Here is a 276,923-nt window from a genome sequence, read left to right as displayed (position 1 = left end):
CCCCCCTTTCCCGCTGGAGCTCACAAAGGGCATCTGTGGCCTCCGTCTATGGGCCCCCGGGGGCCGGAGAACAGGCGGGGACGTGACCCCTGAAGTCCGGTTCCCACCCCAGGCACAGAACGGCCCACCCGTGGTTAACCCGCTCCGTGGGGAACCATGACCCGCCACCCCTCACAGTGCAGCCCGGTCTCACCCTGTCCAGATGCCACGGCGCCGGTTCAGGGGATGCCTGACCCCTGGGTGGGCAGACCTCTCCAGAGGAGGGACACGGCCTCTTCGCACCCAGTCAGCCTCCCCTGCTGGCCCACCTGTGCCCACACCCGCAGGCCGGGAGCCCTTCCCAAACACCCTACAACTGGACTCCAAGCCATGCCCATTCCTTTTACGAAGCAGAGGCTTCACAGCCAGCTGCTAAGATCAGAACCCGATTCCAGCCCCTCTCGGTCCCCGTCCCCGAGTCTGCAGCAGAGGCTGCCCACGGTCATGTGTGGATCCTCAGGGGCTACCCGCCCCCCCCCCCGCATCTGTCAGGACCTCCCTCTTTGAAGGAAGCAGCAGAGGAGGAGGCTGAGGCCCAGGACGCTGGTGAGGGGGAAGGACGGACCCGCAGCACGGGGCGTGGGCAGGCGGGGCGTGGGCAGGCAGGGCGGGGCGAGGGCAGGCGGGGCAGGCGGGACAGGCGGGACAGGCGGGGCAGGCGGGACAGGCGGGGCAGGCGGGGCGTGGGCAGGCGGGGCATGGGCAGGAGGGACAGGCGGGGCAGGCTGGGCGTGGGCAGGCGGGGCAGGCGGGGCGTGGGCAGGCGGGGCAGGCGGGGCAGGCGGGACGTGGGCAGGAGGGGCAGGCGGGGCAGGCGGGACGTGGGCAGGAGGGGCAGGCGGGACAGGCGGGGCGAGGGCAGGCAGGGCATGGGCAGGCAGGGCGAGTGCAGGCGGGGCAGGAGGGGCAGGGGGGGCGTGGGCAGGCGGGACAGGAGGGGCAGGTGGGGCAGGCGGGGCGTGGGGAGGCGGGACAGGCGGGGCAGGCGGGGCGTGGGCAGGCGGGACAGGTGGGACAGGGGCTCACGCTCCATAACGCCAACGCCACACCAGAGCTCAGGGGCGTCTGAGCCCACTGGCGCCAACCCACGGCCCCGGAGCTATCCTCGGACCCCTCCCCCGTGCCGGGCACTTGGGCACCAGCAGACGGCCCCCCACCCTCCAGCTCGGCGCCCCCGCCAGCCTCTCCTTCCGCGGCTCCGGCCAGCGTCGGGGCTGGAGGACTCACTGGGCCTTCTCCTTCGTTATGTCACTCAAGCAGCCTCTGGCGAGCAGAGTGGCCGAGAGAGAGAGGCCCTGAGGTCTCCCACACCGCCCAGGAGCCACATCCCGTTAGACTGGACGGGAGGCTGCGGCATCTGCGGCAGGAGGGGGGTGGGGCGGGGCTGCCGGGCACTCACAGGAGAGGCAGCCCTGGTCTCCGGGCTGCTGGTTCCACCCCGGGCAGCACCGCAACACGGTCTGGGCCTCCGTGGCGTACACCTGCCTGTAGCCCGTGTAGTAGACAGTTCTAGGAGAGAAGGGAAAAGGGGGGCGTTACCGTCGAGGGACCGGGCTCGAGGCACTTCTGCCCGATGCGTTCGGCTCTCACCGCCCCCAGTCCCCCAGACCGATTCTCCCACTGTCCCCATTTCACAGCCGAGCAGGTTAAGGCACGGAGGTGGGCGGAAGGTCTGCATCCCACGGCCGCACCAGGTGAACGTGGGGCCACTGGGGGCAGCTGGGGGGGCGTGGTGGACAGCCGTCCTGGAACCAGCAACAGGGTGACACGCCGCCCCTTCCCTCTCCACCCCCAGGGTGGTCCCGTCTCTGAGCCGGCCTCAGAACAGGCATCGTGCCCCACACGTGGCTCTCATCGCCAAGCCAGTCTGCGAGGGTCTGGGGGTCAGACTCAGTGTCCAACCTGGGAGCGAGAGTGGCTCCTGGAATGAGCCCCGTGGGCCAAGGTGCCCAGTGCTGGGCGGGCCGCACCCCAGGCTCTCGGCCCACCCGTGCACCAAGGAGGCAGGTGGCGGGCCTGTCCTGGGGCGTCCCCGAGGAGGGATCCCTTCCCCCACCAAGGGCTGCCCGAGGGAGACAGGCTGATGGGGGTGAAGCAACGGTGGGCAGCAGCAGGAGGACCCGAGTGTGTGAGCACACAGCCCTGAGGTCAGAAAGGAGCAGGCAGGAGGGCTTCCTGGAGGAGGGTGGCCCGGGTCCAAGGCTGGTTCCTGCTCTGATGGGAGAGGTACGGCCTCACAAAGGCTGAGCAGAGCTGGAAGGAGGAGCTGGAAGCAGGCAGCTGATCCAGCCAGCCTGGGGCCTGGCATGGGGAGTGGCCGCAGGAAGGTGGTGCCCACGCACCAGAGAGAGACCGGCCTCACCACCCAGAGGGGTAAGGGCCTCTTGTCTATCCCCTCCCCAAATCCAGATTGCCCCTGTAAGCCCAGCCATTCAGGGCCACCTCTGCCAGTGCAGCCCCGGCCTCCGCCCTGCTTCTCCTGGCATTGCCCAGCCCCGGACTCGCCTGCAACCATGAACCTGGAGCAGAAGCCAGGGTGGGGGGTAGGGGGTGCCCCGCTCCTACTCAGGCCCCCACCCACCTCCCTCCAGCTGCACCCAAACGCCAGGGCTCCTGGGTCCCTTCTGGAAACCTCTGCTTCTGCTTCTTCGGAGAGTGGGTTAAGCAACGCAAGGATCTGCCTGACACCCCTGCCAACCTCCCGGGGAAGCCACCCTGGCTGCCCCTCCTGACACCCCAGCCCAGACAACCTCCACCTCCATCTGGTGATGGTCAGGAAGATGGACGGCTAACTGTCCCGCCTGCCCCGACCCCAAGCGGAGTCCCCAAATCCACACCCACCCGGAACCTGTGAAGGTGGCCTTATTTGGAAATAGGGTCTTGCAGATGTCCTCAAGTTAAGACGAGGCCAGCGTACCGGCTTAGGGTGGGCCCTAGTCCAATGGCCGGTGTCCTCATAAGAAGAGGGAACTGTGGACACAGACAGAGGGAGAAGGCCAGGCGACCACAGAGGCAGAGACTGGGGTGATGCCGCCACCAGCCCAGGAGTGCCAAGGATGGCCAGTCATCACAGGAGCGGGGAGAGGCCTGGAACAGACCCTCCGACCAAGCCTCCAGAAGGGACCACCCTTGCCCACACCTTGACCTCAGACTTCTAACCTCCAGACTGTGAGAGAGTAAATCCCTGTTGTTTTTAGCCCTCAGTTTGTCATAATTTGTCACAGCAGCAACAGGAAACTCATACAGGACCCAGGGCTCAGCACAGGCCCTGGGGCCCACGGCTGTGAGGTCCCTGTGTTTACAGTGACAAGCCTGGTCAAGGGGATGTTGGGGGGAGAGGGAGGGAGGGAGAGGGACAGAGAGCGGAGGAACGGGAGGAGGGGAGGGGACAACCCAGGGCCCACCCTCCAGGCACAGCACCCCTGCGCCCACTGCCATCTGTAGGACTGGCGACCTGGGGCTTGGCCAACGGCAGTTGGGTCGAGGGCCCGGGAGGCCCCAGGAGCAGCGGGAGGGGCTGGGCTGCCGTCTCCAGGTCATGGACACCTGGAGACATGGGCACCCCTGCCCCCAGCTTGCTCTTCCCGGCCCTCGGGAGTGGCATGAAGCCCGCGGCCGCCGGGGAACCTGGACCCCACCAAACAACCAGGGCGCTTCCCGGAAGTGTGAACGTGCGCACCTCACTGCGTACAGGCAGCTCGGGGGACTGTGCACACCACCACTCTAGCAGGACATGAAACCAGTTGCCTGGAGAGAGACCGACCACGGTGGTGGACAATGTCTGGCAGGGCGGATGGTGTCTGGGCCCTTCCGTCGTAAATATTTCCCCTTTCCCTGGGCTACGTGCTGTTCCTCTCCGTCACCGGGAAGACGGGCCAGCTGGGCCCATCTGCCGCCCTCCCCAGCATCCCCTAAAGTTAGTGACCCTTGGAGACAGCGGGTCAGCCTGCAGCCCCCACTGGGCCTGAGAGCCAGCCCTTGCCCCCTGCAGCTCATATGGGACACCTCCCATGGGAGAGTCACAGGGGCTCCGGCCACGGCCAGGAGCTGGCTCCTGCAGGGCCAGGTGGACAGGGGGGCGTGGCTACCAGGCTGGTGTCCACTCCACCTTATGCAGCCTCCGCAAAGCCCAGGCCCCAGCGCAGCGGGATCAGGGGGGAGGGGCCTGGTGGGAGCCCACACGTGGGCTCCGTGCTCCCAGCATCCTCTCCCTCCCCACCCCGCTTCCTTCCTGCCCCCCCAGGGGGCGCATGGCCCAAACTCCCCCACCCTGGGGCAGCCTGTACTGGCGGGTTTGTTGGGGAGACGCCCGCTATGCGGAGGGGGGCGGCAAGCCCCCTGACGTCCTCATCCAGTCTGTCAGGTATCAGCCCGCCTGCTCTGGGCCAGGAGAGAGCCCCGTGTCGCCCCACGTGGCCCTGCCAGGGCCAGGCAGCAGGCCCACCAGCCCAGAGACTGGACGTGGGCCACCGCAACTGCCACGTAGCAGCCACGTGTGCGGCCTGGCCCGCGGCTGGTTACATAACCCTCCCCCAGCTGCAATCCAGGCCTGATGAGCCCGCTCCGCAGTTGCGGAGCAGAGGCTCAGGCAGAGTCTGACCCCCGAGCGAGGTTTGGCCCACTTGAGCCCTCGTTTGCTGGCCGCCCCCGGGAGCTCCAGAGAGGAGGGGCCTCCTGTCTGTCCAGGGGAGGGAGGGTAACCCTGAGCTGGTACAAGTTGGGGTGCAGTCAAATTGCGGGGTACAGAGCGTGTTGCCTCTAAATGCAGCTCCTCAGACGGCAGGGCCCTCAGACGTTGCACCCACACTGGCTGGGTGTGGGGGAGAGCAGGGGCCGGCCTCCCGCCCTCGCTGCTGAGATGCAGCCTGGCCCCTCCCCCATCCACGCCTGGCTGCGGGCATGGGCCCAGGGGAGGTGCCGGCAGAAGCAGGAGGGTGGCTCGGCACCAGCGTGTTTCCCAGAGCACGTGGGATGCTGGGGCCTCTGCGGACACGCTCCTGATAGGCGAGGAGAAGTGACACGGACCAAGGAGGGCTGGACGCTGGTCTGGCCGCGGAGGAGGGAGGGCTGGGGCTCAGGGCGGGCTTCACGGGGAAGCCGGAGCCTCTGTGGGTTACTGAAGGACGGAGAGGAGCGGGCCAGCGACGGAGCCCACAGCCTCGACGGCCACTGGAGGGCCACAGCTGCGCGAGGCATTTTGGAAGCATTGCACAGCTGGAACGGCGGGCTCGGCCACAGGCGTCGTGGGGGCACACAACACGCTGACAAGGCCGGGACCCCCACAAACACTGGCCACTGACGCCAGGAAACGCTGCAGGACGCTGACCGCCATGAGCACCGGGGCGGGGAGGCAACCTCGCTCACCTGGAGCGAGAACAGCCCAGCAGAGGAAGGTGGAGCCCGGCTCCAGCGCAGAGCCAGGCGCACCGGACGGTGGCCACCACGGAGCCAGGGGCCCGCACTGCTCCCGCGGAACTGCGGCGGCCCTGCTGGGTTTCGGGAGGGAGGGTCCCTGACACCCGAACTGGGTAGTGCAAGGACAGGACCCCAGAGGCCCTCCCGAGCCTTCCCAGGAAACTGCGACCCAGAACACACACCCCTGCCCCAGGCTGCACACGGCCTCCCCGGCGCCTGGACTCCCTGCCAGGAAGCTGAGGCACCAGCCACCTTGGAAACGCTGTCCCCCGCTCTGCCCAGGCCAGCCTGGAGAAACGGTCTGACAGCCAGTGACAGGGGCCTCCGCAGCACGGCCACCCACTCCACTCTCCAGCCCAGGGACCACAGGGCTTCTGGTTGCTTCCAAAAGAGCGCCCTTTCACAAGTTGGGGGGCGGGGCGCGGGAGGGGGGTGGCAGCTGACATGACCTGATACCCGTTTAGCAAATCCACCTATATCCACGCGAGTGTGGAAGCTGGGAAGGACAGACTGGAAGATGCACATCTCTGGGAAACGATGGTGGTAATTTCTCCTTCTTGTCGGCCATGGCCCAGCCTCGGCCCTCCTGACCCTGAGGCGGGACCTTCGTGGTGGAAGGGCCATCCTTGCCTCCACCTGCCCCATCCTTCCAGCCCACCTCTCACAACCCAAACTCTCCAGACACCGCCAAGGTCGCCAGCAGGGAGACGAACCGCCACCAGCTGAGAACCACGCTGAGACGTAACTGCCCCATCTCTGTTCTGCACGTGTACGAATCATACAGCAAACGTTTAACACTAAGCCCCCCCCCCGGCTCCTGGGGGGGAGGCCCAGCAGGTTCACGTCCCGAAGACCTGGCCGAGAGGCTGGACGGCACACTCCCGTCGGAGGACTCAGTCCTCCTCCCCAACGACGGAATCCCCTCGTCACCCCACCCCACCCAGCTCTGCAACCAGGCAGACGCCAGAACCCGAGTCTATAGAAAGAAGAGAGAGAGGCAAAGACGCTCCTCCGTTGGATTGTGAAATAAAGTCTCGAGCAGTAAAGGCTCCACACGGGCTTGGGGTCAGAGAGCAGCTGCAGCCTCCAGCCAGGACCTCGGCAGGCTGGGCGCCCGCTTTTCACCCTCTTGCGTGGTCAGTACCCCTCCCTGCAGGGTCCCCTCCTGTCCCGTAGAGTCTCCCCCTTCCCCTCCGAGGCCCCCTCCCCACGGGGTCCTCCCCCACCCTCCAGGGCCCCAGGTGGCCGCCGAGCAGGCGCTTACAGTCTGGGAAGAGCCCCCACGGCGGCCACACCCCAAGGGTGGTGTCAGAGGCCTTGACCTCAGGTGTGGGGCTTCAGTGGCCTGAGACCCGGACGGCCCGGCCACCCCTTTGCCTGAGTGGTCCATGCTGCTCTGCGTGTGAGCAGCCCCCACCCCCCAGGGGACCCGGGGAGCCCTGCACGCACCTGCGTTTGTGGCCGACACACCAGTCCCGCCGCCCGCAGCCCGGCCTCCACACGGGCACCATGCGGCTGAAGGCCTGCACGCAGGGCTGGCGACGGCCCACCAGGGTCAGCTCCTGCTCCGCACACACGTTGGGCCTGGGACACAGACAGACGGTCAGCACTCTTGTCACCAACACCAACCCCCCTGCGTGCTCACCCTCGGGTACCCAGCCGTCCAGACCCGAGGCCGGGCCCCGTGGCAGGGCACCCAGCCCGGTGCCCACCCCAGGCCTGCACAGGCCTGGCCTTGAGGGAGCGGATGCTCAGGGGAAAAAGGAGGGGCTCACAGGGCCACGTCTGACCCTCCCCCTCACATGGGCCACGCCGCCCGGAGCGTCCCTCCAACCCTGCCAAGACCCCAAAGCGTAGAGGCCACTGCCCCGCAAACAGGGGAAGTGGGGGTCCTGGAACAGTGACGACTCGACCCTGAGTCCGTCCGACTCTGACCCTGGCGTTCTCCAGCCCCGACTCTCCCTGCTTCCGAGACGCCCCAAGCTGGGGCACAAGCATGAGACACACAAGCCAGGGGACCTCCCTGAGCCTCGGGTGCGCCCTGGCAGGTGAGGGCTCGCGGCACTGTTCTCGCAGGTTGCCGTGAGGGTTCACCGAGCCGGCACAGAGAAGGCTCCCATCGGCCAGGGCAGGTGGCCTCGTAGGTGCCTCCAGGAGAGACAGGCCCAGGAGGAACTCCATTTGCAAACCGAGATCAGGCCCCAGTGAACTGCTGCAGGTGCAGCGTCATGTCTGCTCCCAACTCTCACCCACCCCTCTGCCCAGCACGCAGACATCAAGTCTCCGCTCTCTTCCCGCGGGGGCAGGGAGGAGAGAATGAAGGGAAGGGAGAGCTTAGGCCCGATGGCCTCTGAGCCTCCAGGCTGCAGGGCCTGGCCTGGACCCTGAAGTCGCCCCCCGAGCCGTGGGTGGCCTGTGAGGGTGGAGGCGACACGTTCCGAGGACAGTGACAAACACAGGCTCTGGAGCCAACAACCCAGGCCTGGGGCCCGCTATGCAGCCTGAGGAAGGTCACTGACCCTCTCTGCACCTCGGCCTCAGCACCTGTGAAGGGGGCAGCAGGTGCCTCGAGGGCTCCTGACACAAGAGCGCACGTGTCTGGGATCTGGCACGTCGCTGTGTCTCTGGGTCACGAGGCCCCACATCCCCTGGGATGTCACCACCATTCCCGTACATACGCCGACCCAGCTCAGCACGCAGCGTGCCTTGTCAGGGCCTTGGGGAGGGCACGCCATGGCTCACAGGGGTCCATCATCTCAGGGGGGCTGCGGGGGGAGCAGGTCTGGCCACTCGGTCAGCAGGAGAACCGCCCCGCACGGAGCTCGGGAAGTTGGCGCCTGGCAGAAAACCCCAGAGTAGGGGCTGCTGCTCTCCTCTGAAGGGCCCCCTCCTTCCTGGACCCCTCAGACCTCAGCCACGAGGGCCGCCGCTAACCAGCGAGATGACCACAGCGAGGCCACACAGCAGCCTTTCCGGTACGCGTGCTCTGGTCACTCTCCCGTCCGCTGCCCGCCCTGTCCCCGCCCCCCCAAGGCACCTGCGTGACTCTGGTCTCCCAGGCCTGCAGGGCCACCTGGCTTCCAGGATGCCAGGTTTTCCCTCTGGTCGCACCTCGCTCTCCACATCCCTGAAAACGGTTAAAGGGAGGAGGGGCTAGCGCTGGAATGATTTTCTCCTCTGGGAAGCTTCCGGCACCTCAGAAGCACAAGCGTAGCTGGCTTTTCCATTTGGAAGGAGGGAGGAAGTGGGATGGGGGAGGGAGAGCCGAGGAGGAAACAAAGAGGCCAGTGGGACGAGGGCACAGGAAAGACCCCTGAGGTGGAGCAGAAGTCCCTGCTCGGGCCCCTCTGCTCCTGAAGTGGGACCCAGCTGCCCATCTGCGGGGAGGGAAGGCAATTTCCCAGCTACAAAGTGAACACAGCTTGGGCGGAGTGGGTACTCATCCCAGCTGTCGGGCCATCTACTCCCCGGGGCAGAGCAGGGCTCCTGGAGGCTGGTGGCCTTCGCCTGGAGCTGGAGGTGAGGGTGGGCACGAGAAGCGTCCCTCCAGGGTGGGCAGTTCCTGGGCCCACAAGGCACCAGGGTGAGGGTGGGGAACACCGGGGCAGGGAAGCGGGGCAGCTGGCCTTGCGCCGCTGGGGAAGCCTGGCTGCACACACGCCCTGGTCCAGGAAGGGGGCTGCGCTGCTGAGCAGCGTCTCCGTCATGTCTGTTTTTACAGGCTCCGGGGTCCTAGGGATGCCGTGACCCAGGCAGATCACTCTTGGACACCCGGATCTCCCCACCAGACAAGTGGACAATTGATCACAGTGCCAAGCACGTGCCCAGCAGCAAACGCAGGGCCTGGCGTGAGGCAGCTGGCCATAGATGTACTCCTTCCCTGCCCTTTCCCTCCGTCCATCAGCCTCAGCCCCAGGAGAGATGGGGAAGCAGGACCCAGATACTGGGAGTTGCCCACAGGCCACTGAAAGTACAGTTCAGCTTTCAAACTCCCTGACCGGTGAGCAGGGGCCTTTGAATGGCCAGAGGAAGCCTCAGCCTCAGCGAATGGGGGCCGTTCCAACCCTCAGGGCCAGTGGGTCCAAGAGTTACTTGCAAGCAGGAACTTGAGCTTGGAGGGCCTGTCCCGCTCTGGATGGGAGGGGCCCATGTAACGAACTGATTGCAAAGCACTGGCCATTTTCCTAGCACAGCTGCCCAGAGGACTCCAACCCAGGGGGAAGCAGTGCTGTGAGCTGATGTCTCCTCCGAGCTCTGCAGACTCACTCAGGTTGGTCAGAGCTCCCTGTGCCCAGGCGCTGCTCCCACAGCCCTGCGTTGACCAGCCCCACACACAGTCAGCGGTCAGTCCAGGCCCCAGGGAGAAAGGCCAGCACCCTTCCACGGCCGCAGAGATTCATCTCAGAGACGTACGTAAATAAATAAATAAGTAAGCGTTGGCCGGTTTGGAATCTGGACACGTGGGCCAGCAGGAGCCAAAGGACCAGCCACGTCACTCCTGCGTCCCAGCTGTCGGGACCCCAGAGCCCCTGGGGCTGCCAGGCAGGGGGAGCCCCCGTAGAGCACCCTCCTCCTTTGCCTCCCCACAGGCCCACCATGGAGCTTTTAAGCCGGCCAGAGAGGGTGGGGCTGCCCGCGAAGGGAAGGGCGGCACAGGCGACGGGACCTTGGAGGAAACGGGCTTTCGGGGCGCTCGCTGCTCCGCAGGCCCCCCGTCCCTCTGGGGTGCGGGAGCGAAGGGGCGACTCTGGCACCTCCGGGAGTCCGCGGGCGCCCGCCTCCTTTCTGCACAGAACAAGCTGCGGGACGCGCCCCTTCACAAGGTTTCTCGGGGGTCTAGCAGCTAGAGCTAGCAGCCCCCCACTTGTTCAGCCAGCCAGCAGTGCCCACTGCGGCCCCACCACAGGTCCTGGCAGGTGCTTACAGACAGGAATGGGGAGGTATGCTCGCAGGCGGCACGGAACTCAACACAAGGAGGGCATCAGAGAGTGGAGGGACGACGCCCCAGGATGAGAAATAGGGGCACAGGCCCCCAGAGGGCAGGTGGGAGGCGCCCCAGGAGGAGGGACAGGAGCCTTGAAGGATCTGAAGAGCGGGGTAGGGGGGAGAGAAGGGGGGAGGGGGAGGGAGGAGGGGAGGGGGAGAGGAGGAGGGGAGGGGAGGGGGAGGGGAGGAGTGGGGGGGGAGGTGGGGAGGAGGGGGGAGGGGGAGGAGGCTTTGGAGAAAGCAAGCAGCAGGAAGGCTGACCTCTCCTGCAATCCTCCAGCGGCTGGTGGAAAGCCCTCCCCAGGCTGGCTAGTGGCCTCCCAGAGCCCTGGATGAGTGGGCAGACCCCAGGGAACAGGCTCAGTACCGGGGGCCCGGAAGGGCGATCAGTGGTCCCCACAAGCGCACTGGGGCAGAAGCCCCTCTTAGAGCAGAGCCCTCCATCCCCAACGTCCTCAACGGCTGAGCAGCTGTCCACCCTGACCCTGGGATTCCCGGGAGCCTGGGCCTCTGGACATCCCCAGCCAACCGTGTGAAGAGCAGTCAGGCTGCGCGGCCAAATGCCCCGTGATAATCCCTTCTGAGGCCACAGCTTCCCTTGGACAAACTAAACTCACTGGGATCACAGCAAAGAGCAATGCTGGGCAGAAGTCACACGGAGAGGCAGGACTCGGGGCCCCAGACCACGCTCCTCTGAAAAGGCCACGAGGAACTCTTCCTTCTTGGAGTAAAGCAAGACCCAGGGTCCAGGGGGCGTGGACTTGTCCCTTCTGCAGCTCTGCCTGGAAGCCCGTCCTTTCCTCCTGTATGGCCAGGTGCACGGGGCCCTTGGGACAAGCCCTGCACAGGAAGCCCCAACCTCAGCCTGGGCCCCTCGCTGCCCCTCTGCAGCCCCTCAGCTGCCTTTCCAAGCTCTGCGGGCCCCCGGCCCAGCACCCTGAGGGAGAGCGGGGATGGGGGCTGCCAGCAAGCTCTCCCCCACCCCTCCTCCTCCGGACCGGCTCACTTTGCACCAGTTTTCCTTTGAGGCCAACACAAGGATCGATTTGCTGTTTGAAACAGACCGCTAAACAGCCCACTGGGGAATCATCTTTCAAAATTAAATTCATCTTGGCTGGCTCCCTGACCCTCTCTTCCTGCCCGTTCTGGTACTGAATGCCTTCTGTCTCCCAGGCCCAAAGCCCACGTGTTTAACACATAAACCAAGCCCAAGCAGCCCCCTGTCGGGCACAGCCCCCAGGCCCCAGGAGACAGGCTTTGGAAGGAAGTGGGCACAGGCTGCTTCCTCTTGGCCTTCTCCAAGCTCCCTGGCTGGACCCTGCCCAGGTTCCCTCACCTCGGCAGGATGCAGGTTCCACCCAGCCTGCAAACCCATGATGCAGAGTTAAGACAGAGGAGGGGGCTTCCCTGGTGGCACAGTGGTTGAGAATCCGCCTGCCAATGCAGGGGACACGGGTTTGATCCCTGGTCTGGGAAGATACCACATATGCCACAGAGCAACTAAGCCCATGTGCCACAACTACTGAGCCTGTGCTCTAGAGCCTGTGAGCCACAACTACTGAGCCTGCATGCTGCAACTACTGAAGCCCGCGCGGCTAGAGCCCGTGCTCCGCAACAAGAGAAGCCACCGCGATGAGAAGCCCGAGCACCGCAACGAAGAGTAGCCCCTGCTCGCCGCAACTGGAGAAAGCCCGTGCGCAGCAACGAAGGCCCAACGCAGCCGAAAATAAATTAATAAAATTAAATTAAATTTAAAAAGACAGACGAGGAAGGGGAAGGCGAGAGGCCGGGTGGTCCTGCCACGGAAGCGCCCCCAGACCCAGCCCCTTGTCTCTTAACCTCCCCCTCCCCCGTTAAGGCAATGAGCCCCGTGTTCTCAGGGCCCCGGGGAACGAGCCGCCCAGGGCTCCGGGGCTCCGGACGTCCCGCCAGCCCTCCCGCTCCCGTCCCCGCTCCTCACATGCCGGGCTGCAGGCGGAACAGGGCGCTGGCGCCCGCTGACACGGCGAGGAACAGCAGCACCAGGGCCAGGGCCACCGCGCGCCCCGCCGCCCCCGCCTCCGGAAGGAAAGGCATCGTGCCCGCCGCGCCGCGCCGCTCCCTCCTCCGGTCCCCGGCTCACAGGCGGCCCAGGCAGGCGCTCGGAGCCGCCGTCTCCACGTGCGCCATGGCCCGGGGGGCGCACGGGGCGCAGCCACAGGTGCCGCTCCGGGTCCCGCCGAGCGTGAGGTCGCCTCAGGTGGCGAGGGTCCGGCTTCCTGCCCGCGCTCGGGGGCAGCTCAGAGTGCTGTGCGCCTGGGTGAGCCCCGGCAGACACCCGCCCCGGCGCGGAAAGCCCAGTGTGCGCCGAGCCCCGCGCGGGAGAGGCCGGCCCGCCTTCACCACGCCCCCTGCCCCGACCCCGGCCCCGACTCCGCCCAGCCCGACCTCGCCCCGCCCCCGGCTCGCCCCCAGGCCCGGACCCCCGCCCACAGCCCGTCCCCGCGCAGATGCTCCACTCCCGGCCCTGCCCGCCCCGGCTCCCAGCCCCGCCCACAGCCCCGCCCACACCCCCGCTTGGGTCCTCAGCCCCGGCGCCCCACCCACCCACCCACGGCTGCCCGTTCGCGCTCCCGGCTCCTCTCCGGCTCAAAGTCCCAGGTCCCGTGCGACACGAGTGACCAAGGGGCGGGGCACCAGAGATCCCGCCCCTCACTCCCTGCTAAGGCAGTCCTTCGTGACACCGGACCCCACACCCCCGTCATCCTACGGGGGGGGCGGGGGTCTCTGTCAGGCCAGCCCTGCTGCCACCCTGCTGTACAAATGGGGAAACTGAGGTCCGGGTGGGAGCAGCGCCCCTAGTCGCCCCCTGTAAACTGCAGATCCGGGAATTGAACAAGGCGGGCTGGCTCTGCAGACCTTGACTCAATCTGTCAATCTAAGAAAACCGCTGGATCACGCGCGGAGAGCAGACGGAGGTCCGCAAGTCCGACGGCCCCTCGGCGGTGTCCCAGTCAACACATCCAGATGTTTGGTTTTTCACGTTCTGGAGACTGGACGCCCAGGGTCAAGACGCTGACTGGCCTGCAGACGCTGCCTCCTGGTGTGTGCTCGCCTGGTGGGCGTGGGAGATGGGACAGAGACCGCAGCACTGGTGTCTCTTACTCTTCTGCTAAGGCACCAGACCTATAGGATCAGGGCCCCACCCTTATGACCTCATGTAACCTTAGCCACCTCCTTAAAGGCCCATCTCCAAATACAGTCACACTGAGGGTACGGGCGTCAACGTATGAATTTCGTGGGGGACACAATTCTGTCCACAGCAGGGTGAATTCACCATCTTCTGAAACCCCAAACGCAGGTTGACTCCCCTGCTCAGTGATGCCCCGACACGATCCGGTGTGCCAACCTCTCAATCTCACCCCTCAGCCCCACACTGGGCTCCCCAGAGCAGGGCTGGCCCATGCTCCTCCTGGGCTCCCAAGGGCCTGCCCTAAGAGAGCCCAAGAGTGCCTGTGTGAGTGCGGGGCCCTGCCCTGGGGTGCAAGTCCCCGCCAACCCCGAGAGCTTCCCAGAGGTCCACCCGCTGCCCATCTTTAAAGACCCGACCCGTTCCCCTCCAGAGCTGCGCTTGGCACGAAACGGGTGTTGGGTACACGTGCACTGGATGAGTGAGTGAGCAGCTTAAAATGTTCACCAGCTTCCCCGGGGACTCCCGCCCGGTCCCCCGACCTGGGCCGAGGGGGCCCCATTCTTTAGGAACATTCTCCTGCTTCTTGGAAAGAAAAAGGAAAGGATTCAGATGGGTCCTGTGGGTTAAAATGGAGGCTGCTCGCAGGGGGGAATCAAGGTTTGGTGGGGCCTGAAACGTAAAACGGGGGCCCTCTTGAAAAAGAGTTATGTAAAAAGAAGTTATTTTGCTAACTTGACAAAAATGCATGACCTGTGCGCACATTCCATTCCCCCTCCTTGGCCCTAACTTGGAAGGACCCCTGAAGCATAAATGTTTTTGGCACCACCATAATCCACCTCTACCCGCCCGGCACCAAGTTCAGCTGTCAGGCGAATGGTCCTAAGGCAGGTGCCAGGTGGGCAGGCAGGTGGGAAGAGGGTGGGCACTTCCTGCGGGACGTCCCTATTCCTAGGACACCTACCACACCCCACACACTCGGGAGGGCTCAGGCTCAGGTGTAGATGCGTGAACCCACAGCACAGAGGTCACTTCCCCAAACAAAGCCCCACCCGCGCAGACTGTCTGGCACCCCTGATGCTCCCCCGGCACCCTCGCCCATCTCCTCCCCACAGCCTGAACCCTGAGGGCATGGGAACAGTCAAGCATCCGACTGTAACTTCCAGTGTGTGTTGCTGCCCAGGCCACCAACATGCCATGAGGGGGTGCTTAGATTTTATATTTGAAACAAGTAATCAAACAGTACACATGTGTTTAATACACTTTTTAAATAAATTTATCTATTTTATTTATTTATTAGTTTTGGCTGCGTTGGGTCTTCGTTGCTGCGCGCGAGCTTTTCTCTGGTTGTGGCGAGCGGGGGCTACTCTTCGCTGTGGTGCGCTGGCTTCTCATTACAGCAGCTTCTCTTGTTGCGGAGCGCGGGCTCTAGGTGCGCGGGCTTCAGTAGTTGTGGCACATGGGCTCAGTAGTTGTGGCTTGTGGGCTCAGTAGCTCCGCGGCATGTGGGATCTTCCTGGACCAGAGCTCGAACCCGTGTCCCCTGCACTGGCAGGCGGATTCCTAACCACTGCGCCACAGGGAAGCCCATTTAATACACTTTCATAAGTGGATTTAACTCAGACAACTTTTCTAGTAACGCAACTAAGCAGAAGGCAGTAAACATCCCCTGAGAATTCTCTCTCTTTGTCCATCTTCATCATAAAATGACAGTTTGCGGACACTGCAAACATTTTCCTGGTCTGTAGTTTCAGCCTTAAGGTGGTTAACGATGCTTCTTCCAGACAATCTAAGTTCCTAGTTTTGTGTCCTCAAACCTATAGGTGGTCACACTGCTGTTTCCCCTGTTGCCTAGAAATGCTGTAGGCACTTAGCTGGGAAAGATCATGAATACGTTTTTCTTTCTTTACGACGTCTGGGCATGCAAATGTCATTTCATATGGAATTTACCTGGCTGTGTGCTGGAAAGGGAGACTCTACCTGGTGGGTCGTCCAGTTGTCCCAGGGCCGTTAGCTGGCCAGCCTGCTTCCTCCGATGCAACACAGCATCTTCAGCCCAGACAAGCTGCAAGTAGAACGAGTTTTTGTGGGTTTTTCCACTCCAACCCCAGTGGTTCTACCATCTGCCCTGCACCACCGGGATGAGACACTCCCGTGATGCTCGCTGGGGATGGGCTGCAGCACCTCCCCATCAGTCCTTTATTTACCTGCAAATTTCTCTGGGAATTCTCACCCATCATTCTTCCCAATGGTCTCTGGAGCCCCTTTATCCAGCACTTTCAAAGTTGTGCTGGACTTTTTAGTGGAATTGCATTAAATGTATTCATTAATTCCAGGAGAACTGGCATCTCCACAGTGATCCAACTCTGAGAAGGGCAAGAAGCATGGCAGGGGGGCAGGGGAGATTTACTCTGACGGTGGAGGAGAGGCACGCAGCCCACACCGTGGGGCACCGCCACGTGTAGGATGGGGATTGAAGCCCACGGATTCCCACAACGAACCCACGGGGCCTCCATGTGTGAAGGCTTCAGATTCCCTTTGAGCTGGAGCTCAGGAAGGATGCTTCTTAGCCCAAATTCCCATCCCCAAGGCCTTTAGCCAAACTGTAGCAAAACCTCCCGACTCTACCCTGGGATTCGCTGGCCTGACTTACAAGATACAGACACAGCTTTGTCTTCCCAATCTGGAGCGTTTGCGGGGACACTCAGGCCTGGAAGAGAGCCCTGAAGGTGAGCCTTTTATGAAAAGCATGGTTAAAAGACACTGCTTGGGGACTTCCCTGGTGGTGCCACGGTGAAGACTCCGCGCTCCCAATGCAGGGGGCCTAGGTTCAATCCCTTGTCAGGGAACTAGATCCCACATGCGTGCCACAACTAAGAGTTCATATGCCTCAACTAAGGAGCCCGTGAGCCACAACTAAGGAGCCCTCGAGCCACAACTAAGGAGCCCCTGCTGCAACTAAAGAGCCCACCTGCCGCAACAAAGACCCAGCACAACCAAATAAATAAATATTAAAAAAAAAAAAAGACACTGCTTGTTAATGGTTTTGTCTCACTCTCTGCTGGAAATGATAAAAAATAGCCTTTGGACCAAGGAAAATTAACGTGGGGAAGAGGAAGACGCGTGCCACCAGCTTGGCTGTTCCCTTGAGCAGAAAACCGCTCCCTCCCGCTTCCCCAGAGCTGTGGCCCCTCCCATCCGCAGTCCTGCCCAGTCCCAGGGGATTGGAAAACAGGGTCCTGGCCCAGCACAGCCTCTGATGCTCCCTGAGCTAATGTTGTTCCAAGTCCAAGAGAAGAATCCAGCGTCCCATCTGAATTTTTATAGACACTTCTCCTTGACAAGAGAGCAAGCAAATTAATTAGCACCAGAGGCATTTCCGGGTCCCAGAGGAGAGGGCCTCGTGCAGGCAGTGTCCACAGGGGTCTCTGCGTCCATGATAGTGGGGGGGGGCACCACCGCTTCCCACAAACAGGCCCCACCGGGACAGGACCGTGAATCCAGCATCATTCCTGGCTGGAGCTGAATGATGGCTAAGCTTGGCATCCAAAACCCTATACCAAACGCTTCGCCAGCTGGATGGGAAGCTTTCTGGTTCTGGTTCTGGAGTCTGGTTCTACACCTCCTCATTCGTCCCCGAAGAGAAACTGACCTCAAAGAAGCCATCCACGCAAACGTAAATTGGGCCGTGTGACGGGGCCGGAATGGGGTGGGTGGATTCGGAGCAGGTGCCGGGTCGGGACGCCTCTGCTGACTCGCCACGCAGCCCTGGACGAGGCCCAGTGCCTCTCTGTGCCTCCGTCCCGGTGGTGAACCAGGACCGAGCATCAGCCCCGAAGCTGGCTCCTGCCCGGCCGCTGGCCGAGGGTCAGCAAGTCGACTATTGCTCAGTGAACAGACCGGCCTGGCCTGCCCCTCCTTCATCCCTCCCTCCCTTTACCTGGGGTGGGGGCGGGGCCGTATCAAGAAGGGTGTTACAGACCCCCCGCCAACCCTGAGAGCAGAAACCTGCCCACTCATTCACCAGTGCCAGGTGTTGGGTACAGCAGTATGTGGGACTGAAGTTATCCCCAAAAACAGTGGTCTTTCTAAGTCCTGGCCCCTGGGACCTGAGAATCTGACCAGATTTGGGAAAAGGGTCTCTGTAGATGTAATTAAACTAAGGATGCTGGGATGAAATCGTCCTGGACTTAACCCTCAACCCAATGACAGGTGTCCTCATAAGAAAAGGAGAAGGAGATTTGAGACACAGGGGGACACAGGGGAGGCCACGTGGCCACACGGACACAGGATGAGAGGGATGCACCCACAAGCCAAGGGACGCAGGACACAGCCAGCCACCACGAGAAGCTGAGGGAGGAGCACAGAGCAGAGGGGACCAGCCCTGCCACTCCTCTCAGGCTTCTGGCCTCCGGACTGCGAGACCTCAGGTTTCTGCTGTTTTAACCACCCAGACTGTGGTCATTTCTCACAGCAGTTACAGGGCAAGCCAGCGCCGACCCCAGAGGCCCACAGAGGAGGTGGCCGCGCACTAGGGATGCTGGAGCCCCACCCCCCCGCGCCAGCCCAGCCGTCTCAGCAGCACCAGTCCTCCGGGAAGACAGAGGCTTCTCCGGAAGCCGAGTCTGGGAGATGCGGGACTTTGTTGCTGGACACATTTTCCATGGTGCAGTCCGTGCATTTCTCGGGAACAAGGCAATACGTGTCCCCCTTCCCGTCCTCCCTCCGCTGCCACGTCAACCAGGACCAGGACAGATGCCCCAGTCCTAGGCAATGTCCTTTCTAAGATCTCCTGGTCCCTATCCTACCCTGGCGTCCCCCAGTGACCGCCCTGAACCGGGAAGCACATCCGTGCAGCCAGACCTTCTGTCAGGTCCCACCATCACAGCGCGGCTGCAGCTCCCGCCCCGTGGGGACAGAGCACTCAGGGCACCTGGGCCCAGCGAGGTGGGCCGCAGGGTTGGAGCAGAGCAAGACTGTCCACCTGGCCGAGTGCAGGATGCGATGAAAGTTACCATGGAAAAAACTCAGGCTTTAGAAACTGCAGGAGCACCGTGTCTGTCCTGTCTCCCCACATCCAGCTCGTGTGCCTTAAAGCCAGGAGGTTTGGAAGCCCACCCTCTTCCCCTCAAGGCCACAGCCGCCCCCCAGCCCATCTGCTGGGAGGGTGTTTCTTTGTTGAAGGAGACCCGCCAAAGTCAAAGATCAAGGGCAGTCTCTACACTACACCACGTGGCAGCTCTTACACGGGTCCCTGGGGCCAGGACGGCCACCAAGCACTGACCAGCCTCAGGCGCAGCCCTGGACCACCAGGGAAGTCCCTGATGTCCTCACCTTAACCCGGTGACACCTGCAAAGACCCCACCTCCAAATAAGACCACGTGTACGCATGTGGAATGATGGTGGCTGGCTCTGCAGCCTGGCTCCCTCCGGGAGGGAGAGGCCTCGCTGTCTCTGAGAGGTGAGTCTGGCCCACAGAATATTCCCCGGGCTCGGCCTTAACCTCCAACCTGGTGCACCCAGAGCTCCGGCAGCTCTGAGGTCCTACCCGTGCGGTTCCCGTGGGCTGTGCCTGGCCCTGAGGCTCCCCGAGCCCCATTTCCATCAGAGGCAGATGGCAGAGAAGGGACCCATGGATTTGGTAAAACGCTAAGCACAACATCTGGAAGTTTAGATAAAATAAGAATCCACACCTCCCAGCTGAGACTTTGAAGCCTTCCGCCTGCCCCACGGGACGAGAAGATGACCTTCACCTCCTGCTTACAGACACCGCACCCAGCTCCGGGCTCTGGTTTGAAGGCCCCGTGTGGACGATTCTGCCACCTACCGCTGGGAGTGGGAACAGCCTTTCGAAAGCCCCAAGAAAGAAGCATCGCAAACTCAGGGGGACCCAGGTCAGGGGAAGCCACAGCCAGACCCAGCAGGAGCCCCCATCCTCCCCCAGGACCAAGGCGCACCTGTGGACAGCGCCGAGTACCATTTGAGCCCCCTCATTGTTCGCACGTGTATACCCCTCTCCCACGGGGAGAAGTGTGTCCCCTCCCGAGGCACACTCAAGTCCTAACCACCATCATTCCACATGCGTGCATGTGGTCTTATTTGGAGGTGGGGTCTTTGCAGGCATCACCGGGTTAAGGTGAGGACATCAGGGACTTCCCTGGTGGTCCAGTGCTGAAGACTCCACGCTCCCAATGCAGGAGGCCTAGGTTCGATCCCAGGGAACTAGATTCCACACACTTGCCGCAACTAAGAGTTCACATGCCACAACTAAGGAGCCGGTGTTGCACAACTAAGCTGCCCGTCTGCCACAACTAAGACCCAGCGCAACCAAATAAATAAATTAATTTTAAAAAATAAAAGATGAGGACAGCAGGGCGGGCCTGAGTCCAACATGAAGAGGAGAGAGAATCACAGGGAGGAGACAGCCACGTGGAGACAGAGGCGGGGACTGGGGTGACGTGCCCACAAGCTCAGGAATGCCCAGGAATGCCGGCAACCGCCAGAGGCTGGAAGACGCAGGAGAGTTTCCCCTACAGGTTTCAGGGGGAGTGCGGCCCTGCAGACACCTTGACCTTGGACTTCCGGCCTCCAGACTGTGAGAGGACAAATTTCTGCTGTTGAAGCCTCCCAGTCTGTGGCACTTTGGGACGCAGCCCCAGGAAACGAGCACAGCACCCAGCGCTGTGTGTCAGCGAACAGATGCTCAGTTCTCTGCCCAGTTATCTCTTGAGTTTGTGGACCTGCAGTTTCCCTGCCCCGCCCCCTCCACACCCACTAAAAGCTCAGGCACGCGGGCAGCATCCCTTCCCAGGTGCCAAGACCATCCGGACTCGCTGTGAACAGGCTGATCTGGTGTTTTGAAACCCTGAAGGAATGCAGCCCTGACGTGTTTGATGTTGTTGTTCTGACAAGATATAAAACCGTGCTGAAAACCCTGCTTCTCCCAAGCTGCTGCTCAGAGCTATGTGAGAGGCTGGCTTCTGGGCTACAGTCCTCAGCTTGGCTCAGATAAAACTCTTTTCTATTCCTATATTAGATTTAAAAAAATTTTTTACTGGAGTATAGTTGATTTACAATTTTGTGCTAGTTTCAGGGGTACAGCAAAGTGAATCAGTTATACATCTACACATATCCACTCTTTTTTAGATTCTTTTCCCATATAGGTCATTACAGAGTATTGAGTAGAGTTCCCTGTGCTGTCCAGTAGGTTTTATTAGTTACCTATTTAATATATCGCAGTGTGTATTTGTCAGTCCCGGTCTCCCCATTTGTCCCCCTCCCAGGCTTTCCCCCCTGGTAACTATAAGTTTGTTTTCTAATACACCCGGGACTCTACTTTTGTTTTGTAAGTTCATCTGTACCATTCTTTTTAGATTCCACATATAAGCGGTATCCTATGATACTTGTCTTTCTGTGTCGATCCCTATATTAGATTGTTTACTGAGCATTTTCGTCAACACTCTAGTTGCCTCGAGGGCCAACGGCAGTCATGTCCTCTTGATGACCTTCTCCCGGTCACCAGTCCCCGTTGGATCCACTGCTTCTCTGCCAAACCAGGAACTGGACTCGAGGTCCACCCCGCTGACCCCGCTGGGAGACACTCCTGCACGTCCTGTTGCGCATGCCAGGAGCAGGCACCAGACCCTGACCGCCTTTCCCGGGGCCATTGGTCAGAGAGGGACCTTGAGGGGCGAGGACCAAGCTTGTTCACAGGCCCCCGGTTCCCCTCTCGTGATGCGGCCACCGTGGGTAGCATCCTCCAGACACCCGCTGACACCCTGGACGTCGCTTCCCTGTGAACAGCAGTCCTCTGCCTCTGACCTGGGCTCGCGTGTCTTCTGCAGCATCTCTGAAACCGTGGCGGGCTAGCCCGTTAGCTCCCAAGTGGGGCGACATCTGTGACCCCTATAAATACTCCCTTGTAGGATCTTGGCCTCCCCTTTCCCCCTTGCCTCTGACCACAGCTACCCGGCAAACCCCCAGTCTGGACCAGTCTAGCTACTGGTTTCTCCCACTCCCACCAGCTGCCAGGTGGAAGGCTCCACTGTGAACGTGCCTGAGGTCTCCCTGCAGCCCAGTGGGCCCCACACCGGCCCTCATCAGCTTCTTTGCTCATCACTGCTACTCTGAACCAAGCGTCCTCACCCAAATTCCCGGCTCCATCTTCCCAGCCCCCCTGAAGAGAGCGGATGTCCCAGAACCTCTCAGTAACCCCTCCTCCCCCGCTGCATCCGCATCCCACACCGACCTGTCCATAACTGTCCTCAGCTCTCTCCATCTGTCCCTGAGCAGATGGTGTCCTCCTGCCCTAAGCGAGCCCCGAGCCCTGGGCTCCAGGTTCCAGCCCCTCAGCGTCTGCCAGGAGCCAGGTCCATTCATGGGCCCTCGTCCCGTTTCTCACTCCCATCCTTGACTCCACGGACACCCACGGGGCACCTGGAGCCAGGGCTGCACAGGGCACGAGGTAGTCCTCTTGGCACATGTGAGCTGGTCAGAGGCTTGTGACAGCCTGGGAGCCAGGTTTCATCATCCCCGCCCTCCAGATGAGGAAAGAGAAGCAGGAAGGTTAAGTACCGGATTCAGGGCCCTCGGGGGCTGGCCATCCCGCCAAAATGACCAGGCCTCTTCCATCCCCACACCGCTGCCACCTGCCAGCGCCACTGCTGTCCCCTTTGTACCCTCCCCACTCCCAGCCTTCAGCCTCAACCCCTGTGGCCCCCTTGTGTCAGTGGCCCCTTCTCATCTCCGCTGAGATGACCCTGATCAAGGTCGCTGTGAAGTTGTGCCGTCACTGCGTCTGAGCATGAGTGAGCACCACGTGGGCTCCCGGCGAATCCGGTGGAGGACGGCTCTCCTCTGTCTGCCCCCAGGAGCCACTGGCACAAGGGCGAGGGTGGGCGCTGGGGCACAGGCTCTGGAATCCAGGGCCCCTGCTCTCTGGAGATGCGTGACCTTCGCAAAGTGACAAGCTCTCTAGGACTGTTTTCTCTTCGGTTGAAGGGGGTAATACGGCGCCTCATGCACGAGCACAGGCAGTATTTGCAATACACCTGGCCCTCAGCAGAGCCTCAGTGAACAGCATGACCACAGTTAGCAACCGACACTGAGGTGGCACGGGCTGTGCAGGGCGCCGTGCACAACCCAGGTCTTAACTCACTGACTCCTCCCGACAGCCATGGGGGAGCAGGAACTATTATCATCCTTACTCGGTAAAAAAAGGAAACTGAGGCAGACATAGCATGAGTGTCCAAGTCCAGTGGACAGAAGTAGGGGAGCCGGGATTCAAGCCCCTGCCGTGAGTCCACACGCCCAGCTGCCGTTGCTGAGCCCCTATAATAAGGGGACTCAGGAGAGGGGTCAGCGGGCACCCCAAGCCCAAATGGCTTAGACTGCCCTTCAGGGGCCCGACTCAGGCCCACCCTGCAGGAACCAGCAGAGCAGACTCAGCCAGGGGCTGTGGCTGCCAGAGAAGGGGGCTCCCTCTCCCCACGGGGCAGGGCCCCAGGCGGGTGTGACCTGGCCCCTGGTCCCCAGGGGGAGGCAGCAGCTGTCCCCACCCCGCCTCAGCAGGCCAGGCGGCTAGAAGCAGGTTGCTGCCTCTTTTTGCACACTCAGCCCTCTTTGAGACCTTAGTCTTTCCAGGAAGCAAAGTACCAAAGCTATTTCGGTATCTGTGGTACTTTCGTCCCTCCTGTTTCTGTGGCTGCTGACGTCCAGGTAGAGGAGCGAGGGGGAGGCTGAGGACCTGCTGTGTGCAGAGCTCAGCACCCTCCCTCGAGGGACGTCCTGGGAAGGAAGGCCAGCCACCCTGCAATTGTTCACAGACCGGGATGGCATCCAAGTCTGCACAAGCCAGGAGGGCTTTGGCTAATCAGCACGGCCGCACCAGCTGGCGGCCTCGGGCACCTGGGCAGAACTCTCCAGACCTGTTTCTGCAACTGCAGCATGTATACAAGAGAGCATTTACAGCCCTGGGCTCTTGTGAAATTCAAAGAATTAAGAAAGGGGTTATAAACTCCAAAGCGCAGTCATACGCCAGGAGCTGGCTTCTCGAAATTGCCTAGCTAACAGGGCACAGAAACACGCACAGACACACACACAGACATACACACACACACAGAGCAGGTTGCCCGGCACGCGTGGAGCCGACGATTATATGAAACAGCTAAGAACTAGCAGTGAGGGTAGTTAATGGCAGTGTCTCCTGGGGACAGGGCTCTAAACTGAGTATTGGAGGATGGATACAGTAGGGGTGAGTCGAGAAGCCTTTCTGGTGGGGGGAGTAATCTGGGGTGTGACTAGAGGCAGCGGAAGGCCAAAGTGACCAACCGGGTGAAGATAACAGGTGCTGACATTTGTAAATTGTCATGGATACAGCCCTTGTGTCTCCAAGACAACGGGTCAAGGTGGATGAAAATGAGGTTGCCCTAGAGTCTGTGGGTGCCAGGACCAGGGAGCTGAGGTCCCTGGCAGGGCCTGCAGCTGCCCAGGGTGCCGCTAGCTGCAGGCAAGATCACTCAGAGCAAGAAAAGATCCAATTCTAGTGCCGGGAGAAGAAGAGCAGAGGCAGCAACAAGGAATCCTGGTTCGGCCCTTGATGGAGTGACGAGGCCCCGTGCCTCGGTGTCCCCTTCCGTGGAGCAGGGTCGGGAGCTCTGCTCCCTAGGCGCGGGGAGCACGTCTGCATTTAGCACAGCCCTGGGCCCATGTCCCCGTCGCTCCATCCATGAACTCGCGGTCAGAAAGGCGGGGGTGCTCAGGAAAGAGCTCTGCTCCGCGGGCCGCCGCTCCTCCAGTCCCCGAAGCCCGCGCTGCCCCTGCTGTGCAATGTTGACACTCTGGGGGGAGGGCTAGTCCGGGTGGTGGTCACACCGGGCAGGAGGTGCGTCCAGGGAAGTGGTCTCCCCCGGCAGGGGTCCGCATCCAGGGGGCGATCACCCTGGGCGGAAGGAGTCCCAGTCCAGGGGGCGGTCACTCTGGGGAGGAGCCGGGGTCCCATCCCGGAGGTCCGCTGCACTTCAGCCGAAGCTGAATATAGGGGCGTGGACGTCGTGCCTCAGGTCTGGGATCCAGGACGTCCCCAGCAGCCCGCCGCACCCTGGGGGGTGGGGGCGGGCGAGCACCGGATTTACTGTGGGAGGAGCGCTCGGCACGTGACTCCCCTCTCCCCCTGGGCCTTCCGCGTCGCCTTGGCAACCTGCCTGGGCCCCGCCCTTCCCCGACGCGTAAACAGGAAGTGGGCGTGCGCGCGGCGCGCTCTTCCGGCGCAGCGAAGGGCGGGAGCGATTGTGAACGGCGGCGGGCAGGACCAATCGCGGAAGACAGCTGGGGACGACCCAATAGCGAGGGCCGGAGGGGGAGGGAGGAGGCGGAGCCTGAGGCGGGGCTGGCGAGGCGGAGCCAATCGCGGCGGGCCTCAGCGCGGAGCGGGCCCGGGGGCGGGGCCGAGGGCCCGGCTTAGGCGGCGGCGGCGGCGGCGGCGGCGGCGGCGGCGGCGGCGGCCGAGTTGGGTCCGGTCCGGGTTCGCTCGGTGGCGGGCGCGGCGATGCTGCAGCTGCGGGACTCGGTGGACTCGGCGGGCACGAGCCCCACGGCGCTGCTGGCGGCTGGCGAGGAAGTCGGGCCGGGCGGCAGCGTCGGTGGCGGCGGCGGGGGGCGGCTGGGGACGGGCACTCCGCTGCGACAGACGCTGTGGCCGCTCAATGTCCACGACCCCACGCGGCGCGCCCGCGTCAAGGAGTATTTCGTGTTCCGGGTGAGGCTGGGAGAGGGGGCGGGAGAGGGCGTGGGTGGGCGGGGCGGGCGAGCGGGCGTGACCTGTGACTTCCGCCCCCGGCCCGCCCCGCACGCGCCCAGCAGCCTGGCACCATCGAGCAGGCGGTGGAGGAGATCCGCATGGTGGTCCGGCCCGTGGAGGACGGCGACATCCAAGGGGTGTGGCTGCTGACCGAGTAAGGGGGCGCGCGCTGGGGAGGGGCCCGGGCGCCTGTGCGCCCCGGGCGCCGAAGTAACCGCTGCCGCCCGCAGGGTCGATCACTGGAACAACGAAAAGGAGCGGCTGGTGCTCATCACCGACCAGGCGCTGCTCATCTGCAAATACGACTTCATCAGCCTGCAGTGCCAGCAGGTGGTCAGGGTAGCCTTAAACGCGGTGGACACCATCTCCTACGGAGAATTCCAGTTTCCCCCGAAATCGCTCAATAAGTAAGTGTGTTGAACAGAGAGCCCGCCACCAGGGCCTCCCAGTCAGCGCTTCCGAAACCAGCCTCCAGTGAATGTCTTGCTTCAACAGCAACAGAGTGTAGAGACAGGTGACTTGTGCCCCACAGGGTGCGTTAGAAGGAATTGTGGCACAAGAGACAGTTATTAGGCTTGTGGTAAAATGAACTCAGGGTACGTTAAAATAAGCCCGACGTGGGTATTCTTCAGATAAGAGCCAAACTCAGCATTTTACTCCCGCCAAGAAAGGATTACACTTATCACCTCAAGCACTGTTGTGGTTAATTTAAAAAGAAAAGAAAAAGGTAGTGTGTCGCTTTGATTTGCAGATATTACTGAAGATTAAATTTAGAAACGTTTGATGGCCAGTTTTCAAGAGCTGATCTTCATCTGTTAGGGAGGTTTCTGAAACATGAGGAACCTGGCCATCAGTATACTCAGTTGAATTAAACGGTATATTTCAGAGTTTTGATGAAGAGATTTGGGGAGGGAATTCAGGAAGCTAAGATAAGCTCAAAATTTTGGCCAACGATAAGATGCTCAGGGAAAAGGATTTAAACTTGCAAAAATATTACTCGTTTAGTTAGCACAGCTAAGACAGTGCTTTCAGTTTGTCACATTTTAAAGTGCTGAAAGCTGTCGTTATTAGACACGCCATTCCCGTCAAACCCCATGGGCCCTTCACTGTTGTGAAATGTCATCAGTCTTATCTTTACCGGTGGAACAGATTTTTAATCTCACACCCACGACTGAGCAGGTGTTCGGGGGCGCCATGGCCTGCTGTGTGAGGTCTGGTCCCTTTCTTCCCACTCGGTAGGCGAGAAGGATTTGGGATTCGCATCCAGTGGGACAAGCAGAGCCGCCCGTCCTTCATAAGCAGGTGGAACCCCTGGTCCACCAATGTGCCGTACACCACGTTCATAGAGCACCCGATGGCTGGCATGGACGAGAAGACGGCCTCTCTGTGCCAAGTAAGAACACACACAGCAACAGCAGCACTGCCCAGTGGAACGGGAACGTTCCAGGCCTGTGCTGCCCAGGACGGTGGCCACACGGGGCTGCTGAGCACTTGAACAGTGGCTAAACAGAGAAAATAAACTCTTTTTTTCCCATAAATTTATTTATTTAGTTTTTCTTTTTTTTGGCTGTATTGCTGTGTGCGGGCTTTCTCTAGTTGCCGTGAGCCGGGGCTACTCTTTTTTTTTAAGAAGATGTTGGGGGTAGGAGTTTATTAATTAATTAATTTATTTTTGCCGTTCTGGGTCTTCTTTTCTGTGCGAGGGCTTTCTCTAGTTGTGGCGAGCGGGGGCCACGCTTCATTGCGGTGCGCGGGCCTCTCACTATCGTGGCCTCTCATTGCGGAGCACAGGCGCCAGACGCACAGGCTCAGTAGTTGTGACTCATGGGCCTAGTTGCTCCGCGGCATGTGGGATCCTCCCAGACCAGGGCTCGAACCCGTGTCCCCTGCATTAGCAGGCAGATTCTCAACCACTGCGCCCCCAGGGAAGCCCCCGGGGCTACTCTTTACTGTGGTGCATGAGCTTCTCATTGCGGTGGCTTCTCTTGTTGCAGAGCACGGGCTCTAGGCACGCAGGCTTCCGTAGTTGTGGCACGTGGGCTCAGTAGTTGTGGCTTGCAGGCTCTAGAGCACAGGCTCAGTAGTTGTGGTGCATGGGCTTAGTTGCTCCACGGCATGTGGGATCTTCCCGGACCAGGGCTCGAACCTGTGTCCCCTGCACTGGCAGGCGGATTCTTAACCACTGCGCCATTGGGGAAGCCCCAAATAAACTTTTGGTTTTTAAAAGTTTGTTAACTTACGTCTAAATAGCCCCGTGTAGTTAGCAGCTGCTGGTCAGCGTAGCTCTACGATGGGGTCCTCTGTGGCTGTGGTCGTCTTGGAGAAGGGCCCAGAAGGGCTTCGGGGTGTGGCAGGTGACCCCCGCCCATGGTAGAGCTGGGCAGTCTGCGTGCTCAGCAGGAGAGGAGGCCTTGGGGTGGTGAGAGCCGGGTCCAGGACTGGCGACAGGCCCCCACTTGCCAGCTGTGCACCTTGGCCTGCTCACCGCCTGGTGGGTGGTGGGGAGGAGTAGGTGGGTCACTACGGCAAAGCCACGTCGACTGGCAGAGTGAGGCCCGTGAGGACTGGCTGTAGCCAGTCACAGGTGAGCGCAGAGGTGAGGTGTGACGCTTGGAGGGTGACGCGGAGGAGATGAGCCCAAGGGCTGCTGGATGCGTCTGGGCAGGCGTCTCTCCAGGGTGGGGACGGGCTGACACAGACGCGTAGGGGGTCATCTGATCAAGCTCCCTGTCTTCTCTTTACAGCTGGATGGCTTCAAAGCTCTGTTAATCCAAGCTGTCAAAAAAGCCCAGAAGGAGAGTCCTCTGCCGGGCCAGGCTGGCGGCGTGCTGGTCTTGGAGTGCCCCCTCCTCATCGAGACCTATGTGGGGCTGATGTCCTTCATCAACAACGAGGCTAAGCTGGGCTATTCCATGACCAGAGGCAAAATCGGCTTCTAGGCACCGCACGCGCACGCGGGTCTCTTCCCTGGGAGAGCCAGGCCGATGGGACCCTGGGGGCATCAGGCCTCTGGCCAGCCCCACTGCCACTGGCAGGGTCCGAGCCCCTTACCTGTAGGGGTCTGGGCACGATTAGCATAGTCAGATGGACCATATACTTCAGCTGGATACTGGGCGTCTGGTCATGTGAGCTCCAGACAAAGCAGAATGAATGTCGCTGTCACCGTCCTGGCCGGTATCTGCTTCCTAGAACCTCAGTTTCCGTGCCCCCCACCGCTGGGGTCTCCATCTGGCTTCCTGTGGTCCCTCCCACCCCAGCCCTGGAGCATGTTAATAATAAACGTTGCGTGATTCCAGTGCAATAGCCCTGTCAGCACCGCAGCTACATAGATCGCTACATCCAGGGAGGTACCTGAGACTCAGTGCCTGTGGTGGTTTACAGTTGGCGTCCAAATCTGTATTTGGAGATTTAATCCACTTTCTTAAAGCTAATTTGAAAGAAGCCAGCAGGCGCGAGCTCATCAAGAGACGGTCTGCCTTGTCAGCTCCTGAACGGACGGACACTGGCTTTTGTGGAAATATGTGTTCGGCCTAAAGTCACACTTTTTCTAAAATTAACCTATATTGTGTTAATACTACTTATGGCATCTTCCCCAGGCCCAAAAAGGTTTACAGAAAGTCATTTTAAGACAAGTCATTAGTCTGAGAAAGTCACATTGATGAGTTCTTTGCACACAATTTTGTCAACTCGGTTAAGTTTGTATTGTCATATTCATGTTTAAAAAGGGAATTGCTTAGTTTGCTTGTAAAGAATGCACTTCTGAAAAGGAACCACATCAGAGTCTCCTGACGCAGCTCGCCCCTAGACACCAGCCCGGGGGAGTCGTCGTTCCGTCCACGGCTGAGCCGTCTGCCTGGGAGCGCCTGTTGAGGATTTAGCTGCTGGCCCGCCGGTTCCTCCTCATTATTTCTGACTCTGGCGTAGCTGTGGTCAGCATGGCCGTGATTCGGATGCAGGGTCCTGTCCACATCGAAAGGCTGCCTCACAACTCCGCCTGGGTCCTGAGCCTTTGCTTTCAGTCTTGTAGTAAAGACATTTAAAATCTGAGTTGAAACATTAAACAGTGGGTGTCATTCCTTTCTTAAAGTTATTAAAATAGGTGCAACCGCCAAGAAAGTGTCCCGTTAAATGAGAGAACCTTAGAGCATGAGCTGTTCTGTGTGCTGGTCTTGAGCCCTTTGCTGTGTGCAGTGAGGGTTCTGTGCCACTCGCTCCCCTCATGGCCACCAGGGAGTGGTGTGCACTGCCGAGCCTCTACCTAGGGTGACAAACCCTCATTCCCCCACCAGCCTTCTCAGCCCTGGCCGCCTTCCTGAAGCACCCGGATTGTTCCAGGTGGACAGCCAGAGCGGACGGTCCCTGCGGGGAGCCGACCTTGACCCAGCCGCCCCAGGGCCTGCAGCTCCAGCCTCCCTTGGAGGTACAACCCCACCCCGGGTGCTCAGGGCTCCCCTCCTCTCCCGAACAGGCCCCATGGGACCCACAGGCCGCTCTCCAAAGCGTTCAGTGACAGAATGGAGGCTCCGAGCAGAGCGGGTCTTGTGTGAGGGGGACTGGCCGCTTGGGGCACAGTTTCTCTAAGACAGTGAACCCCAAACTTAAAACTGACCTAGAAAACTTTCCCGTGACCTAAACCTTTGAAGAAAGTAAGCAAGAGACATTTTATGAATTAGCAAATATTTATTTTAAGTAACAAAAATTAGTTTTATACCATACGTATTAACAAAAATGGCTTGCTATAGAAAAACAGAAGCAAAACGCTTCCTCCGGGCCACCCCAGTGGGAGACGCAGCACCAGGAAGCTCTGCTCCTTTCCCACGGCCAGCACAAGCCAAGGTCTCCCACCTTGAGCCACGTGGGCCTGATGAAGCACGGGCCCTACGTGTGGTCACCCGCCTGCCCGAAGGCTGTGCCGACCCCCTGCTCTGTCTCCAGGAAGCACAGGCAGAAGCGGTCCTTGCTGAGGACGGCCAGGGAGTCCCCGCTCAGGTGCCAGCACACGGAGAGCACCTGGAGGCCACCTGGGGGAAGCCAGGAGGTCAGAGCAGGGCAGGCCAGCGTTCCAGGCTGACCCAGCGGGAGCCCCCGAGTTCAGCGGCGGGGAGGCTCCCCTGGCCTGGGACGCTAAACGCCGCGGGCCCCAGTCAGGTGCGCACACCGGCGACCCTGAGGTTTATGGGAAGGTGCCTCCTGAGAAGGGCTTTCACCCTCTGCTCGAGGCCGCGTTTGCTCACGTCACCGCTTGCGCTCACCTTCCCCGGGTACCTGCACCGACACGCAGCCCGCCGGCGACCACAGGTACACCTTGCTGCCCCCCGTGCAGATGGCCAGCCGGGCCTGCCGCGGGTCCCACTGGAAGCAGCGCACGGCGGACAGCTGCTCCAGCACTGCGAGCAGCCTCAGCTTCTGGATGTCCCAGATCCAGACGGCGGAGGGGACACTGTCTAAGGAAGGAAGGCGTGAACAGGCCCACTTGAGTCCCCGTGCCGCTCCCGCCTGAGGACGGATGCTGCCTGGGGTCTCAGTGGGGGGGGCCCTCCCGGGGGGGGCCCTCCCGGGGCTGCCTGGCACACACGGGAATCCTGTCGGCCTGAGCCCTGCTCCTTCCCAAAGAGGGACGTAGAGGGAGCAGAGGCCAGGGCCTGAGGCGCAGGCGCAGCGGCTGGGCGGCTGCTGCTCCGATGGGCCCAGTGACCCGAGACGCTTCTGCAGCAGGACAGGAGGAAGCGCGTGCGGGAGACCCGCACCCCGACTCTCCTTTCAAGCCATTCGACTGCCCGGCCCCGAGGGAGCGGTGAGGGGACAGCACACACACGTGGACGGGCCACTGACCACTCCTCGTCGCCAGGAAGCAGTTGTCGGGACTGAAGGCCAGTGCCCCGATGCCGATCCTGGGGTTGGCTCTGTCGGCGGCAGGCTTCAGCGTCTGTAAGGAGACCGGCACCGAGGCAACCTCGTCTGGGCGTCAAAAGAGAGAGCACCCTGAGCCTCCCCGCGGGGCGAGGGCCTGCGGTCCTGCCCACAACCCCCTGCGGGGCAAGAAGCAAGCACAGGGCAGGGTCTTACGGAAAACAGGGCTCGGTGGGAACCTGGCCGCGGCGCACAGGGCCTGTCCTCGCGCCCTCCCCTGCGAGGCCGTGTTTCTGGAGCTGCGACGGGCCAGGCACCACTGCAGGGCCTGGTGGCCGTCCCAGTGGCTCCTCTGACGCCCTAATTACGCCATTTTACAGACGAGTAACGTCCCAGGTCCCCGACACAGCTGCGGTGTCTCCCTGAGCCCTTTGAGGGCCCTGCTCACCCAAGGAAGTCAGTGTTCATTAAAAAGTCGCCCTCAGAGGACCAGCCGTCAAATGAGGATTCCCAGGGCTTGTATTCAGTCAACAGAGCCAGTGGCCAGGCGGCCTGCTGGCTCACAGCTAAGAGACACGCTGGCTACCAGGCATCGCAGGAAAGGAGAGGATTTGAAACAACAAGGAGCGTCTGGAATCTACCTGGACCCAGAGAACTCTTTTTTCCATAATAAAAGGAAAGGAAAGGGGAGGAAGGGAAAGGAAAGGGGAGGAAGGGAAAGGCCCCCACCCCGGGCCCAGCTGCTCACATTCGCTCTCCATGGAGGACAGGGGTCCAGCCGCTGCTCTGGGCGGAGGGAAGGCCAGGCGGCCCAGCACCAGTGGCGGGCTCTTCTCGGCCTCCTTGTACACCACCTGGAAGACAGACGGCCCGGGCAGGATGTGCAGCCGCGGCCCCGCTCACCGCGCCCTCCTGGGCACTCTCCACGAGGTCTCACCCCCGGGCCAGCACTTCAGTGGGGACGGGTGACAGACGGGCCAGGAGCGAGGCAGTGTGCGTCACCGGAGGCCTGACAGAAAGGACGAGCGGCCCGACACCTTCAGACTGCACCGGCCACGGGGTGGAAGGACCTCCGGCGAACCCTGTGAGGCCTGGGGCAGCGCCACCCGACCCGGCCGCCTTCCAGTCCTGTTCCTGCAGCTCCAGCAGGTCCTCCAGTCCCTGCCGGCGTCAGGGCTGCTTCTCTCCTCACCACTCACCCATCTTAGGCCCCTCACCAGCAGACAACTCACTAGGGTGTCTGTCCCCATCCCTGCTGTCCCCCCCGAGGCGGGGTGTCTCTCCGGGTCCCTAAGGTCTCCGAGCACCCAGACCGGCGCCTGCTGAATAAATGGATGCCTGTTCCCACCTCAGGGCCTTTGCACTCCTGTGCCTGTTCCTACTGCCGGAATTGCTCCTCCCCAAACCCCGCATCACCTCCTCCCCGTGTCTGCCCCAGGACCCCTTGGCAGGCAGCCTTCCTACCCACCCGGGGAAGACACCAGCCCTCCCAGCCCTGGCCCAGACTCCATGGGGCAAGGGTCTGCCTGCTCTTCTCCGACTGGCCCAGAGCACGGTGGGTGCAGATGCTTGGCGCCTGCAGGCAGGGGACCCTGTTCACAGCGCAGAGCAGGAGCTGGTCCCAGAGCGAGCCGCAGGGCTGGGGGCTGGGGAGGGGAAGGACACCACTTTGGACCCCCTGGGAACGTGGCAGGAGAAACAAAGGCCACTGGGCAAGTCTGACGATTGAAATGTTACAGTATCAGAAGGTTATGGGGATGTAAGGACCTGTAGCACCATAAGTAACAGAAAGTGAAAGAGCAGTTTTCGACCCCCTTCCCCAGATACTGTTCAAACAGAAACGTGCTTCCAGACTTACTATTTTGGGATTATTAATGGTCGCAGGATGCCCGAATTCTGTGATCATTTTCCACGTCACGTGGTTAAGAATCCGCACCTGTGGCGGGGAGCGGGGGTGGGGGGTGGGGGGGTGGAAACCACGTGGTCAGAGCCGCTGGGGCACTGGCCGTGGGCTTCACCCCGAGGACGCCCTCCCACCTTTCCGTCGTAGCTCCCGACTGCCAGGAACTGACTGCTGGGGCTCCAGGCCACGGACTTGATGCCCAGGGACCGCTCGTAAGCACAGAACGCAGACAGCAGCCGGCCGTCCAGGGCGTAGAGCAGGATCTTGTACTGCCGAGACACCGACATTGTTACTGAACCCAGAGCGCAGGCAGTGAGACTCGGGGCGGGGACACCGCCCTCCCCGACGGCGGTGGGAAACGGGGACGCGGGATCACAACTAGGGGAGCCAAGCGGTAACACGGTGCGAGGGGGAACCGGGCGCTAACAAGCTCCTCGGCTCGACGTCTGAAAGACGCAGTTAATGCGCTCGGCGTTCGGAGGCCGTGAGAGAAATACTGGCGTCGGCGCTTAGAGCAGAAAGGGTCCCGAGGGGGCCGTCTACCTCCAGGCAGGAGTCCCAGGCGGCCAGCACGCAGCCATTGGGGGCCCACTCGATCCCGGCCAGGTCCTGCGTGTCCGTGTCAAAGTGCTTGCCGAGGCGGGCGGGGGGAGATGAAATTGAAAATGTTTTCAACAGACACACGAACGTTTATTTTGTAACTGATGTGTTAACACATTCAGTATTTAATATCCTCATCTGGACACGGACAGAAACGTGTACAGCCGTGTCCTCCTGCTGTGCCGTCCGGCCTGAGCGCTGGGGAGGTTGCAGGCCGGGCACACGGGGCTGCGACGTGGCTCAGGCCTCCGTCCGCCCCGCGCCTGTACCTGCTTCTTGCCTGGCTGAGTCTTGTGCCTTTAAGACCAGCCCAGGCAAGACCCTCCCAGGACATCCCTGCCCCGTCGAGGAGGCCTCTGTCTGGTGGCATCCGGGGGTCCTGCCCGGCCCTGTGCGTCTGTGTCCATGGCCTCCTGCCCCACGCAGGAACGTGCTCAGTGTTAAACTCCAGCTCACTCTTCCGCCTGATGCAGCCACACGTATGCAAATACCACGGAACCAACAGGAAGGGAGGCGGCACCAACCTGGTGGCCTGTTAACTGTGAACACACCGCAAGCACGCGTCATCTCAACACATCCTACGAACGCCTGCCGGTGTGCGTGCAGCACCGGCCTTTGGGAATCTGGAATCACATCGCTCCATACCACGGAAGATGCCCTGGAACCTCAGACAATGCACTCCTCCCCTCCCCCCATGCCCCAGGGCCACTCGGCTCCCAGGTGGGGACAAGTCTCACCCGCAGAAGCTGCCAGTCGCTGCAGACCAAGATGCTCACGTAGTCTTTGCAGTCCCGTCTCTCGGCCAGCGCCAGGTAGCGGCCGTCCCTGGTAAAGGTTATTCCTGCCGAGAAGAGTGAAAGGTCCCGGGATCGAGAAGCAGATTGCAGCAGTGGTTTTCAAGTTAGAACGAGAAAGAGAAAGCAGAGGTCTGAAGAGGGGGACGTGGCACACAGAGCCCGGCGTCTGTAGCAGGGAGTGTGTGTCTACAAAGGGCGGGGTCTCCACACCCTTGCTCAGACTTCTGACCTGCAGTGAACCTGCGAGAAATACAGTGACCTGAGCCCCGATGAGCCCCAATCCATTACTGGGAAGTGCGGTGCCCTACGGAGTGTTGTGTTCTTAGGAAATTAACCGCAGGAAACTCAGCTGGTTCGGAGCAGGCTTGTCATGACATTTCCTATTTTTATTTTTGAATTTAAATTTGGAAGAAGTCAATTCAAGGTAAGAATCTGGCTGCAACCAGACTGTACTTTCTCGGTCCATATTAGCGAACCGAGCCCGTGGCCACATTTCATACCTCATGGGTCAAAAGAACACCTAAATGACAGAGCTGTCATTTCCACCAAGAAGGGTGTGTGTCATCTGGAGAGACACTGATATTCAAACTATAAAAATAAAAAATAAGTGTACAATTGCACACCATTCACATGTGAGGTTCAAACTGCTGACGGCAAGAGAAAAAAATGGAAAAATCATTCAAACTATGTACTGCTTCTTTCTGTTTCTTAACTGAAATACCGCCATGTAACTTCAGGACTCAAGACAGTGGGGCACCCGACTGGCCCAGCTAAACCCGTGGGGGCGGGCTCCCCGCCGGCACAGAGGACACATGCCTCTGGCCCTCGTCGGTGATGTCCAGGTGGGACAGGTCGCCACTTCCCCACTCCAGGCCTCACAGAGTTAAGTCAATGGAGGATTCGGTTCAGAATCCGGTGTGTGAGGTGGGGGTGCGAGACTGACATGAACTGGAGGGACCTGAGCACCCAGTCAGGCAGCAGATGTAAGGGGTTTACGTGTAAGTCCTTCTTCTTTGACGTCCTAAAGGACAATATACCCTCCTTAGTCACTGGCGTCGCGTACAGGAGAAGCCCTAGAGACACAGGTGGGAATGGTCACAGATGAAGTACTCACTAGGAGGTCTGGGGGCGGGGGGGCGGGTACAGAGGAAAAACACTGGCTATGAGCTGACACACGGCCAAGGCAGCTCTTGCCTGTGTTTGAAATTTTCCAAGGTAAAAAGGTCCCCAAGCCCCAAACTACGACAGAGGAATGGCTTCTGAGTACCTCTGGCCGACTCACCCTGCTGACAAGCCTTAGGGTACTTGATGTAGGACACGGACTTTGTGCACAAGGACCAGACAGTTATCCGCAGCTGCCAGGGGCAAAGGGAGGGAAAAGAGAAAGGAAACAGCATATATTTAGCATCTTTGGAGAGACCATTCCAAGTCTTACACCAGATCGTCAGCGCCCAAGCGAGAGATTCCCGCAGCAGTTCCCGCGTCAGCGGTCCTGTGGTGTCTTCTGCCTGAAGACGTGTGTCAAACTCACATGTTACGATTGCTACATTTAAATGTTATTTTGGCTGCGCCAGGCGGCTTGTGGGATCTTAGTTCCCTGACCAGGGATGGAACCCGGGCCACGGCAGTGAGAGCGCAGAGTCCTAACCACCACTGGACTGCCAGGGAAGTCCCATGTTTGTTAAATTTAACGCTCCTGGTCCTTGGTTTTCATTTTGTGACAATATTATCTGATTGACACAAAGTTAAATACAAGTTCATTGTAGTTCAAAGTACTGTCATCCCTCCTTCTCGGCCTCATTTATGTTGTATCACAGGCACGTCTGTACAGGAAGCAGCAGCATATAGAGGGGCCAGCACTGCAGGGGTTTCAGGTACCCACGGGGTCCTGGAAGGCATCCCCTGAGGATAAGGGTGGGGGGATGCCGTAGTCACAGTTCTCACATAATAATAACCCTAAACACGCTGCCTAGAGAAACACGTCTAGGAGGGAGGCCACGCAGGACGCTCCTCAGTCCTCTGAAGCAGATGAAGGGCGAGCAGCTCTGCCTCACCGGGCAGCCCCAGGCTGGCAGGGACGGGAAGTGGCCCGACTCCGCGCATGGAGGCCTCTGCGGGAGATTTCTGGGGGACCCACCGTGGGCACATCGCGCAGGTAGCGACAGCTGCCCGGGCTGTTGCAAACGGCAGGAAGCAGACATGTCAGTGAGGGACCTGCGAGTGCGCCAGGGATGGACGCCTGGGCTCGGGGAGCTGCGCTCGGGGTCGGTGGAGGGGGACGCACTGTCACCCCGGCCCTGTGAGCAGGCAAGGCCCCCGCGCCCAGGCACGGGGAGGGCTGCTGGGGCCGCCCCAGACCCCCTCGGAGCCTCAACGTGAACAGTCACCCTTGACCGGAGTTTCCAAATGTTTGTTTCGGAAAAGCATGTCCACACCACTCCCATCGGCCGTCAGGGAAGGTAAATGGGTGCCCTGCCACCTCCAGCTCCCGCAGCCCCCAGGCCAGTGGACACGGACGAAGCTGTGTTTACCAGGCGTGGTTGTGAGGTAAGGAACACGGGCTGGAAAACTGCTTTCATCAAATAAGCACAGCTTTAAAAACTGTGGGACTTCACATGAAGTAAAACGCAGGGCCCCGCGTTTCTGTACCAGTGTGATTCCTGCAAGCTAGGCCCTTTTCCTTTTTTAGCTTAGGAGGTTTAAAAAATGAATTAACTGCATTTTCTCCACATTGTCTCTTAGGAAAGAAAAGAATCTGATGAAGAATCTGATGTCCTGAACTGCCTCTGTGAAAAGCTCACGCGGCATTTGGGGACACGAGGGATGCAGACAAGCTGCAGGGTTGGCAGCACTTCTGGGCTGTACTCAAGGTAAAGCGCTTGTCCATCTAAGGCAAAGGTACCAGGGCGTGCAGACGAGGCACGGCCCAGGAGCGAGGCTCACCCTGACGACAGGCTTGTTCCCTGTAAAACCTGCTCTTGGAGGCCAAGGAGGGTGGAAAGGCACACCCTTCCCAGCCCAGCAGGTCTGGGTGTTAAATCCACCTGGACACGCACAGCCGGCGCCATCTGGCCTGGAACACCTGTCCTCCAGGTGAGCGAGGGAGAGGAGGGAAGGCCCAGGGCGCTCCGGACTGGAAGCCCCCCATCCCCTGCCCCATCCACACTTCTCTGTTAAAGGCAGAAAAGACACAAAGCACCTAAGCCTGATTTTTACCCGCCATCCCCCGTCAAAAGCCATCCCCCATCAAAAACCGTTAAAAGAAACCCAACTGTGTGTAACCTTAACAAATGCAGTGAGAAAGAGGCAGATAAACGCCCGCCTCCCCTCCGTGAGCTCGAGCAGGTGGCAGCACCACAGGAGGGGAGAGCGCAGGGGGACAGGCCAGAGGTGGCTGAAGGGCAGGCTCCCGGAGGGCCGCCGACCAGGCCCGCTTCTGTGCTCACCCACACACCCTGCGGCGGGAAAGCGGAGGCCAGGGGGCCTTGACCTGGGATTTCAGGTCTGGTCCCACGGCATCACCGTCACCACCAAGGTCCTTCCAAGGTGTCGGCCCTTCAGCAGGACCCCCCTCTGGGCTGGGCTGTGCTTTCAGGCGTTGCCACATTTAAGGGTGAACTGAAACGCTAATCTCACCAGAGAACAGTCACTTTTGAGAAAGAGTTCCTTAGCTCATCTCCTTTCCCACAACACTTTCTAGCTGTCTTGACGTAAAAAATAAGTACATTGTTATTACTTGATCACTGCTGCCGGTGGCCTGGAAAATTCCAGTACTTAAACAAAAATACTTAAAATGACGTTTTCCAACTCAGAGATTGTTTGGAAAATTAACTCAAGAAACACAGCAGGGTTTCCCTGGTGGCGCAGTGGTTGAGAGGCCGCCTGCCGCTGCAGGGGACACGGGTTCGTGCCCCGGTCCGGGAAGATCCCACATGCCGCGGAGCGGCTGGGCCCGTGAGCCATGGCCGCTGAGCCTGCGCGTCCGGAGCCTGTGCTCCGCAACGGGAGAGGCCACGACAGTGAGAGGCCCGCGTACCGCAAACAAAAAAAAAAGGAACACAGCAAACTGACAGCAGCCCACCGAGTTCTTTATCAGTATGGATGTGCGTGGCTTCCCTCTCTTGTTAGAAGTGGGAATGCATTCAGAGGTCCAGTTCCTCCCGGTTTACACACGTACACCTGCGTGAACACCCTTGGCCCTTCCCCTGGCCTGAAGCAGAGTCAAGAGCTGATACAACAGAATGGAAAACTTTGGAATAAATTCTATAAAGTATGTACAAGATCTATCCAATGAAAATACCTCTTAGAAAAAAAATTTAAAGACTTAAGAAAACGAAAAGTGTCCAATGTTCATGGATCCAAAGACTCAGTACTGCTCAGACGGCCGCCACCCCAAACCGCTCTACAGATGCGGCGCAGTCGCAACGGTAAAATTCTGGCACAATTTCTTTTCTTTTTAGAAATTGACTAATTTATTGCAAAATGGATACGGAAATACTAAAGACCCAGAAAGGCCAAAACGACTCCGAAAAAGGACAAAACTGGAAAACACACTGATTTGGGTTTCCAGACCTACTATTAAGCTTTAGTGATCCGGAGCATGTGGTATTGGCACAAAGACAGACTAAGAGATCAATGTAGCAACACAGAGTCCAGAACCAGCCCCGCATACCTACAGGCAACTGATTTCTGACAAAGGTGCAAAGTGGGGAAAGGACAGAAATTCAAGACGAATCCCACATCTGCACTTAGCAGCTGACATCATAAAAACTCTAAAAGAAAACAGAAGAAGCTGTGTGATCTTGGGCTGGGCAGGGATTTCTTTAGACACAAATGATAAAAGAAAAAACTGACCCATTAGACCCCGTCAAAATGAAAGACTGCTCTTTAAAAGAAACTGTTAACAAAATGAAAAAGCAAGCCAGAGACCAGGAGAGAATATTTACTAAACATGTATCTGACAAAGAACTTGTAACCAGAACCTTACAGCTCAACAAAAGGACAAACGGCCTAATAAAGAAACGGACGGATGATATGAACAGACGAGAGTTATAGGATGATGGGCACACAAAAGACGCTTAGTATTATCAGTCATATGGAAATCACCAAGAAAACCCACAGTGAGACACCAGCACACATCAGACTGCCTAACAGAAGGGGCTGTGATGAGCAGCGTTGGTGAGACTATGGAACAAACTCCTGCACTGTTGGGGGGAAGGCTAAACGGCACAGCTACTGCGGAAAAGAGTCCGTGGTTTCTTAAGCCGTAAACATATACCTCCCGGCACCCCCCACTCCAGGTTTTTACCCGAGAGAAAGAAAAACCCGCGTCCGCAGACAGCCCTGTGAGGATATTCACGACAGCTCCATCGGCCAGTGGGTGATACACACACAGGGTGGGGAATCCACACGGGGACACCACTCAGCTCCGAGAAACCGGAGCTGATGCCCACAGACGCGGACGGATTTCAAGAAGAGCACGAGGCCGAGTGATGGAAGCCAAACACAAAACTCTGCAAGCCACGTGGCCCCTCTCACGTGGAATCTGAACCGTAAACCAAGAGCGACAGGAAGCAGGCCAGAGGTGGGCAGCAGGATGACTGGAGGGCGGGAGGTGCCCACTGGGTGGTGTAGGCACACTCCATGCTCACCGGGGCGGCAGCTACGTGTCCCAGCTCACGGTCCACACGCTTAAAGTGGGTGAATGTTGCTGTTCATAAGTAGCTCCAATTGGCTTTACTGAGATAGAAGAAAAAGTTCTCCGGTCGGGGTTTATTTTTTTAAGACAACTACAGGCTATTTACAACATACATACTAAAATTTAAGGATACGGAAAGGCTGAAAGTCAAAGGATGAAAAAGATATACCCTGAAAGCCCCAACCCCGGAAGGATGGCGTTTGGCGCCATCATCTGACAAAACACACTGCAGAACAGAAGAAACTATGAGACGCGAAGAACCGTTTATAATAATAAAAGGCTCAGTTCACCATGAAACCTGGAACAGCTCTAGTAACAGAGCCTCAAAAACACACGAGGAAACCTGGCAGAGCAGAGGCAGCGAGGAGGGCACGGCCCTGTTACACGTTAACATCCTGTAACACAGGAGGGAGACGGGCCGACGACGGCACAGAATGGAAAATCGGGACCGATCGCGTCGGTGTAAAGAAATTCAGTTCTCGAGACAGGTGGTAAAGACGGACTTCTTAACAAATCCTGTTGGGAACAGATAAAAATGGATACACTCCTGACACGACCACTGTAAACTCCACGTGAACCTGAAATACATATTTAAATTAAGTGTGTGCGTGGGTGTGTATAAAGTAAGATATGGAAACTCGACGTCACCAATACTTAGAGAAATGAAAATGCAAACCACAGTGCAGTACCACTGCAGTTCTACTGGACTGGCATCCATTTAACATCCTGATCAAACCACATCTCCTACAACCAGGCGACCTCCCCTCCCCAAACGTCCGAGAGAGAACGCCTGGATACGGGCTGGAGCAGACGCCCACAGTCCATTCCCTGCAGCATGGACCGCAACAGCTCCAATGCCCAGCACCAGCAGGGTGGCTGCATAAACCGTGGCATGACTTTCCCTACAAGCACTGAAAGAAGCAGTCAAACCCTCGACGTGGATGAATCTCAAAAACGATATCGAGGGGGAAGAAAGAACCACAACAGAACACAGAGTATGAATCCATTTAAGCAAACTTTAGACAAATGCACACCATAGTGTATGGCGTCTGCACACACACGCGCACACACAGATAAGACCTTGCGGTAAGTAAGGATGTGCTTAATGCAAAATGCAGAGCGAGGAGCCCCGCGGGCTGAGGTGGGGCCCACAGGCACCCTGCAGTCCTGAGCGCTGTTCTCAGGCCTCATGGCAGCGCGCAGGCTGCCTGTCAGCGAACCTTGTCCAAAGAGCACGGTTTCTCTTTCACACTGACAGGTGCCTGTCTGGGGGCTGGATTTGGGCCCGAAGAATCATAAGCATGAAGCCTTTTAGATGAGGCTATATGAACAGCTCAAGTTCTCTCCAACAGCCCTGTAAAATGTCAACGTGTGTAACGTGGAGAAACCAGGCCCCCTTCACTTGCTGTCTCCCTCCCCAATGGCCTAAACTGGCAGACATCAAACTCAATATAATGACGAGATGTGTTCACACCACCCCAGCCTTCCCTGATCCCCTAATGTGACACGCTGACGAGATGTATTCACACCACCCCAGCCTTCCCTGATCCCCTAATGTGACACGCTGACGAGATGTGTTCACACCACCCCAGCCTTCCCTGATCCCCAATGTGACACGCTGACGAGATGAGCTCACACCACCCCAGCCTTCCCTGATCCCCTAATGTGACACGCTGACGAGATGAGCTCACACCACCCGAGCTATCTCTGATTTACTGTCAGACTTCAAATGTTCTTCGCGCTCAGAGCTCCTGCCCAGGGCCCCATGTCCCAAGTAAGTCCAAGGCTTGAAGAGGAAATGAATGAAGAGGTTAGAAACACACAGATCAGATGTCTTGAGGGAAAGATGTAAATTTGTTCATCCTGAAGTTCATTTACAATTGTTGAATCAAAGAACCTGTTTAAATCCTTAAAAATATAATTTAAGCTGTTCTTTTAAAAAAATCTTTTCTTTTCATTAAAACTGGGCAAAAAGATTATATAACAACACTCATGGGCTTATAATGCTCTGACCACTTACGACGTATACCCTTCCCCCCAAACCACCCACTCTAACGCTCCCAAGCAATTCAGGAGGAGGGGGCCTTCGGGGCGCCCCACTCACGTGGAATTCCGTCGTGTTGAGGATGTGGCGCCCATCGGGGCTCCAGCAGGAAGCCACCAGCCCTGCCGAACCCTCGTCTATTTTGCAGTGCCACTCTGGCTGCTCCAAAGACCACACCTACAGTCACAAGAGAGAGACGAGTCAGTGCGCTACGCAGGCTTGAAGCCAACCGGCCACGAGCTGCGTGGCGGCGAACACGGGCGAGCCCTCGGAACCTTCCAGCACGAAGGGCTGGGCCCGGGTTGCACCGCAGAGGTAAGGCGCGCTACTCGGTGACAGCGTGTTGTCGTGCTCCGAAGGGGGCACCCCTCTGCTGTCCCTGAGACCTCACTTAGTTAGGTGTGGGGTCTACAACAAGACACATCTCAGCGCTCCCACACAGGACGAGCGAGTTGCTGGGCTGCCCTCTGAACACTGCCTGTTACTGAGTTAACTTGGTTACAGATCAAGGACACTTAAGTGTCTTCTTATCTTAAACTATCTTAAACTATGAGCGAACTATTAATGGCCTTTGAGCTGTGCTGCCTCTTCTTCCAGACCGGCAGGGCACAGGACGAGGCCCTTCGCGGGGGCTACGCTCCGGGACGGGGGGCGTCCGAGCCTCGGGCTGCAAACCTGCACCAGCCCCCGCTTGTAGAGGGCACACAGGATGAAGAGCGAGTCGGCCGACCACTCGATGTGCTGGATCTGGTCCAGGCACGTGTACAGCTGGCAGATCTGGAGGGTGCTGGCATCCCGGACCACTAACCGGTACTGGACGCAGGAAGCCTGGAGGGGGAGGAGAGAGGCGGGCGGTGTGGGCTCTGCAGGAGGGTGCTCTCGGCGCGGCCCTCCAGCCAGGGGCTGCCTCCTTCTCTCCCTGCACACACGCTTCCTGCCTAGATGGCCTCGTGCTCATCCTGTGGACAGCCTGTTCTCAACAAAGAGGAGTTAATGGAAGATAAAACTGAAATGTACAAACCAGGTGCCCAAACTGTTGAATCCCCAGAGAAAGTATTATTTGCAAACTCTCTACTGGAGTCAGGTTCTACTTTCTTCACTGTGTGACTAACCCTGAAGCAGGAAACAGCACTGCGGAGAGGCCCATCTGTGAACAACCCAATCCTCTCTGCTTCCATCACCTGCAGACAAGCTGTAAGGAGTGAGCAGGGAGGTGCAGGGCTGCGGGGGAGAACGACCCCAGAGGCGCAGTTCCCTTCTGTTCAATGTCTGACTTGGAGCCTAAGCAACAGAAAGGCAACACACAGGTTTGAAATTCTGCAGGTGTAAGGACGCTTCATAAATGCTCATTGACCTGTGATGAGAGAACAGAAGAGACATGTTGGTCTCTGCCCTCAGGTCCTGACACAGGGCTCCTGAACGAAACCTGTGCAATTTCCTGGGTGACAGGAGCATCTTTTGTTCTAGATCGGCAACTCTGGGTGGGCTCCTGGATGGGGCTGTCACCCGGAAGACCAAGCCAAGATTAGAAGCTTGGAAATTTCAGCCCCACCCCCCTTTCTCTTCGGCGAAAAGGACTAAAAATGGAGTTAATGATGGCTCAGGCCCATGCGATGAAGGCCCCGTAAAATCCCAATAATACGGGGTTCAGAGCTTCCAGGGGAGTGAGCACAACCAGACACGGAGGGTGACGCACCCCAGATTCACAGGGACAGACGCTCCTGCACTCAGGGCCCCCCGGGCCTCATCCTGTGTATCTCTTCATCTGGCTGCTCATGCGTGTCCTTCACCATATCCTTTAATAAACTGGTAAACGTGTTTCTCTGAGTGCTGTGAGTCACTCTAGCAAATCAATGGAACCCAAAGAGGACATCATGGAACCTCTGACCTATAGCCAGACGCACAGGTGACAACCTGGACCTGCAACTGGCGTCTGAAGGGGGAGGAAGCAGTCTTGTGGGACTGAGCCCTTAACCTGTTGGACCTGGCGCTCTCTCCAGGTAGACAGTGTCGGAATTGAGTCAAACTGTAGGACACCCAGCTGGCGTGGTGGACAACTGCTTGGTGTGAGGAAAAAACCCCACACGGTTGGTGACCAGATGTGTCAGAAGTGTTGAGTGTGGCCGTCGTGTGGGACTCATAGGAGGAAGGGCTGGGGGGTTCTTACACACCCACATTAACTTATTCCTAATCCTGACTCTGAAAAGTTTAAGTGTTAATACAGGTTTCTTAAAGATACAGTTACTTGATGTCTATATTTGTTAATAATATCCAAATCCAAGCAAATAATTTCTATGATTGAGTAAACGTACCTGCTAATAGGACAGTACCTCACAGTTCAAAAATCAAGAACTGACTTTTCAATGTTAATTGCTTCATTTTTGTATTTATCAAGGTCAAACTGGATTATTGGATTTTTGTTTTATAAACTCCCATTAAAAAAAAGCCACAAGAGGGACTTCCCTGGTGGCACAGTGGTTAAGAATCCGCCTGCCAATGCAGGGGACACGGGTTCGAGCCCTGGTCTGGGAAGATCCCACATGCCACAGAGCAACTAAGCCTATGTGCCACAAATACTGAGCCTGCGCTCTAGGGACCGCGAGCCACAACTACTGAAGCCCGTGTGCCACAACTACTGAAGCCTGCACGCCTAGAGCCCGTGCACTGCAACGAAGAGTAGCCCCCGCTCGCTGCAACTAGAGAAAAGCCCGCACGCAGCAACGAAGACCCAACACAGCCAAAAAAAAAAAAAAAAAAAAAAAAAGCCACATGAGTTTTGCATGGGAAAAGAAGAGTAGGGGAGGGATTGCAGATTAGAAATACTATGTGTTCCATGCCTATCTTTTCATATTGTAGCTTTGAAAGCTGTGATCAGTTACAATAAACTCCTTACAAAATGGAATGTTTGTAGCAACACTTGGAAAAACCTTATCAAATCTGTTGCAAAATATTAAAAATGGCAACATGGCCCTACTTTTTCCAGCACCTAGGATAGAGCTTTGAAGAACATGGTTCCAGTAACATTACTGTCTAGCGCTCACGATAGTTAAATCAGAAAGATCTGATTATTTTGGTGTAAAACCCAAAAAAGTACCAAAATTAAATGAGGAAATATAATCTCTCTCTTTATAATTCACTAGAATTTTCATAAATGACCAAAGGGGGGGGAACCCCTAACGTATGCAGGAGTATTTTGAATATACCAAGGTTTTTTGGGGTGCCACTTAAGCTAAAGACATTTTGTATTTTGGAGCTGAATGCCATATTATGGGATTTAGAATAAAACCTCCACAAAGAAGGCAAACGTGTACATCCATCCTCAAAGAACTAGATAAGGATGAAAGGAATGTTAACAAAACTCGAACTGAAAAAAGAATCAGGAAGCATCAGTTACTAATTAGTGAAACTGAGTACACTTTTTATAAAGCATAATTTTTCTTCTTCATGTCTTTCCACTGCCAATGATCCCTCACCCACCACATGCCCTCACTCTAAGATTCTGAGGATATATATGGGTCACGCTGGTATATTTCAAACCTTAACTTTCATGTACAAGACAGCTCAGTGATGTCAGAAGCATTCTGCCACCCATGGAATCAGCAGCTTAAATCTCAGGAGTGCGGACAACTCTCTTTACGCATAGAACGCTGTTATCTAAATCATTCATCTGGCATGTAGTAGAAACGGGTGAAGAGGGCTGGGAAAGGCGACAACAAGCAGCTGCACCACTGCACCAGTTTACAGCCAACTGGTAGACTATATACGTGCCTTTTGTGACAAACTAACAACAACGATCCGATATCTCCTGTGTCCTCAAATCTGTGAAGGCAACATTGCTTTTACCTGCCTTTAACAGATGGAAACCCAGGTGCAGGCATCAGGCGGCTTCCTGGGTTCCCAGGCTGCAGCATCTTCCCAGGTCCCCTTCCCAAGGTCACCTGTCTACAGCACCTGCCCGGGGCCCACACCTGCAGACCCTCGAGCTCCCTCCATCCAGGCCCAGCGGCCGCCCCGCTCTCCGCTCCCTGGATCCCCGCCTCCCGGTGAGGACAGGCGCCTCCCCGCTGAGGGCCCACCCTCGGCAGGCCCCGCGGCCGCTCACCAGATACTTGCCGTCCGGGGAGAACTTGCAGAGCAGGCTGGAGAGCTTGAACACCTCGGAGAAGTTCATGGCGGCTGCTGGACCCCACGACCGCGAAACGCAGCCCGCCCAGCCCGCCGCAACCGCCCCTCCGCGACCGGAAGTGACGGAGGACGAGCGCCGCAGCCAGTCAGGGCTCCGGGCGGACGCGTGCATTATGGGGCTTGTAGTTCGCCACCCGGCACCCCGCGCGCCGCCGCGCCTTAAAGGAGACGCGGCGTTTCGTCCCACCCGGGATTTCCGCCGGTGCTCGGGTGTGGGGAGGTCCCCTTCAGCTAGGGTTGTCAGATAAAATGCAGAAAGTGCACTTAAACTGAATTTCACATAAACAACGAATCATTTTCTAGGATAAATATGTTCCCAAATACCACATGGCACGTATTTATGCTGAAAAACTACCCCCTTATCTGAAATTCAAATTTAACTGGCGTCCTGTGTGTCTGTGTATTTATATTCATATATTTATATTTAATGTAAAGACATATTTACATGTAAATGTATTCAAACATAAACATGTGCTTGCGTATAGAATATATAATATAGCGCATAAGACGTATTTTATATTTTATACATGGAGTATGAATAAATATTCGTTTTTCTTTGTTTGTCTTTTGGCTAAATCCGGCAACTATGCCTGCAGCAAGGCCCTCACTTCACGCTCAGGAGCTGCTCTGATCCAGGAAGTAACGAATTTGACGCTTGCTCCGCACGGGGAGCGCGTGGATCGCGCGCACCCGCTTGTCCGTCTCACGCGCGCACCTGCGCTCGGACCCGCGAGGAGGAGAAGGACACCCGGGTCCGGACCCGGGGCCCCGCCGCGCCCGCCCTCCGCACGGACAGGAGCGAGCAGCTGCGTCGGCGCTGGCTCTGCCGACCTTGCCTTCCCCGTGAGGGCCTTGTCCCCTCGCCCACTAGGGACTCCGGGTCCTCTTCACCCAACATCAGCCTCCCCCCACACCCCCGCCAGGCCCTGCCGGCGCCTCTGCCGCCCCAAGATGACACGGACCCTGACACCCAACCCCGCTCCTGCGTTCTGAGAATCGAGACCCGGCCCGGGTCCTCCTCGCACCTCCGCGAGCCGGGCCCGCGTCTTCGCCCTGCGGAAGCCCACCGACTTCCCAGAACGAACGGGTAGGGGATGCGTACAGGCGTCCTGCTCGGCGGTGCCGGCCTTTTTTTTTTCCCTGGCCAGATCAAACCCTGTGTGATTCGTCTTTGGGCGCCCCCCCTTACCCCGCACCTTGCAAACAGTAGGTTAGCCATAAAGGTGTGTGGCAGTCAGCCAGACGGGCCAGGTGAGGTGCGGACGCCGTGCACCAGTCCGGGGCTGCGCACAGTTCCACGGCAACATTGCCGCGTGGGTTCCCCTGGCCTGGGAGCCTCGGTCGGAGGGAGATAACGGGTCCCTTGAGCACCAGAAGGCAGCGTACAGCACGTGCCCGCCGCCTAGAGCCTTCAAAATTCGCCAGCGCGTCGGGTTCTCCAGCCGAGGCCCTAGGACTGGGTGAGAGCCCTGAAGAGCCCGTCTGCCCTGCGGGGGACGCGGACCATGGAGCCACAGGTGTCGGGGCCTGAGGGAAGTCTTCGCCTGAGGCGGTCTCTGCGCGTAGAAAGCAATCCCCAGTGCACGACCCACGTGTCGCCTTGGACACCCGTGCGTACCTGCGCAACGCGAAACGGAATCCGGCCCCGGGGGCCGGGGGCGGGATGGGAGGCGGCGGCGACCCGGGAGTGTTTGCTTACAGAATTATTATTCCCTGGGGGCCGTGGTCACATCCTCCGCCCAGGAAGAAAGCAGGCTGGGGCCGAGAGTCGCGTCCAGAGGGTCCCCGCGGATCTGTAATGCGGGCCGGGGCCGAAGCGAGGCCGTGACCTCCGCTGGGTGAGCGGTGTAGGTGGCGCGCCCTCCGGGGCGAAGGAGCCCGGCTAGTACCACCCGGAAGCAAGCGGCTCCATTTAACCCCGGATCCTGGGGTCGCGACCTTCACCCCTGTCCCTAGCAGGTCACAGCCAATGCGGACACTCCGCAGACCTGGGTGGCGGCGTCCCTACGATGCGCGGCCCTTCGCCTTCCCCTTCCCCTTGGATCCCCAGCGCCCGGCGCCAGTGGGGGAGGAGGAGGGAGACCCGGAAGATGCGATGTCTCGGGGAAAGGAAGGCGTCGGGACGCGGAGTCTGCATCTCTGCCCCACACCCCGGCTTCCGCGCGCCCTTGCCCTCGCTCCCAAGCCGGTCGAGAGTCGCCGTCCCATCTCCGCAGCAGCAGGGCCCCGGCGCCCTGCCCGCGATCAGCCCGAGGCAGGCCCCGCCGGGGCCGACAGGGGCCACGCGCGCCAAAAGGCGGCGGGAAGGAGGCGGGGCGGAGCGTGCCCCGGGACCCCGACTCGGACGCGGCCAGCTGGGGGGGCGGAGCGCCGGGCGGCAACCTTGGCCCCAGCCGGGCCCCGCCGCCCAGCGCTCCTCCTGCCAACGGCTGAGCGGCCCGCGCTGCCTTCCCGCCGGCCGGCTACGGAAGGCGCTAACGCCCGCGGCCACCCCTCCCCGCGGCGCCTCCCCTCCCCGCGCCCATATAACCCGCCTCGGCGGCCCGCGCCCGCCCTGCCTCCCCGCCCGCGCCCGCGCTCGCCCAGCTGCACCCGCCTCTCGGCCCGCGCCTGCCTTGCGCCCCCGAAGGGGTTACGCGGCTAAGCCGGGGCGGGCTAGGGCATAGCTTCCTGGGGCTCCGACGGCACCAGGTAGGCAGCGCGGGGACCTGGCGCGAGGGGCTTGGGCGCGGTTGGGCTCCGCCGGCGGGGCCTGAGCTCAGGGCAGCCGGCGCACTGGCTCGCGGCTCCGAAGCTGGGAGGCGGTTAGAGGAGACCGTGTGCACGAACTCGAGAGAGGGTGACATGGAGGCTACCCCGAGTCCGACCAGCTCGTGGGGCGGGGCACGTGGGGCGGCGGGGAGCCCGGGTCGGAGTCCAGCCGGCCAGGCGATGCGGCGTCCTGCCAGCAGTGCGGCGGCCTTTGGGGCCTGGAGCAGCCTCCCTGGGATTCCCAGAGGGCCTGCCTGGGGTTAACTCCTCTCCACCTCCGCTTCAAGGGGACGTGGAGAACGCGACCCCGGGGAGAGGCTCATTCGGGGGTGCAGGCGCCTGTTGCTGACGAGCCCCTCCCTGCCGGCCCCCACTCCCTCTGCGCCTGCGAGGGCTGTTACCGATCTGGAGGCGTTAGCCGCCCCACTCCTCACAAGGCTGAGTGAAACCCAGGGCTTCCCCTGGACCCGGAAAACTGGGCATGCCCCCTAAGCTGGTCCCAGGGAGCCAGGTTCCAGAGCGGCATCTCTTGGCGGCCCTGAGCTGGCCCGGGTGCCCCACCTGTCTGCCTCCTGAGTCTGTTCCAGCTGGGGAGAGGATGGGTCAGAATGTGGTCCCTGGGCCGCCGGCCTGGCCAGAGGTGACACCTCTTTCCTGGATCCCTTCTCTCCAGATCCTCCTGGCCTCGCACTCACCCTCCTTTTAGGCCCTGGATTGCGGGGTGGGGGGTAGTTGTTATTACCTTCTTACTCAGCTCGTAGTTTTGTCTGGTCCCTAAGTGGATTTGCACAAAGTATGCACGTGTCTACATGAATACCTGGGTGACAGGTAGACCATTGTCAATCAGCAAGGGGCTGGGGGTGGGGGCGGGCGGGGGAGGTGTGCTGTTCATCTCTCACCAGAGGTCATTTGGTCCAAGTATCCTGTGGCCTGTTTATTAAATACTGGACATTTGGGAGCCATCAGCTCAATGGTTTTCTTTTGTTTTGTTTGCTGACGTTGTTGCTGTTTATTTGTATTAACCTTAATAATTAGCTTTGGGGGAAAATGCACTGTATACCAAAAATCCAGCACCCATCTTTCGATTTACTCAGTAAAAGTGTAAAAAGAATTGTATTGAGAACGAAAAGACATTATTTAAAAACTTGCCACGTGTGAATGTATGGAGTATGCATGTGATTTTAAAAATAAGACAAAAAGGTGTGCGGGTACCAGAAGCTGTCAGGGTGTCAGCAGGAGGCTACCAGAGGAACGGGCGCAGGAAGCTCAGCCCTGTCTCGAAGTCCTGGTGAAGGTTCTGGAGAACAAATTCCGCAGGGCAGCCCCATGGAAGGGCCAGTATGGTGCAGTGGTTAATCGTGTGGGTGTGGAGGTCAGAATGTTAGGGTTCAAATCCCCTCTTCGCCACTTACAAGTCAGGGACCTTGAGCAAGTTACCTAACCACTCCAAGCCTCAGTTTACCCATTTGTAAAAAAGGGCAGTAATAGCCCTTGCCCCAGAGGATTGGGAGAACAGTAACCAAGATGCCACGTCTAAAGTTCTTAGAATGATGCCTGGCGCCCACACGTGGGCCCCGTAGTGCCGGCTGTTGGTGCTGCGCCAGAGACTGGAGAACCAGAAGTCCTTGGCGAGGTGGAGGGCACAGTTCCCTAGTAGCCAACAGGTCTCCCCTGGGAGCGGGTGGGGGGGAACGGAATGGCCGGCAGGGAGGCAGGAATCTGCCTGTGGTTTGGGTGGAGGCTGATGGCCTCTGTCAGGGGTACTGCAGCAAGAATGCCTCCTTTAATAGTTATTTATAGGGTATTACCCACATCCACAAGTGGGATGCAAAGGACACAGCCAAGATGGCGAGGAAAAGGAGAGGCTGAGAATTTGGGGACAGGACCTGGCGGAGGTCCTGCCTGTAGCCAAGGACGGCATTCATCCCAAGATTCTGACCCCAAAAGGGAAATCATTTCGTTGGTGGCTGAAAGGAAGCTGCATGTTCATCTAACTGGGAGACAGTTTCCGGTCACCAAACTCAAGGGGAATTTATCCTCCAGAGACTTGTATAAAATATATTGCACACAGGTTGAACTTTGGGTTTGCAAAAAAAACTCCAAAAAGCAAAACCCAGAAACATTCTTCAATTGTGCGTTTCTTCTGTCCAGCCCCCATAAAAGGTAAGGGCACATCCTTATTTTCCAATTTGGGCGTTTCTGTGGGAGTGCTGAGTCAGTGTTTTAACACTAGTCATTTTCTGATGATTTAGTTTCACACAGCAAAAAGGAAAAAAGAAACCGAGAGGTGTGGTCCCTTGTCACCCCGACCATGCTTCTGTCTGGATGGTAAAGGCCTAACTATGATGGGGATTGTGTCCCCAGGACACTGTGTGACAATTTACCCCTGCAAATTGCTGTCAGGTGATCCCATGTCCTGCCTGGATTTCTAGAACATGGAAAACACATCTGGAGCTAGCAGCATCCATTTGTGTGTAACCAGAACATACAATGTCTCTTCTGTTTTTAATTTGCCTTAAGTAGGTTACATAGGACGCCGGGACAATCGTTTCTCTGTGTGTAACGCAGAGGAAAATTGATTCTGTACAAGAAAATCTCCCTCTGCTCTTCGGGCTTCAGGTTAAAGACAGCTTTCACCGAAGCCGGCTCTGAGAGTCTGCACCAGTGGGCGTAAACTTTCCATCTGTCCCCACCCTTCGTGTCCACTCTCTGGCTGGGGTATTCCTTTGCAGACCAGACATTGGCTCCTCAAAAGTGCTTTCTTTTCCTGGAGATGCTCCCCCGAATCAGAGACCCAAAGAGAACAAAACTTCTTCCCAACGGAATCACTGATATTTTCAGTGTGCATGGCAGCTGCTACGGACATCTCAAAATTTCGTTTGTACTTGTCACTGAGTTGAAACGAGTCGCCAGACGTGCCGCCTACGGCCCCACCATCACCATCTCACAAATGTGCTTTTATTCTATTTTTAGTTTGCCTGAGCCACACGGCTTGTGGAATCTTAGTTCCCCGACCAGGGATTGATCCAGCGCCCTCGGCAGTGAAAGCACGGAGTCCTAACCACTGGACCGCCAGGGAATTCCCCCAAATTTGCTTTAAAATATCATCATAACTGTGTTAGTTTCCTGGGGCTGCCATAGCAGGTGACCACGAACTAGGGGGCTTAAAACAATTAAAAAAAAAACACATTCTCTCAGGGTCTGGAGTCCAGAAGCCCCAGATCCAGGTGTGGGCAGGGCTGGTTCCCTCTGGAGGCTCTGAGGCGGAATCCGTCTGCGTCTCACTCCAGCTTCCTGGGCTTGTAGACGCAGCACCCCAATTCCTGCCTCCGTGTTCACATGGGCTTCTCTCTGTGTCTGTGTCTCCCTTTGCTGCCTCTTATAAGGACACTTGTGATTGGATTTAGGGCCCACGCTAATCCAGGGTGATCCCATCTTCAGATCTTTATCTTACACATCTGCAAAGGCCCTCATTTCTAAGGCTCTGGGTAGACATATCTTTTGAGGGGGGGTTGCCATTCAACCCACTAGAATAACCATAATTCAATGTAATTGGTTTCCTTTGTAATTTTTTTTTTTTTTTGGCCTGCACCGCGTGGCTTGAGGGATCTCAGTTCCCTGCCCAGGGATCGAACCCGGGCCGCCCACTAGGCCACCAGGGAACTCCCTGAAATATTCTTCTGAGAAGCAGTCCTAAGCCTTCGGGCTGCCCAGGGGCCAGGACACAAAAGGTGAGGAAACGTTCTAAGCCACGTCCCTCTTTGCTCAAAGAGGCACAAGGGACACCCCAGTCTGTTCTAAGCACAGCCAAGGGTGCAGGGGCCGCTCCCCGAGCTTACGGGCTCTTCCTCATGCCACCCCTCCCCACACATCTACAGCCCCTGCACCCTGGAAAGCAGGCTTCAAACCCCAGCACCCCCTCTCCCTGGGGACTGCGTGGGTCACCACAGCCCCCAGAGCAGGGAGGGAGAACAGACACACACAGCGGCTTTGGGCTATCGGTGCCAGAGAGGCGCTTAGAGGTGGGCAGGCGGGCGGGACGTTCAGCCTGCGGGCGGTGGAGGACTGGGGAGGAGCCTCGGAGGGAACCGGACCCAGGAGAGAGGTCCAGCAGCAGGGAGGGCTCTGCTAGGCTCGGAGAGAGGAGATGGGGGTCCCGAGGCCAGGTCTCTGGGCCGTGGAGTGGACGTTTCGGGCGGCACCAGAGGGTCTGTGGCTGGGACACTCTGGACCTTGGACTTGGAATCATGTTCCCCAAAGAGTGAGCCCCGGAACGGACCTGGGAGCTGGGGGGGGCGGGGCCCCCGGAGGGAGAACCGTGCTTCAGCCCCGCCCGCCTCTTCTGTTCTCCCGGTCCGTGTTTTGGGTCCGAGGACGAGTTATAACCATGACAGTAGACATTCATACGTGCCCCCTCTGATATACACGCAATCGGGCGTTCACCCCACTTGCAGATGTGAAGCTGAAAAGCTCGGATCAAGTGACTAAATCGGACGCAGGGGTTGGTCTGGCCGCCCACGCCCGGCACACCGAGGACTGAGGGCGCAGCGGGCAGGGCCCTGGGCTGGTGGTCCAGATAGCTGCTCCGCGCCTCGGTCAGGTCCCCAGGCTCTTCGCCCAGGGGGGTGGGGCACACACCTGCCTCCTCGCTGTAGGAGCCCGAGCCGGGGCTCCTCTGAGTGGCCCGTGGGAACACACCTGACAGCCCCGGAGGGCAGACACAAGGTGCCCCGGGAAGGCTGGTCCAGCCCCTCCATCCCCAACAGGCAGGCACAGAGCATCTGGGCATCACCCATCCTGCCTCTCACCAGCCTGGGTGCAGGGCCCTGGGCGGCAGGGCTGGGCTGGGTGCCCAGGGGTCCCTCCTTTGTGGTCCTGCTCGGGGTGGCTGCACGTGGGAGGGACCTGTCCGTGGTGTGTCCCCGCCCAGCGCCAGCCAGCAGGTCACTCCCTGAGGCCCTGGGTGCCTGTGGGGAGGGGCCGGGGGCTCTAATTGCTCACCCCCTGCTCCGAGGTGCCAGGCCCTGTGGGGCGGGCATCTGGGGAAGCCCCTGGCTAATTGGGCAGGTGGCTTCTCCTGGGGGCAGGGATGCGTGGCTTGCGAGAGGTCCTTCGGAGCGGGCAGAGGAGATCCCTCTCACCCCTCCTGCCTGGTTTCCTGCGATTTTAGACGTGGTTCCTGGGCTGTTTTCTCCGTCAGGGCTGAGACGCGTGGGAAGAAAGTCCCTGGGGTTTCTCTTTGGCAGCCTCCCGGCCTCCGGGCTCACCTGGGCAGTGCCCATTTGCCAGACGGAGGCCGCTTCCACATGTGTGGGGGACAGGCCAGCATGGGGACCAGGAGGGCAGCCCGGGGCCCCGTGTGTTGATGTAGGGGCGGGTGGCTTGAAGAGTGTCTGTCGGCCACGGAGAGGGGTCTCTGCAGAGCCTTTGGGCCTACAGGAGGGAAAGCTGTGCTCGCCGTTTTAGAAGCCTGTGCTTCCCAAGCAGGACACAAATAAACAAATCCAATCACCCTCTCTGCACCAGGCTGCTCCGCACTTAGGGTCCTCGGTCGTTTGCATTATGCGCAATGCAAATTTAGCACAATTCCCCACCAGACCGAAGAAGGGTAGCTACTCATTAGTATGCAGATCAGAGGAGGAACCCCTAGGTATTTACTGCGCTGTGATTTGCAAGGCACTGTAATTAAAGGCCCCTCTCCTTTTTACTCGCACCTCCTCTGCTTCTCTCGCTCAGTGACAACCAACAAAACCCCCCGTAATTAGGAGAGACTCCATCTTCTTTTTTTTCTTTCGGAGTCAGGCAAGCTGCAACTTGCTCCTGGCTTCTTAGTTTCTGATCAGGGATGCTCCTTGCCTAATTACTTGGCAGTAATGAAGGAGGAGAACACGGGCTGTGAAAGTCTCCCCGAGCCTTTAGAATGAAGCTGCAAATTGAAAACGAGGTATTGGTAAACAGGACGCTAACTGGATTAATGTGAAAATAATGCATTCTGATAAAAATAGCCAAAGAGACAATTGGAAGATTGAGGTCAGTGTAATTCCAAGAACACCGCCTAATCGTCATCTGGTCCACGTGATGTTTGAAAAGGATGAGAATAAGAGTAAGAGTCTACTCTTGACAGTGGAACATGCAGGTTAAAGAAAGTGTAAGAAAGACCCCATGTGAGTAGAGTGTGGGTAGCGCCTGCGATCCTGGCAGGCTGTCTTTTCAGAGTTTTGGGGACTCTCTGGCCAGGGTCATTTTGAGTGGCCAACAGAACCTCAGGTTGCCGACTTCCTCTTTCTTTCCTCTGCTGTCATTAAACCTCTTTCCATTCCGTTTCTCTCCTCCTGACGAATCCACTCTCCCTAGAAGTGATGGCAGCTGTGCCTCCAGGGACGGGAGCCGTGTCTGGGAGAGACGGAGTGGGAGAGATCAGATTGGCCCTGCCTGGACCTTTTGATATTTTTGCTACTCGACAGCATTTCGTTGACAAAAAAATCCACAGAGGTAAAAAGTGACAGAAGTCACGGCGAGCGTGGCCGACTTTGGAATCAGCCAGCGCAGATCTGCCATGCGACCTGTCAAAAGTCGGCTTTGGTCGATGAGTGGAAAATACCTTCCCCGTAAGGAGAGGATGTGACCAGCTCAGCACTCAGTTGTCCCAGGGAGGGACCCTTATCTGGGTGTCTCGGGGTATAGCCGGGCCCTGGGGCTTATGAAGAATTGGTGTGGCCTCCCCACCTTATGGTCCAAGTTAACCCTGAGCCCCTGATATTTCAGAATTCAGATGAATATTTTTCCATTTTAGAAAAGTAACATAGTATCTGAGTTGTTTGTCTTATAACACTACAAAGGGATCTGATAGAAGCGCTCCACAATCGAGCTCACCCATGTTTCTGCAACGACACACACAGATGTTTACCCTAAACGGCAACAAAGACCACGAAGAGCCTTGTGTCCGTCCGCCCAGTGGCGTGGGCCCCAGACCTAAGGAAAGGCTTTGGGTTTTCTGAGCTTTTTGGATTTCAAAGTTCAGAAAAGGGATGTGGGGCTTCCCTGGTGGCGCAGTGGTTGAGAGTCCACCTGCCGATGCAGGGGACACGGGTTCGTGCCCCGGTCCGGGAAGATCCCACATGCCACGGAGCGGCTGGGCCCGTGAGCCATGGCCGCTGAGCCTGCGCGTCCGGAGCCTGTGCTCCGCAACGGGAGAGGCTACAACAGTGAGAGGCCCGCGTACCGCAAAAAAACAAAGAAAAGAAAAGGGATGTGGAGCAGATGGAAGCAGTATTCTACAGGGGCCTTAACTCTTCATCCATCCATCCATCCATCCTTCCATCACTTGTCATTCATTCCTGAGCGCCCACGGTTTACCAGGCTCTGTTCTGGGGGCTAAGAGCCCACAGCCTTGACCCTCAGTGATATCAGCTTAAAACCAAGATGCCTGCTCCTCAGAGGCCAGGCAGCGAAAGGGGAAGCAGGGCGCTTGCTGGAGCCCAAGCCTCCCCCTGCCGAGGGCCCCTGGGAGCAAGCGTGGCCCAGAGCGTCCTTTGTTCACGGCCACAGGCGGGGACGGGTCTTGAGCACCGGGACCAGGATGGGCTGTGCCCGGAGCTGAGATGGCAGGACCTCTGGGCAGCTTTGGGGAAGCAGCTTCTCCAAGCCCGTCCTGCCAGCATTTGGAAACTAACATGGGCGGCGGGGAGAAGGTTGCGGGACACACAGCAGGTGAGTCAGAAGTTTGGTCAAACTGCTCCTGGAGTCCCCTGCGCCTGCGATGGTGGTTCAGTCCTGAAAAACAAGCGCATCCCAGGAAACACGGGAAGTGTGCGTTGCGCGGGACGCATCTGAAATGGGTAGTTTAGTCAGATGTTTATTTCCTAATGGTTTTTAGGCCCAGCTGTGCTGTGTGACGTTGGATAGGTTCCTCAGCCTCTCTGTGCACCAGTGGCCTCATCTGTAAAACGGAGATGGCAGTCTTTCTCCTGGGTTGACGTGATGGCTAAATGGTTCGTGTTTGTCAAGTGCCACGTCCAGGGCTCCGTGCGCGGGGAGTCATGTGTCAGGTGGGGCAGCGAGGGTTCACGGAGATCCGGCTATGTCGACTTTCAGACACATTTTTGGGAACTTATCCTTGTACGGGGAGGGGCTGCTGGGAAAGGTTAAGAGCTGGAGGGAGGTGGGAGGGGTGTGGGGCGGCCTCGAACGCCCCTCTGCTGCCCCCGCCCCCCAACCACACAGCCGCCACCCTGCAGGGAGCAGGGGTTTCTGCTTAAAGGCGTAGAGCAGTTTTAGCTAACCCCGCACAGCGGGCCCCCAGGATGTGTCTTGGAATGAAGGACATTTATGGAAGGCAGAAGAATGGACCCCCAAAGGCAGCCACGTCCTGATCCCCAGAACCTGTGACTTACTTCACAGGGAAACGGACGGGATTAAATCCAGGACTGGAGATGGGGGATGAAGACCCTGGGGAATCTGGGTGGCCCAGTGTCATCACAAAGTCCCTCTAAGAGGGAGGCCGGAGGGCTGGAGCCAGAGAGAAGATGGGATGGAGGCAGAGGGTGGAGAGCGGCAGTTCAAGATGGGGGGAGGGGCCCGGAGCCGAGGAATGCAGGCGGCTTCTAGAAGCTGAAGAAGCAAGGACACAGATGTTGTCCTGGAGTCTCCAGAAGGGACAACCCCGCCAGCACCTTGACTTCAGTCTCATAAGACTCTCTTTTTGGACTCCGACTCCTGAGCCACAGAACTGTGCGAGAATGAACAGATGCCGCGCGGCCATCTGTTCTGGCTGCAGAAGGGAAGTGAAACGAGCTGGTAGCTGCAAGGCTCCCGCCCTCCTCTCCGTGGTGATGAGCAGAGGCCTTGCCCTGGTGCTCACACCTGGGCTGACCCTGGGTTCCGGCCTCGGCAAGGAGGAGCTTTCTAGTCGTGCCTCATGTTGGGAGAAGGGGTACGAAATACTGGTTGAACTCCTTGTTGAATGCCCTACCCAGAACTGATGGCCAGAGGTCCAGCTGTGACCGTCACTCAAGGGTCACCCACCCATCTTTGGTCTCTGACATCCTTGTTTCTGCTGAGGAAGAGCAGAGTTTGTCACCCGTCCCAGTCCTGAGGGTGGGGCCCCAGCCTCCCGGAACTCAGGACTTTCCTGTCTCCATCGGGGAGGGGGAGGGGAGGGGGAAGGGTGGGCCAGGAGGTCACCCCACCGGAGCTCAGGATGGTGGGATGCATCCATCTCGGCTTGAGAATGGGCAGTAGGGGCTTGGCTTCAACGAAGACCTGCCCACTGTGGCCATCAGCTGGCTGGGGGTGGCCTGGCAGAGCCCGGGGTGGGGGCAGGGGGAGCCTTGGCATCCCTCTGGCTTCTCCGCCTCTTTTGCCAGGACCAGGAAACACCTGCCTCCCCCCAGTACTCACTCTCGCTGTGTGGTCATAACGCCTCACGGCTGCACGGGTGTGTGTGACGTCCCGGAAGGGCGAGGGCTTTGGCTCCCGTGCTGGCCGTGTCTTCAGTCACCGCCTTTCTGTCCAGCCCAGGGCTGCTATTCTGCAAAAGCGTCTTACACCCCAGGGGTTTCTCCTCGGACTTAATGCGGCACTAATGCCCGTTCCAGGGGCCCCGGGAAATGGGAAGATCCCTGCAAATGATGCTTCCCAAATTTGTGTTACGTGAGACTGTATCCGTTTCCTACGGCTGCTGTAACAAATTACCACAAACTCAGTGGCTTACAGCACCACGGACTTGTTTTCCTCTGTTCTGGGGGCCAGATGGCTGAGATCAGTCTCACTGGACTGAAGTCCGGGTGCTGGCGGGGCTGCCTCCTTTCGGAGGCTCCAGGGCAGAATCTGTTTCTTGCCTTTTCTGGCTTCTAGAGGTGCCCGCGTTCCTTGGCTCGCGGCCCCGTTCTCCCTCTGCAGAGCCACAGCTCAGCACCTTCTCTCCTCCCCAGCGTCCTGCCTGCCTCTGTGAGGACCCTTGCTGGTGACCCTGGGCCCACCCAGATAACCTAGGGGCTGCCATCTCCAGGTCCTTAATCCCACCTGCAATGTCCCCCTTACCGTGTCCGCCCAGAGCTGGGCTAAGCCTTCTGCGCTGCTGCCCGCCGTGGGGGAGGGAAGGGACAGTGTGTATGACATGGATTAGTCTGCCAAACCTGTGTCCTCCAAGTTCTTCTGGCCAGCAGTTAAAAACAGGTCCTGGAAATTCAGAATGTGGTATTGTGGCTGTGTATTCTGTTGAATGATCTGAATTTACTCTGTGTGTGTGTGTGTGTGTGTGTGTGTGTGTGTGTGTGTGTGTGTGTGTGTGTGTGTGTGTGTGTGTGTGTGTGTGTGTGTGTGTGTGTGTTGGTAGGAGAGAAGGAGCTGAATATCAGCAATTTCATGGTTGGACCTGATGTCGACATAGATGGGTCCTTGTCCGTTTGAAGCATCTACTGATGTACCACAGGTGAAATGATAGAATTTGTAGAATTGGCTTTGGCTGGTGGACAGACTGATGTTGGGGCCAGGGGACAGATCAGTGGATTCATTGCACCAGTCTCTCTGCTTCTGAGTGTGTTTCTGAGTTTCGACAAAGAGGAGGAGAAGAAAAGGACACAGACACAGTGGAGTCGGCGGCTCCCCTCCGGCTTCCACGCCTCCAGCTCTACTCCCCGCGGGCGGGGCTGCCTCTGGGTCACTGTGCAGAGGGCGTGGCATCCATCCGGAGCAGGGGACACAGGCTGGCCGCTGGCCCCAGGGCTCCTGGCCACGCTCCGCCCCGTCTGCCCCGAGGCTCCAGGCCCGCCACGCTGCTTCCAGGGCTCCAAAGTCATCGCCTAGGCGACCGGGACGCTGCCGCCACCGCCTGCCTAGCCGAGGGCCTCCCAGCTGTCCCCCTCCTCACAGACCCTCCAGGGCCCAGGCTCCGCCAAGGTAGGCTTGGCTCGGGCTGGCCCTCCTCTTTCAGGTGCCAGTTGGGGCTCCCTGGGGCCACCCAGGGGTGCAGAGGCCCCTCCCTACTGGCTCCCACCCGGCGCTTGGAAACAGGGTGTCCTGGGGGCAGCGGTGGCAGATGGGCCATAGCGGGGAGGCCATGCCTGTGGGTCCCCTGATGGGACTCGGGCAAGCTGGAGAAGCCACTGCTGTGTGGCACTGCCATCTGCCCCCAGGGGGGTGCGGGGCAATTTGCATGGCCCGGGGGTGGGGGGGGTGGAACAGAAGTCACTCTGGTGCTGCCGCCCCATGGACCCGCTGGAACTCTCTCCACTTCCTGCCAAAGAGGCCCTGCCCTGGCCACATGGCCAGGCTTGTCCCGGCTGGGGGCCACCATTCCTCAGCCCCGCGGGGCCAGCCCAGAACGGCTTTCCCCGGCTCGCTCACCCACCGGGGGCCCCGGAGCCCGCCCTGGCCACCCTGGCCCTCACCCGGCTGCCTCCCAGGCATCACTGAGACCTGGGCAGCAGGAGACGGCTCCCTGTGCTGCCCGCCGGCCACTGCAGTCCCACCTACGCGGCGGGGCGCCCAGGGAGCCTCTGGGGCCACAGACTTTTTTTTTTTGTTTTTGCGGTACGCGGGCCTCTCCCTGCTGTGGCCTCTCCCGTTGCGGAGCACAGGCTCCGGACGCGCAGGCTCAGCGGCCATGGCTCACGGGCCCAGCCGCTCCGCGGCGTGTGGGATCTTCCCGGACTGGGTCACGAACCCGCGTCCCCTGCATCGGCAGGCGGACTCTCCACCACTGCGCCACCAGGGAAGCCCTGGGGCCACATACTTGAGCGGAGGGGCTGGGGTGGGGGATTCGCCGTGATGAAGGCAGAGTGTGTGCGTGTGCAGGTGTGTGCACACGTGTGTGCCTGCACGTGTGCGTGTGTGTCGACGGTGCTGGCAGGGGCTGGACACCAGTGGCTGGTTCAGGAAGTAGCCTCTGGAGCTTGAGTGGAAAGGGGGATGAGGGTTGGACTGACACAACTGATAGCAGATTTCCAAAGGCTCCAGAGGTCAGACAGGAGCCGCGTTTGCACCCCAAGACACCCCGGGAGTCCTGCTAGAGGCTTCTGTGTAGGTCAGCCCTGCATGGTGGGTGTGACTTCCCTCTTCTACGGATGAGAAGACAGAGGCCTGACCGTGCACGCAGCTGGAGGGTGGCTGAAGGCGCCTGAGTCTGCAGCCGGTTGAGGGCTGAGCCCAGAAGTGCATTAACCCGACGCGGATCGGCTTGGCAGGGGGGGTCCTCATCCCTTCCTGCCCCCTCTCGTCCCTGCGGCCCATGCCCCCACCGCCTCACCAGGACCCAGCCGAGGCCTGCCTCGTTGACCACCAGCCTCTGGGTTCGCCAAGCCCACGATGTGCCCCGCGGGTGACCTTCCTCACCCAAATCCCACTGCATCCCTCTGGGAGCCGAGCCCCCCTCTTCGCTCCCCGAGGCCCACGGCTGCAGGTCCAGCGCCCTTCCTGTGGCCAAGGCCTCTGGGCATCCTGTCCCCTCTCCAGCCCACCTGGCTATTCCTGCCGCCCCCTGACCTGAAGGGCCCTCAGGGCCTGTCCTGGGCTGAGCTCTGCCGCATCGGTGCCCCTTCTCCCAGCTTGTGAAACCGAAAATGACAACTCATGTGGACCTTCATTTACCCTTGGGCTGACCCTGGGCCTGTCCACACCGCTCAGGGTGCCCTTCACACTGGGGGGGGAAAGGCTGGTTCTCTTCTCTGCCTCCCAAGAGAGGCCCCCGGAGGGTGGGGCTGCCTGGTGGGAAGGGGTTAAGTGGATCCTCACCAGAGTTGGGCTCAAATCCAGCCTTGGCACTTCTGAGCTGAGTGGCCCTGGGCAAGCGGTCCCCTCTCTCTGCGCTTCTGTAAGAACATCTGGAACGTGGGACGCAGCAGTGCCTTTGTCTCGGGGTTACTTTGAAGACTGAAATCAAGGAATACAGAGGACTCCAGGCTGGGGTTGGCACTGCGTGAGCACACAATAGATGCTGGGTGTCGTTATCGGAAAGAGCCCCAGGCCCAGGGGATGGGATGGGGGCACGTGGGAGATACGGAGGCAGGCGGCACAGAGGTGGCTCTCTGGGACAGATGTTCCTGGAGTGAGTGAGCGATGGATGGACCAATGCCATGGCAACTTGGCTGAAGTCACGTCAGAGGTCAGCTGACTTCAGAACCAGAGAGGAGTGGAACTCATGAGTCAGATGGAGCTCGAAAAAAAAATCACGGCCCCGATGGCCGGGGCGGGGGCGGGGAGCTGAGTGGGGATGGGTAGAGAGTTCAGGAAATTAGTGCGTCCTGGGCCCATAGTGAGGACCCCAGGGTAGGAGGCAAGGAGTCTACACAGGGCGGGGACACAGCTGAGTGGGTTCCCTTCAAGGAATGTGGAGGAGTCTGGAGAAGGGTGGCCAGGCGGGGCCAATGGTTTGGGAATGACCGTGCAGGGCATGGTTGAAGGAGCACAGATGCTTGTCCGGGGAAGAGAAGATTCTGGAGGACAGAGCATGGCGCACTGGCATGTAGAGGTGGGACCCTCAAGAGGGGAGGAGGGGAGCCTTGGAGGAGACGGACGGAAACGGCAGGGGTGCCTGGCAGCCGGGTGGGTGAGAGTGTTACCGAAAGCGGGGTCTGGCTGCTCGCCGCTCAAAAGCCAAAAAGGGGCCAGGCCGGTGGAAAGGAGAGGTTGCTTTATTTCGGAGCAAGGGCTCCATGTCCTCCGAATCCCCCAAGGGCTGACTCCCACCCACCGCCCCCAACTGACAACCGGGGCTGAGAGCTTTTGTAGACGGAGGGAGGGGCTCCATGCAGAAGCAGCACAGTCAGCTCTGACGGCCACCTTGCAATTGGTCATGTGGTGGTCTGACCAGCGTCATCCTGATTGATTTAAGCACAGCTAGTCTTCAGTTCCGGGGTCGGTTCGTTCCCATTTCTTTGAGGCCAGTTCTGTCTGTTTGTGTTTTTGTCTTGGCTGCACTGCACGGCATGCGGGATCTTAGCTCCCCAAACAGGGATCGAACCTGTGCCCCCTGTAGTGGCATCGCGGAGGCTTAACCACTGGACCGCCAGGGAGTTCCCTGAGGCCGGTTCTCAGAGTTATGACACCTTATGTCATAGCTACAGTCTGTCATCGTGTAGTTGACTTCTTCCACCGGGTGGGGGGGTACAGGGGTGGGGCGTATGACCTCACCTACATCTGGCCACTGTTGGTCCATCCGCTGAGGCAGAAGCGGGGAGCCTGGCTGAGAGGCTGCTGCCCTTACGGGGGCGGGGGTGGGGGGCTGAGGGGATCTGGGACTAGGGTGGCCTTGTGGGTGGGAGTGCCGGATTCTAGATCCCTGTGGAGGCGGGGTTGGAGGTGGGCAGTGAGACGGAGAAGTCCAGGATGTGCCCAGCCACTCCTCTGTCCAATCCTGGCCACCCTTGGCGCTCACTTGGAACGCGCCATGGCTGAAAGCTCAGACACCTGCTCTACCGTCAAGCGTCTCTTCCTCTCCAGCCTCATGAGGCTCCCAGCCCTGCAGCTGCCCGCCTCCTGGGTCCCCTTCCTGTGCCCCATGCTGGTCTGAACCTCCCTCACCGACACCCTCACTTCTGCTCTCACTCCTCCAGTCAGGCCCCCCCAACAGGTGGCTGGGTGCTGCCGTGGAAGCCTCCCCACATGTGACGCGGGTGGGATCGCGGCATCTCCAAGCTCAGGGGCGCTGTACCAGCTTCCGGCCCCAGTAGGGATCCATTATTTTGCCTCTAGCGGGTGGGTTGTCTCTTACCCCTGGGTTTCTGCTGCCATGGAGTGCTGGGTCCCACTCATCCTTCTGCAGGTGCCTCGGTCTTAGAGAGACCACTGATGGGGAGGTCCCTGCAGCTGAACCAGGGACAGACCTGGCCTCTGCCCTCTGCTGCCCCTGGGACCAGGGCAGGTTTATTCTTCTTCCTCCGCTGCTACCCTGATCCTCAGTAACCACTGGTCAATTGCAACTCGCTCCCGTCTCTCGAGCTCCAATCTGTGCCTGTATCAGCGCCCTGCTGAGTGCTTTGGCTTTTTCCACACATCACAGGAAACAGGCTCAGAATGGGCAAGACACCGGTCCAGGGGTCACACAGCTACAGAGCAGAGTGGCAGAGGTGCAGAGGTGGGCTATGTGGATGAAGGGGGAGAGGGGGGGTGGCCGGGTGTGGCAGGCAGGGCGGAGCTGCAGAGCAGAAAACCAAGGGACAGGAAGCCTGTGTCCAGGTCTGACCTGCACTTGTTGGGGGTGGAGGCCGGGAAGGGGGGCGGGGGGGCGGGGACCGGATGTGGGTAGGGCCTCATTGTGTGGGTGAAGAAGTAGGGGTGGACCAGGGACTTCCCAGCGGCGTGTGGTGAGAAGGCAGGCCGGAGAGGGGCTGGACCTCCTTTGCTCACCTCCTAGAGAGGCCAGGTAGAGGGCAAGGTCAAGAACAAGGACGTTAGAGCTAGCTGCCGGGTTGGACTCCCTGCTCTGACCAGCTGTGTGCCCTTGGGTGGGTGACCTAACCTCTCTGTGCACGGCTCCACGTCGGTCAGTGAAATGAGCTGCGTGGTGCACTGCCCTGCTGGGACATGGTGCGTGCGGCTCAACCGTGCTCCAGCGTTTTTTTGTTTGGTTTGGCCGCATGAGTTCCTCCACCAGGAAGCTGGGCGTGGCAGTGGTAGGGTGAGGGGGCGTGGGGGCATGCGCCACTGGGTCCCCAACCCTTAGCTCGGCCGAGAGCCCCTCCCAGCAAAAGTCTGGAGCCTGGCAGCCCTGGGGGATTGGTCAGCCATTTCCTTCCAGAAGTACGTGAGGCCCACGTGGTTAGAGGGCCGCCACCCAGCTCCCTGCCCCACGTGGGTGCTAGACCAACCGTCAGATTCAAACAGAAACTGCTGGGCAACCCCACGGTGCTCCAGGCCGGGCCCAGGTGCCGGAGGGAGGCCATCCCTGCCCCTGGCCTGGCTGCGGGACCGGGACCGAGGTAAGAGGCAGCAGGGCTGGGGGATTCCTGGGGCCGCTCCCAGGCTCTGCGTCCCCCGCCTCCCCACGGGCCCCAGCCCAGGAGGGAGAGAGGGCGGCTTAATCGGGCACCTCCAGCTGTTTTCGTATTTCACAAGCGCACCCTGCCCCAGGGTGGGGAGGCTAAATTTGTCTCTCACCATCAGTGCGGGGCTTCCCCTGAGCAGGCAGAGGGGGAGCAGGGAGCCCCCCCCCCCACCAAGGGTGACGTTGGCCTCGGCCGTGCCCTCCTCCCAGGCCCCGCAGGCCCAGTCTCTCCGCAGGAGACCCAGGTGCCGCCCTGGCCGAGGGTCCTGTCCTAACCCCACCCCAGCCCCTGCAGGGCCAGCGAGGACAGAGGCTGCGCAGGCTTCCGTGGCCACGTGGCCGGGCGCGGGCGGGAGGGGCAGGTGAAGATGCCACTGTCCTTTGCTCTCTGAGGGTGACACGCTCCTGGCCACCATTCCAGGGGGGACTCCTGGCCCAGCCCCACCGGGCGAGGGCCTCCCGTTCCCGGGGTTGGCTGAGGTCACAGAGGCCCCTCAGCTCCAAGGGCCCAGGAGGCTGGGTGCCGGGTGTCCTGCTGGAATTCGGCTGGGCCGCCGCCCGGGGACAGCGCCATGTCACAGCAGGGCCTCCTGCCTCCTGTGACCCTGTGTGATGGCCGCCTGACCCCTCTGCCCAGGTAGGGGGACTTCTGGACGCTGGGACGTTCTGCTGTCCCCTCAAGACAAGGCCACAGGGGATGGGAAGATGGTGTAGGTTTATCTGCCCCTTGGATTTCAATCCGCCATTGTTTACTGAAATAACCGGGGACGGACCCACCGGAATAACCAGTATGTGACTGAGGACCATCAAGATGGATTGTTTCGGGGTGGGTGGCAGGGTGGAGTTCTTCGGGTCTTTCCCCACTAAACTGAATGGGGCCGCACGCCCTCCCCCAAAGCTGGCATCCAGATGGCCCAAGCTGTCCTTCTCTGCACACGGGCCAGGCGTCCACTCTGGACCAGGGCTCTTGCAGGTGGGTGGGGGCCTCCCTTTGTGCATGGGGTGTCCCTTCTGGGAGGATCACAAGGACCCCAGTTTACGGAAGCTGGTTTCGGGGCCCTGGGCAGGGGTGGGCCCAGGGGACAGGGAAACCAGAGGCCTCAAAGTCCTGCCCAACCAATGGGGCTGCCCGTGGGGGCCACGTAGCTGAAGGGCTGTCTGGGCTCTGCCACCTGCCAGGTGATGGGGGGGCAAGATAAGGGGCGTCCTGACCTGGAGTCGGGGAGGACAGTGGCTTCCTGGAGGAAGCCTGGCCTGGCAGGACAAGGATGGGGTGGGGAGTGGACGGTGGGCCAAAGCTGAGTGTGGAGGCCGCCCTGGCTGGGGTGCGTGGGGACAGGGCCGGGGGCAGAAGGGGACCTGTGGGAACAGGGCCAGGAGCCCACGGCAGGCTGTAGCTCTCGCCGGGATTTGTGGAGGACGAGGTCAGAGGGTCGAGCAGAGCCGGCCAAGGAACAGCTGCTGCCCCCCGGGGCCTCCAGCTCCCACCAGCCTGGGGCAGAAGGTCTGCACTCGCTTGTGGGGCAAGGTCTCCAGCTGTCTGGGCTGCGGCTCGAGTCCCAGCCGGGACCCTTGGTAGCTTGGGCCTCTGAGCGCCTGCCCCGGGGTGGCGGTTCCTGCCCGACAGGGCAGTGTGGGGGCCTGGGGCCCCGGCAGCAGCTGGCCCGCTTCTCCCCTGCGGCACCGGACCTCTGGGCTGGAACCTCTGCCGTGGTGCGCTGCAGGATGTGGGACTGCATCCCCTCCCTGGGGGGCTCTCAGAGACCTCGGGGCATCCCCGAGCCACCCAAAGTCAGTGGGGTGTGGGGCTGTGTCTCCACTCCAGCTTGAGTTGAGTGTGGCCCACACAGCCCCTGCCCCGCCTCTCCAGGGTCAAAAATTTTTGCTGGAAATTCCTTGAGGTGAACTGGTGTTGGTGGCCCCAGCCCACGGGGAGCTGGGGCAGGTCGGAGGTGCCTGAGCCCCGGCCCAGCTGCTGTGAGAAGGGGCCACACGTTGCCCTTCTCGGGCTGCCTCTGACTCGGCAGTTCCCTGTGGGCTGGGGCTCAGGGATTCCTTGAGTCCAGCCCCCACCAGCACCGTACCCCACCTTCTCACACCCACGTCTCCCTTGGAGACCGGCCCTGACCAGGACTGGACCCCTCCTGGTGCAACAGGCTGCATTTTTTTTCCCAGAGCAACTTCATGGAAAAGCAAAGCTGTCCACCGTGCATGTGCACTTCGTGGCATCATTAATGCCACCTGAAGAGGTGTCATCGAAAGTCAGTTTCTCCCCTCATACACGCGATTTTTTAAATGATTCGCGTCGTTTGCAAAAGCAGTTTCCACTGTGAGCACATTTCCAAATTTGAAGTGCATGTCGGGGAAACTGGATTTAATTTGCAGGAAGTGACTTTAGAATTGCTTTCTTTTTCTCACCTCTGCAAACCTTGGCCACCTTGGCCGAAATGCTGCTAGTGAGTAAAGGGAATATACTGTCCCTGCCCTAGGGGAGAGAGGGCTGGGCCCATGGAGCTCTGGGGGAGGCTCCAGTTGCGGGGGGCAGCCTGAGGCCGGACATCAGTTGTGCTGCTTCCTCACGCCCAGCTCCGGCCCAGGCGGGTGCTCCCTGGCGCCTGCAGGAACCAGGTCTGCGGCTCTGTCACTCATAGCCCAGTGCAGCCTGCTCTGCAGAGTTTTCCAGGGAAGTTGGAGGTATGGGCGCTGCATGGCTTCCTGGGTCAAGTCCTCCAGGCCCTCTGGGCAGGGCAGGTTTCTGGACCCGTTTTGCCGATGGAGAACCTGTGTGGGAGTCACCGTCAGAGGCTGGTGCCGTCCTCGGGTGGACACAGCCAAAGGGGCCCCTCAGTGGGTGAGGTGAACCTGTGTGTTGCTCTCCCCGCCCCGCGGCGGGCGGGGAGGTCTGTCCTAGAGTCACTGTGAGTCCTGGGGTGTTGGCTAAAAGCAGACACAGAGTCCTGGGTCTGAGGGTGTACTGGGGGCAGAGGCAGCAGGATCTGCTGAAGGCAGTGGAGTTTGATGACCCGGGACCACCCCTTGCATCAGTAAGGCTGAGCAGTCTCCGTCTTCAGTCCTGGTGGTGAGGGCTGGTGGGGTGGGTGTAGGACACCCCCCCCTCCACCGCTTCCCCAGAGGGCCGGGCACCTGCAGGTCTGTCACCGAGCCAGAGCCGGCCTGTGTGGTGCAGGCGCCTCTGACCCCGGCAGCCTGGGGTGAAGCAGGGGGTGGGGTGAAAATGCTGGTTGTGTCCCCCAGAGTGCGGGCCTCTGTCCCCCCTCCCGGCTGTTCTGTGGGGAGGGAGGTGTGGGAGCCAGGGGAGGGAGGGGGCCTCGGGGAGATTCCCAGTGCTGACTTGCCTCCCCAGATGCTGGGCGGCAGGGGCTGCTGAGAACTGGGGCTGGGCTTTCGGAGAAACTGTCTTTAACTTCCATGCAGCTTTATTGAGGTGAAATTCACGTAACATAAAGCTAACCCCTTTACAGCAAACCCTCCAGTGGTGTTTAGCTCATTCACAATGTCGGGCAACCATCGCCCCTGTCTTACTCCAGCAGTCTCCCCCCATGCCCTGCCCCCAGCCCCTGCAACCGCCAGTCTGCCTTTCGCCTCTGTGGACTCAGCTGTTCCGGACGTCTCATAAATGGACTCGTATAGCACGTGGCTCTTTCACTCAGCATGATGTTCCGAGGTTCATAGTGACATGGCCGGTGTGCGCGATCATTGCTTTTCATGATGGAGTAATATTCCAGCGTGTGGACCGACCAGGCTTTGTTTATTTGTTCATCCGTTGATGCACCTTCGGGCCGTTTCCACCTTTCCACTGTTGCGAATGGTGCTGCCGTGACCAGGGACAGGATCTTGCCGTCCACTTGCTGTGTGATGTTAGTCAAGGCGTTGTCTGTCTCTGGGCTTAGATGGTCCATTAGCAAAATGAAGGGGGTGGGACCAAATGGCCTGGGCCAGTTGAGCCTCGTGTTGGTACACCCTGCCCACACCAAGAGGCCCCTCTGACTAATCTCTGCTCATCCAAAAAGGACCAGCCTTGGAGAGTGGGTGAGGGTGCGTTTCCGCCCAGCTTCGGCACAGTGACCTGCTCCGGCCGGCATGTTCTGCTTCCTACCAAGTCCACCCCGTTCTGCGTTACCACATGGCCAGCTCCATGCCTTACTCAGCTCTGCTGGGTTTTGGATAGCTCAGCCCAGGATAGGAGTGATCTCCCCAGCACAGGAGGCATGCAAGTGAGCGCTGACCCGCCCCTTGTTAAAATCCTGTGGATTGTGTGCTGAGGGTTTGAGGTGAAGGGGGGAGGAGGCATGACTACGTTAATTTCCAATTCTGAGAAAACCACTTGGTTGTCCCTGCACTTACAGCTATGCTGTGTGACCTCGGCATGTCACATAACCTCTCTGAGCCCTGGTCTCCTGAGAGTGGGTGGAGTGGCCTCCGAGCCTGCTGGAGAGTTGGTCTGTGGCCAGCACTTTCCAAGCTCTTAGTCCCGGCCATCCTCGCTCGGCCCCGCCCGGCCCCTCCCAGCTCGTGCCGCTGCTCCAGGGACGGTGGCCTGGCACGTGGCAGCCCCGGGAACAGGCCACCGGCCTCTCTCGGGGCCCACCGCCTGGGAACAGACGAAGTCTGTCCGAAAGGTTGCAGGCCGCACCCTCCCTCCCCCGACGGCCGTGGGCAGGTCTGGGCCTGCCCGCTTGGGCCCGGGCCTGCCCGCTTGGGCCCTGCCAGGCGGTGGCCAAGCTGATTCCCATGGCCCCTTGCCAAGAGCCTGGAGGCTGGCCCAGGGGAGACATCACCTTGGCCTGGGTGGGGGCAGTGGGCAGGGTGGGCTCTGGTTTCCCTGCCCCTCCCCACTACCGTAGGATAAGGGTTCAAGATGTGCCCGGTGTGGTCACCGCCACCTCCTCCTGGGTGGCTGTTTCGGGTGGGCATGGAGGCCCTCAGGAGGGGTGACAGTGGGGACAAAGGCCAGCGGGCACTGAGTCAGGATGCCCCAAGCCCTGGGCATCTCCTTGAAGGGGGGCCACTCGTGCAGTGACCCCTCCAGTGACAGAAGCTTCTCGGCCTCGGCCTTGGCGGCTGCCTCGTGGGGTTGACGCTGCTTTTGTGTCCAGGCCTCACGCAAGGATCCCACATCAGAGGTGAAAGGCCGCCCAGCCTGCAGCAATCGGGCACAGCCAGGCTCGTACCAGGGCCTCAGCTCCAGCCTCCGGTGCGCCCTGCACACGCCCTTCCCAGGGGGCACCTGGGATCTAAGCTGTCGCCAGCTGCTGGGGCCTCAGGAGCCCCCAAACCTGGCTTGAGCCACCCCCCAGGCCAAAGCTAGAGATACAGTTCATAATAATAATGACCACGCGTGTTCCAGTGTAATTATGACCCGGGCACAGCAGACTTTATTTTTTTGTTTTGTTTTCATTTTTTAATTTATTTTTTATTGAAGTGTAGTTGAAGTACAAAGTAGTGTTAATTTCTGCTGTACAGCGAAGTGACTCAGTTATACACATATATGCATTCTTTTTCATATTCTTTTCCATTACAGTCTATCACAGGATATTGAGTATAATTCCCTGTGCTGTACAGTAGGACCTTGTTGCTCACCTGTTTATACATACTAGTTTGTAGCTACTCACTCTAAACTCCCACTCCATCCCTCCCCCAGCCCCCTCCCCCTGGGCAACCACAAGTCTGTTCTCTATGTGAGTTTGTTTTGGTTTCGTATATAAGTTCATTTGTGTCATTTTTTTAGAGTCCACATGTAAGTGATTTCATATGGTATTTGTCTTTCTCTTTCTGACTTATCTAGTAGAGACTTGAAATTCGTGCTCCCAAGGGGCCCTGCAGCAGCCCCACGAGGGGATGCTGCTGTCACCCCCATTTCACGGGTGGCGGCTTTGAGAAGCTCCTGCTGCCCAGGCCCCCAGCCGGGTCTGAAGCCAGGCTGCCCACCCCCAGGCCTCGGCTCCCACCCCCAGAAAGGGCAGGATGAAGGGAGGGGCTGGGTGAAGGGCGTGTGCCTGGTTAGCCAGGGTGTCCTCGAGTGGTCCTTGTCGGCCCCGCCTACCACCTGGGCCCGAGGATGCTGGTTGAGGAGCGCAGAGGATGCCCTCCCAACCCGCACTCTTGTCCTTTCCTCCTGCAGAGCGAGCTGCCCTCGGCCGGGAGTGGGAAGATGTCGCAGTCCACCGCCACCGACGAGGGGGCCACGTTCCAGCACCTCTGGAGCTCTCTGTGAGTACCTCGTCTGAGCCCGCTGGACTCGGGGGCTGCGATGGACTCGGGGGCTGGACAGGGAGCTGCTGCCTTGGGCTTTCTCCTGGGGACGCAGGGTCCAATGTCTGGGCTTCTTCCTCTGACCAGCCCTCCAGAGGGGTTGGGTCCAGGGGACAAAGCCTGTGTGTGGCCACGCCAGCCTGGCACTCACGCCAGCCTGGCACCACACCAGCCCTGGAGAGGCTGGTAGGGTAAGGGGGCCGGAGGCCGCAGGGGCTGAGGGTCAGGGAAGGAGTGGAGGAGACAAGGGGCTGAAGGAATCCGTGGAGGTGGGAGAGGGAGGCCCCCCCACCCCGGGAGCTGCGGGCTGGCCTTGAGCTCCAGGCCTGGGCCATCTGGGCTGATGGCTGTGCTCTCTGTTCTGTTTCCCTCTTCTGTCTAGGGAGCCGGACAGCACCTACTTCGACCTTCCCCAGCCGGGCCAGGGGAATGATGAGGTGGTGGGCGGTGCAGAGGCCAGCATGGATGTCTTCCACCTGCAGGGCATGACCACTTCTGTCATGGTGAGTGGGCTGCCCTCTGCGGAGGACTCGGGGTAGGGGCAGTAAATGTGGACTGTCCTGTCCTGGGAGCCTGCAGAACCAGGAAACAGGCTCTCAGGTGTACGGATTCCTCTCTGGGTTTGTCAGCACATTTCAGATGGCAAAGTGCAAGATGTATCAGCTCATGTAACTGTCAGTCCAGGTGTAGGAAGGCCTTCAGGCATGGCTGGATCCAGGTGTAGGAAGCCTTTCAGGCATGGCTGGTTCTAGGTGTATGAATGAATTCAGACATGGCTGGATCCAGGTGTTCAAACAGCTGCCTCTCTGTCTCTTGCTCTGCTTCCCCCGTGGTGGCTTTGTTCTTAGGCAGCGTCTCCTCTCATGGTAGGCTCCATCATCATCCCCCTCCCTGTGGGGAAGGACCCCTCTTTGCCCAGAGTCCAGCATGCCTACCTCTGAATGCCTATCGCTGAGCCATCCCTGTGCCTCTGATGGCCTGGGTCCCCTGAAACAGGATCAGGATGGAGTGGAGTGGTGTGGGCTCTGCCCACCAACCGCACTGACTTATGGGGAAGAGCGCCCCGAAGGAAGCTTGAGCTGCTGTTTCCAGAGGAGGGAGGCTGGGTGGGGGATGCAGGGGCACCTGAGGCCCTGACAGCCGCCAGCCCTGCGGTGTCTCAGGCCTTGCCACGCTGGAGGAGGGTTGTGATAACCGGGTGGTGGCCACACTCCTGTCTCTCTCCCTGGCCGCCCACTGCCAGGCACTGGTGGGCCAGGAGGTGGGGGGCAGGAGAGACACAAGAGGGTGTATGAGGACCCCTGGCCCCGGGGAGGCCCAGCGACGCCTGCCGTCCCCAGCGCCCCCTGTGGTCACCTCCTTGGGACAGCCTCTGCAGGACCCGGGGCTGTTCCGTCCTGCCCACAGCCTTGCTGTGCAGGTCCTTCAGACGGGGACTTGTTGTGGGACCTTGGCTAAGTGCGTGAGGGAAGCACCTGGATCTGCCGCTTGCAGCTCCCCAGATGGGGGCCCCCTGGATGGCGGCTCACTGGATGGCCGCTGGCCCCCACAGCCCAGCACAGTGGCCTTGGGGCACCACACCAGGCCAGGGCCAGGGTGCAGGAGGGAGACGGAGCTGGGAACTCTGGAGGCGGGGGTGCGCTCAGAGTCTGGGCCCCTCTCCCTAAAGCCCCCTTCCAGATCGGAGCCCTCACCCCAACACACACCCGTCCAAGGCATCTGGTGAACAGTGGAGAAGATGGGGGCTCCGGTCGTGGGAACGAGTCAGGGTATAGGGGGTGGGGGATGAGGAAGGGTCCCTACGTCCTACGTCAGTGTCCGTCTCGGATGCTGGGCTGGCCCAGGGCCCGCTGGCCCGCATGGGGCAAGGAGAAGGCACCTGCTCGGGCAGTCGCAACTGGGGCAGGTGGGGGTCTGGGGGGCAGTGAGCTCCCTGTGACATCCTTGCTTCTGAGGATCCTCTCAGAGTGGCCCTGAGGAATCTGCCTGCCCAGCCCAGGCCTCCTGCCTCTGCTCAGGACACCATCAGAGCAGAAACATCTGCCTGTTATAGTCCCATTTTACAGGTGAGGAAGCCGAGGCAGACGCTGGGCCTGGGCGGGGCCAGGTAGTGCTGCCCTGTCCCTTTGGACCATTTCCTGTCTGCCAACATCTCCCCAGGGGCCAAGGGTCCTGACCTTTCACGGTCCCAGTCGCCCCTCCTGGACATCAGTGTCCTGGTGCCACTGTCGTGGGTGGGTCTCAACCTGTCAATAGTGATGCTCTGGGCTAGGATGCCTGGGGTGTTCACCTGAGCCCTGCTACCTGCACTGCGGGGTGGGGTGGCGGGGGAGAGAAAGAGAGAGAGAGAGAGGAGACCCAGGGCTCTGCCTTTATTGGGGCTGAGGATGGGGTGCCTAGGGTTTGGGGGGTTGATTCGTTATTGGTGAATTTAAAACATAACAGTGGAATTAAACTGTGAAAGGGAGAAGTGGGGTCACTCCAAGGTCCATTATCTGGTCACCCAGGGCTTTCTGAACGGGAGCCTTCGGGGATGAGGCAGCTGGGCTCTTGACCTATAGTTGTATAGCTGTCGAGGTGCATGTCTTTGAAGTGGGCGCCTCACCCATCCACAGCCTAATGTCAGGCACTTACTTTACAATCAAAAAGCAAATTGTCAGGCAGGGCTTCCCTGGTGGCGCAGTGGTTGAGAGCCCGCCTGCCGATGCAGGGGACGCGGGTTCGTGCCCCGGTCCGGGAGGATCCCACATGCCGCGGGGCGGCTGGGCCCGTGAGCCATGGCCGCTGAGCCTGCGCGTCTGGAGCCTGTGCTCCGCAATGGGAGAGGCCACAACAGTGAGAGGCCCGCGTACCGCAAAAAAAAAAAAAAAAAAAGCAAATTGTCAGACACTCACCCTACATCCACTCTGGGGAGGGACAGGAGCTGCCCCCAGGCTCCAGGGAGGGAGGGCCTCTGAATGCGGTCTCCTAAGAGGCCTGTCTCTGTAGTTCCAGAAGCCTCCACCTCCCCTCCTCCCAGCTGCCCAGCCCACCCCCTGGAGGGCAGTAGGCCCAGGAGACCCCAACGACCCAGTGTCAGGAGCGGACCAGCTCTGGGCTCCTGTGGGGTGGGACGCCCCCCCTCCAGGGAGGATGTCTGATGCTGAGAAGGTCTGGGCCAGGGAGGGCAGGACACCCCTCTCACCAGCCGTGGGGTAACCAGGATGGGGCCTCTCACCTCTGCCAACAAGAGGGCCGAGTCTCTCAGCTAGTGCCACGCCTCTTAGTAAAAGTCCTGCAGGTTCCCAGAGGTGGGGGTGCCCAGAACCACGCTGGCCCTGGCTGGGGGCAGGGGTAGGAGTGGGGAGCCAGGCCCCCTCCGAACGCCGCATCCTGACCCCTGCCTGACATCGTGTAGCCCAGCCCTCACCCTCATGTAGCCCAGCGCAGCCCAGAGGGAAAGGCGAGGCTCAGAGACACAGCTGGACAGCTGGGCAGCTGGCTGCAGAGCCCACTGCCTAGCTGCCTTGCAGAAGGGCCTCTGCCTGAAGCGTCCAGAGGCCTGGAGCAGGGGCCCACGGAGTCCAGGGTGCAGGCAGGAAGCCCCGCAGAGTTGAACTGGGTGGTGTTGTCTTAAAGTCCAGACTGGAGGCTGAGAAGACCTGACCTTCTGGCCAGAAAACAGCCCTGGCAGACGCTGTGCTGCTGAGGGTGACCTGGTGATGCTGGGGTGCGGGTGGGGACCCCCACCCCCGTGGCTCCATCCCCACCCACCAGCAGGTCCCTCGTCAGGGAAAGCCTGGGGCTCAGCGGGGAGGGGGGTAGCCCCTCCTCCAGGCTGGTAACAGGTCAAGTGCTCCCCAGGCCAGGCTCCAGGTCAAGAAAGCAGCAGCTGCAGAGTCAAAAGTTCGCACTCGCCACCCGCCCTGTAGTCACGATTCAGGCCCATGTGAACGCGTGCGCCAGGCCCATGTGAACGCGTGCGTGCACTCGTGCACACACACACATACACACACGGGCCCCCATGCCGCTCCCTCTGGCCGCTGTCCTCTGAGATGAAGGGTGCCCGTACCCCAGCCCCGGGCTCTGGCGCCACCCCCCCAACTGGGTCGTGGGGCTCATCCAGGAAAAGGCTGAGGCCGAGGCAGGCACAGCCGTCGCATCGGGGGACACTGGTCCTTGCGGGTGGCACACACTGTGGTCTGGGGGCCTTGGGTCTCCACCCTGCTCGGTTGCCTTGGTGACCAAGCAGATTACTTCCTGCCGGACCTGCAGGTTCCTGAGCAGCACCCCGGCCCTGTCAGGAAACAGGCCGTTGCGGACCCCCGGGACGCCCTTAACCGCTGCTTCAGTGGCCGGTGGGAACAGGCGGAGTGGGAGGGGCCTCGCCCGAGGAGCCAGTCTGTCCCGGGTTCGAGTCCCCATGTCTCTGAGCCTCGGTGCCCTCACTTGGGGACCTGGGGTGACAGGCCGTATGGGGTCCCAGCAGAGGCTCCGCCAGCCCTGTGGGGCCTCGGGCCACCCTCCTCCCATGCTGGGCAGCTGAGGAAGCCGAGTCGGGCAGTTAAAGGAGAAGGAGAAGGGCCCCTATGGGAGCACTTGGCCCCTCGGCCTTGGAGGAGTCCCAGAGCACAGGTTCTTGGTGGGGACGCTGAGCTCCCTGAGGTCGTTGCAGCCAGGGTCCACCGCACCACAGGGCCGAGATGGTGCAAAGGGCGTCGGGGGCTCGGAGGTCAGATCCCACCCCTGCCTCTTCTTTGCTTAAAGAGTTATTTGACCCTCTGGGCCTCAGTTTTCTTGTCTGTAGAATGGGCCAGTGAGGATCTAAGCCAAGGTTGCGAGGAAGACTGATGGTGCCTGACCTGTAGGAACGCATGACAAACACTAGACGTGATGCTGAGACCGGGGACAAGGGCTGAGTTTGAGAGAGCTGTTCCCCCTGGAACCCAGAACAGTGGAGCCAGGGAGGGCCCGGGAGCAGCTGCTTCCAGCCCCAGAGCCCACTGTGCCAGGGAAGGACCCGGCGCCCCAGGTCCACCTTGGGGCCCTTCGGTGGAGCTCCTGCCCTGTGTGGTGGCCTCCAGTTCTAGCTGTCCCTGTAGACCCCTGGCGGCTCACCCATGACAGGCACCTATAAAATAGGCCCCCACCTCCTGCAAGGGGAGAGAGGGGAACACCCGGCCTCCTGTGGGCTCGAAATGAGGACTGCCCAGAGGACACGAGGTGGGAGGTGACTCCTGGGCCCCCGGCGGGTGTGGTGACAAGGGGAACCTTGTAGGGTCTCCCCTGGCCCTGGAGGCCCTCACAGTCTGAGAGGAACATGGACAGGATGAAGCCCCCCATGGTGAGCGCTCATGGGGTCCCGAGCAGGCAGCGGCCGTATGCACCCCGTGCTGGGTCTGGGCCTGGGCTTTGGGCCATCCAGGCTTTCTGATTCTCAGTGTCCCTCAGGACAAAATGGGGGCAGGGGGACTTCCTTGCTGGTCCAGTGCTTAGGACTTGGTGCTTTCACCGCCGAGGGGCCTGGGTTCGATCCCTGATGGGGACACTGGGATCCCGAAAGCCTCCAAAAAAATGGAAGGGGGCAGGGTTCTGGCCAGCTGTGACAGTGCACGAAAGGTTGAGATGGAGGAAAAGGGAGCTCGGTTGAGGGTGGGGCTGGTTGAGGTTGAGGCTGGCGGGCTCTCCTCCCTGACCATCCCTTCCCTGTCTCTCCCGCCCATCCTCCCGGAGTCTGAGCACCTCCTGCCACCCTGGCTGCCCATGCCTGCCCCCTCCCTGCATCCCTTCCCGCCTCTCCCGGTGCCTTTCTCCGGTGACAGCTGTTGTGGGCGCCTGGGCCGTAGAGGGGGCTGTGTCTGGGGGCTGATCCACCCTGGAGCCCTGCCGGCCCCTCCCCAGGTGCCCAGTGAGCTACGCAGGGGACAGACACCAGGGTTAGAACCTGCAGCCACTCGGGACCTTGAGACCCCAGCGGTCACGCAGGACAGGCCTCCCTGGCCTGGGGAGGGGACGTTTCTCCCCAGGCCTGGGAGCAAGGAGGGCGCAGTCCGGTAGTACACTCCCTGGAGCAGGCATTGTCAGGGAACAGAGCCAGCCCCCAGAGGGATCCGGTGGGCTGAGGGAGGGCCTGCCGCCCCGAGGACGTAGGGCCGGAGCTCAGGGACGGTGAGCCCCGCCAGCCACCGGATCGCAGAGCCACCTGCCTGTGGGTGTCCGCAGGTGGTGTGAGGAGTTTGACCTGGAGTTGACACATCACTGGTGCCCTTCTGGTGACTCACCCCTTCCTGCGCAGGTGGGCCGTGCAAGAAAATATCCCCCCTGCCCTGCTGCCGCGAGTCCTGCGGAAGTAGTCAGTGAGGTGGAGTCCCGGCGAGTTAAACTCAGAAGAGCAGGTGCCGCGGCCCCAGCGGGGTGACTTGGGAGGGCAGCGCTGGCAGCTGAGGACTAAGCCAGGAAGAGTTCCTGGGGACAGGGGCCCCGGCTCCCCCTTCCCTGTCCCAGGATGGCCAGGATTTTGGATAAATGCGCAGGAAGTGGGTGATGCTCTGGGGCAGGTGCCGGAGCTCCGGCACTTTGAGAGCTGGAAACGTGCTCTCGTCCATGCTGGGAATCCCAGTCTGGCCCAGGCTCACGCTGTGGGGACCGTGCTGGTTCTCAGGCCGCAGGTGCCCCCGCAGTGTGGGTGGGGCGTGGCACCTGGGCCTTCAGTGCTTCCAGCAGGGCTCAGGAGAGGAGGTCTTCCCGACCTGACCCTGCCTCCCTGTGGGCAGCCTCCAGTCTGGGCACACGTGTGGCCAGCCCCTCCTGGGCCCTGCCTTGTGCCCTGCAGGCCTGAGCCTGAGTGCAGACCGAGGCCAAGGCTGCCCTTCGGCCGCGCCAGCCATCCAAGGTCCCGCGGAGCCCTGGCCGTCTTCTGCCCAAGGTCTTTGCCTGCTCGCTCCCCTGCTGTATTACTCAGCTGTGCTGCGTGACACGTCACCGCCAACGGAGGGGCTTAAAGCAGCACCTGTTTGTTGTCTCACGGCTTCTGTGGGTCGGGAGTCCTGCGTGTCCCCACTGGGCCCCCTGGTCAGGGTCTCACCAGGCTGTACTCAAAGTATCAGTGAGGACTCTGCCATCTTGTCTGAGGCCGGGACCTCTTCCAGGCCCTGGTTGTTGGCAGAGCTCAGTTTCAGGTTCTCACTGGCCATTGGCCCAGGGCCACTGTTCTCGGCTTCTAGAGGCCGCCCGCCGCACCCTGCCACGCGGGCCCTCCACAGCCTGGCGGTTTGCTCCTGAGGCCATCAGGAGGAGGCTGCCCTGATTAGGTCAGGCCCACCCAGATAGCGACGCTTTTGATCAACTCGAATTTTACCCAATGTTGTGCAACGCCCTGTGCTTGAGCCCAGGCCCTCCCCCTCCTCTCCTACCTGCCTGTGTCCCTCCATCCAGCCACCTGCCAAGCCCCCCAGCCCTCTTGGGAGAAGCCCTGGCAACACCCACGGGAATCTCACTGACCGACAGTCTCCCCCCCTCCCCCGCTCCCCCACCCCACCCCGGCCTTCGCGCCTGCGGGCATCCTGTTAGGAAGGCTCTCGGCCGCTGCCTCTGGCCAGAACTTGCAGCCGGGGCCCCGCTGCAGACCCCCTTCCGGAACATCGGTCTGCCCCTCAAACCTTGATGTCTCATTGTGAGTGGGGGACACCTGTGCATTGGGAGTAACAGCGATGGCCACACGCAGTCACGGGGGCTCAGGCCGCATGTGCTGAGCTGTGTTTCTGGCTGCAGCCGCCGAGGCGCCCAGAGCCTGAGCCGGGGGCTCCCGGCCCAGCCCCTTGGGGGCAGCGCCTGGCTGCACGTCCCCTGCCTGGGATCCCCCTTTCCCTCAGCCAGAGGAGCTGGGGGGCTGGACGCGTCACGGGCTCCTCGGGCTGGCCTCCCTCTGTGCAACCCCGCTGCTCCCAGCTCCCCGGGATGTGCCGAGGACAGGCCGGGAGAGAGACGGGGTCTACATGCCGTCTTCTCGGCACCTTGCGAGTTTTTAAGCTCTCCTTGGGGGATGGAAGCAGCTGGACTCTGGGGGCTTGGAAACTTCACATCCACTTTCACGTGATCTGGGCCCGGTTGATCTCCCAGGGATGATCCCAGCCCCTGTGCCAACTTGGTGTCAAAGACGGTTAAGTTACAGTGGTTGGTCCTCCAGAAAGGGAGTGGCTGTGAGCACCGCGAAGCCGCCGGGGAGGCAGGCCCCCATCTCTGAGCCCCTGGCAGCGCTGAGGGCAGTGCCGTCCATGCACTGCGATGGGCGGGGCTCCTCCTCCTTCTGGACCACCTCCCTCTCACTCCGGGGGCTCGGCAGCAGTGGGGACACGGCCAGCGGCAGGCCGGGCAGCGTCTGGGGTGCGGGCTCTGGGCTGCGTTGGGCCACACCCAGATGCTCACTCCGTCGCCAGGCTCCCTGTGGGGTTCCGCAGGCAGCAAACCTCCCTGAGTGCATCTCGTCTCTGCTCAGCCCTTTGGAGCAGCCCTGGAGGGCCACCACATTCCCTAGGCAGGAGTGAGATTCGCTCCACCCTGGGCGCAGGGCCGGAAGCGCCATCTGTTCCCTGCCCGGTGGCCTGGCTCTGCCTCCCGAGCTCTTGAGGGCCCGGGCTGGCCCCCTGATGATCTGGGGTGGAGGCCTGTGGCCCCCAGGGCCTCCCGTAGGCAGCATCTCAGAAGGAGCCAGGCGCAGCCTCACTGCAGAGGTGGCCCATGGCCCCGCGGCCGCCCCCTCCCTGCGCAGCCGCCTTGGTGCGGTCCGACCCAGCAGTGGGCAAGCTGAGGCCTGCCCTGGACTTTGATGAATAGTCATGAGGAATAAAGGGGTGGGCCGCCCGTTTTGTTGTTAGATGCAGCTAGTTGACAGGACCAAGGCAGATGGAGAGGGCCAAAGTGCCCACGGCCAGCCCACATGTTCTGCAGCGTCCTGTGCTTCTGCCCGCCTAGCCACGGAGCCTCTCTGCCTGGGTCCACCCTGCCGGGCAGCCGCACCCCTGCCCCCGGCTCCCCGGCCGCCCATCCCCATGCCTCGCCCCGCAGCACGCCAGCTCCCCGGCGTGTGCAGACCCCTGTGCGCCCACCATGCTGTACGTCAGTGACCCCGTGCAGCACTTCGCCTCGGTAGGTGCGCGTCGTGCATCCTTTTCAGGGGGCCTTGGCGGGGCTTTTGCCGTGGTGGAGGATGCACGGGGCATTCTCTTGTCTGTCGCCCTGCTCGGCACCTGGGGCCGGAGGGGATGCCGCCATCCAGGGTGAGCAGAGGCAGGCAGGAGGCGCCGACGGGCTGGGGCCGGCCCCAGGCGCGGAGGCAGGTGCCTGCCCATCCTGGAGAAGCTCTGGGGACCAGTGCCCACTGGCTGGGCAGGACCGACAGCCAGGGGGAGGAGGGTGGGTGAGAGTCTGGTCAGCTGGTGGCCTTCCCCAGAGACGTGCAGGTTTCCCTCACTCCCTGGCTTTGGGCTGTCTGAGGCTCAGGGCGGGCTGCCCCACCTGCCCGGCCCTGCCCCCGGCTGCAGGAGCTCAGTGTACCCTGGAGGCTGTCTTTGCTCCCTGGGCTCTGGCTGGCTGTTGGGCTGCCACCACCTGCTCCCAGGACAAGAGCATCCTCACCTGGGAAGCTGCTCATTTGGCTGTGGGGGCAGGAGTGTTTCCTGCCGGCCAAGCTGCGGGTCAGGGGCTCACAGAAAGCTGGCTTCGAGGTGTCCTGTTGCCCCTCACGATGGCGGTGGGCCGGGCAGAGGGAAGGAAGGGACCGCAGCTTGTGCCTGGCCCCTGTGGCCTGAGCCCCGGGAACCTGGTCTCATTTCCAGGTGTGCCCAGTCCCTGGGGCCAGCGGTCACCAGGCTGCTAGTTGAGCAGGTTGAGCTGGGGCTCAGCTGCTCCCCACCGGGCCTTTTTCCTGCCGGGGAGGTGGATGGCGTGGGGGCCACGGGTACCACCTGCCCTGTGGGAGACCCAGCAGCGGGCAGAGGGTTGGGATGGACAGCTGGACAGAGTCCAGGTGTCGCCAAGCTCTGCGGGTGGAGGACAGGAGCCATGAGCGCAGAGCCACAAAGAGCTGCGGTCCCTTGGCCCTGTGCGCGCCCAAAGGTGTGTTTGTGTGCGCGTGTCTGAGCGTGTGAGTGACAGCGGGTGTGTGTGCTGTTGTTCGCATTGTGTGTTGGAACAGGTACGTGTCTTTGTGCCTGCAGGTGGGTGTCCCCAGGCAAGGCCATGGGAAGAGTAATGCCGTGTGTGGGGGACCCAGGAGGGGTGAGGGGTGTACGGCCCGTCTACACGGGCTGACCCAGGCACTGGCTCCGTTCACTCACATCTGGAAGCTTCATGGCCTCTCCCACCCACGGCATGAGCTTTTCATCTGAAACCCAGCCCTGGAAAAGGGTGCAGCCCCGGGCGGGCCACAGCTAGAGTCCTCATGGCTCCCTTCTGTCACTTATTCCGTTACTGACTCATTTACCCACTAGCACCTGTCACTGGGCTCATACAGTGGCCAGGGGCTCCCCGGGGAGCAGCCTTGTACCCCCAGCCTCTCCATGAAGATGGTGCGTGAGCCGGGAGGGACTGTCTCCCTGCCGCCTGGGGGTCTGTAGTCATACACGGAACCCAAGGCAGAGCCAGAGGCCCGGGGACCTGGAGACCAGTGTCCCTGCCCGGCCAGCTGAGAAGCCCCGCGGACACGCAGGACCCTGGCATAATCTTTTCTCTCGAACGAAATGGGTGTCTCGGTGTAAGTCAGCCGAGGCTGCAGCTCATCGCCTTTCAGGGAGTGGGAGGGGTCCGTGATGGGAGGCACGGGCCCCCCCCCGGCTCCGGGCCTTGGAGCGTCGCCTTCCTGCAGGAGCTGTCGGCAGCCGGGGGCCGCTGGCGTCCACCCTGCTGCCCCCGCCGCCCCACCCTGGGGACCAGCAATGGCCAATCTCATCATCACCCGGCTTCCTGTAGACCCAGGATGACCGTGGCCTGTTCATTCGCTCGGTCAGCAAGTGCCTAGAGCAGCTCTGATGGCAGGCAGAGGCTGCTGGAGCCCCTTCCGGGCCAGCTGGGCTGGGCTGGGTCGCACGGATTTGTGAAAGTGTCTCTGTTTCCGTCCCGGAGGGAGAGTATCTGTGATCTTACCACTGCATGCAGAGGGGAAGTGGTATGAACAAAAAGGGTTGAACTTGAGGTCGTGCGGTCGCCTTTGTGGTTATTGCCAGCCCACTGGGCAGGGAAGGGGGCATGGAGCTGCAGGATGCTGTCGGGGCCCCTGCCTGGGTCTCCTGTGGGACCCACCTTTCTTTTTTTTCTTTACCTCTTTTTTTTTTTTTTTTTTTTTTTTTTTTTTTTTTTTTGCGGTACGCGGGCCTCTCACCGCTGTGGCCTCTCCCATTGCGGAGCACAGGCTCCGGACACGCAGGCTCAGCGGCCATGGCTCACGGGAACAGCCGCTCCGTGGCATGTGGGTTCTTCCCGGACCGGGGCACGAACCCGTGTCCCCTGCGTCGGCAGGCGGACTCTCAACCCCTGCGCCACCAGGGAAGCCCCACCTCTTTTTTTAAAAAAATATTTATTTATTTATTTGGCTGCACCGGGACCTTTAGTTGCGGCATGTAGGATCTAGTTCCCTGACCAGGGATCGAACCTGGGCCCCCTGCATGGGGAGCACAGAGTCTTAACCGCTGGACCACCAGGGAAGCTCCCCGGGACCCACCACTCTGAGCCCCGGTTCTGATGCTGCTGCCCGTAGCCCATGCTGTGCCAACGGCCCACAGCTTCCCGGTCAGGGCTGGACAGCCCCCTGCCGTGGCCCACTTACTGGAGTCCTTCAGCTGGTGCCGGGGTGGGCTTACTGCTGGTCCAAGCATCTTCGCCCACCTACACAGACCAGCAGCTCACGGGGCAGAAGGGAGCCAGGGGCATGCCCCATGGGCCCCTTCTCAGATGGGATGAGCGCGGAGAGTACCCAGACTCTCCAACTTTCCCCGTCCACTCCTCTTTTGGGTGGGCATCCAGGGACCCCACCCAGCCGCCTCCCAGCCTCCTGTTTCACTGTGTATCAGTTTAGACTTGCAAGAGATGAGAAGGGCTGTGCTGGACAGCACTGGCTCCCCCATGCCTGCCTCTGTTGACGGGCCCAGGTCCGTCTGGGCCGCAGGGTCATCGAAGGCTTGGTCTCGGGTGACTGGGCCTGGCCCCATGCCACCGTCCCATGGGCCAGGCCCACGGTGGGCGTCGTAGGTGTGTGCCCTGAGCTGGGGTAGCACGGGAGGGCACAGCGCTTGGGTCTCCCGTGCAACCTGGAGCAGGGTCCCACCTGTCGCTACGGATGAGACAGCTCCTATAGGAGGGGCAGCCTTGGACAGGAGGACCCCAGGAGGGGAAAGTCAATCAGTGCTTTAAGAAATATTTGCTGAGTGCCTGCTACTGCCTATGAGGGCACACAGGAGGAGGGCGTGATCCCTCGTGAGTTCTAGAAGCTGCCTGGGCTGCAGTGCTGAGAGCAGACCACAGGAGGGCAGGGCAAGGCTGGGAGCCGGCTGGAGGCCTGGGATGGAGAGGGATGTAGGCACCTTGGACCCGGTGGGAGCAGGGGAGGGGCTGAGAGCCCTGGGGTTCCAGACAGACGGGATCTGCTGATGGGCTGGGGGTTTGGACCCAGGTGACTGGGTGAAGGGAATGATCACTTATTCAGCTGGGAAACTGAAGAAGTGGGATTTGGGGTGAAAAGTAAGCGTTCTGCGTTGACTGTGCCGTGTGTGAGACGCAAGCAGCAGACGGAGGACCGTGGGAGGTGGGATGGAAGTAAGCGTGGAGTTTCTGAAGCCGCGGGAGGGAGGGAGGGAGGGGATGTGCGGTGCGGGCAAAGCAGGTCGAGCCCAACAAGGGCCGCCCAGTGGAATGGAGGCATCACGGGAGGTGGTGGGAAGTGATCGGTGAGAGGGAGGCTGTTTGATCTCTGGAATAAGGGCAGGAGAGGACCGAGGCCAACGCCCAGGGTCCTGGAGCCTCGCGGATGGGAGGGCGGTGCGGAGCCGGGGCGCATTGGCTGGAGCAGCGGCTTGGACACTTCGGGGCGGGAGTCCTGCGTGCTGGAGGGTGTGGGTGGAGGTGACCACTGGGGAGTCTGGCACAGGTGGGGTTCACAGTCAGGGCGGGGTGGGGCCCCACGCAGGGAGAGGGTCGGAGCCGAGCACAGGGAGAGACGCCACCAAGCAGACGAGAGGGGCGGCCTGGGAAGCCGGGGGAGGGGCGGCACGATGCTGGGAGGTGGGAGGCGACGAGGACAGAAAAAGGATGGGCCTCTGGGGACCTGGCAGGAGGCAGTCCCGTTCCGTGGCTGGGAGAGGACAGAGCTGAACTGGGAGCAGGGAGGCCCTGGGCTGGGGACGGAGCAGCAGCCTCTCCCTACCGTGCGCTGAGAGGGTGCAAGGCTCTCGGGGCTCGGGGAGGGACTGACCTTTCCGGAAGGAGATGCCGGAGCCTGATTCAGAGGGACAGAGGGGTCGCCCCATCAGCCGGGCTCGCTGGCCCGGCCTCCTGCCCCTTCGCCAGGTTCTAGGTCTATCCCCGCAGCGCCAGCCCTCTGGCATCCCTACTTCCACGTAATACATCCCCCTCTGCCCCCATGGGTGACTGTCCCTTCTCAGCTGGCAGAAAATCCACCTTCCTTCCTTCTTTCACTTGGCCAGCACCTGGGAGCTGTTCCTGGGCCCCTCCTGCGGCGCCCAGCATCCCGCTCTTTAGGGCCTGTCAGCCTGACCTGCATCGTGCTGGCCCCATGCAGCCCCCCCTCGACTCGGAGCTAGAGGGTCCCTCCTGCGTTCAGTCCCCCGTGGGCTCCCGGAGGGAGGGTTCTGCTCCTCTGAGCAATGTCCCGCCCTCGGCCCCGCGGCTCTCTGGCCCTCTCAGACATCTGGGTCTAGACCTCCCCAGTGCCTGGGCAGGCGGTGGCATCTTCCTGGAGGAGCCCCCCTGGCCCGACTGCCCCCCGCTGGGTTGCTTTTGTCTTCTTCCTTTGCCGTCAGCCTGTTCTGAAGCCTGGTTCGCTGCTTCTCTGCTGTCCCCTCATGGGAGTTAAGCTCTGGAGGCTGGAGGGTGCAGGGTACGGGCTGCGTCTCTGTGCCCACCGCTGTCTCCCAGGGCCTGGGCGGTGCCCGGGAGATGTGTGTTGAAGGGCTGAGCTGCACCCCCTGCCGGGAAGCTGGTTCTGGCTTCAGAGCTGGAGGGAGGGGCCGGGGTCGGCCCTCAGGACTCACTGAGTAAGTCCAGGCCGTCCCCAGTTCTGCGGGCTGCCCCCTCCTCCCCTCTGTGCCATCCCGCAACACCCTCCCTGCCCCTTCGTTGCCCTTGTCACAATTGTCCCCACTGAGGAGGGCCGCCTCCCCATGATGGCCGCCTTGGTGTCCTCAGTGTCTGGTGCAGGCGGGGGGCATGCTTAGCGTCTGCAGGATGGACAGACAGACGGACAGAGTGATGGATGGATTAAAGGATGTCAGGGGACACGTGGCTCAGGCTCTGGGGGCGCAGGCAGGGGGTGAGGGCAGACCGCCCCCCAGTGGTGCTCAGGGAGGAGAGAGGAGCCCATACCCCTGCCGTACCCCTCGAGCTGGGCCTGTGACAGATCACCAAGCTCCCCACTTTCCTTCCAGGCTCTCAGCATGCTGAGAGGTGGGGCATGGACTGGGCTCGTTTCCTGATGGTTAAAAAAAAAATCTCTGCCTCCCGTGGGTCACCTGCCTGTTTCCTGGCAGCTCCGCAGAGCCTGGCAGGGGCGCAGCCTGAGACCCCAGACCCCCCTGGGGGACCCTGTGGAGGCTCTCGGGTCCAGGCTGCGCCCTCACTGTCTCCGCAGCGCCGTCTGCAGGCGGAGGCTCCGGCTGCAGGTCCTGCAGGCACACGCCTCCCTGGCAGCCCAGAGCAAGGTGTGGAAAGTTCCACATGCCCTGGCTAGGATTGGGCAAGGCCCCGTGAGAGGAGAGAGCGTATGTGCATATTTTCAGGAGGAGAGGGAGCCTTTCCCCCCAAGCACAAGTCGAATCTTGTTGGCATTTCCATCCGTTTAATCACAGACTCCTGGAGATGCTGTGGGAAATACCAGCGGGATGGAGGTCCTGCTCCGAGTGGGACGGGTTATCTCCCAGCCAGAGCCTAGACGGCCTGTCAGTCACTTACCTCTGGGCGAGGTTGCACCCAAGCCCAGACATGCCTGCCAGCGAAGATCACGGAGTTGGAAGTTTCATTCTCTATGTTTTGAAAGTCTGGTTTTGGTATCCTCCGGGGAGCACGGGGACACTGGGGGTCAGAGCAGACAGAGAACGCCAGAGGAGGGGGCACCTGGCCGACCCTCCCCAGGTAGAGCCTCTGAGATCAGACCCCAGGGCCTCAAACCTGGGGTGACAGTGGTGACAAACAGACGCATGTCTGCCCCACTCTAACCCTAACCCTAACCTTTCCCCAGCACAGGAACAGGATGAACTGGGTCACGCAGGGTAGAAGCTTGGGTCAGGAGGTGCTGTACCTGAAGTGGGAGTGATGGGCTGGGGGCCTCACTGCAGGAGGTGACAGTTGAGCAGGAGGGGAATGGGGAGGGGCCACAGGGCAGGGGGCCCGGCAGAGCGCGGGGGGCAGGGGTCTCCACCTGGTGACCTTTGCACCCAGCCCCCCTCCTATTTGGATCCACACTCTGGTCCCGTGACGAAGACGCAGATAACACTACAGTAAGTCCCCTTACATACGAACCTTCGAGCTGCGAACTTCCAAAGACACGAACGTACGTGATTGAGTTAGTTCACGTGTGTGGCGTACATTGTACATCCATTGTACGTTGCAGAGGACGCGTGCATTCTCTACAAGTGGTTGTGCTTCTGTGTACTTTACTGTACAGGACTGAATAGAGTACAGTAGTACAGTACCTTTATTTCAAGCCCAGGGTGTCCGGAAGCAAGCGTAAAGCAGCGGTGATGTAGCTGGTCCTGTTGAGAAGTTCCAGGAGAGACAAGAGGAAGAAGTAACTGAAGAACCGAAGAGAGTCACGATGCAGGAAATGGCAGGGGATTTTCTATATTTGAGGAGGTGCTGTTAGGTTTTGAGGCACAGGACGCAAATGTAGAACAGTACGTGAAGGTTGCCGTTCAGAATGCAATCCAGTGCTACCGTGTCATCTATGATGAGAAAAATAAGAGCTACTACCCAGACATCGCTGGATCGTTTTTTCAGGAGGGTAGATGGAATTGAATCCAGCAAGGAACCAAAACCTGTGCCATCAGCGTCAGGCGTGAGTGACATTGCAGCTCGCCCTCTGTCTCCTGTTGCTGACGATCCTTCAGCTCTACCCTCTCCCACCTCCTCTCCCTCCTCCAGTCAGTAACTCTTCTTGCCTGTTCACTCGACGCCAGCCCCTGTATTCCAGCTGTTGTACTACACTACTGTACTTTTCAAGGGACTGTACTGTAAGATTAAAAATGTTTTTTTTTTTTTTTTTTTTTTGGCGGTATGCGGGCCTCGCACTGTTGTGGCCTCTCCCGTTGCGGAGCACAGGCTCCGGACGCGCAGGCTCAGCGGCCATGGCTTACGGGCCCAGCCGCTACGCGGCATGTGGGATCTTCCCAGACCAGGGCACGAACCCACGTCCCCTGCATCGGCAGGTGGACTCTCAACCACTGCGCCCCCGGGAAGCCCTAAAAATGTTTTCTTTATTTTTTGTGTTTGTTTTTTTTAAACTTTTTATTTTTTTAAATTAATTTATTTATTTGGTTGCACCGGGTCTTAGTTGTGGCAGGCAGGCTCCTTAGTTGCGGCTCACCAGCTTCTTAGTTGTGGCATGTGAACTCGTAGTTGCGGCATGCATGTGGGATCTAGTTCCCTGACCAGGAATCGAGCGTGGAGTTTTATCCACTGCGCCACCAGGGAAGTCCCTTGTGTTTGTCTTTTATGTATTAGTTGTGTGAAAAGTATTATAAACCTATTACAGGACAGTGCTGTGTAGCCGATTGTGTTAGTTGGGTACCTAGGCTAACTTTGTTGGACTTAACGAACAAATTGGACTTACGAACGCGCCCTTGGAATGGAACTCGTTCGTTATGTAGGGGACTTACTGTATTTACCATATTTCCAATTTTTGCAAAGAGGTCCCCTGCTGGACCACACAGCCAGGCCTTGCAATGGGCCTTGGGCAACTTGAATACCGGTGCACAGAGGCTGACCTTGGGGGCCAGCCTGGAGCCTGTTCCCTCAGGGCTGTGAGGGCACTCTGCAGGCCCTGGGGCAGCGCTAGATGCATGGTGGGTGCTGCAGGCCGCAGGGGAAGTGGGGTGCAACAGACAGCGCAGGGGTAGGCAGCATGGGCATGTCCGCTGGGACCCAGCAAGCTCTGGAGGGACGGAGGGAGGGAGGGAGTTGGGAGGAGCTGTGAAGCTTCAGGCTGGTGGGTCGCCACCTTGCACATCTGGGAAGGTCACGGGTAGATTTTGCTTGGAGCTGCATTGGGGCTTCTTGGGGTTTTTTGGGGAAACATCCTCACTCCCCGTTGTCAGGGTTCTCAGGGAAAGCGTGGAGGACAGCGATAGGGCCTCCCCGGCAGCCGGGCCTCCCCTTCTGGGGTCTCGAGGGTCCCCTGCCTGATCCTTGTAAGCCTGGCTGAGGTCCCAGAGTGAGAGGAGCCTTAGCGGGGAGCCCAGGCCAGCTGCCGCCAACTTGCTGGCTCTTCACAGAGCAGCCGGGGAGACCTGCTTCAGCTTCTAGAAAGAGCTGAGGGTCACGGGTGTGAGATACTGCACGTGCTTAGCCAGGGTGGCCGTGGAGCATTTGCTGTGGCTTCACAAAGGCGTGGACAGTTATTTCGGAGGCTTACAGACGGAGGAAAAGGGATGCCCCCCTCCCCCAATTAAAAAAGACAAACCTTGATCCTTTAGTTCCTTTCAGTCTGGTGGGACCTTAAATACTGCTGCTCGCAGGACCCTCCTCTGTTAAAAACGCACAGGCTGGGACTTCCCTGGTGGCGCAGGGGTTAAGAAGCTGCCTGCCAATGCAGGGGACACGGGTTCGAGCCCTGGTCCAGGAAGATCCCACATGCCGTGGAGCGACTAAGCCCGTGTGCCACAACTACTGAGGCCGTGAGCCACAACTACTGAGCCCATGTGCCACAACTACTGAACCCCGTGCACCTGGAGCCCATGCTCTGCAACAAGAGAAGCCACCGCAATGAGAAGCCCGTGCACCGCAATGAAGAGCATACCCCGCTTGCTGCAACTAGAGAAAAGCCCACGTGCAGCAACAAGGACCCAACGCAGCCAAAAAAACCCAAAAACCCAAACCAAAAAAATAACTTTTCCAACCCTTTCATAAGAAAGGGATAAAAAGACCCAACCCTTTATGGAATAAAAAAGGTCCAACTTTCATCTATTAAAAAAAAAAATACAGGACCCTCCTGGAAGGAGCAGGGACACAGGTGCAGTCCCGGAAAGTGCCCCCCAGGGACACTCCTGGCTTCTCTAGAATCCGGCAGTTCAGCCCCAACCCAGCCCCATGGGCAAACCAGCAGCAGCATGGGCGCCCTGGGACCCAGGGGGCAAGCGTTCTGCTGCTCGGCCACTGTCTCCAGGTCTCCCGGCCTCCTCTCGAGAACAGAGTAGGCAGTGGCCAAGCCATGCAGCCGGGCCACTTGGAAAAGCCAGGGCTGGAACAGGCCAATGGTGGCTGGGTGCCCTGGGATGGGCTGGGACCCCAGCACTCCCAGGAGGCAGGACCAGAGCGCTGTCTCACAGGGCGAAACTTCATCCCTGCCTGACAGGGAGGGGACAGCTCTTTGTCAGACTGTCCCCCTCCAGCCTGCCCTCTGCCAGAAGGGGGGCCATTTTAAAGAGCCAGAGGCAGGTCCTCTCCCCTCACCGCCCACTGCCAGCTAGTTTGGCTCCTGTGGGGACAGGAGCTCCTGGTTAGCAAGCGCTCCGTGCCACTTCTCTCTCCAAGGTTCGCCTCACACGCTGGCTGTCCTCAAGGCTCCGATTAGGTCTGCAGTCGTGCCGTGGCGCACACTTTGGGTACCATGGACTGAACGGCTGGACAGCTGCCCGTGTAGGCTGCAGGTGTCCTGGACACTCAGCAGGTTCTTAATGCAGAAATAGGAGCTGGAATAGGAGGAAGGTGTCTGGATGGGTTGTACACTCTGGTGGAGAGAAATTAGCTTAGCAGGAGCCTCTCACCTCCGAGCTCGGGGCTTCCGTGCTGAGGAGAGGTTTCTCTCTCCCGACCCTGCTCCCTGGACGGTGGGGATTCTGTAATTACGTGTCTCATCTTGGGTCCCTGTTCACGCTGGCTGCCAGTCTGCCCTTGCCGCCGGGCAGCCTCCTTTGCGCTTTCGAGTTGTCCTGTCATTTCTGTCCCTTGCTGAGTCCCTCCTGATCCTTTCTGGGCGTGGAGGAAAGGGTACACTATGACCTACTGGATCATTCTCTGCTGAACTGAAGTAGCACTGGGGGGGGGGGCATGGGCCCAAGCTGCCAGAAAAGGTCAAACCTCCCAGGGGGCCCCCCCACCCCGAGATGGGCCCTCAGATCCCTGGGCGGGCGCCCTGAGTAATGGTCTTCTGACCACACCTTGAAAGAACATTAAAAGCGTGAAACCTCCATTTCTGCCGGAAATGCAGAAGAATGCAAGATGAGTGAGCTGGCCGTCCCATGGCTTAGAAAAGAAGGAGCCAGAACCAGTGTTTCTGCGATAGCCATGCATGTGGTAGCTCCCAGGACCGTGGCCATCCATGCCCACCTGGGGGCAGGTAGGGGGAGAGGGAGCCGGTAGGAACGACAGCAGACACGTCTACGCATTCCGGGTGTCGGGCGCCATTCTCGGCTTCTCAGTGTATTAACTGCTGGGCCCTCACAGAAGCCGTTGGTAAGAGGTGGGCACAGATGCAAACCCACATGGGCGTGCATATCATGTTACTGAACCCAGAGAAGCAGCAGAGGAAGTCCTTGAACACCAGAACAGGTGGAGAGAGCCTGGGTGGCTTCAGGGAGGAGGTGATCCTTGAGAGGTGGTACAGGTAGGAGAGACAGTATCGGGAGTAGGTGACTAGCACGAGAAAAGGCCCTGTGTGTGGACCTGCAGTGTCGAAAGGAGGCCGGAAACCGGGGCTTCCTGGGAGCTGTTATCACTGCCCAAAGGCGAGCGAGTCCTGTCTTTCGAATCTCTGTGTCCTTGCAGCCGGGACAGGCAGATGCTTCCTGAGCCAGTGTTTGAGCTCCGCATTCCCCAGTTGCCCCCGCTTGGCCTGGCTTCGAGTCCCCTCCACTGGGTGAGGCAGCCTGAAACCGTAAGCCCCTGGGGACATAACCAGAGTCGTTTTAAACTTTACCGACAAGTTTTTCTGTTGCCACGTTCACCAAAAAAATCAGTTTTACTCCAGAGAGCACGTGTGGTGCCTCAATGTAAATCTGTGCTGGGTCCCCTGACTGCGCGTCGCAGCCCGTCTGCACGGTCCTCGTCTAATCTTAGCGTCCTGGAGCCTTGCTGAAGGTGGTCGTGGATGCAGGGAGGCTAGAGATTAGGAGGGAATGGGAACACAGACTGTCAAAGACAGTTTATTTCCCAGGTACATCCCCCCAAATCATTTGAGATGGTTTACAAATTCTACATAGATAATCACATAAAATGGGATACTTCTAAACCCACAAAATCCAGCTCACAACGAAAGGGTCGACCTGGTGAAGCGGGAAGAGCCCAGGCCCTGGAGAAGGCTGGCTGGGACGGCCATCTGTGGGGGTCAGAGGAGGGTGCCGGGGAGCCGCCTCCCTGCCCTCACGGGGAGCTGGCCAGCCCCCGTGCACTGGCAGGGGTGCCGGTTGGCGCAGTGTGGTCACTGCCACGAGGGTCTCCTGGAAGGGCTGCCATGAGCTGGAGCTGCCTTGGGCCGCAGAGTGCGCCCAGCACAGGAGTGGGTACAGTGGGCCTGTGTGATTCGGGGGGCCTACTTGGGAGTTCCAGGGTCTGGTTCATTCAGCCCGGAGTTTCTGAGCGTCCAGTCTGGGGCTAACCTGTGTGCGGGAAGGCCCGCAGCAGATCTGCAGGGACTGGGCAAGAGGCCCCTGAGGCTGGGGGCTGGGGACATGGTGGTGGGGCTGGGGGTGGGCGGGACCTGGGCCCCGGGGCAGCCGCCTTTGGACCTCTCTCAGCAGCTCCTCGGGAAGCCTCCTCCTTTCCCTGGGACTCCGGAGGCTTTGGCAGCGGCCAAGCGGGATGTCCGTTCAGGGGCGGGACCCCCTCAGCCCCGCCCCATTCAGCCTCCTCCCTCTGCAGATGGGTGGCCACGCTTGAGGTCTAAGCCCGGCGCCCCATCTCCGCGCGTGTTCTGGGCCCTGCGTGAGAGCACACGTGTGCACATGGCCCCCCAGAGGGGCCCAAGGTGCGCCCTTGCCTGACATGGAGCAAAAATAGGCCACGCTGGATTCCTGCCTGAGAGACGCTGACCCCAGGAGCAAGCCTGGCTGCCCTGTGGAGGCTGGGACGTAAACCCAGGCACACGGTGTGGGTTTGCAGACGGCCCGCACCGGGAGGGCAGTCTGACCCCCCTCCCCCGGCCCAGCATCTGGCTCTAAGTTGACAGAGAGCCTCAGAAGAGTTTGTGGAGCAAATGGATGGACCGCCTTGGAGGGGCTGGAGAGAGGGGCCCCCAGGGCACCGTCCTGCTCCGCCGGAGGCACTGAGATCTGAGAGGGAAGCCCGAGACCCCCTCCCAGAACTCCAGCCCAGCGTACTGGGCGTAGGGGCCTCCGAGGCTCAGAGGCAGGCCTGGCGCTTCCGGGGATGCTGGGGAGAGGCCACCCGCTGGCTTCCGACTCCCGCTCACTCGCGGCCCTCCTTGGGTCGGGCCCAGGAGCCCTGCGCGCGCATGTAGGCACATGTGGGCCGCCGCGGGCCAGGCGTGCCCCAATCAGCCCACTCTCTTGGGAGTTCTTATTGAAAGCCAAACAAACCAAAAACGCCCTGGTCTTGCCTGAGTTCCTCCCTGTTGCCAAGTGGGTCTCGTCTCAGCTTCCGGGGGCCTCTGGTTCTGGAGAACCCCTACCCCTGCCGGCTTGGGTGCAGCCGCCTTGGGCATGACACTGGCCTCCCCTGGGGTCCAGACTCCCCTGTTTAGCAGCTGGGTCTGGGTGGGGGTGGCCCCAGCAAAGCTCCCTGCCTGGCGGGGGAGGAAACGCAAAGTTCCCTGTGGGTAGGGAAGGAAGGGCCTTTCAAGGTGAGGATGCAACACTTCCTAATCTGCGCTCAAAGCCTCAGGGAAACCAGGGGGACAGACGTCTCTGCTGTCTTGCTGTCTCTCCATCTCTCCAGGTGTGGGCAGGGGTGTCCCTGGGGAAGCAGGACGGAGGGAAGGAGCGGCGCTGGCGGTCTGCCCCGACAGCATCCGCCCAGCACAAGGCTAGTGTCATCAGGCTCCCGCAGAGAAGGGGGGCTTCCCAGGCCCCCAGACCACAGGAGGCCCCTGAGCCTGACACCTTGGAGAGCTGGAGCGAGAGGAGAGGAGATGAGACCCTCGCTGGATGAGGGAGGCAGCGGTCCCACATCCCATTAGGACTCCTTGTGGCGGGCCGGTGGCCCGCTGGAAGCCTCCAGGCTCCCTCTTGCTTTGTGGCTGCTGGGCGTGGAGATCCTATCAGCCCTGCTCCTTTTGGTTCAATGACTAATTCCCTGGCACTCGCCTCAGTTCTGTAAAGAATGTGGACAAGTTAAAATCTGAACACGGTTGTCGTCGTGGGGCTGCCTCCCCCTTCCCCTGAACACGGTTGTCGTTGTGGGGCTGCCTCCTCCTTCCCCTGAACTGGGAGGCAGGGGCAGTTTGCTCTGCTGGCCTGGGCCATCCTCCTGTTGGGGATGGAGCCGGGGGGACAGACATGAAACCCCAGGCTGGGCTGTCCTTGCTAGGGATGTGGAAGGCTCCCTGCAGCCCTTGGTGGAGCGAAAGGGAAGACCCTCCAGAGGGGTCGTGCTCATCACCTAGAAGAGAAAGGAGATCTCTGGGGGTTGGGTTGGCAGGCTGGGACCCCTCCCCCCAGGACCCAGCAGGTTCTCAGCCTCCTGCAAGTGGGAGAAGCAGGCTCACATCCCGTCCTCATTCCTGGGCATTTGTATGGTGGGGTGGGGGGCATCCTGCTGCCCCATGCATCTATCTATCCATCCATCCATCCATCCCTCCATCCAGCCATTCATCCCTCCCTCCCCCTCCCTCTCTCTCTCCCCGCTCCCTCCCTCCCTCCATCCATCCATTCATCCACCCATCCATCCATCATCCATCCGTCTATCCATCCATTCATCCATCCCTCCATCCCCCCCTCCATCCCTCCATCCCTGCATCCCTGTGCCCACTTGCTCTCTCATTCAGCAACCCTCTTGAGTAACCACTCTGTAATGAGAAATGCACTACAACCCCAAAGGATGTGCTAATAATTAATAATAATAAAAGCAATAACAGTAATTACAGTTGCGAGTCCCTCACTGGCCACTGATGGAGGACCCTGTCCAGTGCGGGCCATCCAGTAGAAATGGGACGCAAGCCACACATGTAACGTTGCATTTTCTTGTAGCCACATTAAAAATGGTGAAAAATGGTGAAAATAATTCAAGAATTTATTTTGCTTTTCCCAAACTATGCTCATTTCAGCAAGTGATCAATATGAAATTGTGAATGAGATATTTTATTCTATTCTTTCCATTGGCACTAAGTCCTTGGAGTCTGTGCCCTTATGTCCACAGCACAGCTCAGTTCACACTGGCCACGTTTTCTGTGCCCGTGCAGGGGTACGTTGATGACCCGTGGGACAAGGTCTGTCCTTGTCGGGTCTGAAGTCCAGTGGGGAGGCGTAAGTGGGGGGGACGCAGAGCAGTGTCGTCCTGGAGCAAGGGGGTGTGAAAGCACGTGGGGCCCCCACCCGGGCCCTCTGGAGGCGTTGGCTGTCACTCCCCTCACGCCCACAATGGCCCGGGCCAGGAGAGGTGAGGCTTGGCCAGGTCCCTCAGTTGTTTTTATTGAGTTATAATTGGCATACCACACAATTCACCGACGTAAAGTATACAATTCAGTATTTTTAAAATATATTCACAAAACAGACTCACAGACTTAGAGAACAGACTTAGAGTTGCCAAGGTGGGGAGTGCAGGGTAGGGAAGGATTGGGAGTTTGGGATTAGCAGATGCAAACTATTATTTACAGGGTGGACAAAAAGCAAAGTCCTCCTGTAGAGCGCAGGGAACTATATTCAATATCCTGTGATAAACCATCATGGAAAAGAACATGAAAAAGACCGTGCATGTGTGTGTATAACTGAATCGCTTTGCTGTACAGCAGGTGCTAGCATAGCATTAAATCAGCTCTACTCCAGTTAAAAAAATTCCCAGGTATATGGACCCATCACCACAGTCCATTTGAGAGCGTTTTCATGGCCTCAGAAGGGACCCCTGCACCTTAGCTGTCACCCCGAAGCCCCACCCCAGCCCTGGCCGCCCCCATCTGCGTCTGTCCCTGTGGGTTTGCCATCCCTGGACTTTCGTGTAAACGGGAACCGTATGGCGTGTGAGTTTTCGTGTCGGCGCCTTCGTGTGGCGTGTTTCTGCATCTCCTCCGGGCTGTAGCATCAGTAGTTTGTTTCTTCCTGATGGTGGAGGAATAACATTCCGTGGCACGGACTCGGCGGTCCGTTTCTCCACCTGCAGGGCAGGCGAGGCAGCGGGCACTGAGCCTCCTTCGTCTTCCAGGTGAAGGCTCAGGACGTTAGGAAGGCCTTTGAGGGGACCGCCGACCAGGGAAGGTGGCCTTAGTGGGGCGGGGAAGTGGGGTCTGCCTGGCAGGGGGCCCCCATCCCACTGGTGTTGGGGCCCTAGGTTTACAGGGTGGGGGGAATGGCCCTGGAGGTTCAAATAGAAAAGCCTGAGAGCCACCCAAGGGATCTGTCAGGTGGCAGTTTCGGCCGGGGCCTTGTGCCAACACCCTGACGGCGTTGCCCAGTCTGGCTGTCCCCAGCGGGGAGGGCATGGGGTCGGGCCTGACGGCTGGTCCGCACTGGGTGGCAGCGGGCCGTCAGGGCTGGAGCATCTGAGGGAGGCACGGTGGGGGCAGGAGGAACGGGGCTGGGGGGGCGGGAAGCGGCTTTGGTAAGACTCAGCCGCCTGTCGTCCATCACCCGTCACCTCCCTCCCCCTCGGTCGTCACCTGTGCTGAGCTTCCTCCAGGCTGGGCAGACCTCAGGAGAGGGTTTCCCTCCCCAGGTCGGGAGGGGGCCCGGGGGGGCTCTGTGATGCGGACACGGGTGTGCCTCCGGGGTGCCGAGCTGCAGGGGCCTCTGGGTTATGGAGCCCAACCCTCCTGACGTGCAAGAGGGAGCTGAGCACTGGGGTCGCCCCACGGCCGGGGTTCTCCCCACCATCCAAGGAACTTGAGGGGACAGAGTGCTTGCCTCGCAGAAGTGGGTGCAGAGCAAAGGGGCCCCTCGCCCGCTGTCCGGTCTGCCTCTCCCCTCCACCCCTCTAGGGGGACTCCAGGCCCTCTGCCCGCCAGATGCAAGTCCCCCCAGTTCACGGACCCCCGGCGTTGCCATCCCCACACCAAGCCTCAGTCTCCGCATCTGCACATCGGGGGCAGTAGCGCCCGCCCTCCCTCCGAGCCTGGCTGGCGCAGACAGGAGCTGTTTAAACATTTGCGGTTAGAGCAGGTCTGGCCCGTGTCAGCTACTGTGTCGCCCTCCTGTTGGAAGCCTCCTGATTGCCAAGGTGGGTCTTCCCTGCCAGCCCTCCAGGGGAGACCTGCTCTGCCCTGGATACAAGACGCTGAAGCGTGGGCCGGCGCCCGCCCCCTCCCTTCCTCGCCGGGGCCTCCCTTAAGCTCCTGACAAGGGCTGCTGGTCCGGACCCCACAGGGGGTGACCAGGGGACACGCCCACACCACGACGCTAAGAGCTCCTGTTCCTTCTGTGTGTGGCCCCGGAGGGGGCTAGGCTGCCAGTGCCCTGGGGTGGGCAGAGGGTGTGGACCAGGCAGAGCTGCTAGCGGGGGGAACTGGGGGTCGTTCAGGTGCGGGGGGATGAAGGTAGCCTGTCGTCGTACAGAGGCCCTTCGCAGGTGGCCTCAGCCACCGTCCTTCAGCCCCCAGCTCTGCCCCACCACCTACAGGGCTGGACCGAGGGGCCACATCTGGCCTCCCAAAGCCTCTTGGGCAGACAGCCCCTGCACCGGAGCCTGGGGTGTGCCCACCCTGCGCGCGGGGGCCGCCCTCTGCCCTGCTCCCGGGGGTGGGGTCTCCCCAGCTTGAGCTGTAATGGTGACAGTAGGAGGCGTGGCTCCCTGGGCCGGGTGCTGCCCCTGGGGAGTGCAGCCGGGCACCCAGGGTGTCAGTCGGGGCTGGGAGCCGCCCCCCCCGCAGGCCGGTCCCCTCCAGGTGTGCTCCGCGGAGCCCCAGGAGCCCAGGCACTGGGAGGCTGATGGAGAGGGGAGGGCGAGGTGAATATGTCAGTTTATCCCAACACAAGTAGTGACCTGTCAGGTGGGCCCCCCCCACCCCCCGAGGAAATATTTGGGATGACTGAGCTGCTGGCCCTTTAAGGCTCCTGTAACAGGACACCTCCCGGACGGGATGGCTTCCACTCTCCAGCCTGACTGTGTGTCTCCCCCTTCCCTCCTCCCCTTCCTGCCAGTCCCAGTTCCATTTGCTGAGCAGCACCATGGACCAGATGAGCAGCCGCGCGGCCCCGGGCAGCCCCTACGCCCCGGAGCACGCCGCTAGCGCTAACTTGCCCACCCACTCGCCCTACGCGCAGCCCAGCTCCACCTTCGACACCATGTCGCCCGCGCCTGTCATCCCCTCCAACACCGACTACCCCGGCCCGCACCACTTCGAGGTGACCTTCCAGCAGTCGAGCACAGCCAAGTCGGCCACCTGGACGGTGAGTGGCGCCCGGCTCCGGCGGTCCCCTGAGGGGCGCACGGTGGGGAGGGCTGCCCGCGACCTTGGCACCCAGGGATGGCACCGTGCACATCCGTGTCCGCTCAGGGCTCCCACCCGGCCGGGAGGCGGGTCTCGGGGCCGGACAGTCTGGGCGTGCCCGTCCCTCGGACGGCCGCGTGGCCAGAGTGGGCCAGCCTCCCACAGGGCCCCAGAGGAGATGGACATGCCCCTCCCCCTGGCGAAGACAGAGGCAGACTCTTCTCACGAGGACTGTCTGGCCGGCATCCCTGAGCTCAGTGGGGGCTCTGGCTTGAATCCTGTCCTGGGTGGGCAGCAGGCTCACAGCTCTGACACCTGGAGCTGTCTGAGGCTGGCGCCGGGGCCCACGGAGGCCACCTCCTCCAGGCAGTGCAGGGCTGGCCAGAAGTGTCTGTTGTAGGCGGGTTTCGGCTTTGCCCACTCCCTCTCTGGGCTGTCATCTCCAAGCATGGGTGTCAGGGATGGAGCCGCAGTGCCGCGGACCCCAGGTCCTGCCACCGTGCCCTTGGGAACAATCTGACCCCCCTGTCGAGATGGTCGAGATTTTGCCAAGCTTGTAACATCCCCCACACCCATGGCTGCTCCCCGAGAGCTGTGATCTGCTGTTGCCCTCTCTGAGGTTGTGTAAACCCTTGAAACTGCCTGCAGCCACGAGGTAGAATCTACTATTGTCCCATGTCAGAGTCCAGGACGCCGAGGCACAGGGAGGGAACGTGGCCCGCTCAGGGTTATGCAGGTGGTAAGTGGGGGCACTGGCATGGGAACCTGGTGGCTGGCTCCTGCGGCTGTGCTCCCAACCACCGAACTGCACTGTCCATACTGCGGCTGGGAGAGGAAGGTGCTGCCTGATGTCCCCGCTAGGGCAGAGTAAAGGGTTAGGGACACCAAGACCCCCGGATACACTGCCGGCTTGCCTCGGAGCCTAAGGCATTGGGCAGGAAAGGGTGCGCCAAGGACCCTCCAGGTCTGCCCGCCCCCAGGAGGGGAGAGTGAGCCTGGCTCTGGCGGTCCTGGCCGTGGGGCCACATCCCCTCCTCTGGGAACAGCAGCTCCGTGCTCACACCGGGCCCCTGGGAAAGGACCCTGGAGCAAAGGAGTCCATGCAGGGTGGATGCACTCCCTCCTGCCCCCGAGGGAGTGCTGAGCTGGTGACACCGAGGTCCTGCCGCTTTGAGAACCGGTTCCCACTGCCCCCACTGCCTGCTGGCCAGGCTGTGGCTCTCCCGCACTCCTGGGGTGGCCAGAGGTGGGACGGGGAGGCAGGCAGCCTGGACGGCCCCCTGCAGCTACCTCTGGTTCTTGCCTGAGCCATGGGCTCCCGCAGCTGCCGACCCATTGCTGAGTCAAGGCTCAGACTGACTCCAGGGCTTCCGGTGGCCGAGAGGGGCATCTGCTCCCGTCAGTGCCCAGATGTCCTCATCTGGGAATCTTCACTCCATCTCCATTGGTGGAGGTGATAAGGCTTAACCGGGATGGGCTTAGCGCAGTCGGCGCCGGCATCTTCATTATTTCCTTGGATGATGGGGGTGGGGGTGGGCTGCCATGGAGCCTGGTCCTCCTGGACAAGGTTGTTTAGCCAAAGCTGCACCTGCAGGAGCTTCTTTATTGCCTGTGGGGTCCTGCTCCCCACACCCCTGCTTTGAGGTCTGGCCCTCGAGGCATCCCTACACTTGCACGTCTCTAGTGACAGGAGGCTCACTACTGCCCCTATTCCACATTCTGACTTTTGCTCCCTAAGCCCTTTCTCTCCCTTCTAAGTGGGAGGGTCCCGGTCCCTCCTTCACTGACGTTCTGTCATCAGGGCCTGAGTTGCTGGCCCCGTAGGAGTCCTGGTAGGCAGCTTGGGCGGGGGGGGGGGGGTCCTGGCTCCCTTCCTGTCCATTGTTTGAGGATGCTGATGGGGTCTGTAGCATCTGGGGGGCTTTGAGCACCTGGGATGGTCTGAGCTGGTCCTCAGGGAGGGACGGGAGCTGCCCCCTCCTGGTTGCCTCCACCACCCCCTGCCAGGTGTGTGGCCTCAGGGCTGGAGGGGCTCATGGCTTGGTCACAGTTGTGCTGGCCCTAAGTGGCCCCGTGGGGTGGCCTGTTGTCCAGGACAGAGGCAGCCCAGCGGCTGCACCAGAGGGCAGGGGAAGGCTCATTTGTCTGAGCAGCTGTGTCTCCAAGCCCCAGCCTTGCTTCCCCCGGTGCCCGAGCAGTGGACACCTCCCTCCCAGCCTGGGCACCTCCACCTGCACCCCCGCTGAGGGCTCGCGGAGCGGAGCTGAGGAGGAGGGTGCAGCTGCCTGTGCCCAGACGCCCTCCCCAGCCCTTCTCCATGAGGGGGTGGAGGTGGGACAAACATCCGTAATGAGATTCGTGGCGCCTCGGCTCTGGGGGCAGACTCCACCCCTGCAGGCTCCCTGCCTTGCCCGGGCGGGGTGGGGGACAGGCGGCCAGCTCACAGGGACCCCTGGGCATCCCGCCTGCTTGCAGCTCTGGGGGCCTGGCTGTGCGGGCGCTGCCCAGACTTGCCGCCCGGGCTTGCCCTCCGGGCCTCCGCGCCGTGCCGTGCACGGCCCCGCTACGCCAGCCGGCTGGTAACTGATAGATAATCCGTATTTTTCTCAAGTGCAGTTCCAAACTGACTGCTGCCTTCTCTCCTCTTCCTGCTCAGGAAACACACCCTCAGCGGCCCCCACGTGGCCTCAGCTGTTTACGGGTCTTTGGCTTCTGCTCGGCCAAGGCCTCCTGGGAGTCCCCCCAGCGCCGGGCGCTTCATCTGCTTTGACCTGTGTCCCTTGACTTTAGCTCTCACGCCTGCATTCTTTGGGGGCAGAGGAGCCCGGAGCCCTCAGCTCACAGGCGTGTGTGCACGTATGTGTGCACGCAACACTCGTACATGCATGCACAAACACGAACACATGTGCAGACATGCACACACAGGCAGACGTGCAGACACATGTGCAGACATGCACACACGCAGACACTGTACACGTGCACTTGCGCACACAGGCCCGCAGGCCCCTCCTGGTCGCTGCCCAGGGTTCTGACAGCCCCTCCCCTCCCACAGGAGTCAGGAGGAGGCGGGTAGCAGGTAACTGAGCTGCCGGAGGAGGGACCTGTAGCCAGGAGCGGGGGCGGGATGAGATGGCACTGTGGCCGGCGGGGTCACGGTGTCACAGGGGTTCGGTAACGCCCCGCCAGCGGTCGCTGTTTCCGAGCGTCCTGGCCGAGGCTTGTTCTTTCGGGGCCGTCTGGGCTTTGGAGAGAGACAGACGCCGTGAGAGATCACAGCTGTGAGCAAGGGCCCGGGACCCCGGGCACTGATGTTCTTTGGGCCGGTGGACGGGTGGAGCCCGGACAGGGATGGCAGTGCCGGGTGCCTGGGTCCTGTTGCACACCCTCCCCGGGACATGGCAGGTTGGCCTCTGGGCCCTGATGGCCACTCCCATCCCCGGGGCCCCCGTGGGTTGGCAGTGTGGGGCCTGCTCCCAGCCTGAGCCTCTCCAGGGAAGGGGCTGTCCTTGATGTTCTGGAGGTCTGGGGAGGGGCTCCAAGGTCAGCAGGCAGGCGCGGTGTGGTTGGAGCCCTGGCCCAGCTGGGCATCTGTGGGCACTGCTGATGGCCCTCAGGGAAGGCTGCCATGAGGCGAGATGGCGCGGGTACGCACGGGTGCGCACGGGTGCGAGGGCACACAGCTTGTCCCTGGGGGCCTCCAGCCAGCCCCCAAGCCTGAACACAGCCCTCTGAGTGACCTCCAGCTGCCCCCGCATCCGACGGGGTGTGTGTCCATCCGTCTGTCCTGGGGGCGAGCTGGCCCATGTGATGTGAATGCCCTCCCGTCCCACCCCTGCCCCAGAAACACGTGGGAGGGGGCCTGGGAAACGCAAAGGCTCTACGAGGGCTTCCTGGGTAGAATGTGGCTGAGTCAATGCTACTGGATTCGGGAGAAAACTTTCCAGCCCCTCGGAGGTTTGCAAGTAGGAGAATAATAGTGGAGGTGTCCCAACATGATCGTGGTGTCGGTTGCGTTACCCTAAAAGTTTATGGACGCATGAGTGCAATTAATACCTTTTACTGGCAGAAGCAATTCTATGTATTTGAAGCTGAGGGAAGAGTCCTAACAGTGTTCATCGTAGAGGTGAACCCCCGAGTATTCAGGCGAAACTGGGGAGAATCTTCAGCAAACGCTTGCCCTGTGCGGAGCTCCGCGGGGGGTGCGCTCCCTGCGGCTGGTCCTGGGGGGTCAATGCCCCGGCTCACGGCCCGAGGTGGGGGTCCCCTCAAGCAGCGGGGGAGCCCTGCGCCTGGAGGTTACAGAACTCAGCCCGGGGGGCCCTGAAAGGGGCCCCGAGTCCCTGCCACCAAGGGGTCCCAGGGCAGCCCCCCCCCAGCTCTGAGGTTCTTCCAGGGGAGGCGCGGGGAGGCCCAGGGACAGGGCTCCAGCTCCCAGGTGCGGGGCTGTGGGCAGGGCATGACGCGATAGACGTTTTACCAAGAGTCCTCTCTTGTCTGGGGCTTGTTTCCAAATTGGACGCAGCTCTGTGGATCCTAGGGTGTCTGGCTGGTGCGCAGACAGAACCCTTGCAGGGCCCCTCGTGGGTAGCCCCACCCGAGCCCCCGGTACGTGTTGTGGACTCTCGTGTCCTCAATTTACGGATAAGGAAACTGAGGCTCGGGAGGGCCTGCTCAAGGTCGCCCGTCAGCAAAGGGTGGAGCGGGGCTCTGAGCCCCGGCAACCTGACCCCTGGCTTTCATCACGCAGCTTGTGGGGGGCACAGCCTGTGCCCCTCTGTGGAGCGCGTCAAAGGAGCAGCCTCCTCTCGACTCTGAGGGGTGGGTCCAGGGACCCCCCCAGGACCCAGTGGACCAGTGGTGAGGGGGGCTGACCCCTAAGAGGTCCAGGGCCTGCCCTGGTGGGGATCAGCTGGCCCAGCAAGCCTGCGACAACTGTTTGTCAGTGAGTGAGTGACAGCTGCCGCTGGGCGGGGAGAGTCTGCCCAGTTTGCCTTCGCAGCCTTATTTTTACTGACTGATGAAAATTCCTTTATACATATTCCTGTATTATAAAGAACACTTTATAATTACAACGCTCCAGGGCTGACCAGGCTCAGAGGTAAACGTAGCGACAGGCCGGGAGGACCTGGGACCCCCCCCTTCCTCTTCTCGCACCTGAACCTGGCCCCCTGTTCCCGCCCCACCCTCCGGTGCCCTTAGCCCCCTCTCTAGCTGGGAAAATGAGGCCCGAAGGGGAGCTCTCGCCCCAGCTTCTCCTAGAGCCACTGCTGCAGCCAGGGGGTCCTGAGTGCCCTGGACCTTGGCCCTGGGGGAGCAGGTTGGAGCTTGGCTTCCAAGCTGGGTGCGTCCCTGTGGTTGGTTGGCAGGGAAATCTGCTTTGGGGTTTTCTCAGATCCCAACCTTGGAAGCCAAGCTCAAGTTCATGGATCCCAGGCCCTGAAATTCCACCCGCCACGATCGGGGCTGTGAGTGTGCTGCAGCTCATTCTAGGGCAGGAAGGTCCCCGTGAGAGGTGCCCAGGGTTCGGTGAAGCGGGCAGTCAGAGGCTGTTGGGGGAAACACGCAGTGGCCTGGAGGCAGGCTCCCCCAGGATCGCAGACCTGCCCAGGGCGAGGCGCCCCCTTCCTCCGTGGGTCCCCGTGTCGTGAGGGGGCAGCCAGTGCCTCCAGGGCCTCGGAGAGGATGCACCAGGGTGGTGCTGATGTGATGGGAGCCGCCATGTGCTGTGGGGCCAGATGTGTAGAAGCCACAGCGCTCCCTGCCCCAGATGCTTCGCCGGATACTTACAGGTTCCAGTGAAAACCTCGATGGCAGCCAACTGTACTAAACGCTGAAAAGTGGCCACCCCGCGTGTCCAGGGCATGCAGGTCCCCGGGGGCTCCTCTCCTGCTGGCCGGGAGTGGAGCTGATTTAGTGAAGAGAGGCACTCACTGCTTCCTGGCTGGAGGGCGTGGCTTTGCCTGTGGTCCTGAACTGGGGACTTACCTGCAGCTGCCATGGCAGGAAGGTCAGAGACGGGAGGGCCCATCCTCAGGGCCCCCGTCGGGGCTGACACGATGGCCCCCGGGGCGGCCACCTTGAGTATCTGCTACAGCTGCAGCCACTGCCTGACCCCCCCGCCATCCCCCCGCCTCCTGCTGCTGGTCCAGCCCCAGGCCATCTGGAAGCTGCAGGGTACTGGGGGGAAGGAATTGCCCACACTGGACAGTGGTCATGTCCAGCATGGTGGGCCCAAAGGCAGAGGCTCCTGGACTGTCCCGTGAGCGGAAGATGCCCACTGACCCTTGCAGTCACCGTGCTCACAAGGCCAGGCCGGCTCAAACGGCTGCAAGTGGGATGGGGTGAGCATAGTGGGGACCTCCTTCCCCTGGCCGTCAAGGGGGCCCTCCCGGGGCTGGGCAGAGCTGGGCTGGTGGGCAGCCTCCCCACGCCGCCCCGTGCCGGGCAGTTCTGAGGCCCGGCCCACAGCCCTGCTGGCTGGGCTCTTGCCAGAGTGCTCTCTCTGTGAGGCCAGCGGGAGGATGCCGCCTGCCGCAGGGACACCGGGCACAGGGGCCAGCGGGGGGATGCCGCCTGCAGCAGGGACGCCGGGCACAGGGGCCAGCGGGGGGGATGCCGCCTGCAGCAGGGACGCCGGGCACAGGGGCCACGTCTGGACCTGGCTGAGGCTCTCTCTGTGAGGCAAGCGGGGGGACGCCCCCTGCAGCAGGGACGCCGGGCACAGGGGCCATGTCTGGACCTGGCTGAGGCTCTCTCTGTGAGGCCAGTGGGGGGATGCCGCCTGCAGCAGGGACGCCGGGCAGAGGCCAGCGGGGGGATGCCCCCTGCCGCAGGGACGCCGGGCACAGGGGCCAGCGGGGGGATGCCGCCTGCCGCAGGGACGCCGGGCACAGGGGCCACGTCTGGACCTGGCTGGCTGAGTGTGCTGCTTGGGCTGTCGACGCTCTTTGTGCCCTGGGGGTGGGAGGGGTGGCCGCTGGCAGGAGTTCTGGGGCTCCCTGCAAGCCCGGCCTGTCCCGAGGGCTCAGAACATGTACTGCTCACCCCCTCCTCAGGGTCTGGGGGTGGCCAGATGTTGGGCCTGGGTTACGGAACAAGGACCAGAGGGAGGCCCAGGCTCACCTCACCCTGCCCGTGAGGGTGTCGCTGAAGCGAAAGGAAGGGCCGGGCCCTGGGAAGGAGCTTCCGGCTGGGGCCAGAGTGTGAGTGATAACAATGGGACCCCCTGTGTGCAAGACCCCCTCCCCCACTGCTCATGGGGGGCCAGTGGATCGACAAGGCCCTTTGGAGTCGGGACTGAGACTCATCCCACGGCATCTTGACAGAAAAGGGGGGGGGGGCCAGAGCAGCCTCCTTTATCTGCTGGCCAGGCACCGGCTGTGGCCCCCCTCTGGAGCCAGGGGGCCCCCGGAGCCTCCAACCACCAGGCCCGCAGCCAGGCGGACCCTCACTGCCTTCTGAGTGTGGGTGCTCTGAAGCAGGCTTGGGGTGATGGTCACGCGCCAGGCCGGTCACCTCCCTGACACCTGTCAGAGCCCCCCATGCTTCTGGCCACTCTCTGCTGAGTGAAGACACAAGGGCTTTTCTACGGTGAGTGAGGGTCTGTGGCCTTGGGGAGGTCCTCAAAGGGTCTGTAACCCAAGAGAGGAGAGAAATGTGGGTGTGAGCGCCCGCACACGCACACACACACGCACGCACACACGCACGCGCGGATAGCAGGTAAAAGTGGTCCATGAAAAAATCAGTAAAATAAAGCCCCACCGCAGGCCCCGTCTTCCAGAATCTGTCGTAACAGATTCACCCGAGCTGGTTAACGGTATTTGCGGTTTGCAAGATGCTACACGTCCCTGGAAAATGACAGACAAGTTATTATCACCTCTCCACTCTCCTTCTGCCCAGACCTGCCCGTGCTGGGCACCCAGCTGCAGGGGAGCAGGCGCGAGGAAATTAACAGCCACCACGCCGCGCCCGCCACCCTCTGCCCACCACCCCCTGCACCAGCCCTGCCAGGCCCGAGGCTCCCAGCCAGGCTGGGCCGGGCCTATCGTGGACTGGGGGGGTGGGGTGGATCGGAGGAGAGGAACCGGGTGGAGGCAGGATGGGCATACACCAGCGTCTGGGCAAACCATTTCCTGCAAACACGAAGGAACTCACGCATCCCCGAACAGGCAAGTCCTGACGGCTCTGTGTCAACCGCCGAAGATAAATGAGATTTTATCAGCTCAGAATCTGTTGAAACACATCCATCTAGCGGTTCTAGGGAAGGAGAGGCAGGAGGGAGGGAAGGAGAGGCAGGAGGGAGGGAGGGCGAGAAGAAGCATCGCCCGTGACCTTTTTTACAAAACAGATGAGGACCCAGGCGCCCTGCTCCTCCCTGCCCCGTGCCCGGGGCGGCCTGAGGCCCCGGAGCTCTGGGAGGAGAGGAAGGATCTAGGGGAGGGGGTGGGGGGCTCCTTCATTCCCTCCAGGTCCCACCGTGCCCCCAACCCCAGGTTTGGCTATCCAGGCCTACCCCCTCCCCCTCCCAGGCTTCCTTCCTGCCCTGCAGCCCAGTGGCCGCAGGTGTCACCACCTGATGCTACCAGGGTGGGGAGGCCTCAGGCACCCCTCCCTGACGCTGCCCGACTTGGGCCAGGCTGGGCGTCCGTGGGTCCAGCCCCTGCTGGGGGGCTGGGGCCTGACCGCGTGTGTGACCAAGGGCAGCGTGAACAGCCAGCTGAGGGCAGTACTGGGCTGGGGACACTACTAGGGGAGCGGGCCACCCAAGGCCGTCGGGGGCCTTGCCGGGGCGCAGAGGGAGGGGGCTCCTCTGTCCACGCTCATCGCCAGCCAGCCGGGCTGAGGCACCCCAGGCAGCTCTGCGCTCCCAGCCGAGCCGGCTTTCGGCTTTCGGCTTTCGGCTTTCGGAGGGGCGGTCAGGCGGCCGCTGCCCTCGGTACCAGGGACAGCTCCCAGCAGCTCCTCCCAGGGGCGGGGCGTCCACAGCTCCGGAGGAGGTGGCCAGTGGGTCTGGGGCAGGCAGGCCAGAGGGAAAGGCTGCGCTGGTGGGGGCGGGGGCTCTGAAGCCACGTGGCGGCGATCAGGGAGCCTGGGGAGAGGGCTGCAGCTTTGCACCTCCCAAGGCTGCGCCTGGAGCCTGGCTCCATCCATTCCCTCCTTGGGGCTGCCTGCGGTGGTTGGTCGACGTTGGAGAGGGCACTGCGGGGCCAGCATGCCCTTGGGGGCCCGTTCGGCTCCATCCGTCCCTAACCACAGCCTTGGACTTGAACCCACTGCCCCTGCTCACACCGGAGGCCAGGAGCCACCTCACCTGGAGATGAGGAAGCACAGGAACACGTGCGGGCGCTTCCACAGTGGGCAAGGTTCAGGGGTGTTACATGTAGCGGCACATCACAGGCCAGCGATCAAGACGCGGGAGGTGTCCAGTGGTTTCAGGCATCCCAGCTATCAAACCCAGAGCCAAAACTGCAACACAGTGGCCAGGCCTCCGACGCCGCTCCCCTTGCTGACCACCCCCCAGCCCAGGCAGCTCTCTGGGGGTCCTCAACACGCCACCCCTCCCCCAGCCCTGGTCACCTCATTCGCTGGACCCTCTGCAGGCAGGTGGGACACCTGCAGGGGAAGAAACACCCTTTGGAATCCACCAACGCTGCAGGCGGCCCCGGTGAGGCCGCGTGGCATTCAGGCGTGAGCCTCCTATGAGTCTAGCTTCTTCTGGGGGCTGGGGGGCTCTGTCCACTTTCCTTGGTGAGCTGAGGGGCTGGCGAACACAAGCCGCTCAACAAAGGCTTGCCGCGTGGACGGCTCTCGGGATCCCAGCCTCTCCCTCCACGCTGCTTGTGTTCAGGTCCCTGGAGTCCAGCTGAGGCCCGCCATTCCCTGTGGGGCCCTCCGCTTCCAGGAAGTCCCCCAAGTAGGCCCCTGGAGCTCCTCCATGCCACTCACCAGGCAGTTTCCTCTGGAAACTAACTGCACACTTGTCTCAGGTCAGGGACGGGTCCCGAAGCCTCACACATGGTGGACGAGAGAGCTGGGCACTAAACTGGCAACGGTGTTTGCTCGGGGCTGGGCTGCTGCTGCCCTGGGCACGGCCCTCAGGACAGGACTCAGCTCAGGATAAGCTCAGCTTATCTCCCAGACTGGTGCTTCGGGGAGTGAAGGGGCAGCATCTATACTGGTGGGGACCCAGGAGGTCAGCGGTCACCTCCCTGGGAAGCAGGACTGCCCCCCCTGGGGCCCCAAGCCCACTGAGGGCCCACCTACACCCATGGGGGGTGTCCCTTCCTGCCGAAGCGGGGTCGCAGGCACAGGTGGATGGGGTACCCGGGAGGCGACAAGCCCTGTGGGCATCCAATTCCCTTCCATGATAGGGGCCTAAGGGGGCTCGCCCTGAAGTCACCGCTGAGGGAGTTGGACAGGGTCCCAATCCCCCAGGACACCACTAGGGAGACCCCAGCTTGGGCTTGTCCCCGAGCCCCCTCAGACCCCACCCCAGGTCAGCATTTCCAGCTGGGTTTCAGCTCATCAGAGGAAGGACATCTTGCACTGCTCAGGGCCAAGGGCTCTGAGGGTCCATTGTGTCCCTTGGTGGCCAGAGGGTCAGGGTGTCAGGCCCCAGCTTCCTCAGCAAAGGTGGGATCAGACCTGCTCGTCCTCTGGTCTGCAGCAGCCCCGTCTCCAGCCTCAATTTCCCGACGACCATGGTGGGAGGTGATGGGGGGCTCTCCAGGACCCTGTGGCTGGAGTAACTCTGAGTCCCCGGGGGCTTGTGGGGGGCCCAGGGCTGTGGCATGACAGGAAGCATCCTGGGACTCTGAGACCCTGATGTTCCCCACTGTCCCTGGGGGATGGGGCCATGAGGAGCCCTGATGGATCCCCCCAGCCAGCTTGGAAACGAGTGGGCACCCCTGTTTCCAAGGGACCCTTCCATCAAGGGGCACTTTGAACTCGTGAGAGCCGGCCTGGGTCCTCGGGTGGGCCACCTGGACCTCTGGGCGCTCGCCCTGGAGGCCCCTTCAGGTGGCCCGGGAGTCATCTGGTCCTCCCTGGGTCAAGGTCTTGGGCTGGGGGTCCTGGGGCTTCAAGGTCAAAGACCCCCACCCGCAGTGGCCAGAAGTAAGCCAAAGGGCTGGCCCCTCAGAGGATGGTCCAGGGAGTCCCTGTGCACGTTTCCTCTGTACAGAGGGCAGAAAACCTAACTCGAGGCTTTTAGAACCCCAGACATGAGGCTGTACCCTCCCCCCTTCAAACTACTGCAGTCTGGGGGCTTAAGGTTCGCAGGCTTGGTGCACTGGACCTGGCTCCCCGCCCCCGTCCCAGCCCTGCTCTCCAGCAGCTCCTTCTCACCATCCTGGCCTTTACTGTCCTCATCCATAAAATGGACCTAATGGTACCTACTTCTCCAACCCGTGAGATCCAGGTGGATAAGCGTCTCAGCCTGGCTGCACGGGGCACTCAGAGCAGCTGCTCTCACCGAGCCCACACCAGCCAGACACTGATGGGTGGGTGCCGGGGAGAGGCTCTTTGAGGGAAGGAAGCCCAGAGGTGTTCAGCCCAGGGTCAGGCATGCGGTGGCCGGGACTCCTGGTGGGGGACACAGCAGGCGAGGGTGTGGAGTTGGGACGGCCAGCCTCACCCCGGTCCCCACCCCCTGCAGTATTCTCCTCTGTTAAAGAAGCTTTACTGCCAAATCGCCAAGACGTGCCCCATCCAGATCAAGGTGTCCACCCCGCCGCCTCCGGGCACTGTCATCCGCGCCATGCCCATCTACAAGAAGGCGGAGCACGTGACCGAGGTCGTGAAGCGCTGCCCCAACCATGAGCTCGGGCGGGACTTCAACGAAGGTGAGTGTCCCTGCCCCACCCACTCCTGCGCCCAGCGGCCTGCGCCCCAGCCAGGAAGGAGAGGGCTGGCCCGGGGCCTCCTTCCTGGCGGCAGCAGGTCCGATGCGAGGGGCTGACAGGTGGGCTCAGCATCCCCTCCCCAGTTCCGTGTCCTGCCAGCTCTGCTTGGGGCCTTGGGTGCTGGTGCCCACAGGTGAGCGGGGAGCAGGACTGCTGGGCCAAGTGCCCCGGGTGCATGAGGGCTGCCGGCGGGTCTGAGTCCCACTGGGAGGCCCGAGTCCCCTGCGATGCGCCCGGCACAGGGGCGCAAACCCCGGCTGGCACCTCTCTGAAGCGGCGTCCCCTCTCGGCAGGACAGTCTGCCCCCGCCAGCCACCTCATCCGCGTGGAGGGCAACAACCTTTCGCAGTACGTGGACGACCCCGTCACCGGCAGGCAGAGCGTCATGGTGCCCTACGAGCCCCCGCAGGTAGGGGGCAGGACTTCGGGGCAGAGACCCCTCGGGTCACTTCCCAAGTGTCCCCGAGCTGTGCAGATCCTCCCCCGACCTCGGGTCCATCCCTCCCTTGCCTGTGGGTGGGGCTCTGACCACCTACTCTGCCTAGCTGCGGGCGGGGGTGCGGGGGTCCCCTCCGGCCCTCTCTAGGCATCCACATCCCTTGCTTTACAGTAGGGGGTGGGCCTGCTGACCCTTGGGCCTCAGCCCGGCCCTGCGTCCCCTCTTCCTGCCTGTCTGTTTCCCACGGCCCGGCCTGGGCTCTGGGGGATGGAGGGGCTGAGGTCAGGAGGAGTTAGCCCGGGTAGAGCTGGGGGGCCGTGGGGAGAGGAGAGACCTGCGGTCGGGGGCACAGCACTGCAGGGCCCGGAGGTGCGGGGGAGGCTGTGGGGGATTGTTGCAAGAGGTGGGCGGGGGCGGAGAGACCCTGGGGGTCTGACTTTGACCTGAAGGCAGCAGAAGGTTCTGGGGCTCATGTGCGAGCCGGACTGGGGTAAAAAGCTGGGGTGGAGAGAAGTCGGGGTGGCACCAACCAGTGACGGTGGGATGGGGCTGCCAGGATGGCAGGTGGAGACCGAGTCCCAGCAGTGCGCCTTGTGGGCCATGCTTCCCAGGGTGGGCGGGTGACGGCGAGCCCTCACCTTTCCTCTGTCTGGGTCTGAGACGCCCTTGCCCCCTGCCCAGAATTGTACCCCGTCCTCCAGGCACCCCCCTTCCAGACCCCATCGCTGTACCTGGTCCCTCAGGACCCCCTGTGGTTCCCTAGGAACAGCCCTTACATTGGCGGGGCCCGGGGAGGGCTTACCACCCTGCCTTCCCTCCCCGGAGCCTCCCTGGCACCTCCAGGACCAGGAAAGCAGGTCTCCCGCCCCCTGGTGGCTGCCACGTGCTAGCAGTTTTGTGAAAGGCCGGGTTTCCTAAGCCATCATCCTGACCCAGAGAGACCGTGAGAACTGCCCATTTTGTGGTACTGGGATGCCCACTGGTCAAGGGTCCCGGGTTCACATCTCACTGTCTCCACAAACTCCCTGGAACAAGTGTGTGTGCTGGGAGCCCACTCGGACGGCTCTGGTCCCTCCCTCTGCCAGAGCTGTGCCATGCACCCCACTGCCCAGAAGAGCCCACAGTTTGCAAAGCACACAGCTGTGCCCACAGAGGCCTGTGCATGTGCCTGCCCACACTCAGCCTCCGGCGCCAACCCCCAGCCTGTGCCGGGGAGGTGGTTGGAGCAGCCAGACCAAGGCTCTCTTGGTTCCAGAGCCAGCACAGCACACGGTACTCAGTGTACTTACTGTGTGGCTGGCTGGCTAGGTAGGTGGATGGGTGGGTGGGGGATGGATGGTGGATGGGTGGATAGACAGCAGAGGACCACAGGACAGGGCCCAGCTCCCCCTTGCCTACCCAGAGATGCGAGGGGCAGGTGCCTGGAAGCCCAAGAGCCCCCCAGCCCTGTGGACTGGGGCCCACGTGCTGACAGCACAGCTTCTCCCTGACCCTCCTGCGGCAGGTGGGGACAGAGTTCACCACCATCCTGTACAACTTCATGTGCAACAGCAGCTGTGTCGGGGGCATGAACCGGCGGCCCATCCTCATCATCATTACCCTGGAGACGCGGGAGTGAGTCTGCCGGACGCGGGGGTCGGGGGGGGCATCGGGGCAGGGACTTGGGCCCGTGCTTCTGGGGCGCTTGCTGGAGAGACAGGGAGGCCATGAGTAAGGGGAGGTGCAGGCCCTGCAGGCCACGTGCTGGGAAGGGCTGCTGGGGCAGGAGCTGCCTCGGGAGGGACGCAGGGCACCTGGCGTCCCAGAGCAGCTGGGCACTCAGCCCTGAGCCCTCGGCCCATCAAGGCCGGTCCTGTGGGGTCCGAGGTGGGTGGGGACGGTGGGCCCCAAGGCTCACGGTCCCGGCTGTGCCCCTGGACAGCGGACAGGTGCTGGGCCGCCGGTCCTTCGAGGGCCGCATCTGTGCCTGTCCTGGCCGAGACCGCAAGGCGGATGAAGACCACTTCCGCGAACAGCAGGCCCTGAACGAGAGCGCTGCCAGGAGCGGGGCTGCCAGCAAGCGCGGTGAGCAGGGCCGGGCCGGGGGTGCGGGGCTGGAGGGCCACCCTGGAACGTCAGAGCCAGGCCACCCTAGGACGCAGCTGGACCTGTCTCGGGGCTCGGGGGAAACGCACGAGCCTGTGTCCCGGGGACAGAGCCAGCCCCGCCTGCGTGGCCGCCCCCGGTGCCCTCCGTCCAGTGTGGGTGGCCGCCCGGGTTTGCTCATCCGAGTGGGTGACCGGTCTCCGGGCCTGTCCACAAGGGGCACCTTGGGAAGGTCGGCTCACGCCGGGGGGCGGGGTCGGCTTGGCTAACCTGCGCGTGGCCCCTCCTCCCTGCCTGCTCACGAAGCTGCCCCCCCTGCCCCCCCTGCCAGCCTTCAAGCAGAGCCCCCCTGCTCTCCCTGCCCTGAGCACCAACGGGAAGAAGAAGCGGCACGGGGACGAGGAAACCTACTACATCCACGTGAGCGCGCCGCGTCTGCGGCCCCCAGGCTGGGGCAGCGGGGAGTGGGGGGGGTCCTGGGGCCCCCAGGGTGGCAGGTGCAGCCTGGCACATCCGAGACCTGAGACCCCGAGCTCTTCAGGCTGCAGGGCCTAGAAGGGAGAACCAGCTCTCAGAGAGGGAGAGCTGGCCTGACGCAGCTCCCAGCGCAGGAGTGTCGCTGTAGATACAATGGTACAGCGTGTGGGGCAGTGCAGGTCTCCCCACCGCCGGGTAGGGCACGTGCCAGGAATCCCACGCTCCCACAGCCTGGCAGGCCCCAGCCACATCACCAAAGTGAGTTTACAGCCTGTGGCGTGATGCGGCCATTCCAGCTCGGATAAAACCCCACCTGCTCTACTAGGACTGGTATCCGTGACGTGAGCTTATCATTTTTTGAGTCTTTCAAGGATGAGTTCCAAAAAAAAGAAGGAATGAGTTCCTTGTTCTAAAAGCCCCGTATTTGTCCAGCACCCCAAGTGTGCTGAGCTGTGGAAAGGGGAAGGTGGGCAGCGAGGCAAAGTCCCAAGGGTAGGAAGGAGTGGGCGTGGTTTGTGCAGACAGGAGACCCACCCACCAGACTCCCCCAGACCTGCTTCCTGGGAGAGGAGAGTAGGGTTGGGGAACTCCCGGCCCGTGGGGGACTGGGGAGCCCCGAGAAAGGAGAGACGCTTCGCCGCGCGGGGGGGCTGGGGCTGGGCGGTGCCCACACGCACCTGGGCAGAGGGTCCACCTCTCCGTGCTCAGGTGCGGGGCCGGGAGAACTTTGAAATCCTGATGAAGGTCAAGGAGAGCCTGGAGTTGATGGAGCTGGTGCCCCAGCAGCTGGTCGAGTCCTACCGGCAGCAGCAGCAGCTCCTGCAGAGGCCGTGAGTGCAGCCCCTCCCGCCCCCAGGCTGCCCGTCCTGCCCAGCTGCCCTGGGGAGAAGGATGGCGCAGGGCGACCCAGCAGGGACGGCGCCAGCAGCGCCAGGCCGCGCTTGGCGTCCCATCCCCCGGGAGGGCTTCTCTGAACTGCGGCGTCTCAGCCCAAACGTCTCCCGAGTGAAGGCGAGGGGCGGTGGTGGGAGGGACGCCGACCCACCAAGAGCGGGGCCGGTTCCAGGGGCCCCACCCCCTCCCACCCATCGCCCGGGTCCTGCCTGCCAGCGGGCCCGTGGCCAAGTGTGGCCACCGTCCGGCAGGGAGGCTGGGCGCGGAGGCGGGCGCTCTGACACCTCAGCACAGGGCGGGGGCTCCAGGCCCCCGCAGCAGGGGGGCTTTACATGTGGAGGTGCTTCTTACAGACCCCAGCTGTCCCTTCCAAGCAGGGGCCACCTGCAGCCTCCGTCCTATGGGCCCGTCCTCTCGCCCGTGAGCAAAGCGCACGGGGCTGTCAACAAGCTGCCCTCCGTCAACCAGCTGGTGGGCCAGCCTCCCCTGCACGGCTCGGCGGCCGCGCCCAGCCTGGGGCCCATGGGTGAGTGGCGCGGGCAGCGTGGCCGGGATGGGCGGGGAGGCCCAGCGGGCGGCCGGGCTCCAGACTCCCCAGCTCAGGGCCACGCGGGGCTCTCGATGGCTGCTCCCTCCAGCAGCTCCCGCCCAGGAACAGGAGGCCCGGCCACGGACGGTCTCGTCTGTCCACTCCCGGTCTTGGGGAGGGCCGAGCGTTACGAGCCTGCCCCGCACAGCCTGGGACGCCCGGCCCGGCCCCCTCTGACCGTCCCACCTGCCTCCCACCCAGGCCCCGGGATACTCAACAACCACGGCCACGCCCTGCCAGCCAACGGTGAGATAAACGGCGGCCCCAGCTCCCAGTCCATGGTCTCGGGGTCCCACTGTACCCCGCCACCCCCCTACCACGCCGACCCCAGCCTGGTCAGGTACGTGGGCCGCTGCCGGCCACTGCCACTCACCCACTAACCTCAGCCCTGGTGGCCCCTGGTCGCCTGGCCCCCAGCCGGGGGGCGGTCTCTGCCTGCTGCCCCTCGCAGCCTGTGCTCTAACGCTCTGCCGTCTTGAGAACAGACAGGGGCAGAGGGATGTCGGGAGTGAGCATCCAGCAGGTGCTCGGAGGGAGAGCAAAAAAGCCAGGGGTTCCTGGAGGCTGTGCCCCGGTGAGCGCGTCCCCGGCACCGCGGCCACCGGCGGCCAGGGGCGACCTGTGGGGTGGCCAGTTCCCACCCAGACGGGCCGCACAGCCAGGTTCTTAGAAGTTAATGCTGCTTTATTTCCCCAATTCTCTCTGCAGTTTTTTAACAGGCTTGGGGTGTCCAAACTGCATCGAGTATTTCACCTCCCAGGGGTTACAGAACATTTACCACCTGCAGAACCTAACGATAGAGGTAACGGCCCCGGCAGGGCAGGTGCAGGGAGCCCACCCCCAGACCAGCGCAGGGCCCTGTCCGCGGGGCAGGGAGCTTTCTCCCCTTGCTGGGGCAGTCCCTCCGTGTCCTGTCCTCCCCGTGTAAGGGAGGGCTGGAGAATTTGGAAAACCTTCCCACCGGCAGCCCGATCTATGTGCTGACATCCAGCTCCATGCGGCTGGACGGGACTCGCCGGGGCCCCTCATTTGGACTTGAGTCTTGTCTCCTGTGACCCGGCTGCCTTTGATTTGGGGGACTGGCTGTCTCCAAGGCACGAAGAAGTGCAGAAGGCGAAGGCCGGAAGGGTCCTTGGGCTGGTCCAGTTCAGTGCCATTTACACAGGGAGAAGCTGAAGCCCAAACTGCTTGCCGTGTACGCACAGCAACTGAATGTCTGGTCCAGGATGTGCGGGGTACAAGTGCCCCACCCTTGGCATCCTGACCCCTGACCTCACAGCCAGGCCTTGTCTTTAGGTTAAACAAGAGTCCCAGCAACGAGCACTCGTAGCCTGGTGTTGCCTTGAGTGTAATGACTAGTAGCCAGAGCCCGGGAGACACAGCTGTCGGCCGGATCCTGGGGGGCTCCAGCTCAGCGGGCTGGAGTCTCCGCAGCCCCTGCTCTGCAGCTGGCTCCGGGTCAGAGGCCCGTCCAGGCTCGTGCCCAGCCAAGGCCACAGGGCAGAGATGCGGGTTTGCCAGAGGGAGCTGGGGCCAGTGGCTCAGAGGGCTGCCTTGTTGTGTGTCCACTAACGCCCTCCCTAGGGAACAACCCCCCTTGTTCCAGGCAGCTAACCCCTACTGGGCTAGCTCAGTGCATGTTAACCCTGCCTCACCAGCAGATGCTGTGCCTGGCCGGCGGGGTGGGGAGGGAGCGGGCGACAGGAGCCTGAGAATCTGCTCTGCCCTTGCTGGGGGCGGGGGGGGGGGCCCGCCCGCCCTCTAGGTTCCGGCGTGCGGGGAAAGGGGAGCTCCATCTGTCACGCTGACTGTGCTCAGGGCCCAGGAGTGGCCTCAGCACCGCCCCCCCCACCCCCCACCCCCCGGCCCCACACGTCACTTCTTAGCTCTCCTGCCACCTGTCTGGGGCAGAATTCAGTGCGGCCAGACCACCAGGCACAGGGCAGGCCCAGCACTGCCCCTCGTCCGAACGCACTATCTGCTTCCCCCGCACCGTCCAGTGCCTGGACAGGTGGCCCTTGGGGTGTGGGTTCCTCGCCTCCCTCCTGGTGGTCCCACGATGGCTGTGCGGGGGCAGGCGGAGGCCCTGGCGGGAGGGGGAGAGGGCAGAGTCTGCCGCTGAGCCCTCTGACGGGGGCGGCCGTGTGCGCTACGCTTGCAGGACCTGGGGGCCCTGAAGATCCCGGACCAGCACCGAATGACCATCTGGAGGGGCCTCCAGGACCTGAAGCAGAGCCACGACTATGGCGCGCAGCAGCTGATCCGCTCCAGCAGCAACGCGGCCACCATCGCCATCGGGGGCTCGGGGGAGCTGCAGCGGCAGCGGGTCATGGAGGCCGTGCACTTCCGCGTGCGCCACACCATCACCATCCCCAACCGCGGGGGCCCGGCTGGGGGTGCGGGGCCCGACGAGTGGGCCGACTTCGGCTTCGACCTCCCAGACTGCAAGTCCCGCAAACAGTCCATCAAAGAGGAGTTCACGGAGAGCGAGGCCAACTGAGGTGGGGCCGGCACATCCAGGGCCCCCCTGACCTGGTGCTAGCGACCCAGAGAGCAGAGAGCCCCGGGAGCCGTGCTGGATGTCTGCTTCCTTTTTGTCACCAACTGCCTTGGGAGGCAGGACCTCTGGGCTCTGCCGGGAAAGGGACTTGGGCAGGGGGATGCCCCTGAGGAGGGGCTCCCGGAGCTGCGCTGAAGATGCGCGCCCAGGACCCATCCTCCAGGGGTCCGGGGGGCCTCCCCCTCCCTGCCTTGCCTTCCTGGGGGCTCTGCTGACCGACTGCCAAAAAGTATTTTCCGATGCTCTGGCTCTGGGTAGCAACGCGGCTCGGTGCTCGTACCTAGACACTCCTGTTCTCGGGTCAAGGTTCCAGACCACATCTCTGCCTGAGGCTGTCCCTCTGCTGGTCTTGAGGGTCAGTCTGCCCTTGCACACCTGACCGCTGGTGCAAAGCCTACTGCAGCCACCTCCCACTTCCTGCCCCAAACAAAAACCAGAGTTTCACTGGAATCGGGGAGGCAAGGAAACTCCTGGTCGGCGGCCTCCAGCCAGCACCCATGCCAGCACCACTGGCTACAGCCCGTCTCTCCAGTGGCCGTCTTGGCATAGACCTGGACAGCAGGCTCCCCAGACCACTGGAAAGTGTCAGTATTTGATAAAATGACGCCCTTTTCTACATGGTGGGTGAGGCTTTTTTTTAATTAACTTCTGTTCTTAACATTCACGTTGGGTCAGCCTAGCGGGATGCCCGTCTTCCCAGGCCTGTGTAAACAAGATGGGCTAAGAAAGCCGAGGGGCAAACCAGGCGGGGTGCACACCAGGCAGGGGTAGGTCACTTGCTTCCGCGTGCGGGACGGGAGGCAGGCATAGGAGGGCAGAGCCCACCACCTGCAGCCGTGGCCCCACTCTGCTCCCTGGGAGGCCGGCTCTGTGCGGGAGAGGCCCTCCTGTCCTTGAGGGGACAGCACTGAGGCAGATGGAGGGGATCCAGGCCTTTACGGGACACCCCAAGGAGTCAGCGGGCTGGGGGGGGACAGCGTCAGCACCCTAGCTGGTGGGGACGGGACATTTCCATCTGCAAGAAGCCTTCTGAGCTGCTGTAGCCAGAGAACTTCAGGGCCGGAAACAAGACCACAGAGGGTGGTGGGAGAGGGGATGAAGCAACGCCCCTTGCTCCAGGCAGGTGGGATGAAGGGACTCCTGACTAATGTGTGCGCTGAGACGCTGCCTACTGCTTTCGTAGCATTTCTCTGTCCCTCACTCTGCCTGGGTCGCTGTGGTTAGTCCTGCGGTCTGGGCCCTGCTGTCCAAGGCCCCCAGGCCAGGGGGCGGTGCAGATGGAGCCCTAGTCGCCCTTTGGGGGTTTTCCTGTTGCTATAACCACCCCCTCAAGCCCCCGGCCCGGGGAGGTTAGGAAGCAGCGGACCTCACACAGGTCCACTCAGAAGCCGAGCTCTCAAGACTGGGTGTTCAAGTTCCAGTTCCCTTGTTAGGTTCCCAGGCTCTTCAGAGGCGGGCACTGGGCAGAGAGAGGGGTGTCAGCTGTACTAAGTGGCTCAGGGACCAGCCAGCAGGGGACGGAGCCCCAGGGCCAGCTCTGCCCCTGACCTGCTGGCAGGAGGCCTCCAGACCAGAGCTTCATCCTGGACATCGAGCGTAAACACTGCGCAGCAGCTCTACTTATTTGAAAAAGCATTTGTGCGAAGGCAGGTGCCTGTGTCCAGGGTAGCACCCCCTCCCCCCACCATGCGCTCCCTGGGGACCCCCTTGGGGGCGGAAGGGGGTGTCCTCAGCACCCAGGAGGCCCCGCCTGCAGCCAGACCTGAGAGCCACAGGGAACAGACCAACCGCCCCCTGGGAGGGGGGGCGGGCTCAGCTCCTGGGGGCCTGCAGTCGCCCGGCAACCCGGACACACGCCCTGGCGGCGCCTGACCGGCCGTTGCGCCGTCCCGTTTCCTCTTGACACCCTCACAAGGCCGCCCGACAAGGAAAGTGAAGCACAGAGCGCTGGCTCTGAGCCCTGGGTCACAGCCGCTGCCGTGGTGTCCGGCTCTTGCTCCAGTGGCACACGCTGGGCCCCCGAGTCGTGCCCCGTTGGGAGCTGCAGGCCCTTCCCCCAGCTCCCCTGGGGCCCACGAACCTGACGGAGGAGCAGCTGAGTGCCTGGGGCTCCCGGGACTGTCCCTCAGGCTCATCCTGTTGGCTGGTGGGGAGGCCACGGGGGCCCCAGGGTGCTCCCGAAGTCCGGGACGTGCGGGCACGGGCCGGGCGTACCCCCAACCCGGAGGAAGGGGAGACGCATCCTCCCAGAGGGCCCAGCACAGGCTCCCCGCCCCTTCGGCCCACGTGATGAGCCCCCGCGGCTCCTGGGCCTTTGCTCCTGGAGCTGACGGTGGAGCGGCCGTGAGAACTGAGCCGGTGGGGACTTCCTCGTGGTTGGAACACGCACAGCGACAGGAGCAAAGACGGGCTGCACGAAACTCAAAGATCACGAGAAGATAAACCTGTGAAGAGGCAAGAGGGAAGCGGCCAGGAGAGGGCTGGGCTGGGCCTCATGGACGCCGGCCGGGCTGAGCACAGCTGCCCCGTCCCAACCGGCTCCTCCCGGCCGCTGGGGGCGGTCACCCTGCCCAGGTTTGGGTGGCTTCTTCAGTGGCCCTGGTCCCCAACATGCAGGGACCAAGAACGCGGTGTCGCTGTCCCCTCGGACATGCCAGCCTTGCAGACACAAACACCTGCTTCTGTTTCATCGGTTAAAGTGCTTTAACGCTTTAAGGTTTAAAAAAACACCCACCCTGTCGTTAACGTCGGGCGATGCTTCTTCAGGCGGTACTGATGGATCTATCCCAACAATATTATTACCTTCTCTTGGGAATGTAACCTTGGGAAAATGTGGTATTTTTTTAGCTGTGTTTTGGTGGGAATTTTTGGTTTTGTAACATAATAAAGCACATGTTCCGATGACTGACACTTATGACTGAATCAGATACAAAGATGAGAGCACACATGACACAAACACACCCCAACACACACACCCAGCGGGCGCCCCATCTGGGTTTGTCCCGTGTTTTCGGTGAGTGTGATGCACCCCCAGGCACCATCCTCCCCTGCGCCTCAGAGCCGTGTGCCTCGCGGGGACCCGAGTCCAAGGACAGCCTGAGGACCGACACCCGGTTCTGTCCGAGCGCCGCCAGCTAAGCTCACGGGACTGGCTGCGGCCCAGCCACCTCAGGCCTCCTAAGAGCAGGGGCCGGGTCCGACTTTAGGAAGTCTTCGGGGCGTCCCTGTAGACAGTCCTCCAGCTGTTTCAAGCTGAAGTTCATGTTCCTCGCAAAACTCAGGAGCTCAGTTCAGCCCAGCTCAGGCTCCAGGGCACCGGGCATCATTCCGTCCCTCCAGGCCTCGGGTTTCTGGATGTCAGACCTGTGAATAAGGGACTGGGGACTTGGTACAGCAAAAGGAGGGCCCTCAAAACCCGTTCAACCTCGAGGTAGGCCAGGGTCTTTCTAGACGTGGGGCTGAAACCTAGCAGGACAAGGCGAGATGGAGCCCCGCCCACCTCCCTGGCCCCAGTTTCCTGGGTGGGGCTCTGGGTGCCCCCTTCTCCCCGCACCTCTCAGCCCCTTCCCCAGAGCCGACAACCTCATGTGACAGTGAGCTGTCCCTGCCCCACTGCAGTGACAGGAATCCGCATCACTGACGCCAGCACCTCAGGACTGGACGGGAACAAGAACTCGGGAAGCTTAATTAGAGACTGCCACCGCCATCACAACAGGGCCCTGAAACCAGCCCTTTGAGGGGTGAGCACGGTAATGCTAGTGTGTTCAGCACAAGGCGATTTTAATATCTTTGTTGAAAAAAAACCTTTTTTAAAAAAGTAGGGTACTTTTAAAATACACACTTACGTTCAAATATATAAAAACATCTCCCATAGGCTGACGTGTAATTTTTGGAAGATAACCTGGGTTCAGAGCAGACCTGGCACTTTGCAAGGCACTGGGCTCTGGGGACACGCCCCCGAGTAGCCACCAGGGAGCAGAGGAGGCCACGGCCCCTCGGGAGGAAACAGCATCCCCTCCTCTCCCCATGGGCACCCAAAGAGAAAGGCTATATATTCAGGCAAGAATTTAAAAAAATGATTCTTTAGTATCACATTTCCTAAGAATAGTGCTGCATTATATATTGTGCCCAAACTCACAGATGCTTCAAGAAAGTGGTTTGGTTTTTAAAGACGGCTACAACTGCCCCGAGGGCCCAGGGGAACCTGCAGCCCTGAGTGCATGGCACACGGTCTCAGATGCTGAACCAGCCTTCGCTTTGCTCACCACACAGAAGAGGAGCTGCTCAGGGCGGGAGCTGCAGCTTCCGGCCAGTTCACGAGGCCCAATTCCTGCCCTGCGTTCTTCCCAGGACCCCTGTGGAGGAGACCCTGCTGGAAGGGCGTCCCTCACTCACCAGGCCCAGGCTCCAAACAGAGCAGCAATGCCAACCTCTGCCTCCTGGCTCTGACATCATGTCCTAAGCAATCCCGTTACCCCAGTAACGAAACACACTCGGTCTCCAAAGGATAAGGTCACTAAAGGTCCCATCTCTCCCAGCATCGGGTACGTGGGGACGGGCTGTCAGATCTCAGGCAGGGCCCCGGGTTCGAGCCGCGCCGTGGCTCATGGTGCTTCTGTCTTGACTGCACGGGCCTCGATCGCTTCGTGCTGAAGGTCCATGGCTGACCGGCTCCACCAGGACTGCTGTGAGGCTGCGGCCACCTGGAGTGTCCCGACGAGCAGCTCTCCGGTGACTGCAGGAGCTTCTTCCCTTGGACAGTGTGTTTAAGCAGAGTTAGGGTGAAAAGCTAGACCCCAAGCAGGGACAGGACATTCCTTCTTTGTCTGGGGCCACGGGGCCATGGAGAGGTCACGGGCCTCCTGGGCTGGTGCGCCAGGAGGCCCACAGACTATTCTTGACACACCCCTCCCCCGGGGTCATCCGGTCTCCCTCCCCAGCCACTTTCTTCAAGGACAACTGAAATTCACCCGACCCCAGGAATGTGGAGTAACTATCGTGTCACAGGCTTCAGAGCTAAAACATTTCTGATGACGCTTCAGGCAACGGGGTGTATTTACACAACCCTAAAGGGACACCTACAGGACGGCACCTAAAATACATGCAGTGCCAATGATTATTTCAAACAAACAACTTTGGGGACTTCCCTGTGGTCCAGCAGTAAAGAATCCGCCTTCCAGGGCAGGGGATGTGGGTTTGATCCCTGGATGGGGAACTGAGATCTCACGTGCCGCGGGGCAACTAGGCGGCATGAGGATGGAGGGGGGATGAGGGCCAAGAGCACAGACGACTCATGGGCTTCACTCCAACAGGACGAGAGACGGGCCATCGAGCTCAGGGCCAAGCAGAACAGGACTCCTTGAGAGCCAGCAGTGCGACACAGCACGACAAGTCCCCCATGCCGGAGCCCCAGACGTGCTGTCCCAGGCGGGCTCTGGTCTCCCACACGCGCGGCTCCCGCACACCTGCTCAGCCAGCCGGCTGGGGAGCAGACGTCACCTTCAGTCCTGGCCCAAACACGCACACGGGTGAGCCTCGTGGGTGTCACCTACCACGTACGTTCCCAGGCAGCCTGGAGAGACCAGGACCCCGACCACAGCCATGGGCTGACCCTCGGGCCCCCCTCCCTGCCCCATCTCCTGCGGTTCAGGGTGACACAGCTGAGCCTGGGCCCCCCAGGGTGCCTCAGTCCCTGACCGGGCCCTTCTTCCCGCCCTCCCTCCGACGTCTGACCAGCTCTTACTGTGCGCGTCCGCTGCACTGGTGGCCCCGATGTCCCCACCTCCCTCGGGACTGCCCGAGGGTACTCACACCCTCAGGCAGTCCCCGGCCCTGGGACCTGCCACAACCCACAGAACGCCGCGGAAATGGTGCCGCGCCAGCTCAGGGCCCGAGCCTTGAGAGGCCCGGCTGCTTCCACTCTTGTGCCCTTGGGGGCCCTGAGATGCCGTCAGAAGTGGGGTCACCCTGCCGGGGAGACCCAAGGAGGGGCTGCCCTGAGACCACACAGAAGAGAACCCACGTGGGGCTTCCCTGGTGGCGCAGTGGTTGAGAGTCCGCCTGCCGATGCAGGGGACACGGGTTCGTGCCCCGGTCCAGGAGGATCCCACATGCCGCGGAGCAGCTGGGCCCGTGAGCCATGGCCGCTGGGCCTGCGCGTCCGGAGCCTGTGCTCCGCAACGGGAGAGGCCACAGCAGTGAGAGGCCTGCGTACCGCAAAAAAAAAAAAAAAAAAAAAAAGAGAACCCACGTGATTGCAAGACAGTTGCCGGCAGGCCACCAGCCAGCTGACTGCATTCGCTGGGAGCCCACGGGGAAGACCAGCAGAAGGGGCCCCGCTCAGGGGCGAGCGGCGCGTATCGCGGCTTCAGAGCATCCTCGGCCCCGGCCCCCACCCCCGCCTGCCCGGGATGCCGCCCACAGCGCCTCTGCGCGCCCCGCCGGCTGCCCTTTCCCTCGGACACGGGCCTTTGCCCCCTCAGAGGCTGCACACGGCCTGTCTCACGGCGGGGGCTGGAGGAACGTTTACTGAAAGAACGAATCTCTCAGTTCACAGATGTGAACTGCTTCTGGCTCGACACCTCTTTTAACAGAGCCTCTGGGGAGCAGCTGACGAGTGCAGTGAGGTCACCCGGCTCAGCCGCGACCCCTCGAAACCGTTTTTATGCATCATGTCCCGCATCACTTTACTCGCTCCTCAAATGGCTGGGGGCTGTGGCGTCCTGTACAGGGTCACCAACTGGGGCTACAGCCCAGATGCTGGGGGGAGGGCCTTGCGAGGAAAGCCGCACTCTCACCCGGGCAGGGGGTGCTCCCCAGGGCAAACATGGATTCTCCAGGCAATGCGCTGACAATGTCCACGTCAATGTCCACGTCAATGTGCACGTCAATGTCCACGTCAATGTCCACGTCATGCACGGCAACGCTGTAGAAAATCCTACCTGGACACAAGGGGGAGCCCCCCTGGCATCCGGAGCGTGGCTACGGGCGCTCCCCACCGTGCGTCCCCGACCTGACGTCCTCAGGAAACCCGGAGAGGCTCCTGGGTACAGACTGCTGACGGCAGTGACCTGAGGGACCCTCCCCGGGGCATGGCCATCTCGGACCTTCTTGTGCAGGAACTGGAGAGCCGGGTCAGAGGACCTGGAAGGCAAGGATGGACACCAGGCAGCCCCGTCCCCACTGCCCATCTACCGGAGAAGTGCATCTGGCCAGCTGGGCTCTGGGCCACGGCCCTCAAAACCTTCCCAAACACGTACATTCTGATGGGCTACTAACAGCCCTGTCCATGGGGTGCAGCAAGGCGGCAGGCAGCACGCCAGCCACTTTACTTAAATCCCAACCCCATCCTTTTTGCATCCCGATGTTCCAAACCCTGTGTGGTCTCTGGGATGAGATACAGGCTGCTGACTTCGGTAGCTGCCCCCATTTCAGATCGTGAGCTCCTGGGAGCAAAGGCCTTTCTGCTTCTCCCCCAGTTACACCAGCATGGCTTCTGGCAATGAGGAAACACTTGCTACACTCTGGTCCAGCAGCAATCAGGTGACCTGAAGTATGTGCATCTTGAGGAAGACAGAATCGGCCCCAGAGGGCAGCCCACAGTCGCAACACAGGCTTGGACTGTGGCTGGACTCCCCCCACCCACCCCCCAGAAGTCTGCTTTTCTCCCATGTGACACCCTCCTACTACCGGGTCTCTTCCTTCCTTTCTTTTCTTTCTTTCCTTTCTTACTTCCTTCCTTCCTTTCTTTCTTTTTCTCTTTCTTTCTTTCTTTCCTTTTCTTTTTCTTTCTTTCTTTCTTGCTTTCTTTCTTTCTTTCCTTTTCTTCCTTCCTCCCTCCCTCCCTCCCTCCTTTCTTTCTTTCTTTCTTTCTTTCTTTCTTTCTTTCTTTCTTTCTTTCTTCCTTCCTTCCTTCCTTCCTTCCTTCCTTCCTTCCTTCCTTCTCCTTCCTCCCTTTCAACTGTGCCATGCAGCATGTGGAATCTTAGTTCCCCAACCAGGGATTGAACCCACAGCCCTTGCAGTGGAAGCATGGAACCTTAACCACTGGACTGCCAGGGAAGTCCCTACCAGGTCTCTTTAGAACAAGTAATAGCCAAACAAAAAAGTCAATAATTATATCTATCCCTCACTCCTGGAAATGAGAATCTCATTTAGAAATTGCAGGTTAGTATTTTTTAAAAAGTACTATGAGTATTTCACATAATTTTATTTTAAACATTTAAAAATCGCTAGGAGGATGCTCTTATTTGTAAAATACACAGACCAGAGGCCTGCTGCACCTGTCAGCCTCATCAAAGCTGGACCCTGCCATCTGCCCGTCCAAGCAGGGCAGGCTCTCGCAGAGCACGCCCTTCCCTGGAGATCGCAAGCAGGGAAGCAAGGGTCACAGCACGGAGAGTGGAAGGCCACAGACTGGAACCCCAGCCTGCTTTTCTCTACAGCCACAGACCACCCTGGGCTGGGCAGCTGTCACCCAGAGCCTTATTCCTGGTGAGCAAAGTCGGGCACACTGCTTTAACAGGACAGGACAAGGCAGGGGAAAAATTACATCCACCTCAAAATTTGTAAATGCAGATGTAATTTCTATCAGTATTTCTCAAACTTGAATAAGATACAGACAACTTGAAAAAGAAATTCTCACGAATTCCCAACATTGACAAATTATTTTAAATATAACCTACATAACATAAAACCAGGCACTAATTCCTCTTTTTTCAAAAAATATTTTTAAAATTTATTTTATTTATTCTTTTTTTTTTTTTTTTGTGGCTGCATTGGCTCTTCGTTGCTACGCACGGGCTTCCTCTAGTTGAGGCGAGCGGGGGCTACTCTTCGTTGCGGCGCACAGGCTTCTCATTGCGGTGGCTTCTCTTGTTGTGGAGCACGGGCTCTAGGTGCACGGGCTTCAGTAGTTGTGGTACGTGGGCTTCAGTAGTTGTGGCTTGCGGGCTCTAGAGTGCAGGCTCAGTAGTTGCGGCGCACGGGCTTAGTTGCTCCACGGCATGTGAGATCTTTCTGGACAAGGGCTCAAACCCATGTCCCCTGAGTTGACAGGCGGATTCTCAACCATTGCACCACCAAGGAAACCCCACTAATTCCTCTTATATAATTAAATTAAAACTATTCTATAAACTAAACATAATATCACAAAACCAACTAAATCCAAATACACATCTCTCTGATGTGCAGATGCTCTGCCCCTGCAGAGTGGCTGTCATTCCGCCAGCGTCCACAGGGAATTTCAATGGATGAACTCCTGACTGAGGCCTCCGACTCCCTGCTGCTTTTCTCCATTCAAACTGCTGCAGGTGCTTCCCTGGGGCCAAGGGCACCACTTACAACAGAATCCCAAGACAATGAAAGTCTATGTCTTTTTTTTTTTTCCTGTGATACACGGGCCTCTCACTGTCGTGGCCTCTCCCGTTGCGGAGCACAGGCTCCGGACACGCAGGCTCAGCGGCCATGGCTCACGGGCCCAGCCGCTCCGCGGCATGTGGGATCCTCCCGGACCGGGGCATGAACCCACGTCCCCTGCATTGGCAGGCGGACTCTCAACCACTGCGCCACCAGGGGAGCCCAAAGTCTATGTTTTGATGCCAGCATGTTGATGGACTCGACAGCCTGGACACTGAGATTGTGTCATTATTGGCTACGAAGTGGTCACCCAGAGCAATGACAAGAACTAACATTCGTGCCTGAGCACTTACTGTTAAGGGGGCGCTGCTGACACAGGGACCAGCTTCCTTTTCTCTAATGCGGCCGAGGGTGAGAAAGGCACCCAGGGTCACACGACTCTCAAGGGACCGAGCCAGGGTGGGACCCTGCAGAGTGGCTTGAATCTGTGGCCCCTATGGATGACCAAATGTGGTCTCATTTTCTGAGATCACCAAAGTGCAAATGCCGAATGATGAACCTCTGAGGACGATGCCAGGCCTCAAAGAGAAGCACCCAGCATGAGAGGCACAGAGGCCCATTTTGTAGGTGAACACTCCTGTCCCCAGAATGGGCCAGGAAGTCAGTCCCAGGGGTGGGGACACTTCTGGGAGAAGCATTATCTGTGGCCTTAAGCAAGGATCCCTGAAACGTTCCTAAAACTTCTTTTCCACAAGCAACTGTCAGCCTGTAGTTCCTGAATAAAAGTTTATGACTTCAGAGCCTTAACTCAGCTCCTTTTGTAGAATACGGAAATCTTCAGCTTAGGAAGTGACAGTGACCTTGCTTCTATCTTAAGAGACAAGGGTTGGCAAACCAGAGCTGGTCTCTGTTTTGGACAGCCTGGGGCGCTGAGAATGCTCTTCACGTTAAAGAGAAATGAGTGCCTATTCTACACAAACACTTCCAGAAAAAGTGAAGAGGGGAACACACCCAACTCATTCCATGGGGCAAGCATTACCCTGAAACCAAAACCAGTTAAAGATATTACCAAACAACAACAACAACAACAACTATAGAGGAATACCTCTCATGAATGCAGACAAAAATTCTTTAAAAATTTAGCAAATGGAATCCAAAAATGTATAAAAAAGGGTAATACAGCAGGATCCAGGGGGCTTATCCCAGGAATGCAAGGCTGGTTCGACATTAGATCAATCATCCATGAGCTCAACTGGTGCAGAAAATGCACTTGACAAAATTCAGCCTCCAGTCCCGATGAAAACTCTCAGCAAAGTGGGAACAGAAGGCAATTATCTCAACCTGATAGAGCTTACAGCTGGCATCGCACCCATGGTGAAAGGCAGAATGCTTCAGCCCTAGGGCTGGGCACAAAAGGAGGCTCTCATCACTCCTATCCTACATCACATGGCAGGTCCTTGCTAGTGCAATTAGGCAAGAAAAAGAAGCACACTGGCTAGAAAGGAGGAAAACTGTCTCTATTCACAAACAACACGGTTGTCAACACAGAAAATCACAGAGAATCCACAACAAAGGAAGGGAAACAAGTGAGTTTAGTAAGATCACAGAATTCAAGGTCAGTTATACAAAAATCAATTGTACTTCTATATACTAGCGATGAAAAACTAAAAATGGAAAATAAAAAAGTACCATCTGCAACAGCACCAAAAATTCTAACAAAACACGCATAAGATCTGAACACTGAAAAGTACACAACAGTGATGAAAGTAATCAAAGACGACCTAGATAAATGCAGAGATAGGTCATGACCCACTATCATGAAGATGTCAACTCTCCCCAGACTGATCTACAAATTTGAGGCAATTCCAATCAAAATGCTAACAGGATTTTTGCTGTAGAAACCAGCAAGGTGATTCTAAAGTTTACATGGAATGGGAAAGGATCTAGAATAAGCAAAACAACGTTGAAAGTGAACAAATTGGAGGGCTCAGGCTACCTCATTTCACTCCAACTTACTGGACAGCTGTAGTAATCAAGATACCGTGGTGTTGGGGAAGGAATAGGCAAATGGATCAAAGGACCAGAAGAGAGATGAATTTTTGACGAAAGTACAGAGACAACTCTGGGGAGAAAGGAGTCACTTCCAGAGCATCCCAGCATCCTGTTGCCAGTTTGCCATCAAGGTGACTATGGTGGCAGAGCCTTCCCAACCAGGTGTCCTGACCCCAGATCATGGGCAGCTTCCTGCTTCTTTGCCTTCCTGGATGCGGTGGAGGTGAGTTCTGAAGTCACTCCACCCAGAGCAGCAGTCACTAATCCTTCCAATGATTGTTCTTTATACTAAGTCTCCTGATGCTTAGAATATCTGCTTTCTATACTAACCCCCGAACGACACAAAGACCAAAAATGATTGGGAGTCTGGAAGAGATACTTGCAAATGCATGTTCATGGCAGCATTATTCACAAGAACCAAGATGTGGAATCAACCCAAGTGCCCACTGATGGACGCCATTTGGATAAACAAAATGTGGTCCATCCATACAATGGGATATTATCCAGCCCTAAAAAGGAACGAATATCTGATCACAACTTGAACACAAGCAGCCCCTCTCTATTTAAAGAGCTTTCTGGAAAGCCAATGACTCCTTCTGCATGGCTGGGAAATGCCTTAGCTGGGTTAATCCGGGCCAGGCATAAAACCAGGGCTCTGTTTACAGAAAGCAAGTGATATTGGATAAGCAGCTGCCCTTTGGTGATCAGGTCCTATTTCTAGATTTTGAATGCAGGATGCATTCATGGGTCACAGCTGAGTAAAAATAAAGGTGAAGACAAAATATCTTGGGTCAGGGGCTAATCTCCAAGGGGGCAGAGATCTCGTTTTTACCCCACTGTCCCTAGATCCCAAACAAGCCTGGTGTTTTTTTAACTGGCTGACCTTAAGTATTTACTGAATTAAAGTTTGAAAATAAGCTGGAATGTTCTCAGTGTTTAACTGCATTTTTCATCAGAAAGTCTTAAAAGCCAGAAATGATATTCATTCATTTGACCAAATACTCCTACATGCCAGGCATGTTTTAAGTGCCCTGAGGCTGGGTAATGAGGTCTGGAGAGCATCCTGCACTGAATATTGCTGACAGGGGGTAGTTGTTATGGGTTGAATCCTTTCTTCTAAAAAATTCACATGTTGAAGCCCTAACCCCCAGGACCTGTGAGTGTGATCTTATTAGGAAATAGGGTCGTTGCAGATGTAAATGGTTGAGTTAAGATGAAGTTACACTGGAGTAGGGTGGGTCTCTAGTCCAACAAGACTGGTGTCCTTAGAAAAGGCGGAAATTTGGACACAGACACACACACTGGGAAACGCCGTGTGAAGGGGAAGCAGAGATGGGGATGATGCTTCTAAGAAGCCAAGGAGGGCCAAGGAGGGCCAAGAATCACCAACAAACCACGAGAGGCTAGGAGAGAGGCCTGGAAGCGTCCCCTCCACAGCCTCAGAAGGAACCAGCCCTACCGACATCTTGATCGTGGACTTCTGGTCTCCAGAACTGAGAGAGAATAACTCTCTGCTGTGTAAGCCCAGTCTGTGGTGCTGTGATGCGGCAGCCCCAGGAAACCAGTACAGTAACACCTGCCACTGGGGATTCTGGCTCCATCCTAGAGCTCTGACACCTTCTAAATGGTCCTCTATCATGAGAAGCGCAGGCCTCAAGGATCTGGCCTCTGTTGCTCTTGAGTAAGCCAACCTCGCTTTCACCCTCAGCTGATGAACTGCTTGCTCTGCGGGGGACACTCTCCTCCACACTTCTGCTTTCTGCCTCTATGAGTTTGACAACACTAGGGACCTCCTATAAGTGCAATCATGCAGTATTCATCCTTCTGTGACTGACTCACTTCACTCAGCGTCATGTCTTCATAGTTCATCTATGTTGTAGCAGGTGTCAGAACTTCCTTCTTTTTAAGGCTGAACAATATTCCGTTGTATGGAGGGACCACATTTTGCTTATTCATTTGTTTGTCAGTGGACACTTGGGTTGCTTCTACCTTTTGGCTGTCGTGAGTAAAGCTGCCATGACACAGGCATGCAAATATCTTCTGCACATTTTCGTCCCTCCCAAAGTGATTAGGATTCTATTTGAGCTCTACATTAACAAAGAGCCAATCCTGCTGTCCATCTTTTCCTATGACCTCTGGGTTGCAGAGAGAAAGGACCGAGTGGATCTGGTTTTTCTTCGTATCTCCACTGGGAGCGCTGAGCCTGACACACGGGAGATATACTTTGCTGTCATGGGAGAGGAAGGATGACAGGAAACTTGCTGAGGGCTCGCAGAGATTAGGGGAAATATGGTGTGTTAAGCACTGATCTTGCACATTTTATCGGTGGATTTTTGGTGTGAATCTGTAAAAATGAAATTGCTTATTACTGCATCATGTGAAAATGTCTCCATGGATTCTCAGTAAATGTGAAGGCCTTGTCTAGGGTACACTGACTTACTATACAGGCCACGCAGCAGGGATGAATTACATTTCTGGAGGCACCAGAAGAGAGGCAGGGAGCCCTTCTCAAGAGAGTCTGAACAGTTACAAGAGGCATGGACCGCTGCCAGTGGTGAAACCTAGGCTTCATGTGGCCACCTCAGGAGCGTGACAGTTTATGCCACCTCCGTGTAGAGTCCGGGGCAGAGAGAAAGCCAGAAGACACAGAGCAGAGAAGAAGATAATCCAGCAGTGGTGGGAAGTGAAAAACTGCTTGGAGAACAGGAAGCACCCGGACCTGGTGAATGGGAATCAGCTCCCCAGGCAACTCTCAAGCAGAGAGCCAGGGAGGGGCCGTTATGCTCATCTGCCTGAAAAGCTCACTTGCCCCCTATTCACCTGGCCTAAGCCCTCCCATCCTTCAGGACTCTCCTTCCGCGTGCCTCCTACAGGAAGCTCTTCAGGAACCTCCTTGCCCCGCTCACCCCCAAGACGGTGGGAGGCCCCTCTTAGGGGTGAGTGTGGACTCTCAGGCCCACCCCCATCACAGCTCTGTTCACGCCCTGCTGGGTCCACGGGATCTGGTTCCCCAAGATGGCCAATCTTCATTTGTTTCCTGGGGCCACCATAATAAAGTACTACAGACTGGGGGGCTTAAACAACAGGAATTTATTCCTTCACAGTTCCAGAGGCCAGAAGTCGAAAATCAAGGTAGGGCTGTGCTCCCTCTGAAGCCAGAGGGTCCTCCCTTGCTTCTCCCTAGTTCTGCTGCCAATAGTTAGTGTTCCCTGTGGTCACATCACTCCAACCCTTCATCTTCATGTGGCCTCTTCCCTCTGCATCTCTGTCTAAATTCCCTTTTTTATAAGGACACCAATCCCATGGGGCTAGGGCCCATCCTAATGACCTCATTTTAACATGACCACCTCTGTAAAGACCCCATCTCCAAATCAGGTCACTTTCTGAGGTCCTGAGGGTTAAAGACTTTTAACATATCTTTCTGGGTGGGACACAACTCAGCCCAGAACAGTAGGTCTGCATTTCCCCACCTGTTTTGTGATCAGGCATGGCCAGCTGACCGGCCTCGGTCTGTAAGATGTGAGCCTCAGGAAGAGGCATCACTTCCAGGCCAAAACGTTGCTCGCCGACATGAGACCTCAGAGTCCCTCGTTCCTGCGTCTGTGATCCAGATGCCAGTGACAGAGGCAGAGCCTCCAGCATCCTGGGTCCCTGACTAACTGCAATGGACAGAGACTCTCCTGGACCAAACAGGCTCCTCCGAGCCCTCTTCTCGACTAGGCTCCACCTTGGCCTCTCATGTCCATCCTTTTTGAGCCCAGTTTTAGCAAGAATCCTGCTAAGTTCAGTTTAACCAGAATCCCCTGACCCTTGGCATCTGACCAAATTCCGCTTTCCCTGACCTTTCCTGTCTGAGCCCTCGTATTTGAGTCCTTAGCCTGCCTTTAGCAAGAGTCCTGTTAGGCCAGTTTAGTAAGAATCCCCCTACTGGTTTTTTTTTTTTTTAAGTCTTTATTGAATTTGTTACAATATCGCTTCTGTTTTATGTTTTGGATTTTTGGCCACGAGGCATGTGGCATCTTAGCTCCCCGACCAGGGATCGAACCTGCACCCCCTGCACTGGAAGGTGAAGTTTTAACCACTGGACCGCCAGGGAAGTCCTAGAATCCCCCTACTCTTGATGTCTCCTCCTAGGAATTTTCCATCCACTGACCTCCTCACTCTGCCATTGGTTATAAATCCCCTGCTGTCTTTGCCGTATCGGGGGTTGAACTCAATCTCTCTCTCTTACTGCAATAGTCTTGAATAAAGTCTTCCTTATTGTTTTAACAAGTGTAGGAGTAATTTTTCTTTAACACAATCAGTGGTGTGCCTGCAAGGCCCTACATCGGACAGCTAGCACAAGTAAGAAAAAAAAGTTTGTATGTTCAGCCCCTGAGATGGGAGTTTGCTGACTGTCACAGCATAACTTGGTCTATCTCAATGATTCCACAGTGTCTAGGACAGTGCCTGGCACTTGGAAGACATTCAATAAGTGAGAATAAATGAAAAAACCAAAGGTGCCAAAGAGATAGAGAGGCAAATGTAAAACTAATTTGCTTTATGACCTCCTTGGTATCCAAATTGCTAACAATGATCTCGATGAAGGCTGCATTAATGACTATTATTACATAGGTCAGCATGATTAATCACCACTTTTGTTCATATTCTTAATTACTTAGGCAATCCAAATCCCTCTAAGACAGACAAAAAGATGATGATGATGGTGATGATGGTGATGATGGTGATGGTGATGGTGATGGTGACGGTGATGGTGATGGTGGTGATGGTGATGGTGATGATGGTGATGGTGATGGTGATGGTGGTGATGGTGATGATGGTGATGGTGATGGTGATGGTGATGATGGTGATGGTGACGGTGATGGGGATGGTGATGGTGGTGATGGTGGTGGTGAGCATGATGAAAATAATGATCATAAATAACAATAGCTAATCTTTACTGACTATATGCCATGCACTATGCTAACTCTTTACATATATTTCCTAAATAAATCCTCACAACTCTATGAGATAGGTAAATTTTTTTTTTTTTTTTTTTTTTTTTTTGCAGTTCGCAGGCCTCTCACTGCTGTGGCCTCTCCCACTGCTGAGCACAGGCTCCGGATGTGCAGGCTCAGCGGCCATGGCTCATGGGCCCAGCTGCTCCACGGCATGTGGGATCTTCCCGGACCGGGGCACGAACGCGTGTCCCCTGCATCGGCAGGCGGACTCTCAACCACTGCGCCACCAGGGAAGCCCCGAGATAGGTATAATTTTTATCTCCATTTTAGAGATGAGCAAATTGGCCCAGGGAGGGGAAGTGACTTGCCCAAGGGCATGCAGCTACTAATAACATTGGAGCTGGAATGTGAACTCAAGCAGTCAGGCTCCGGAGCTGCATTCTAACTGCCTTGCTGTACTGCCTTGGACCCAATCAAAACAGAACCTGGTATATATATGAGGGATAAATAACAAGTTCCTACTGTATAGCACAGGGAATTATATTCAATATCCTGTGACAAACCATAGTGGAAAAGAATATGGAAAAGAATATATATGTATAACTGAGTCGTTTTGCTGTACAGCAGAAATTAACACAACATTGTAAATCAACCATACTTCAATAAAAATTTTTTAAAAGTCTACGCTCCTATAGGGTAGCTCATAGTATTATATTTTTAAATATTATAAACCATGTTAATGAAAGCATGATCTTAGTAAATTAAATGCTTAATGATATAAAAAGCAATAACAAAATCCAACAACAGCAGAAGCCAGAATGTGGTGCATCACACGGGTAACTCTTGGACATCCTGTCCAGAAGCCACCCAATTGGACGAAGGGCAATGTAGGCAGGGCTGTTCAGAATATGGACCCCACAGTCAGGTGACCAAGGTGTGGGTCCCAGCTCTGCCCCTGACTCGCTGTGTGACATTGGGCGGGTTCTGTAAACTCTCTCTTCTTCAGTGTCTTCATCTGTAAAATGGGATCATACTCGTACCTACATCGTTGAGAAATATATGAGTTAATGTCTATAAAGCACAATTAAGAATTAACCTAGGAATCCTAGGTGTGAAGGAAAGATAAATGCTTCCTCATCAATTTCAATCGCAAACAGCCTGAGTCACCAGAACCCCTGAGACATACTTACCTAAGGGCTCAGCATGTTTACAATGTCTGCCCCACACTGACTCTTTTTCTTCAAAGGTAAATGGGTACCTTGCTGATGAAGGTAGCCTAGCTGCTAGGTCACCATGCCCCTCGAAGCCAACACCTGTCAACAGGGGAAGAAGGAAAACAAGTATATTCTGCATGGCTCCCTGCAGCTGCCCACTCATTTGATATCTCTCAGGATTATACTGTGAAGTAGTTTTCAGCATTCAATATTTAAAAAATTCTTCCCATGGGATTTTATTTCCCAGAAAAAGAAATCTCTTGCAGGTGATTTGTTACCTCTACGTCTATGAAGGCAACACACGCTATTTCCCAGATGTCACATTAAAAATCTGTCTCCACTCAGAATTGGCCACCAATGTTATCTTTTAGCTAGTATTTGGTCCAAAAAAGAAAATAAAGAGAAGATGCTTTGATGCCGCTCATTTCCTTGAGGAAGCACTTTCTCCTTTAAGGTTTTGAAAAGCAGTATTCAGACCAAGCTCAGCTAGTCCTTCCCACACTGTATCCAATGAACCATTTCTGCCTGGGTCCCCACAGCCCTGTGAGCTTGGGATGGTGGGTTGGGTGCTTGGGTCCTATTCATGGCCTAGTGCACTGTTTGCTTGGTGATCACCTGATAGGCAGTAATGTTGAGTGGATGGACAAAGTTCCTTCCTACACACCTGAGTCTCCACCACCATCTATGTTGTGTTAAACATTTACCTGCATTTTGCTTGGGTTCAAATGGAGGTACCCCCCTATCACACCCACAGGCTCTCCCTCCTGCCAGGAGCCCTTGCTTCTCCCATCTCAGCAGCTCTGGCCATTCTGGTGACTTTCCCAGGATCCCTCTTGTCTTAGTCTGCTCGGGCTGATATAATAAAATACCACTGGCTGGGCAGCTTCATCAGTAGACATTTATTCCTCACAGTTCTGGAGGCTGGAAGTCTGAGATGAGGGTGCCAGCTTGGTTGGGTTCTGGCTCAAAGATGCCACCTTCTCGCTGTGTCCTCACGTGGCCTTTCCTCAGCATGCATGCCGGAAAGAGATCTCTCATCCTTTCCTTCTGAGGGCGCTAATCCCATCATGGGCCCCACACTTCATGATCTCATCTAACCCTCATCACCTCCCAAAGGCCCTTCCCCCCAATACCATCATATTGGGGGTTAGGACCTTGACATATGAATTTTAGGGGGGCACATTCAGTCCATAGCACCTGCTCATGCTGGCCCATAGGCGGGCACACCAGGTGAGGGCCTTTCCACAAGGTCCTCCCTGCTGTTGGGCACCATGACTTATTCTTCAGTAGGTTTGCTGGAGGTCCATTTATGAGATCCTGGAGATATGTCCCAAATGGACCCAGGGGGCTCTGTTTCAGAATGGGGGAAGGAGCTCCTGTAAGAGGGACCCTCCTATGCCTCCCACAGAAAACAGCTACAAACTAGAGTAAAAAATGCAAAATATAACTACTGAGCATGCCTGAGGATAAAAACAGAAATATTTTGGAGGGGGGTAAAAATGTGGAGGAAGCGACTGGCATGGGTGCGTTCGCCTTTTGGTTGCTTTTCTCTGAGGAGAAGCACAGCTGCAGTGTAGGGTGGGGTGATGAAACGTCTGACAGGAAGGTCCCCCTCTGTGGTCCCTCTGGCTGAAGTAACCAGGGGAAAGAGCCAGGGAAAGCACGGCCATTGGACAGCAAAGGAGGAATGCCAGGAAGGAGAGCCAGATGAGGGCACCCTCAAACCCTGTGTATAAACACTGCCCAAGCCTCTAGCTGCCCTTCAAACTACACCTGCCTGGGACAGACGGAACAATCTGCACTGAGGTTGGAGCTGCTGTCCACTGCAGGTAAGACAGACTTGCAGTCTTAGTTTAGCCATGTGAGTCACCGCTAAAATGAAACCATCAACACTCTTCAGAGGAATATAACAGAACTCAGAGTCTCCACAGCATAACATTCACAACGTCTGGGATACAATCTAAAATTACTCTACCAGGAAAATGTGACCCACTCTGAAGGGAAGAAATTAACAGAGGGCAACCTCAAGATGACGCTGACATTGGAATTGTCAGACAAAGACTTAAAGCAGCTGTTATAATTATGCTTGGTTAGGCAAGTACTCTCCTAATGAATGAGGCAATAGGAGACCTCAGCTTATAAATAGAAAATATTGAAAAAAACAAATGGAAACTTTAGAACTGAAAAATATATATTTAAAAAAAACCTTTTAAATCACTGGGATTTAAAAATCCTGGAGTTTAATAGCAGACGATGAGAGAAGATGAGAGAGGTAAGAGGAAGTGAAGTTGAAGACAGGTCATTAGAAATTACCCAGTCTGAAGAAGAAGAAAAAAGATTTTGAAAAGTGAGAACCTTAGGGACTTGTGGGGCAATGTTAAAAGAGCTAAGATATGGGTAATTGGAGTCTCCAAAGAAGAAGAGAGAAAGGGACTGAAAAAATTGTTTAAAGAAATAATGACTGAAAACTTTTCAGTTTGGTAGAAAACATATATTTGTAGATTTAAGAGGTTAACAAAATCCAAAACAATGAACACGCACACACAAAATCATGCCTAGACACACCAGAGTCACATTGAAGCCAAAGATAAAAATAAAAATCTTGAAATCCACCTAGAGAAAAATTAAACATTACTTACAAGGGAACGACAATTTGCATAACCACAGGACCCTCATAGGAATTATAGGGACCAGAATCTAGAACACCTTTACGTGCTGAAAGAAAAGCCACTTGTCAACTAAGAGTTCTATGTTCACAAAAATGTCCTTCAAGAATCAAGGCAAAATAAATATATACCTAGAAGAAGGAAAACTGAGAGGATTTGTTTCCACTAGACCTGCATTGCAAGAGATGATCAATGAAGTTTTTCAGGCTGAAGGGAAATATATGTGTAAATACAAAAGACTATTTCTCCTCTTAATTTCTTTGAAACACTGTTAGAAGGAAAATTTATAACATTGTCTTATGAGACATACAGTATAAGTAGATGTAAAACTTATGACAACTATAGTTTAAAATATGGTGGGAGAGGGGTACGGATCCAATTGGGTGCAAGATTTCTATCTTTTTACGTAAAGTGGTACAATATTAACTTTACTGAACTGTGAAAAGTAAGGATGTGTATTGTGAAACCTAGAGCAACTTCTAAGATATAATGCAAAGAGGTGTATCTGAATGTTCAGCAGGTAAATTAAAATGGAATTCTATAAAATATTCAACAAATACAAAAAATAAAGAAAGAAGGATAGAGAACAAGAAACATGTGGGCAAAGAGAAAACAAATAATAAAACGGTAGGCCTAATCTAACCACATCAATAATTACGTTAAATATTAATGGGCTGAACACTGCAATTAAAGGAGATTATCAGAGTGAATAATAAGACAAGACCCAGCCATATGTTATTTATAAAAGATATAGTTTAAATATGACACAAGTAGATTGAAAATGAATGGATGGAAAAAAATACCATACAATGGGAGCATAATAAGGTAAGAGTGACTATGTTAATATCAGTAAAATAGTCTTTAAGGCCAAAAATATAAAAGAGAGAGACCTTTCATAAAGATAAAAGAATTGACTCATGAGGACGACATGACAGCCTTAAATGTGTATGTGCCCAATAATAGGTCCCTTAAACACATAAAGCAAAATTTACAGAACTGAAGGGGGAAATAGTTCCACACCATAGTTGGAATATTTCAATACCCCTTTCTCAGCAGATGATGGGGGAAAAGTCAGTAAGACAAAGAGGACCTTGGGAATTCCCTGGCAGTCCAGTGGTTAGGACCGGCCACTTTCACAGCAGGGGCCACAGGTTCGATCCTTGGTCTGGGAACTAAAATCCCGCTAGCTGCTAGCTGCAAGGTGCAGCCAAAAAAAAAAAAAAAAGGAAAAGACAAAGAGGATCTGACCAAGACCCTCGATCACCTTTACCAAATTGCTGTATGTAAAACACTACATCCAACAAATGAAGCAGGGTGGGATCGGAGGCTGCCTCTGACCCAGGGCTGAACCACTCAACAGACAGACTTGAGACCCTAGTACTGCAGAGGTATCAAAACATATGAAGAAGAAATTAGGAGAGAATTTAATAGATCCCAAAGAAAGCATTAATATAACATCTGGGAATGGTCAGTGTTTGATTTTCTTACGTTTATTTTGTGATGCAGGATCACCCTTGTACTGTCTTTGTCTCTAGTGACATGGGATACGAGGCACCAAAATCTTTGCAGTGTTGCCCCTCTCTCGCTCTCATTCACCCATTTGTTCATATAGGTCCCTCCAGGATGGCACGCGGTCCCCTGCCGGCCCCCATAGCCTCTGATTGTAAGAGGGACCCTCTCCTCTCCTTTTAGACTCAAGATCACAGACAGGAGTGGAAACCCAGACGGCATTTTCATCCTTCTGTGTTGCAGAACTGAGAACTTCACGCCTGGAGACATCCCTCGAGTGGACTGGAGAAAAAGCAGCACAGGTGACACTGAAATAGGCGGGAGACCTCAACTCAAAACAATCCTCCACTTTCCCTTGAAACTCTGAGCTGGGCCAGACCAGCGAATGGTTATGGGAGAGGAGGCCATGCGGAGCTGGAGAGGACCCACAGGGTGACCCAGAGGGGCCTGGACTCTGGGAAGGCACCTTGGTTCCCTTGAAAGAAAGTGAGGCTGCTTCAGAACACAGCTCTACATGCTGCCTGCAGGGGCTGGCATTTTCCATTCCCCCTGAAGGATGGGCTGAAAGAATATGAGCTCGAAGTACAGTTATTATTTTAAATTGAGATAAAAATCACCGTTTTAAAATGTACAATTCAATGGCATTTAGTCCATCTGCAGCGATGTGCTACCATCACCCCTATCCAGTTTCAGAACATTTTCATCCCCCCACAGAGGAGCCCCGGGAGCCATGTGTCGTCACTCTCCGTTCCTCCCTCCCTCCTGCCCTAGGAAATCAATGTGTTCTGTCTTGGTAGATTTGCGCATTCTGGACATTTCAAATAAATGGAATCACACACCATGTGGCCTTCTGTGTCTGGCTGCTTTCACTGAAGAGAATGTTTTCGACATCAAACTGCAGTTTGAGAAACATGAAGTGGCCAAAAAGAAAATTTTTCAAGTAGCAGCCTGGATGCAGAGAAACATCGACACCATTTCTTTGTGTCCTTTGCAAGCCTGAGGCCTGTGTGTCCAAGAATCGGATGGTGGGAATTTAGCAAAATCACAGTAAGTCTCTCTCCTCTATCCCAATTCCATTTTTAAAAAAGAAGTACATACAGTATTCAGGTGTTAAGAAATATGTCTAAAGTGTGGACTTTAATTGAAAAGGTTAAATTTTCACATCAGAGCCACTGACACAGTGTCAGATTGTTAAATAAGGTGAAATACTAATGATGGGGAAAAAAGAAAACAGAAGAATGGGCTGCTAATGCCTCGGGGCACTTCTCCTGCGCTTGTAACATTCTGTGTGTACAGCGAAGCCGCTTCTGGTTCCCCTTCCCAGCCGAAAATTAAGACAGATGACAGGCGCTGTTTCTAGGTTTCTATGGGGACATCTGTGATGTCATAGACTGCTCCCAGGACCCCTTAGGATGTGGAGCTTGGGAAGTTGGTCTTCTCCCGGCCTGTGCTTGGACCTGCACATCCATGACTGAGGCTGTGTTCCCCTCGACACGCTGCTCCAGACCCGGAGGATAGGTCCAAGTCATCATTCAGGTGGCCAACCTTGGCCTTCTGTTCCACGTTCCCGATGTTACCCATCAGAGCCAGCACGCCCAAGAAGAAAAGTCTGGTGCCCAACTGGATAGAGAAGGGCCTGATCGTCCTACGGCAAATGTCCAGCCGGAACGAACAGACCCCAGAATGGAAACTTCGCCAAAAAGAGCGCTCCCTCAGCAAGTCAGCTCAGGCCATCAACCGCTACTACAGGAAGATGGTACGGAGTCTCGGGAGAAAGGATGGCCCGGCCACACGCAGGTCATCAGGAGATGACCTGCTTCTCCCACTGGATGAAAGGCCTTGAGGGTGGGGGGCTAATAAGAGCATCCCAGATCAGCTTGGCTGATGGATTACAGTGGGTGGATTCTGGGAGTGGATGGAGACTGGGAGAGAAGATGCAGTGTCTGCTCTGAGCCGTCCTTAGGGAAGTCTTGAGAAGGAGGGAATGGGGAGGAGAGAAAATAAGGAAGAGAAAGCGCGGGCGGGAAGGTTCAGGCAGGTACCACGCGCTGGGGGAGACTGGAGAGCCACCACACTCCCCAGGGCCCTCCTGAGTGGACTTGACTCTGGGCTCAGCCGACTGCAACTTCGAAAGCAAGGTCCCCACGGCCCTCATCAAGCAGCCAGTCTTCCGGGTGGGGACAGCCCACTGGGGTCGGCACACACGGCAGGCCCTGGCGCTCCGCCAGAAGATGGGAGAGGGGCTTCCCGGGTCCCTCTTCTCCTGCTGGTCTCATTTTCCTGCTCCTCAGAGCGATTTCAACAAGGACACCAGCCCCCAGGACAGCGGCTTCCTGTCTGAAATGGAGGAGCTTTGGCACAAGTTTCTCACACGTCCGGGCTGTCCCCAGTTCAGCACCAGGTCCACGTCCATGACCCCCTATGGTGAGCGTGCCCAGCGGGGCCCCACGTGGGCAGCCCCCCCTCCACCCAACCACCCAACCCACCCATCGGAGTCCGGGACCCGCATGGGGTCCTGGCACACAGCAGCTGCGGGGGTGGCCAGAGGGGACGTGTGCAGTGGCCACAGCTGCTGCTTCTGAAATTGGCTGTCAGCTGAGGCCAGAGTGGGAGGGGGAGGGAGGGAAGGCAAGGCCTGTGTTTCTGCTCTCCCAGCCCTCTTGCTTCTTCTATGGTCTCACTCACCAAGATTCAATAGGGTTGGGACAGGGGAGGAGAAGGTTGAAGGTTCTGGAAGCTTCAGGAAAGAGGTCCATAGGGCCAAAGGCAGCGCATTAGGGACCAAGCCCTGAAAGGGGCCTTAGCAAGACTGTCGTCTAAGCCTGCGTTGCTCTGATATGGATGAGAGGCTCCGAGGGGGCGGCTAAGGGCCCAGCCGCCACCCGGTGGCATCGGTCAGGCCAGGTGTCATCCCAGACCTCCAGCTCCGGGACCTCGGCTACTCCCATTTCCCCACACACGGCATTTTCCTTAGTGGTGTTGACATGGAGGCCGAGTGCCTGCAGCCAGCAACTGGGGTCCTGTGTGTGGATCTCAGGCGGCAGTCAGGCAAAAGTAGGGCCCCGCCCACCCGTCCAGGCTCTAAGCTTCCCGTTCTCAGTGCCAGGGCCTCAGAGAGCAGCCGGCACTCCAGGACTTAGAGGAGGAGCCACTTTTACAGGAGGGAACGGGGCTGCCCTCCAGGGAAGGGGAGGCACCAGACTGCAGAGCTTAAGGTGCACCTGATCGGTTTCAGGTGGACACACCCGTGGTGGTAGGGGGACAGAACTACGCTTCGATTCAGTCGCGTAGTCCAATCCTATGCAATCGCTGAGAAAACCACCTTGAACCCTACCCAGCATTTAAAAGGAAAGGAAATACTAGTCTCTGTCCTGGAGGTCTTGGGAAGACTCGGCCTTAGCCGTCATCTGTTGGCACGTTTACCGTCCTGCAGATTCAGCCACGACTCTCGATCTCCCTGAGGACAGGTGCATCAGCTCTGAGACCTGGAAGGTGACTGAGGACCTGCTCTCTGGTCAGGAGGGCTTGGACATGAAGGTGGACGGTGAGGACGGCCCTGCTGGGCACGTGTGACCCATAGGGTTCTCTCCTCGGACCCCAGCCCTGAGGTCCTCTGCCTTCATCTGCAGGGACCCCTGCTCCCCGCAAAGCCACCCGATCATGTCCCATGGAACTCCCTTCCTAGGACCGCCTGCCTGGCCCTATGTACCTTCCACAGGCTCCTGGGATGCATCCCTCCTTGATTAGAGGGACCCACATGCACTGTTCCTACAGACAAACACTTTTGTTTATCCAGAGGTGAAATCCACCCCCCCTTGAATTTGCCTGAATTCAAGGAAACTCCTCAAAAGTGTCCCCTGTGCACAGGGCAGAGTCAGGATGTCCCCTCTTGTCCTGACCCCCAGGCTCTGGGAATCTTGAAGCGTGCTTTGATGCTCTCATACACACTGGGCTGGGTGTAGGGGACGGACAAGGGTGTAGAGGAGCCCAGCTGGGAAGGGAAAGGTTTCAGGGGGAATCTTGAAAGGGGGATGTTAGAAGATCCGGGGCAACTCAGCTGGGGGAGAGTCTGACCGACCCCCCCCCCGCCACCCCGCCTCTTGACAGGCTGCCAACTTCCCTTTAGTAAGAGTGCCTGCGAGTTCAATTACCTTCGGAAGAAGAGTGAAGCCCAGGTGTTGAGCCCGGCCCCCAGCAACCCGGTCCTAGGGCAGAGCTACCCAAGGAAGTGGGTACCTTGGTACATCTCCGTCATCCACGAGAAGGTACGGCCGAGCGCGGAGCCTGGGCACGGATCCTGGTCCTGGCGCCCCGGCTCCACCTCCTGCCCGAGAGGATGCCCGACCCTGGGGGCTCTTGTTCTAGTATCTGTTTGGCTGTGTAAGCAGGTCCCAGACATGGCCTGAACTGACATCCAGACCCCCTTCCATGGCTTCTACGAATCAGATGTTTGACAAGCCTAGGTCCTGCCCGTCTTCATCCCTGTGGGGGACAGTTCAGGCTGGCCTGGACATCACCCACTCTTACACAGCTCCCCCCGTGAGTCAAGACCTTCAACATCCATATATTCTTTAAAATAGTAATAACCAGCTTGATGGGCAATGATCTCCCTACGGGTTGACTCGTCGTGGTATCATTTTTTCCTACATGTTTATGAGAGGAACTGGCCCATAATTTACCCGCCTTGTCATTCCCTGTTTGCTTTTGGTGTCAGAGTTTTCTGGCCTCATAACAACAACAAAAGTTGGAAAGTTTTCGCTCTTTTTCTATTTTCTGGAAGAGTTTGCATAAGGTTTGTGTTATTGCTTTGTTAAATTCTGAAGAATTCATCATGGAAGCCATCTGTACCTGGCAATTTCTTACAGCGTTGGTTTTTAAAATAACAAATTCAATTCCTTTTAAGATATTCCAACTTCCTTTTCTCTCGTTTCAGTTTTGGTAAGCTATGTTTTTCTAGGAATGTGCCCATTTCATGTAAATTTTCAAATCTGTGAGCCTAACTCTGTGCACAAGAGTCTCTTAGTATTATTCTTCCAAAGTCTGGAGAAGATTCTGCAGAAGATTGCCTGTTTTTTTTTGTTCCTGACATCGTTAACTTGTGCCTTCTCTCTTTTTCTCTCCACCAGTCTTATCAATGTTAAAAGTCTTCTCTTAGGGGATTCCCTGGTGGCGCAGTGGTTGAGAGTCTGCCTGCCGATGCAGGGGACACGGGTTCGTGCCCTGGTCTGGGAAGATTCCACATGCCGCGGAGCGGCTGGGCCCGTGAGCCATGGCCGCTGAGTCTGCGCGTCCGGAGCCTGTGCTCCGCAACGGGAGAGGCCACAACAGTGAGAGACCCGCGTACCGCAAAAAAAAGAAAAAAAAAATCTTCTCTTAGAATTAGCTTCATGGGTTTTTGTTTTTGTTTTTGTTTTAAGCTCGTGAAACTCTAGTGACAATTATGGAAATGTCACACTTGCTGTGTAGTTGGTGGGCACACAATGGGGACTCAGGAGCCCTGATAGTGTGGGTTCATGAGTATTCATTTTAGCTTTATTCCCGAAACTGTACCTCTAATTTTATGATAGATTTCATAATTCGTTTTCTTTAGAGTTCACAATTTAAAAAGCATCCCAACCATTGGAACAAGCAATTCCACTTTTGGAAAATAGCCTGAGGATATAATCAGATAGTCTCACAGGTATACGTAAAAGGATGCTTTTGCAGTGCCGCTAGGAGAAGGAATTCCAGCGGAAGGGCTGCAGGCTGGGCTGCCACCAGGGGCTCACAACATGTCCTCAGGGCCCTCGGTCCCTCACCTCTGTCTTCGTCTGCCCTGTGGTAGGTAGCACCACCTGCAGAAGCAAGGTTGTGCTGTTGCAAAGTTAGCAGCCCCAGAGGAAAGGAGCAACCCCTTCCCGGGAACCGTGTCTGGTTTGGACACATCGTGTTTAAATCACCATGGCCTGGGTGAAGAAATGGGATTTCTCCATGACTATTTTAACATAATACTATAAATAATTCCCATATACCCTCCAGATTCCCCGAATGTTAAAATGTTGCCGATTTGCCCTGTCCTCCTCTCCGCGCCGTACCCCATCTCCCTACATCATCCATTCTTGTCCTGAGTTTTAAAAATTCTCTTCCTGGGCTTCCCTGGTGGCACAGTGGTTGGGAGTCCGCCTGCCAATGAAGGGGACGCGGGTTCGTGCCCCAGTCCTGGAAGATCCCACGTGCCGCAGAGCAGCTGGGCCCATGAGCCATGGCCGCTGAGCCTGCGCGTCTGGAGCCTGTGCTCCGCAACGGGAGAGGCCACAACAGTGAGAGGCCCGCGTACAGGAAAAAAAAAAATTCTCTTCCTGCTATGTTCTTTAGGCTAAATTTCCAGTTCTTTTTCTGAATCCTTGAGCTGGATACTTAGATCTTTGATTTTCCATTGTTTCCCCTAATCCATGCGTTCGAAGGCTATAAATCTGTCCTTAATCACAGCTTTCTATTCGCCCGTCTTGACGTGTCCAAATGTTTGTTGTCATTCAGTTTAAAATATTTTCCAACTTCCTTTGTGACTTCTTCTTGGACTCGTGGACTCCGTGGAAGCCTGTCACTTAACTCCTAGTTATCTTTTCCTTCTAGAATTCTGTCTCTGACCCTTCCCTCTTGCCTGGAGAATTCCCTTTAGTATTTCTCTCAGTTGTTCAGCTCTGCTGGCGACGAATTCTTCCAGTTACTGTTTGTCCAAAAACACCTTTATTTTGTCTTCAGTTTTGAATAATTAAGGGCATGGAGGTTTTGAGAGTGGATGGTTGAGGGGCAGTGGGCCCAGACCTGACAAGCCCCTTGGAGGTGGCCCTCGGAGGGGGTGCTGGTTAGGTGTCCTCGGTCACACCTGGGGGCTGACCGGGAGCCAGGCCTGGAGATCCCCGGGCAAGGGTGGCCCTTAAGCAGGAGGTGGTTGGGGATGACGGGGGTGGGGAGGGTGGGGGGGGGTGGGGAGGTGGGGGTGTGGGGGGGTGGACGGGGTCTAGGGCAGCAGGCCTGCTCTTCCTGGGCCCAGAGCTGCTGCTCTGCTGGGGGCTGGCGGTGCTGGAGGCGCGTCTGAGTGGCTTGACCATGCCCGGGGCTGCCCTGTTTCTGCCCAGGACCGGTGCCTGTTTGCACTGGGGAAGGAAGTCCAGCGCCTCTCTGAGCTGGAGGTGCAGGTTCAGACGAAAGACGAGGAGATCCTGGCTCTCCAGGAGGAGAGGGAGGCCTTGAGAAAGCAGCTGAAATGCCTCCTGAAGAGCAAAAGCCAGGAGGCCTCGCTGAGCGAGGTCATGACGGTGAGCAGAGGCAGGCGCTCCGCGGGCGGCGGTGGCTTGGATTAGCCTGACCTGTTCTAGCTGTGGGGGTTCCGTGTCCTTGCCTGTAACATGGGGGTGGGCCCCCACCCCTCCCCCAGCTCTGGGGGGGCGCCCTGGAGGAGGCGGGTCGGGGTAGGGCTCTGTGTGGCCCAGGGGAGCAGTCGCCGGGTCTGAGAGCTGACTTCTTTCACGTCTGGGGATACAGCCAGTGTTTTTGCTGGGTCCTCGCGTGAACTGGGGACTGGAGGCTTCCGACCACCACCGGACCCTCTGGCCGCCGCCAGAAAAGCTACCCAGGCACCGATGGTGGGGGACTGGTGGGCGGGGACAGCAGGAGTCTGGAGAGGACTGGAAGCATCGTCCTGTGACCCCCGTTCCCTGGCCTCCTGGGGGCTGTCAGGCGTGAGCGGGCAGTGCAGGGCGGTGACCTGCGGGCACGTCTGAGGTCGGGCCCCTGCCAAACTCCTCCAGACGAGCGTGCTCATTACTGCCAGGCCACTTGCCAGGGTTGCTCCTGGGGGGGGGGAGCAGAGCCAGAAACAATACGGCCCCCCAGGGCTGCCATCTGCACACTATGGCCCCCTGCCCACCGACAAGGCACCCCTGGCAGGAGGATGGTGGGTCCCCCTTCCAGGAAGACAGGTCTCGGCAGCACAGCCCTTGGGGGAGCTGAAGGTGCAGATTGAAACCCTGAGGCTCCCACGGGCCTCTTGCAGGAGTGGCCGGCGGAGTCGGAGCCGAAGCTGCAGGGGAGACTGAACACCCTTAGGACCTTCCTCGGAGGCAAGGAGGAGCCGGAGCACAGGCAGCAGGTGCGGGCTGGCCGGGGCCTCCTCTCCCAGGCTGCCCACGCGGTGCCCAGGCCACAGGCTCCCACCTGCTGTCCGCACCTGGTGGTCCCCGCCCAGGCGAAACCCTCGGCCACACTGGAGGGGAGCAGGGGAGGGGTGATGGGGCAGCTCCTGGAGATGTAGCCCCGGCCCCGCCCCCTGGGGGCCCCCTTCGCAGTGCACCCTCTGCCCCCGTGAATGGCCGAGCCCCTTTCCACAGGGGTCCCGCAGTCCTGCCCAGCATGCCCGTCCCTCCCCCAGATGCAGGGAGAGCACGCCATGACAGACAGAGGCAAGGACCTGGAAGGAGGCAGCTACGAGGAGGAAGAAGGCCTGGAATGGGAGGCCGAGCTGGCGGCGGACGAGGGGGCGAGGGCCAGCGCCAGCAGGAAGGGGATTCTGCAGGAGAAGGCGGCGACGGTGGTGGCCGCAGAGGGCGCCGCGGAGGGGGAGGCCGCAGGCGGGAAGAGGGCTGCCTCCATGGCCCACACCTTCACGGGGGAGCTGAGAGCCCAGCTGGAGAAGCATGAACAGCTGGTCCGGGAGTTCCAGTTCCAGCTCGAGATCACGAGGACCAGACACTCCCTGGCAACAGGTGGGAAGTTGGAGGATGGTGAGGCGGGGCCAGCAGCGAGCATGCCCAGCTCTGCCGGCTTTGCCCCGTGTCCCTCTCAGCCGGGACCATGTGGCGGCGGCGCTGGAGCCCCGGGGTGGGAGCCAGCAGCCCTCAGCCTGCAGTCTCAGCCTGGAGCCCCCGGGATGATGCGGTGACCAGCACCCTCTCCTCCCCTCTCACTGTCGCCTCACCCAGGAGCCATCATGTCTTTACAACGACAAATGGAAATCCAAGAGTCCCAGCTGCAGAGCTTCAAAATGGAGAACGAGGCCTTGCAGAAGGAGCTGCGAGAGCGGAAGCAGCAGCTGCAAGCCATGTCCGACAAGGTGGCGGTGTCCTCCATCACGTCACAGGCGTCCTCCCTCTGGGGCTCTGGGACCGGTGCCGTCTGTCCCATCCCCCGATGGAGACACTTGACTAGGGAGCTGATAGTGGCGGAGCTGGGGTTCACACCCTGCCCCGCTGTGCTCTGCGCTGCCCTCTGTTCCCAGCAGTCACCTCTGTCTCCTGGGCCACTGGGCTCCTGGCCATTTCTCAAGCATCTCCTGGCCCCTGGGTTCCAGGGCTGAGACCCCCATGGACCTTAGGGAGATCGCCACTGCAATGAGCCCAGTGCATTGGTGACCTTAGGGATATCGCCAATGCACTGAAGCATTTGTATTTTTTAATTGAATTTTAGTTTTTGGCCACGCTGAATGGCTTGCAGGATCTTAGTTCCCCGACAGGGATTGAACCCGGGCCCTCGGCAATGAAAGCACGCATGGAGTCCTAGCCACTGGACAACCAGGGAATTCCCTGAAGCATTTTTAGCTTTTATTTTTATCCAAGTTTCTTGTGCACAAAGCTACACAGCTTAAGGAACCAAACAGTTCCACGGGCTTATTATGCGAAACAGGAGTCTGACCCTTCTCTTTCTCATTTGCCCATCCCCCAAGACAACCGCTTTCAACTCTTCTAGCTGATTCTTGAAGGCTGGCTCTTTGTATCTCGAGATTGCCTGCTTACAATGCCCATTCTAGATGTTCCTCCATCTTGGCATCATCTAACGCTTCCCTCTTTCCTCGCTTGCCTCCCCAGCCCGGGAACTCCTCCCCCTCCCCATACTATTCCATCACGGCGTCAGTGAGTGGACGCTGCATTTACACCATTGAGACGGTTATCAGGGGCACACGCACGTGACCGGAACACACGTTTTGTGAAACAGTATTAAGATCCATAAACCACATTTTAAAGCCACTGCCATCCACATCTTTTCTCTTTCTTGACCTACTCCCATAGTTTCACTGGAGCACATCCTTCAGTAGTTTTTTTGAGAAAGGTGAGTGAAGGTAAAATTTGGGGGACATCGTAAGGACATTCTGCAAATGTCCTTCTTCTACACATTAATAGAATCTGGTTGGAATAGAATTCCGGTATGGCTAGCACTTTCCCTCAGCAGTGTGAAGGCATTGCTCCACGTGTCCGAGCTTCTAGGGTTCCTGGTGGGAAGCCCAAACTCATCCTGACTCTTGCACTTTCTTACAGCATAGTTTTTGGTGGTGCTTCGTTTCTCTCTGGAAAGTTGCAAGATGCTGCCTTTGTCCCTTGTGTGCAGAAGCTTCCATAGTTGGGACTTAACTAAGGGTCTGTTTTCATTTGTCCTGGGCGCTCAGTGGGCAACTGGAAACTTGTGTCCTTCAGTTCTAGAATTTTTCTTTGTTTATATAGTTTTTATTTCGTTCTCTCTGTTTCCTCTGAACCCTCCTTCTGGCATCTCCATCAATCGGCCAGTGGACCTCCCCTTCTGGTCTCTTTTTTCCTTCCTGTCTCTTCCCTCCTACCTTTCATCGCTTTGTCTTTCTGTTCCTTTTATGAGATTTCCTTAACCTTGGCAACAGCCCTCCTCCTGAGCTTTAATTTTGCTCATTTACGGTTCCCAAGGTCTTGCTTTTGCTCTCTGAATGTTCCTCTCCCGCTTTTTTGGAAGCACACTCTCGTTTTGTTTCTCAATTGCAGTATGTCTCTGACCTCGCTGAGCGCGTAAGTGATCATTATGGGTTTTGGCTTCTTGTGCCATTTCTATCTCCTATAAGCTCCTTTTGTAAGTCTGGTTTTGGTTTCTGTTATTCCTGCAAGAATCTTGCTCCAAGGTCAGAGCTGCCTGGAATCTCTGAGCCCCTGAGTGATGATTTTGTGCTTTACGGCAGAGAGCTGCTCTTGGGCGTTTCAGCGGAGAGTTAGTTCAGTGGTCATGTTGTTGGGTCTCTCCTCTTGGTTTGCCCAGATTCTCCTGGAATCTGGGAAACTGGGAAAATTCCTTTCCCGGAAAGTAAAGGCCCAGCTGCCGGTGTTTTAGGACCAAGTTGGGCAGAGGCTGCAGTCTCCACATTCAGCCCCCACAACCTGTGCCTGGAGCTGGGGGTCTCCACCAAGTGAGCTTGGCATCTCCCGGGCCAGAGACCCCCTGCAGCCCCCCGGCATCAAGTCTCCTGCCAGGTGGAAAAGGGGCAGGCGCTCGGCAGCTCCTGGTCAGGGACGAGTCTGCGGCTCCTGGTTTCTGAAATGATGTTCCTCGTCGTGTTTGTTTCCACGTCCAGAACAGCCCAGCACCACCAATTTCTGAGATGTCCAGGGCCTCTGACGGCTCTCCCCACTGCTGGCTCTGGAGTCAGCTTCCCAAGTGGGTTTGGTACCGCCCCTCCTCCCCTCCCTGTCCAGCAGAAACCAACCGCAGAGCTTTCGTCTTACTGAGGTTCAGGGAGGGGGCTGTCTGGTGTCTCACCCCCAGCCCCTGAGCGAAGCCCCCTCTGCCTTGCAGTTCTCCAACCTCCGGGAAGACAAGAAACACATGGAGATGATGGGACTGATCGAGAAGGACAACCTTCTCCTCCGACAGGTGTCCGTGGGGTGGTCAGGGGGCAGCCGCAGGCCCGGATGGTGACGGTGGGGGGAGAGGAAGCTGGCAGATCCCTCACCGCTGGGCAACACCCCATTCAGCAAATCCGGAAGCACAGACACCCACAGGGGTCCCTGCCACGGCCAGGGCCGGGCTGACTTGAAGAGCTCAGGGAGAGGTGGCCGTCTTCAGGGGAAGGAGGGGGGCAGGTGGGCCTACTGTGCCATCTCTCCGCCCCCCAGCAAGTGTCAGAGCTGGAGAAGGAACTGGTCAAGCGGGAACGGACCATCTCAGAGTTGGAGGCCAAGGTCAGCCAGCTGCAGGCCCAGGTGAACCAGAGCCAGGACCATCTGCAGAGGCGGAAGCAGCTGCAGGAGGAGATGCAGAACAAGAATGAGATGATCCAGCGGGCGGAACAGCAGGCCTGCGTGGCCCTGGAGAGCGCCCAGTCCAGGGTACGCCCGGCTCCCCCCTCCTGAGGGCCTGCTCCGGGGCCCTCGCCCAGCGCTGCCCAGCGCCGACCCTGGGGACTGTGCACGGGTCCTCTGGCTCACCCCCCACCCCTTGTGTGCAGGAATGCTGGTGGAGGAGGGGGCAAGGGTGCAATGGGCGTGGCAGCCTTAGACGTAGGAGCCGGAGGGTGCCGCGTGTCGGGGCTTTGTCTATGGAGGAGCCCCTTGGGTTGTGCTGTGAAAGGGACCCAGGGGTGTGGGTGGCCAGCCAGGAAGGAGAAGAGCTCTGAGGTGGGAGAGAAGCAGTAATAATAATGCCGTCCATGTATAACTTAGAGAGCACTTGCTGTGGGTCAGGTGCTGTTCGGAGCATTTATTAAGGCATTCAACCCTGTTAACAAAGCTGGGATGTGGCTTTCATGAGTGTCCTCACCTGATAGATAGGAACCTGCAGCAGAGAAGGTAAATGGTCCGTCTGAGGTCCCAGAGCTGCGTGGACGTGGTGCTAGGGTGTGAAGTGCAGGGTCTCCATTCTGAGCTCCCCATTAGATGTGAGCAAAGGCATGGGGTGGGGGATTTAGGAGGGACCCGTCAGAGATCTAACTTGATTGAGTCCAAAACCAGCAAAGGTAAAGGCCCCAAGCTTGCAGGCTTTTGAAATAACATTTTCCCCACTCACCCACCGGGAGTGCCACCTGTAACCAGCCGTGTTCTCCATTCTGTTGGGGCCGGCCTCCTGCTGGCCAGCTGACAGCATCACTGAGCCCCTCTCCCTTGCCTGTTATCTTTTATAAAACTGTGTTTCCCATCCAGCAGCATTCCCAGCTAAATCACTAGATGGGTGACGGTGTATAGATGGTTCCATTTCTAGTGGGTTTGGTGGAGCCCAGAATGCTGTGTTGAGAAAGGTTCTGAGGCTCAGTCTGGGGTCGGCAGGAAGTAGTGCCATGACCAGTGAGTGATGCCTGAGACAGGCCCGGCTGTGGGGCACCGTGGATGGTTGCCCCGGGTGACTACCACCCCTTACCCAGCAGCAGGCACCTCTGGTACAGAGGGCGAGCCCCCGTTTCCCTCATGACCCCTGTACCTAGCATGGTGCCTGGCACAGAGCTGGCATTAATCCATGTTGGAAAGAAAGAAAGGAAGCCCTCTGCCCCCTCCAAGTCCAGGGGCTTGTGGCATCCCTGTCCCAGAGGCAAAGTGGACCGACTTGCGTGGCGTTAGGCAATGCCACATCTCTCCAGCGAGGCTCTCCCTCAGCATTTCTACATTGGCAGGGCCCCCGGACACTGAGGGTGAGACGCTGGAGCTGAGCTTGTCACCGTGACTTGGGGGACACTGTCTGGGGGCTTCTGGGGTGCAGATCGGAGGAGTTTATTCTGAAATTACTGGGAGGCATGATTCACTCTCCTCTGCGGAGGTGGGCTGGGGCCCTGAGCACCCACAAGGATGCTGATGGCAGAAAAAGACTAGACAGCCTCAGGGGTCCATTCTGCTTAACGCCTGGTTAACGCCTGGTTAACGCCTGGTTAACCGTTTAATGCAGATGCCCACAGCATGGAGGAAGGAAGGGAGTACAATGACCAAAGGGGGGCTAACAGAGTCTGCAGGACGTTTTCTGCGCCACTGACAGTCTCCTGGGGGTCAGCAGGAGACTGTGGCTGAAGCTCCTTCAGGGAAGGGGGGGAAGGTCTGGGGCTCATTTGGAGATTTTTGTTTGTTTGTTTTGTTTTCTTGTGGTACGCGGGCCTCTCACTGTTGTGGCCTCTCCCGTTGCGGAGCACAGGCTCCGGACGCGCAGGCTCAGCGGCCATGGCCCACGGGCCCAGCCGCTCCGCGGCATGTGGGATCTTCCCGGACCGGGGCACGAACCCGCGTCCCCTGCATCGGCAGGCGGACTCTCAACCACTGCGCCACCAGGGAAGCCCCGGAGCTTTTGTTTTGTTTTGACCACATGCAGGTTTTGCTTTTTCAATTAAAAACAAACAACAAAAGCTTGGTGTGGCAGAAAGTCTTTGCACTTTGGTGTTAAGCTTCCTGGGTCCAGGTGGTGACCTGCCACCTTCTAGCTCTAAGGCGGCCACGCTGACCTCTCCCACCCTGACTCCAATTCCTAAAGCCAGGAAACATGAGGCCAGGTCTACCTTCCCTAGACCCTCAGCGAGGTGGCAGGTGCGGAGGTTGCTGCCTCCTCCGCTAAAGGCGAGCTTGGTTATTTTCCCTGCGCTCACAGCTCGAAAGACTAAGAAACAAGATCATCCAGGCCACCTTCAACACCATAGGATTCAAGTCCTTGGCCACCGAGATCTCTGACAATGACATCCTGGAAGCCTTGCAGGTATATCCAGCCTCCTTGTCCCCGGGGCCACGTCTCCACACCAGCGCTCCAGGGTCTGCAGCTGGGGGCAGAGGGGAGAGGCCTGGATGGGAGGCTAGGGACCCCCATTCTTGTCCTGGTGGTGTCGCCCTTTTACCGTGACCCCAGAACTGTCCTTTCTCTCTGCTTAGGCAGAGGGGACTAGGTCTCCCTAATGGGTGGCAATGTCCCCGAGCTGCTCTCAGCATCCAGCGCCCAGCAGCAGCTGCTGCAAACCCGCCCAGTGCAGTAGGGAGGGGACCAAACTGCTGGGCCCTGGGCATTTTCCTGCAGCAGGAGCCCATCCCCAGGCTCCGCCCAGCTCAGCCTCCTCCAAGGACGCTACTTTGCAGCTCAGCCTGGCCTCCGCTGGAATCCCTGCTGAGCCAGGGGTCTGGCACGGACCCTCTCCCCGGCCTTGGTCCATGCCAGCTCCTCACTGACAGGCAGAGGACTCAGAGGGGCAGGGCGGTGAAGGGGAAATAGTGCAGCTTTGGGGTGGCAGGAGTGAGTCACCACCTCCTAGACCTTAGCTTCAAAGCTGTGGGCCGGTCACTTGACTTCGCTGAGCCGTAGAGCTTCCCTCTGTACCCGGGACAGCGTGCCTGCCTTCCAGGCACCACGGGGCCCACAGCTCTGGGAGGAAAGCACCTGAAGGACAGGTGCTCCGTGCGGGGCCCCAAGCCTCCTTCGACAGCACAGCCCTAGACCCCAGCAGCTACCCATGACCTGCCACTGGTCCACACTTCCCTGGGGCTGGGTTCCTTTCCTCTGTGAGGGGGGGCGGGGAGTTAATGGTGCTCTTGTAGGGTGGCCACAGCCCTCAGGGCAGAGGGGACCTCTGCATGGGGACCTGGGGAGAGGTCTCTGTTGTTTGGGGCCTGGGGCCTGGTTACTGTTGTTTGTGGGAGGGGAAGAGGGAGGAAGGAGAGAGAAGATGGGAGGGATGGGGGATGGGAGGGAGGGAGGGAGGGGGGAGGGGGATAGGAGGAGTCGTCACCATCACCCAGTAGCCAGGGAAAACCCCCTTCCTTTGCCAATGCCCCACACAAACCAGCAATGGGCCAGCCAGAAGGAGGCTGAGGAGGGGCGGGACAGCCTTCCCTGCGCCCAGGACAGAAGGGACTTGAGGTTAAGACTTGACGGCCTCTGAGGTCTCTGGGAGTCTGGGCTCCCAGCAATTCCCAGAGGACTAAGAAGTGCATTTGGGGCAGACTCCAGGGGTGAGATGACCTGGAGCCGATGGTGGGCATCTCTCCCCAGCTCCGAGTTCTGTGGCTTCACCCCTGTTCCTGGATCAGCTGTGGTGGGAGGGCTTTCAGAACAGAAATTGGCAAATGCTACAAACCAGAGCTTTTTATTTTCTCCTGGAGAACAGGTTGCAAATATTCACCAGCACAGCACTGAGGCAGCAGGCTCTTCTCGGGGAGGGAAGGGTGGTGTCCCAGGAGCCTGCAAGGACTGGGCACACGCTGCTGCATGTCTTTTCTAGGGGATCATCTCAGAGAGAACTGACTACTACAACCAGTTGAAACAGAAGGGGATTAAAGTGCCCCCCCTGCAGCAGTCGGAGATCTTATCCTCACCCAGCAAGTCCAAGAAGATAACCTCCAAGTAGGCCCAGCTAGGACCCCAGGCGCAGCCAGTCCAGTGGAGGCCAGGACCCAACCTGGGTGTGCCCTGTGTGCCCCCCCTTCTCCTCCGTCAGCCCCCATGGCCTCACCCTTGCGCCCAGATTCAGAATTACACCTGCTGTTGGCCACCGTCTCACCTTCTCCTTCACTAGCGCACACAGGGGAGCTTGGGCTACATGGACACCCCCCATTCCAAAACTCACTCGTTGGGGGTCAGCACAGCAGCCTGCACCCCTGGCTCCTTCCTGGGAAGACCCCACGCTGAGCAGGGTGCCCTCTGCTGGTGCCAGGTGTAGGAGGCCTGAGACTGGGCTCCTGTCCACCGCATTCGGTTCAGACCCCAGAGCGGTCCTTCTCTGCCGCACACACCTGCGGCGGTTCCCCTGACAGGGGCTCCCCAGCTGGGGCACTGTTTTGCTGGTGCGACCCCGTGGAAGAAGATGGGTCGGGCTGCGGCGCTTCTGTTCACATCCATCGCTCCTGAGATGAAAGATCTGCGAGGACAGGCACGCTTGTCAGTGTCGTTCACAGAGACCTGTGCCCGGCACACAAACACGTGCTGAACCTAGTCAGTCCTCGGCCTCTTCTCTTTGCTCTCTACGCTCACCTGTCCACGCATTCTTTCATCCTTTCCTTCGAGCAGCGCCCGCTCGCGCATGGCCGCCCCACCCAGGCCTCTGGCCGCTCAGAGCGAGCGGAAGGCCGGCTGGCGGCTGGGGAACCTGATGACTGGGCGCCACCGAGAACAATCCGGTGTTTCGGTTCTAACCAGGCGCGCTTACCATCCCTCCTCCCCCCACTGAGCCCGCTTCTGCGCTCGAGCCCGGTTCCCGGCGGGGAAACTGCAACAGTTGAGAGGGGTCTAGGCTCTGGAGAGAGGTGCGCTCTGCGGCCCTTGCGGCTCCTGCGGCCCCGGCGGCCCTTGCTGCCCCTCGCCCCTGCAGCACGTACCTCCTGGAAGGCCTTGGGACCTCCCTCTTGCTCCGCCCCTGCCACGCCCCCGGTAACGGCCCCGCCCCTCCACCCCTCCACCAGGCCCCACCCCCGTTCCCGGAGTCCGGCGGCCTCCCACCCACGGCCTCAGATCCCGCCCCATTTATGCCCCGCCCCGACCTACCTGCCCGGCCCCTTCCCCGTGCCCCACCACCCACCGCCTCGCCCCGCCCACCCCAGCCCTGCTCCGCCCCCGCTCAGGCCCCACCACCCACTAGGCCCCACCCCCTCCAAGGCCCCGCCCCCCTCAGGTCAGGGACACGTCCGCGGCGCGCGGAGCGGCCGGGGGCTGTCGAGTCAGGTGAGACACGGGGTCGTGGTGCGGTTTCCTCGAGTAGAAGGAGGTGGTGGGGTTGGTTTCAAGTGGGCAGTGGGCAGAGACCCCACTGGCGAGGCCCAGTGCAGCCCCCCGCCCCGCTAGGCCGCGGCCTCTGTGAGCGGCCGGCCCGGGAGAGAGGAGTTGCTGGGGTGCGGGCGGGGTTGAGGCTGTCCCGGGCCCACAGACCCCGAGGCTAACTGCCTTCGCCGCTCCTGCTGGCCGCCCGGGACGCCCCAGGGCCCCTTTCCCTTCCCTGCCCCTGGCAGCGCCGCTCGCTCCTCTTCACCTTTTCTTTATTTTCTGTCTTTCTTTAAGGTTGGAGGCATCTGAGGCTCCTCAGGTCCCGAACTGCGGGCTGGGAGGAGGTGAGATCACTGGCCGTCTCTGACCATCTTCCTGGACCGCAGAGGCTTCGACCCCCAACGCCGGGACTCTCCCCTTGTAAGCTGTGGGCTCCTTGGAGGTGCCTTGGGGGTGAAGGGGTCTAATGTATATGCAGCCCGTGTGTGCCAAGGACTCTCTGTCCCCACACACTCCCAGGAGGCGGTGTACCCCTGAGGGTCCCAGGGCTTAGCAGGTGTCCCTGCCAGGCAGCACAGCCCCAGGGTCCTGTGACACTGTGTGACCGTCGCGTGTGGGTTGGACAGACCATTACGAGCAGGTGAATGAAGCCCTCAGAAGCTCAGCTGCAGCACCTCACCAGCTTCTGGTGGCTTTCTCCGGCCAGGACTACTTGACGGCCACCATCCGCGTCAGTCAGGAGCTTGTTCTGCTGCAAATAACAGGAACCCACTGTCCCAGGCTTGCACAAAGTGAGCTTGACCCTCCTCAGATCAAGAAGCTCATGGGTGGGCAGCTGGTGTGGATTTGGAGACCCAGCACCACTGGGCTGGTGTGGCAGGATATCCAGATTGCAAAGTGGCTGCTCAGCTCCAGCCATCACTTCAAGGCAGGAAGAAGGAAGTGGCTGTTCTTTTGTTCATGAAAGCAAAAGCCTCCTACCCCCTGCTGCACCCCAGCACCTTGCTCATATCTGGGTGACATGGGAAAGCAGGGGTCAGAGCATTAAGCTTGGCTTAGCCCGTGACTGTCACTTTGGGCTGCCACACTGCTGCCTGCGACAAGATGGGGACTCTGGCCACAGGAGGGAGGGTGGACATTAGGGAGGTAGCTAACAGAGCTGGCCCTTAGCCCCTTTCCTGGACACATCCTGGGAAAGCAGAACCCACGCTCAACAAATGCTTGGCCTTCCCCAGGCCTGAGACCCGGCCTGCATGGCCACCCCAGAGCACAGGATCCCACAGGAAGGACAGGCTTTGTGGCTTTGAGACAAGCTCCCTTCCTTTGTCCCATGGGCCTGGGATTTGGGAAAGGGCAAACGTGGAAGCATTTCGGGGGTTTAAGAACTGCCTGATTTCCTGAGTTTCTGGGTTCGCTTCTTGCTAAGTGGCTCACTGTGCTTTTAAGCCTCTGTGTCCCAGATTACCTGGACAAAAGGTCAGGTTTTCCCAGGCTGGCGGGAGCTGAGCAAAGTCTCAGCCCCTGGACTCCCAGCAGGGCACAGCGGTGGGTGAGGGAGGGGCTGCAACTCGGACAGGCCAGAGGACACAGCTGCTGCTGCTGCGCAGGCCAGGCGGGCCTCCTCCCCCTACTGGACAGGCTGTACCCACTGCCCCCAGTCCGGCTGCCCGGCTTGCCCCGTCCCCTTCCTTTCCCGCCTCCAGGGATGGCTCTGGGGCCTTATCTGGCAGGAATGGGGGGAGGGAAGGCCGTTAGCTATCAGGCTTGGTGACCTGGCCCCAGCCAGGGGCCCTCCAGGGTGGCAGCAGCTCTGCCTGGAGCCCCGCCCTGGGGGGCAGGCAAAGCAGCCGCTCGCATTCCTGAGGGCAGGGTTTGGCAGACTTTCAGACTCCCTGTTGGAATTCCCTCTTGCCTCCTCCCACGTGACCCTGGACAAGTGGCCTAACCCCTCTGCATCCTGGTCACCTCCCAAGCTGGATGAGAGGATGCAGGCGAAGAGCCAGCCCACCTGGCCCGTCACGGGCCCCAGGCAGACCCTCACCCCAAGAGCAGGGCCACACGAACCCTGCCCCTGGCCTCACGGGGTCTGGAACAGTGTGTCTTGGGAGGCTCAGCCCACCTTCTGCCCCTCCCGCCAGAGCCCCGTGGCCCCCAGGATGCAGCCCCAGGAGAGTAGCATCCAGTACAGTAGGTGGGAGGACAGCAGCCGGGATGAAGTCAGCGTGGCCAGCGGGCCCGGCGCACAGGAGGCCTCGGGCTGTAAGAGGTGAGGGGCTGGGAGGAGGGCCCCCCTGGCCCTGCGCAGGCCCCTCCCATCCTTCCTGCCAGCCTCTGCTCTGCGCCCACTGGGCGCCCACCCCAGGCGGTCTCGGCAGACCCGGGCCCCACACCTTCCCCGGTGTCTCCACCACTCCCCTCCCTCCTGTCTTCCAGTCCAGAGCGCCTGGGCTGCCCTCCTCCACAGTCCACCTGCCCGGGGCCCCCTCCTTCTCCTCCCCCCGCCCCCCCGCCCCCCCGCCCCGCACTGGGGGCCGCCTGGGGGCTCACGTGCCTGCGGTTCTCACTCTAGGGTCCCCCGGAAGCTGTGCTCGGGCAAGCTGGGCATCTCCTTGAAGGTGCTGGGTGGAGTGGCCCTCTTCTGGGTCGTGTTCACCCTGGGCTACATCACCGGCTACTTCGTGCACAAGTGCAAATGAACGCTGCCCAGAGCATGCGCCCAGGGGCATGGGCTCGGAGGGACACCCCGTGTGCGAGAACCCCTCCGTGTACACAGACCCACCAGTCTACACGAACCTTAGTGTATACAGCCTCCCATATACACAGACCCTCCTCTCTCTACACAGGCTCCCCTCTGTGTTCACAGCCCCTCACCATGCACACAGACACTCTCCCCCGACCAGTGCACAGACTCCAGGGGCACGGGGGGCACACATATTGGCCTCAAGCTCACGGGGACACCACTGTGCCCAGCTGTCACGGGCATCCACAGGCGTACAGCCAAACAGGGACACGGGTACACAAGGACACACACCTGCACGCCTGGCGCACACAGCCACCCAGGGGCCCACGAGGCTGGGAGACCGAGCCCAGCCTGAGCTGGGGCTCAGGATACACCCAGGCTAGGCCCTCAGTCCAGGGCCCCAAGAGCTCCCTTTCTCCCCGCAGCCGAGGGCACAGGCCTGGCAGCCCCAGGGTGGGGTCGTCCCTGGGTGGGCATTGTGCGGAGCTGTGTGGCCCTGACCAGGCCCCTGCCCTCTCTGGCCCTTCTGACTCCCGTTGTGAAAGGATGGCTCTGAGGGGGTGTACGTGTGTCCCTCTGTACATCCACCCTCCCCGGGGGCTGAGTCATTTCCTGGGTAGAGGGGCCTTAGCCCTTGTCCCAGACCCACCTCTGCATCTTCCCTCCAGGGAGGTGGACACGTTCCCCAGGGCTGTCCACCCCACAGAGTGGTCCCTGCAGGAGCCCGGCCCCTCCACCGGCACCCTGTAGGAGGCCCAGACCCTGCACATGGAGGTCGTCATTAAATGTCTGTTGAATGAAAACACGGATGACAGTGTCTCCCGTGGGTCTCCCCGGCGAGGCGTGACTCACGGCCCCCGATGTGAGGGCAGCTGGAGGGCATCTGGACAGCGGCCGGGAGGCCTGGGAAAGGGCCTGTGAGCCTCCCGCTGGCTCTGGGCCTTGGGATGCGCCCCGTCCTGGCCAGGCCCTCTGCCGGGAGGTGGGAGCACAGGGGCAGGCCTGCGGGCGCGCGTGTGGCTGGACCTGCTCCTGCCTCTCCTGACCATGGACAGCGCCTTGCCGGCTCTGCTCCAGCTCGCTTGGCCCTCGCCTGCTGTGAACTCACGCCCCAGACCCCGCAGACCCCTTGCCAGAAACACCTTCTTAGGGAATTGGTCCTCACCCCAGAACTGCCCAGAACTGAGGGCAGGAGACGAGGGACAGTCAGGATCCCTATGGCTCATAGCAAACCTGGGTGTCAGAGGCCGAGCTGGCAGGGAGGGCAGAGACCCCACGGGACTGGCCTAGGGCACAGCGGGCCCACTGCAAGTCTGCCCGGGCCGGGTGGGCGTGAGGTGGGGCTGCACCACCCAGGTGATCCCTGGCTCTGAGCCTGCTGCTGGGCTGGGGTCTCCCAGCAGCGGTGCTTCATCAGGGCCTGCTGTGGGGCAGGGGGCAGGGCAAGCAGGTTAAGGGCAGTGGTGGAGGGTCTGTCCCAGCCGCCCTGGTCTCTGCGCCTCAGCATCTGTCTCCGGAGAGACTCTGCCCCCACCTGCTTGGCCACTGCCAGGGAGGGGGCCCCAGCTGGCCTGCACCTGTCTGGCCTCAGCCTAGCACCCCAGTTGGAGTCCCCTCTGGCCATCTCAGGACGGGCACTGGGGTGGAGGGTGTGGGAAGGTGGGCAGGGGCCACTGGCCTGGCTGCGTGGCCTCCGGGGGCTCTCAGCGGTCGGCGGTCGTCGCTGGAGGTGCAAGGGCTGACCCTCCCCGAGGCCCAGTGCAGCCTCGGCCAGGAGTGGGGCGAGGGCGCGGGACAGAGGGAGGAGGGAGGGGTCCCCGCTGCCCCTGCCCCCCACTCCCTCTGAGGCCTCTTCGGCTCCAGGGCCGCATTCTCCGAGTAGCCCCTGGTGAGGGGCAGGTCTGCGGATGCACAGGTCACATGTGACTGGCCTGGGGCAAGGCAGGGAGGCGGGACGGGGCAAGGAGGGGCAGCCAGCAGCGGGAGCGGGTGGAGAGGAAGTGACCTCGGAGCCTGTCCGGCTCGGTCCGGCACCGCTGGGTGACGCCCAGGGTCCTTACGAGGCCTGCTCCCCAGGACCGGGGGGAACCTTACGGGCGGCCGTGGACCATGGACGGTGCTGGGGTCTGGCCTGGGTCTGGCTGGCCACGCCCTGTGTGCCCCACGGCCAAGCAGGTCTCAGCATGGAGAGCTGGGTGCACCAGCGCAGAGCCTGGGGGATGCGCGGCACCCCCTGCCCCAGGCCCTACTGGCACCGGATGCCTGGCCCATGCAGGTGGGGGGCTACAGGCAGGGGCACGCGGGGCACCTCAGAGAGACGTGCCCCGGGGCCCCAGCTGGACCTGAGTGGCCGGAGTGGAGGTGGCGTCCCGACAGCCCTGGGAGGGTTGGGAGAGGACGGGACAGGACCCTTGGCCTCCGCTCCCACAGGAGGTTCAGGATTGGGGTGGTCTGCTGGAGGCGGGTCCCAGGAACTTGACCCCTTTGGGAAAGCCCCGGGGTGGGGTCCACCTGGTGATGCTACAGGAGCAGGTTCCCAGGACCCAGGGATCAAGGGCAGCCACTTCTCTGGGCCAGGCCCGAGTGACAGGAGATAACTGCCTCTCACTCTTTGCTGGCAAGAGGGTCCCAGGTCCTCAGCTTCCCCACAGACACTTCCAACACGCACCTCCAGAAACCCCAGGAAGGACTCACGGGGAAGGAGTCGCGATGTTCCTTCTAAACGTTTTTATTAGAGGGTCAGCCGACAAAGAAAAAGAAACGTCAGAGCGGTTTTCTGCTGTAAGTTGAATACGTTTCCAAACCTCACACGGAATCAAACTGCACCAGAGAAGAGCAGCAGGGCCGGCTGCTCCCCAACATCAAGGCGCCCCAGACGTGGTGCCACGCGGCCGCCGAAGCCACAGCCTGGTGCCAAGAGGGCAGCTCAGCTGCGGCCCCAACCCGGAGCTCCCAGCAGGGCTTCGCCGTGACGCCCACGCCCACATCAGCCGCAGCATCTGCAGCCTTGATGGCCCGAGGGTCGTGAAGTGACAGCCCTGAGCCGCCGATGCGCACAGATGTCAGGTAGGTTTGGGGAACACCGTCACCCGGTGTCCACTTCAGCCCAGTTAAGCACGGCTGCCCCAGGGCCGACGAAGGGCAGTCCTGGCAGTGACCAGGGAGCTGGGTCAGGGGTCAAGGCAGCTCCGCCATGTCCTTTGAGGAGGGCTGGCCGGGCCCTGGGGAACCCACGTGGTTGTACAGCAGGCCCGGCATGTGGGGTGTGGGCCTCACGCGGGTCTGGCTCTGACCGCTACGCGCCTGGGTCCGGGGGGGGGCTCTCGCATATGCCTGCCAGCCGCCTGTTTTTTTGACAAAACACATAAACTGTCCTTTTCAGGTCAAAGACCATGGAACACGCGTTCACTCAACAAGAAAAAGGTGGCGGGTCAGTTTTTCCTGTGCCGGCTGCTCCTGGAGCAGTGAGGTCAGTGAACTGCCGACTCAGAGCTGGAAATACCTAGAATGCCAGATGCTGAGACCCCCTTGTCCGGCACATGCTCCATGATTCCTGGCATCAAACTCCCCATGCCTCCTCCAGTCACCGCCACCCCCGTCCTGGAGCAAGCTGACGACGGCTGACCGCCCTGTCTGAGCATGGAAGCCTGTTTTGCAGTGGGAAACCTGCACACTGACCTCCAGACGCAGGTGTGACACCTCACGGCCCTGGTGCTGGTTTACAGTCGACTGACGCCCCCGCCCTCCCCAAGTCCGGCCAGTGCAGCAGGTGGGTTGGGCCGTCGCTCCCGGATGCCCTGCCTCCCACCCCCAAAGCATCCTACAGCAGCAGTAAGAAAAATGATTTTGCCAATTCTAAGGTCACGTTAAAAAATGTTTTTATAAAAAGATTATCGTTTACAATAACTGGAAACCATGACATCCCACATTTCTAAGCTGCACTGCTGGAACCGTAGGACTTTAAAAGATATTGTATTGTAGAAAAATAACTGTGCAGCTCAGCAAAATGCATGTTGTTCAGCTTCTCAACTTAGAACTAAATATTCACACCAATTATAGTGTCCTTTCCCCCTGTGAATACAGTGATTTGCTGTGTGGCTACATGATTTCAGAACCCTTTGAGCAGTTAGTTCCAATATTCAAGTGATTTCATTAAAAGCACTGGCAGAGTCAATTCGGTGCTGTAAAGGTGAAATGACTTCAGCGCATGTCAACGTGGCACCCCCTACGACAGAATCGACTGGAAAACTGAACAGAGAATGCATATATCTTAAAAACTACCGAGGTGAAGGAATAATTTAATATCACCACACGAAAGCCCTGCAGAGCCAGTGCAGCTGACAGTGCCTCCCTGGGAGCCTGAGGCAGTGGCCCGGCCATCAGCGGAGCACAGTCACGTGGGCGGCGGCGAGGTCCAGGTCCGTCTTGGACGGATACACCACCTTCAGGTGGCCCTCCTCATCCACCACCCGGACCTGCTCCACCACCAGCGGGGCACTCCCAGCCTGCTCAGCACCTGGAGTCGCCCTGGGGCCCGGGACTTGTCCAGGAATGGCATCGGCTTCGTGGTCGGAGAGGGAACCTTCGTCTTTGTTTTCCAAAGTGTACTTGTTGATTTCTGCCATTTTCTGCAAATGAAAAATATCTTTTCAACCGAGAGATTAGAGGCAACCCAGGGAAGACAGGCTGCCGTCACCCAGATGGCAAAGGGCAGCGGACGCGCCGTCTGTCCCGCGGGGCCAGAGCCTCGGTGGGCAGGATGGGCGGGGCCGGACGCTCACCAGGATGAGGGCGTCCATGATGTCCTTGCAAATCTGCAGGCTGGCGGCGCTCGTCACTTCCAGAAACAGGTCACAAGTGGTTTTCTTAATCTTCAACAGAAATTAGAAAGATTTCAGGAAAGAATCAAGTTATCACAAGCAGACCCCAGCAACTGCAAGGTCTAATCTGCAGAAAACCCTGTAAGACGGTGTCACACAAATCTGGACTGTCGCCCGCCGGAGGGGAGACAGACACCGGGGTGCGGCACACGTGGCGAGTCATGGGCAGCAGCGAGCACACGCCGCCACACGCGTGAACGCGACAAGTGATGCGGTCTCAAAGGTGCCAGACGCCGGCACCGCCCACCTTCGTCTTCTCGCTGTTTGTTATGGGCGGGAAAGAAATCACGTCGCCGTTTGCATCCACGAGGCACGGGTAATGCTCCTTCCCATCCAGCAGGTGAAGGTACCTGGGTGAGAAGAAATACCGATAACAGGCACAGCTGTGGAAACGCACCTAAAGGCGAGTGGACGAATTGCAGTTCTCTGGACACAGTAGGTGTCAGGTCAAGGGCACGTGACACAAGCAAATTCAGAGGAGATGTTCGCAGGGCCTCCTCGGCGCCCGAGCCAGCCGAGCCTGACCTGGATCAAGCGCAGCAGGCCTGGCTGCCCCTCATCCGTGGCGCGCTCTCCCTGCGCACCTGGTGGGCATGCCGAGGGCCCCCCTCTGAGACAACACAAGGCCTGCACTCCTGGCACCTGCTTCTCTGAAGCCACGTGACATGGGGCTACGGTGGATCCTTCCCCCCCCCCCCCAAGAACCCGAGAGGAGAGTGAATGAACGCTGGGGAGGTCTCCTGAGTTCGGGCAGCTGCGAGAGCGCCCGCAACGGCACAGGCTGATGAAAGGGGCCCCACCTGTGCAGGCCCGACACGTTCTGCCTCTTCTTCTGCTTCCTGTGCTCCTCCGCCTCCAGCTGCAGCTGCCGCACCAGGTCCTTGGCCTTGACTTCCCGGCGCCCCAAGGGGACGATCTACGGGGTGGACACTGCACGTTGGCCCGTCGCTGGGGGTCCCAGCGGGAGGCTTCTGAGAGCTGACAGTCCTCCAGGCGGACGTCCAGCGGGCTGAGGATAGAGGCTGTCCCCATGTCACGTGCAGATATACTGTGCCTTCAGAGGTCACCCCGGGGGCTGAATCTGAAACCCGCCTAATGCACAGCCGGGGCTCCACGCCTGTGGCTCTGAGGAGGCTGAGGGAAGAGATGGGGCCAGCAGCCGGAGCCAGCCCCCTGGGAACACTCCTCCGCCGGGGGCCCGAGGTGCCTCATGCGGAACCCGAGAGACCAGGAGCGGGGCCTTGGCAGAACTTACACTGCGGTCAACCCCCGATCAGGGGGTTTGCAACTGGGATATAAACCACAATTTCTGGTTAAAAGTTAGCGAGCAGGTGAAGGAAACCACTTTCAAATCACCACCTCCTTTGATGAGTTTACTTTTGAAAGTAACTGTCAGCACAACCTGTTTTATTTTATGTTCCTGCTGGGAGCAGAAAAGGGTCAGATTCTATCCAAAATGCTCTGACTCAACCACCTGCACGTGTATTTTTTGAAAAACACACAAGGAACACTCAAACTGCAAACACCGGGATGCGTGGCCTCACCCTGAGGTCTTCTGGGGGGCGGGCGGCATACAGCAGGGGCCCCCGGATGGCGCTGAGGTCGTGGGTTGCGATGGTGGCCGCCGTCCTCTTCTCACAAAGGTCCTCGTGCAGCTTTGTCTGCAATACAAGTTCAAGGGCAGGCAGAGCTCAGTATGCCAAGGCCGGAGGGCAAGCCCCGCCACCCCAGCCCCCCCGGAGCAGCCTCCCCAGCCAAGTATTTATTTCGTGGAACCTCCGCTGGAAAGCTGGTATCTGCTTATCAGCAGAATTTCTTCTCGCCCTAACTCTACTGTGCAATGCTTGAGACTTCAAAGAACCCATCTCGAGCTAAAATTGATGACTGAATAAACAGAAGTGTGACTTCAAAAGAAACACAACCCCAGCAAGCGTTTCCTCCAAAGCACTGATCTTCCAGTTCCGAGCTCCTGGCTTGGCTTCCTCCCCGTAGGCGCGTACAGCCTCAGCCCCGCAGGCCACGCTCGGGGCTGCCCACGTGCAAGGATGTGCTTTTTGCTTTAAAAGCTGGGCAGACTTCACAGAAGAACAAACTCTAAGTTTGTCTAGCTGAAACTTCACAAAAACTAAACAAGTCACCCAAGAACACGTTGGCAAGAGCTGACGATTTTAACTGCGCCGGGTCCCCTCCCCGCCCCACCCCACCCGGGCCGGCCGAGGAGCTCGGCAGGAGCGGTGGTCGCCCCGCCCACGGCCCGTCCTCCCCGCCCCCGTCGCGGCCGCGGGCACCCACCTGGGAAGAGAGGAAGCGCTTGAGCGCGTTCCCGGGCTGCAGGTCCATGCCCCGCACCACGGCGCCCACGATGAAAGGCCGCACGTCTCCGACCCCGGGGCTCACCCTGACCGTCAGTGGGGCCGGGTTCTCGGCCACGTGCAGGACCCGCAGCAGCAGCCGGCTGGCCTCGTCCACCCACGCCTCCTCGCCCTCGCCGCACTCCCTCTTCCTCCGCTCCCGCCGCTTCCTCCGCGCCTCCTCCCTGTCGGGGCCCTCGGCCTTGCCCCGGCTCCGGCAGCCCCCGCGGCCCCCGGCGCGCAGGTACTCCAAGATGGACCTGGTCTGGCAGCCGCTGACCATCTTCTCCAGGCGCTTGTCCCGCAGCCTGTTCCCCCGGAAGTTGATGTCCTTGAGCCTGGGGCAGTCGGCCAGCTCTGCTGGGATCTCACTCAGCTGGTTGTTGGACAGGTCCAGCGTCTGCGAGGGAGACCGGGACGCATCAGACCCCCGGGACCCGCCCTCCTGCCGCCTGCCCCGCCTCAGCCCCACGCCTCTCCCCCGGCCCAGCGCCCAGCACGGATGCAGTGACCCGGGCTCCTCGGAGGAGAGGCGCGAGTGGACTGCCAGTCACCTCTATGAAGTGCTGGTCTTGCTTGTGCTGCTTGACCACCGTGTCCCTGTAGTAACAACCACGGCAGAATTTCCCATCGATGGTTAGGTTAGAGGGAAAAAAGACAACAAGGAACGCGGGGAATGTCTGGTTATAAACAAATAAGGACTTTACATGAGAAACAGGTTCCCCACAAAGTAGCGCTGAGACGTCTTCAATTAAATGAGCAAAAAAGCAAGAACAGAGCAAGAGTAACCAGCACGATGCTCTGGTGCTCTCGTATCCTGCGTGCGTGACAGACAGCGAATCAGTGTCAATGCTGGGACAGTCCTGGGCCCTTGGTGGTGACGCGGGAGGAGGGAGCGGGGGCTACTGCTCCTGCGCCGTAAGGAGGTTGGTGAAACCCTGTGGCCCGTGAAAAGGAACCTTCTGTGACTACTACTGAGGCTGCCATCAGTGTCGCTGACGCGGTGGAAACGGGCCAAGTGGCCACCTCACGTGGTGGGCAGAAGGTAGGGTCCTGTGCCGTGGGAGGGACTCGGCTGGTGGTAAGGAGGACAGGGCCCCTCCCAGGAGGCCCAGGCGGCACGCAGCCCTGCAAGTAAACGGCTTCTTCCTCGTTCTCCTCCAGGGCCCGTGGCAAGCTCTGGATGGGCCCCGCTCGGCTTCGCTTGGACCTGACATGGAGCCTGGGGAGAAACCCTATAATCTGGCTTGGTGGGAGTAAGCACAGGGGACTGGCATTTGGACAGCGAGGCAGTGACGGGCGGCAGGGGCCTCCCCAGGGGCTGCAGACCTGGGAGCGCTCGGGCAGGCCCCTCCTCACACTCAGGGAGCAGCACCCACAGCAGCGTGGCCAGCGAGGAGTCCTGGTCCTGATGGGGACACCTCGGCCCCGAATGGCCACAGCTGGGCCGCAGCGGGTGGCAGATCTGTCATCAGCTGGGAGGGGGGCAGGGGCCCCGACTATCCACGAGATGCTGTCTGCTGTGGCTGGCACAGAGGGTGGTTTTAAGGGAGCTTCACAAACCCCGGTTATGAAGGAAACTCTGGCTCAGCAGTCAGGCTGCTGCGAGGCCGGAAGAACCAGGGTGGAGGAGGGGTGTGGCAGGTGGGTGCCCGACAGAGGGTGACAGAGGAACCTCCACGCGGCAGGACCGGAGGCTCAGGAGGGAGGGAGCAACTGCAGAGCAGACTTTGATCCTGCAGTCGACCCAGAAATGGAGAAAGAGAAGGTGAGCCTGACACGGTCTCCAGTCACCACGGGGGACCAAGCACTCAGTGGTCATGCGGGCTGTGGGTTAACCGGACGTCACACACCTGTCACCGTTTGGTGCCTCTCCAGGCCTCTCCCTGCTCTCAGGCGAGACTGGACAGGCGGGTAGATGGGCTGAAACGTGGCCCTTCCAGGCTTCTCTGTGTCCTGCCCCCCCCATGCTCACGCACACACACACCCACCCGTGCACAGGACTTGGCGGTGCCCCCTGCACCCCAGCCTGGGGTCTGCTGGCCTCCTCACTCACTGCTGACTGGCAACATCAGCAGTGCTGAGCCCAGGGCTGCGGAGCTGCTCCCCCAGGACACGCCCAGGTGTCAGAACGCACCTGGACGGGAGGACGGGCAGGGGCTGCCTAGGCCAGGTAACCCTGTGTGCACAATCAGCCTGGCCTGGGCCGGAAGAACCAGGCCCCCGCCCACTGGCAGGCTGTGAACAGCAGACCAGGGCTGGCATTTCAAGGTTGGGTTTGGACCTGCACGCCCAGCTTGGAGTCTCAGAGCGTGAACTCCACTGGCAACTCTCACTGCAGCGTGAAAACACAGCCGCCGCGGTGGAAGGTCTGTGCCTCCACGAGGAAGAGACCCACAAAGAGCAGCAGAGGAAGGGCCGGCAAGAGTGGGGGAGGGGGGCCCCCAGCCCCGACCAGAGCAGTGTCAGGCCAGCAGCCTGCTGAGGTGGTCTCCTCGGAAGACAGGTGCGGGGGTACTGGGGCGGGGGTCTGTCAGGGGCAACGATCGCCAAACACTGGGCATTTCGGAGCAGAGGGCAGTGGCAGCAGCCAGTGCCACAGACAGCAGCCCAGGACCTGCCCCGGGGCCCTGCTGGAGACAAACGGGGAGCAAGGGCAGGCAGCCAACAGGGCTCTGGGGGTGCCATGTCCAGCAGAGACAGGGAGACCACCGACGAGTTCAAAGCGGACCCCACAGCAGGACACGCCACCCGCCGCCAGGCACGCAGAGCCGCAGGTCCAATGGGGAGTGGAGTCCACAGGTTTCATGGCTGGAGCGTGAGTGCCGGAGGGAGAGCCTGCAGCTGAAGTGATGTCTGGATGGCGTAAAACTGCGCAGGGCAGGGGGCGGGGGCGGGAAACCCACAATCACCGAAAGGAGAATGAAGTGAATTGAGTGCACGTGGAGGGGCCTCCAGGCACCTGCCCAGAAGACACCCAGGCACTCCCTCCCTGTAGGTAACACAATAGTGACACCGGCCAGGCAGGGCCAGCCTCTGACCCTAGACTGTGTGACTCGACTGCTGGGCCGAGCTGCGGGGAAGGGACCCTAAATCCCTGGTTGTGAGACCCTACAGACACACACTCTACCCCTGGGGGTGTGGAAGGACCCCTCTGTTCCAGTTGATGGTGACCAGGCCGAGGGGACCTGAACCCACCATCTCCAACAGCAACTGAGAAAATAAGATGGAAGGATTTTTTTAATCAGTTTTTCGTCACTGGACAAAGGTTTCATGGGCAAAGTTCCACTTCTCTGTGAAACGTGATTACGGGAGGAGTCCCATAAATGAGCGACGCCAGACGACATGAGAGGGCACAACTCCTGGCAGGGCTGGGAGAAACCCTGAGTGCCGTGGCCCTTCAGCTGATGAACGTTCATAAATCTGGGGGCACATCTGGCCTGCCCGTCCCTCCAGCAGTCCCCGGTGGCAGTGCCGTGGGCCTGGGTAATGGTCACTTACAATGGGGGCATCCTGTGGCTGAACCCCATGGGTAACAGAAGCCCAGTGGGGAGAAGCCCAGCTGAGTGGGTCTGAGGTCAGGACAGTGGTGAAGCTGGCGCTCCAGGCAGAGGTCACTGGGGAGGTAAAGGACAGCTCTCCCTTCAGCTTCCTTGTCCCCGGCAGCTGCAGTGGGGCAGAGGGTCCGCCCTTCACGGCTCCCAGGGAGGGCACCAAGGAGCTCTCATGTGCTGTCTCCCGACTGGGAGGTGAGTGGGACAAGCAGGGGCCTGTGTGCTGTCACCTTGGGGGCCCCTACAGAACCACGCCTCCAGTATTCACCTCCTTGTGTGGCATCTCCCACAACTCCGCACTGAGCTCCACTTACTGAATCAGCAGGTTGCAGTGGATGTGGCGGGCTGCTAGGTCCAGGTCTGTGCCTCAGGAAGGCCTGGCAGCTCCTGCCCTTGTGCTCCAAGGAGCCCTGAGCCGCCATGTGAGAGGTCAGACTACCCGGCGGGGACGGGAGACGTCCCAAGATGACGTGGAGAGAGGAGTCAGCCACGCCAGCCACGCCAGCTGAGCCTGGCCCTGAGCCCACGGCAGCTGACCGCAGCCACACGAGTGATCAACGGCAAGGCAGCAACAGTCCAGCTGGGCTGGCCCACAGTGAAGAACCGTGAGCAAACAAAACGACCGCTGTGTTAAGCCACAGCCTTGGCGCGGTGATGCGGCTGCAGAGGACCTGCACCAGTGCCATCACCGCGCTTTCTTCATGGCACCGTGGTCATCCTCAGAGGCGAGGAGATGGGCAGGAGCCCAGGGCGCCGCTACAAGACACTGAGCTGAACCCACACTTTCTGGTTCCCAGCGCAGCTGTCCGACTCCCGCTGTGCCCCCACCTCACAGGAAGGACAGAGAACACCTCTGTCCTCGGAGCGCCAGGGTGTGGAGCGATGCTGCTTCACCCAGTTCTAGCAGCCGTTCCTCGTGAAGGCATCATTTTAGGAAAGGCCCCCAAAGGACATCTGAGTCCAAAAGGGGTTCCAAGTAGCTCTGACATGACACTCTCCAAGAAACAGGTCTCTTCATGTGAAAGAGATTGATGGAAGTCTAAAAATGGGGAACGTGATGGACCGGGCGAGGGGGGATTGAGCAAGCAAGACATTCTCTTCACCTGAATGAGGGTGTTCTGGACACAATAAAGGCTACTGCACTGGGCGGGCACCCAGAGGTACTACAGAACGTTAACAAAACAAAACCCGAACTTGAATACTGCTAAAACATTACAGATTTGAAGAAAAATATAAAAACTGTACACTCACATGACGCTATGTTAAGCTACACATTTGGTACATCTACCTTCTGGGAAACCAAGAGACGGATGAGATGGGTGATGGAGTAGAAAGGGCTTATATCATGTGTCACACCACAGCCCTGAAGGGAAGCTACAGCCCTGGGACCAGCATCCCAGGAGTCGTCGCCCACAGCTTCTTCCTGGAAATGCCAGTTAGCGCGTGTCACTCTGCGGGGTGGCCTCCTGTTTCTCTTAACTATAAACACACACACGCGTACCCACGCACACAGATACACCCTGACGTAAAGACATCTGTAAAATGAGTTAGCAACATCTTAAGAGTAATTCCCGCTGCAAAGAGGTCAGTTGCTAAACTGCACACACGTTTTATTGTTTTAAAAAAGTCTGCATTGGGAACCTACCTCAACATCATAAAGGCCATATACAACAGACCCACAGCAAACATCATTTTCAATGGTGAAAAACTGGAAGTATTTCCTCTAAGATCAGGGACAAGACAAGGATGTCCACTCTCGCCGCTATTACTCAACATAGTTTTGGAAGTCCTAGCCACGGCAATCAGAGAAGAAAAAGAAATAAAAGGAATACAAATTGGAAAAGAAGAAGTAAAACTGTCACTGTTGCAGATGACATGATACTATACATAGAGAATCCTAAAGATGCCACCAGAAAACTACTAGAGCTCATCAATGAATCTGGTAAAGCTGCAGGATACAAAATTAATGCACAGAAATCTCTTGCACTCCTATACACTAACAGTGAAAGACCAGAAAGAGAAATTAAGGAAACAATCCCATTCACCATTCCAACAAAAAGAATAAAACACCCAGGAATAAACCTACCTAAGGAAATAAAAGACCTGTACTCAGAAAACTATAAGACACTGATGAAAGAAATCAAAGAAGACACAAACAGATGGAGAGATATACCATGTTCTTGGATTAGAAGAATCAATATTGTGAAAATGACTATACTACCCAAAGCAACCTACAGATTCAATGCAATCCCTATCAAACCACCAATGGCATTTTTTTTTTTTTACAGAACTAGAACAAAAAATCTTAAAATTTGTATGGAGACATAAAAGACCCAGAATAGCCAAAGGAATCTTGAGGGGAAAAAACGGAGCTGGAGGGATCAGGCTCCCTGACTTCAGACTATACTACAAAGCTACAGTAATCAAGACAGTATGGTACTGGCACAAAAACAGAAATACAGATCAATGGAACAGGACAGAAAGCCCAGAGATAAAGCCACACACCTACAGTCAACTAAGCTATGACAAAGGAGGCAAGGATATACAATGGGGAAAAGACAGTCTCTTCAGTAAGTGGTGCTGGGAAAACTGGACAGCTGCATGTAAAAGAATTAAATTAGAACACTCCCTAACACCATACACAAAAATAAACTCAAAATGGATTACAGACCTAAATTTAAGACCAGACACTATAAAACTCTCAGAGGAAAACATAGAAAGAACACTCTTTGACATAAATCACAGCAAGATCTTTTTTGATCCACCTCCTAGAGTAATGGAAATAAAAACAAAAATAAACAAATGGGACCTAATGAAACTTAAAATCTTTTGCAAAGCAAAGGATACTACAAACAAGACGAAAAGGCAACTCTCAGAATGGGAAAAAATATTTGCAAACGAATCAACGGACAAAGGATTAATCTCCAAAATATATAAACAGCTCATGCAGCTCAATATTAAAAAAACAAACAACCCAATAAAAAAAAATGGGCAGAAGACCTAAATAGACATTTCTCCAAAGAAGACATACAGATGGCCAAGAAGCACATGAAAAGCTGCTCAACATCACTAATTATTAGAGAAATGCAAATCAAAACTACAATGAGGTATCACCTCACACCAGTTAGAATGGGCATCATCAGAAAATTTACAAACAACAAATGCTGGAGAGGGTGTGGAGAAAAGGGAACCCTCTTGCACTGTTGATGGGAATGTGAATTGGTACAGCCACTATGGAAAACAGTATGCAGGTTCCTTAAAAAACTAAAAACAGAACTACCATACGACCCAGCAATCCCACTACTGGGCATGTACCCTGAGAAAACCATAATTCAAAAAGACACACATACCCCAATGTTCACTGAAGCACTGTTTACAATAGCCAGGTCATGGAAGCAACCCAAATGCCCATCAACAGAGGAATGGATAAAGAAGATGTGGTACATATATACAATGGAATATTACTCAGCCATAAAAAGGAACGAAATTGGGTCATTTGTAGAGACGTGGATGGATCTAGAGACTATCATACAGAGTGACGTAAATGTCAGAAAGAGAAAAACTAATATCGTATGTTAATGCATGTATGTGGAAACTAGAAAAATGGTACAGATGAACCGATATGCAAGGCAGAAATAGACACAGATGTAGAGAACAAACATATGGACACCAAGGGGGGAAAGCGGGGGTGGGTGGGTGGGTGGGATGAATTGGGATACTGGGGATTGACATATATACACTAATATCTATAAAATAGATAATAAGAACCTGCTGTATATATAAAAAAAAGTCTGTATAAAAGGATGGCAATGAGGAGGAAGAAACAGAGGCCTGCCTCTTTAAGGACAGGAGCCTCTAGACTGGATTTAGGCCATGGTCACAGCAACTCCTGTCCTCTAGTCTCTTCCTCAACAGACTTACTGGGCCCTTGTTCCGAGTCGAGCATTCTGTTAGGACCTGGGGTCCCCGGATGAATAAAATAAACAAGCAGTCCCTGGACAAGAAAGCCTAGACAAAACCCCAACCTATTTGCTATGTACTTTTGGCAACGCCTTCCGGCCTTCTGTAAGACAGGAATAACCACCCCTGCCTTGGCAAGCCGTTGTTGGGGTCAAGTGAACTATCACATGTGAAATCACACGCGCGGCCTTACGCAAATTCCAGTCATTTCACATCTCCACGTCCTGCCTGGGTGGCCCCACGTACAGGGCTCACCCAGTCCTTTCACAAACATTTGGAGATGCAAAAATTTAGACACCCGTCCCTGCTGTTGACCTGCTTCCGACCTGAGCGGGAAGCCCAGTTAGTCCACGATCACGAAACAGTGTGTTGCATGTTAAAGCGCAGTTGTGAGCAGAGTGTGCGGGGCGAGCCGAGAGGACCACCCGAGGACGGAGGCCAGGCTAGTGCGAGGGGACCCGGGGGTGGGCCGGCTTCTCAGAGATACCGACGCTGCGGTGGCCCTTCCCGGCCGAGTTGGGACGGCTCGGCACCGGGAGGAGACCCCCGTCCGTGGCTACCACAGGGCCCGCCCCGCCCGCCCCGCTGACCGCTGACCTTGAGCGAGGCCAGGTGGGCGATTTCGGGGCTGAGCTCCCGGAGGCAGTTGTCGGCGGCCGCCAGTTCGCTGAGCAGCGGCAGCGCGCCGGGGCGGAAGAGCGCGGCGGGGAAGGCGTCCAGGCGGTTGCCGGTGAGGTTGAGGGTCTGCAGGCGCGGCGCGCAGCGCGCCAGGTCGGCGGGCAGCTCGCGCAGCCGGTTGCCACTGAGGTTGAGGCTCTGCAGCTGCGGGAAGCCCGGCGGCTCGGCGGGGCCGAGGCCCTGGCCCGGAGGCAGCGCCTCCAGCGCGTTGCCTGACAGGTCGAGCACGCGCAGCGCGGGCAGCGGGCCGAGCTCAGGGCTCAGGCCGGGCCCCAGCGCGTTGCGCCGCAGCACGAGGCTGTGCAGCTGCGGGAGGCCCTGAGCCAGGCCCGGGCCCGGCTCGCGCAGGCTGCCGCAGCCGCTCACCTCCAGGTAGTGCAGCAGCGGCAGCGTGAAGAGCCGCGGCGGCAGCCGCCCGCCCGCCGCGCGCACCCGCTGCTCCAGCCCGGGCCCGGTCAGCAGCAGCTCCCGCCGCCGCTCCCGCTCCGCCAGCTCCAGCTCCGGCCAGGCCTCCGACACCGCCGCAGCCGCCATCGCGCCGCCACTCCCGCAGCCCCTGCCGGGGCTCTTCCGGGGCACGCGGCGCCACTTCCGGTATGGGCCGGAAGGAGTCGTCGAGAGCTGCGCGGACGCTAGAGCGCCTCAGCGAGGGCCATAGAGGAGCCCGGTGGGGCGTGGCTCGAGGCTGTCGCCGGCGGGGTTGGGGTCCTCACCCGTGGGCGTGTGGGTGGGCTCCCGGAGCGCCCAGGCCCACGTGGGGCCGTGAGTGCTGGGCCTCTGGTCGAGTCTTCCTGCCCGCGAGGATGTCGGGGAGCAGCGGGGACGGCCCCGCACGCCGTGCTCTGTGGTCTCGGCCGAGCCCCTAAGACAAGGCCGGAGAGCAAGTCTGCGGACGCGTCTGCCTCACGGACCTGAGGGAGACGCCCGGGAACGTGGTGACTCCCAGGTGGCCTAGAATTCAGGCTAAACGACGTCTGAAGGGGAAGGGGGAGGAGATGAGTGGTTCTTAGGGGAGATGAACGGTCCCTAAGAGGACAGACGGGCGGAAGGACCGTGTGACAACGGGTGTGTTATCACTTCTAGTCCCTCCGGGTCTGAGCCCGTCTTCCCTGGGCGGTGCGCTCCCGGGAGGGGGTCTCTGACGGCTGAGTTCCTTTGGGAGGATGTGTTTAGGCAGAAGGGGAGTTCAGACAAACCTCTTCCCGCGTTTACACAGCTCAGGATAGTCAGTATACCGAGGTGGTACATTTCGGGGTGGTATGATCTGAACTCCTAGTCATATTTCGGGGTGGCATCGTCTTCTACCATTCAAAAACCTAACCAAGCTCCTCTTCGTAATTTCCCATCCGCTGGCTCCCTCTCCCTGCCCTGTGGCTATAACCCCCCAGCCGCCCTGTATTCAGAGTTGAGTTCACTGTCCCCTGCTGCAATCTTGCATTAAGTCTTCCTTGCTGGTTTTTAATAAGCATACAGAGCACTTTTCTTTTTTTTCTTTCTTTCTTTTAGAGGTTAGTGATTTGTGTATTGGAACCACCAGGAAGTTACAAGTGACTGATGCCCCAGTCCCTGGGCCAGAGATTCGGGCCTCACGGGCTGGGCTGCAGCACGGGCATGGGGGTGTTACAAGCTCCCCGCGTGTTCTGTTGGGTCCGCAAGGTTGAGGGACTGCTAGGGATCAGATCGTTTCCATGTGTTAGGACGCACTAATCAGGGCTGTTTGGAGGAGGAGGGTGGGAGGAATAGTGCTGAAGTCGGCTGTCCTGTTCTCTGCCCCTGTTTGTAACTCCTCACCCCAGCAGGGTTTTCAGTTTTATTTTGTTTTGAAATGCCTGAACATTGTATTGAAGGGAGATGTACATCCAGAAAAGTGTGCACATAGCATAAGTGAATTTTGTCCAGACTGAGCACATCCGTGTAGCCATCACGCAGAACAAGAAACCAGTGGTCACCAGTCGCCCCGGACCCCCCTTGTGCCCCGATATTGTAGTTTGGCCGGTTTTTGCATTTCGTGTGTAAGGTGCAGGGCCGGCTCTCGGTGCCTGGCCTCTCGCCCCATGTCATGCCTCTGGGAGTCATTGTGTGTGGGAGGTACCTGCGGGTTGTTCGCCGTCTGGCATTATAAGTGCGTTGTGACTGTACTGTGTTTATTTCTAGCAGGGCCTTTGTGCTGCCCTGACTTTGCCCCCGTCAGCGCCAATGACCCCACACAGGAAACACAGATTTTTGTCTCGGTTGCTGTTGTGACCAATTCCATCTGTGAAGGGCAGGCAGTGACTGTCCCCAGGCAAGGCCGGGAGAGGTGAGAATGGGGCCCTAGGACCTCTTCCACCTGTGCCTTCTGAGCCGGCTTCCGCTGCCCTCTGCGCGCTGCTGGGTCTCCTCAGTGATTTCTTGGAAGGCTGTACACACATGCGTGATATCAGTGGCTTTCGGTTCCTGGGACCTGGGTGTTGTCTTGCTTGCTTAGTTTCTCGTGGTAGGTTTCTGGGCCGCTGTCCAGCAGCTCATGCTAACACACATCATCTTGACAGGCTATGAGAGTAGTAATAGTTTTACAGTAGCCAACCCTGGAAACAACCAATGACCGTCAACAGGACAATGGATAAATAAGTTGTGAGACGTTTCTTCACGTGCATGACCACGTGGAGACCGTGTCTGAGCTGCACGCAGCAGCACGAATGATGGACGGTCAGGGTCGTGATGGGGAGGGAGGAAAGCAACTCACACCAGGATACACGCGGTATGATGCCACGTGCACAGCTTAAAGATATGTCAAACTCAAGATTCTTTTGTCTAGGGATACGTGCCTGTGCGGTGTCTGTGAAGACAGCCGAGGTTGGTACTGCAGACAGTGCGGCCAGACCCCAGGGCCACCACCGTCTCTTCTTGGCCGGCCTGCAGGGTGCAGCCGGTGCATCCAGACTCCCTCTCCATCCCCTTCCGTGCCCCAGTCTCAGTCCCCATTGCTGTCCCCGCCCTGGTCCCGGACCATGTCTCCACCGGGCTGAGGCTGGGAGCTGGAGGCCCTGGACACCTGGCAGGGCTTGCCCTCCTGCCACTGTCCCAGCCTCCCGGGTAATTTGACTTAGGATCCCTGAATTTGGTAAACAGCATTCCCAAGCGTTGTCTCCTTACCCCATCTAGAGCCCTAGCTGTGTTCCAGCAGTGCCTCCCACCTTCAGCAGGACACTGCTCCCGTCCATTGCCAGGACTGGTCCCGGGACACCAGGAGGCACCAAGAAGGGGTGGCCAGGTGACCGGTGTGGAGGCGGCACTAGGACACTCCTGGGGAGTCCTCAACCTTCAGGACGAGGGCCATGAAAGGGGGCTTTAGGGATGAGCTAGGCCCCGGGACGCCTGCTCACGAGGGCACCCACCCTGCTGCTCAGTCTGACCTCACTCTCTTCCCCGCTCTCCCTGCTGGGACATCTCTTGATGGGGAGGGGCCGCACGCCTCCCCTGCACTTGAGAGCTCAGAGACTAGGGGTGGGGAGGGGGGTGGTGGCGCCCTTCCTCCTGCGGCTGGCTCCCCCCCCACACACTGGGAGGCACCCCTGGGGACCTCAGAGGCCAGAAGGAAGCTCGGGGAGATTTTGAGGCCAGCCGGGCAGGTGGCGGCGCCACACCTTCCGTCTCCCCCCACCCCTGCAGGCTCATCACCTTCCCCGCCTGAGATGAAGGGATGGAGGCTGCCTGCGGGGAACTGCTCTGTGCTTGGGTGCAGGCTCGCAGAGGGCGTGTGCTGGGAACCAGGCTCAGCACCTCCCCCTCAGCTCCATTCCGGGGTGTGGGGGGAAACCGAGGCAGAGACAAGCGGATCTTGCCTCCAGTACCCCGAACTTGCTCCCGGCAACCCTCACCGCAGGGTGGACAGAGGCGCAGAGCACAGGGTTCACATCTGGGCACGCTGCCTTCCGGTGGTGAGGGCTTGGGCTCTGACCCAGTTTCCCTGCCCGCAGTGGAGGGTGGGACCAGCTGCCCTGCAGGTCCTCTGACCCTTCCAGAGCACGCACGTGGGGGCGTGGGGCGCTCCACTGAATTGCTCCCGTCCGCCCTGCGGCAGCGGCTCCGGGGGTCACCGCCCCAAACCCCGACCCCAGATCCGGGAGGCTCAGCTCCTGCCCAGGGCTTTCCTGCCCCTGGTGGCAGCAGGCTGGGCGGAGACCCCAGCGCTCCGAGGATTCGGGGCACACGCTGCTCCAGCAGGCTTTTGTTTTTTTAGCACTGGGCTAGTTTTTAAGAGCAAATAAGCAATGGCACTAACGAACACCTAGTTGAAAGTAGCGCACTGAAATCTCTCGGGGTGTTTGACACTAGCAGGTGGAATCACTCTCTTCCCTTTGGACAGCGAGCTCTTTCCTCCCACGTTCTCCAGAGCACACACTCACGCACACACCCCACCTACCAAAGTAAGATAAGTAATTTTGCTGTTTAAACTGTAATGCTAAGTTTTAATATGTGTGTGTATGTGTGTGTGTGTGTGTATATATAAAGGAAAAAACTATAACTTCAAAATGGAAACTTATAAAACCATCAAAGGTAATAAAAACTTAAAACCACTCTACAAATCAACAGAGAAAATACTGTATTTTTACTTATTTGAAAAGCAAAATAGCTTTGTTGGCTGGTAAAAATGCCCTCTTTCAAAAGGGATAAAAAACACAGCAAGAGACTATAAAGTATAAACCTCTGATGGGCACAATTGGAGCATTTATAAAATATTCTCATTTTATTCCATGGGATAAAATTGGTAAAGAACTTTCTCTAATTTATATGTAGCTTAAAATCGTTTAGCTTCTTCAGGAGTAAACCCACAAATAACTTATTTTAGGAACCACACTCTCTCCTGGCAACTTAATACCACTGCCCCTCTCTAAGCAAATCTCAGCAACTCCCTGGCATTTCAGGGCTGAGCTACACCTGCATGTTTATGAAAGGAAATGTAACTTACCGATTGCTTTTTAATTATAATTTTAAAATGAAAGTGACAAGACATTTAGTAATCTTTTTATTATATTCATATACTCGGTGAATTAACGCCTAAGCCCTCAAACAACAACAAAAATATATTACTTAGATATTTTACAATTTTGGTACGTGAAATAAAGACAAATAGAAAACTATGTCAAAACATTAAAAAGTTGCAAATTTTCATTAAAAGTGTTTACGCTTGTACTCTAATGCCAAATTTATAGATACAATTCTTTTAAATTAGAATATTTTGAAATATGAAAATAATAGAAATAAATATTGTTAAGTATCCACAACATATTCATGAGTGAAATTTCAATTAAGTACTGTTCCGAGTTTAGATGTTTATGAATGGCCGAGGGAGCTGATAGTTCCTTTTTAGTTTTCTATCCTTTATTCTTGGGCCCTTAGTAGTATATATATAACTCTGTAAAGATTTTAATAGCCACTGATCACTGCCAGGAATCATCGGAATAGAAATACATGATTCTTCGATAACCAGCAAGACTGATCTGTTTTAAATGTACTCAATTTTGTTTGTCAATCACTAAAAATTAAGTAATTTTACAAATATCTTCTTTATGTTACAATACATAGAAAACATTAACTGTATATTTCTTAAAAGTTTTGATTGGAGAGAAAAGAATCATTTCTTGGTTAACTTTTCTCATTGTTCTGTTTAAAGAAGTGTTCTACCTGTACTTCACTCTCATGGGTGAGAGACCATGGCAACATCTTTTTGAAACCAGGAAGGCTCATTTTATAATTATCTTGGCATCTGTACTCTGCTCTCTCTAGTAAAGTTTTATGTTATTTCTCCCCCCATACTTTTACGTTTTTTTATAGAGTATATTTTTGAAGGTAATTCTCTTGGTCACTCTTATTCCGGCTCAGTAATCTGAGTCAACCATATGAGAAAGCATTAGCCTACCAAAAATGGAAATTGATCGACTAGTACAAATTCATGGTCACTAACATACCCAGGGAGCACATCGCTCAAATAACTATTAGTTTTTAAATATATATTTTGTTATTTTACATGGTTGGGAATTAAAAATATTCTTACACTAACGGTGTAGTACAAGTTTTGTCATCCTGGAAGCCTGCCTGGATCATGCTCAGGAGGAAAGCACACCCTGGGCACGGGGCCGGGTGGGGCAGGGAGGGCCATCTTCTTTCGGTCTCTAGTGGGCTGGGCACCTGGGGACCACAGGCGTGGACGAGAAGGCGGCCTTTCCAAGCACGTTCTGGACAGACACTGGCTCCCCCACAGCTACCTGGCTCTGAAGCCAGGTGAGCCACTGCCATGGGCCGGGAAGGTTGGTTGGCGGCTGGTCAGGAGACTGGATTCTGAGGTTTGGTTTCATCATTTTAAGTGGTTTTTGGTGTTGAAAGTATCATACAAAGTGTTTGAGAAAAGTGAACATACAGTTGCAATTCCCACGCGGATCTGAGCGGGACAGGATGACGGGCTGAGCAGAGGCTCGGAGGCTCCTCTGAATGTTACAGAGTGGTAGTCGCTCTGCCTGCCCCAGGGGTTTAGGAAAGGGCTATTTCGACGGACACACCTGCTCAGGTGAGCGCAGGATCATCGGGGAATGTCATCTCCTATTTTTCTAGGGCTTCATGCGTGTAAAGAACTTGAAGCCCCCTGAGGAAGGGTCTGACGTGGAGCCGCCAGCATTAACCTCCACTCTGCCTGGTGTGGGCGCCGATGGGGGGGTCAGGTGGGCTGCGCTCTGAGCATCTGGCAGGCAACAGCCGAGGGGGCCGGGCCGGGACCTTAACTTCTTGACCTCGACCTTACTTCTTGCTGCCGTGGACATGCAGGCTTTGCAGGCCGACGGCCCCCCCTACCCTGGGGAGGAGGGGCACAGGGGGACTGGCCCCCCCATCCCATCCCATCCCATCCCCTGGCCTGGCAAGCCCTGCAGACCTTCCACCACGGCTGAGAGAGACCCACATGCAAGAGGTTTAGAGTGAGGGCTTTATGGAAATTGCTCCAAGCAGCTGCGCAGAGGTGCTGCGCTGGGCCTGTCCCTCCGCATGGGCCGCTCGGCGCTGCTCCTCCAGCAGGACCGTCTCCTGTGGACCCCGGGCCCTGGGGGGTGGAGATCTGCGAGCCGGAGCCATGGGGAGATCAGGGCCTCACTCCGGATGCAGGGGCCACGGTCGGGAAGGGCGCAGCCAGGAGCCTGGGGGCAGCAGGGGCGGAGCGGGGGTTGCCACGTCTAGAGACGCTTTGAGGTGACACGTCTACGGCTGGGGAAGTTGCTCGGCCCCTTTGGAGACGAGGGAGCAGATGCGGTGCTGTCACCGCTTCGTGTACGTCCTGCCGGAGCTTCTACTCAGGCCCCCCTTGGGGGTGGGGATCTTGCTTCCGACCTTGGATCCCGAGGTCCCCGACTTGGCTGCGGCTGGGCCTCTACCTGCAGTGGACACACAGAGCACGGAGGACAAGCGTGAGCCAGGGCGCAAAGCCGCGGTGACAGTACCAGTGGCCCGGGGTCGCCAGACACGGGGAGGATCTGAGCACGAGGGGCTGGGACGCTCCCGGTCACCCAGCCCACAGGTGGCTGGGCTGGGCCGGCAGATGTGAGAGGGGGCTGGGCGGGCCACCCTCGAGGATGCACATGCGACGGCAGGAGAGGAAGAAGAGCGAGCCAGAGGAGGAGCCTGACGCACGGTCAGAGGAAAGAACTGAGCCGCTTACCTAATTTTTAGTTTCAAACAGCTCCCGAAATGAAAGACCAGCAGCCATGTGACCAGGGCCGGTTACCCGGCCAGGAGGCCGGGGTGGCTCCCCCAGCACCCCTGGTCCTCACACGTGTGCATGTGTGCGTGCGCGCGTGTGCGTGTGTGAGGGGTGCAGGTCCTGCAGGTGCCTGGCGCTGAATGAGCACGAGACACATTTCCTCATGTTCTCGTTGATCACAGGGCCCCAAAATAAAGTCGTGTATCCAAGGTCAAGAATAATTTTCTAATGAAAAACAACACTCTTCTGTAAGGCATTCTAAACCCTACAGAAAGCAGCCAGAACTGGGATTCAGAAGTCAGGTCGTGGTGCCGCCTACGGGTCTCCTACTGAACCCCCAGTTTCTGGACACTGGTACCCACGGCGCAGAGGGACACGAGACCCGGGGTGCGCCTGCGAACACCCGCGGTTTGGTTTCTCAGCTCTGTGAGTGGGGAAGCAGGACCACGTGGAGGGGCTTCGGCCAGAGCTGGTGCTGACGACATGATCACCCTACTTCTTTGGGACCCAGAGACAGGGCCGAGGCCGGGCGGATGCTTACCTGGCGGCAGCGTGGGCGCCTTGCGTAGCACGTGCGTCCGGCGCAGGTTCACTGTGCAGCCCATGGGGCCCATGAGGTGGGCCTTCCACGCCTGAAACGAGAGGCAGGTGGAGTGGGAACCAGGCCACCAGAGGGGTGGCGATGCACTGCGGCTGCGGGCGTGGGTCCTGAGCTCTGTGCGTGTCCTGCCTTGGAGCCCCCTGTGCTGAGTGCACGGCCGGAGCACCCACGTATCTTGAGATGCTGCCTGCACTTCACACCTCTCCCAGCTCTCATCACCGCTGAGCAAACATGCCAAGACCGCTGTCACGCGGGGTGCGCAATGTGCGACGGTCCAGGGGCACAGGGTGCAGGGGCTGAGGGTGGCCCTGCTGGACAGCCAGCAAGGAAGAAGGGCCCTCGGTCCTACAATGACGAAGAAAAGAATTCTGCCAGCACCTGCGATGGGCCAGGAAGTGGCTCCTTTCCCTGGCGAGCCACAGATGAGAGCGCAGCCTGGATGACACCTCGAGTGCAGCCCTGGGAGACCACAAGCAGAGGACCCAGCCAGGTCGTGCCTGGACTTCTGACCCACAGAAACTGTGATAGAACAACGGGTGTTTAAGCTGCTCGGCGGGTGGTGCCACGTTAAGAAAACACGGAGAAAGCAGAGGAGAAGCAGCACAAGCCTGCCAATGCGTCTCTGCAGTTGGCTGTGAGTCAGATGCCATCCCCTCAAGGCAGACGCTGGGGGGCTTGGGGGGAGGGCAGGAGGGGAAGGAGGCCACTGCCAATGTCCGCGCTCCTCAGAGCAGGGAGCCGACTGGTCTCCAGAAGGAGGGGCTGGTCACGTACGACAGTAATAGTGTAAAGGTGACAACAACAACAAAAGCTCAAAGGCTCCTAAATTCTAAAAATACACAGGGAGAGAGAAAAAGTGTGGGCATGTGAGAGCAGCTCACATTTAAGACTAAAATGGATAAACCATAAAAAGCCGCTCGCTCTGTGAGAGGAGGGATGGTGGGCAGGGCAGCAGCTTCTGTCGGGTCTTCCCTGAGTAAGTCTCATTTGATAGACTTTGGAACCGTCTAAGTACCTCATGTAATTGTAGAGCTTGTGTTTGAAAACCCCTGGGACTTGAACACAGACTGAAACAATGAGGCTGAACTGTTAACAACTGGCGACACAAGCACGTGGAGCAACTCCTGTGACCGTGAAGCAGAGATGCTTTTGTCCCACGTCTCCAGAAGGAGGCACGGGAGGGACACAAAGAGCTGGGACAGCACGCGTCCAGCAGCATCTCCCTGCCTGCAGCACCCGCACCGCTGCTCTGAGCCCCCGCCAAGGGGAACGTGGGTCCGAGCAACGCACACTCTGACGGTCCAACGGGCATCTCTGGGGGCTGTGGGCACTGATTCTTGAGAGGGAAGGAAGGACACACAGACGTGCGACGCCAGAGGTTCAAGAGACCCTTACAGCTCAGACTCCGAATCAGGAACGTCACCATGAACTTTTTTTTTTTTTTTTTTTTTTGCGGTACGCGGGCTTCTCACTGTTGTGGCCTCTCCCGCTGCGGAGCACAGGCTCTGGACGTGCAGGCTCAGCGGCCATGGCTCACGGGCCCAGCCGCCCCACGGCATGTGGGATCCTCCCGGACCGGGGCACGAACCCGTGTCCCCTGCATCGGCAGGCGGACATCCCAACCACTGCGCCACCAGGGAAGCCCCCACCGTGAACTTTTGATGCATTTATCTCAACGTTTTCCCCGGCTCTGTCCGCAAAGAGGCCCAGAATGGTACCGAACCAGGAGCAAGGAGCACCCGAGGCACCCGAGGGGGTCCTGGAACGTCATTTCCACTGCAGGGAACCAGGAACGGAAGGCTCGGTGGGGCAACTTGTTGCGACGGCCAGGAGGCTCTGAGTCCCCTGGGCCACCGGCAGCGCCAGGAGCCTGTCTGCAGAGGCTCTGATGGCCAGAGATCGGCTCGTTCACGCAGCACTAAGCACAGCGATGCCAACAGCTGAACACGGCAGACAGTTTTAAGCCGTGAGTTCCTGATGGTGCTAAGATCCAACAAGCAAATAGGCCACCACTGGAAGGTGCTGGGGACCCAACCTGTCATTCTGAAAACCAGTCAACGATGGAAGAGACCTAAACCTTCACCGTGCCTTCCCCACACACGGCCCGTGAGGAGGCACGTGGTTCCCATGCTTGTCTCTGTTACGTGTGTGACGTTTTCTGAGAGGGAGAGAGGATGAGCCCTGGACGGCCGGGGCGCTGAGGGAGCAGCGGGCGGCCGGGCCCACCATCCGGCACGGTGGGGCGTCGCTGGGTCTGAGCCATCCTATTGGCACCACAGCCCCAGGGCTGGGACAAGAGACCCCGCAGTGGATGCAGTGGGTGGACCGCAGGTGGCCGTGGCTGAGGGGCTCAGGGCAGGAGAGGCTGGGCCTGCTGGGCCCCGCGGGAGCTCAGCACGCAGGGCAGCGCTGGCGTCGTGTGAGCCAGAGTGATCGGGCTGACACCAGAGGACGGGGCGCGTGGAGGAGAGGGTGGGAGACCCTGGCGCCCCCCAACTAGGCCGCTGTGTCACCCGCGTGGCTCACGCTGGGAGCGGGCGGAGTGCTGGGCACCGGACACGAGGTAGGATTTCCAACCTGGACGGGGCTCAGCTTTATGCATCACAAGGGACCAGAGCGTTACAGAATCTGGCCAGGAGGCCAGTCTAGGCCCCAACATGGAGATGAAAGCCAAGCCTGGAAAAAGTGAAACCACTTCACGCTTCCATCCCAAAGAGCCGAGACGCTCCCCCTTCCTGGGAGATGCCACAGGTGTGCTGCGCAGGGAGCGCAGGAACCCTGAGACAGAGCCTCACCCCACCCCGGGGGCCAGCCTCCGCCCGACGCCTGCCGTCCCTCCACGTGGCCAGGTCGCCCCGTCAGCCCCTCACCTCTTCTCCGGGGGTGAAATTCTCGTGGCACAGAGGACACCGGTTCGCCAGCTTCTCCGCTTTGGCAGCTGAAACGGTTTCAATGAGACAAGATCTAGTTACTCCTGTGGGGCGTGAATGGCGGCGCAGAGGAACGGGTGGGCAGGGGCACCGGCAGACGCGGGATCTGCCCCCCGACCCCCCAGCCGGGCCTCCGGGGATGGCGCGAGGGTCTCGGGGGGCTGCGGGGGCACTCACGGTTGCAGTCTCTCGTTTTTATGTGTCTGGGCAGCTCTTCCTTTAAAATGGCCTCACTGCAGCGGTAACACTCCCCAAAGCTGTCCTTTTTGTCACACTCTGTCAGCAGGTGCTCCGTCAGGCTGGAAATCTCCACCACCTGGAAGCCTCGACGGGACACGTCACACGGCTGAGCGCCCCGAGGCGCATGCGGCCCTGGCCCCTGCACGAGCGCGCGCTTCCTGTCCCGCCAGCGCCACTCGGGAGGCGCACACCTGTTACCTCCGCAGTCACGTACACGTGGCTGGAGACCTCACATCCTGCTTGCCATGCTACCTCAGGAGCATCCAGAGGCCACGGCTAAGTGGGGAAGGGAAGCAACGGTTCACCCACAACACTAACCCTGCCCTGTACTCTGAAGAGCTCAGGGGTCTACGTGGCCTTGGGTTCAATCCCGGCTCCCGGCCATTTCTAAGAACGTGCCCGGAAACGGGTCACAAGAAGAGACCCTTTCACCACTGTGACCTCTTTGCCAGGAGGGGCTTGTACACAGCCTAGAGCTTCATGCCGCAGACTCTCGCTTGCTGCCAGAGGAGCCAGGCCACGCCGGGGGGAGGAGTCTGCACCGCCGGCCAGGGTGGGGGGGGAGCTGCTCAGAGGGTGGGGCCTGCCCACCCCGCCCCTGCAGGCCTGAGAGCACCCAGGACAGGAGAGAAGGTCACTCCCCTTCTGGTTCCCCTCCTCTGTCTAAAGGAGAGCTGGCTGCATAGAGGAAAGATGAACAACTGGGGTGCGCGAGGACCCCTTCAGCAGGGTGCCCAAGCATTAACCCTAGAACGGGTCAGTAGGGTGGACAACATCAAAATGAAAAGCTCCTGCTCGTTGGTGAAGAGGCCAGACACAGAGTGGACACCACACATTCAAGTGGCGAAGGACGCGCAGCCGGGTGTGTCAAGAACGACTACACGTCAGCAATAGTGGGACTGGCGCCCAATTCAAAATATGGGTGAGAAACTAGAAGTGCTTCGCAAAGAGGTCGGCGAGAGGCCAGCAGGGGGACAGGGCTCCAGCCCAGCATCGTCAGGAGAGCGTGACGGGCGCGTGGCAGGTGGCGACTGCGAGGCTGTTGAGGACGGGGGGCGGCTCCCGCCCGGACACTAGGCGCGCGACTCACACTGGCCTTCTGCAGCTGGATGCGAGCCCACCCAGCTGTCCTACAGCGAGGTGTGCGCCCAAAAAAATGCGTCCGCACGCACGGAAGATGACACAAGGGTGTCTGTAGCAACGCTATTCCTAACAGTCTCAGCCCAAACCCAGACGCAGTAGAAAGGACTGATAAATTGCGGTACATTCAAACAATGGAATACTGTACAGCAAACCCCAGGCGTAGCGTATGATTCCACTTCGGTAAAACTCACAAAGCAAGAAACAGACACGAGGACAGTGATGGCCCTGGGGAGGAGGGTGGGGTACCTTGCGGTACCTGGCCTGCTGGCGGTTACGTGGATTTGTTTATCTTGCGATAATTCAGGAGCTGTAACACCTATGACTTGTATACATTTATATATATGTTATACTCTAATAATAAAGTAAGAAAAATCAACCCCAACAAAACTTTCCCCGTAACTTTTCCTCTGAAAATGCTAAGATTTGGGACATTTTTGTGACTCGGCCTTCGGGAACTGCATGTCCAGCTCGCCTGCCTGGGTCTGGCCCGCCCGCGCCCAGCACCTGACCTGTTTGCAGTAGTCACATCTCGTCAGCATAAGACAGTGCTTCCAGTAATGGAGATCCAGGCCTTCTTCTGTGAAGGAGTCGCTCCTCTCCCCACAAAAAATGCATAAACTGAAACAAAACAGAAAGGTAAGAAATGAAGCACAGACCCAGTTTAGCCATCCCCATCCTGCCGGCTCCCGGGGAGCTCTGTGACGCCCCCATGCCCAGCCTGCGGCCACCATCCCGGACCCACTGAGTGGGCTTCAGCTTGACCTGGAGGCACGGCTGCCCCTCACAGAGGGGCCTCAGGAGGGGCTGGGTAGCTCCTCTATCAAAGGGCGTAAACAAGTCTTTACCACGTAGGGGTTTGAGAAAAAGTAGCTTAAGATCCCTTAGAATTCTAACTCTGTCAGCGTCACCAAGCAGAAAGGATATTTTAAATCACAAGAAAAGATTAGACCAAGACATCTCCCTTAAATTCCTTGTAGATCTGTGGGGCCACAGCACAGGAGAAAGCATTTTGGTGCTGTAAAGTTTGAGCCTGACCATATTCAATGTCCTGTGATAAGCCACAGTGGAGAAGAAGATGAAAAGGAACATATATATGTATAACTGAGTCACTCTGCTGTACAGCAGAGACCAACACACCGTAAATCAACTATACTTCCATAAAACACTAAAAGAAGTTTTGGCCTGTAACAGGACTTCTGACGAACAGCCTGCTCGTTTCTGTTGGGGAAGAGAGGAAAGGCTACCTTGACTCACAGCTGGCGCTCCTGGTTTGGAGGGCAATTTCCTAGCTTTCAGAATCACTGAAAAGAGCCAACTAGTTCACGTGAGCCTCATGAACCAGGGGGAATATATTTATCTGACGGCATTTTTACGGGTTAGTCCCTCTACTTATTCTACAGTGGGTTAGAGACAACTTTACTCACTTATCTAAATAGTGATTATCTGGAATTTCTGGAGCATTAGGTGGGGCCGCTTTCCTTCCTTGAGTGTCTAAAGAAATTAAAAAGAAAGCTATTTAAATAACTTTTGGTAGAAAACTATTTTCAAAGTTTTAGTAACCAGTTAACCAGTTGGATGGGAAATACAGTTTAAAAGCTACCAGTTAGTAAAGGTAGTATTTTGCATTCAGCCCTGAAGCGTCGGAGGTGCAGACATTCGCGGCGTGAATAAAAGTGGTTTCTACGCAGAGCTTTCACGATGTGCGTTCTACGTACCCTGATTCTCGGCCTTCGCAGCTTCACTCTCTTTTTCCTGAAACAGAAGAACAGAAAGATCAGGGACGAATGGCTGCAGGGCGAGTGAGAGTCTACCCAGGGTCTACTGTGATCCTGGAGGCATGACCTTAGGCTGTGTGGCAGAATCTCCATCCGCAAACAACACACTTGTTTGAGAGTCGCCCTCTCAGTCCGTGGGCAGCAGTCTCCTCCGTCCTGCCCTCCACAGCCCCTCCCTCGGGCTCCTGCCCTCCACAGCCCCTCCCTCGGGCTCCTGCCCTCCACAGCCCCTCCCTCGGGCTCCTGCCCGCCCCCCCCCCCGTCTCCTTGGAAACCACTCTTCATCAAGGCCACCTGCACCCCCTTCGGGTCGCCTGCCCATCATCAGTGTCTGCCCGCCCGAAGGACGCGCCATGGGCTCCCGGCGGCACGTGACTCTCCTCGTCTGTCTCCTCCAGGCCCTTCTGAGTCGGGCTCCCAGGGCGCCCCCTGTGCCCCCTCCAGGACTCAGCCCGCCCCCCGTTTGTCCATACAGACCCTGATGGGTCCCAGGCTGCACACCCATCTCTGTGCTCATGACCCTAACGTTTGTGCCATCACCTGGGCCTCTCTGCTACCCAGCATGTACTTGGGTCTTAACGTCACTTAAATGTGACTTAACCAGACCAACCCCCCCCTTCCCCACCCACAGGCTCCCCCTCACGTGCGCCCCTCGCAGCCTCTGGTGCAGAGCCCAGAACCGCCAGTCTTCTAGGTATTCAGGCCACGAAGCCTGGAGACCCCAGCGGCTCCCACCCCTCCCTCCTCTTCCAGGTGTGGCCTGTCCCCGACCCATCAGTGAGCCCCGCAGGCTCTGCTTCAGCACCCCAGGAGCCTGCCCTTCCCACCACCTGCAAACACAGTGGCCAGGGCGGCCTGTTACTGCCCCTGTAAAGGGACCCGTGGAGGCTCCACAGGCCACGGCACTGCTGCCCCGGGCCCCCCCGCCCCGGCCACGCAGTGTCACGTGGCGTCAGATGGCCGCCTCCCTCCTCTGGCTTCCTCTTCCCCTGCGCGGCCACCACACCCTCACGCACCGCGTATCTGCCTCGTGGGTCTTGGCTGCTGGGCGTCCCCACTGTGGGAGGTGACAGCCGGGGGCGCAGTGCTGACCGGAGGAAGGACAGGGTGCAGGGCCCTGTGTGTCCACGGCGGGAAGCTGCCCCTCTGCACCGAGCTCTCCTCCTGCCGCTCAGGGGCCTCCCGGGGGCTCCTCCTGTCACCAAGCCTTCCTCCCTGCACTGGCCAGTCTGCCCCACCTGAGCCTGCTAGACCCACGTGGCCTGGGCTACTGGCCACTGGTGGGGGAGGCGCATCTGGGACTTGCAGTTTCACGGGAGGACAGGGACGAGCTGGTCCCCTATCCACGGCATTAAGTGACGCAATACGTAGACACCGTCTACTGTGATTGCAGAAAATCAAAGCTTACACGATAGGAACTTCTCTCCAACCCAAGCTCTGAATACAGAAAACACACGAAAATACAATTTTAGGACTGGGGAAGCACCTGACAGACTGACACTAAACTTGCAAACAGGGTTCACGTGATTTATACACCTACCAACTAAAGAAAGCAAAGTCACACAAATGGATTCTGGGCATCAAAACCAATCCTTATTAATGAGAGATGGGTTCGTATATCTTGCAGGGAGACAAATGAACAATGCCAAAAGTTAAATTTTAGTTATAAAATCTACCTTAATCTATGCTTTGAGCAGATTAGACAACTGATTAGTAATTTAAAAATCTTTTCCGAAAACTCCTGAGCAATTGGGTGATTTAAAAATATTCTGCTGTTCTCAAAAGTTTTGGAGCTGGATGGTGGTGGTGTCTACACAACGATGTGAATGTCTTCAATGGCACAGAACCGTACACTTAAAAATGGTTAAAATGGTAAATCTCATGTTATGTATATTTTACAATAATAAAAGATAGAAAAAAAGATTGTCATCCTCCTGCGAGATGGCTTCAGTGATCATCTCAGGACAAGGACAGCAGGACGGCACCCACCCTCCCGAGCGGCCGTGCCGTGTGGTCTCTCCTCCTGGAGCAGTGGCCCTTGTTTCTGCTGCATCTCTGGAGCCCAGGGCAGGGCTGGCCCACTGCAGGCGCTCAACAAACACTGAAGGATGAAACGAGCCAGAGGACAGGCCTCCATGCCCCGCACCACAGATGCTGCGGGGACACACAGCCTGGTGACCTCGGCAGCTCCCAGGCCGGGCACTGCTCCCGTGCTGCCCCACCGGTCCCCTGCCTCCTCTCTTCTGTTCCTCGGTGGCCGCTTTCCCGCTCTTCTCACAGGCATTCTGACATGCCATCGTCCAGCGGAAACGTCACTGTCACTTTCTGTCACAGGCACTTCAACATACATTCGGTCGTATTTTCTTTCTTTTTTGCCATTTTTAGTCACTTATTCTTTTTCTAAAAAGCGGTGGTCAGAGCACTTCCCAGGAGACCCACCCTCATGAGCACAGCCGGCCTTATGCACCCACGTCCTCTCCCTTTTACTATCAACTTAAGGAACTTAATCACAAAAACCAGAGTGATGGCACAAATTTAAATCACAGAGGCAGGGCCCTTCAGAAGGGACACGTTTCATACAACCAAACATCATCTGATGCCCCCTGCGCACTAGGACTCAGTGCTTCCTGACGGGCAGCATTTGCCCCAAACCTTCCTTTTTTTTTTAAAAATTTTTTATTTATTTGTTTTTGGCTGTGTTGGGTCTTCGTTTCTGTGCGAGGGCTTTCTCTAGTTGCGGCGAGCGGGGGCCACTCTTCATTGCGGTGCGCGGGCCTCTCACTGTCGCGGCCTCTCTTGTTGCAGAGCACAAGCTCCAGGCGCGCAGGCTCAGTAGTTGTGGCTCACGGGCCCAGTTGCTCCACGGCATGTGGGATCTTCCCAGACCAGGGCTCGAACCCGTGTCCCCTGCATTGGCAGGCAGATTCTCAACCACTGCGCTACCAGGGAAGCCCCAAACCTTCCTTTTTTAATGCACGGAAATCAGATCTTCATATTCAAGCTCCTTTTCCTCCTTTGCCTCTGAAGGAGGCGAGAAGCTGCAGAGAGGACTTCTGTCCCTCTACCCGCTCCCCGCTCCGCCAACTCCTGCAGCTCCAAGCGTCCTCTCTAAACACGGCAGGGCCAGCAGCACACTTCATCCCCGGGAAGAATGACGAGCATGCAAATGTTACTTCTCCTTTTTCATTTCTAATTCTGTTGACTTAAGTCTTCTCCCTTTTTTTCTTGATGAGTCTGGCTAATGGTTTATCAATTTTGTTTATCTTCTCGAAGAACCAGCTTTTAGTTTTATTGATCTTTGCTATCGTTTCCTTCATTTCTTCTTCATTTCTTTTTGATATGATCTTTATGATTTCTTTCCTTATGCTAACTTTGGGGTTTTTTTTGTTCTTTTTCTTTCTTTTTTAACATCTTTACTGGGGTATAATTGCTTTACAATGGTGTGTTAGTTTCTGCTTTATAACAAAGTGAATCAGTTATACATATACATATGTTCCCATCTCTCTTCCCTCTTGCGTCTCCCTCCCTCCCACCCTCCCTATCCCACCCCTCCAGGCGGGCACAAAGCACCGAGCTGATCTCCCTGTGCTATGCAGCTGCTTCCCACTAGCTATCTACCTTACGTTTGGTAGTGTATATATGTCCATGCCCCTCTCTCACTTTGTCACAGCTTACCCTTCCCCCTCCCCATATCCTCAAGTCCATTCTCTAGTAGGTCTGTGTCTTTATTCCTGTCTTACCCCTAGGTTCTTCATGACATTTTTTTTCTTAAATTCCATAAATATGTGTCAGCATACGGTATTTGTCTTGCTCTTTCTGACTTACTTCACTCTGTATGACAGACTCTAGGTCCATCCACCTCACTACAAATAACTCAATTTCGTTTCTGTTTATGGCTGAGTAATATTCCATTGTATATATGTGCCACATCTTCTTTATCCATTCATCCGATGATGGGCACTTAGGTTGTTTCCATCTCTGGGGTATTGTAAATAGAGCTGCAATGAACATTTTGGTACATGAGTCTTTTTGAATTATGGTTTTCTCAGGGTATATGCCCAGTAGTGGGATTGCTGGGTCATACGGCAGTTCTATTTGTAGTTTTTTTTTTTTTTTTTTTTTGCGGTACGCGGGCCTCTCACTGCTGTGGCCTCTCCCGTTGCGGAGCACAGGCTCCAGATGCACAGGCTCAGCGGCCATGGCTCACGGGCCCAGCCACTCCGCAGCATGTGGGATCTTCCCGGACCGGGGCACGAACCCGTGTCCCCTGCATTGGCAGGTGGATTCTCAACCACTGCGCCACAAGGGAAGCCCTATTTGTAGTTTTTTAAGGAACCTCCATACTGTTCTCCATAGTGGCTGTACCAATTCACATTCTCACCAGCAGTGCAAGAGTGTGCCCTTTCCTCCACACCCTCTCCAGCATTTATTGTTTCTAGATTTTTTGATGATGGCCATTCTGACTGGTGTGAGATGATATCTCATTGTAGTTTTGATTTGCATTTCTCTAATGATTAATGATGTTGAGCATTCTTTCATGTGTTGGTTGGCAGTCTGTATATCTTCTTTGGAGAAATGTCTATTTAGGTCTTCTGCCCATTTTTGGATTGGGTTGTTTGTTTTTTGGTATAGAGCTGCATGAGTGCTTGTAAATTTTTGAAATTAATCCTTTGTCAGTTGCTTCATTTGCAAATATTTTCTCCCATTCTGAGGGTTTTCTTTTGGTCTTGTTTATGGTTTCCTTTGCTGTGCAAAAGCTTTGAAGTTTCATTAGGTCCCATTTATTTTTGTTTTTATTTCCATTTCTCTAGGAGGTGGGTCAAAAAGGATCTTGCTGTGATTTATGTCATAGAGTGTTCTGCCTATGTTTTCCTCTAAGAGCTTGATAGTTTCTGGCCTTACATTTAGGTCTTTAATCCATTTTGAGCTTATTTTTGTGTATGGTGTTAGGGAGTGATCTAATCTCATACTTTTACAGGTACCTGTCCAGTTTTCCTAGCACCACTTATTGAAGAGGCTGTCCTTTCTCCACTGTACATTCCTGCCTCCTTTATCAAAGATAAGGTGACCATATGTGCATGGGTTTATCTCTGGGCTTTCTATCCTGTTCCATTAATGTATCTTTCTGTTTTTGTGCCAGTACCATACTGTCTTGATTACTGTAGCTTTGTAGTATAGTCTGAAGTCAGGGAGCCTGATTCCTCCAGCTCCGTTTTTCGTTCTCAAGATTGCTTTGGCTATTTGGGGTCTTTTGTGTTTCACAAATTGTGAAATTTTTTGTTCTAGTTCTGTGAAAAATGCCAGTGATAGTTTGATAGGGATTGCATTGAATCTGTAGATCGCTTTGGGTAGTAGAGTCATTTTCACAATGTTGATTCTTCCAATCCAAGAACACGGTATATCTCTCCATCTATTTGTATCATCTTTAATTTCTTTCATCAGTGTCTTATAATTTCCTGCATACAGGTCTTTTGTCTCCTTAGGTAGGTTTATTCCTAGATATTTTATTCTTTTTGTTGCAGTGGTAAATGAGAGTGTTTTCTTGATTTCACTTTCAGATTTTTCATCATTAGTGTATAGGAATGCCAGAGATTTCTGTGCACTAATTTTTTAACCTGCAACTTTACCAAATTCATTGATTAGCTCTAGTAGTTTTCTGGTAGCATCTTTAGGATTCTCTATGTATACTATCATGTCATTTGCAAACAGTGACAGCTTTACTTCTTCTTTTCCGATTTGGATTCCTTTTATTTCCTTTTCTTCTCTGATTGCTGTGGCTAAAACTTCCAAAACTAGGTGGAATAAGAGTGGTGAGAGTGGGCAACCTTGTCTTGTTCCTGATCTTAGTGGAAATGCTTTCAGTTTTTCACCATTGAGGATGATGTTGGCTGTGGGTTTGTCATATATGGCCTTTATTATGTTGAGGAAATTTCCCTCTATGCCTACTTTCTGCAGGGTTTTTATCATAAATGGGTGTTGAATCTTGTCAAAAGCTTTCTCTGCATCTATTGAGATGATCATATGGTTTTCCTCCTTCAATTTGTTAATATGGTGTATCACATTGATTGATTTGCGTATATTGAAGAATCCTTGCACTCCTGGAATAAACCCCATTTGATCAGGGTGTATGATCCTTTAATGTGCTGTTGGATTCTGTTCGCTAGTATTTTGTTGAGGATTTTTGCATCTATGTTCATCACTGATATTGGCCTGTAGTTTTCTTTCTTTGTGATATCCTTGTCTGGTTTTGGTATCAAGATGACGGTGGCCTCGTAGAATGAATTTGGGAGTGTTCCTCCCTCTGCTATATTTTGGAAGAGTTTGAGAAGGATAGGTGTTAGCTCTTCTCTAAATTTTGATAGAATTCGCCTGTGAAGCCATCTTGGTCCTGGGCTTTTGTTTGTTGGAAGATTTTTAATCACAGTTTCAATTTCAGTGCTTGTGATTGGTCTGTTCATATTTTCTATTTCTTCCTGATTCAGTCTTGGCAGGTTGTGCATTTCTAAGAATTTGTCCGTTTCTTCCAGGTTGTCCATTTTATTGGCATAGAGTTGCTTGTAGTAATCTCTCATGATCTTTTGTATTTCTGCAGTGTCAGTTGTTACTTCTGCTTTTTCATTTTTAACTCTATTGATTTGAGTCTTCTCCCTTTTTTTCTTGGTTTTTTTCTTGGTCTGGCTAACGGTTTATCAATTTTGTTTATCTTCTCAAAGAACCAGCTTTTAGTTTTATTGATCTTTGCTATCGTTTCCTTCATTTCTTTTTCATTTATTTCTGATCTGATTTTTATGATTTCTTTCCTTCTGCTAACTTTGGAGTTTTTTTGTTCTTCTTTCTCTAATTGCTTTAGGTGCAAGGTTAGGTTGTTTATTCGAGATGTTTCCTGTTTCTTAAGGTGGGCTTGTATTGCTATAAACTTCCCTCTTAGAACTGCTTTTGCTGCATCCCATAGGTTTTGGGTTGTCGTGTCTCCACTGTCATTTGTTTCTAGGTATTTTTGATTTCCTCTTTGATTTCTTCAGTGATCACTTCGTTATTAAGTAGTGTATTGTTGAGCCTCCATGTGTTTGTATTTTTTACAGATCTTTTCCTGTAATTGACATCTAGTCTCATAGTGTTGTAGTCAGAAAAGATACTTGATACAATTTCAGTTTTCTTAAATTTACCAAGGCTTGATTTGTGAACCAAGATATGATCTATCCTGGAGAATGTTCCATGAGCACTTGAGAAAAATGTGTATTCTGTTGTTTTTGGATGGAATGTCCTATAAATATCAATTAAGTCCATCTTGTTTAATGTATCATTTAAAGCTTGTGTTTCCTTATTTATTTTCATTTTGGATGACCTGTCCATTGGTGAAAGTGGGATGTTAAAGTCCCCTGCTATGAATGTGTTACTGTCGATTTCCCCTTTTATGGCTGTTAGTATTTGCCTTATGTATTGAGGTGCTCCTATGTTGGGTGCATAAATATTTACAATTGTTATATCTTCTTCTTGGATCGATCCCTTGATCATTATGTAGTGTCCTTCTTTGTCTCCTGTAATAGTCTTTATTTTAAAGTCTATTTTGTCTGATATGAGAATTGCTACTCCAGCTTTCTTTGGTTTCCATTTGCAAGGAATATCTTTTTCCATCCCCTCACTTTCAGTCTGTATGCATCTCTAGGTCTGAAGTGGGTCTCTTGTAGACAGCATATATATGGGTCTTGTTTTTGTATCCATTCAGCCAGTCTGTGTCTTTTGGTGGGAGCATTTAATCCATTTACATTGAAGGTAATTATCGATATGTATGTTCCTATTCCCATTTTCTTAATTGTTTTGGGTTTGTTATTGTAGGTCTTTTCCTTCTCTTGTGTTTCTTGCCTAGAAAAGTTCCTTTAGCATTTGTTGTAAAGCTGGTTTGGTGGTGCTGAACTCTCTCAGCTTTTCCTTGTCTGTAAAGGTTTTAATTTCTCCATCAAATCTGAATGAGATCCTTGCTGGGTAGAGTAATCTTGGTTGTAGGTTTTTCTCCTTCATCACTTTAAATATGTCCTGCCACTCCTTTCTGGCTTGCAGAGTTTCTGCTGAAAGATCAGCTGTTAACCTTATGGGGATTCCCTTATGTGTTATTTGTTGTTTTTCCCTTGCTGCTTTTAATATGTTTTCTTTGTATTTAATTTTTGATAGTTTGAAGGGAGAAGACTCAAATCAATAGAATTAAAAATGAAAAAGCAGAAGTAACAACTGACACTGCAGAAATACAAAAGATCATGAGAGATTACTACAAGCAACTCTATGCCAATAAAATGGACAACCTGGAAGAAACGGACAAATTCTTAGAAATGCACAACTTGCCAAGACTGAATCAGGAAGAAATAGAAAATATGAAGACCAATCACAAGCAGTAAAATTGAAACTGTGATTAAAAATCTTCCAACAAACAAAAGCCCAGGACCAGATGGCTTCACAGGCGAATTCTATCAAACATTTAGAGAAGAGCTAACACCTATCCTTCTCAAACTCTTCCAAAATATAGCAGAGGGAGGAACACTCCCAAACTCATTCTACGAGGCCACCATCACCCTGAGACCAAAACCAGACAAGGATGTCACAAAGTAAGAAAACTACAGGCCAATATCACTGATGAACACAGATGCAAAAATCCTCAACAAAATACTAGCAAACAGAATCCAACAGCACATTAAAAGGATCATACACCCTAATCAAATGGGGTTTATTCCAGGAATGCAAGGATTCTTCAATATACACAAATCAATCAATGTGATACACCATATTAACAAATTGAAGGAGAAAAACCATATGATTATCTCAATAGATGCAGAGAAAGCTTTCGACAAAATTCAACACCCATTTATGATAAAAACCCTGCAGAAAGTAGGCATAGAGGGAACTTTCCTCAACATAATAAAGGTCATATATGACAAACCCACAGCCAACATCATCCTCAATGGTGAAAAACTGAAAGCATTTCCACTAAGATCAGGAACAAGACAAGGCTGCCCACTCTCACCACTCTTATTCAACATAGTTTTGGAAGTTTTAGCTATAGCAATCAGAGAAGAAAAGGATATAAAAGGAATCCAAATCGGAAAAGAAGAAGTAAAGCCGTCACTGTTTGCAGATGACATGAAAGTATACATAGAGAATCCTAAAGATGCTACCAGAAAACTACTAGAGCTAATCAATGAATTTGGTAAAGTTGCAGGTTAAAAAACTAGTGCACAGAAATCTCTGGCATTCCTATACACTAATGATGAAAAATCTGAAAGTGAAATCAAGAAAACACTCTCATTTACCACTGCAACAAAAAGAATAAAATATCTAGGAATAAACCTACCTAAGGAGACAAAAGACCTGTATGCAGAAAATTATAAGACACTGATGAAAGAAATTAAAGATGATACAAATAGATGGAGAGATATACCGTGTTCTTGGATTGGAAGAATCAACATTGTGAAAATGACTCTACTACCCAAAGCGATCTACAGATCAATGCCATCCCTATCAAACTACCACTGGCATTTTTCACAGAACTAGAACAAAAAATTTCACAATCTGTATGGAAACACAAAAGACCCCAAATAGCCAAAGCAATCTTGAGAACGAAAAACGGAGCTGGAGGAATCAGGCTCCCTGACTTCAGACTATACTACAAAGCTACAGTAATCAAGACAGTATGGTACTGGCACAAAAACAGAAAGATACATTAATGGAACAGGATAGAAAGCCCAGAGATAAACCCATGCACATATGGTCACCTTATCTTTGATAAAGGAGGCAGGAATGTACAGTGGAGAAAGGACAGCCTCTTCAATAAGTGGTGCTAGGAAAACTGGACAGGTACCTGTAAAAGTATGAGATTAGATCACTCCCTAACACCATACACAAAAATAAGCTCAAAATGGATTAAAGACCTAAATGTAAGGCCAGAAACTATCAAGCTCTTAGAGGAAAACATAGGCAGAACACTCTATGACATAAATCACAGCAAGATCCTTTTTGACCCACCTCCTAGAGAAATGGAAATAAAAACAAAAATAAATGGGACCTAATGAAACTTCAAAGCTTTTGCACAGCAAAGGAAACCATAAACAAGACCAAAAGAAAACCCTCAGAATGGGAGAAAATATTTGCAAATGAAGCAACTGACAAAGGATTAATTTCAAAAATTTACAAGCACTCATGCAGCTCTATACCAAAAAACAAACAACCCAATCCAAAAATGGGCAGAAGACCTAAATAGACATTTCTCCAAAGAAGATATACAGACTGCCAACCAACACATGAAAGAATGCTCAACATCATTAATCATTAGAGAAATGCAAATCAAAACTACAATGAGATATCATCTCACACCAGTCAGAATGGCCATCATCAAAAAATCTAGAAACAATAAATGCTGGAGAGGGTGTGGAGGAAAGGGCACACTCTTGCACTGCTGGTGAGAATGTGAATTGGTACAGCCACTATGGAGAACAGTATGGAGGTTCCTTAAAAAACTACAAATAGGGCTTCCCTTGTGGCGCAGTGGTTGAGAATCCACCTGCCAATGCAGGGGACACGGGTTCGTGCCCCGGTCCGGGAAGATCCCACATGCTGCGGAGTGGCTGGGCCCGTGAGCCATGGCCGCTGAGCCTGTGCATCTGGAGCCTGTGCTCCGCAACGGGAGAGGCCACAGCAGTGAGAGGCCCGCGTACCGCAAAAAAAAAAAAAAAAAAACTACAAATAGAACTGCCGTATGACCCAGCAATCCCACTACTGGGCATATACCCTGAGAAAACCATAATTCAAAAAGACTCATGTACCAAAATGTTCATTGCAGCTCTATTTACAATACCCCAGAGATGGAAACAACCTAAGTGCCCATCATCGGATGAATGGATAAAGAAGATGTGGCACATATATACAATGGAATATTACTCAGCCATAAACAGAAACGAAATTGAGTTATTTGTAGTGAGGTGGATGGACCTAGAGTCTGTCATACAGAGTGAAGTAAGTCAGAAAGAGCAAGACAAATACCGTATGCTGACACATATTTATGGAATTTAAGAAAAAAAATGTCATGAAGAACCTAGGGGTAAGACAGGAATAAAGACACAGACCTACTAGAGAATGGACTTGAGGATATGGGGAGGGGGAAGGGTAAGCTGTGACAAAGTGAGAGAGGGGCATGGACATATATACACTACCAAACGTAAAATAGATAGCTAGTGGGAAGCAGCTGCATAGCACAGGGAGATCAGCTCGGTGTTTTGTGACCACCTAGTGGGGTGGGATAGGGAGGGTGGGAGGGAGGGAGACGCAAGAGGGAAGAGATATTGGAACATATGTATAACTGATTCACTTTGTTATAAAGCAGAAACTAACACACCATTGTAAAGCAATTATACCCCAATAAAGATGTTAAAAAAAAAAAGAGCATGCAAATGATTCAGTGGAGGATTCCTTTTATTTACCCCTAAACTAATTTAAAAAACAACAAAGAATAGAGATACCCATTTGGAGAGTCCCACGAAAAGCAAACCAAGCATGCTGTGCATCTACGTAAGGAAATAAACGGTCACAGGATTTTGACCGAGAGCATGACGGTGAAAGACAGTGAACCTTGCCAACCTGGACTTCAGCCTGCATCTCCTTTAGTGTTGCCGACTGCCCTTGTAAAGCTTTAATTTCTTCTTTCTTGCGTTTTTCTGCTTCTTCTGTAGCTGCTCTTTTCTGTGCCTGGTATGAAATGATTTTCCGTTAGAAGTGATTTTTAGGGTAGCGCTGGAAATTGAGTGATAAGTTATAGCATATAAATTATGTTTCTTATGTATTATAATCGTCACTAAGACTAATACTATAGCTAGAATTAAAAGAAAATCCACCAGATTCATTAATAAATGTTTACTGGTTGTTTTTTTTTTTCTGGAATTAAAAAAATTTTTTAAAATTTTATATTGGGGTATAGTTCATTAACAGTGTTGTATTAAATGTTTCCTGTTGATAAACACTGCAGGTGTCCTCCCGGCCATCATCATCCCTACATAGACAAGGTGGAAGAGCCAGGACGCGGGCTCAGGCACCAGTGTCCTCCATGTGCTGTGTTTCCTGTCCCCATAGCCCCGTGAACGATGTGTCAGTTTACTCACGTACCAAGTCACTTCTTAAACCCAAGACCAGGTCATAACTTCAGGGAAGTTAACTTACCCTAATTTCAGCATCTGTAGGTCTGCCGTCTATCGTAGCAAATCCCTCAAAAAGTGTCTTATAGAGGACGCTCCTGCGGGTGGCACTCTCCTCGGGAGGGAGGCACTCGAGGACCAGAGTCCGGTGCTGCGCGTACAGGTCCAGGATCATCCCCACCGCCGAATCCCGCACCTTGTGCTCCCTGTGCTCCAGGGCCTGCACTGCGAACTAAGAATAGGGTCGGGACGTGCTCTTGTTACTGGGTCTCAAAATAGCCACGTTTATTTCTTCTGGCATAAAAGAAACATAGGGAGATCGTGGACATTTGAAAAACATGGATGACAATGCCCATAGAATTCCAGCTATTAAGATACAGAGTTTTCCTCACTTCCTTTACTTTACATGTGCAGATGAACCTATGTTGTATGTACAATTATTAGTGTTTTCCTTTTTTCTACTTCAGGTATTAAATAGCATTTTTAAAGTTACATCCCTCCAGAAACTTCATATTAAGTATTAGAAAATATTTCAATCATAAAGAGGAAATATAATAAACTTCATGCATCCACCATCTAGATTAACCAACGTCTATCATTTTTGCCAGGTTTGCTTCAACTCTTTCTAAGAAACAGAACCCTAGGACTACGGTGCAAGTCCCCTTGAAGTCTCCCTGGCCCCCTGCCCCGCCCCCCGTCAGAGGCATCAGTGTCCTGAAGCTGGAGGGCACGCGCCCCCCAGACGTCTTCATTTGCTGCACAGTGTACGTGCCGTGTGCGTGTGTGTGTGTACACGTAGGATTTTTGTTTGACATTATAAATGATTCACTGTGCTTATCATTCTGACACTTTACTGCTTCTTATTCAATGTTCCTTTTTCAAGATCTGTGCATGACCTTGAAGTAGGCAAACGACCCACCCCATCCATTTTAAGCTCTTTAGTGTCATCCGAACACATCACAATATCCGACGTTCCCACGTATAGTAAACCCACGTCCCCTCCTGGTCCTTTGGGTGCTGGCCCCTCACTGGCTGGGCTTCCTCACTTCCTCTGTCTCTGCCTGCCACACACTCAGGTTTTACCCCAGACCTTGTCCTTCCCAACCCCTGCACCAGCTCGAGAAGTTCTGACCGTGAGGCACCCCTGGGATGATCACCTCCTGCCTCTCCAGCTCACCTGTCTGCACTCCCTCCCGTCTGCCACCTCCCACGAGTCTTTCCCGCCCCGCGTGTCCATCACCAAGTCACCCCCGGCATCCCTGCAGGCCCTCAAATCTGGGGCCGCTCCCCTGTGTTCCCAGGTGAAGCAGAAGGTGCTGCGGGCTCAGGAATTGTACCAGCTGGTTCCATGCTGGACTTTGGGCCATGGCGATCCTGGGGCCCTTGGCATCACGCGGTAACCTGCCCCGTGACGTTTCCTGGTTGGTTTCCCTGCTCAGAGGTCAAGGGCAGCATCTCATACTCCCTGCTCGCCTCTCGAACCTCCCCATCCACTCTCGGCTTTGAGTCGACGCCCTCCTGTTGAGAGGCTGGCTGGCCACTGCCCGGCTCTGAGCCGAGCCGCCCGAGCGAGCACTGCGGCCCCGTTCCGTCGGCTGCCTGGGGGCTTTGTTCCTTCAATTAGAGCCTCACCCCCACCTCCAGCTTTCACTCATTTCTCCTCCTTCTTAAACGCTCCGTCTCGATCAAGCCCACCGCATGCAGACGGACCAGCACAGGGTGACGTGCTCACCAACCCGGTTTCCCCACTTCCTTGGGGCACAGTTGTACACGCCTCCCGGGCCCTGCAGTGAGGATGGGGCCACCTCAGTGGATGGACATGTCTGAGAGTGGCTCAGCCTGTGGACACCTGCACTCACAACCTCTAGTCACCCTCCTCCGTTCAGTGACCTTGGAGGTCATGTGTGAAGCCGCGGCATCACACCGGGAGGAGACGGAGCCCCCGAGTGCCCACAGATGGCACCGGCCACAAGGGACAGCGGTGAGCCTCTGCTGTGTCACTGCCCTGAAGAGTGCGCATCTGTGATGGCGGCACAGCTTACTGGACCAAAGCTCACGCTGGGATCCTGACGTGGGTGTGGCCCTAACAAGGATGTAAGCATGTGGGGCCGGCTTATGGTCTGTGCTGGGGAACAAGGAAACTGACGTGGAAGCAGGACAGACAGTGGCCACGTGACGCAGGGCAGGACAGGGGACACTGACCCATACTCAGGAGGCAGTCCAGGGGCTACAAGTGAACGGACACAATCAGTGTTCACTTCTGGGGCTCATGGGGTTGTCCAAAGCATAAAACATGCACCTCCTTCCACAGCCCTGCCACCCGCTACGATGCGGCGTCACTGCTTGCAGAGCTTGCTTCCCTGGGGACACGGCTCTGCACGGCTCACGCCCCGACGCCACGGCGCAACCGGCAGCGCGACTCCAGCGCCCTCATGTGTCAGAGGAAGCGGCGACGTTCCGAAATCGCCCCCCACCTCCGCACGCAGCCAACACTGGCCAGATGCTTGCCATGCTCCGGCCACCAGCTCGGAGCCCAGGCTGTGGCGGCCACCCTGGGGTGCTTACCTGCATCACGCTGTCCACGGTGAAGCCCATGCCCTCCGTGCCCAGGTCCCGCAGCAGCCGGGCCAGCAGTGCCATCTGGCTCATGGCCAGGTGAGCCGAGGAGTTGGCTTTTAATGGCTGGACCAGGTAAGATGGGATAAGCTGGAGAGACTTCACTTCCTTAAATAAGGCCATTTCCTATAAAAACCAACATCATTTGTTAAGTTTTACTGGAAAATGCTAAGGGCAACTTAGTGCCATCCGCAAAGTAAACACTGAAGGAAAAAACAGGAAACAAAAAATGACAGTGACAAACGGCAGTAAAGTCACTGATCTATAAGCTCATGTTTCTATTTAAGATGTAATAACAATTAAAAACAAAAACCAAAAGCATCAGAAATAAAAACCACGACCACTTGGAGATTAATGAAAGCTTTACAGCAAATGTGATCGGTAACTTAAGGTTTCTCTTCTCAGGATTTCACAACCTCAAGAAAAAGGTTTTCTAATTTCTAAAATTCTGGAAGAAATTAGTCCTGCTGCGAGAACCACCATTTCGGTATTTATTAAACGTCAGCCAAGCATGTAACCACGCACAATACTCCAGGTGAACAGACCCCTAATGGGTTTAGATGAAGGAGGGTAAGTACCTCCACACAGTCCAACGTCTCCAAGTGAGCAAGTCTTCCCATAACTAAGATTTCATCATTAATTAGCCAGACGCAGAAAAAGAAAAAAGGGTAAAATATTAAAGATCGAAGAAACGATAAAATATTGATAAAATATGAGACATAATATAGAAAGATGTCTGTTTTTAGCAGGTCTGCAGGCCACACTACCCAAAACACCCTCTCATTTTGACAGTACAGTTAACTCTCTCTCCGGGCCCGTGAGTAGCTCTGAACCAAAGGAAAGAAGAAAGAGGAAGGATAGCCCCTCAGAGCAGCATGAACGGTGAACTCGCACGTGACACACAGATGCTGAGGACACGGGGATGCAGGGTCGGTTGCCCAGATGCTGGTGCAGAACGAGAACAGGTCCCAAGCAGAAGACACTCAGCACCACCACTGTCTCAGAGGTGAATGTGGCTGGAAAATAATTCGCTGCATATTCAATGCATCCTTTGAAAGATTTCCCCCAAATAGTATCACTTACTTGTTTTCTCTGAAAATTTAAGTTCATTAAACAAAACAAGATCAGTGGTTCTTCATGTTGGAGAAACTATGGCAGCTTTGGGTTCCTTCCCTAGAAAGCCGTGCACCCTCACAGCACTGTGTGTGACATTCGAAGGAGCTCGCAGACTTTCTGAATCTTAATTTGAGATCTCCTAGACCAGATGGAGTCACTAATTTAAAGAGAGCAAAGCATATTCTCATACTGCTCGTCTAAGCGTGTGCCCCAAACTCTCTTTTAAACTTGTTATTGGAGTAGAGCTGATTTACAATGTTGCCTTATTTTCTGCTGTACAGGAAAGTGCATCAGTTATATATAAATACATATCCACTCATTTTTAGATTCTTTTCCCATATAGGTCATTACAGAGTACTGAAGAGAGTTCCCTGTGCTATACAGTAGGTCCTTATTAATTATCTATTTTATATATAGTAGTGTATGTCAATCCCAATCTCCCAATTTATCCCTTCCCCCATGCTTTCCTGTTTTCTATGTCTGTGACTCTCTGTTTTGTAAATAAGTTCATTTGTACCCTCTTAAAAAAATTCCACATATAAGCAGTATCATATGATATGTCTTTCTGTGTCTGACTTACTTCACTTAGTATGATAATTTCTAGGCCCATCCATGCTGCTGCAAATGACATTATTTTCTTTTTTATGGCTGAGTAATATTCCATTGTATATATGTACCGCATCTTCTTTATCCATTCCTCTGTTGATGGACATTTAGGTTGCTTCCATGTCCTGGCTATTGTAAATGGTGCTGCAATGAACACTGAGGTGCACCTATTGTTTTGAAATATGGTTTTCTCAGGGTATATGCCCAGTAGTGGGATTGCTGGGTCGTGTGGTAGTTCTATTTTTAGTTTTTTAAGGATCCTCCATACTGTTCTCCATAGTGGCTGTACCAATTTACATTCCCACCAACAGTGCAAGAGGGTTCCCTTTTCTCCACACCCTCTCCAGCATTTATCATTTGTAGACTTTTTAACGACAGCCATTCTGACTGGTGTAAGGTGATACCTCATTGTAGTTTCGATTTGCATTTCTCTAATAATTAGCTATGTTGAGCAACTTTTCATGTGCTGTTTGGCCACTTGTATATCTTCTTTGGAGAAATGTCTGTTTAGATCTCTTGCCCATTGTTTGATTGGGTTTTTTTTTTATATATATTGAGCTGCATGAGCTGTTTGTATACTTTGGAGATTAATCCCTTGTCAGTTGCTTTGTTTGCAAATATGTACTCCCATTCTGTGGGTTGTCTTTTCGTTTTGCTTATGGTTTCCTTTGCTGTGCAAAAGCTTTTAAGTTGAACTAGGTCCCATTTGTTTATTTTTGTTTTTATTTTCATTACTCTAGGAGGTGGATTGAAAAAGATCTTGCTGTGATTTATGTCAAAGAGTGTTCTGCTTATGTTTTCCTCTGAGTTTTATAGCGTCTGGCCTTACATTTAGGTCTTTAATCCATCTTAAGTTTGTTTTTGTGTATGGCATTAGGGAGTGTTGCAATTTCATTCTTTTACATGCAGCTGTTCAGTTTCCCCAGCACCACTTACTGAAGAGACTGTCTTTTCCCCATTGTATAGTCCTGACTTCTTTGTCATAGATTAGATGACCATAGGTGAGTGGGTTTATCTCTGGACTTTCTATCCTGTCCCATTGATCTGTATTTCTGTTTTTGTGCCAGTACCATACTGTTTTGATGACTGTAGCTTTGTAGTATAGCCTGAAGTCAGGCAGTCTGATTCCTCCAGCTCCATTTTCCTTTCTCAAGATTGCTTTGGCTATTCAGGGTCTTTTATGTTTCCATCCAAACTAAAAATTTTTGTTCTAATTCTGTGAAAAATGCCATTGGTAATTTGATAGGGATAGCACTGAATCTGTAGATTGCTTTGGGTAGTATAGTCATTTTGACAAAATTGATTCTTCCAATCCAAGAACATGGTATATCTACCTGTTTGTGTCTTCTTTGATTTCTTTCATCAGTGTCTTAGAGTTTTCTGCATATAGGTCTTTTGTCTACTGAGGTAGGTTTATTCCTAGGTATTTTATTCTTTTTGTTGCAAAGGTAACTTGAATTGTTTCCTGAATTGCTCTTTCTGATCTTTCATTCTTTGTGTACAGGAATGCAAGAGATTTTTGTGTATTAATTTTGTATCCTGCAACTTTAATTTTGTATCCTGCCATTTTCATCAATTTCATTGATGAGCTCTAGTAGTTTTCTGGTAGCATCTTTAGGATTTTCTAGGTATGGTATCATGTCATCTGCAAACAGTGAGAGTTTTACTTCTTCTTTTCCAATTTGGATTCTTTTTATTTCTTTTTCTTCTCTGAATGTCATGGCTAGGACTTCCAAAATTGTGTTGAATAAAACTGGTGAGAGAGGACACCCTTGTCTTGTTCCTGATCTTAGAGGAAATGCTTTCAGTTTTTCACCATTGAGAATGATGTTTGCTATGGGTTCGTCATATATGACCTTTATTATGTTGAGGTAGGTTCCCTCTATGCCCACTTTCTGGAGAGTTTTTTATCATAAATAGGTGTTGAATTTTGTCAAAAGCTTTCTCTGCATCTACTGGGATGGTCATATGGTTTTTATTCTTCAGACTGTTAATATGGTGTATCACATTGATTGATTTGCATATGTTGAAGAAACCTTGCACCCCTAGGATAAATCCCACTTGATCATGGTGTATGATCCTCTTAATGTGTTGTTGGATTTGGTTTGCTAGCATTTTGTTGAGGATTACGTCTATGTTCATCAGTGATATTGGCCTGTAATTTTCTTTTCTTTTTTTGTAGTATCTTTGTCTAGTTTTGGTATCAGGGTGACGGTGGCCTCATACAATGAGCCTGGGAGTGTTCCTTCTGCAATTCTTTGGAAGAGTTTCAGCAGGAAAGGGTTAACTCTTCTCTAAATGTTTGATAGTATTAGCCGATGAAGCCATCTCATCCTGGACTTTTGTTTTTGTTCATGCTGTACAGCATGTGGGATCTTAGTTCCCTAACCAGGGATGGAACTTGTGCCCCCTACAGTGGAAGCACAGACTCCTAACCACTGGACCACCAGGGAATTCCCTGTTAGAAGTTTTGAAATCAGTTTCAATTTCAGTACTTGTGATTGGTCTGCTCATATTTTCTATTTCTTCCTGGTTCAGTCTTGGAAGGCTGTACCTTTCTAAAAATTTGTCCATTTCTTCTAGGTTGTCCATTTTATCGGCATATAGTAGCTTGTAGTAGTCTTTTATGATCCTTTGTATTTCTATGGTGTCTGTTGTAACTTCTCCTTTTTTATTTCTAATTTTATTGATTTGAGTCCTCTCCCTTTTTTTCTTGGAGTCTGGCTAAAGGTTTATCAATTTTGTTTATCTTCTCAAAGAACCAGCTTTTAGTTTCATTGATCTTTGCTATCTTTTTCTTTGTCTCTATTTATTTCTGCTCTGACCTTTATGATTTCTTTCCTTCTACTAACTTTGGGTTTTGACCTTCTTTCTCTAGTTGCTTCAGGTGTAAGGTTAGATTGTTTCTTTGATATTTTTCCTGTTTCCTGAGATAAGACTGTATTGCTGTAAACTTCCCTCTTAGAACTGCTTTTGCTGTGTCCCACAGGTTTTGGATTGTTCTGTTTTCGTTGTCATTTGTCTCTAGATACTTTTTGATTTCCCCAGGGATCTCTTGGTTATTCAGTAGTGTATTGTTTAGCCTCCATGTGTTTGTATTTTTTACAGTTTCTTTCCTGTAACTGATATCTAGTCTCACAGCGTTGTGGTCGGAAAAGATACTTGATACAATTTCAATTTTCTTAAATTTACCAAGGCTTGATTTGTGACCCAAAATATGGTCTATCCTGGAGAATGTTCCATGGGCACTTGAGAAGAAAGTGTATTCTGTTGTTTTTGGATGGAATGTCCTATAAATATCAATTAAGTCCACCTTGTTTAATGTGCCATTTAAAGCTTGTGTTTCCTTATTTATTTTCATTTTGGATGATCTGTCTATTGGTGAAAGTGGGGTGTTAAAGTCCACTACTATTATTGTGTTACTGTCGCTTTCCCCTTTTATGGCTGTTAGCGTTTGCCTTATGTATTGAGGTGCTCCTATGTTGGGTGCATAAATATTTACAACTGTTATATCTTCTTCATGGATCGATCCCTTGATCATTATGTAGTGTCCTTCCTTGTCTCTTGTAACAGTCTTTATTTTAAAGTCTATTTTGTCTGATATGAGTATTGCTACTCCAGCTTTCTTTTGATTTCCATTTGCATGGAATATCTTTTTATGTCCTCTCACTTTCAGTCTGTATGTGTCCCTAGGTCTGAAGTGGGTCTCTTGTAGACAGTGTATATATGGGTTCTGTTTTTGTATCCATGCAGCCAGTCTGTGTCTTTTGGTTGGAGCATTTAATCCATTTATATTTAAGGCAATTATCAATATGTACGTTCCTATTGCCATCTTCTTAATTGTTTTGGGTTTGTTTTTGTAGATCTTTTTTCTTCCCTTCTGCTTTTATTCTCTTCTTTTGTGGTTTGATGACCATCTTTAGTGTTGTATTTAGGTTGCTTTTTCTTTTTTGTGTGTGTATCTATTGTAGCTTTTTGGTTTGCATTTCCCATGAGGTTTTAAAAAATTATTTATTTATTTATTTATTTATTTATTTATTTATTTATTGGCTGTGTTGGGTCTTCGTTTCTGTGCGAGGGCTTTCTCTAGTTGTGGCGAGCGGGGGCCACTCTTCATCGTGGTGCGCGGGCCTCTCACTGTCGTGGCCTCTCTTGTTGCGGAGCACAAGCTCCAGATGCGCAGGCTCAGTAGTTGTGGCTCACGGTCCTAGTTGCTCTGCGGCATGTGGGATCTTCCCAAACCAGGGCTCGAACCCATGTCCCCTGCATTGGCAGGCAGATTCTCAACCACTGCGCCACCAGGGAAGCCCTCCCATGAGGTTTTATATAGCAGTCTATATATAAACAAGGTTGTTTTAAGTTGCTGGTCTCTTACTTTCCAATGCAATTCCCATTTCCTGCATTTGTGCTCTCCTCTTCTCACAGCTGCTGGTTTTGATATCATATTTGTGTGTGGATGATTTGCTCCTTTTAGTGTATGTTTGCCTTTACTAGGAAGCTTTCCCATTTCTTAGTTTCCTTGTTTGTAGAAACAAGAATATTTCTACCACCCCACTCCCCCACCCCCAACCTAGAGAAGCTCCTTTAGCATTTGTTGTAAAGCTGGTTTGGTGGTGAATTCTCTTAGCGTTTGCTTGTCTGAAAAGCTTTTGATTTCTCCGTCAAATCTGAATGACAGCCTTGCTGGGTAAAGTATTCTTGGTTGTACGTTTTTCCCTTTCATCACTTTAAATATATCCTGCTTTTTCCTTTTGGCCTGTGGAGTTTTTGCTGAAAAATCAGCTGATAACCTTCTGGGGATTCCTTTGTATGTTATTTGTTGCTTTTCCCTTGTTGCTTTTAATATTTTTTCTTTGTATTTAATTTTTGTTAGTTTGATTAATATGTGTCTTGGCATGTTTCTCCTTGGGTTTATCCTGTATGGGACTCTCTGTGCTTCCTGGAATTGGGTGATTATTTCCTTTCCCATGTTAGGGAAGGTTTCAACTATAATCTCTTCAAATCTTTTCTCAGTCCCCTCTTTTTCTTCTGGGACCCCTATAATTTGAATGTTGGTGTGTTCAGTGTTGTCTCAGAGATCTCTGAGAGTGTCCTCAATTCTTTTCATTCTTTTTCCTTTATTCTGCTCCTTGGCAGTTATTTCCACCATTTTATCTTCCAGCTCACTTATCCGTTCTTCTGCCTCAGTTATTCTGCTATGGATTCCTTCTAGTGTATTTCCCATTCCAGTTATTGTGTTGTTCATCACTGTTTGTTCTTTAGTTCTTCTAGGTCCTTGTTAAACATTTCTTGTATCTTCTCCATCCGTGCCTCCATTCTTTTTCTGAGATGTTGGATCATCTTTATTACCATCACTCTGAATTCTTTTTCAGGTAGACTGCCTATTTCCTCTTCATTTAGTTGTTCTTGTAGGTTTTAACCTTGCTCCTTTGTCTGCAGCACATTTCTCTGTCTTCTCTTCTTTCTAATTTACCGTATATGTGGTCTCCTTTCGCAGGCTACAGGGTGGTAGTTCCTCTTGCTCCTGGTGTCTGCCCCCTGGTGGGTGGAGCTGGGTCTTGTCCCTCTGGTGAGCAGGGTTGTGTCAAGGGGTGTGTTTTGGGGTGTCTCTGAGCTTAGTATGACTTTAGGCAGCCTGTCTGCTAATGGGTAGGGCTGTGTTCCTTTCTTCCTGGTTGTTTGGCCTGAGGTGTTCCAGCACTGGAGCCTGCAGGCTGTTGGGTGAAGCTGGGTCTCAGTGCCAAGACAGGGACCTCCAGGAGACCTCACGATGATTAATATTCCCTGGGGCTGGGAACTCCCTGGCGGTCCAGTGGCCAGGACTTGGCACTCCCACCACGGTGGCTCAGGTTCGACCCCTGGTTGGGGAACCAAGATCCCGCAAGCCGCACAGTGTGGTGTGCCCCAAACTCTTACACACTCACTTCTATCTTAGCTTCCCCCAGCGCCCAGGCTAGAGGAGGCGTGTTTGCTGAAAGAATAAAAATATTTAGATCAAGACCGTTATACATCTTTTTTTTTACCCCATTTTTCTATTCTGATTTAATTCTCCATATATTTTTATTTATTTAAAAAATAGTGTACGTTGAATTAAAAAAACACTAGAAAAAGCAAACTGTACATTTTAATCATGTTTAAGGCAACATTTACCTGGTTTAGAACATGAGGAAAATATGATGGTGAATCACTAAGGATAATCTATGATGCTCTTGGGTAGACAAGATCTTGTAAGGTATTAAGAAAGTCACGTATCTGTAGTTATATGTTTATTATTTATGGTTTCAAATTCTGTGGTGAAATTCATACCTGAATAAAATTGGAAGCTATAACACGCAGGCGAGCAGAAGAATCTCCAGTTCTCGTGAGCAGAACAGGAATGGTCCTTTCCACACAGTGAGTTGTTTCAAGCTTACCCAGTTTATGTTTAGGAATATATTGTGTGATTAACATTTTCAGCAATTTCAAAGATGCCTGAAAGACCTAAGAAAAAAGTGATAAAAACAGATGAGCCACTCTCACTGAATTCCACCAAAAGAAAACATGAAATTTACTATTAGTTATAAACACAAACGTTACGCTGAAAACTACACGCTGTCTGAAGGACTGGAAATGGCCAACTGAAAACTGCTCTGTGAGCACAGTTCCCGGCACATGGAAGGCACAGGCTCTTATCTCCCACGTGTCATAAAGTCCCCGACATCTCTCCATGAGCCAAATATCTGACATTACTGCTGAACTGCATGAGCTCCTGTATGAATGCAGACGACAATGTAATTGTGGGATGTTCATTCTTAAGGTCCTTTCAGGGTCAGGAGAAGTCGGTGCTAACTCCCAAGCTCCTCAGGTGTCATGAAGAACAAAAACATAAAGGGGCATGTATCAGTCGTGGTGGCCAGGCCTCTGTGCACATGGACCAGAGGGCACGGCCCACAGGGACAGACCTCAGACTCCTTAGCGACCACATTCCTTCCTCGAGAGCTTCATTCCTAGTGACACCACATGCTAGGTGACAACGGTACTGGGGACAAGGCTGCCTCTTGGGCTACCCTGACCTCCAGGGGACATCCCGGCAGCTCTCTGGCAGACACGGGGCCCCTGAGGGGCAGGCGGGGACTCACTGGGGTCACGATGTCTCGGACGGCTCTCCTGATGAGGAAGACGGCCGCCCTCAGCGTGCTCTTCAGGTCTTCCTTTGGGGTTGCCGCCGGTGCATCCATCAGCTGTTTATACAGGGCGAGCAGCGCGTCCTCCCGGTGCGACCATGTTTTGGAATAGGCCCCGGCCACCTGGGAGGGCGGGACCCGGCCCCTCAGAGTGGGCACTTGGCCACATCCCCTCCCCAGCAGCCCTGGCAGCCTGCACCCTGCACCCCTGGCCTTGGTTTGTTTTAAACCAAGACACAGCTTTTCTAATAACAGGACCTCCACCCACTAGGTATGTGTATTTGGAGAAATACTCCTCCTAATGTGGAAAATTTAAGTTTATGTTAAAACATGGAACGTATTAAAAGTTCCAGCACGAGAATCTTTTGAGGCTGGTGACACGCTCATGTTTTGTTTGCTCTGCTGTCCTCTTCCCTGGAGCTGGCGGTGCTCTCAGGCGGGAGCTGGTGTTGGACCCCAGCCCTGTCAACACCACAAATCAGGCCCAGGCTGAAATGGATACTTGTCATGAAATCTGAAATTCTAGCTTACGCTTGTGCGGCTTCACGTGAGGAGTAACTATCAAAAGACTTTTCCATTGAACAGTGAGGACAAAGGGCAGTTGCAGCATCGGGACCAGCAAGCCTGGGAGCCCTGTGGAGCCGCCCGCCCCTGCCCATTGTTTGCAGGCTGTTTATACGAGCTTCTGTTCTTACCAAGGCCTCTCCCAGCACGTCCACGGCGGAGCTGGCTTCGCGCAAGGCCTTCTCTGTTAGAGGCTCAGGCTCGCCCACGGTGCCCGCTCTGGGAGGCTCGCTGCTGTCTGTGTCCCTCGTCTTTGGCTCCGTGGCCACTGCCCCAGGCTGCTTGCGGGTCGCGGGAAGGGGCCGCTCATCGTAGGGCAGGGACTCGAGCTGCGGAGGACAGGGCGGCTGCCGGGCTCGGTGCAGGATCCTCCCCACATACTGACCCCCCTGTCTACACCCATGGGCTGACTGCTTGGGACTTACCTGGTCAGAATGATGGTATTTTGCTAAATATCAGTCTCGTCAAGTTAGAATAATTTATACCATAGGGTGTAATTGAAAAAAAATTAGATCAGGGGTTTTATTCCCTTCTAAACTTACTACAGACCTAATAAACAAGCAATGTAGACTCTGCCGCGATTACTATTTACAACTAGTGATTTCAGTTCAGCTCACAGTAGGTCACTACAGTAAAAGTCATTACAGTTTTTTTCTGGCAAGACCCTTGGCATTTTCTTAGTTTATTAGTTTATTTCTGAGAAACAACTCTCAAGCCTCATTTTAAACGCATCCAGTGCCCAGCAGCCTTGAAGTAACACAGGCAGCCAAAGCTCCAGATCCTTATCCACCTTTGTCTGCACCCTGCAGCAGACATTTCCTGGGCTCTGTTCTTGGTGACCCACGTAGAGCGATGGGAAGACAGACTCCCCGCCCTCGGTGGGCCTCGTTCTCAGGGGGGAGACAGATATACATTAAACAAGTACACACGTCACAGACTTCCAGGTAACTGAGGGCAGAAAGAGCGATTCCAGAGTCACTTTCTGAGGAAGGCGTCACGGTGACACTGGACAGACAAGGAGGACCATTTATTCATACTTAATACCTGCTGAGGTCTTAACTGGGTGTACAACACGTGAGATTTAGCTTCTCATCTTTTAAAATGTGCTCACACTTGTAAAACAAAACACATTGAGGTACTAAAAAAGGAGAAATTAGAGTACTTTTAGATTGAAGCGTGAAACATAACAATTAATTTACAGACAAGATATCACTGGAGGGAGAGGGAGGATGGCAATGCTCACAGACACGCCCTGGGAGAGCCAGCGGCACGAGGGCGTGGGGGCCGTGTGGCAGCTGTGGGCCTCTGGCTGCCGTCCTCCCCAGGGTCTACTGGCCACGTGGCCACGCCCGGCAGGGGCTCCAGGGAGGCCCCCACAGGCCAGTTGGCACCTTTGCCCCCTCTGGTCCTCGTCACTGCTCCTCAGGTGGCAGGTGACTGAGGCCGATCTAAGGAGGGTTAACCCGGGGACTCTGCTTAGAATGGGACGCACGCTCTCCCCCAGAGGGCACAGTGTACAGACCTGAAGCTGAGGCCACGTGACGAGCCCGGCCTTCCGAGAGGGCGTCTCAGAACCACAGGAAACAGACTCGCAAGACAGAAATCAAACCAACCCTGGAACCCACATGACCTCTTAAAATTCCCAGTTATAAACACCAATAACACCCAGTTTGAACCAGGTTTTCTGTCCCCTGCCACACAAGAGGTTCTAACAGGTATGGTAACTGGATACGACTTGTACCGAGGCTCTACTAAGGTCAGGCCAGGGTAGGAACCTGACGAATATTGTCTCATTTAATCCTGGAAACCACCCTTTAAGAAGACGTCTGTACATCTTTGCAAAGAGAAAAACAGAGGCTCAGAGGATGAAGTGTGTCTCAGCCATTGGCCGATGTTCCGGCCGCAGCTTTTTTGCCCCTCTTCTTGACACAGCGTGGGTAAGGCTGTCACTGTTTTGTACCCTGATACATCCCTTGCCCCGGGAAAGCTCCTGGCATGATGCGGGTCCCCACTACATACATGTGGAATAAACTGTCCACAGTGTGAACATGAGTTACCTACATGGGCCTTGGGAGGAGGACCTGCGGCGGGGGGTGACCGGTCCACCACGCCATGCTGAGGAGAAATGTCCAGGGGATGCGATGAAGGCTTCTCCTGAAGGAAAAGGTCTGCAAACTGGTTTTCTGTCCCCCTTTCTTCTGGCTGTGGCAGTGAGAGCGCGGGCTGCTGGTGGCGAGGGCTGTTGGAACGGACCAGGGGCTGGAGGGGCAAGTCCAGAGGCCTTCGTATCTGGGGAGAAACGGGCCATTCAATCCCCAGTGTCACTGCCCCACCAGACACACCCCTTGTTCCCCCAGGGGAGTGCTAGTTTGGGAAGGCAGAGGGGGAAACCCACACTGACGAGGTCCCATAGCCATGTCACTGCCCCCGACTGTCTCTGGATGGTTACTGTGTGGACCACTCAAGTGACACCTGTACCAAAACACCAGAGTGGCCATGAGCATCTGTGCACGGGGTGCTGTGGTGGGGAGGCCACAGGCAGGCAGGGAGCACCCGGCTGGACCCGAGAGGCCTGTGCTGGTCACTCTGTGTCTGCAAAGCATTCTACTACGTGTCACCTGAACGAGTGCAACGGACTCAGTGGTGGCCACGTGCTGGGCCAGGAGCAAGCGCTCCAGGCAGACAACTGCACCTGAGGCTCCCTGTTCTCACCCCTGTGGATGGGATGGGGAAACTGAGGCACAAAGAGGCCAAGGAATGAGTCTGAGACTACAGAGTTGGACGGAGGAACGGAGCCCGGGGTCTGGCAGCGAGTGCCAGAGGCGGCACTCCCTGCACTGCCCTCTGGGTGCCGGGCCTGCGTCCCAGCCTGGAACGTGGGCTCCGGACGTGAGACCCGCCCCCACCCAGCCCGAGCTGTCAGGGTGGTGCTCTCGCCCCACTCCTGGGGGCTGTGTGGGCAGGGCTGCCAACAGGAGATGCAGTCGCCCACCGGGAAGCCTTCCCACCCGACCTGCCCTGTCTCCGCCTCTGCAAATCCTGCAAGAGTGCGTCAAGGCCAGGCCTACGACACGGGCCCACTGTCGCCGCTGTCGCCTGAGCCTGACAAAGTCTTCCGTTTTGCGGAACGCGCAACCACCCTCGTGGACCCCGCGACGGCTCTCCCGGTCCCTGGTCCCAGCTGCGGGCCCCGCCACCCACCAGCTCGGCGTCCACCAGCCCGCACAGCTGCAGCCGCCCGTACACCTGGCTGCGGTAGCGCGCCATCTGCTGTTTCTTCTCCTTGGCCAGGTCGTAGTCCTCCTTCTCCACGGCACGGCGCTTCTCCACCTCGTACCTGCCCAGCCGCTCCCCGACCTGAAGCACACGGCGTTGGCTTTGGCTTCGCATGTGGACCGACTCACGCGAGGTGCGAAGACGGTTTTAAAGTAACGCTTTGAGGACAGTGTGGGCGACCAACTCCGTGTCGGGGGGAGAGGGGAAGGGCACGGGGGATGGAGGGAACGGGCCACCGCCACCTGCGAGCTCACGGGAGTTTAAACATCTTACATTTCCTGCGGCCGTGGCCCTGAGGAGGGCTCTGCAGGAGTGTGTGCTCTTGCTGTCCTTCATGTGCTGATGCCCCTGAACCCACGCTAACCCTGCAGCCTTCAGAGGCCTGCCGTTTGCTGAGCAGGAACCAGGGCAGTTAGACACGGAGCCGCCGCCTTCCCCACAGGCAGTACCTTCTGCAGGTCGGCGATGGCCTGCTTGAGCGTCTTGGCGTCGTCGTAGCGCTCCCTCTGGGCCGCCTCGCGCTTCCTTTCATCTAACCTGCGGATAATCTGTGCCACTTCCGGATCCTGGTACATGTCAAAGGCCAAGTCATCTAGTGGGGAAATATAGTCAGACTTCCTAAAGGAAAGGAAAGGGTACTTTAGAGCCAGTTTCAATCTATGTGACGCTGCAGGGGGAGAGTGGGCCCCGTGCTCAGTGCTGAAGACACACAGACAGTCTGGAAAGGTCCCACCCACACCCGTTCCAGAGCATTTCTTGCTGAGAAAGCAGAGGCTCAGAGAAGTCAGTAACGGGCTTCACGTCACACAGCAAGTGCAGGCAGGTCTTGCTGACCCCACAGCTTATGCTCTTGACCATGAATTATAAGCACACGGGGCATCTGAGCCTTCAGTGTGTTCATTCACTCGTTCGGCAGATATCCCGAGTGCAGACCGTGCAGGGCTCTGCTCTGGGCGCAGGGACAGGACAGAGCATGTGAATCATTTGTAGATGTGGGAAAACCAAAACCAAAGCCAGCCATGAGCAGGCCCCAGCCCTGCAGAGGCTGGCTTGGTGGCCCAGGCCGAGTCCAGGGTTGCATTTCATGCCACAGTAATGGTGACGAGCATTAAAGACGAAGAACTGCTACCACTGGGCTTGTACCTCAAAGTGTCTGATCGTATGACATCACCATCCAGTCCTGCAGGAGATCAGAGAAATCCTTCCCAGAATAAATGACCTAAACGTGATCTGAATAACCTGTTTTGGATTACGCATCGCCTCCCTCTTTCCTCCCAATTCTATAACCGGCCAGAAGCTTTCTTCTGGGCCTGACATTTAGAACCAGGACGCCGTTCTAACTACTCGACAGAAGCGTTAGGGGACACGGTCCAGAGCCTCCCAATCTGCTGCATCAGAGGCAGGAAGACGCCTGCTGTTAGCTTCGCCTTGGGTGTCCTTGCACACAGCAAGTATCATTAAAGAGACTATTTGTCATACAAGTTTGGTTGATTAACAATATACTCAAACAGGACAGGGGACCACATCACCTTTCAAAGGCAGCCAGGACCCCCTTTCCCCAGGCCTTGACTCAGGCGGCTGTGGGCACAGCAGCGGGCACACGGCCACGGTGGCTGTGAGCGTCTCCGTTCATCTCAGTGATGACTGAACAAGAGCATGTTTCTGTGCTTCCAAGATCTGTTGACTCTTTTTACCTAAATACACACCACACGCTCAAGTCCAACTCACTCTGCCTTGAAGTTCCAGAGGTGAAGCCAAGGCTTCATTACAGTATAAAAACCCTACGAAGGACGAAATGCTGCTGCAACGCCCAGGCATCAGCAGCGCCCACTTTCCACGATGCTCCAGCACTGCCTGTGGACTCAGCCTTGGGCGCTGCCCACAACCTTTCAAGACCTCCCTCTACCTTCAGGAAAACCCTGGCGGGGGCGGGGGGACGGGGGTGAGTCAGGACAAGAAACTGCAGTTTACCATCCCCCATGGCTAACTTGATAAAGAACTGATTTAAACAGAAACCACAATTCCCCAGAGGGCTCTTGGCGATACTATAAACCCGGTAAGTGAGCTTAGTCGTCCCTGTTCACCAAGGGCAGAGCTGGGGGCAGCACCTCCACGATGCTGAAGCAAGTACCTGCCGTCAGTGCTCCCCCCGTCTTCTCACCCCCACCTGGCAAGGTGAGGACTCCAGCAGGCGGGAAGGATCCGGGCTGAGGACTGAAGCGGAGCTTGTGTAGGCGGGATGATGGGTCACCCTGCGCCGTGACTTTTTATACACGAAACTGTAAGCACGGCCTCCACTCCAGTATGCCATACTCAGCACCACCCAGTGGCTCCGAGCAACGGCACAGAGAACTGCCACGTTTGATGCAAACGGAGAGCCAGCAGTTCTGGCCATGTGAGTGTGAGCGTGGAAATACACCACAGGTCATGTGCAAATGTCAACCGTGTACTAACATCTAAGCATCTTATCTCTTCGCTATTGGGATCTGCCGTCAGAGAAGGACCTGGGTATTGTTTTGAATCCCTTTCTCTTCAGGCCGGGCGCCTGTGGAAGGGGTCCCCCTACTTCCATAAACAGCAGACACATGACAAGGGTGCTGAAGGACTCTGTCCCAGAGGGGCACCTAGGGACAGAGGGTGTAAAGTGCCGTGCCCTCGGCCTTGCCCTCCACGCCTGACTTGCTGAAGAGTCAGCAAGATAGCGAAGTCTGTGTAACTGTCCACGTGAGGAGCGTGGAGAGGAACTTACAGAAACTGATGTGACATGCAGTTCTCACTCCCTGAAGGAATGAGGTTTTAAAGCAGACATAGATGAACTTTGGGGTACCTGGTAATCTGGGTCAATTAATACTTCGATTCTTACCTATGAATTTGCCTGTGCCACCAAAATACCAGAGGACGGCTGACAGAGCTTTTACCTGAATGCATTCGGGGAACTGGCTAGTAATACCAGGACATGCAGGAAACGAAGTCAGCTCTGCAGGGCAGTGAGAGAAGATGTGCTGAATAAAACGGTGACCTTAATCTGCAGTGTATTTAAGACAATCCCATCAGTGGCTTATTCGGCTCCAGACTGAATGTAGAGGCCCCCAGGTCCAGGATCCTTTCTTTGGAGCTGACTTGCACTTTCATGATTCCAAGGAAAGTTACAGAAATTTATTGCCTCAGGGGTGGGGGGCAGGGCTCTTACCCAGAACAAGTTCCTTCGAGAGCTGGGTCCTCTGTGCTGTGCCCTAGATAATGATCAATCAGCTTCTCTCTAGAGGTCTTTGGGGGAAAAAGTTATGCTTAGTATCTCAGAGAGAAAAGGAACAACATAAAACAGAGATGATTTGACATAAAGGTGTCAGTCAGGGAGCTTCAATGATCCTAGTGTCCTGGAGGGACAACTAAAATTCTCGAGTAAAGTTTAATACAACAGCTGCTGAAAGTGATCTGCTAGCTGTTCACCAGATAATTTTGTGAGGATTTTTAGGATGATACTTTTGTGACAAAAATAAACGATCCCCTCTTGTTAGAAATAAATGTCCCTCTTCAGGAATGAAACTTCCCAAACTTACAATATTGCTTTCATCACTGAAATCTGCAGGGTCTCCAATGATATTTATTGCCACCAAAGCAACCTAAGAAAGAGTTAATCAACAGAAATTAAGTATAAAATGTTTGACATGACTTAACCCCTTTATAACAAACTCTGAGCCACACTGTCATAAAACGGGATGAGGTACAGCAAAATGCTTTAGCTGTAAAATCTCAGGCTAATATAGAATTATTAATGACTTTTATAAATTATATAAGTTAATATTCTAATGCTGAACCAAGAGGGTATTTTAATGTTTAAAGGATGTTAAAACAATACAGCTAAAAAACCTCCAAAGTTTTAACCCAGCTTTATATCGAACCATCCACTCAAGGTTAAGGATGGGGTCACATCTACATGATCGTGGTAAATTAGACAATGAAATGAAAACCTACGTTAACATAGCTTGGTTTGTCCAAGGCACTGATTCTCACTTGACGGGGAGGAGCCGCCTTTGCGTACCCCCTTCCTTGAGAATCACGGTTGCTGAACTGAAAACTGAGGAATTACTGGTGAATACACAGATGGGGTGGAGGAGGGAAAAGGCTCAGAATTCTGCTGTCAAATACGGACCAGGCACCACGACTCTGTCTCAGAACTCTCCTTCAGCTCACTTGCTCAGCAGAAAGCTCTGACTTGCTGGAATGCTTGCACTCCTCTTGGAGGGGGCAGGGAGTGCTGTAAATATCTGTGCTAATTAACAAGACTGCTTTGGACACAGTTGATTTCCACTAATATTCTTTATGCCAAAAAAATAAAAAGAAGGGGAGGGAGGGAGCTAGAGAGATTCTGGACTGTATGCATCATTAAACCGCACTCTCAATTTCCACCAGGGGATTTATCTTGTAAACGTTTAGGGGGTTTATGTAGAACAGTGCTGTCCAACAAAAATAATGGGCTGGCCAAAAAGTTCGTTCGGATTTTTCCATGCGGTGTTACCTCGAAAACCCGAACAAACTTTTTGGCCAACCCAATATAATGCAAGCCACATATGTAATTTTAAGTTTTCTAGTCGACACAGTAAAAGAAACATTTAAAATTGATTTTTTGATTTTAACAATATATTTAAAGCTAATGTATCCAAAACATCCTCCTCTCCTTGTGTAACCGAGCCTGGGTCACACATGCAGCCCATGCACTTGGACCAGCCACGCTCCCAGCGTGCACAGCCGCACGTGGCCGTTGGCTCCGAATCGGAGCATGCAGCTCCAGGGAGCTTAGCACTCTCCCACAGACACCACCTTAAAGGAGGAGTCTCAGATGCCACAAAGCAGGGGGCGGGGTAGGGGTGTCACCAAGGGGAGGGCCCGTGTGTCTCACCTGATTATACACATTGTACTTGTTGATATGGTTTTGGTGAAAAATCAGCTTAAGAAACTGTCCTACTGCATCCACATACACCGATTTCAGTTCCCGGGCTTTGCAACCTGTCTTTTCATTGTCACAGAGAGAGACGTAGCTGAAAGAAAAAACACAACTCTGGAATCACGCTGATGTGGAAATACGCTGCCTTTGGTGCCCACTGAGCTCCGCAGGTTTCAAGGAAAGTTGTTAGGTTTGGAACGAAAAACCCTAGGGAAGAAAGTCCAGAAGTCAAGTTCTAAATAGTTCTCTTAAGATAAGCTCTGCCCCTGAAAAGTGGCCTGAATACGACCGACAGGAACACTGCCCAGTAAGCACGCTCAGCACCAGGCCGGTGTTCGGAAGGGTGTGCTCTCCACCCGCACACAAGTACGTAAGACAGCGCCAAGGGCAAGGGCGACTCCTTAGTTTTTAATTGCTTTGAGGTGGAATTAGGCTAAGAGTTCCCACCGTACATGTTAAATTGCATTCTTACCCAAGCCTTCGAAACCGCTCTGCTTGATACGGTGCGAAATACTCAGGCAGGCTCTCACTAACATAGAACTCGATTTTACTGGAAATCATATACTGATGAGCAAGCAACTGTAGTTTTCTTATTCGACATCTCTCCACCATTTGAAGAACAATTTCTTGTGGAAACTGGCAAAACCTGAAAGCAAACACATTTTTGTTTTATCTGCAGGATCTCCGTAGAGGGTCGAGGGATGTTCGCAGTCATGCTTACACGTACGTGTCAGGTCTGTGGGTTCTGACGCTGCCGGGTCCCCAGTGCTGTCCCCGCCCTCTGGCCTTCCAGTCGCAGCTCGAGCTTGGAGTGAAGGTTTGATGGGGTCTGCCAGCCCCTCAGCGTGAATCATACTTGGAGCAGTTAGTTAGTGGTTTGAAATGAAACCCAAAGTTTATCACGAGATAAAAACATCAATCTAAAGATGCTGTACTAGCGAGTCAAAGGACTTTCCACCAGAACCTGAACACTTCAGGAAAGCCCTTGCTTTACAGAATCCTGAGTGGAGTGAGCAACGATCAGTACTTCAAGAATGCCTCTCAACGCTCGCTCAGCGGCCTGGAGAAGCCTACAACTGTCCACGCTGGAGCTTCTAATTCTGCCCAGAAGGGACACAGAGCATTAGAACGTCACACTGCAGTATGTGATCACGACTGGGGGCGGGGGGCAGCACGATGCTTCGACAGCGGGCAGCGTGTGCGCCGAGCTGGCCAACACTGGGTGCGCACGTCAGTGGGCATCGAGGGCATCTAGAGCCGGGGAAGCACCGAGGATGTGACAGTGGGAAAGGCCCCTCCAGCACGCGTCACGATCCTCCTCGAGTGCAGTGGCGACCTGGCCACTGGCCGGCCTGGCCCCTCTCCCGCCTTTCCTCCCAGCAGCCCCAGCTGAACTGCACCAGAGCCAGCCTGCCCCTTCTCTTGACCCGATCACCCCATCAACACACACGCACACTCACTCACACTCTCACATTCACACACACACACTCTCATACACATACACTCACGCTCATACACACACAACACACAGTCACTCACACAGTAACACACACACTGACACACTAACACACTCATACACACTGAAACTCACACACACACTGACACACACACACATACACCCATTCACACCCTCACACAAATACACTCAATGCTCACACTCACACACACACAACACACACACTCACATACTCACACTCATATACACTCAGAGTCACACACTCACACAACACACACACACACACTCACACACACGCATACACTCCAGAAAAGCCTGAGGAGCCTCCCATGACCCTGCCTCCGTCTCCAGCTCCCACCCCGTTTCTCAGCTGCCCCCTTGGCCAAGGTTACAGGCCACCACTGACCTCCACGAGGCTGAGTGCAACGTACACCTCATGGTCCTGACTTCCTGGGCCCCTTCCTGCCTCGGGCCGCCTTCCCGTCCGGCCCTGACTGTGCCCTGGGCTGGGTTCCAGGTTCCCTTCTCTATCTAGACTCACTGTGAGGCATCCCACCTGCCCCATGGCTTTGAAAACCTCCTAACAGGGAGGAACCCCAAGTAAATACCATCCTGTGTCCGAACTTGCACATCTCGTTGGTGACTTGACATTGAGTGCAGGCATCCTCAAAGCACTAGATGTGACCCAGACAAACACACCCCTGACCCAGCTCCCCAAGCCGCCCCAAACAGCCTCCTCCCCCAGCTTTTCAGCATTAGCACCGCACCCATCATGTGGCCCGTGCCTGTCCTCACGCTCCTAGCAGAGGGGCCACCATCAGTGGACAGGACAGAAAGGAAGCGCACAGGAAGGATCATCAGGTGGGATGGATGGGACTCTGGAAACTTCTGCGTTTAACTGAGGGACGTGAAAGGGTGAATGGGGAGAGTGCTGCTGAGAAAGTGGGGCCAGTGACTACACGTATTCTGGGGGGGTGATCCCTGGGGTTTTCTAAATGCCAAGGTTGTAAGAGAGAGGCATGTGGGGCAGGAGGGCAGCCAGGAAACTGGGAACTTAGCAATTCGACCCTTGCATACCTTTCAGTCAAGCACTGCTTTAGACATTTAAAATATTTACTTTTTTTAAAAGCAGGGTATAGACATTACAATTGGCAGTGAGATCATTCTAGACATAAGGACACAGTAATCTCATGTGGGAAAAAATCCTTTATAAAAAAAACAAAACCTCCAAAACTGTTTAAGGAAAACTAACATGACTGACAAAAGTTTGAAGCTGTATATTTTAAAGCCCTTCAAAAAAAGGGCTATGGGACTTCCCTGGCGGTCCAGTGGTTAGGACTCAGCGCTTTCATTGCTGAGGGCCTGGGTTCGATCTCTGGTCAGGGAACTAGGATTTAGCCATTCAAAGGTAGCTTATTGAGAGTTTATAGATGAATCAAAAATACCCCTCAAACTGATGAAAAGAAGGGACAATACACTGTGCAAATCAGTGAAGAGAAACTCATCTAAAATGGAGCCAGAGGCCCTGCAGGGAGGGTCTCAGGCATGGACTTCCTTCATCCGGGCAGGGAGCAGCAGACTCGGCTGCCCCAGCAACAGAAGGGACACTTTCTCCTGGTCCAGTAACAGCCCAGCCAATGAGATGCTGTGACCACCCCAAACCCTCGCTTTCCTCCAATGGACTTAGGTTCAAAGCAGCCCCTCCCAAGTGCCCCTTTTCTCTGTAAAATAAGGTTTCTCCCTCTCCTTTGTCCTCAGACTCACCTATGCTTTCACCAGTCTGCATGTCCCGAACTGCAATTCCTCTGCCATTCTGGAATAAGCTCATTTTGCTGGCAAAAACAACTGGCTATTTTATTTTTAAGGTTGACATCGCATGGTGTGCAGAAGTGGGTTCTGGAGGAGACGGAGCCTGGACCCACGTGTGACAGCCGCCCGTGCCCCGTGCCCCGCTCCCCTCCCCTCCCCTCCCCTCCCCTCCCCTCCCCTCCGGGCAGCGAGAGCCCTCCTCCTTCCGGGCCAGGAAGCCTCCTCTTTCCGGGTCAGCTCCCTCCTTTCGGTTGAGTGCTCTGACTTTATTGGGATCTGCTTGTTTTCTTTTTGGGAAGGCTTTGTCCCTCAGGTGAGTACTCACTCATTTGTTCCCCCTATTGGAAGTGTGCTGGAATTCTGGTAAAATTCCACTGGAATCAGGCTGTTTAGGGATTTTTCTTTTGCTCTTGAGACAAGCTCTAAGAAATGGGATCCCAGTCACCTAAATGCTCTAAGGGCACCCTCCTTCGGGGACCCTGGCTGGTTTTATGTTTAAAAACTATGGTCCTTCCTCATGCACATTTTAAACTAAATAGACTGACTTAACCTCAAATACTTCAGAATACCAAGGGCCATTATGGGGAACTTTCAACCTCTCCAAACTTGTTTCTCTCAGAACCAAATTAGAAAGCAACGGCTCTAAAACTAAACAGACTGAATGGGATGCTTATTTTAATCGGTAACTTGGAGCTTCCAAACACATCCAGGACTCTAATAAAACTGCCTCTTTACAAAATACCATTCCTAGACTAACAGAGGAGAACAAACTGAAAGAAGACAAAACGGCTCTGAGGCCTCTCCCCCGCCCCCGCCCCTTGTGCCCCTGCGCCACCTTCCCTCCCCTTCTGACCATCCTCACCTCCTCTGGACCCTCCACCCACTCCTAACCCTCTCGCTGAACTCCCCTTTTTCTCCAAACCTCTCCCTGTTTCCCCCTCCCCTGAACTTATTAAGTCCTGCCCTTTTAAAGCTAAGCCTTCTAGGGGTCTAGATTCTAAATCCCAAGTTACTTATGTTGCCTGGACTAAAGCTGAACTTCTAGCTATAGTCAAAGATTTTCCCAAAGTAACTGAGGACCCCCATGGATTTGCTGAAGAACTTATCCACTTATAAACTTATCAACCTGGCTTCTCAGATTTATATCAATTAGTCCACATGCTTGCTGGTGAAGCTCAGGCCCAACATTGGATGAAACTTGCCTGATGGGAAAATCCTGAAAGGAATTTGGAAAAACAAACCCTGACTGTTAGCAGGAAATCCCAAGAACTTGCTAGAAATTTTCACTAAGAGTTTCAAAAGGTTTTCCTAAGCATGATGACTGGAACAAAATTCAGGCTTTGCATGCAAAACCTATAAAACCTGTTCACGGCCATTGTAGTTGTCTTCAAACTGTCTTTAGAGAAAACTCTGGTCTTCTTTTGGATGTTGAATCTGCTTGGGTTGCCTTTAACTCTGTGTTCATTAATGGGCTGAATGGGGATTCTCTTTCAGTTAAAAGGACCAGGATGGGGACTTCCCTGGTGGCGCAGTGGTTAAGAATCCACCTGCCAATGCAGGGGACATGGGTTCAAGCCCCGTTCCAGGAAGATCCCACATGCCGCGAAGCAACTAAGCCTGTGCACAACTACTGAGCCTGTGCTCTAAAGCCTGCGAGCCACAACTACTGAAGCCTGCGTGCCTAGAGCCCGTGCTCCACAACAAGAGAAGCCACCCCAATGAGAAGCCCACGCACCACAAGGAAGAGGAGCCCCTGCCCATCGCAACTAGAGAAAGCCTGTGCACAGCAGTGAAGCCCCAACACAGCCAAAAAAAAAAAAAAGGACCAGGATGGAATGGGAAACCCTGTCCACTCCAGGTTTGGTTAATTTGGTAAATCAGCGCGTTTGCACGCTAGACAATTCAACAAATGGAGGCCCCACCCTCCCCGCCAAACAAAACCTCTTGGTCTCTGCTATTCCTGCAAAAAGCCAGGACGCTGGAAAAAAAGATAATTAAAGCCTGAGCACTGCTGGTACCTTCAGCCCTCTAAGCAACCTTTCCAATGTCCTTCTAACCCCAGCGGCCAGGCTCTGAGGAACTACAGGGGGCTCTGCCAACCCTCCCTTTTAATCGGCTCGGAGAAACAACACTCTGGATGGGGATGAATCTCTGTGTCCTTACTGACACCACAGCTACGCTCTTGGTGCTCAACCCCACTGCTGTAAAGCAGCCCTGCCTCGGAGTGCTAAACAGTTCAAATAGTGGGGGTTTCTAACGAACCCCCAAAGATTCCCGTCTCAGAACCCGTTCCCTTTTGTTTAGGCCCTCCGAGAGACACACACTGTTTTCTCCTTAGGCTCCTTCATCCTTATTCAATCACTGGGCAGAGATTTCTTAGGAAAATACCATGCTGGAATTTCTTTCTCCTGAAAGGGGGAAATAGTTCTAGAATTTGACAGTAGCCATCAAAATAGCCAAGCAGGGAACTGAATGACCTTCGATATCTTTTACTTGCTCTGTCTCAGATGCATCAGAGGTGATTTCAAGGATACTCACTAGTCACTTGTCACCACTGGATCAGCTACCACTTTCCCTGGGGGCAAAATCTCCAACTGAAATACACAGACTTCAGTGCTCCTCCCATTAAGAGTCAAACATATCCCTCAAAACTTCTCCCCAGAATTAATCAGTACCTTATAATTAAATAAAGAGGTCCTTCAAGGCATCAAGCCCATAACAGAAGATTTCAAAGCCGCAGCCTCATTATCCCTTGTACTAGTCCCCGTAACACCCTGCTTTGCCCGTGAGAAAACCCAGCGGCTGAGGATGGAGGTTTGTCCGGAAACTGGAATAAGTGACACTGTTATCCCTGGCACCCTGTCTTCCCTCAGCCCATATGCGACTAGCATCCATTTCTACTAAAAGCAGAATCTCACTGTAATTGATCTATGCACTGCATTCTCTAGCATTCCTGTTGATAAAGCTACTCTGTATCTTCTTGCTTTCACTTGGGAAAGAACAGTAGACCTGGACAGAAATGCTTAAGGCTTTTACTGAAAGTCCTTCTTCTTCTTTTTTTTAAAATTTATTAAAAATAAATTCTTTTGGCCGTGCTGCGCAGCACGTGGGATCTCAGTTCCCTGACCAGGAATTGAACCGCGCCCCTACAGTGGAAGCATGGAGGAGTCTTAACCTCTGGACCGCCAGGGAAGTCCCTGAAAGTCCTTCTTACTTTTCAAACCTTAAAGGCTGACCTGGACAATACCGTTTTCTGCAGGCTCTACTTTATTACAATATATGGATGGTTTGCTTCTCTACTCTCCTCTAAAACTTCACAGGAGGACAGCATTCACCTGTTCAAACCTTTTAGCCTTAAAGGGACATAAAGTCTCCAAGGAAAAACTGCAGTTTGCTCAAACTCAGGTTCAATATTTAGGGCACCTGATCTTAGAATGAGGCTACCTTTAGATACAGGTAGGCTTCATGGTACCCTCAACTTCCCCAAATCTAAAACTCAGCCCAATTACGAGGTGTTTTGGGCTAGCTGACTACTGTCAAAACTAGATTCCAAATTTCTCTCTTATGGCCCAGCCCCTGCATGTTTTATAAAAAACAACAAACCGGACCCTATTATTTGGGGCGATCAGGATGACATAACCTCTGGAGCCTTACAGAAAAGCTTAATAAGGGCCCCTACCCTTAGACATCCTAATTGTCAGCTTCCTTTCTTTCCCTTTGTACGTGAGAAGGAGGGGAACGCCTTTGGAGTATCATCCCAAACACAGGGACCATCATCGACCCATCGGCTAGTATAGTCGACAGCTGGGCCCTGTGCCATGGGGACAGCCCCCTGCTCTCAGAGCCACTCCTGCCACTGCCCTTTTGGTTAAGGCCACCAAAAAAATAATCATGGGATTCCCTCTAACCGTCTTTGTACCCCATGCAGTAGAAGCTCTCCTGAATTTGCATCACACTCCTGTGAGACCCTCTTGCTAACTGCTCCTCACAGAACTCTTTCTTGGTGTAATAACCTCAACCCTACTGTTCCTCTCCCCGCTGCTCTGACAAAACTCTTCCAGACTGCTTAACACTGACAGATCACCTTTTGACTCCCTGCAATAGTTCACAGGAAATTCCTCTAACCAATGTAGATTTTTCATGATTTACTAATAGTTCCTATCTAAAAGATGCAAAAGGTAAACACCGTGTGGGGTTGCTGTCGCAACTCCTCTTGAAGTCATCAAGGCAGTATACCTTTGGCTACTTCAGCCCAAAAGGTGGAATTACATGCTCTCACTAGGGCTTGTACTTTAGCCAAGGGCAAGACCACCAACATTTATACCCACAGCCAGTACGCCTTTGGGGTAGCCCATGACTTTGGGACGTTATCAAAACAGCAAGGTTTACTTACCTCTGACGGGAATAAAATTTAAAATGGCTCTCATGTCTAAAATTTATTAGATGCCATACTTTTGCCAGCTGCTCTGTCTACTAGCAAGGTCTCTGGGCATTCCAGACTCGAGTCCCTGTAAGCTAAAGGAAACCACCTTGCTGACATTTCTGCCGAAAAATGCTGCTCTCAAAGGAACCAATGGCTAACCCTCTGTCACGCTCCAAAGGGATATCCCCACATCCCCCAGATGATAATTTGGAAACACTGACTAGAAATGCCCAACAACTGGCCCTAGAAAAGGAAAAACAATGTTGGAAATTGAATAACTGTTGGCTTGATAAAAAGACAGAACTCTTGGTTTGGGCCAAACAACAATCTGGTCCTACCAGAAATTCTAAAGTTCCCACTACTGACCACTGCACATGCCTTAAGCCACTGGTCTACTGGCAAAATGACAGAGTTCATGAACCAATATTGGTGAAGAAACACGAAGAAAGCTGTGAGAAGCGCCCACCGTGCTTGTCCCATCTGTCCAAAACACAACCCAGGAAAACCTGTCTGCACTGCAGTCAATTGCTAATGGGCCACTCAAGACCTGGCAGAGGGATTTTATTCAGCTGCTCCCATCTCAGGGATATAAATATGTCTTAGTCATGAGTTGCATGTTTTCTCACTGGACTGAAGCTTTCCCTTGTAGACAGGCTACTGCCTCTTCTGTGGCTAAGATCCTGTTAGAAAAGATCATCTCTACCTGAGGAACGCCCCCTGCCCCTGAACTTCAGCGGCTGAACACTTCGACAGGTCTGTGGCTGGTTTTACACTTTCACTGTCTTACCATCCTCAATCCTCAGGGCTAGTCTAACGCATTAATGACATCATTAAGACCCAACTGGCAAAATTTGTAGAGACCCTCCAAATACCTTGGCCAAAAGCATCACTGTTGGCCCTTCTAAATCTCACATCCACCCGTCTGGGAACTCACGAACGCTCACCCTCTGAGACAGTCACAGGAAGCCCAATGCACCTGGTTCCCGCCTCCTTTGATCCACAGCTGCTAAACGGAGATATACTTCAATATTGTAAGGGCCTTACTGTTTCCATTGAAAGTAATCACACTTTAGTAATGTTTTCATAGCATGCTCCCAGGAGATGAAGACCTTAAGCATCACACCATGCAACGCGGAGATTTCACCTACTGGAAGGGACACCGCAAGGAGGATTCCCTTCGACCTCACTGGAAAGGCCCCTATCAGGTACTGCTAACCAACCCTTGTGCCGCTAAGCTCCAAGGAATGGACTCCTGGATTCATGTCACCTCTAAAGAGAACACCAAGCCCTGAGTGGACCTGCACACCAACTGGCAACTTGAAAGTAAAGACTTCCAGGAATTGAAGCAGACAGCATCTGATGAGACAGCTTTCCCAAGATGGACCAGGCCCATATACCCTTTTCTCACTATTGCTTCTTACCTTATTTTCTCCCTTTCTACCTTGGACAGACATTGCTTTTATGCACATTTCCTGATCTACTGCAAGAGAGGGAAACCTCTCTGATTGTTGGATTTGTCACCAGAAACCTTGATCTGTCCATGACAGCAGTGACCCCTACTCACACTATAAGTAACTTCTCTGGAATCCCAAATGCCACTCTGTACCTCAACTGTTCCGCAGGTATAAGATGAGACTACTAAATCCGCATGCCCTCGTTCCCTGGCTTAATTTAAGCTCTCCTGAATATACATGCAGAAGACACGGGAGCAGTCAGTTTGAGTCAGACCGTTTGTAAGCTGGCTGTCATGCCCACATATTTAGGAAGACTTTTAGTATGTGATAACATCATACGTGAGTCTTGGTTGAAGGACGCCAAGTCCTTGATACCGACAAATGAGTCCATAAATGCTACTACTGATGAGGGGGTCCTACGTGTTCCTCCCGGTTACTCTTCTATATGTGGAAGCCTTGGTAATGGCCCCCAGCTTGGGCAGCTCATCATCTTGACAGCTGGAGGGTAAAAGAACAGTGTGCTTTTGCTGTATTCACTGTTCTACTTTCTCTTCATAACAGATCAGAAACCTCCCATTGGTCTATTGTGTTAAACCTCCTTAGCTGCCTTACATGGGAACTTCCAGCAGGCGTATATGACCCCAGGTTTGCCTCTGTAGGGAGAGCTGCCTTTCTCCCCCCATCAGAGTAGGTGCCAATGAACACACGATTAGAAATCTCTTCCTAACATTAGAAGAGCTGGCCAATTCCACAGCCGAAGGAGTAGCAGCCCAACATCGTTCACTTAACTTATTAGCTAAAGTAGTTTTAGATAAGTGAATAGCCCCCAATTACCTATTTGCTGAGCAAGAAGGTGTTGGAACAATAGCAAATACCATCTATTGCACATGGATAAATGTCTCGGGAGAAGTAGAAATCCAATTACACAAAACCAGGGAGCAAGTGCACTGGTTGCAAAAGATTTTCACCTGATATTCCACGGTCCTTGGATTTGTTCAGCTGGCTACCTTCAGGCCTAGGGTCATGGGTCAGAACTATCATAAAATTTGGAACTGTCATGTTACTTTAAACTTTGTTTTGCATAATTATTTTTAACCTTTGTACCTGTTACATGTTAAACCTTTGTAGAAATGATGTACGCAATAGAGTGATGTTGGCTCAATGCTTTGAGATCTCCAACGTGCACAACCTTGACAAGATGTACACTTTAGATGGGAATGCTTGAGAGTCTTCCCTTCTAACCTTTCCTGTTACTCAAACATGGCCTTAAACGGTTTCCTACTGCTATGTAATTTCCCTCCGACTTTGGATGTGACAAATAGGAAAGGTCCTTCCTGACAGTGAAGGACAAAACCCACTAAATGCGGACAACCTGACTCTTGATCAGTGATACTTTTGGAGAAAGTTCTTGTTCAAAAGGGGGAAATACGACAATTAATAAAAGGAAACCTCAATTAAAATGGAGAGGGGGAGCCCTGAAGGGGGAGCACTCAGGCACGTATCTTCCTTCATTCCTGGGCAAGAAGAAGCTGACATTACTGCCCCAGCAGGAGAAGGAAGATTTTCTACTTGTTCAGCAACAGCCCAGCCAATGAGACACTGTCACCACCCTGAACCCTTGCTTTCCTTCAATGGACTTTCACTCAAAGCAGCCCCTCCCAACTTCCTCCTTTTCTCTATAAAGCAAGGTAAAATAAGGTTTCTCTTTCTCCTTTGTTCCCCAGACTTGCCTATGGTTTCACCATAGCTTGCATGTCCCGAATTGCAATTCCTCTGCCATTCTGGAATAAACTCATTTTGTAGGTAAAAGAACTGGCTATTTTATTTTTAAAGTTGATTATTACCTAAAAAGGTATGTATCTCTTCAAGATAAACTGACAGCTCTTTCTTTTTTTGGCCATGCTGTGCGTTTTGCAAGATCTTAGTTCCCCGACCAGAGATCGAACTCGGGCCCGGAGCAGTGAGATCACTGAGTGCTAACCACTAGACCACCATGGAATTCCCTAGATTTCTTTCCAACTGAATATTATTTGACAATAAAAAATTCATGCCCAGAGGCTCTGATCATTGGTGTAAACTTTGTGTTCTCTTGGAGAAGTGTGTCTCATGCCCTGAAGATTTCAGGCTCTATGAATTCCTAGATCACAGAAGGCACTGGAAAAACTTCCCTTGCACCCTTGTAAAGACCCCCAGGACCACCTCCCACTGGAGCTATATCTATCAGTGCCTGAGCAATCTCTCTTTGACCTGGGCTAACAGAGCACCCTGTCCTCTCTTTGGGAGACTTGGTTTGAGGTTACTTTCCTTTGCCTTCCTATGATGTGCTTGACCTCAGAGAACACTGTTGAAGTCAGGAAACCCCTGAGCCAAACCCAGCATGAGTCTGAATGGAGATCAAGGCACATATACCCTTTCCTTTGAAGCAGTCTGAAAGTTTACTACTAAAACAAGTATAGGTCATGCCTTAGAAGAAATACCATGTCAAGATGTGAAAGAACCATATCAGTATTACTTTTATAAATGTTACAAAAAAGCGGCCCTGTCTGTATATTTAAGTACCTTTAATTCATGCATAAATGCTGAATAAGTGCATTTAGTAGGAAGGACCTCTGCTGAAGGGAACTGCAGGTGTGTGTGGGGGGGGAATGCAAGTGTATTTGCATAAAACCGTGGCCGCAGCTCACTCCGGGCCCCTGGGCTTGGGGAGAAGCAGGACTGGACTGATTCGTGAGTCTGGGGGGAGCGTGGATGTGACTGAGGCTGCCTGGTGGAGGTGTTCCTCCAGCCCCCTTGGGCCTGCTGAGGCTGCCCGGGCTGGCCCAGTCCTGGGATGCTACTTGCGCCCAGATAAAGCCCTTGTTCAATATCAGCTTCATCAGCATTAAAGAGGCTATTTGTCCCCATCTGCTCTACTCTTTTGTTTCATTTCTCAGTTCACTGAGAGTGGAGTCTTGTTTGTCGGGTTCCCTCAGAAACGCCAAAAGGAAAATATATTTAAATTTTAAATGGGATTTACATTCAACTTTTTAGCAATATATCATCTGAATAAATGTAAGTCGCAGTATATGACTGAACGTAAATGTCATACAGATTTACATGTTCATGAATAGGAGCAAATAGCAAGCCTTCTACTCACTCTCGGAAAACAAGTCATGAGGAGTGAGATTCCCCGAGGAGGTGAGGGGACCAGGAGGTGAGTGGCCTCAGGCGGCCGACACTAAGTCCGGGAAGCCAGATCAGGCCCTGGGGCAGCTCAACTAACTCTGCCCCACCTTTGGGGAAGAATGAAGGCTTCTCAGGAAAAGACTTAAATGTTTCAGAAAAATACTCACTGGTATTACATCACTTAAGTAATGAAGACTTTTAAAGGTGTACAAATATTCCAGATGAGTCTGAAAGAGACTTGGCTAAAGTCCTGTGTTACATGAAAGCAGTGAGATGTAAAATCTTTACCACCAAGCACAGAGAATGCGGGACTGGCCCTCAATCAGGGAACTGCGGGAGGGGCAGTTCTCCTTCCTCTCTTCCATATTTGCATGCTTCTTAAGTGAATGTGGGTTAACGTTATAGGGAAAAAGGTTCAACAAATTTTCTTTAAAAACAGAAGGAAAAAAGTCCAGCGCGTAACTAGATGGGTGAGTCTGCAGCACAACCCGACCCTCGTGTGGTTCTGCCGTCTGAGTCGTAGTAAGACTAGCAGTTGAGACGGAGAGAGCCCATGCGCCCTTGAGGACCCACCGCCCTTGGCCCCCCCGCCCCGACCCACCTTGGTGACCTCCACCCGCTGACAGTCGGTGCATGGATCATTAGTTCCCGGGCACTGAAGCCGTCTTCGTGTCCAGATGAGCTGACAACTACGAATCCGATCTTGTGGGGCATTCTGCACGCTGGGGCTGTGTATGAGAGCAGGAAAGACTGCTTTAAGGGACTTAGTAGTACATCGTAACATTGAAAGTGTTATTTCCTGCCTTGTTAATACACGAAGTAATTCCCAACCTAGTCAGGACTGTCCCATCACTTTGAAAGAGTCTAGTTCTTATTACACAATTTTTAAGATGCCTCTTGACTTTTCCCAAATATATGCCAAAAAGTTTGACCAGCGTTGTGGGTTGAACTGTGTCCCCCCAAAGCTATGCTGAGTCCTAACTCCTGGTGCCAGTGACGTGACCCTGTTTGGAAACAGTGGGGACGTAAGCAAGTTAAGATGAGGTCATATTGGAATAGGATGGGCCCTGCTCCAACATGACTTGTGTCCTTATCAGAAAAGAGACAGGGACACACACACAGACAGGGAGAAGCCAAGTGACAACGGCAGAGCAGCTGGAGCACTGCATCTACAAGCCAAGGAACGCCGAGTACTGTCTGGAGGCAGCAGAAGCTGGAAGGGGCCAGGAAGGAGCCTTCAGAGGAAGCGTGGCCCTGCACAAGTGCACCTTGATTTTGGACTTCTGGCCTCCGGGATAAATTTTTGTGGTTTTTAAGTCATCCAGTTCGTGTTACTTTGTTATGGTAAAAACAAGGTCTTTTGCTAAAATATGAATATAAAGATTTTCAAATTATTAAGGAACTAATAAACCAGTGTGCTAATGAGTTATACAAAAATAAGGGGAAAGGGGGCTAATGAGTTATACAAAAATAAGGGGAAAGTTATACAAAAATAAGGGGAAATGAAAATGCTGATCAGCAGGGAGAGCAGAACCACGCGGAACCTCAAGCACACAGGTGTTCTCCCCGGGCCTGGCAGAGGGGCTGCCTCTGGGCAGATGCGCAAACACCAGCTGCAGGATCTCCTCATCTCGGTGTTTCAGCAAAGCCGGCCTGGCCCAGAGTCGCCCAGCACCGTTCTGAGGGCGGCTGTATCAGCAAAGCTGGCCTGGCCCAGAGTCGCCCAGCACCGTTCTGAGGGCGGCTGTTTCAGCACAGCCGGCCTGGCCCAGAGTCGCCCAGCACCGTTCTGAGGGCGGCTGTTTCAGCACAGCTGGCCTGGCCCATAGTCGCCCAGCACCGTTCTGAGGGCGGCTGTATCAGCAAAGCTGGCCTGGCCCAGAGTCGCCCAGCACCGTTCTGAGGGCGGCTGTTTCAGCACAGCTGGCCTGGCCCAGAGTCGCCCAGCACCGTTCTGAGGGCGGCTGTTTCAGCACAGCTGGCCTGGCCCAGAGTCGCCCAGCACCGTTCTGAGGGCGGCTGTTTCAGCACAGCCGGCCTGGCCCAGAGTCGCCCAGCACCGTTCTGAGGGCGGCTGCAGCGACGCCCAGTTTTGCCCACTCCTTTGAAAACAGCACCTCAATCCCAATTTCCCTCCGTGGTTCTGTCCTCCCCACACCCGGAACTGTGGGGCTGACGCCCATCCTGCCCCCCACAGATCCCCGCCTGAGGGGGCACGTTTCCCAGGCTTGGGTGGTCCATGAGTTCCACATCCCTCCTCAGGAACGGGCTCAGGGATGGAGACATGAGAAAGGACCCAAACTGGACCAAAGCCACTCAATCCCAGGACCCTGCGGAGGCTGTGGCCATAGCATAGTGTCTGCGGGGGGGGGGGGGCTGCTGGAGGCCACCAGAGGGGAGATCCAGGCAGGGAGTGGAGCTGACACGGGGAAGCAGTGCTGAGAGAGGCAGAGACACCCTGTGAGCCTCAGGACTTAAAGTGTGAGCAACTCATGGACTTCCGGTTACTCTCCAGTGACTAAGCCTGTCGATGCTCTTCAGTCGGCCAATTTGAGTGAAGTATGCGACCAAGCGTCCTCACTAACACAGAGGATAAAGACTTCTCCAGAAAGTTCTCTGGGGTAGGACATACTATTAATGGAGATTTTCAGGAGGAGGTGACACACAAGCATATCCCACGTGGAATGTGTTTGTTTTAACATGCTTGATACATGATCTAGATCTTCCTTTGACTTTTACTGAGAACCTGCAGAGGACCACGTCAATAAATTAATTCTTGGCTGGCACTCGCTAATGTTTCTTGGAATATACGAACAGAAGTATTTAAAATAGAACGAGACACCACTATTAAAGATCCCAGTTATTTTTTATACAAAGCTCCCTGCAGGATATCACAGGAGAGAAAACCAAACTAACCCAGAAAGTAATAAAATGCAGGCGCAAAAAATGGGCAAGTGTGATTTAAGCCGCGGCAACTGCACAGCCCGGCCTGTGGGCCAGCTCCCACGCCAGACATGGCCTGGCCTCGCCCAGCCTTTGGCTCCTCCCACGTGCCCGGCTTGCAGCCTGGACTGACTCTCCCCTTGGCCTCCATACCTCCCCCTCCCCCATCCCCTCTCCCTCAGAGCCAAGTCTCACTGGTCCCACCTTTGGAACAGCGACTGAATACGTCACCTCTTCTGGATCCCACTGTGTCCTCTAGAAAACAACGGCCAGGTTTCCCCACGTGGAGTACCGCCCCCACCGGAAGAACCCTCCTCAAGCCCAGCCTGCTGTTCTAACCCCCGCTTTCTGTCATGGATTCTAAAGTCCCTCCAAACTTATGAAAGCTCAGAGTTAGATCCCTGTGTCCTTCCATCACCTTTAAGAGCAGGGCCTGTTACTTTCTATCCCACCTTGAAAACAGTAGGTACCTACGAAATATTTTCAACTGAGTGTGATCATGTATCCTGAAATTCCAGAGATCTGAAATACTGTTTATTCATCTTGCTGACCTGTGTACTGACTTACTCCCTTACACCATACTTCTGTGTGCAGATGCATACATGTTTATACCTTCATCACAACTCTGACACCCCAGCTGTAGAGACGAGGAAACTGAGGCACAGAGAGGCCTGGCCCAGGGTCATCCGGCTATGAAGCCACACAGGCCGGGTTTGTTCTAAAGCTGGTCAGGTTCCAGAGCCTGGTCTTGACCAACACCCTCGGTTATGGCCCTAAGAGTTAGAAATGGGGCCCTTTAAATCCGAATAAAGGACGTGTCCACTATCCTGTGCTGCCTCAATAAATCCAAAACACAGTCCTGGCATTTAGGAACCAGACAGGAGAAGTGCCGGGGAACCGCAGAGGCAACGCTATTACGTCGGTTTGGGAATTCGAACAGGATTCCTTTATCACCACGTCCTTCCGCCTTGTTCCCTAGGGTCCCCTTTGCGTAAACCTTCAAGTCTTCCCTAAGATACTTGCGGTGTCACTAAGGACACTAGTATTGGGCTCTATAAAAATCACATTAACATTCTGGGGAGAACCAAAGCTCTGTCGAGTGCGGGGCCCCGGTGCACAGCGGTCCTCGCCTCAAAACGAGCGCCGGTTGCATCTTCCCCAGCAGTGATCACTCTCCCCCGCGCCGCAGGACGAGCCGGGACCGTGGGGAGAAGGTAACTCGGCGGTTCCTCCTACGAAGTCTGCTTTTCACTACGCATCGGGGTGCTGAATCTCTACGTTAAACCGAAACACTTTACCAACTTCCGAACATCTTGCTACAAGACTAGGAGACAGACTTGTATCGTTTCCTTCTTAGGAAAATCTAAATGTTACACACTGAAATGGTTTTTTGGTCAAGCAACCTCAAGACTCGAAAGTGCCCCTGAGAATCCCCGAAACAGACGAGGCTGAAGAGCCAGCTCAGCACCGAGTCGGGGTCGCTGAGCCCGCACCGCCGCCAAACGCGGGGACCAAGCGCTGGCGCCGCCGGCCGCCCGGGGCGGTGACGCAGCGCGCTGGCCGCGCCCACGGAGGCCCTGCCGCCCACGGAGGCCCCGACGCCCCCGGCCCGCTCGTCTACCTGTCAGGACGTCCGCACGACCCGGGCTCTCCGCCGGCCCTCGGCAGCGCCGCGCCTCGGCGGAGCTCAGGAGGCGCCTCCTCCGCCAACCCGGGCCGGCCGGCACCCCCAAGCCGCAGCGGTGGTGGCAGCCGAGGAGCAGCCCCGGCCGCCAGCGCCTGTTGCCCGGGCCGCGGCCGCCGCTCTCATGACAACCAGGCCGGCCCGCCCGGATCTCCGCGCGTGCGCGACCCCGCCCCGCCGCGCCTGCGCACAAGGCGGCGTCGCACCGCCTCTTCCTGGGCCTTCTGGGTAATGTAGTTTTCAGGGAACGGCGCCTGCGCACAAGGCGGGGTCATGCCGCCGCTTCCCGGGCCTTCTGGGTAGTGTAGTTTCGGGGGCGGAGGCGGCGCGGGGCCTTGGTTCCCCTTCGTGGAAACCCCCAGGCGCGGATACACGGCGCGGCCCGCCGCGTAGGCGCCGCCCGCGGGGCCGGAGGCTCTGAGGATGTCTGCGGTGCTCCAGAAGCTCAAGAGGTTCAAGCTGCGGGCCCTGCACAACCAGAAGAAATTTGGGGTGGCGGGCAGGAACTGCGAGGAAGTGCTGCGGAAGGGCTGCCTCCACTTGCAGGTGCCCCGGGGTCCGGGAGGCGGGGGGCCTCCGCTTGCAGGTGCTCCCCGGGCCGAGGAGCTGGGGGCCGATGGGCTGGGGGCCTCTGCTTGCGGGCGCCCCGGGCCGCGTGGCGGTGGGGGTGGGGGGGGTGGGGCGAGTCTGACTGAGCGAGCCTGCCCAGAGCACTCTTTTTGAGCTGGGAAGATGTTGGCCCGTCGTCCTGCACTGTCAACACTGGCCGATCTCAGGCTGCACCGAGCCGCAGTGCGTCCCCGAGTAATGACAGTCTCTGGGAGGGGGCACTGTCCATATCCCCAGAGCGGAAAGCCTGAGCCTGACCACTGCCGACGGCCACGTGCCCGACCCCGGGCTCCATCCTGGCTCCTTACGTGGGCTGTCGTGGAGTCCACCTGTCGCCCTGTGAATCGGGCGCTAACACCCCCATTTCAAAGATGAGGAAACTGAGGCACCGAGCGACTAAGCAACGTGTCATAGCCACTGAGGAAAGGCCGGTGTTTAAACCCCGGTCTAGCTACGCTGGAAGCCTCTTAGCCCAGCCTCTGCGGGTGCGGGGGCTGCAGGCGGGTGGCGGGGGAATTGGGGTCCTTCCCGGCTTCTGGGTCCTGGTGCCTGGTGCTCCATCTCAGCAGATGGCCTGAGTGAAGCCTCTGCCCCAGCGCTTAGGATCCCACCCGCTTGGAAGAAATTTAGGGAGAATAGGAGGTGCTGCTTTTGTGCCTCAAAACCAGGGAGTGTGGGAGACATCTGGGCCCCAGGGAATTCCCATTTCCTGTGCTGCGGAGTAGCCCCCAACCTCCTCCTCTGGCTCCTCGGCCCCGTCAGAGCAGGGGGACTTTGTAGAGAGGCCTGGGAAACTTCCCCCTTCTGACCGTGAGCGTCACGACATCTCTGGCCTGAGACCCAGGGACTTGGTTCCAGTGCTCGTAGGCTCAAGTGCTCCAGGGCACAGGCCGTTCCCTGCCTGGTTTCCCCTGGTGTAGAATGAAGGGTTGGGCTCAGAGGCCTCTAAAAGCCCTTTGGCACGAATATTCTAGGTATTTCAGCCATTGTTCTTACCCTTATTGAATTAATTTTCTCGACTGGGCTTAGATCAGTGCTGGGGTTGTGTGTGCATGTGTGGGGTCGGGGAGAGGGGAGGAGTTGCTATTAAAAATGGATATGGGGAGGAGGAAGGGTAAGCTGTGACAAAGCAAGAGAGTGGCATGGACATATATACACTACCAAACCTAAAATAGGTAGCTAGTGGGAAGCAGCTGCATAGCACAGGGAGATCAGCTCGGTGCTTTGTGACCACCTAGAGGGGTGGGATAGGGAGGGTGGGAGGGAGGGAGACGCAAGAGGGAAGAGCTATGGGAACATATGTATATGTATAACTGATTCACTTTGTTATGGAGCAGAAACTAGCACACCATTGTGAAGCAATTATACTCCAATAAATTTGTCAAAAAAAATTTGTAAAACTGATTGGTGTCGAGCAACAGAGGACTAAACCTCAGCAAGTTAAGAGTCTCGTGTGCTGATCACACTTCCGTGGCCAGGGGCGGTGGGTCCTGCTCAGTAAAGATGTTCTCCTTAACTAATTGGTGCCCAGGGAGAAACTCGAGCGCTAGGCGATGTGTCCTGACACCTGTCGGGCAATGAGCCTCATTGATGGGGGTGTGTTTACAGGCTTAGTGCAAGCAGTCAAGGGTCATTTTTGGAAACAGGCTTGGATTTTTTTTTTTTTTTTTTTTTTTTTTTTTTTTGCTGTACACGGGCCTCTCACCGCTGCGGCCTCTCCCGCTGCGGAGCACAGGCTCCGGACGCGGACGCGCAGGCCCAGCGGCCATGGCCCACGGGCCCAGCTACTCCGCGGCATGTGGGATCCTCCTGGACCGGGGCACGAACCCGTGTCCCCCGCATGGGCAGGCGGACTCACAACCACTGCACCACCAGGGAAGCCCACAGGCTTGGATTTTAAAGTGCCCTGGAGGAGCTCGGTTTGAAGGGTCCGAGTGGTGAATCCTGCAAAGCGGTTATCACCGTGTATGTATTTCTATGACTTTCCAGGTCTTAGAACGACCTACAGTACATGCCCTTGTTTGGACGTGCTCTGTCCGTGCAGACTGCATCTCGAGTGGGATTCTTTACAGCGTAGTAGTTCCTTGTTCTCTGTGAGGGCTGCAGATGGGAAGACCTCAGGTCGCCACCCCAAGACTGGGCCGCCCGAGATCCAGGAAGTAAGCATCCCACCCTGCTCTCCCCTCCCCCGCTTCTTCCCAGCTCCCCATTCCTGGCTCCACCCTGTGTCTCTACGAGGATGGCACGGAGGTGACTGGAGATTACTTCTGGAGTGTCCCTGATGACTCGGAGCTCGTGCTTCTCACTGCGGGGCAGACCTGGCAGGGTTGTAAGTGGCGGGGACCTTGGAGATCTGTGGGGAAGCTGGTGCGGCTTTGGAGGTGCAGAGGGCCTGCCTGGGGGTGCCAGCCCCGGGAGGGAGGGGTCCCCCTTACTCTGGGCTCTGAAGGAGGAAGCCCCAGAGGCAGAATCAGATGGCAGTGTTGTCCATCCTCTTGGCCAGGAGGCCAGTGGTCCAGCTGCTTGGTCTATGTGTCTTTTTAAGAAATTCCTTTAGTTTTATCTACATTCATTTGAAGTGTCCTAGTAACCCCTAAGGGCAGAAGGGAGGGCTTTGCGGGTGGGAGCCTGCCCAGTTTTGCGGGGAAGGCAGAGCCAGAGAGAGAGGCTGTCCTGTTCTGCTGGGCTTTGTTGCGGAAAATAACCAATAACCAATCAATAATAAGAACAGAACAGTTTTATCTGAGCCAGACTGAGACCTATAGCCCAGAAGCCCTCTTCCCAGGTTACTCTGAGAAACTGCTCCAGAGAAGCAGGGTTTTCAGCACAGTTTTATGTCTTGTCAGAACAAAGACCCTTAAACAAGGCAGGGATGCATTTCTCCGAGGTTTCAAAAAAAACCAGACCAGCACGTACACAGCGAGTCAGCATGGGCTTGGCACCTGGGAGGGAGCTTTACGATCGAGGGAGTAACCAGCATTGGTGACCCAGGAAGAGGGGCATTAATTTTTATCTTTAACATGGATGTTCTTTACTTCTGGTCAGTGCGCCCTTTTCTTTAATAATTAAAGCAGATGTGCAGTGTATGTTTGATCAGCCACAAAAAGGCTGTTTTAGTTAGCATCAAATGCACGTTAACTCATGTGGAAGCCAGAACAACGTCCCTGCATCTCAATATGTAAACGTTTCTTTTATCAACTGTCTCAGGGATGGGCTGGTGGCTGATGCTGTGCTCAGTGTCTGGTCTCTGTCGGGTTTGCGGACACACCGTCCTTAGGCTCCTGCCGGGGCTGCCTTATTGGAGCAGGAGTTGGTTCTTTGGGGGGGTCTGTGCTGGATGACAAGTGATACTCTGGAGCCAGAGGCCGGTGGCCAGGTGTGTGCCCTTTCCCTGGGAGGGTCGTCTGGCCCTTGTGCAAAGGGGCTTCCATTTTAGGAGATGTTTCTGGTGCCTGGGGAAGGAAGTGGAGCTCTGAGGACCGAGGTTGTCCTACCTCCTCTGCCGAAAGGGCGGAGAGAGAAGCCCGAGAGCAGTGCAGGTGTGGCCTCGCCCCTCGGTTGGGACGCTGCTGTCAGCAGTGAAGGTGACATGTCTGCTGTGCGCTCCTAGTGGCAAGCAGCCTTCTTCCTTGTACTTCTAGAGAATTAAGTCTCAATAAAGTTGTTAAAAAAGGAAAGCAAAGGAACTGCACGCCGCTTTCCAGAGCTGCGGTCCCATCTTATCTCCACAGCAGGGACGAGAACGGCCTCTCCAGCTCTTGGCATTGTCGCTTTTTTCACTTTAGCCGTTCTGGTGGGTGTGCGATGGTGTCTGGACTTGCATTTCCCTCCCGACGGATGGTGTTGACCATCTTCTCCTGGGCTGATTTACCATCTGTAAACCTTCCTGTGAAGTGTCTTTTGTCCATTGTCTAACGGGGTGTTTTTTACGGTTGCGTTTTGTGAGTTTTTTCCTAATATATTCTGGATGAGTCTTTGTCAGATGTGTTGTTGACACTGATCTTTTCTCCCAGTCTGCAGCTTGTCTTTTTTTTTCTTTTTATAAATATGTTCTTATGACCATTATGCTTTTATTTCTGTGAGAAGGATTCCTAGGAGTAGAATTGCTGAGCCAAAGAGTATATGTGATTTTTTAAAAATAAATTTATTTTATTAATCTTTTTTGGCTGCGTTGGGTCTTCGTTGCTGTGCGCGGGCTCCCTCTAGTTGTGACGAGCGGGGGCTACTCTTTGTTGCGGTGTGCGGGCTTCTCCTTGCGGGGGCTTCTCTTGTTGCGGAGCATGGGCTCTAGGGGCACAGGCTTCAGTAGTTGCGGCACTTGGGCTCAGTAGTTGTGGTGCACGGGCTCTAGAGCGCAGGCTCAGTAGTTGTGGCGTGCAGGCTCTAGAGCGCAGGCTCAGTAGTTGTGGAGTGCGGGCTCTAGAGCTCAGGCTCAGTAGTTGTGGCGCGCGGGCTATAGAGCGCAGGCCCAGTAGTTGGGGCTTGCGGGCTATAGAGCACAGGCTCAGTAGTTGTGGCACACGGGCTTAGTTGCTCCGCAGCGTGTGGGATCTTCCCGGACCAGGGCTCGAACCCGTGTCCCCTGCATTGGCAGGCGGATTCTTAACCACTGCGCCACCAGGGAAGTCCCTGCAGCTTGTCTTTTCGTTCTCTTAACCGTGTCTTTCATGGAGTAAAATTTTTAATTTTGATGAAATCCAACTTGTCCCCTTTTATCCTTCTCCGCGTATGGCTTTGGTGTTCAGTCTGAGACCTTTTCACGAAGCTTTAGGTCTTGAAGGTTTTCTCTGTCTTTCTGCGCCAGTTGCTATGATCATGTGACTTTTCTTGGTTAGCCTGTTGAGGGTGGATCACACTGATTGATGTTTGGACCCTGAGTGGCCCCATATCCCTGGAACGACCCTCGGGACCGTGCGGCCTGTTCCTCGCGTGCGTCTGGACTTCTGTTTGTAGGACGCTGTGAAGCCCTCGGTCCCAGGTGTCTGCTCGGAGGGCTTGCGGCTTTCGGGTGTGAGCGGAAAGGCCCCGGGAGCCAGCAGGACAGTGAAGGGACGAACCTGGAGTGTGAGAGGTCTCGAGGGAGGTCCCAAGACGAGGTGATTTCACTTGGAGGAAGGAAGGCTGAGAGGAAGGGCGGCAACTCGCTTGGGTGGCTTTCGTTTTCCAAACCGCGTCCCGTGTCCTCCCTGTCTGTCCTCACACCAGCCGGGCGCGGGCAGCCAGGCCTAAGGCCCGGAACCCTGGGCTGGTGACTGTCGGGGCAGGGGTCTGGCTGGTCCTGGGGGAGGAGGTGGTCTCCCCGAGGCAGTGCTCCAAAGCCTGGTGGCCTCTCTGTTCCCTTTGGTGGCAGACGTGAGTGACATCAGCCGCTTCCTGAGCGTGTTCCAGGAGCCGCACGCAGAGCTTATCCAGGCCGCCCGACAGCTGCTGTCGGACGAGCGGGCCCCGCTGCGTCAGAAGCTCCTGGCCGACCTGCTGGGCACCGTCAGCGAGAACATCGCAGCCGAGACCAGGGCCGAGGACGCGCCGTGGTTCGAAGGTGCCTCACGGATTCGGGCCTGGAGGGAGCGGGTGGGGAGTGCTTCCTCCGGGCCAGCTTGCCGGGACATGGGATCTGTGTCAGTTCCCATACCAGGGGCTCCCCAAGCGCGGGGCCAGGGGCCAGGCAGCCCTGGGACTGGCCGTTTTATTTTTATTTAATTTTCAATTGTGGTCAAGTAGGCATAAGGTAAAATTCACCGTCTTTACCGTTTTCAGGCATATAGTTCGCTGGCATTAAATATCTTCCCGTTGTTGTGCAGCGTCACCACCATCTGTCCTCAGACATTTTCATCTTCCCAAACTGAAGCTCTGCCCACACTGAACATCGCTCCCCACCCTCCGCAGCCGTGGCCCCCAGCCTTCTTCCTGCCCGTGTGATTCTGACTCCTCCAGGGGCCTCGTACGAGTGGGATCGGCGTCTCAGCATTTAATGTGTCCATGGTTCATCCATGTGGAAGCAGGTGTCAGGATTCCCTTCCTCTTTGAGGCTGCGTGATATTCCATCACCTGGGTGGACCACATCTTCTTTATCCATTCACCTGGGCTGCTCCCACCTTTTCGACTGGCCTCTCAAGCCAGGCGGAGGGAGCCCTGAGCGACTGCAGCCCTCTTGGGAAAGGGGCTTGGAGGTGCCACCAGGCAGGAGCCCCTCGGTGGCCTCTGAGATGCTCCGTGCTGGTGGACCAGACTTCTCCACAAATGAACAAAATCCAGGGATAGCGTGCAGGTCCCCATTAGAACGTCTCTAGATGGAGCTGAGCAAAACGACCCTCACCTTCCGCCCCTCCTGGGAGAGCACGGGCCCTGGGCTCCAGGCGTCTTGTCTCTCCTTCCGGCAGGTTTGGAGTCCCGGTTTAGGAACAAGTCTGGCTACCTGAGATACAGCTGTGAGAGCCGGATCCGGAGCTACCTGAGAGAGGTAGGTCCACACTGATGCTGGGTGTGCCAGGCGGGTTTGGAAGCGGGCTCTGCTGTTGGGACTCTGCTCCAGGGCCAGCATGGATGTTGGAGGAGCGCACAGGCTGGCGTGGGTGCAGGTTCAGGTGCAGGTGCTGGTGTAAGTGCTGGGGTGGGTGCTGGCATGGGTGCAGGTTCAGGGGCAGGTGCTGCTGTGGATGCCAGTCTGGGTGCAGGTGGACGTGAGCCAGCAATGGATGGGCCGCTTGCCCGGGGAGCCCCCCGCACGGCCGACATCTGGCTTCCACTTGTCAGAGCTCAAGCTGGGTCCGGGGTTGCAGACTTTGCCTCCCTGCAGTCTGCGTGAACTCTCCCTACGGGCTGTGAGTAGTGAACCCACCTTTGAACACCTTCATCTGTTGGGCGGTTCAGTTTCGACGTGAACTCATCCCAAGTAGCCGTCTCCGTCCACCATTAGCTTGGATGGACGCCCACACGGTGGGTGGGGAGGGGCAGCTGCTCTTCTGTCCCCAGCGCTGCCGTTGACTTTCCCGTCTGTGCGAGGCGCAGCTGTCTGACCTCCAAGAAGCAGCAGCAGGGGCTCCGAGTCGTGGTGGGTCCAGGCTCTGACTCTGGGCTCCCCTCCGGGACGTGTGAGAAGCAGGCTGATACAGGCTGAGAGCCGAAAGTCTCCGATGGAGACGCACTTCACCTCCGAGGAGACATGGGTCCTCGGGCCCAGTGCACTCTGTCCCGCTCCTTTTCAGCAGGGAGGTGACCCAGCTGACAGACGACCTTCAGCAGGGCAGGCCGTGGAGGGGACTGGTGCCCGTGGTGCTTTGGGGGTGCGTTGCCCCCTCTCTGGAGGATAACCTGGGTGCTTGACTGGCCCCTGAGGCTGGGTTCTGGGCGGATCTCCTCCACCCTTCATGGGAGGACAGGCGGCAGGGGGTGGGTTTGGGGGCAGCGGCAGGCAAGGGCCCTCAGGCTCTGCCCTCCGTGCCAGCTCCTCAGAGAACTGGCGCTGAGCCCGGGGGTGGGCTGGGCGCTCCCGCAGAGGCCCGTGGGCGCCATTGCCCCTGTGCTGCGCGGCTGGACGTCAGCCGTGGGGCGTCTTGTTCGTCCTTTGCAGACACCCGCCCCCGCACCCCTCACCTGCGCCTGGCTGCACGTTGGTGCCGCAGAACTGCCCACACGTGCTCTGTTGAGATCCCGTTACACAGAAGGAAACCTCAGGACTGGGGTGTCTGAGGTCCTGGGGCCTGGTCCAGATCCCCCTCTCCCCCTGCCCCCATCTCTGCCTGAAAGTGGCCACCCTCAGGCTCCTTCTGTTGCTGAGGACATGCTCCCCGCGCTGGCGGGTGGGCATCTCCAGGGCATCATTCCCAGCCCCTGCTGGATGCAGCCCCCTGTCCGGTGAGGACCCATCTGCTGCCCTGCTGTCACTCCCACTGGGCCAGGCGGTCTCCTTGCTTCTGCCCAGCGCTCATTGTGGGCCCAGCTGTGCCCATGGGTGCGACTCTCCACCTGCGCCCCAGTGGGCGGCAGTGCGCTGGTCACTCCTCACCTGCACGCTTCCTCTCGGGTTTCAAAGCAGTGGGCAGTGCGTGGGAGACAGGGCGGCCAGGATGCCTGGAGCTTGAGTTCTTATCTGATTGTGACCAAAGCTCCATCTCACGGGCCCAGAGAAATTTCCCAGCGTCAGACAGGCACAGTCGGTGTGAGCTCAGACCCCCCGACCTCGGGGCCATGCCGGGACCCCAGGGGGCGGGGGCCAGACCCCCGACCTCCGGGCTGTGCTGGAACCCCAGGGGGCGGGGCCCGGATCCCGACCTCGGGGCCGCGCTGGGACCCCAGGGGGCGGGACTCTGAGGGCTGTGGCGTTGGTGGACCGGGACCCCGGCGGCGGTGGGCTTTCGGGCGCATGGCCCGCGTCCAGCGGTGCCCCTGCCTCTTCTAGGTGACGTCTGGCGCGTCCCTGGTTGTGACGGAGGCTCGGGAAGAGTACCTGCGGGTCGTGGGTGCCATGTGTCAGAAGCTCCAGGCCGCCCGCTACAATAGCAGCTACTTCGACAGGGGGGCAAAGGCTGGCCGCCGGCTCTGCACGCCCGAAGGCTGGTTCTCCTGCCAGGTGAGCTACAAGTGCGTGCCCGGGGCCACCCCGGCCAGGGCCTGGTGAGCTGGGGCAGCTCTCGGGGTGAGGGAGGGTCTCAGCCAGTGGCTCCCAGACGTCAGTGGTGTCAGAACCCCCTGGAGGGCTCGTGAGCCCCCTGGGCCCCTCCCGGGGCCTCTGTTGCAGCAGCTCTGGTGAGGCCTGAGAGCCTGCATTTCTGACACGTGCCACAGTGATGCTGGTTCAGGGCCCTCACTTGAGAACCGCTTTGGCGGGCGCGGGAGGCAGGACACAACTGCTCGTGAGCCGAGACCCCACCCTGGTGTGAGAGGAGGGATGGCATTCGTTTGGGTGGCTGATGCCACCCTGGGAAATCCTGGATGAGAGAGCATCAGGATTGCAGGGTGGTGGCCGGATGTGACATTTCGGGCTCTGGCTGAGCTTGGCACCGCGGTGGGTGGCATCAGCTGGAAGCAGCATTCTGAGCTGTGGAGACAGCTAAGGGCACATCTTGCGCTTTGCAAGCTGTACGTTGCACTTCCAGTAAAATCCACTCCTGCCGCTGGCGCTGGGCCCAGAGTGGGCAGGGGTGGGCGCGGCCTCCCTCCCATAGGCCCCCATGCCTCTGTCCCCACCGGGCAGCCCCTCCCACGCGTGACGGGCCCTGAACATCCAAACGCCGTTCCTTCCCAGCTGGCTTCGCGTCACACCTCACACACAGCCGACCTCTCCCTCCCGGGGGGGTGCGCCTGGAGCCTGGCAGTGTGTGTGGCGGGGACAGAGACCAGACCCTTCACCCCGGCCTGGGCAGGCTCTGGGTCAAAGGCCTCTAAGCGAGTCGGGCGGTAGGCTTCCTGCGGGGCGGCTGTGAGGGCCCTCGGGGGCCGGAGTGGGGCTGGGGGCTTCAGGGAGGAGGAGATGTTTTCGCACGTCTCCGAGGCCCAGCCTGTGCAGGGTCTCAGGGAAATGCCGGGAAGCCGTGGAGGAGACAGGAGGGGAGCAGTCGTGTGATGGGAGCAGCATGGGGAAAGCTGGCGCCCCAAACGGCCAATAGGCTCACTTGTCCCCTTCGCAGCCGCAGAGCATCACCCCGGGGTCATGAGGGAATGGGGTGCCGTTCCAGGGCAGGATGCTTTACCTCCTGAACAGACTCTTTATAGGGGCCTGGCCCCGCCAAGGGGTGCCTCTGTCGCGGGCAGAGCGGCAGTGAGATGCTCCTTGGCTTCGTGGCCTTTACCTTCTCTCTTTCGGCCCAGGGTCCCTTTGACGTGGACGACTGTGCTTCCAGACACTCCATCAACCCCTACAGCAACAGGGAGAGCCGCGTCCTCTTTAGCACCTGGAACCTGGACCACGTGTGAGTGCGTGGGGCTGAAGGCCACAACCACAGACCCGGAGTGCACCTGCGACCTGGCGCTGCCCGGCCTCCGCGGCTGGCGGGCTGCCTGGTGCGCCACGCGCCCAGCGCACGTGTCACGGACCCACAGACGTCGTGGGCGTGTGGCGTGGAAGGGGTTGCCGGGATTGTGCGGTGCTGACGCTCCTGGGCTGCGTGGCGGGTGTCACTCAGCGCGGTGGGCTCACATCCCCGTCCGCACCTGTGCAACCCCGCGCGTCCCTTCCCACCGCCAGCGCCCACCTGTGGGCGGAGGCAGTGGTCGGCAGCTGCGGGCCCGGTCGGTGTGGCACGGGCACCCTGTGTGGGGTCCCTGCCTCGCCCAGGGAGTGGGAGCTCTGCGTTGTGACGTGTAGGGCATTTCCTGCTTCAACCAGGGTTAGCAGGTCTTGGCTGGCAGGATCATTTTATGTGTGTATTAGCTCATTCTAAAAACAAGGGCAGAAATGGAAAATTTTATTATTTTCACTGAGATGCTTTTCTTGTTGACCCCTGAACAACGTGGGGTTTGAACTGCGTGGCTGCACTTACACGTGGAGTTTTCAGTAGGAAATACTAGAGTACTGCTCCATCCACATCGGTTGACTCTGCAGATGCCAAGCTGCGGATACGAAGGAACTCTGCACGCAGAGGGCCTCCTGTAAAGTTACACGTGGATTTTTGCCTGCGTCGGGTGCTGGCTGCTAACGTCCCCTGTCTCCCGTCCTGCGTGTTGCCGGGTTGCTCTCCAGGGTGGTCCCACCGACACCCTCACTGGCTGTGAGTTCACGCGCCCCAGGCTTCACCACCTCTTGGGATCAGTACTCTTTTTGCGTTCTCCCAGTCTGATGGGCGAGAAAGAGATTCTCCTGTTGCAGTTCATTTGCCTGATTACTAGGAAGGTTGAACGTCCGTGTGTTTATTGGCCACTTGTGTTCTGTGAAGTGGCTCTTGCTTCCTCCGCTCAGTTTTTACTGGGCTTTGGTTTTCTAATTAATTTGTAAGAATTCTTTCCACGTCCTGGTTACTGATTCTTTGGTGGCTCTTTGTGTCACAGGTATGTTTTTACAGTTTGGGCTTGTCTTTCGCTTCTGGGATGTCTTTGATCGTCACGGGTTTAAATTCCAGTGTACTGAGATGTAGCTCTTCTTTTTTGTGTGAAATCCTTCCCTTCCTGTACCATGAAGATACCCTAGTTTTTCTCTACTGGTTGGCTGTGCTGTTTCTGACCTGCCTGGAGCACCCCAAGATGATCTCTGGGCTCCATGCCATCTGTCTGCTCCTGTCTTTTCACGGCCCACTAGGGGCCACACCGCCAGCATCTAAGGAGGGAAACAGGCCGGCCTAGAAGAGAACACGGATGAAGCAGCAGCGTGCACGCCAGACCCTGAGTCATGTCTCCTGAAACGCGCCAGTTACACTGCCGCTCTTCTTCTAAATACACATACGTCCGCATAGATACACCTACTGGCTTTTAATTTAAAATGCGGTTTTGACAGCAGGCAGCGGGGGTTTGAAAACACTGGTCTGATTGTTTCCCTGAGACGTGGACACAGGCCTACCCCGACTCTGATGGGGCTGAAGCCACAAGCCACGTGTTTAAATAGTTAAACACTAAAGAGTAACAAACTGTCAGTACAGCACGTGCTGTCCTCCCCCTTGGACTGTGTCACCGCGGCCCAGGCCAGGTTCCTGGTCCCAGGCGGCGGACTTCTCAGGGCTCCGGGACGTGGCCGCAGTGGCCTGCAGTCCACAGCCTGCCCTCTTCTCTCACCCCTCGGGCCCCCTCACACCACAAGGGCTGCACCGCGCATGTGCAGGCTTAGGGGTGCACGTACGGGGGTGCAGCCTGTCCTGGGAGGATGTTCCGCGCCTGAGTTCCGGGCGTGTGGGCTGGGCGGCGGGGCAGGGGTCCTGTTCCCCGAGGGCTAAGGGCGCTCCTCCAATACCCGGTGTTGCGAGAAGTCTTCCTGTCTGGGATCAGCGCTTCCCTCCCTCTTTTCAAAACCATCCTCGGCCTTTTCCTTAACTTCATTCATTTGCCTTTTATTTTGTATCCCTTCTTTCTACTTTTTTGGGTTTCTTCTTGCTCATTAGTTAATTTGCGTCTCTCCTGTTTTCTGACGTGTACATTTCAGGCTACCAGTTTCAGCTTTAGCTACCACCTGTGAGTTCGGTAATTTTACTGTTATTCAGGGGTAAGGATTCTGTCATTTCCGTCGTGATGTTATCCCTGCTCCGTGAACTGGTTAGAAGTGGGCATTTGTTTTCAGTTGCCGCCAGGTTCCTAGTTGCCTCTCCTGGTGCCCGCTCGCGGCTGTGGTCACTCACGCCTCCTCAGCCTCAGTGGCGGGGGCGTGAGTGCGAGCGGCCTCAGATCTGCGTGGCTGGATTTAAGCTGCTCTGCCGTCTTTCCGCCCCTTTCTTGTCGACTCTGACATGTCTCCGGGTTTGGGTGAGTGTCCCACTTGCTCTTATTCCCATGGGGTCCGAGATGGTCCCATCAGAGCTGACGGCTGCCGTCCTCTGCCCGTGTGGTGATGGCCGTGCTCCCCATCAGCATCGCGCTCTGCCAGGTCAGTGGTGTTGGCACGTCCCCAGCGTCTTTCTGCAGCCAGGACAGCGTCTGGCCACTGTGGCCAGTGTTGGTGGAATGAATAGGAAATGTGTTTGGACTTCTTCAGCCGTCTATTCTGGGTTCCCAGTCACCGTTCCGGTCCTTCCCTTTTGGGTCTCCTTTGTGCTTTCTGTGTGTTTAACCGAGTTTTCCTTTTCCGTTGCCCATCACCCCACCCTTCGGTGGTTTGGGAAATAGATGTCTGCTTGTGTTCCCTTAGTGGGGCCCCTGAGAGAAGCACATCGGAAGCAGAATTGTGTCCCCCTTGCCCCCAGGCCCCGTGGAGTCACCTTGGTGTCACCCCCTCTGCTCGCCGTGAGCCCTGCACAAAGTGTGGGCGTGTTCCCGGGGTCGGTCCTCGATTACGCTCACCCACAGATCACATGGCACTCAGCCTCACTCCCTGATGATGAGGGTCCGGGGGTCGTAGAAAGGCCCTGAGCGCTTGTTGAGCTGACGTGACTCCAGGCCGGCGGCCACTTGGCCCGCAGTGCTTTGGAGACATGACACCTCATCTTCTGGCGTCTGTTCACAAGGCTGCCGTCAGTCTCCTCTGCCTTTTCTGTGGCAGCTTTAGACTTTCCCTTTCTCTTTGAAAATGATGTGTATCTAGTACAGATCTCCATTTTAAATTCTGACCGGGACTTGTATTCTCTGCTCTGAAGATGTGTCTGTCTTTAATTTTGGGAAGCTCTTCAGCGTTGATTCTCTGACTCCCCCTCACGTACCTGGACCAGCTCCTCCATCCTCCTTGTGCTGCATCTGCTCTTACACATTCCCTTTCCCGGGGACTTCCTGCCACAGACTGAACTGTGTCCCCCAAATTCATGTGCTGAAGCCCTAACCCCAGGGTGACTGTGTCTGGGGATAGGCTCTTCAGGAGGTGATTAAGCGTAAATGAGGTTGGAAGGGAGGATCTGATAGGACTGATCTGATAGGACTGTGGTCTTATAAGAAGAGAGGGCTTGCTCTCCACCATGTGAGGACGCAGCGAGGGGGCAGCCGTCTGCGAGCCAGGAAGACACTTCTCACCAGAACCCGACCACGCTGGCCCTCTGATCTCAGAATCCCAGCCTCCAGAACGGTGAGAAAACTGATTTCTATTGTTTAAGCCGCCCAGTCTATGGTATTTTGTTACGGTAGTCCGAGCTGATACACTTCCTATACATTGAGTTCACGCATTCTCTCTTCAGCTCTGATGCATTCAGTCTGTGCATTCAGCATTGAGTACATATTTCCTTTCTACAAGTGCTTTTGGGTTATTTTTTAAAAACACGCCTCTTCCTGCCAGTCTGCTTTCATTTTTATTTTTTAGTTTAAATACACTTATTTTATGGTTGTGTGCAAAGAGAGGTCTGGCCTTTGCCCCTGACCCCTGGGAGGTCACCTCTGAGCCCTCGGAGTGTCCTGCCTGCTAGTGTCTCTGTTTCCCTGGGGCTCACTGGACAGCCTAACAGTGTGACCAAGGTGGGGGGTTTGGGTCTCGTGGTTTCAGCTTGCCCTCTGGGGGCGCTGGGGATGAGGTCAGCCTGTGGGTGGTCAGCTGTGCCCACAGGGCAGAGCCCCAGTAAAGACTCTGGGTGCTGAGGCTCAGGGAGCGACCCTGTCTGCTGATTCTCCACGTGTGTTGTCACCACCACTGCTGGGTGGACATGCACTGTCCATGGACATGCACTGTCCATGACTCCCTGGGGAGGGGACGGCCAGAGCTGCCCTGGACTCCCCGCCCTGTGTGTCCCTAACCTTGGATGGTTTTAATTTGCATGCTTTCGTGGCTGTAAACTGTAAGTGTGAAGGCTCTCGGGGCCTTCCGAGTCCTTTCAGTGAACTGTGGACCCTGAGGGTGTTCTCGGGGCCCTGAGCTCTGCAGTTGGCGGCAGAGGGAGTGGTCTGTGTTAAGATCCCTGGGGGTACTGGGGGCGCCACCGTTGGCTGCATCCTTCTGTGCATTGCAGTGCATTCCTTGTGCTTTGTGTGTGTCTGGGCCGTGAGTTCGTCCTCGGTGGGAGGTGTCTGCAGACGGCCCGGGTGTCCCCACCGAGCGGTTCTGCATGTTTCCACCAGGTGCCCGGGGCTTTCAGGGGGCTTTCCTTGCTCGCGGGTTCCCTACCACATGCAGCGTAAAGTTGGATGTGTGAGAGGTGGGCTGATGGTCCTGGTTTTCCGCGTGACTGGAGGATGGTCACACCAGTGGTGCCCTGTGACCAGCACCTGCCGGGTGTCCTTACCTCGTCCCCCCACTGCATCAAGCAGACAGGAACCTGGGGGTGCCTGGCAAGGGCTCGCACATTCACCACGCCGGGGAGCCTGACTTGGCCTCCTGGAGGATGAAAGACCCCGCGGGGAGAAGATCCAGCCCCTGGCCAACCCCCCAGCAGAGTGCAGCCCCGTGACTGGGCCAGGCCAACCCACAGAACCGCTAGGTTTTGGGGGGCTGGTTATGCAGCAGTTGGTAATTGATGCAGAGGCTTTTCCTTCCCCTCACAAAGCCCTGGACCCCCAGCAGCACCTGTTCCTCCCCTAATGGCTGGGGTGGGAATCTCGGCCCACCCCTCCTGGCTCTTGAGGCCCCCTGGGGCCTCCATCAGGACCGGAACCCTGTTGAGCTGTGGAGCGTAGCTCAGTCCTGTGGTCCAGCATTGGTTTCTGTGTCTGCAGAGGGGAGCCGCCTTCTTTCTTTTACTCTCAGATACTTATTTATTGTTACCCACCTTTTCTGTGTCGTGGGGGACAGGATTCTATGCCGGTCTATTTGCCACCAGCCCCCCGAGCTGTGCCGTTTCCAATTCCATCTTGTCAAGTTTACAAGCTTCTAGGCTGGTTACTTAGGTCTTTTGAACTGTTGCTTATAAGTGAAAGCAGTTTACACAAAGATAACATCACGATTGTTTTAAATGGACACACATATGCGTATAAAAGTACAGGATGAAATTTGGAAAGACACATGTCAGACCCTTAATAGAGATCGTCTCTGGGAAGGGAAGGCGGGAAGTGAGAGCGAAGGCTGCAGCTGGAGGTGACTTTAGCTTCATTTGTAAGATTCTCTTTAAAAACGTTCGTACAGTATCAGGCAATTCTTTGCTAAGTCTGCACATAGCCAAAGTGTGAACCAAGGAAGCCAAGTTGTTGGTGAGTGAGTGTGATGGGACTACGGTTGGCTCTCATTTTTCTCTGTGCACTTTTCAGTATTTAAAAAAGTATGCGCTACCTACTTTTATTTACTTATTTAATTTGGCTGTGCCGCGCAGTTTGTGGGATCTTAGTTCCCCGAACAGGGATTGAACTCGCACCCTCAGCAGTGAGAGCGCCGAGTCCTAACCACTGGACCGCCAGGGAAGTCCCCCATCTACTTGTAAAATGTGAGAAGCCCGGGTGGCCGGCATCAGGCTCTGCCAGGCTGGCTGGCCCGGCGGGCGTGGCCGCGTGCGGCGCTGCACCCCCGCCAGCCTGTGGAGGGATGTCCCCAGTGCTTGTTCGATGGCCACAGGGTGAGCCCGTTTCAGCGCCCGCCCTGCTCTGTCTGGGACGGCCTGAGTGCAGGTCCTCTGCCGAGTTTAACCATCTCCGCCTGTCTCTCCTGGAAGCCGCCAAACCTTCATGGATGTCTCAGCCGAGTAGACACCACATTCAACCATCTCTGTGCTTTAACAGGAAATGAGGCCTGGCAGGTGCCTGGGGTATTGTGACAAATTGGACAGCAGAGACGGCGTCTCTAACCTTGCTTTGCAGGATAGAAAAGAAGCGCACGGTCGTCCCCACGCTGGCCGCGGCCATCCACGACGCCGAGGGGAGAGAAGTGGACTGGAAGTACTTCTACCGCCTGCTCTTCACCTCTGAGAACCTCAAGTTAGTCCACATCGCCTGCCACAAGAAGACCACCCACAAACTCCTCTGTGACCCCAGCAGGATCTACCGAGCCCCGGCGGTGCCCCAGAGGAAGCGGCGTGCTCGCCAGCGCCGGTGATGCAGCCCGGACAGCACGTGCATCCTTCCAACAGGTGCTCCTTTTTTTGTTTTTTTGGCCACTCCAATAGTCCCGGAAAACATTTGAAAAAAATCTTCCTACAGATTCTGGTTTGAGCACATTTCTGAAGCTGTCTCCTGACCTCTGCAAGCCCAGCTGCCAGAGGACGATTCTGGTGGCTCCCGGGACACCCAGGCTCAGGAGTGGCCTCCCTCCAGCTTCAACCATGTGTGCGTGCGGTGTCCCCAGCCAGGCGGCTCCCCTCTTGCCTGGCCACTCGGGCTTCAGGGAGCTTGTGTGAGCCCTCAGCTCCTCTGGGCCTCCACGCCCCAGGCAAATGCAGTACTCCGTCCTCTGGTCTCTTCTAAATGCTCGAAAGAGTCGTGACCCTTTTGGGGTAAAATACAAGGATATTCACTGCTGTATTATTTCTAACTGCAGAAAGTGGGAAACCCTCCAAATGTCCGTGGGGCTGCTTGTGGCATTCTGCTGACCCATAGGCAATTGGTGTTTCTATGGGTCCAAAATGGTCAGATAGATAGCATTAATTTCATGACTCAACCTGACACATCTACTCTGTAACAGTTTCGGGCATTTATGTGAGAAGTGGGAAGCTGGCTGTTAAGTGCACGAGGCAGGCAGGTGGCTCGGCCATGCCCAGTGTGACACGGGTGTGTATCACACGTATGTGCCGGTCATGCAGAGACCGTCACTGCGTGTGAAGAGCAGGAAACCTGGGGTGGGGTGGGGTGGGGTGACTGGGTCACAAAGGACTAATTTTCTAAATCATGCATTTTATAAGACTTGAAGTTTTTGAAATGAGCATTTATTTCATAATTTTTTTAAATTTACTTTTTAAAGTCACATTTTATACTACTTGAATTTCTACATGTACTGTATAATCACGAAAGCAATAAAGATTTTTTAAAAATAGACACGTCAAAAAAGTTTGCCCTCATTGAGAATGATGAAAATGAGGAAAAAAATGAGTCAATGACTTTTAAGAAGCTGACCCAAATCATTCTGTCTTCGTCACTGAAATATACACACATTTTAGAAGGCGCCAGTTCAGTGTGGGATTTGAAAGTGCTGTTTCAGTTCATGGCACTGATCTAGCGTGCTGGGAAGTGGGGACGTGGGCTAGGCTGGACGCCCCGGAGCGTGGTGGGTCCCATCTGTGCCGTAAGGAGGCCGGACCAGGCCCAGTGGCCCCCACCCCGTCCCTCCAGCTCCGCGGCTGCGTGTCCAGGGCAGGGCTGCCTGCTCTCTGCTGCTGGAGTGCACCTGTTACAACCTCTTCGTGACATGTTTCTGGCGGGCAACTCAGCAGAGTTGTCATAAGTACCCCTTCCTTCCCCCGCCCCCGGCCTCTGGTTGCGCAGGGCTGCCCGGGCACCAGGCCTCCCCAAGAGCTGACTGGTCAGGGCTTCTGCTGCCCACATCATGCCGCCTCGGCGTGACTGCCGGGAGAGTGTCCGGAAGCTTGTGCCGGTCTCTCCTGGCCTTGGCCCCGTGCACCTTTTCCCTCTGCTAATTTTAATCGGGGTGACCAAGATTAAAATTGAATTGCTTTCCCGAATCCTCTGAGAACTGTCGTGCCTGAGGCCGGTCCTAGGTCCCCTGCACAGACGTGCGCAAGGAAGCGAGATGAGCGGCCCATGGCAGTCGACAGAGTCGCAGGAATGCTCGCAGGACGCACCCCACACCCCCACTGCTCTGGCGCCGGTAGGTCATTTTGTGGATTTACGTAGGAAGTGTTTCTCAAAATCTGCATGTGTCACAGGGCCTGGCCTGTGGGTCGGGTGTTCATTTTAAATGCTGGCAGAACACATCCTCGGAGTATTCCCAATTAGAGCAATTTTAACACGCGTTTTAATATGCTTTTTGAAACTTTATTTCGTCCCCCGGGCCTGATCTGCATTCCATCTGTCTTGCTCACGTCACCCTGGGCCGGCCTCACGACGTGTTTCCTTTGCACTGTCCTTGCATGCGTGAACACAGAACAGGTTCCCCAGATGCGCCGCCCTGGTCCCAGCCGCCTCTTTACGGGGACACCTGGTGTTTTCTTTTGGTAATGTCTCACTCTCGGGAGTAACCATCAGGGACGTGGACTTGCCCACCCTGGCCACCTTCAACACCCAGCAGGTTCCACTGGGCGCGTTCCCTGCACTCAACGTGATCCTCCAGTTGCCACTGGAAACCAGAGCTGCAACTCAGTGGAGCCAGCTGGCGCCGGGGAGGCGGGTGGGCGGGACGATGGCCCACCACACTGTCCGTCATCAGTTAGAAAAAGGCCTGGAGCACGTGGGGAGCTTCCTGCGGTTTAGCTCAGCAACCTGGGCGGCTGGGGAGGAACCGCTCCAGGTTCCATGCGGACTGCAAGCCAGCGGGGCTCAGGCATCCAGGAGTGAGGTTTACATTTCGCATTTTGGTGGGAACATGCCGACGTGTCTGTCCTGCAGGTGGGCTGTGATTCAGGTTGATGCTTCTCCCCTCCCGGGAGCCAGTGTAGGGGAAAGACAAAATCCCCTGAAATCTGATGCAGCTCGACCCCCACGAATCCGAGTGCCGTGATTAACAGTCATTCCTGCAGAATCTCAGGTTGTAAATTACTCTCCCTGGATGCTGCCAAAAGGCCTTAGAAGCAACATCGTCACGTTATTAAAGTAGTTTGTTGACCAATAAATCACAGAATGACTCAGAGCAGGGGAAGGTCACAGCTGCTGACGGGACAACGACCACACTGAAGCAGAGGGACTGTGGGGACACGTGTGGGGACAGGCGCTTCCCGGCGGCACTCTGGGTCCATCAAGGACAGTGGCCAACCTCACAGGGCAATTCAACTATATTTTGCCCCCAAATGATGTTATGTAAGAAACTTCCGTTGTTCACAGGACATTTTAGAGGGAGGGAAGTCTAATGGCTGTCGTAACTAAACCAGAAGTGTTTGCTAGCGCAGCCAACAGTAGGACCGCTGCTCACTCGTGAAAATCCAGCACGGCCCTCCGGAACTGCAGGCAGCTCTCCTCCTGTGCCTGTCACCCGGGGACCAGGCTCCCTCTTGGACGCTTTCCTAGTCACCAGCCTTGGTGTCCTCTGCCAGCAGCTGGTGACAGGAAGGGGCAGCAGACAAGCAGGCCCACATTCCTCTCCGGAGCCCACTGGCAAGAATGTGTCACCAGGCGCTCCTTGAGACAGGGGGAGTGGCAGTGTAGCTCCGGCAGGGCAGCTGCACCAGGTAACACTGCACCAGGGAGAAGAGCACGGCTTCGCTGGATGGCTGGTCCCCACACCACACAGGGCGAGGAATGTGCCGAACACCTACCATCTCAGAAATCCCACAGCCTCAAGAGGAGGAGCCGTGTCCCTTCCAGCTCACGGCCCTGCGCTCTCAGCTCTTGGCGCTGGTTAACGGGTGCAAAGCTGAGCCAGCCTCGCACGTGTTAAGACAGGACAGGATCTATTTTCTCCACTTGGCTGTCCAGCATTTTAGAAAGGAATACAGCTCTAGGGACATAAGCCTTCTTTAAAAATATTTTCAAAATATATTTTATTTCTTTTCCATATGGATTTTGCTGAATGTCCAAGGTACACATGAGCTTCACATACAGAAATAAAGGAGAGTTCTTTAAGAACTGGGATTGAATCAGTCACAAGAATGATCAAATTGATTACGGAAAGCAAACGTGCACGTATCAAAGCTAAGCTTAAGAGTCTCCCTTACAGAGGTCTCTCGTTGACAAGAGAAGTTAGCTGGGGCCACCCCGTGGGTACAGGTGGGAGAAGACGCATCACTGCGGAAACAGCTGTGCACGCAGAGGTCTCTTAGTCCACGCGTGCCAATCTCCCCGCGGGTACGTGGCGTTCTGTGCTGCTGACCTTTGTGGGTCAGTTCTGAATTCTGATTAGAAGCGTGGACTCTTGGAGATAGGTTTGGTATAAATCACTAATGTGCTGAGCTGGGAAGCAGTCAGCGGTACTGAACGTGCAGAGGATCAGTGTGTGCGTCTCACCCTCTATGTTTCTGCACCGTCGGCATCGTCGTCATCGTCGTCTTTGGCTCTGAAATGCATTTTCCTGAATTCGCGTCTGCTCATCGAAGGGCAGGATGACGATGCTGGCGGGAGGTCCTTGGAGGGAAGAGAACACCTGCTTCAGGCACGGGTTGCCCAGCACGAGCACCCGTCTCCGGGCTCTGGTCCCCCCCCCATCATGGGAGCGTGCTCCCCACCAGCGTGATGAAGGGAGAGAGGAAAGACTCTGGGTTAAAAGCAAAAGCAAGCCCGGCAAATGCGGGGGAACTGCCCAGAGGGCCGCAAACCACGGCCATGACTTCACACCCCGCAGCAGGGTCCAGACTCACGTCGGCCAGCCCGCCCACACCCGTGCTCGCTATGGCAACGCTTCTCAGCTCCGTGCGGGGGATGCCCCACATCAGCAGCCGTTCTGTTCTCTCCTCCCGGGTTAGAGCTCTTACTGTGTTTGATCTGCACCGGGTGGCACTCACACGTGTGAACTGGGGCCGTGACCAGGCGTGTGGTCTGCTGGGGGCTGCCTGCCCAGGGGAGAGGCCACAGGCCTTACCTGCATGAGCTCGACATTTCCGAAGAAGCGGCTCACTGGCATCGGCTGGTTGCTGTCGTCGTCGAGAAGGACGCTGTTGTCCATCTGCAGTGGAGGCGTGTGGCTCTGCTCCAGGTCCGCCGCCGCCCCGTCCCTCTCGGGGCAGCCACTGTCGGACTCTCCTCCCGCAGGGGCCCCGCATCTCGGCGGGGGCGGCCTGTCCTCAGTCTCTACCGGGCAGGCGTCACTCATGGCTCCACAGTGCCCCTGGGGGAGTCCTGCGGTCCCCTGAGGAGCGGAGCCACTGGCTTCCTTTCCCGGAAGCCTGGCCCTGTCCTCGGCCGATGCCAGAGGCTCGCGTTGACCTGGGGTCTCGGGGGTCGCTGTGGGCGCAGCAGTGCCGTCGCTCTGGGGGATGGGTTTCTGGAATTCTGACTTCACAAGATGACCTTTGTCGTACTTGAACTTCTTGGACGTGCGCCTGTCGGTGGCTTTTTGTGATGAGGAAGGCTGTCAGGAGAGAAAAGGCAAGGGAAGACCAGACACGCTGAAGGTTACGAAGCAGATGGCCAAGAGTTACCCAGCCTCAAGGCCGGGGCGGGCAGCCCTGCTCACAGCAGGCGACGTCGCCACTGGAGCCGCCGCTTATAGGACAGGGTCCTTTCATTGTCTGCCGCCAAAGGGGCGGAGTCCAGACTGACGCTGTCCCCCGAGGGGCGCCCTGACATGTAAAATGATGACCCCAGACCCAGCTTCCATTCGTTTCTGCTGGGCTGTGAGCTCTGATGAGGCAGGACTCTCTGTTCCATGGCAGGAGCGGGCGCTCAACAGGACCGTGAACTTGACTCAGCGCAGCTCTAACAAGCGGCGCCCCAGGAGGGAAACCAGGCCAGTTGCTGCTGTGAAGCCAGGTCTAGCCAGACCGCCGGGCTGCGGCTCAAGGGAGCCGCTCTGGAAACTGCGACCACCGGGCCACCACGGCCGCGTGCCCCTGGCTGGACAGAGTCCCCTGCCTCCCCACCTGCCCTCTGGGGTGGGCAGCATGGCCTGTGTCAGCATCGCTCAGGCTGCCCAGCAGAGGCCGCTGAGCCCACAGCTCTCGGTGGGTGGGGGCACGTGCACCGAGGGCGGGGCCTCCTCTGATGGCGACAGCGCCCTGACCTCGCCTCTGGTCTGTTCGCTACACTCGAGGCTTTCTAACGTGACATGTTTCGTGGAGAGGTGGACACTCGGTCCGGTCCTGTCTCCGAGGGGCTGAGGCTCACCTGACATGCCGTCCGGGCAGACGTGGCGACGTGGGCTTCCTGGGCCGAGGCCGATGTGGCCAAGCAGCTCCGGGCTCGGAGGCGCGCCGAGGACCGCACTCCACCTGCCAGCTGGGCCAGACCAGAGGCTGGTCAGAGACCCCGAAGGTGGCCCCTCCCACCCCCATGTTTTTATCGACCATGGAAGGACAGACACCGTGGCCTTTTTTTTTTTTTTTGGCTGTGCCATGTGGCTTGTGGGATCTTAGTTCCCCAACCAGGGGTTGAACCCAGGCCCACACAGTGACAGCGCCGAGTCCCAACCACTGCACCGCCAGGGGCTCCCCTGATACCGTGGCCTGAATGGCGCATCTGCACAAAGCTGGGTGGAAGGTGCTGAGCCCCATTTCCATGATCCGGGAAGCTCACATACTCTGTCCCCACCTCCCACGTTTTTAGAACCTCCATTTGTGAGTGAATAGATGTTCAGTTGACTTCGGGTGTTTAGAATAAGCAGCCTGTATCCTTGCTCAGAAGGTTCTTGATAAAAGGTGAAAAAGCAAAAGCCCCCCCCCCCGCAAACCCTCTCTTTGAAATCACAGGGGAGCCAGGCCTAATCCCATCAGCTTAAAGGAGCTGTAGCTGCCGTCCACAGGCCGCAACACACAAACCGCCCGCCGCCATCTCACTTGGAATGCAAAGGAAAGTCTTCTAGTGACAAGGAAGGAATTAAAACAATGAAACTGACAATCATTTTATTTAGGAATAATTTTAGGTTTTCAGAAAAGCAGCAGAGATGGGAAGGGAGTTCCTGCCCGTGCCTCCCTCATCTTCCCGGCAGCCAACAACCTGGTGCATCTGTCAAAACTAAGCTCAGCACTGACGCGACGATTCACGAAACTGGGGCTTCATTTGCATTTCACCTGCCTCTCCACTGACTGCTCTCTCTGTTCCAGAATGGGGACCACAGACACTTAGAAAATAACACATAAAAGCGCAAGTGAGAACTTGAAAGTAAGAGAGGTGGGGGATAGTGAGGAGGGCGTAGCGGAGGGCAAGCTTGACAGCGCTGTCCCAGCGGCCGAGACCTGGGGGCTGAGGACGGGGCGGGATGGGGGGCAGCATGCCCAGAAGTGGAGAAAAGAGATCAGAAAGCACACAAGCTAGTTTAGAAATCTTCACAGCAGCATCTCATCCAGAGGCCCCTGGAGGAGGGCAGGCCACCGAGGCTCCGAGGCACGTGACCGCTTGCGGAGGGCACTTAGAGGGAAGGGGAAGGCAGCCTCCACAGCGAGAACAAGGCAGGACCCGCTGATGCGGACGCCCCGGGGCTGGGCTTTGCTCAGAGAGCCCAGGCAGCAGTGTGGCCGCTCATACCCAGGGAACTAAGCCTAAGAGGTTACAGAACATCTCCTGTGGGGACGGCACCGCGCCACCCAGTCTCCCTGGAGCTCTAGCGCTGCCACAGTCGGGAACAGACATTCTTAGCCCCAGAAAGTCTCTGACTATCCTCTCCTTCCGTTATAGTCCGACTCCAAACATTTCGATGCCGGGTCGTGCCAGGCTCCCTCGGGGGGGACTGGCGCTCGTGACGGCGGCCCCCATCCCTGAGTGTCAACACACAGGCGCTGTGCTCGTGCCGGGCAGCTTTAGAAGGAGCAGCACCACTGCAGATGGGGACTCGGGAGAGGACCCTGCCAAGGTCACACAGTGATGTCTGGCTTCAGAGCCCCTCCCCCTGCTCTGTCACCAGAGCCACCCGCATGAAAGCCTTGGCTGCTTGCAGAGGGACCGAGCAGAGAACCTGCCGTCCGGCTCTGGGGCTGCGTGCCGTGCAGGCCCTCTGCTGGCAGCAGGGCACTTCTAGGTGCTTTGTACCACAGCTCCTGGGGGGCCTGTCACCCCTCAGCCTTCTGGGCCCCTCTGCAGAGGTGAAGTCGGTGAGGGTCTGGCTGAGACCCAGGAGCTGTAGTTACAGGCACCTGAGCAGGCCATCTGCCATCCGCACCAGATTTGCGAGAGTCAACTCCAGTGGCATTTTGGCTTTAGTTTAATCGTGGGTAAAACTACCTCTAAGGCCCTTGCTCCAAAATGTCAAGAATCAATTACATTTTTTTCTAACTTGGAGAACCGTTGCTCTTCAGTTAGGCAAACTGGTTGCTTCCACGTAAGCAATCCCTAAATGAAAAAGCCCCCATCACTGAAGACTTCCTCCTTCCAAGCAGACTAGTTAAAGACTAAAAGGGCTGGAAGAGATCAACAAAACAGCAAGAGGTGCTCCACGAACCCTCCCCCAGTGCAACTGGTGAAGAGTATTAAAAACAACCATTTAAAGCCTTTGCAAATGGTCCTATAAGCAAAGAGCAAAACGAAGAAACAGTTACTCTGGTGTCCCAACTCCAAGCGGCCAAGGTCAGCACACAGGACACCCCCCCCCCAGGCAGAGGGCTTTCTTCCCAGGGGGGCAGGATGGCAGCACTTCTCATTCTGCCCTCACCCCACCTGCTGTGAGGCCAAGTCTCCAGCACACGCTTGAGAGGAGGGGCTCCCCTCTGCCGAGGCCCCACTCATGGAACAGAGGTTCCTGCCCGGGCAGGGCACTAAGGAGACTGGGGCCCCATCGCCCTCGCCCCTCCTAGCGAGGCAGTGGTTCCAAGGCCAGGAGAGGCAAGTCCAGGGGATCTCAGGCTGCTGCCCCCCTTCCCTCCCCTGAGCACTTAGCTCTGAGAGCAGGGGTGTCACACAGAGAAGCCTGTCACTGTCCCCAGCTGGGGAGCCCTGGCTCAGATTCTGCCTGGAGAAGAGGCAGGCATCAAAACAAAGGGCTCTTAATCTCTTCCAACTTCATTTACAACAGAGTGTGGAGAAGGTAATGCCTAAGGAGTCCTCAAGAACAGTGGAAGCTGTGATGAAAGGCAGATGGGAGAAAAGTCAAGATAAAGTGTAGGCGTATAGTCTTCAGGAGACAGCCAAGGAAAAACACAGCAGGAGGATCCCTCCTGGGGTCAGAACAAACATCAAACACTGATCTTAGAAACTAGTCCTTCAAAGAAGCCAGAATGTGATTGGATTCCTTTGTAGAAAATTTATACTCCAGGTCATCGCTGAAAACAACTGGGCGATCAGCTGGCAACTAGCGGAGCTTAAAAGCTGGGTGTGGGGACTTCCCTGGTGGCGCAGTGGTTAAGAATCCACCTGCCAATGCAGGGTTTGAGTCCGGGAATATCCCACGTGCCGCGGAGCAACTAAGCCCGTGTGCCACAGGTACTGAGCCTGCGTTCTAGAGCCCACAAGTCACAACTACTGAGCCTGCGAGCCACAACTACTGAAGCCCATGTACCTAGAGCCTGTGCTCCGCAACAAGAGAAGCCACCACAATGAGAAGCCCGCGCACCGCAAAGAAGAGTAGCACCCGCTCGCCGCAACTAGAGAAAGCCTGCGCACAGCAACGAAGACCCAACGCAGCCAAAAAAAAGAGAAAGAGCTGGGTGTGGTCAGAGAAAGAGGAAGACAGCCCCCCTGAAACTAGTGAGACCCAGGTGACTGTGGGCACACCCAACACTGCCCGTGAGGAGCATCATCACAGCTTCAGCTGTGGGAAGGGAAACAGACTCTACCAGAATCCCCATCACCAAACAAATAAAAAGGACATTAACAGTAAAAAGCCTCAGGGTGGGGGTGGGAGACCAGTACCCAGAGCTGCTACAATATGTTATCTAACATGTCCAGTTTTCAAAAAATCATGAAACATGCAAGGAAACAGGAAAGCAGATCCATGCACTAGAATAAAAGCAACAGAGACTCCTGTGAGAGAGATCAGATGTTGGGTTTATCAGAAAAGGACTTCAAGATAGCCATTATAAATGTGTTCAAGAACTAAGAGAGGGGCTTCCCTGGTGGCACAGTGGTTGAGAGTCCACCTGCCATTGCAGGAGACACGGGTTCGTGCCCCGGTCCGGGAAGATCCCACATGCCGCGGAGCGGATAGACCCGTGACCCATGGCCGCTGAGCCTGCGCGTCGGGAGCCTGTGCTCCGCAACGGGAGAGGCCACAACAGTGAGAGGCCCGCGTACCGCAAAAAAAAAAAAAAAAAAACTAAGAGAGACCATGATCAAAGAAAGATTTGATGACATCACATGCAATAGAGATTATCAATAATAAGATAGAAATTATAAAAAAGAACCAAATGGGAATTCAGGAGTTGAAAATTACAATAGCTGAAGTAAAAAATTCACTGGCAGGGGTGGGGGTGTGCTCAAGAGTAGATATGAACTGGCAGAAGAAAGAATAAGTGAGCTTGAAGATAGATTGCTAGATTACACAAGCTGAAGAACAGAGAGAAATAAGAACGGAGAAGAATGAAGAGCGCCCCAGAGACATGTGGAGACTATTAAGTGCAGCAACATACGTGTAATGGGAGTACCAGCAAGAAAGGAGGGAGAGAGAGGCAGAAAAAATATTTGAAGAAATAATGGCTGAAAACTTCCCAAACTTATTGAAAAACAACAATGTACAAACCAGCAATCTCTGTTTCTCTTTTTTTTCTTTTTGGCTGTGCTGTGTGGCATGTGGGATTAGTTCCCCAACCAGGGATTGAACCCACGCCCCCTATAGTGGAAGCATGGAACCCTAACCACTGGACCGCCAGGAAATTCCCCAAACCCAGCAATCTCAAAGAACTGAACTTCAAGTAGGATAACTGCAAAGAGATCTATAAGCAGATGCAACACTGTTTAAGTGCTGAAAGTCAAAGACAAGGGGAAAGTCTCGGAAGCAGCAAGAGGAAAATGACTCCTTAGGACGAGGGAGCCCAACAAATAAACTGCTGATTTAGCAGAAACACTGGGCGCCAGACCACAGCGGGTACATTCAAACAGACTCAAAGTTCTCAGACAAAAAACTGTCAACCAAGAATACTATCAGCAAAACCATCCTTCAAAAGTGAAGGCAAAATAGACACTTCCAGATAAACAAAAACTGAGAGCACTTGTTGCTGCAGACTCCTCTTACAAGAAATACTAGAGGAAGTTCTTTGGGTTGGAAGCAGGTGACCCCAGACGATAATGCAAATCCACAGAAAGGGCTTCCCTGGTGGCGCAGTGGTTGAGAGTCTGCCTGCCGATGCAGGGGACGCGGGTTCGTGCCCCGGTCCGGGAAGATCCCACATGCCGCAGAGCAGCTGGGCCCATGAGCCATGGCCCCTGAGCCTGCGCGTCCGGAGCCTGTGCTCCGCAACGGGAGAGGCCACAACAGTGAGAGGCCCGCGTACCGCGGAAAAAAACAAAAACCAAAAAAAAAAAAAACCAAAAAAACAAATCCACAGAAAAAAGAGCACCAGTAAAGATAATTACGTTCTCACGGAGACAGTTTACGTGCATATTATTTCCTTCCCTAAGGTGATTTAAAAGCCAGTTGCATACAGTAACACGTATGCAAGTGTAGGCAGGAATGCCCATAACAGCACAAAGGAGATGCGTGGCATCAAGGCTGTACTGGGCTAAGGAAATGACCACGGCTGGTAATCACGACAGTGTACTATCGGGTTTGTAACATTAAACATTTACCACCACCAGAAAAGTGCGTTAAGGGAACAGAGTGCGTTAAGGGAACATAGCTACATAGGGGTAACATTTGTGTATCTCTCTGGAACTAAGCTACTTCAATCTGAAACGAATTCTGCTAAATTACAATGTACACGGTAAGACCTAGAGCAACCCCCGGGGGAAAAAAATTAAAGGTTTTAAAAAAATCAATAAATTAAAACCCTACATTAGAACCAAACAGAAGTGTGAGAAAAAAAGTAAAATGACACGCGAACCCAACTAAGTCACTGACGCGCTGAACGATCCCTCAAAAGGCAGAGACGTCAGGCTGGGAGAGCGCAACCATGTGGGTTTTCAGGAGACACACTTTCGGGTCAAAGGTACCCCAGGCGCCGCTCCCACCCCCCGGAGGGCCCCCTCCCCAGGCAGGGGCGCATCCTGTCCCGGGCCCTCGCCCTGGTTCACACCGCCCGCCGGCTACCAGTGCCAGGAACTGGCGCCCCTCTATCCTCTCCACCCTCCGGGGTGTACCCGTCGTCATGTGCCCGCACTTGGGCTGGCTGACCCCGGGCTCGGGTGCCGGCAGCAGAGGCACGCGAACCCCGGGCTGGGCAGCGTCAGGGCACCAGGGGTCCGGACCAGCTCCGGAGAGAGAGGCCCCCCCGCCAGGACCTGATCTGGGAGCCCCCTTCCCAGGGGCGTGGCCTCGGAGCGTCCCTAGCCCGGGGGCGTGGTATGGGGGGGTGCCCTTCCAAGGGCGTGGCCTGGGAGACCCCCTTCCCGCAGACGAGGTCGGAAATGGGGGGGTCCGCTTCCAAAGGCGTGACCTGGGAGCTCCCTCCCGGGGGTCGAGAGCCAGGCAGAGATCCCCCACCTCCGCCCGAGGCGTACCGTGGCTCCCCTTCAGCTCCCAGAAAGTTGGCGGCGGCACCCCCCACTGCGCCCGGCGCAGCTCCCGCCCGGCCTCCGGCCCCTCACCTTCCGGCTCCTCATGAGTGTGAGCGGCGCGTTGCCGCCCTCAGCCCCGCCGCCAAGCCCCAGCACCGGGCCTAACACTCTCCAGCAGAGAAACGACCCGGCCGCCCTCGGCTCGCGCCGCGGCGTCTGACGTCACCAGAATGCTGGCCAATCACAGCCAGGCGTCTCCAGGCATGTGACCCAACAAAGTCGGCGTTTTACGTAGCTGGCGGGTCTCACGGCAGCGTTGTGAGGATAATCTCCCTTGCGGGCTCTCTGGCCGCCATTTTTGAGCGGGGCGGAGGCCATATTTATGAGGGTCGCCTCCCTTGGTGTCTCTGCGGCCGCCATGTTTAAGAGGGTCGGTGGCCATAGTTTAGAGGGGCTCCTCCCTTGAAGGCTCTGCGACCGCCATGTTTAAGCGGGGCGGCGGCCATGTTTATGAGGGGCCCCTCCCTTGACGGCTCTGCGGCCGCCACGTTTAAGCGGGGCGGCGGCCATGTTCGTGAGGGGCCTCCTTTGGAGTCCCCGGCCACGCGCGTGGAGGCTGGCTGGGAGGGCGTGCGCGGCGGTGTCTTCCACCCCGGTCCGGCAGGCGATTTTCCCGGGCCCCGGCCTTGGCTTCTGGGCCCCGGAAGCGATGCTGGAGTCCCTGGAGGTGGTCGCGCGAGGTCGTTCCCCGCCCTGGCCGCACTGCCCACCGATGCAGTGCTGGGTGGGCCGGGCCCGGGGCTGCACGGCGAACCCGGCCCGCGTGGGAAGGGACGGCGGCGTCTCCCGCCGCGAGCCCCGGGGGCGGCCGCCCTCGGGTGGATTCCCCCGCGCTGGCCCGCACCTCGTCTCAGGCACGTGCGTCGGCGCCCCGGGACCGAGGTCCACGGACGAGGCTAAAGCCCTCCCGGTGCTCGGGGCTCCGGGGCCGGGGCCGCAGGGCCCTTTCGGGCCGGGGGACACCAGCCTCCGTGCCCGCTGTGGCCCTCCTCCCGGAACCACCCACTTTCTCATCAGGGACGCAGGGACCATGCGCTCTTCACAAATAAACGACAGTGGTGTTTCCTTTTGTTATTACTGTTTTGTTTTTTTTTAACAGATGAGAACATTTAAATCAGGCAGTTTTGTCAATTACGTTTTAAAATTAAAGTATAAAGGTTGAAATGTGTACCGCTCGAGGGTCTCTCCGCGCGTGGTTCCCTGGCAGAGGCGTGATTCACCGTCTCTTCCAAAGGCTTCATGGTCTCTGCCCTGACGGAATGACTCCCTCGAAGCCTGGAAATACAGTCGATGCCTCTTTTCAGTGCATAAAAAATGTGGGCCCTTCAGGATCCCGCCAGAGCGCTATGCAGACTCTCCTCTCTAGACACGCGTTGGCAGTGCGTGAAGACACGTGCAGTCCTAGGGTACACAAGCACACACGGACACGTGCACACACACGCACTGCACACAACTGCACGCACCCGTGCACGTGCATACATGTGCATGCACAGGCAAACACCAGCACAAGCTCACCCACCTGGGTATCCTATCCATCTTCCTTCCCAGTCCCATGCTTTTCACCGGGTTGTTCCCCATGGTACACACCTAAGGGAAAAGACAAATGTGGGCTGGCAGGAAATCCTTTTGAAGGGGAAACTAACATAATCACTGTCAGCTGTTAAGAAAAAAGCAAAGTGATATGGGTGTTAAATACCTAACCTGTCCCGTTTTCGCTGAAGTCGGTTTCACAATGAGCTGGGTTCAGTGATTTCATTTTGGACTCCTTAAGAGCTCTGAGTTCTCAGTTCTCATTAACTAGGGGCTGATCGCCACAAGCCAGTTTTGGGCTCCATGGTGGTTTATGGTTAATGTCAACTGAGATACACACCGCACTGCTTCAGCGTGTCCGACTGTGGCCGGATCATCTCAGTGTCATCTCGAGTTTAACGTCCCAAAGGAGCTGTTGATCTCTTGTCACAGATATGCTCTGCTCCCCCTCACTGCTCCCCTGCCTCCAGTTTACATAGGTGGTATTTCCAGCTGCCCAGCTGCTCTGGCCTGGCCCCCAGGGCCAGCCTTGACAGCCAGGGCATACTCACGGCCCAGGTCCCATCAGCAACCATCCCTGGTCCGCCTTCCCCTCTTGCCAGTTCTGCCCTTGGCAGTCAGGGTGGTCGTTGATCAGTGACCCACCCCACTGCTAACGGTCTTCAGCACTTCCTCACCGCTTCTAGGATGGAGAGCGACAGTCCTAATACGACCTGCACAGCCCAGCACAGTGCCTGGCACAGTGGCTACTCAATGAATGATGGTCGAATGAATGCTCAGAAAGCCCTCTGAGGTTGCCCACCGCTGCCCCTCGTCCGGACTCATCTGGCCCTGCCACCCCCTCCCCTCCCCCTCTGCTGTGCTCCCCGCTCCCTCTCAGCCCCCACCCTGCATGCACTATTCCCTCCGCCTGGAAAACCTGACCCCCAGTCCCCCACCCATTTTGCCTTGCTAGTTCATTCTACAAATCTCAATGCAGCTTCAATTTCATGTCCCGGTTGGGGGGCAGTGCATTACCAGATGTTCTCCCCAAACCCCAAATTCAGCCTGTCAATTGTTTTTTAGCATCCTGTACTCTTCCCCCAGGGCGTGGAGCCAGCTGGCTCTCCTATCCCCTTTCTCCTGGAGCACTGCAAGGCATCCCTTCACTCACTCACTCCATGTGTCTGCTGAGCTGTCATGGCCGTGCTGAGCTGGGCCTGGGGTCCCAGTGGTGGTGGGCTCATGCCAGTCCTGCCTTTTTAGTGGTTTAGCCCCACAGGGGGATGGGCGTTGCTGGAATAATCACACGAGGATCAATCCATCTGCATTGGTGGTAAGAGCCACAGGGGAGAAGCCCTAGCACCTGGGGTGTCAGACCCACTCAGGGGAATCAGATAAGGCTCCTTGGACAGTGGAAGTGGATCAGAAGTCACCTCTTCTCTCCAGGACCCAAGCCCCTTTCAGGCTCCCCAGGAGGAAGCAGGCAGGAGCCCCTGCCTGGGCAGAAGTTCGCCCCTCCTGATGCAGCGGGAGGTCCTGCCCTGGTGGAGCAGGCGTGCTTGGATTCTCCGCTCTGCACACCTCCCAAGCCGCCGTGTCGGGACGCGCTCCATCCTGGAGGGCACACAGAGGACATGGAACCAAAATCATGCCTCTGCACATCCCTCTGGGTTCCTTGGCGCCCTTTGTCTCTCGTTTTCTTCCTGAACGGCTGTACTCCCTACCCTTCCGGGGTTAGGGGCCCAGAGAGGGGCGTCCCCATGATGGCAGGACATTGGTTCTCATTGCCGGTTGGTCCCCCACGTGGATTGAAAGCTCCCTGAAGGCAGGGACTGTGTTCTGCTCAGAACCCCGTCCCAGAACCCAGCCAAGTGTCTGGGACATGCAGGCGGGGGCTCGGGAAGCACTGATTGAAAGAAGGATGGTGATGATGACACACAGGAAGAAACTGAAGATGGAAGATTCTGAGGAAACTTTGTATTCCTCAGAATGCAAAGGTTTCCTTCGTAGCTCACCTCTCCTGCCTGACTCGGCTGGGTAGTCACAACCCTACAGCCGTGCAGCTGTCGAATTCCTCTCATGAGTCAATCCCACGCAAATTTGCCAAGGTCCTAGCAGGAGCCAGGCATCTTCAGGACCCAGAGGTCGACAAGGACGTGCAGGCTCAGAGCCTTGTAGGAAACACAAGAGGCGCACAGAGCTCCTGCGACCCAGAGAAAGTGCAAAGAAGTTGCAAAGGGACACTGGTGTTGAGCAGGAAACAGTCTCTGTGGAGGGAGGTTGGTCAGGGAAGGCTTTCTGGAAGAGGTGGTGCTGGCCTTGGGCTTTAAACATATGTGAAGTGTCAACACCGAGGCGGGGCCGCCCTTCGCAGAATCTCACCAGTGGTTAAACATCAGTGCAGTTTCCGTAGGCTGCTTTGCAGGCTAATCAAATAATCTGTGACATTAAAACATTTGAGAACAATAGGGCATTTTCTGCTTCAAATCTCCTACAGCCGGCTGGGAAGAGGGGCCAACTGTGGGTCTATTAGACAGGCTCATGTTTCAGCAGATTCACGATCAGCAGAAAGACCTGTGTGAGGGTGCTCTCCTCAAGCGCACGGCTGTTCCTTCCTCCTCTTTGCCTCCCTGGCAGGAGACTTGGAGGCGGCCTCATTCAGAATTTCTTGATCTTGTTTTTCCTGGTTCACTTGGCTTTCCATTCTGGGCTTCTGTCTTTTTTTTTTTTTTTTTTTTCGGTATGCAGGCCACTCACTGTTGTGGCCTCTACCGTTACGGAGCACAGGCTCCGGACACGCAGGCTCAGCGGCCATGGCTCACGGGCCCAGCCGCTCCGCGGCATGTGGGATCTTCCCGGACTGGGGCACGAACCCGTGTCCCCTGCATCGGCAGGCGGACTCTCAACCACTGCGCCACCAGGGAAGCCCTGGGCTTCTGTCTTTTATGTGCAATTAATCGTGTGTGTGTGTTCTAAAAAATCTAACTGTGCTTCTGTTTTTATTGATAGCAACTCCGAATTGTTTTGGGCAGCAGTCAGGATGTAAATGTATACGAAGCAAAATCCTCATAAAGCCTTCACGTTCCACTGACATCGGACAGGTAGAAATTCACCAGAATCAGCCAGGAATGGTCTCCCGACGCCTTCTGGCTGTACTGTAACTGTCATCATTATCCATTCGTTTCATTCATCAAACATTTATAGAGCTCTCTGTGTGCACTGCGCTTCATCACTGTAAGAAATATTGCAGCCACATCACACAACTCGGCTGACAGCTGGAAGGGGGGCTCCCTCAAAGGAGGGTCTTGGGATCTGGGGGACCCACAGATGTTTACTCGAAGCCAATGGAGAAATAGTGCCAGGCAGTTGAACTTTGGGAACTGCCGTGGTCCCCGTTTGCCCTGAAAACACAAGGAACACACCCTGCTTGGGTATTCAGGGAACCCCAATCAGAATGGAATGTTCAGGACATCATCCTGGCCTAGAAGCTCTGAGTGGTTGGCAGTGTTGGGACAAAGCTACTCCCTGGGTAGGGACATCGCAGTGATCGTGTCCTTTGAATGAAAACCCAGGGATTTGCAGAGCCTGGAAAAGGCTACATTTCCAGCGAGATGGAGAAAACGCCATTTTAGGAGGACCTTTGGGCTGGCAGCAAGAGAGACCCAAAGAAGAAAAGCTCTATTCTGAGAGCTCCTGGGCCCCGGGCTGGTGGAAATTGGCTTGTGATCCTATTAACGTGGAGTGAGGCTCAGACTGTGAAGCGAGGGTGTAAATTAGTCTCTCGCAGCAGATTTACTTCTGCCTCACTCACAAGCGCTGGAGTCTTCCGTGGCCCTCTCGGCTCCTTTGGCTAAAAGTCCGTGACACGTTATGGACAGCCGCCAAAGGTGTGTATTTGCCCGTAAATGTGGCGTCGTTAACTCGGTGCTTTCTCTGTCTGAGGCCGTGTGATGGCCCGCGGGCTGAGCGTGGGGACTATACCCTCTTCAGGCTCTGAGTTGCGGGCATCGCCTGCATCCGAGCCCAAGCATCACGGGACCCTGCCACCCCCATGGGGGGAAGCCCACCCGGGAGAGACGGACGTCACCATTGGATGCAGAGTCAATTAGCGCTGGGAACAATTGACCTCGAGTCTAGGTCCATCCCTCCTGGGGCCTTGCGGGGCTAATCACCAGATCCCAGATCCATTGAGTTTCACCTGGGCTGCAGAGACGTTTCAAGGTGCTACCCTCCTCCCCCGCTGTCAAGAAAGGTGATGAAGGCCCTCTGGGGAGGGGGGCGGGCAGCAAGGCGGTGGGAGGGCTGATGTGGCAGACGGGAAGCACAGGAAGACGGCAGTGCCCGCCCGCCCGCCCGCCCGGGAGATCACAATACACTTAGCCTTCCTTCCAGACACCTTTCAACCACCTGAAAGACTTGAAAGCCATGAATATGCAGTTTTGCTCTCAGAGATGGGGGACAGGGAGATTTTGCACCAGCAGCATTTACTTGGAAACAAGGCAAGGTCGGTGGACCCCTGTCTGTTTCCCCGTCCCAATATGGCAGGCGGCTGGCTCAGAGAGGGAGAAAGGTACTTGATAGGGGAGGTGGTTAATTCACAAAAACAAAACCTGCAGGAGTCCACAGGTGAGCCGGGATCCTAAGGGATGCTGGAAGGGCCCCTACTCCACCTTGGTGAGTGAGGTCTGCCCTGATCCGCCAGCACAGGCAGCAGAATGACAAAACGGCCGGCCTCTGCCGGCGGTGGCTGGCTTTTCTCTCCGCAGGAATCCCCGTGTCCTTGAAGGGCATCTGCCTCCTTGCATCCCCACACTGGCATCTCCGTCACGCTGCTTCCTAAGAATGCAGAATAGGTTCAGGTCAGTGCGTTTTGAGGCAGCTAAACGCTGGATAAATGTCACCGTACGCAGATTTAAGTGGCACAGCCAGGGTTACCTGTGGTCCCTTCCCAGCAGCTAACAGATGTGAGTTAATGTCGTGGATGTCCTTGCTCTCAGGGGGTGCCTCGCCAGGGCTGTCTGGCTGCCTGGTTGTCTGTGGCCTCACCTGTCTCGCTCAGGTGTGGGCTCCCCTGCTGCCTTGCTCCAGCCTTCTTTTCAGTCTGGGCACAAAACGGGAAGCAGAACCTGCTTTGTTATCTGGTCTCTACACACATCTCTCAGTTTGTGGGGTGTTGGCTCGTGGAAAGCGGGCAGCTCACAAGGTTTGTGCCTTATTGAGGCTTTCATGACCGAGCCATCTGGAAATCTTGGACAGTTTCAAGCTAATGCAGTTGGCATGAGCTTAGAGGTGAAAAGGTGGGGATGATCTTTTCCATTGGATTTGCCAGTCCCAGGATCTCTGACTCCAGTATTCTGGAAGACAGATTTATACCAGAGCAGGGGCTGGGGGCTGATACTCATTCTCTCCCTCTCTCTTACACACACACACACACACACACACACACACACACACACACGTGGGGGCACATCCTAGAGAGTTCAGACCAACTACAAAGTTAAAGGACACAAGACCTCATTCAGTTGCAATTTGGGGATCCCCAGGACCGCCCTCAGAGTCACTAATTCTCTGGAAGGACTCACAGATCTCATGAGAGCTGTTATCCTCATGATTACGGTTTCTGGCAGGGAAAGGATGCAGATCGAGGTCAACCAAAGGAGGAGACGCCCAGCCAGAGTCCCGGGAAAGTACCCAAAGCAGAGTCCCCACCCCGTGGAGTCGGGACGCCTCACCGTCTCCGTGCTGACGTGTGATAACACACGTGGACGACTCCAGCCAGGGAGGCTCTCCTGGGCCCCAGTGTCCCATGCCTCCGTGACAGAGGCATGACTGATGATCGATCAATTGATTATTGATTGATGATTGATTTCGCACATCATTGGTCTCAGTCTCCACCGATACCCGTGACCCCCACCCTAAATCACGAGGTTGGTCCTTCTGGCCTAGCCAGCCCCACCTTGAACCTTCCAGGGGAGGCTGTCTCCTACCCTACATCACATTATTGGCCCATTCAGTGTGACCAGAGGCCCCCAGGAAAGCAAAGACACTCCTATCAGGCTGGACATCTTAGGGGCGACTGCCCAGAGTGGGAGACAAAGGCCAGATTAAACTCCCTAACACACACAGGCAGGGGGGGAAATGAAATAAAATGGTGCTCTATGGGTCTATAACTCCTCCTTTCATAGGCTGGTTGGAAATTTCTTATCTCTTTTTTCCTAATTTCTGTTGAATTCCCTGGAACTAATGCCTATTGTATGTACCTGATTACAAAGGAAAGGGTTTTATAGAACATTTTTCCTCTCAGGAAAAAAAGAGGCACGCTGCCCTTTTCTCAGTGAGAGAGAAATGCTTTTTTGAATAATTTTTTAATTTACTCCATTTTTTTTGATACTGTTGCTTCGAGGATGCGATCTTCCAGCAGAGAGGCGCGCAGATAGCGGTGTTTTAATATCGTGCTGCTCCAGAGGGTGGCTGGCGGTGGCCCAGGGGTCGAGGTACTGTGGTGACTTGTAAGACAACTCCCGTCATCTCGCCGTGACCACGAAAATGGGACCCCAGGCTGCCTAGCACATCCTTGTCCCTCCCCAAGACCAGGGGGACCGAAGCGAGGCTCCTCTCTCTGGCCCGACCCAGAATGACCCCAGCTGCTCTTCCAGACCAGAGGCCAGCCTTCCCTGACTGACGAGAAGTTAATTATCCGCACCCCCAAAGAGATGTTGTTGTCTGCTGTTCATTTTCTGCCTGGAGTTTTAAAAAATAATGTATTTTAAGGTCAGTAAAGTTTTGATGGTTCCATGCACGGTGGCACCTGAGTCAGTGGTTACATCATGATCATGCATAGGGCAGAGCGCTGTGTCCAAACAGTGATCTTTTCCACTTGAGATTCTCAGCGATTGCTTTTTTTTTTTTTTTTCCGGTACGCGGGCCTCTCACTGCTGTGGCCCCTCCCGTTGCCAAGCACAGGCTCCGGACATGCAGGCTCAGCAGCCATGGCTCACGGGCCCAGCCGCTCCGCGGCATGTGGGATCCTCCCGGACCGGGGCACGAACGCGTGTCCCCTGCATCGGCAGGCGGACTCTCAACCACTGCACCACCAGGGAAGCCCTCAGCGATTGCTTTTTAAGCTTTGCTGCCAGGATGCACAGCGTCAGGTACCGCTGACTCTTGGAAATAGCAGTGCTGCAGCTCAGGCCCTGTGCTCCAGGCTGGGAATGCCCATCTACCTCCCAAGCCTTCCTGCTTGGGCGGCTTTTATGCTGCAGACACTGAACCGTGGGGTCGGCGTGAAGAGCCCTGCCGAGACTGGGGCTGGGGCTGGGGCTAGAGGTGCTGAGCGGAGCTGGGGGCCGAGCGGGCGCCGAGGTCTGGCCCTGGATCCTGGGGCGGTCTTGTGAGGATGGCAGGGATGCAGAATGGGCAGAGGCGTCAGGAGGGACCTGGTGCCCCAGCTCTGCAGACTCGGTTCCCCCAGATTCTGACCAGCACGAGAGCC

At 56.3% G+C, this 276,923-nt stretch overlaps 9 protein-coding genes across 30 annotated transcripts; 5 read left to right on the top strand and 4 right to left on the bottom strand.

Moving 5' to 3' along the window:
* Positions 1-25,076: 25,076 nt before the first annotated feature.
* On the top strand, positions 25,077-29,467 carry TPRG1L (tumor protein p63 regulated 1 like). The gene is made up of 5 exons (XM_060141650.1): positions 25,077-25,364; positions 25,469-25,560; positions 25,637-25,813; positions 26,646-26,799; positions 28,151-29,467. The coding sequence occupies exons 1-5, from the start codon at positions 25,155-25,157 to the stop codon at positions 28,343-28,345; spliced, it is 828 nt and encodes a 275-aa protein (XP_059997633.1). The 5' UTR covers positions 25,077-25,154; the 3' UTR covers positions 28,346-29,467.
* Positions 29,468-30,066: 599 nt separating this feature from the next.
* WRAP73 (WD repeat containing, antisense to TP73) lies at positions 30,067-46,516 on the bottom strand. 4 transcript variants are annotated; one of them, XM_060141646.1, is made up of 12 exons: positions 46,401-46,516; positions 42,974-43,126; positions 42,359-42,475; positions 35,839-35,911; positions 34,497-34,600; positions 33,703-33,789; positions 33,294-33,428; positions 33,115-33,192; positions 32,005-32,110; positions 31,239-31,364; positions 30,659-30,850; positions 30,067-30,427 (listed from the first exon to the last, which is right to left on the bottom strand). In XM_060141646.1, the coding sequence occupies exons 1-12, from the start codon at positions 46,467-46,469 to the stop codon at positions 30,285-30,287; spliced, it is 1,383 nt and encodes a 460-aa protein (XP_059997629.1). In that variant the 5' UTR covers positions 46,470-46,516; the 3' UTR covers positions 30,067-30,284. The 4 variants fall into 4 exon arrangements, with proteins under 4 accessions (XP_059997629.1, XP_059997631.1, XP_059997630.1 ...); XM_060141648.1 differs by having other exon boundaries at positions 30,659-30,846; positions 31,239-31,332; positions 46,401-46,484; XM_060141647.1 differs by lacking the exon at positions 46,401-46,516 and adding an exon at positions 43,411-44,897.
* Positions 46,517-65,059: 18,543 nt separating this feature from the next.
* Positions 65,060-120,179, top strand: TP73 (tumor protein p73). 8 transcript variants are annotated; one of them, XM_060141645.1, is made up of 14 exons: positions 65,060-65,151; positions 71,359-71,447; positions 71,872-71,992; positions 98,147-98,395; positions 110,093-110,279; positions 110,633-110,748; positions 112,283-112,392; positions 112,700-112,842; positions 113,195-113,283; positions 114,049-114,170; positions 114,612-114,760; positions 115,025-115,163; positions 115,532-115,625; positions 116,985-117,472. In XM_060141645.1, the coding sequence occupies exons 2-14, from the start codon at positions 71,389-71,391 to the stop codon at positions 117,321-117,323; spliced, it is 1,917 nt and encodes a 638-aa protein (XP_059997628.1). In that variant the 5' UTR covers positions 65,060-65,151; positions 71,359-71,388; the 3' UTR covers positions 117,324-117,472. The 8 variants fall into 8 exon arrangements, with proteins under 8 accessions (XP_059997628.1, XP_059997623.1, XP_059997622.1 ...); XM_060141640.1 differs by lacking the exons at positions 65,060-65,151; positions 71,359-71,447; positions 71,872-71,992 and adding an exon at positions 115,309-115,397 and having other exon boundaries at positions 98,152-98,395; positions 114,085-114,170; positions 115,025-115,069; positions 116,985-120,179; XM_060141639.1 differs by lacking the exons at positions 65,060-65,151; positions 71,359-71,447; positions 71,872-71,992 and adding an exon at positions 115,309-115,397 and having other exon boundaries at positions 98,152-98,395; positions 114,085-114,170; positions 114,588-114,760; positions 115,025-115,069; positions 116,985-120,179.
* Positions 120,180-140,691: 20,512 nt separating this feature from the next.
* CCDC27 (coiled-coil domain containing 27) lies at positions 140,692-155,187 on the top strand. The gene is made up of 12 exons (XM_060142842.1): positions 140,692-140,877; positions 141,413-141,545; positions 142,555-142,665; positions 143,229-143,386; positions 146,240-146,419; positions 147,157-147,252; positions 147,532-147,865; positions 148,082-148,212; positions 150,684-150,761; positions 151,004-151,216; positions 153,447-153,551; positions 155,062-155,187. Exons 1-12 carry the CDS (start codon positions 140,692-140,694, stop codon positions 155,185-155,187), a joined length of 1,851 nt encoding a protein of 616 aa, XP_059998825.1.
* A 1,241-nt stretch (positions 155,188-156,428) lies between these two features.
* SMIM1 (small integral membrane protein 1 (Vel blood group)) lies at positions 156,429-160,045 on the top strand. The gene is made up of 4 exons (XM_060142841.1): positions 156,429-156,497; positions 156,831-156,956; positions 158,675-158,802; positions 159,106-160,045. The coding sequence occupies exons 3-4, from the start codon at positions 158,693-158,695 to the stop codon at positions 159,230-159,232; spliced, it is 237 nt and encodes a 78-aa protein (XP_059998824.1). The 5' UTR covers positions 156,429-156,497; positions 156,831-156,956; positions 158,675-158,692; the 3' UTR covers positions 159,233-160,045.
* Positions 160,046-163,137: 3,092 nt separating this feature from the next.
* Positions 163,138-175,275, bottom strand: LRRC47 (leucine rich repeat containing 47). Of its 5 annotated transcripts, none has more exons than XM_060141636.1 (7): positions 174,619-175,275; positions 166,449-166,907; positions 165,701-165,817; positions 164,957-165,072; positions 164,404-164,506; positions 164,058-164,147; positions 163,138-163,904 (listed from the first exon to the last, which is right to left on the bottom strand). In XM_060141636.1, the coding sequence occupies exons 1-7, from the start codon at positions 175,231-175,233 to the stop codon at positions 163,656-163,658; spliced, it is 1,749 nt and encodes a 582-aa protein (XP_059997619.1). In that variant the 5' UTR covers positions 175,234-175,275; the 3' UTR covers positions 163,138-163,655. The 5 variants fall into 5 exon arrangements, 2 of the variants coding, with proteins under 2 accessions (XP_059997619.1, XP_059997618.1); XR_009539118.1 differs by having other exon boundaries at positions 163,768-163,904; positions 164,340-164,506; positions 164,957-165,178; XR_009539120.1 differs by having other exon boundaries at positions 163,855-163,904; positions 164,340-164,506.
* Positions 175,276-179,684: 4,409 nt separating this feature from the next.
* CEP104 (centrosomal protein 104) lies at positions 179,685-238,646 on the bottom strand. 7 transcript variants are annotated; one of them, XM_060141625.1, is made up of 22 exons: positions 238,442-238,645; positions 234,479-234,605; positions 222,043-222,216; positions 221,526-221,664; positions 220,186-220,248; positions 219,816-219,892; positions 217,075-217,243; positions 216,551-216,706; positions 215,411-215,638; positions 213,481-213,678; positions 212,741-212,908; positions 211,929-212,102; positions 203,850-204,026; positions 201,310-201,516; positions 200,734-200,841; positions 189,055-189,091; positions 188,764-188,830; positions 187,849-187,957; positions 186,134-186,272; positions 185,897-185,964; positions 182,967-183,057; positions 179,685-182,099 (listed from the first exon to the last, which is right to left on the bottom strand). In XM_060141625.1, the coding sequence occupies exons 2-22, from the start codon at positions 234,589-234,591 to the stop codon at positions 181,984-181,986; spliced, it is 2,778 nt and encodes a 925-aa protein (XP_059997608.1). In that variant the 5' UTR covers positions 234,592-234,605; positions 238,442-238,645; the 3' UTR covers positions 179,685-181,983. The 7 variants fall into 7 exon arrangements, with proteins under 7 accessions (XP_059997608.1, XP_059997610.1, XP_059997609.1 ...); XM_060141627.1 differs by lacking the exon at positions 216,551-216,706 and having other exon boundaries at positions 238,442-238,646; XM_060141626.1 differs by lacking the exon at positions 234,479-234,605.
* A 179-nt stretch (positions 238,647-238,825) lies between these two features.
* Positions 238,826-256,553, top strand: DFFB (DNA fragmentation factor subunit beta). Its single transcript, XM_060141632.1, has 7 exons — positions 238,826-239,050; positions 241,316-241,442; positions 244,464-244,652; positions 245,494-245,573; positions 247,512-247,682; positions 248,921-249,021; positions 255,386-256,553. Exons 1-7 carry the CDS (start codon positions 238,928-238,930, stop codon positions 255,618-255,620), a joined length of 1,026 nt encoding a protein of 341 aa, XP_059997615.1. The 5' UTR covers positions 238,826-238,927; the 3' UTR covers positions 255,621-256,553.
* A 2,589-nt stretch (positions 256,554-259,142) lies between these two features.
* Positions 259,143-268,090, bottom strand: C2H1orf174 (chromosome 2 C1orf174 homolog). Of its 2 annotated transcripts, XM_060141633.1 has the most exons (4): positions 267,950-268,090; positions 261,449-261,559; positions 260,205-260,693; positions 259,143-259,750 (listed from the first exon to the last, which is right to left on the bottom strand). In XM_060141633.1, the coding sequence occupies exons 1-4, from the start codon at positions 267,962-267,964 to the stop codon at positions 259,637-259,639; spliced, it is 729 nt and encodes a 242-aa protein (XP_059997616.1). In that variant the 5' UTR covers positions 267,965-268,090; the 3' UTR covers positions 259,143-259,636. The 2 variants fall into 2 exon arrangements, with proteins under 2 accessions (XP_059997616.1, XP_059997617.1); XM_060141634.1 differs by lacking the exon at positions 261,449-261,559 and having other exon boundaries at positions 267,950-268,085.
* Positions 268,091-276,923: the final 8,833 nt, after the last annotated feature.

This window comes from Lagenorhynchus albirostris, chromosome 2 (assembly GCF_949774975.1).
Source record: "Lagenorhynchus albirostris chromosome 2, mLagAlb1.1, whole genome shotgun sequence".
NCBI lineage: Eukaryota > Metazoa > Chordata > Mammalia > Artiodactyla > Delphinidae > Lagenorhynchus > Lagenorhynchus albirostris.
The sequence above is the reverse complement of the archived record's forward strand: the minus strand, read 5'-3'. Positions and strand labels throughout refer to the sequence as shown.

Excerpts from the sequence above, each read along its gene's own strand:
- DFFB (XM_060141632.1), top strand. The coding sequence starts at position 238,928 with ATGTCTGCGGTGCTCCAGAAGCTCAAGAGGTTCAAGCTGCGGGCCCTG. Across the intron at positions 239,051-241,315 it reads AGGGCTGCCTCCACTTGCAG|CTCCCCATTCCTGGCTCCAC; the intron begins GTGCCCCGGGGT and ends GCTTCTTCCCAG. Across the intron at positions 245,574-247,511 it reads TCCGGAGCTACCTGAGAGAG|GTGACGTCTGGCGCGTCCCT; the intron begins GTAGGTCCACAC and ends TGCCTCTTCTAG.
- CEP104 (XM_060141625.1), bottom strand. The coding sequence starts at position 234,591 with ATGCCCCACAAGATCGGATTCGTAGTTGTCAGCTCATCTGGACACGAA. Across the intron at positions 187,958-188,763 it reads GATAATCACTATTTAGATAA|TTTATGCATTTTTTGTGGGG; the intron begins GTGAGTAAAGTT and ends GTTTTGTTTCAG. Across the intron at positions 185,965-186,133 it reads AAAAACGAGAGACTGCAACC|CTGCCAAAGCGGAGAAGCTG; the intron begins GTGAGTGCCCCC and ends AAACCGTTTCAG.
- C2H1orf174 (XM_060141633.1), bottom strand. Across the intron at positions 260,694-261,448 it reads CTGCCCGGACGGCATGTCAG|CCTTCCTCATCACAAAAAGC; the intron begins GTGAGCCTCAGC and ends CTCTCCTGACAG. Across the intron at positions 259,751-260,204 it reads GAAATGTCGAGCTCATGCAG|GACCTCCCGCCAGCATCGTC; the intron begins GTAAGGCCTGTG and ends CTTCCCTCCAAG.
- WRAP73 (XM_060141646.1), bottom strand. The coding sequence starts at position 46,469 with ATGAACTTCTCCGAGGTGTTCAAGCTCTCCAGCCTGCTCTGCAAGTTC. Across the intron at positions 35,912-42,358 it reads TCAACACGACGGAATTCCAC|CTGCGGATAACTGTCTGGTC; the intron begins GTGAGTGGGGCG and ends TGCCCCTGGCAG. Across the intron at positions 30,851-31,238 it reads CTTCCTGGCGACGAGGAGTG|ACAGTGTCCCCTCCGCCGTC; the intron begins GTCAGTGGCCCG and ends TTCCTTCCTTAG.
- SMIM1 (XM_060142841.1), top strand. The coding sequence starts at position 158,693 with ATGCAGCCCCAGGAGAGTAGCATCCAGTACAGTAGGTGGGAGGACAGC. Across the intron at positions 158,803-159,105 it reads GAGGCCTCGGGCTGTAAGAG|GGTCCCCCGGAAGCTGTGCT; the intron begins GTGAGGGGCTGG and ends TTCTCACTCTAG.
- CCDC27 (XM_060142842.1), top strand. The coding sequence starts at position 140,692 with ATGTTACCCATCAGAGCCAGCACGCCCAAGAAGAAAAGTCTGGTGCCC. Across the intron at positions 140,878-141,412 it reads ACCGCTACTACAGGAAGATG|AGCGATTTCAACAAGGACAC; the intron begins GTACGGAGTCTC and ends CCTGCTCCTCAG. Across the intron at positions 150,762-151,003 it reads ACAACCTTCTCCTCCGACAG|CAAGTGTCAGAGCTGGAGAA; the intron begins GTGTCCGTGGGG and ends TCCGCCCCCCAG.
- TP73 (XM_060141645.1), top strand. The coding sequence starts at position 71,389 with ATGTCGCAGTCCACCGCCACCGACGAGGGGGCCACGTTCCAGCACCTC. Across the intron at positions 110,749-112,282 it reads TGCCCTACGAGCCCCCGCAG|GTGGGGACAGAGTTCACCAC; the intron begins GTAGGGGGCAGG and ends CTCCTGCGGCAG. Across the intron at positions 115,626-116,984 it reads TGCAGAACCTAACGATAGAG|GACCTGGGGGCCCTGAAGAT; the intron begins GTAACGGCCCCG and ends CTACGCTTGCAG.
- TPRG1L (XM_060141650.1), top strand. The coding sequence starts at position 25,155 with ATGCTGCAGCTGCGGGACTCGGTGGACTCGGCGGGCACGAGCCCCACG. Across the intron at positions 25,365-25,468 it reads AGGAGTATTTCGTGTTCCGG|CCTGGCACCATCGAGCAGGC; the intron begins GTGAGGCTGGGA and ends CGCGCCCAGCAG. Across the intron at positions 25,561-25,636 it reads GGGGTGTGGCTGCTGACCGA|GGTCGATCACTGGAACAACG; the intron begins GTAAGGGGGCGC and ends TGCCGCCCGCAG.
- LRRC47 (XM_060141635.1), bottom strand. The coding sequence starts at position 175,233 with ATGGCGGCTGCGGCGGTGTCGGAGGCCTGGCCGGAGCTGGAGCTGGCG. Across the intron at positions 165,818-166,448 it reads AGCGCTTCCTCTCTTCCCAG|ACAAAGCTGCACGAGGACCT; the intron begins GTGGGTGCCCGC and ends CTTGTATTGCAG. Across the intron at positions 164,148-164,956 it reads AACGTGTCGGGCCTGCACAG|ATTAAGAAAACCACTTGTGA; the intron begins GTGGGGCCCCTT and ends TTTCTGTTGAAG.